At 46.5% G+C, this 288,358-nt stretch overlaps 3 protein-coding genes and 1 long non-coding RNA gene across 4 annotated transcripts; all 4 read right to left on the bottom strand.

Moving 5' to 3' along the window:
* Window positions 1-88,643: 88,643 nt before the first annotated feature.
* Window positions 88,644-102,418, bottom strand: LOC149366305 (uncharacterized). Its single transcript, XM_089570164.1, has 4 exons — window positions 102,413-102,418; window positions 99,972-100,057; window positions 93,648-93,879; window positions 88,644-88,758 (listed from the first exon to the last, which is right to left on the bottom strand). Exons 1-4 carry the CDS (start codon window positions 102,416-102,418, stop codon window positions 88,714-88,716), a joined length of 369 nt encoding a protein of 122 aa, XP_089426290.1. The 3' UTR covers window positions 88,644-88,713.
* A 15,705-nt stretch (window positions 102,419-118,123) lies between these two features.
* LOC149366304 (uncharacterized) lies at window positions 118,124-193,118 on the bottom strand. The gene is made up of 6 exons (XM_089570154.1): window positions 193,014-193,118; window positions 188,334-188,437; window positions 181,013-181,208; window positions 165,535-165,753; window positions 128,323-128,393; window positions 118,124-118,355 (listed from the first exon to the last, which is right to left on the bottom strand). Exons 1-6 carry the CDS (start codon window positions 193,116-193,118, stop codon window positions 118,124-118,126), a joined length of 927 nt encoding a protein of 308 aa, XP_089426280.1.
* A 15,487-nt stretch (window positions 193,119-208,605) lies between these two features.
* LOC149366303 (uncharacterized) lies at window positions 208,606-216,689 on the bottom strand. Its single transcript, XR_016288624.1, has 3 exons — window positions 216,685-216,689; window positions 212,884-213,079; window positions 208,606-208,787 (listed from the first exon to the last, which is right to left on the bottom strand). It is a non-coding gene; the product is annotated as an uncharacterized LOC149366303 (long non-coding RNA).
* Window positions 216,690-219,864: 3,175 nt separating this feature from the next.
* LOC149366302 (uncharacterized) lies at window positions 219,865-256,377 on the bottom strand. Its single transcript, XM_089550098.1, has 7 exons — window positions 256,230-256,377; window positions 248,830-248,933; window positions 246,526-246,721; window positions 244,498-244,716; window positions 230,246-230,331; window positions 224,924-225,155; window positions 219,865-220,000 (listed from the first exon to the last, which is right to left on the bottom strand). The coding sequence occupies exons 1-7, from the start codon at window positions 256,332-256,334 to the stop codon at window positions 219,956-219,958; spliced, it is 987 nt and encodes a 328-aa protein (XP_089406224.1). The 5' UTR covers window positions 256,335-256,377; the 3' UTR covers window positions 219,865-219,955.
* Window positions 256,378-288,358: the final 31,981 nt, after the last annotated feature.

The following is a 288,358-nucleotide window of genomic DNA, read 5'->3' as shown; positions in this document are numbered from 1 at the left end:
GCGGAAGACGAGTTCATCCTTGGGGAAAACCAGCCTGACAGGTGAAGTAGCCAATAGCGATGATGTAATATCTCCAGATTGTCTTTTGCCTTTTCACCTTGCCTTTATTCTCTGAGACAGCGCTCCTTGCTTAAAAGAAGGTGTGCATTGGCTATAGCAAGGCGATGCTATGGCTATCTTGGCTGTGGCGGTCTAGCCTATGGTCGCTTCATGTATTCCAAATCATCCAGGACTTTTTTGCACCGAACTCCGCACAAAGAAATGGTCCTTCAGTCTTCGGCCTTCATCTTTTAGCATTTTTTCCTTATTTTGTTTTCTCTGCATAGGTTAGAACGTTAAACGAAATCGTGCCGCTGTGCGAACACAAAGATAGTCTCTACCTGTCTGAGTCCCTCAGCTACTTCATACCGCTGCGCGGAGCTATATAGACGCTTCATTAAAACTTGGCAGATATTAGTCAGCCTCATCATTCCGGCACTTAGTACGGTTTGCCTTTACAATCTTAACTTCAGGGCAAGAGAATGAAGTAACGAAAAGTTTTCAGAGTGACTGCTCTTCCACAGGTACACAAGGATATTGTGTGTGTTTTTCATTTGAATGGGTTATGAACACAATGAATTGAATTTGTCAGTGCAAGGCGTCAGTAAAACTACCAAGCCTATTTTACCGGTAGTGTTCTTAGGGGTGAGTGGCAGCGCCGGGCTGCTAGGTTCTTACATCTGTCTTGTCCTCCCTCTTTCTTCTGTCTTGTCCGTCGTCGCTGCGGTGCTTTATTACTTCTTCAGTAAGCACCAACTCGCTCAGTTTTCGATTCGTGTGCTGCAGGACATGAAATAGAAGCGGCTGCAGCGTCGGTGGTAACGTTGGCTCAGTAGTAGCTGGTCTTCTCGGATTCCATGCAGTTTGTTGTTGCTCCAACTAGTGGTGAGCGGTCGTGTCATAGACGTCGTTGCCGACTACCGCATGGATTGCTTTTTTGCCAGTACTTACGCCTCGTCAGCTGGACAAAACAAAATATTCGAATTGTATCTGCTACATTGCAGTAGCCGCTCAGAGGAAGCGTCGAGACAGCCTGAAACCGGGATATCAGTTTCTCAGTTATCGCGACCAAAAGGCGCCGTCTTTCTGTTCGCCCCAACAACAACCGCACCGCATATCGACTCGATTTTCCTGGTTGCCAAAATCAATCTCCGCTGCTAACTTCGGCTAGCGTTTCTTCAACAAATGGCATATGTATTACGTTAATAAATACTTAAATAATATAATGCAGTGATCGTTATTTATAGCAGGTGTGTGATATTGCTTCCAGGGAGGCAACGATGACCGCTACTGCACCAAGCTGCACCTCGAAGATATTTTTCTTTACTTAGCTATTTACATACAGCTACTGCTCGTTTGCCCGGCATGAAACACAAGTTCGCTTTAGTTTTACGAAATAATATCTTCTCTTGCATCAGCTGTTGATTTATTCGCTTATATATACGAAAATAACTGTGCAGAAAGTATCGATGCATGTGATCCCCTGCCTGTGAGACGGCTGACGGCCGGACTGTGGACCCCGTCGAATTTGCACAGGACAGCCGCTTGGCGCTCAATGCATGGAATTTATCCCCTAGAACGACCCTGTTTTTTTAAAGCCTTCACCCAAATACGTTCGGCGACACCCTGCGTCTGTCACAATGACCTAACTTATCCTTAATGCACTCTGCTTCTGTAAGCCGCTTTCACACTGCTCGGCAGAATGGATCGATGCGTTTAAAGCACTTACGCTTTCTGCTCTCACACGCGTCGTGCGAGCGATCAAGCAGCAATTTTACGTCACTGTAAACTGCTGTTTTTTTTTTACAGACTGTTGAATATTACTTTAGTTTTCTGCATGTTAATATTGAGATCTACCATTCAGCTCTGTCTTTCTAATTCGTTGATGATCCTTCGCACCTCATCTCCTGAGTGACTTAGCCCGGCCACGTAACTCGCCACTAGCTTAATAAGAAGATGAAGCCGCTGCTCACACTCACTTTCGGTATTGCTGAGCGCGCGGCAGGCTGCGTGGTCAGAACGCCTGAAAGAATCTTGCATTCTTTGCTGTCTACCATGTGTGTGGCCGAGATACAGATAATGCTAACTACCACATCGGCCACATAACAGTGTTTGTCGCCGTCAGAGTCTTTGCGTTCTGCCATATGTGCGGTCGAGATGCAGACAATGGCGAACGGAGCTTTCGTTTTGTCTGACTAGATTCAGATGAGTTAAACCTCAGCCATTTCTTTTTCATTTTATTGTATTGACATCTGCGGTTGCACTTTCTTCATTCTTCTTGCCAGCGAACTATCTGCGCAACGCTGTGCTTTTATCTCCATTCTGAACGGGGGAAGTTCGGCATAATCAACCGACTAATTGCACCAGACGACACACCACTAATGGGCGGCATCCCAGAAAATAAACAGCGTTGATTAAGGAAATCGCTATATTCGCTCAGCGCGTAGGGATTTCGACATAATGCTATTTCCTCTTGTTGGCTCACTCTACGTTCCTCTCAACCTTTTCCCATGGGAAGACAGCAACCAAGAGAGAGAAGGTTGAAGCATCTCTGTCTTTTATTTCTTTTGTCTCATCGCATTCTTACCCGCACTTGTTCGATGCTAATATAACGCCTACGCTGCTAGCGTCGATAGAGCGCCGCAGTTACTAAGCTGTAAATTAGGGCTTTCGTGTGCAGACCTCGTTTGCCACTGGCCGGTGCTATCTCACCGGCGGCAGCCGCAGATTTGATGACCAATGAGTTGGAAGTTGTACTGCACTCTGAAGTAGTGACAGGGAAGCCAAAAAAAGTTAAAGATTTCCCGCATCGCTGTCTTCAAAATTGACGGCAATGGCTTTGCGGGCAATGGCTTTTCCTCGCTAATATGACTGCAGTCAACACCAGCATCCCCTTGATCGCCTTACCACAAAAGGCGCACTCGTTTTGAAGGCCCACTTCAACCTCAACGAGCACCGTATGGGTCAGGTACAGGCGCGCAAGTCTAACTTTCTTGCGCGAGCGGCAACGTTTCTGCGTCAGAGCCAGATAGCGGAGCCGAGTTGCAAAGAAATTGAGGCTGAACCCATGCTCCCATGGTGCGCACAGCGGGGCTCATTGACTACAAGGCTGTTTCTAATTAACCACGTCGCCCCATATTAGTGCACTTCAGGCTAGCTGGAAACCCGATGAAGCGAATGATTCTACTCGTATTTTATATTCCGATGATCAACGCTTCGGCAACCAAGCTAGGAAATAAATTTTCAGTGTAAGTGAAATGCGCCTAACCATCAAGTTAGGAAATATCAAAGAGCATGATATTTCTTATTTGCTGACGTAAACACTTTTTTAATGTATAGAAAGGGCAAATATTAACGCTTTGCGTGATTTCGAGGCCTAATCTTTAAGTTAAGTGAAAGCAGTGAACACGGATGTTATTTTAAAAAAAAAGGGAAAGAATAGAAGTTAATGGTCCGCTGACCTGAGGCGAAGAAGAACATAACGAGGAAGGGAGCATTGGTTAGATCTCCGGCCTGGCGTGAGAGGCTCGAGGCAAAGGAAGCTAATCTTGCAGCTTGCACGCCAGACACCATAGACATCTGGTTCTGCATGTCACAGCATTCATGGCGTGATAACACGAATGAACACAGTCTCACTCTTTTTCTTTGCAGGTCGAACGGGCTTCTGTGCATAAAGCATTTTGTGTACACAATATGCGTCTGGGCTGCAAAGTTGCGCGAAAAATTACGCAGTTCTTTCGTTTTGCTACTAAATCCGGGAACCTAGCTGGAACACGAAGTTAAGGATTAACATACAGCTTACTAATTTATGCATGTGTCGCAGCACGAACACCACACACCCCAAGGCCGTGCGAGCACTACCCTGATCTTTCCTGATGCTCAGTGTATACTAATCGCAGGGAACTGTCCTCTCTTCGTAACTTCCACAAGCCACCACCGATTAGCATCGGTTCGTGAACGGCGTGCTTGTGTGCTTGGATGAACTCATTATGCAATGCGCGCACACATTTATTTGCAAGCGACACGACTGGAATCTAACATTAAGCGCAGCGTCTGATTACCAGGCGTGCGCGAAATGTGTGTACGGCATTATGCGTCCGCCAGCGGATAATGAGGTAATATAAATGGCTCCTTTTGCACCAGGCATCTGGTGGCCTGTGCCTTAAAAGTGAGAGGTGCACCTGCCGTCAACGAATCTGGCACATGAGTGGCGCACTTGTGGTGTTTGTGCTCGCGTATGGACTTAGTATGTGTATTGGTTGCTCTTTCAGCTTTCCGTTCAACCTTATGTGTGCTTCAAAATCTCTAATGATAGTTTGTTTATCCTCTGAGGTATATGCACGGAAGCTTGAGGCGACAATGCAAATGGACCAGTAAGTATGCCCGCGTACATTTGCCGCTATGGGCAGTCTCCCGAAATATTCCGCACACCTGCACCTTTCTCGCGAGGAAGACTAATCGCTAGTTCGCACGCTCGCCAACCAGACGGTGCAATGAGGACAGGGACTGAAGTACGGAACATGCTCTCTGTATTAACGGATGGCGGTCACGCTAACATGAAGCGCGAAGTTATGCACAGGAGAAACAGAGCAAAATTTTTCACTTGCATACACAGCTCTTGCTGTCCTACATGGGAGGAATTTTTCTCACGGATGTTACCCATCATCCAACCACATCACGGGAGTGAAAAACCGTGGGTGCGCTTACTATTACCACGTAAAAGAAAATTTTATCTCCCTAAAATTTCCTCGAGTGTAGCGTCGAGATTCTATTGGTGGTAGTGCGGCATCAGCATTTCATTGCGCTTCAAGATTCTACTTCTTGAACTGCAGCAGAAAACGAGTCCAACCGTTAGCAACTTTAAGCCCAATCGCTCTGCCGAAGGGTTGTGTCCATATTGACACGAGGTATATCGTTTCATAAATACTTCGCTTTCTTGCGAAAAAAGTAAAAGTGCAGTCTGTGCTTGTTTGCCCACACCGAAAGCAGGTGTACAGTCTATTTCTTGCTTTAAAAGTGCTGAAAGTTTGCAGTGAGGGCGGGAAAATGTAAACAAGTGGTCGCTTAAATGGCTGTGCGCCTCTCGTCTTCTGAGCCTAATTTGCATATTCTAACGCGATAGCGTAAACAATGGCGTTCAGCGTAGAATTCGGCAACGACGGCATGCGCACAAAATCGGGATTGTTGGAGAGCGTCGCGGCGTCCCAACCTCCTGGCCTCACGCTGGTAATTCAAACACCCCACTATGATGACCCTGTGCAGAGATGACGGCAATGAGATATTTTTATTTGTCTACAGGGTTGTGACATGTGTCCACCGTATTACGTAGCGTCTTTTACAGAAGAAAGGCAAATGCTCTGAATGGAAAATTGTTCGGGCCGGTTCTCGGACCACTAGTGAAGTCGTTAGCAAACCGCGATACTCATCCACATATGAGGAACGTTTTTCCGACTAGGTTAAAGGACGCCATTCAGTCCTGTGGTTACAAAAAAATAATAAACAGTGTCTGTGTCTGGGAAGTTATATGCGAAGAGATAGAGCAGGAAGCGAAGAAGTAACTACAGAAAGGAACAAAAATATTTGTATGAAGAGAAATGAAGGATAAGAAATATTAAAAAAGATACCTAGCCTCGTAAGGTATAGTTGATTTGTGCGGAGCCTAAAATAGAGGAGTGCGCAGCCGAGTTCAAGAGAATCAGTATGCTTCAGACGAACTGATGACGTTGAATGGACAAATCTCGAGGCATTTTTTACCCTAGAGGCGACTAAATGTGGAAAAACCATGTTTCTGTAATTTGGCTCAACATTTCTTTTAACGCATAGCACACGCGTGATGAAAAACCGTGTTAACCTAATGTTATGTTGAACATTGCCGGCCTTTTTAATCTTACGGCAATGAGCGCCACTAAAATAATTCCACGATGGACTTCTTTGCTGCTGCTGCTTAAATCTACTTCCTCTAGTCTCACGAATTAGACATTTATTTGAAGACCTCGCTGCCTATTGGTTAAGATTTGTATCGACTGACTGCCATTAAAAGGAGCCGGCCATAAGGCAAGATCCCTGCCCTTGCCGGAATGGAAGCCAGCATATTCGGGGCGTTCATATTCAACCTTGTTCGAATCGCAGACACATCGTTTCAATCCGTAAGCCCCGAAAGCAATATTATAGGAAACCCCGGAGGCTGGTCCAGGTCGCCGGTAGAATGCGGCCACAGAAGAAGGCGATGGAATTCAGGGATGAATTGGTTTATGTTTATTTTATTTTCATCGGACATCTGGCTCGAAATTGAAACAAGGCGGTCGGAAGGCGAACAATGTGACGTAGCAGTCCTGCCACGTCACAACATTTTCGGGTTGGCGCCCTGGCTGTCATATCAGCGTTTCTCTTGAAGGCATTCTCCGCATTTCTTGTGCGCCAAGTACGTCGACACCCAGGGTGACAAAACTTTAACGCATCAACGCGAATCTTTCTACCACCTAGACCAACGTTATAGGAATTGATCTCGTGCTCGATGCTTGCTCGGCAGGCACTAAGATTTTTTGTAATACCTCAATCCGCTCCAACGAGAAAGCTAAAGAAAACAACTATGCCTTTATGCGGCAGAAAAACAGGCGCGTCTTTGTGCAAAAGAATCATTACGGAAAAAAATATTTGAAAAGTAAATATTTCGTTAGCTGCACTCTAACGAAAATTTGTACATTGGAATTTTTCTAAACGTGTGCGAAAAAAACGAGGACACAGAAGAAGGCAGAGACACGATAAGAGCGCTCGTACCGTCTCTGCCTTCTTCTGGGTCCTCGTTTTCTCGCGCTGTGTTTCGAGAAATGCAACTGCTCCAATTCGCCCAGTTTAACATATTTTTTACATTCGCTGACATTCACGAGGGCGCACGAAAATGCTGTTTGATCAGTGTTTATAGATCATGAGACAAAACTAGGGTGAAAAGAAATTGAACAGAAAACACGCGATAATCAGCGCTGGTCTGGCGTCTATGCTCCGAGGAGGTTCGTGCTTTGAGCAATCTGATACGTTGCAACGAATTATCACTAAACCCGCTCTGCTGTGCAAAGCTCTCAGCGTTTCTGCTGAATGAATGTCAACGGAAGACGTCGAGTAGAAGTAAGCAGAACATAGGAAAAGTGATGCGCAACGCTGAAATCACCCCACTGAAGGTACGAATTAGCGTTATCGCGTCACACACTTAAGGCGCATCATAACTGCCTCCTCAAATTCTTGAAATCGGAAACACGCCCCGTTGAAACGTTACTTCTGACCAAAATTTTTGGCTAGAATAGTTTGTTTTACTGTAAAGTATGTAGAGTTTGACCTTTTGAAGAAATTTATCGTTATGGTTTTCTGAGAATTTCTTGCACAGAGAGCGAAATGAAACAAATATAGAACTCTTAGCACTACGCGGGGTAAAAATACCTGTACCTATGCCTGCCTGGGGCCATGCTGGTTTTATATAGAAAGTACGCCGAAGTTTGTTTCTGGGTATTTATGCCTTTACCGTAACCATTCGCTGTTTCTCTGTTTCTCCCAGCAATCAGGCGAACTCTTTTAAGGCATGTGTGCCTCAAATGACTGCGGCGCAAATGGTTTTAGCTGTCCGGTCATATCTGTTAGCATATTTTAAGCCTAGCAGACATGACTCAACAAGACCCACATACATCATTGCAAATGGGAGCTATATCTTTGTAAAACAAAATGAAGCCATTTTAAAGCAATCACCTTTATATCCATTGGATGACATGGGGCAGTTTGGGAACAGCTCCTGTAGTATACCGTCGAAGCAGCGCTCGCCACGTTGCTAGAGGAGGCTAGGTTTTAAGAAAAGAGCCTTTCAGCAGAGAAGAAATTCCTAAGTCCAACTAAAGGCAGACAGGGACAAGACAAGTGGAAAGGCCCTTCCTGTACTTTTGTTCTAATGAGTATGCCCTAAGCTGTACAGTTCAGCCAATTAGCAAATCTGTGTGCAAAATACCACAGCTGTCTCGCTTAATACCACGGCGGCTTTGCGTGTAGATTCCAATCGCAGGCTCCGAGCTGTGGCCTTCATCGCAGCCAGCATCTTTGCTGGATTGAGGCTTGAACAGCCACGGGTCGTAAACGCGAGCCGACTGATGTCGTGGGCGTGTAGCAGCGATGGTGGTTCTCTTGCAAGCATTCCTCTTGCGCTTTTTTTTTTAAATAGCTTCAATTGCCAGTCAACGCTTGTCTTCTGTATTTTTTCTCAGTGTCTCGTGCTCCACGTTGTTTTTCTTCTATTGATTAGAACAGTTTTCTACACTTTCGATCTTTGAATAACATGAAATTCACTTTATGCGACTGTCTTGAAAGTGTTGATTGCTTGCTTTCTATAACAAGATTTCTGATTTTACCGGCGAACTTTCAGAGGCGCCTGGAATAGCATGTATGTGACGTATCGACTGCCTTTGAACACAGACAAAGGATGTTCCTTTTCTGTTCCTTTTCGCCATTTTATGTACAAGGGTAAGCAGTCCCGCCCACGTGCCATCAGACTATACAATTCTAACCTGACAAAGCTGGAATTGGATTTAAATTTAAACCGAGTTCGGAAAGTTTCACCTAAAATCCTCGCGACCTCCGAATTCTATCGAAGCCAGTAAGGAGCAAGACTCAGTATTCTCATATCCACACGCTTTTTAAGAGTGCATGTTAAGATGAGCGACAAAAAAAATCTCTTCTAATGGAAATGCCGACTCGTGAAGTGGGCTGTACTATCTCCTCAATTTACGGGCAGTTCCATTCCTGTCTTCTCTAATCTTTCAGCCCCCACCTGCCACGACAGTGCCCTGATTAAAACAACAGCCTTTCGTGCTTGGCTCTTTGCGAATTTGCAACCGAAAGAGCCCTAACCACTTTTAGCCTATTGTAAGAACAATAGGTGAAGAAGACTTTTTCGGCACATATCTGGCGTAACTGCGTATATAGAAGCCGTCTCACTTGCGCGCCTAAAAGAGGAAAGAACAAACGAAAAAGAATGTTAGTGACAAATCACTACGGTGCGAACGTAAAGTACGACTTGAAGACCAGCGCTAAACAGACAAAGGACCAACGAGAGAGGAGACGACACGAGCGCTGACTAACAATTGAAGGCCTGTCGGAATTGTGTAAGACGTCGATAGCATACGAGAGTAGTAACCTGATAGGCAGGGAAATTTTACAGGCATATTTTATCGCTAAGACTCGGCCACGTGTGTGAAAAACCGTCTGTTGCTCTACAGGGAAGCGAAATAGCTTTCGTTGATAAGTGCCTTTACTCTGAAGGGCAATTTTCGTCCTGTGGGGGGCTTTGGCCTGGAGAAAGTTGTTTCCATGGAAATATTACACTCGAAAATATCCGACAGGTAAATTCTTCAAACTAACAGCATTACAGCTGACTCTAAAACTCTGAAAGGCTGCAAAACAGAGAGAAAAAATGTGCACTCTTGACGTCAGGCGTCTTGACAGAAATGTAAATTTCCACGAAGAACCCGTTTTTTTATACGGCAGGCTTTCTTGCTACATTTTACTGGTCTTAGGTGCCATGAACACATAAGTGCCAGTCAATTTCCCTGCGCCTGCCTTCGCTCACAAAATCGGACAGAGCCGTAAACCATCACGTTTTACTGCAGGAATATTACTCAACATTAGTCTTGCCCTTGCGTGTCCCAGCTTCCTAATAACTGGAAATCTCCAAATAGCCGAGAAATTCTTTGCTTGCTGCTATTTCGGCGGAGGTAATCTTTCACTGTCGACCTTCCCCACAGCGCAGAAGCAGAAAAAGGACCGGCTTTGGCATTGCCTACACTGCGACAATAGCATTCAAGGACGGAAAACGTTGCCCACTCATACCATTCTCGGGCACAGGCTCACCCTGTAGTGTAGTACAGTAGTCGCCACCGAATATTGGTTTCCTCGAGATTGACACACGAACTCTCCCCTGACAGATCTCACGGAAAGATTATGCACATGTCAATAAAAATACCCGTGGGGGTGGCGGTGGTGGTGAAAACATTTATTATAAAGGGACAGGAGGTATGTTTGGATCAGCCCGTATGGGACCGATCCTTACAAGAACTAGGTGGAGGTCCCTAGTATGGGACCCCAGTGGCGATGGCCACCGCCCGGCGCGCCTGAATAGGGCTTGTTGGGCCTGTAAGTCGTATCAGCCGAGCAGGGTCGCCTCAGTCCTCCCGGGTTGGGTTGGGGATGGGGAGAATAGCCCGGTTGGAGGGGCTGGCTCACACCATGTGATAGGTGTACGAAGACACCGCTCTACACTGCGGGCTGCTGCCATTAAAGGAGGGGTCAGAATGTTTTAATGCTGCCGGTCACAGCAATGTATTGGTGAGAAGGCGGAGAAAGAGCCGCTTATTCGCCTTCTTGAGGCCTTTACATGGCCGAGGGTAAAGGCGATGGCTATCTTGATAAAAGGTTGTAACATCTCCAATGTTTAATTTCTCGGTTGACATCATTTAAAATTATTTGCTATCACAGCCGAAGCGTTTCTGCCACTCTTCGTTCGACCTAGGTGAGGCATGCTTTATTAGTCTCTACACTCAAGAAGACTACTCGGTCTGTCATGGCGTATGCGTACTGTCTAAAGGTATACTGCGTAAAATCATTCACATAGGTTAGAAATTTTCGCACATTAAATTTCGGATGTTTTTTGATCGCACACAACTCTTAAGAGAAAATTTTGTTAATACTACTCACTCACAGGAAATTAGTATCTTTCAAATGAAGTACCGTTTTATAGTTGCAATTGACACATACCTTCAGAGTATTCGTGCGTGGTTATACAGCCGTAAACTCGCTAAGCTTAACTCTGAGACATCAAGAGTAAAGCTACAATAGGATTCCTATAACAAGTGTTTATTCAAGTATTTTGGTGTTATTCAAGTATTTTGTGTGCGCAAGATATGCCATAATATGTGAAAGGCCTTTATGCGGCTAGGCTTCGTGCGTGCTTCTTCATTACGCAAAGGAAGTTCCGTGCGTGCTCCTTCAGTATGCAGAGGAACAATGTGTTCAACAGAGTGGCCTAAAAATATATCCGGAAAGTACACTCAACGAATCAGGGAAAACTTACAACTGTTTTCAAACAATATTGCAGGAGGTCATAGAAATATCTTAGATATTTGGCATCAGATGCCCCAGCTGACATGAAGACGCCAACTGTGCCTAATGGGCAAACCTAGGAACGCAACACCTGTGTTTCTTTTCAGGACCTATATGAACGCCTTCCCACGAAGGCAGACACGGAAGCAACGTTTTACGGCAACTGCTTGCCACACGGTGATCGTCGCTACGGTTTACGACGAGTGGGCTCGGCTAGCTTCGGCATTTCTTCACGCTCAGTCGGACACGCCGCTCTTTCCTGCATCTTTTGAGGTTATTTATGAATTTCCTCATAAAACTACCCTGCTCATTTCTGTTTACTAGAGGCATGATATAACTTGTCCCAGGCTACGACTCAGCATGCACTTAGAACTGGCCTCACGTGCTTCTACAGGTCTGTCACTTTTTCGTATATGGGGCGGAAAAGTCCACCTAAGCAACCTCGCCAGATCTCCTAAGTAGACACAGCGCCGTTCTGATCGAAGCCGTAAAATGTACGCACGACAGAGGCGGCTGTTTTCGTGTGCTCGCAGGACTTAGCCTGTAACGGCAATAAACTCCTGCGACAAGACCGAAGTGCTCCTGAAATGAGTCTTGCGCCACACAGACTTCGAAAGTAGGGCAAAGTTTGCCTGTTTGCACCTTTCAGGCGGCACCTTTTCGGCACGAAGCCCATTTCTTACTCTTGACTTCCGCAAGGATATCCCTAACCAGCGATTGTTCCCTCACCCACTACACCTGCTTGCGGTCTGTTGACGTTACACCAATTATTTTCCTTTCCATAGCTCACTACGTTGTCCTTAGGCTGGAACCTTGTCGTTAGCCTCCACGTTTCTGCCTCACAGGTGAGTACCGGCAAGATACAACTCTTATATACTTTTCTCTCGACGGGCATTGGTAAACTGCCATTGACGATCCCAGAGAAGCTGTCATGTGCGCTCCACCTCTTTATTATTCTTCTAGTCAATTCCCTGTCATGATCCGCATCATCGGTCATTACCTGCCCTAAGTAGACGTATTCTCTTACCTCTTCCAGCACCTCGCTACCAATTGTTAACTGCTGTTCCTTTGCTATTAGTGTTGAACATTTATTTGGTTTTATGCAGGTTAATTTTTCGACCCACCATTCTGTTCTGCGCCTGTCGGACTCAATAACCATGTTTTGCAGGTTAATGTCCGTTGTGACTTAGCAAGGCGATGTCATCAGCGAATTGCAGATTACTTAGGTATTCTTCATTAACTCTTACCTCTGCTGTTCTCAGTTCCGGCCTCGAAATGCCTCCTTGAAACAGGCGGTGGATTGCAATGGTGAGATCGCATCTCCCTACCTGACACCCTTTCTTATTGGAATTTTCTTGCCGACTTCATAAAGGACTATGGTAGCTGCGCACCTGTGTGCATAGGTTCAACCTGATCAGTTCATTACTCCTAATCTGCGTTGTGAGGCGCTTTTCTTATTTATTGTACTTGCACAGCAGAACAAGCTACGCGGTGTACTCTCCTACTTGAAGATACGTCTGGGCAACAAAAAATTGTAGGGGTGTGCGGATATTCGAAATTTTCGAATATAATTCGAATATTACATTTTTAGTATTCGAATTCGATTCAAAATCTGAGTATTCATGTTGTCTCGAATATTCGACCCGACACGAATATTCGTATCAAGCCGAATATTCATTGTGAGCACCGGCGTTCATTTCGGTCCGCAAGCTCTATTGACAGAGACATAACAACAAGGCGGCGCCCAGAGCAATGCGCATTCCTTCCTCCAAGGGCCATGCCGTAGCTGACTGCGCTGGTGAGCTTCTTTGTGGCTATACCTGCGAAGCTGGTATAGTCAGAGCTGTGCACAAAATACCTCGCAATACGAGCCAGTTGGGTGCCAATTGAGAGGGCATTTTCTGTGGCTGGAGAAGTCGTTTTAGCTAGAAGGGAACTACTTCTGCCTGACCATGTTGAGCAGCCGGTTTTCCTTCACGACAACCCTTTATCTTTATCCCAGAAACGCGTTTTTGTGCTTATGGCAAGCTAGCCTTGATAAATTCCGTGTACCAGCCATCTTCTATGATATTTCCACTCTTCTAAAAACAATGTTCGAGACTTTGATACTTTTTGTGCAGCCACACACACCTTTTGTGCTCAAAAAAAGGTTTTGTAGTGGGTAAATGCGTTATCCTTGATTATTCGTTATTCGATTCGATATTCGGAGCCAAGTATTCGTATTCGATTCGTATTCGAAGAATTTGATATTCGCACACCCCTAAAAAAATTGCCATTATAATTACGCTTTGCGCGAAATTTATTTGACCACTGCAGCAAATTCTTCTTTTGTGATTTTTGATGAAATACAGACCCTCCAACAATATCTAAGCGCAGTGCGCTCAGACGGTTCCTCTCTGCCAGTGACGGTATGTGCCATTGATATATGAGCCCCGGTAGTCACCTAATCTCTCACGTTAACGCTCATTTCACAAGTGAGCTCCCAGTTACATTTTTTTAGCTAGAGAAATGGTTTTCAACTGAAGGCGAAAATAATATGGCGGAAAAGACGGGCAACACAGCCACGAGATTTCATGCGCTACAACGAAGGGCCGCTCTCCCCAATCTTAGTATTCAGCGCCTTCTCCCGAAGAGGCAGTTCGTAAACTCTGCACACCATAAGCGCCGATACGGGGACTTCCCTCTATCCACCAGATGGCACTACTACCAATGAGAAGGGACATAGCAGACGTAAAGGGAATATATGTGGAACGGTATAAAAGCATCATGCGTGCCTATGGTGTGCTTACGTCCTGACTTCCTGGACCTTTCTGGCACAGAGCACGCCCAACTACCCATGTGATCCCCGAGCTATGACGTGACCGTGAGCATGCCATGAAAGGAAGACGACAAGGAGCGATGGAAAACTCACGTATTGCAAACACTAAAATAGCAATATCGTGAACCACAGAATTATACCACAGCTGCGTTCTAAAAACGAATTTATCACCTGTAGACCAAGGCTACGTTTACTTTTTTTCTGTGCGTGAACACATAAAAAATGACTTTGAGCTCTCGGCTGCAGTAGCTACATGTGCCTTTTTTCCCTTTTTTGCAGCCTTTGACTGTACCGTTGTGACGCGTTTGCAATTATGCAGGCGTTTTCAGTGCTTTCTTGCAGGTCCTCAAAGTCTAGTTGAGCAATTACCTTTATTTCCTTTCTAACTTCGCGCAGGAGCGCTGCGCAACATAAACCACTTTGTAACGGCCGGTGCTGAATTTACTATCTTTTTTATCTTTTTAACAAAAGCCAAACCGGAGCGGTCCTCGTGCTTGCAACATCGTGGCCTTACGGCAGCCTCACACGGCTGAAACTTGTTACACCCAAAGGGTGCTGCCCATAGCCCTGCGCAGTGCTGTCTTGCCACCAAATTTTATCAGAGGGCGCCGCCAGTCTGCAACCCACGCACGGCTCCGACACGCTCGGCTTTGACACGTCGAATAAATTTTCGCAACGCTCTTCTGCGTACCTATGCCTCCTAATAGCGTGTCTGGGCGGGCGAACGGGGGCACTGCACCCGAAAGCCTCTTCGATCTGAACCTGCAGAATTCATCACAGGCTTGGCTGACCGTCACCTCTTCGGCGATATGTCGCGCCGAAATTCTCTTTGGGTGTTTTTATTATTTCCTTGAGTCTCCTGAGGGCCGTTAGTCTTTAGAGCGTTCACACACGTGCGGGAACGTAAATTACAAATCGTACAGTAAAGCCATTGGCGTTACTATGTTCATCACAAAATTTTCTGTCCAATTTTGTTGAGGCGTTCTTGATACGCAGATTGGCGTCTCTGAGCTTGACGGTGTTGTATATCAGGCAGATTTATCAGGGAGAGCCCAGTACATAGAGCAAGCAGGTCGCTACTTTTACACACGTTGTCGCGAGCGTGTAAAAAATGAAGAAAACCAAAACCCAGATTCACGCATTGCAGCCCACTGTCTCGCGTGCGAGGGGCGCTCTCCAATTCTCAGCGCGGAAGAGTGCTGTGCAAACACTTGCATAAGACAACGCGGGAGATTGAAGCGCATCATATCACTAAAAACCCGAACAATTGTATAAGCAAACCCACATTATTTCTGACAGAAATTTCCTGACAGAATTCCTGAATTTCTTGGCATAAGTTTATTTCAGTGTGCACAGCTAGCTTTTATTGTACGTTTGAATGCGTTTTCGAACACCTTTTCTTTTTCGTCCCTATATGATTAGAGCTGGCCATGCAGATATGAATTGTTTTCGATCGCGATTAAAGTCATTTGAAAGCCAGCGGTTATAGTGTTTCGTTCTATCTTTACGTCTTTGTGCTTTTGGGCTCACTGTTGTATAAGTTCAAAGTGTATTTTTCAGAACATCACACACAACACACACATGCGCAGTATTGTTAGTACTCATGGCTTTCGTAAACCCAAAATGAAAACAAACTCACAGGACGCCGCGGTGGCTTAGTGGTTATGGCAGTCGGCTGCTGACCCAAAAGACGCGGGTTCGATCAAGTCCGCGGCGGCCGAATTTCGATGGAGGCGGAATTCTGGAGGCCCGTGCTCTGTGCGATGTCAGTGCACCTTAAAGAACCACAGGTGGTCTAAATTTCCGGAGCCCTTCAATAAGGCGTCCCTCATAGTCTGAGTCGCTTTGGAACGTTAAACGCAAATAAATCCGCAAACTCATACCACAACACGGACATCGGCTATAGAAACTGCTATTTCCATGAGCCGCTCATCTATAAACGACAGAAATAGAAAGGATCGCGGGGAAGATAGGCCGTCGAAGCGAAGATAAGTGAAATCGCAGAAATTTAGGACGGAGAAACTATGTACGACCACATGCAAAGTCGCAGTCACAAGTCGATTCTGGTAATAAGCGAAGTGCTAACACCCAAAATGCTGTCCTGTCTCTGCTCCATAAAACATCCGACTGTGTACAGGAATAAAAAGGAGGAAAATAAGGTAAGAGGAGGATTAAAGCGAGAAAGATAGGAGCAGTCCTGTAGCCACATAGCGGATCATTTGCAGGGGCACTTTATTTCAAACAAGGTTGAGGCTAAACGAGAAATGGACAAGATCGTTTTATTTTTAAATAACAATGATCAGGCAAAAAGCACCTTTTCGTTGCTTGGCATAAATGTAAGGTTCCACAAACTGCGCGCATATGGTGAAATATTGTGTGAACTACATGCTAGGTGCTTGGCTTCAGAGTTTTACGGCGATGAGCGATTTTAAACTGATTGCCGGAGCACCCTCAATCTCCTTCACTGTATATAAAGCTTACGATCGCTGTGTTTCTACTTGCAGTTTCATCATTTTTTTATAAATGCTAAATTACTTTGGTGCCGAGCGAATGAACTTGCTCGAGCTGCTCTATTACGTATTCGTATATTCAGCGCAACCGCCTGTTAACATGAAGCCGGCTGACTGCGAGTACAACGGGTAGGATTTGCACAGCCTTAATCTACGTTAAGAATAGCACAGAGAGTTGTGCAAAGAAAAATAAGTATAACATTGAGAGACAGCAAGGGTGCATAGTGGGGTCAGGCATCAAGCATGGATTAATGACATTATAGCCGAAATCGAGAAGAATAAATCGGCTTGGGCAGGCCATATAATGCAAAGGCAAGATAACCTCTGGTCCTAAAGGGTAACAGAGTGGATTCCAAGAGAAGGCAAGCGTAGCAGAGGGCGGAAAAAAGTTAGGTGGGCGGAGGAGATTAAGAACTTTGCGGGGATACGGTGGCCGCAGCGGGCACGGGACAGGGTTAATTGGAGAGATATGGGAGAGACATTTGTCCTTCATCGGGTGTAGCCAGGCTTCTGCTGCTACTGATGATGATGATGCTTTCTTACCCTGCTCCGCTGGAAGCCCCCATAATACATGCCTTCGTAGACATTCCTGTTCAATTCCAAGTCGCATCACTGCAAGTAGCATGTCCCATGAACAACACATCAGGAGTCTCTGGAGGCTAATTCAAGCCGGAAGCGAAATGGGACTGCACAAAAGGCGATATAATGCTAATGTGAATTTTTCTGTGTTACTTTTTTAGTTCGTCTTTAACACTTCTCGGAGAAGTGACACATGGTTGTCGGAAGGCGATCAGGGTTGACACGGCATTTTCGCCCTTTCCTGGCACTTTTGGTCGCATTCATACCTCCCGCGGCGTATCACTCTGACACATAGCACTATAAATTCTTCAAACCCTTCCGCTGCTCCTAAGCCACAAAAGGGGCCCCGGCGAGCGCGACCGCATTTTTGACACCTCGGGGCAAATATTTCTGCCATCCAGGCCAATGTGATAGGAATTGTTTATTGAGTTGTATTGGGTTCGCTCGGCGTGCAGTGCGATTTCTTTTCAAAAAGAGTAGCTTTGAGGTACATTTTTCTGGGACCCCGAATGCTAAAATCATTCAGAATAACTGGCATTCATCAATATACTAAGAAAATTCTTTAATTATAGGCATAAAGCTATTAAACAGCGCTAATTTGAACGTAAGAAACAATGGAAACAGATACTCGTAACTACACGTTCTATAACTATGTTGTCCTGTCTTGACCTTTCAGCTATCTAACTACTGACCGCCATGAACTAAGGGAACTCAGTCTTCTAAAACAACCTACCTATATATTTCCAAAGCAAAAATATCGACGAATCATGTCCAAAAGAAGCGCTTGCAGCTCTAACGATAACCTCTCCTATTATTGTCACTTATAAGCCGCACTTAAGTAAAAGCTTTTGGGGACGAATTATACTGCAGCTTTATCTTACTCTGAAGTTTATTGATGTAAGATTAGTTAACTCGCAAAAGAAGCCTTCTGATGCAATCAGTTTTGAAAAAGCACAACCCTTTTGAACCATTGCATGTGGTGGAATTTTTGTACTGATTGTTATGCTGCTTATTCTGGGATCATGTTACTATGTTTATTGGACTGAATGAAACAAAACTTCAGTTATTTGTGCTAGGAAAGCTCAAGACTGGTGCTGCAGTGGTACTAAGTGCCAAATTGGTCTCATTGTTGTGGTATCTGTTTACATATTTTGCCAAAGCCTGCCGCCGCGGTGGCTCAGCAGTTATGGTGCTCGGCTGCTGACCCAAAGGACGCGGGTTCGATCCCGGCCGCGGCGGCTAGAATTTCTTTGGAGGAGAAATTCTAGAGGCCCGTGTACTGTGCGATGTCAGTGCACGTTAAAGAACCCCAGGTGGTCAAAATTTCCGGAGCCCTCCACTACGGCGTCTCTCATAGCCTTAGTCGCTTTTGGACGTTAAACCCCATAAACCAAACCAAGCAATAAAAACCGAACCTAAACTTAGCATAATTGCAAAGTGTAGGTACAAAAATATAAATCGCAGCGCCTGAGAAATTAGAAGCAATAAATTTTAGCAATAGGAAGGGGGGGGGGGGGGGCCGGGAGGGGAGGTCATGACTGCAGGTGTCGCGACAGCGCTAAATCGTCGTTGGACGAAGAGAGGATTTCGGAAAAAAAGACGCTGTAGCTCTTTAGCAGAGTAGACATTTAGAAGTGCATGCTTTGATAGGCCAGAAAAAAATGCCTTGAACGTTTCCCTCACATTTTTGGCATAAAAAAACGTCCTTTCTACTTTTGCGCTAATTAGACGAGCCGCGTCTCAAATGCAAGGACTCTTTATTGGGTTCGCCCACGTTGTTCATATTCCTACCATCCTGTAATGTCCTCATTTTCAAGCTAGCGCTGACTTTGTGCTTTTCTTGTTGCTGTTTCGTGCTTCACTGAATACGTTCAGCGTTCGCTGCAGACACGCCCAGATGGCTTTGCTTTTATCTTTGAAATAACGTGAAAGGCATTTCGTTCACTTTGCCCTTCTTAAAGCGACACGTTCCATGTTATAAAATGCTGCTTGTTTCGAGTGGTGTTACTTCACCGACGCCAGGACATCATGGACGAAACTTGTCATCTGCCTTTCAAAAGCGCTGTGGAACGTCGCTTTTTAAATTCAGATGATGATATTCTCGGTGGGGAATTCAGAAATCTTGCAGAAAGCACAAAGAACACAATATCATCAACTTCCCTTCCTACAGTACTCTTACCCAGGAGTTTGGAAATGGAATTCAATTTAAACTGAGTCGAGCATGCTTCTTTCAACGTCACTGCGCTGCCTGAATTCCATCCAAGCGACGCAAATACCTCCGCCCCCACGTCGGGCGTTGCTGAAAAGCCACCCTGCAGCGCGCTTTTTAAGCCAGGTGTTACGAGGAGCGAACAAAGAGCAAGCAACTGCACAAACATATGTGGAATCACGCGGCAACTGTAGTGGGTCCTGTTTTACTTGGTCTTTGTCCCACAATACTCCATTTTTCCATCGCCACGTTGTTGAATCCCGAGCGGCGTTGACGGTGCTCTTTTCAGATCCCCGGCGTGTCTTTCATGGCTGGAAGATGCTCCTCAAGCAAGCCCATTTTCTCGTCCTGACAGTGTTGGAACTTTTTCCACCTCGCTCTGCAGTTTGATCGATGCTGCAGGCGATGACAGGAAAAAGATATGACGCTTCTGGTCCAGATGACATTCAGGCGACACATGGGCGATAGAATACGCCTCATTTGCAAGTGTTGCATGTATACAAGAGAAAAAAGAATTACTGAAAAAGAATGTTGGTGAAAGAAATACTACGGCTCGAACAAGAAGCGCATTAGGACCACCTTGGGTTATAGCGATATAAACATGAATAAATGCACACATGATCAAAATGAAAGGTCTACTGCTTTAAAAAATGCCTTCTCAACACTGCCAAAATAATAAAAAAACAGCAACCCACAGCAACAGAAGCTTGGTTTGGGCTAGACGGTAATAGTGTTTTTAAAACATTGTGCAAGGAAGACACGCACGACACAGATGTAGCGCCTGTCCCGTCTACATCTCTGTCGTCCACGTCTTTTGTTCGCTATGTTTTCAAAAATCCCCACAGTATGTTCGAGCGTTAGAAGAGCCTTATAAACTGCTGAACAAGTACTACGGTGCGAAAAAGACAGAAGGGGCAGCGGCGCTGGCGCAAACATCCCTGCGAATTCTTCGAGAGAGGAAGAAAAATTAGTCTCCTTTTGAAGCCACCCAACATGAAAACCTCTCTATATTTGCAGACCGCTTTGACGCTGAGGGCCCATTAGACTTCATGGGTGCTTAGAAAAGCGTTTATTAGGTTACACATCTATTAGATTTTGTGTCAAACCTAGATTTTGGGGTGGACTAGGAGACCATGAACTGTGCAATGGCCCGGGACCGAGTGATAGCGCCAGGCCATCCGCTATTAAATCATGCCATACCCACCTGTCATCGTGTACTGTGTACATAGGCTTGCCGTCGCCTGACAATATGTATAAAGGTTTAATCTGTACCGCATTGTTCAACAAGTACGACAGGATGTTCTAGTTCTTCAGGGTTTTATCGGAGGGAGTTCTCCACGCTCTGTCCGTGATGAGATAAAAGTTAAATTTTTTCATATCGTTTAATCAAAAAGCGTGGCTTCTTGGGATTGTTGGTGCATGATCGTTGCGAGAAAATTTTACGCAGATGAGGACAGGACACAAGAAGAAACTAACAACACGAGCGCAACTTGTAGCATACGAACAAAGCAAGGGTAGGAAGGAGGGATGACCAAACGCAAGAGGGAATAAATTCTCGTAGTTGAGGGCGCGTAAATATTTGTAGTAGCAAGGCTCTGAACAAAAATAAGCGTTCAGTTTTGGAAAATGATGGGGGTGAAAAAGAGGAAGGGCCACTCTTAAACTGGGAACAGCACAGGAAGTTAAGAATACAAAAAACTAGAGAATGATATGAAAAGTCTCAAGGTCTTCTTAATTAGAAATTAATCTAGCTATGCTCGATCCTTCGGGTATGAGTGAAGCAAGCGACGGAGGTTTTTATTATTCTATAAAAACTTATAAATTCGTTGTTTCAAAACGGTGCATACCCGTTTTCAAGTTCCTGTGCTCGTTCGACTCAATCCTGTACAGAAATATTAAAGCACTGAGGCGTGATTGTTCGTGCTGACTTCACGCCAACCACAGCGTAAGTCATGCGGCACACTAGAAGCTTCCTTTGGGAGGGAGGGGGGGGGGGGGAGTTATATGCGGCTCTTAGAAATGCAACGCTGCGGAACGTTAGCAGTGACTATTTCCGTTAACGCAGCAACCCAAATCCTGCTGAGAACACTTGACACGCGTGAATGGATTAATACTTTACGAAAAGCCTACTTTTAGCCTTATCCCTTAAACGATACGTCACCAGTCATCAATAAAACACAAAGTTATTTTGCATTGAATAAAATTTTACGCGCACTGTTGCAACACGTTATAGCTGGTTCCAGCAAATATTTCATGTTTATCGGGTGAACTTAACAGTTCCATGTAGTCCGAAACCAATTCCAGCCTTGAGATGTTTGCCGTCAGCCTGATAAGATCCGGCTGACAGCAGACAGGGCTTTCGCTCATTTCGCTGCGCTTCCGACCGACAGGGACTGTCGTAAACAATCCTAAGATTGCCCGATCTATTGATGCGCCCGCCAGGGGCTTTGGTCACTGAACGTGACTCTGCTGTAGGAGCCGGAATCTCGTGTAGAGCCACAGCCCAGGCGTGCTTTTCGGGCGGGACCAGGTCAGCTGATACCATGGATGACAAAACACATACCACGTACTGGACGCACATAAGCAATCCTCCTAATGGCAAACAAAGGCTTCAAGTGGCTTGATCGGCTAGTTGGTTAGCGCAGTGTGCGTGTGTCTCCCTTTCTGCCCGTGTCCTAGAAGAGCTGGTTTTCATAAAGGCTCGAAGTTATCGAAAGCGCGAAAAGAGGCCGAACTGAAGAGAAGCGGTTATATTTGGTATAACGCGAACTGTCCCAGCTTCTGGTTTAGCAGTCGTTAGGCAAGGACCAATTGTGTGCAAGAATTGAGCTATTTGATTTAGCTAGCCAGATCGACTCGGCCTTAAAACAAGCCGGCACGCTTACCATTTGTTGATAACATACCGCCCGTAAGAGGGCCTCTATAATTTTGAGCGCGGGTATTTAACACATCATTTTTCACAACCGCCCTTAAAAAGCAGACTTCTCAGTTCCTCAGTGGAGCTTTCTTAAACATTGAATGGTATCAGATATGCCACATGAAATGACTCGTGCGAAACCACATTGAAATGTGGTTTCGCACTACCCGCAGCGGAGTGATGCTGGTGAGGAATACCATAATTAGTTTTTTTTTCAGGCAATCTAAACTGCTTTTAAGTTTTATTTTCACAATGCGATCGTATACATATGACTAGTCACCAGTTAGTCTAAGTTTACTAGTATTTTGTAGAGGACACTGAGTGGTGTACTGACGCGGGAATAGTTACGGGCGCGTAGCGTAATGGTTTGTTGGCAAACACAGACACTAAATTAGTAGATATAGAATGAGTATGTGAAGGTCCCGTATTTTGAAGAGGTGCTCAAATATACTTTAAAAATGTGCTGTATATTCTGGCCTGCATAGTGAAATATTATCTGCATTTTGATGCAATGCAATAAAAACAAACGCAAATTGTTCACAACTGTTCGATCTGGTAGGACAGTAAAAAATTTAAAACTTAGTTTTGTCGGTGTCATCAACAGAGCAAATTATGCTGCAGGCAGCTTCGTTTTCTTTCTCGAAACAGGCAGTGATTCACCACTATCGCCTGAGATATAGACCGAGCGGCGCTTTGCTAGTGTACGGCTTAGCAGCTCAGCCGAACCATATCGTATGTGATAAGCTAAGGTTTTTGGTACGGCTCCGAACCCAAAACATCATTGCATCAGCGCTCGCGCCAAAATGCATTGGCCAAAAGTACATCCCGCCAAAATGCATTTGCTTTCGTCAAGCTTGCAGGCAAAGCAGCCTCCCCAGTGCGTGGGACTCGGCAAAAAAGCCAAAATGTGCTGGGCCACAGCGCCGAGAGCAACCGCGTTTTTGAAATTCTAAAAAATGGTATGGATATTACTTATGGTAGGTCACACGCCGCTCAGTAATTAAAGAGCCTAACAGCAATCGCTAAAAATTTAACTATTCAATATAGACGTGATATTTAGCCCGTCTCAGCTGCATTCTGATGTACTTCACCGCTGTCAACACTGTGCCGACGAAAGCGCTCTTCTAACTCAAGAAGCCTATTTTTAAAAATTATGTAAAATCTTAGATGAAACAACTTCTATATGGGGGTGAATAAAATCGCCTCTTCATTGTAGAAAGCACCCTTTTCGGGGGTCAGTTGAAGCACGATAGCATTGTCTCCGAAAACAATTCTTTCCTTTTTTTCTACTCCATTCAACAAAACAGTAGGTGTGATCAAGCGCTGCCTTCCGTTTCCATGTTCTTGTTCGGTCGGAAATGTTTATCTTGCCCACGTCACTAACTTGGCGACGGATCATCAACTCGACTGCACAGAATTTAAGTTGAGAGATCGTAGAAGCAGAGAAACGAGAGGGCAGCCACAAATAGTTTGATTTAGAACGTAGAGAATGCGATGACTTTCTACAAATCTGGTTCTTTTTTCATTTTGATTGCCGGTTTCGTTTCGTTAGGAGTTCGACAAGAACAGAAATACTATAACGAGTATCTCCCAAGGAAGAGTGAGATGCGGAGAAAGAGTGCAATTGGCGGATTAACTTGTAAATAAGCTTGTTTTTTATTGTATTGCAGTCCACGTAATTAATCTGGCACCAGGATAAGCTTTTTGCACACAACGCTCATGCCTATATGCCAGATTGAAGAACATAAAAGAGCCCTCTGCTCTGATACCATACATTTCGAAAAAAATATTTGCCATCTTCTATACTCTCTAAATGATCACACACGTTTTCTGTGCGCCTATCGGATTCACTGACCCGCAAGTTCCACGGCAGCGCTTTTGTCGCCGATCGAATGGCGGGCATGTTAAATACAGAGTAACGTTATAGGTGCGCAAACTCCTGGAAGTCCAAAATAGCGCGCAGAATTTAATTAAAAGCTAGCCGCCATGCTTATTCGAGGTGAGGGCGACTTATTCTTCAGTTCTTTGAACGCTAACTATTAGCGTCCTGTAGCGAAGGTTTACGTGGAAGCTTCGGAATTCATCCAAGGTAATGTACTCCCAAGCTATGATAAGAAAAAATTGTGAAAGTAAATTAATTTTACCGCTTGAAATGGAAGCTTTCCACCACCTTATTTTCTCTCAGTGAACGCTTCCTCTGAGCGACACATGCCACGCTGTAATTTTGGCTGCGGATAAATTTCGCAAGTGTTCGAATTTATCGGCCACTGCATTTGGGGCTGACGAGACGGGAGTGGTAAGACGTTGTTGCTTTGCCGCTGTTGCTAACCGACGTTCATGTGAGCTTACAGACATGAGTTGATGCTGTTGGCGCTCATTTACGGAGTTTCGGTGCAGACACACGAAAGTTTCAATAAAGGCTTACAGCGTGTCTCTGTCTGAAAAAACTCGATCGAAGGTAATTAAAAGTGAACCTCCATTGAACTCAGAGTTGAGTACAACTCAATTTTCAGTCTGATTAACATCCGCTAATTGCATCCTAAATTGTAGCCTTCGTTCGAAACTTAAGAGAATGTGGATTAAAGTAAAAGCAAAAGTGAACTTTGAAACAAAACTTGTTCTGAAATGACAAATAAAAGCTCCCTAGCGCATAAATTTCTGCCAGTGAGCGCAGCCACTGAGCAAACCAAAACACGTTGTAATTATGGCTGCTACTCAGTTTCGTGGAGCGTTGCAGTTTACCCGACATGGTATATACTACTCACGGGACAGGAGAAGTGGGAAGGTGTTCGCCCACTGCCGCTACCCAATGTTCATGCGAGCCAACTAGGTTGCACACGTGCCGATGCCTTCGGAGTTTAATTAAACAGTCTCTTTGCACACACGCACATCTGGGATAGCCTGTCGGCATTTCTCGGTCTGAAAGCACCTCGTCCTGCCACTGCGCGAGAGAGGATACAATTATGTCTCGTTTACGTCCTCAGGCTCAGCAACATAGGTAGCAGCTATGTGACGTGTGACAGCAGGAAAAATACATTTTCTATCCGGCCTATTTCAGTTGCGTTCCTTTACGCTCCTGTATCGCTCTATATATACATTGCAATATTTTATACTACAGCTTGGGTTCGTATGTACTTGTATTAGCACGCTTTTCCTCTTAATTCATGCTACATCTTCTGTTTTATCTTTTTCCACTGTCTTTTTTTTTGTTCTTTAGGAAAAATTGTGCTTCAAGTTGTAATGTACCAACGTGAAATGTGGCCTCGTATGCAGTGTTTCCAAATAAAATGTCGAAAGAAAATTTGGTCTTCTTGACGATCCTAAACGAAACAGCTTTTCATCGAAAGCTTCTTCCAAGGCTCCGTGTTTTGACACGCCGGATTGCGAAAACCGCTCGTAGCATTAGGGTACTAAACCCGGCTGGCTGCAATGCACCTTGCTTTTTTCTAATGCTTGCTCGTACCTTCCGAAGCCGCATGCTTCTTTCAAGGGCAGTAGCTGAAGCACGAATCTGTTTAACTTGCACTAGTACTCCCTCGGGCCGAGGGTGCTCATGGCGATAATGATCAATGATTAACCAGTTTACGTGGCATTGCACTCTTAACGATACCGAACTCCGATAGGCTCTTGCTGCCTGCGTCCTCAGGGGCTCAACAGCTAGCGAAGTTAGCTTACTGAATATTTCCTTGCGTTCGCTGCTACTGCGTTTTCTGGTGATGTTCGCAGCAACATCTTGCGGAAAAGAAGAATCAGATAGAGGCAAGGGGATCCCCCAGAGTTTTCTACTTTTCCAGGCTTCTTGTTCACTGCAATTTACGCTTAGCCGGATTGCGAACTAATCAGGCGTATCCCTATATCCCTAGCCCAACTTCTTATGTAGCTAGCTTGAAATGGATATGTTTTCTGAGCTATTTCCGCTCCCCATTCCCGGCAACCTCAATACCTCAATGGTAAGGATTAGCATTAGGATTGCATTGGCGTAAACATTGATACACGAAAGCCCTCTTTGCTTTAAAATATAAACAAATGGTACCTGAGGGTCTGCGCATTTGAAATAAATGCAACCATTACGTGTATTGGGGAATACCGTCAATAGAGTCCAATATAGTTGCGAAGATTTCAAACTTGCATCAAGAAGCGGCACCAAATATTCAATCCAGACGGATTGTACGGCAGGTAAGGCAGGTGTCTCTCGTAGCGCTTCTATCCAGCACACATGGCTTTATACTTTGTTCACAGACACAAATTTTATTACATCATGCAAGGAATGCTCGTGTTACATTTTGGAATTTTAACAGCCGGCCTGTCCGACTGAAATGCAGTCGTTTTTCATGGTTGCGGAGGTGCTACTCCCTGTGAGACATTCATTTCTCCGTCGTTCCCAGCTCTAAACTATCATTTACTAGAAATGTATTGTGTATTCCAGTAACCCAAAACCAAGTGTACATTCTGTTTTTCTGAAATCTCGGAGTTCCAACATTCTTAGGCTACCCGCATGCCTATCTTATGCAGTTTAAATTCTTGGCTGATTTGAAGAAATAAATAATTTTGAAATGTAACTTTGTCCGAAGCACGCCTTTTGGGTGTGGTACAAGTACGGACTGCAAGCTTGGCGGGACACTAAAGTGCAATCTCCCCACATGGAACTTTTCATCCCTCATGCTTCCGGTTGCATTATAAAGAAATACTTGCGAGTAATCCTAATCGCACGTCAGAAGTATTCTTGAAAGCAGACTCCGGAAAATATTTCACAATTGCAACAGTTCTTTTACTTTGAGGAAAGAAACGAAGTTGTGGAACATTTGGGGTGAAAAATAAATGCACTGCTATTTTCTGTTTATTATTGAAGCAATGAAAAGAAAACATCTATTTATGTGCCGTATCTAACACGCAGAAAAATGAATCAGGCTTCCGGTTGGCTGAATTCCCTCAAATTTTTAACGATTAAACCAGCTTTCCGAGACACTGGGTGACCTCAAATGGTTCTGCTCCATCCTCACTACAACAGGTGCTAAAGACAATTCTGGCCTTTCCAACTTCTTCAGAGTTCCACGCCATTCTAATGTTTCAATTAGTGACACCGAATACTACACATGCAGTATATAGTCACTAGCAAGTTTTGTACTGTATAATGGTCACCTTCCTCGTTTCTTTCATTTCTATTTTTGCTGCTCCATGTGTACTCTGACATGTGACATTACAAGTAGAAACTGTCTATTAGGTTGTAATAATTTAACCTGCTGTATTTCCGCACACTTAACACTGTGACACTCATATTGCAGACATTCACGTTATTTGTTACTTGCGAAATTTTTGCTGTGTTTATCGGTATCGTTGTATTAACCCACTCCCCTTGGTAAAATTCCGGCTGTGAGGGTATCAATAGGTAAACAAATGAATAAAACTAAAAGATTCTAACCACCAAAAATTTGGCAGTGAAAAGATGTGGGCTGTTTTTTTTTTTTTTTTGTTAGGAGTGGTCTAATCTTTTTTTGCCACTAGACTTCATTGTATGCTTTCTTCTCCACTGAGGCCTGTAGTGTTCTGCTCAGTGAGAATACTTCCTTGTCGAGAGTCTATAGCAGGGTACGGTGACAAAGGCAGCCCTTGTGCCTATGAGTGTGGTGTGTTTGTTTTGTACTGCTTGTCGTAGTTCTTGCACCCCAGCGTTCTGCGTTGAGATTTATACAAGACCTTCATGATTCGAATATCACGTTAACTACCTTTCATCTAACCTTTACTAATCCAATCCGCCTGATGGACACACACGCTACTATCGGCACCTCATGCACATTTATTTTACGTTCATTAAAACTTCCTGTTGGGCGAGTTGGTAGTTCATATTGAATTAGAAATATTATAGCGCAAACAAAGATACGGACAAAAAAGAGAGGAAACACACACACAAGCGCTAACTGTCAACTGAATTTATTCGGTGAAAGCCACACCTTTCGCCGCCGCGGTGGCTCAGCGGTTATGGTGCTCGGCTGCTGACCCCAAAGACGCGGGTTCGATCCCGGCCGCGGCGGCTAGAATTTCTTTGGAGGAGAAATTCTAGAGGCCCGTGTACTGTGCGATGTCAGTGCACGTTAAAGAACCCCAGGTGGTCGAAATTTCCGGAGCCCTCCACTACGGCGTCTCTCATAGCCTTAGTTGCTTTGGGACGTTAAACCCCATAAACCAAACCAAACCAAAGCCACACCTTTTATAGGCCCAAGGATCGTGAGAAAAAAAATGACAAAAAAAAAAACAAAGGTTGAGTCAGAGCCATCAAATCGCGAGCGCATGCGCGGGTAGACAAGGGCATCACACTTCGGTTTATCTTCCATTTTTAATGCAGCTACTTAGATGGAAGATAAACCGAAGTGTGATGCCCTTGTCTACCCGCGCATGCGCTCGCGATTTGATGGCTCTGACTCAACCTTTGCTTTTTTTTTTGTCATTTTTTTTTTCTCACGATCCTTCGGCCTATAAAAGGTGTGGCTTTCACCGAATAAATTCAGTTGACAGTTAGCGCTTGTGTGTGTGTTTCCTCTCTTTTTTGTCCGTGTCTTTGTTTGCGCTATAATATTTCTAATTCATTATTTTACGTTGCTGCTTTATGCTCAAAACTACCTTGCCTCATTCAACTACGAGATATGGAAGCATTGTTTCCGAACAAGCTACATTTTGTGTACGCGAAAAAGTGCCTAAGAAACTTAGTTTCGTCGCTAGAGAAGCGCAGAATCTCGCAGCATCCTCGAGCACGCTTTATGCAAATTCTCGCGTGGCGTGGCTAAAATAGCGCCTTCGCTACTTTCGCGCTGAGTTTTCTCAGCCAACTTTGCAGGGGTTGTTGCTTTGCCGAGTTTTCAGAATTCGCGCATACCGTTTGCTCCTTAAGTAGCAAGCGCACAGCTGGTCTCATCCCTGACACGGGAGCAGCTGGGAAAACCTTCCACAAGCGAGAAGGCATCCGGAATGATTGATTAGCATCTCTACACGCCGTTTTCAGCTTTTTCACAGAACGAGGAAAATGCGGTTAACTGTAGGCTGGTTTCCCAGGAAGTGTAGATTTATTGGTGCCGTATGCTTTACATTACCCCCATTTGTTCATATAAAATTGTGGTAAAAAGCGTTCACGGTAGGGACAGGGCATGTATGTGGGTTTCTGGCGAACAGTGTATGAAAAAGGGAGGGGGAAGAGGCAGATAGCTTGCCACCGTTCGCAAAAAATCCTCTTGTCAAAAAAAAAAAAACTGCTTGAGGCTTCTCTTTCTCTTGTTCATTTTGGGTTATCATCAACGTTCCAGAAATTCTACAGCCAGTCCGTTTTTTTCGCATCGGCATTTGTACCAAACCTGTACAAGTCTACTGTGCTTTACAGTGCTAGTGAAGGGACCTTTGTTCAAAGCTGCCTTGCCTGCCGGTCGAAAGTGCCCCGTGTGTCTCGCAATGGCCCCGTCTGCAGCTCTCGCTGCAGATTACATGTTATACAGTTGGCGAAGCATCTGAAAACGCCAGAATCCCGGAACGGCGCCCACGACTGGTTAAAGAAACTGCGGGGATACCGTGAAAGCGATGAACGGCCATTGATTGCAGCGCATCTTTGTCTGAATTTTAGGAGTGAATACCAAGGGCACCTTAATGAAGTTTAGCGTGGAGGAATATTCAGAACATCGGAAACCATTACTTATGAAATCAGACATGGGAAGAAATTGTAACACTTGCTGCTAAAAGCTCATCCAGAGAAAGTGATTTTTTTTTTGCATTTTAGTCCATATATTCGGGTATTTTTGTTTCAGGAATGTTAGAGTATGATAGTTTCTCCAATTCTGTAACTGAAGGAATTGTGTGTAGGTTGTGTTAAGATACAATGAGGGAGCGGCGCGCCTAGAAGTACGCTTCTGTATCACTGCTGAGTTGCTTGTTTAGGTACCAAAGCGCGGAAGCCACGTCATGGGCTGTCAGTTGCTTCTTCACGGCCGCCTTGCATGCCACCTGGTTGTAGTGAACAAGTTAGAGTATTAAAAAGTGACAGATCAATGCCAGGAAACCCAAACAGCAGGAGGTATAAACACACTGAAAGAATTAGTGGACCAATAATCGGATACGATACTAAAAAAAATTGAGTGTCCATTGTGTGGCTTTAATATCTAGGAAGCGGAGAGATAAAGCTGCTTCTCCGCAGCATTATGCCCCACACTGGCTTTCGTAAACAAACGATTGAGGATACAGTGCGTTTCTATTACTATTTATTACTTGTTAGGGTTATCGAGTGCGTGTTACCTGCTATTTTTTTAACTCGAAATAAAACAGTAATTTACGCTTGCATCTGCGAGTGTCTTTATCGGTTCCAAGCGAGATTATCTTGCGGTCTGACTCTGCGTATATACACAAAGGGCTTCAAAACGTTATTTTTCTTCTGCACGTAGTAACAGGTAGATACCTGCTTCAGCATCGTCTCCAGATGCAGAGTTCGCCTTGCTTCTCACAGATGCAAACTGGAGCTACAGTTGTGTTTAGTGCAAAGTTACCAATGTGTTGGCACACTCTTTTAAACACACTCTTTCGCGAGCATGTTTTTTTTTTTTTTTATCGCTTAACGCGCTTCCTTCTTCTGTTCACCTTTCATTCAATAAAAGTGGTCCAGAAATATCTAGCGAAAAAGTAAACGAGGTTGTCTAGCATTGTTCCTTAATTTGGAGAGTTCTGCTTTCCCTATGGAGTATACCGGTAAATAGAGAAAAAGAAACAAAAATAACAGTATGCTAATGCAGTGAAACGCTGCATGAAGCTTAAAAATAGACAGCACAAAACCTGGCAACTATGCGGCGGGACAACGGAGATTTCATCCCTTGCTCTTCACTTATAATTTCATATCAACGGTATGCGCTACATAGTTGCTTTCAGGAATTCACATTTAAAGACGTGCATACAGTACCATGAAATCCAAGATCTTTTACTCAAATGCACCTAGAGTTCCCTATCCACAACTTCTGTTTATATGCAGTTGTCATCAAAATTAAAATTTACTCACCGCACGTGTTTTAAAAAGCCATCAAAACGCAGGCATTTTGCGTAGCTTTGAAGCTTATTACAAGAACAGTGCGCTTAATTATTTGTTGTTTTTTTAGCTACAGAGCCTTACGGAACTGGAAAATTTTGCCAACAAGAAAAAAAATTTGAAAATTTACGAACCATAGATTTTATATGCGCACTTTATAAGGCAAGGGTAATGCTGATTCTAGCCGCGACTTCTATCTTGGAATGTTAGCCATAGTGGCCGTGTATTATCTACGGCGGTTCACAAACCATTCTTGAAGAGACTAGGGCACGGAAACTGCATAGAACACTACAGATTTCACTAAAATGCTTGCCGTGTTATGTATCATTACAGCAGTCTCGAAAATACCGCTTGACTGGAAATAACCATGAGTGTTTTATTTCACTTCTTTTTTTTTCATTCAACCACTTACGCTATAATGCCTGGTGCTTGGATACATTTAAATTCAAAATTTCGGCAATATTTTCCCTCACATTTCTTCGAAGGCTTATAACGTTTCTTTGTCCATGCTCAAAGCCGGCGGCACGCTGCTTTATTTCCCTGCTTGTAACGCTAGATGAGACGAAATTAATCTCCAATGGAGGCTTTTATTCTCAACTTCCCCTACATTATTACTTATGGTCCTAAAGGTCGTAGTTGCTTTTGAACTTTATTTTAAAGGGGTTTTTTTTTTCAGCTTTAATGTGGGAGTGGCCGGCAAAGGCTGTGGTCCTGTTCTTTGACGACCGCCGAACACGTCTGTTGCCATCTCCGCCGCCGAAATGTAGAGCTGTTTTGGGGCACAAGTCAGCCCGTTGAAGAGCTTTGTTTGGAACTCTTTTACAGTGCTCTCTCTTCTCAGCTGCCATCACCACCCCCTGATAACCTGCTATTCATGGCGGGATTTAAAAGTCATGCCCCCCTGTCCTCTCCTGCCTCTATACAACTTATAAGCATATTCATCTAGAATTTACGGTCCAGCAAACATACACAAAACCACTGTTCTAAATTTTATAGCATTACGCAACACCACTTTCCATACGTCCGTATAAGTCCACCCAGGTGTCTGATTGACTACGCTAAGGTTTTGTTATCATCGATAATTTCGCGACGAGCGCCAAGTTTATTGTTTTCCTTTCTTTTTCGTATTCCTTTTTTTTTGTGACACCATTTCGGCATTATATCCAGTCGAAATTGTGACGGTTTTCTGCCTATGATTCCTCTTCCACCTCCATCTGTTTTCAGTCTCCTCTCTGAAAATAGAACTATTCCTCGTGATCCTAATGCCCACTCATGCGAAACTGCTGAATTTTTTTTTCTGACAGCCATGCCAGTTATACCTTAGGTTTAGCCACACAACGCTGCATTTTATCGTGATATCGACATCGTCAGCTGTAAGTCCTTAATGACTAGAATTCGTTTATTTAGCTTAAATGATGCAATTTTATTTATTTACTTTCAATTTTCACCTGACAATCGCGACAGATGGCAGAGTGAAGAGAGGAAAATTTCCTTCTACACACTTAAGGAAGAGAAGAAAAAATGTGAAAGGCAAGGGAGAAAGAGAGAGTGGGAAAAGACAGGCGGCCTAATGGCTCTGGAGGTTATGGCAAGGACGAAGGACTGCAGAACCAGGGAGTGGCTCTGCGTCGCGTTCTGTGTCTTACCCAAAGCTTTAACACCTTTGGCTGATTCCTGCTTTAAGAGAGTAAGAACGCTCTGCAAATTTTACTTCTTTCACAATGACACCGATAATAGGAGCACAATTGGTTTCCCAATATGGGGCAATCGCATGGCTGGTGATGTATGCTTCCAAAACACTCTTCACATTTTCCTCCTCGTTTCGCTCGAACGTTCAGATACAAACACAGGAAAATAGAGCACGCTGCCAAAGTTGAAACTGCGTTCATTAGACCTTTTCTGGACGCCAAGGAAAGTGAAACGCGCAGCAGGTGGTGGTGGTGGCGAAAACGTTTATTAAGAATGGACAGGAGGTATCTTTGGATCAGCCCTTAAGGGACTGATCCTTACAAGCACTAGGTGGAGGTCCCTAGTATGGGACCCCAGTGGCGGTGGCCGCCGCCCGGGCGCGATCGACAAAGGCTAGTTTGGCCTGTAAGTCGTGGCAGCCGAGCAGGGTCGCCTCCCAGTCCTCCCGGGTTGGGTTGGGGATGGGGGGAATAGCCGGGTTGGAGGGGCGGGGCAGGCCCACACCATGTGATAGGTGTCAGAAGACACCGCACTACAGTGCGGGCAGCTGCCATTATAGGAGGGGTTAAAATCTTTTAGTGCTGTCGGACACAGCAATGTATTGGTGAGAAGGACGAGAAGGAGACGCTAAACTTCCATCTTGAGGCCTTTACGTTGGTGAGGGTAAAGGCGATGACTATATTGATAGTAGGCTGTTACAACTTTGAAGGTATAGGCTGGATTAAAATCGGGTTCCTGATCAGGTGGGGAGGAGAAAACAGCCCGGTGAGAAAGCGAGCATGCGGCTTCGTCTGCTGCCTCGTTTCCTGCCAACGCCTGATGATCAGAGGCCCATATTAGGTAACGGTGTGCGCGGTCCGTATCCGTATGCAATTTTGGTGGATTATATGGGCTAGGAAGGTAGTGCAGCCTTGTTCGACGTTCTGACAAGCCCCTCGCGAGTCGGTGATTATGTATTTTGAGTCGGAATGTTAGTCCGTTGCTTTGTTCGCCGCCGATCACTGTACTCTGTTTGAAGTAGCCTCTGGCGTTGTGCAAGGATAAAATGCGGCGTGTTTTGATATTTGGTTTCCGTACGGACTCTGCACAGACAGGCTAGTGACCCCACGCGGGCGAAGAACTTTGCTCGCCAGTGCTGCCGCCACGTTTGTTTAGAAGCCTTACTTTTCCACTTCCCCTTGGTTCTTCCAGGTGGCGTAACAGTAGAATTGCGCTGCTATAAAACAATGCTCCCAAGCAGCAGAGGTAGCTGGCCCAATATTGGAAATGGCTGCTGTCACTCTGTTCCTTTGTGGGAGCGGCCTTTGCAAATACATTTCCAGTACTGGGTCGGCTAGCTGTGCTCATGTGGCTACTACACCTTTTTCCTGCATTCAGAGTAGGTTGCTCCTGCTATAGCGAATGATAGCTGCTTGTCACTCAAGTTGATTTCTCTAGTAATCCCGTTTTTGTAACACTGTTAACGGCCATTCTACTTCTCAGGAACGCGCATTTTCTAATTGTCGCGGGCGTTTGCTCAATAACGTGACAATGCATGGTTGGACGGGCTGCAAAGTATTGAAAACAATGCGCCGACCGGAGTTTAGCACCAGGAACCACAAGAACCGTCAGTGTTCTCGTTCAAAAAAAGCGCCACGGTCAAGACGGTCGGATGCATTAGATGGTAACCAGTGTAAATATCCCACATTCAGAAGGCGTGTACATCCAGGCTGTGCATTTGAGTTTCCTTCTCTTCCTCTCTGCCACCCAAACTACCTCCGTACAAACCTTACCACACAGGCAACGCAACAGGCTGGCTGACGTGCGAGGAATTTCCAGCAATAAATCAAACATGATGGCATTTTAAAAGTTTTTTCTCTTCAAACACCTCCAAGGGTCGTCGCAAGTTTGCGTCAAGATTACCACACAAAATTAATCTTTCATTTTTAGACGCTGGTGTCAAGATTAGCGAACCACCTACCCAGAAGCCGGCCTGAAAAGAGAAATATCAATTTTTCACGGTGGTTTGCACGACATCTCATCAAAGAATCATCATTCACAGTCTTGGCAGTAATGAGGAGAAAATGACCTTGGTGCGTCGAAACATTCATCATGCTTGTCAGGTATACTTCCATCGTTATTTACGTTTCTGGCACCTTGGATCAGCTTTCAAAATGAATGTCCGGGTTCTGAGAAAAGAATGTCGTTTAAATGACGAAGTTAGCAAGGAAGCATTCAAGACGAACTTAGGAGAAGAACATAGTGTTTATATGTTTCTCATATAATGTTGCGTATACATGAGCAAAGCACTTTTGGCTCTTAGAAAGCAACGTGATGAGAAAAATAGTTACCAAGCAAGACAATTATTCACAGAACACTTTTACTATCCTCCCGAACTGCTATACGGCAACCTTTAAGTAAACCACTCTTATTACTTTTTCTATTGAGGCCACAGCACATGAACAGGACTGAGATTCATATGTGTCGAGTTACACATCAACGTGTGCAGTAGAATTTCCTGAATTTCGAAAATCGAGTTAGGTTTTAATGAAGAAATCCTCGATCCAAGCTCGAATGCATTAAGCTGCATAGCAGAAGTTCGAGGTTGAATTGCCTGCAGGGCAACAAAATTTAAGTTCTGTTTTCATTTAGACACTTCAAAAATCCTGCTTGCGTTCAGGATTCAACACTGTTTTGACGCCGACCAGGGTGTCTGTCAGCATTATAAAAGGAAGCGGTTTGCGGTGAGCTTTTGACGCGATAACATCTTGGCTGTCATCTCACAGAAAATTGCCGGCTTCTTCGTAACGAAATTTCCTGGTTGGTCAATTTCCTGATGGCATCATTAGTGTCGCGGGACACCAACTGACCAGTCAGAGAGCACAGCCGAATTACAAGTTCCCCACGAAATTCCCTCATTCGTGGAGGAAGTTCACGTAATCTTTTGAGGTCATCACAACCTGCCTACCTCATTATGAGAAAACTGCCGATCTTAGACGCACTGAATGCTCTCGCCGTCTGACCACATTGGCACTGCTATTGAGCCTTACGGGAGCTTGGGAAGAGCAACTTCGGTCTCAGAAGGTGTCTGTACTTGAAGCAGGCACTTGCACGGGCAGTGGCAGGGGTATGAGTAATCCGCGTGATCTATGACTGCCATCAAGAAGATCGCGCGCCCCCTTAGCACCAGTGGAGAAAACAGATCGAGCTGTTACAGGCCGGATTAGAATTTTAAAAGGCCCATATTGCATTCCTGAATATTTCTTGCACAGAGGTGTTTGTTTCCTACGGCCATCACTTACGATGTCTTGACCTACTTAGAGGGGAGATGCAAAAATTGCACTCTTTATTTGACGTAGCTTTAGGAAACAGGGATTGGTTGAGAATAGTGTCGGAACCATTCTTCATATCAGTGGTGCGGTTCTAAAAAACTTTATGCCACCTTTAGATGCGTCGAAGAATTTGAGCCTCCGTGTGATTGGAACAAATATACTGTCGCCGAGTGCAGTAAGTCAGAAGTCCGTGCCTTATTTTACCAACTACGTTACACGTTACAACTGAAGACATTTATCCTCTCCGATTGCGGCCGCCTAGTGTGGCAATTTTTGTGCAAAAATGCCTTTGGTGTACTTTTTATTAGTTGCTTTTCAAAAACGTTTTATCCAGTTTTGAAGCTAAGAACAATTCATAGGTGCATTTCATGGAGTAAGCTTCCATGAACGTAGTGAGATTTAGATCTATTGCAGAAAAAAAAGATCTTCCGTGAGCTAAAGCTAGAATCGCAAAAATCAATCACAAAGTGCTTGGCGGCTATTTCCGAGCCCCAAACTTAAAAGAAAAGCGAGTATTCAATTTTTTTTCTCAATTTGGAAAGCTGAGAAAACATTTTCAGACATATAATTTCACAGTTATGAATGTATGTCGAATGAGATATCATATAAATGCTTTGCTGTAGGCGCAGTCTGTTGGCACATATTTTTGTAGCATATTCGGTGCCCATTGCAGAGGCCAGTAAACAGCCGAAAAACAGGAATAGTGGAAACAAGGCAGTAATGGACATGTAAACAGTTCGAACAGACCAATCCTGTGTATGAAGCGGGCCGCTATCCGATCTGCACGTGAATAGTAAATTTGGGCTCAAATATCTGTCGGGAGAGAGCATAGTACTGGACGACAAGGTGTCATTTAACAGGCAACCCGAAAGCGACAGCCATATGAACGAAAAAGATGCAACAAAAATATCATAAAAAACCATATCATATGTCTTACTCAATCAAGACTTCTTTGATTACGCGCTGATAACTTGAGCTACGAGCATTTCATACTATTTTGTTCCTGTGCTTTAACATTCATTGCGTATCTGTTTTTCTTACTTCCCTGTTGTTACGTTTATTGCTCTGTTCTTTTTTGATGTGTTCATGTAATTTTGTTATGCACTACATTTTTACTTTCAAATCCTTTGGTCTTTTCTGTTAGACAATGTTCAAAATGTAATGCACCACACCGTACATACACAAAGCCCTACGGTCCTACTGTAAGGTATTTAAAATGAATAAAATAAAAGTGGGAGGGGTGGAAACAACTGCTTCGCCAGGCAAGGTATTTGAAGCCGGCCTTTCTGTGCCGGAGCGAAGCCTCCTTAATCTGCCCTAGCCAAGGATCACTGAAGCCTTGAAAGCTCATCTTCGAAGTGAGCACGGCATCGGTTGAGGTTTTTTTTGTTGTTGTTGCTCTGCATGAGAGGGGAAGAATAGCCATGGAGAATTGTTGGAGCTCTCGCGCTTGGGGGACGCATTCTAAGCCATTCAGTTGGTGCCGCTCAATTCATTTCTCCGCGGCGGTGTAAAACGCAGACGTTGCAAAATGCCTTCTGCTAGTACTTCAAGCCAGTTTTAGAACCACGGAAGTAAAGCGATGAGTCATCACCTCGATTCCAAATATGAGTAAAAATTTGACCCACAGCTTGGGGGCTGTTCTGCGTCGTCACCATTTCCGTGGCGGAGGTCGACCACACTAGGAGCGTGCCGGCGTTCGCGGAGCACCTGGGTGGCGGTCGTTAAAGAGTGTTTTTTTGATCTCGAAATCCCACGCAGGTAGCAGCCTTTCAAATGCTACTCGACTGTCGTCGTATTCGGCCTCCTAGCGCACTCACGATTTATTTTTTTTAAGATAAAATTAAAACATATTGCCCTGGCGCATGGTTTCTAAATTTGCGAGATTATTCCCTTCCTTACTGAGTAGAGCTTCTGAGCTGGGCAGGAAAGTAATTCATTTTTTTTTTACTGACTGCTCATAACATCTCTTCAGACGCCACCTCACAGTTTTTTCCACAAAATCTCACGAGAAGCACGCAATCAGCTTTGGCTTATGGGCTGCAGTTTTCACTTAGATGAGCACTCGGAAATGCCATGCATTGACAAAATCACAAAAAGTGTTGGGAGCAATAACGCTCGCTAGGTACAAGCTTAACTTGGGTTTTTTTTTACGAGAACCTAGACGAGAGATTTTTTGTTCCTGGTTGCTTTCAGGTTCATTCTCTCTCTATGAAGTATGAGCCCATTTCATATGAAACTAAACATTTCATATATGCAAAGATAAAGCAACGTCTGGCAAATGCAAAAAAAAGTGAAAATGAATATATTAAAAAAAAGCGGCTATATACACCCCATGAAAACGTGAGGCAAAGCTGATAAGCAAAACCGTTTCTGCATCAAATTTGAACATCTTTATCTTTTGCACTTTCCTAAGAGTCCTTTACAATTTCGTATCTGGGTTCGAATTGCCTGTTCCAATAGGCATGCGCATTACCAGAGTCTAATTATCAGTCGTAATCTAAACTCAAGTTAATAATGGCTAGTTTCTATCAATCGCCCTTGAATGATACGGCACTTCATAACGGACAGGGTTGATTGGAGAGACATGGTAGAGGCCTCTTCCTTGCAGTGGGCGTATAGTCAGGCTTGTGACTATGATGACGGCACTATCTACCTTTGAATAATGGCAGCGCAATCATTCTTGGAAGTGTGCACATCCAGTAAGGCTTATCAGGATAAGAGTGTGTGCCCGAGCGTCGTGTCCTGAACGCTGCACTTTTGAGGAAGCAAAGAGCCACAAATGTGCTGTGGGTCGAATGCAGGGCTAATGATCGCGGTACGGTCACCGAAAATGCTCTGCAGGACAAGCTGCTGAAGTACATGCCAATACATTACGCCATATAACATGGTTGCATTCCTCTTCCCAAAACTAAACCGCCATAATCGCTGACTGGCGCGTGGCGGTATTTGTAATACAAATGCAACGAAGCGAAAACGCAAGGCATCCCACCTGGCAGTGTGGATCGGAAGGGCAAGTGGTTCAACCACCCCAATTTTCATTTGAGTCCCTGACACTGGGGTTGCGGGAAATCTCACGGCAGACACCGTTGTCCGAGGGTTCACGAACCGGAGGGCGGGTTTGCCTGTATAACCCTTCAGCACGCCAGAATCTTACGGGGAGGCAATGAAGGCGTTGTTGGGAGCGCGCAAGAAGTACTCGGCTCCGGTGGATATCCTCAACAGAGAGCAGGCCACCACGCTCAGACGACTACGAACAGACACACACCCAAGCAGAGCCATGTATCACAAAATGTGGCCGAACAGATACGCGAAAGAGTGCGTGTGGTGTGGGGGCTACGCCACAACGTACCACGCCACCTGGGGCTGCGGAAAAAGCCCTTTACTACCAAAGGTAAATAGCCCTAGTCTAGAGCAGTGGGAGGCCCTCCTGGCTGACTCCGACCCGAGCACACAGCTTATGCTGGTGACGAGGGCCAATGCAGTGGCGGAGGCCAACGGGATCCTGGACTAGGGAAGACCGACCACTGAAGCTCCACATCTATCTATCCCCATCCCCCTACTCCCTAACTCTTCCTTCCGAAAAAAAAAATAAATGTTTTCACTACTACTACAACGGGAGGCGCAACCATTTCAAATTGTCTTCACAGCTCATGCGTTTTGTTGTGGAAGCAACACTACGCTAGTAGTAAGTAGTTTTAATAAACATGGTGAATGGAAGGAAAAGTGGCCAACAAATTTTTCATGGAGGGAGAGAAGCCCTTTAATGAAAAAACACAGAGTTGATGTGCTGTGTCCTTTGAATAAAATCAGTTGTAAGTTTGCGCTCGTCCCGTACCCTGCCTTGTGTGTGCGTGTGTGTTTCGTGCAACTGCCGTTACTGAAGAGAACTCAGCCAGCGTCTAAAAATCGCTGGCACGCTACTCTGCGTGGGCAAGAGGCTTAGGGAGATAAGGGTTAAAGGAGACCGGAAAAAGTGAAATAAAACAAATAGGGAACAAGATAAAAAGCGGCCATTGAGTGCATACTAAGGTGCAACGGCGAGTAATGATGTTACTGATGAAATGATGAAGAACATAATACGGCATAGAGTTAATAAAGTTCAGTGCGTGGAGAATGGTTGAGGAAAACATGCAAAGTGAAATTAGAGCTTCTCAAGATGTCAAATGCATTTAATTATGCAAACAACAAGTTCATTGCTAGTCTCTGTTGATTCGGGCAGGCTGAGGGACCTGAAACACTGTCCATTGTTACAGGCCCTGGAAAGAACTTCTCCTTGCGATGAACATAGTACGCAGAGAAATGAAATAATTGCAGGTGAGGTCGTCGTAAGTATAATTCTAAGATTTTCTTTAATCAGCTCGAAGATCCCGATTGTTCTTGAAGTCCACTGTGCGATGATGTGACTTTGGCCTACTTTGCTAGCTTCTCCGCAATTTAGGGAGACGCACTTGTTTTTCCATTCAACCGGCTTTATAAGAATGGGCAGCCATTAGCCCGGGCGTTATCGCTTCGCTGTCTACGCTCTTTAAACGTCGTTAGCCCTACCCATCGTTTGTACAGTTACATAGAGGCGGTTCCTTTTATTCGCGCTGCTTGAAGAGATATACAATACGTTCGAGGCCAAACACCTTGTTGCCCTCCCACTCTAAAGGACGCTCACTCGACTGTGTAGTCTTTACGGCTTTGGCCCGGCACCTGACACGTACGCGTGCTGGAAAGACGCGACCGGCAAGCCACTACTTCATTTTTCTCTGAAGCAAGGCGCTCATCGTGGATTAAGCGATACATAGCGCTTAAAGCAAATCCCTTTGCGTGTGCCGGCGACCGTTTGCCTGGTCGCGAAAGAGGACAAATTTAGTCTCCGTAGCGCAGATTCTTGCAACTTACTCCAGCCTACAGTTTCAACGGAACATGTAAAAAGACTCATTTGGCAGCTCTATTGGCAATGGAACGAGGCAACACGAAAATAGCTTGCCTGCCAAACCTTACTGTCAACGATTCTACTCTGGCGAAATTGTGAGCAATACTTGGTGCATACCTAAAAGCTTTGGGATTGACGGCCGCTTGCAAGGTTGATGCTGCGCAGATGGGAACGCTATACCTACAGTATTTTAGTTTTCCTTGTGCCGATATGTTTCAAGCAGCATGATCTAGACGACACAAATATCTGTAATGTTGTAGCGAAGATAGCCATCACATCAGCAGGATGTCGTCAAAGCTACTTGCTTTACGGCTCAGTTAACGCACACAATATTTATGGCTTAAAAGTCAAGGACGAAGCAATGGGAGACAATTTCCAGTCGACTCGCAAGCATTTAGACCACGAATGAAACTGCGTAATTAACCCCAGCACAGAGATCAGCTACACAGCATATCTCTAGCACCACGTAGTAGAATGCGGTATCTATATGCACAGCGTCTATTCTTCTAATCTATTCTAGGCTGATAATTATGACTCGCGACATGTTCTGGACTTCCTGATCTGCGCGCGCACACACCAAAGCAGCGTCGGCAATATAAGCACCGACACCGGTAAAATTATCAGGAGCACTGATGGAGATAACCTTGAGAGTCATGCTGTTACTTAAACGAAACGTGTAAATTTTTCTCCGCGAGAGTTTATTTTTCAGCTTCCATATTTTACGTTCAAACGGTGATTGTTAGGGAAAATGATTGAACAAGAAACTTGCGGCGGCGTTGAAGTATTATTTCCGCTGACCTAGAGATTTTGTGCTATTTGGTAGTTCATTTTGACCAGTTATAAAATATTAGCCTAACAAAAAAGAAGAAATGCGAAGGTTGTAATTAAGCGTAAGCAAGAAAACGGGAATTCCTCATATCTACGCGACTAATATGCGCTTACCCGTATGATAGTATGTGGTCATGAAAAAATGATAATCAGTTTTCACTAGTAGTATTGCTAAATCGAGAACAACAACAACGACATAATAATTTAAAATTGATGTCAAATCATTAAGAAATATCCTAGCTATAGAAAGTGATCTAGCCCAGCGAGCAAGACAGCGCTGATACTTCTCCCGTTGCTGTTCTAAAAAACTGCGTGGACACGCGGTACTTGATTCTCATTGTACGCCAACACATCTAAAATTTATATACGAGATTTTTGTATGTGAATACTTAATAATGCTTAGTTTGTCAAGAGCACGCGCTTCACATAAAATCTCCACAAGTTCTGCACAATATGCCGGACAGTTTCACATTACAGGCCGAATAGGTATCGGCTGCAACGGAAACATCGCAGTCATTGGTAATAGATAAATCGTATAGATACGACATCTACTAAAGAATGCAGAGGCCAGAATGACAAGACCATCGTAGATCGTCCTTGTAACTCCCTGCGGACGCTTCGGATACATCCACAACATAAAAAGAAGCAGCACAGAACTTATTAATTCCTTATGAAAATTCGTAACTTCAATCGCAGCTAGCCGGAAGCCGAATAAGTCAGGATTACTGTCCAACTCCTTGGAAGCAAACCCTGTGCGCTGCAGAGAGCTTGCTGCGTATAGGAATTGCGTTGGCGTTGGACGTAACGAATGTACCAGACAGTGTAGATCTCGTAGCAGGAAAAGCAGATCTCTGCTTCGGTAAACAGCTAAGAACCAGCGCCGGCCTTGAGGGGAAGATCTTACGAGAAGGTTTGCGCAACACCATCTCGAAGAGTAAATCCGCCCAGTCTGCTTCCTTTTCCACAACCTGCCGTGCACAGAGAACTGCAGCTGCGAATCACGAACCGCTCGTTAGTCCCGTAGAAGAACGAAAAACTGGAGCTTTGCACAGCCTACTTATTTTCAGTTGTTCTTAACTAAACTCAGTTTCTGATTTAATGTACCTTGCTGCAACGTTTACGAATATGCCATGGTCTGTGCACATTTAATATGCCGTAAATCCATCAACATACTTGAGTACACGCGTCGTACGCTGTCTAAGCCCTAAAATAAACTAAACTACATATGTAGCCCGTACTATTGTGAGTCCGTTGTCAGAAGCCCGACAACAGTAACCGAAATTAGAAAAATTGAGGCAGTGAAGAGGGAAAAAATTTTCACTTCTCTGCGATACGATGATAATTTCACCTCATCTCCCGCACTTTCATCACCGAATTAAACATCGCTTTCTGAATGCCGGCGCACTGATTTGATTCTTTAGAGTTTTAATACTGCACTCTCAATCCCCATTATCTTTACTTGCAAAAGAATTATATTACGTTCGCTCAACCAACCTCATCAAGAAGCTAGTTTTCTATAAACCCAACATCTTTTTGTTCTGCATAACTTATGTAAATATTGTTTTCCAAGAAGAAAATTCATGATTTGAATTCTTTGTCTGGAAGCAGCCGCGCATCCATTGATTCAATTTCTAGAAAATACTGAAGCTAGATAGCGCACTATATGACTGATTCTACGCATATGATTGGTAAGTGTGTGTGTTGTTTGGTTTTGCTTCCTTAATTTTTTTTCGCATTGCCATGTTGGTGACAGACGTCCTATATATTTCACTCACTGCTGCCGTCACCCCGAAAGTGCGGAAGTATGAAAAAAATAAATAGTGAGCTCATGTCTGCAGCATAAACAGTCTCACCATGTTGGTTGCATGATGAGACAATTCCTATTCCTGCTCGAAGGACCTTGCCAGCACCTCCGCCACCGGTCTCTGGTACTCTGCGACGGATTCCAGGCTGCAGCTTTGAAATAATTCGTCAAAAGAAAGCAGAACACAAGCATAAGCTTTGAAGGAAACAGTGTAACAACGAAACAGTGAAAGCTGCAGCTGGCAAGAAGATGTTGACCACACTGTTTGCTTCCGCCTCAACTACATTGGACACAGCTATTGTTTGCATGCCGTCCTTTTGTTCGCTTACCGTTAGAGGTAGTCTGCACGTGTGGCATCTTTGTCGAACGGTACGACAAAGCAAACTCGCTTCGCACCTCGTTAACTGCGAGTGCCGTTCACAGTTAGTTGACTTTGGTAGACTCGGGCAACTTCGGAAACGCACAGAATTAGTGCGGCATGAATGCGTTTCATTGCGCAGGCACAATAAGGCATATCACTAAGGCTCCTTTCTTGCGGGGGCGATAATTACTGCTACTAGGTGTGAGGATGGGGCAAGGAGGATGGTTCGGCGAATCAAATTTGGACCGATGTGATCGTGTTCGTTTCACTCAAATTCAGAAAGGTTACTTTCTAAAAAACGGCGTTTTCTGAAACACCGCATTTAGACGTACAGATAAAAGCTCTATAAGAAGAACGAAGATTTAAGGGTGAAAAATTATACCCCGCAGTTGTGAATAGAAACACAAGTTGTATTTAAAGAGTTTTGCTGTCCACGACAAACGTCCGGAATATCTTTTTATATAGTAAAAATAAATTTGGTTCGCGAGTGTAAGCACAGATGAGGACAATACCGGTTATGGAAGAAATTATGTATTGACCTCTCTTACAGCATCCATTTTTCAACCTGAAAAGGAATGACCTATGTTTCAGTCCCGGCTGCAAGTGTTGGCGTAAACTAGGGTGGTATGATCGTGGTGTCGCCTTTTGCGACATGTCGCATTAGGGCGGGGCCTAAAAAAGTGCGTACAGTTGCTCGAAGAAACGGAGAACGCCGCGGGCACTTTCGTCGGCGATGATTTCATTCACTCTGAGAAACGACAATTTATCATTGCTGATTCACTAGCGGCACTAGTTTCGTGTCATTTATTAGTAGTTGTTTATTATAGCAGAGATTGTTATTTTTTATTTCAAGCAGCATAATGTACATACTACAGTCAATGAGTACTTATAATGTCATCTCGTCGCTTCGGGCAACGTCTGCTTCGTCGTCTGCTTACAACGGTGCAAAGTAAGTTCGCATGGCGAGCGGCAGCCCGGCTCAGCAGACGGTAATTTGGCCGCGCCGCAAGAATCCCTGCTTCACTGCTGCTCGCTCCGATGGAGTGCGAGGAAAGGAGACCCAGTGTTGTCGTGTGCCGACTCGTACGATAGCCGTGGCGAGATGGAAAAGCTTCGCCGGTCAAAGCAAACGGGTCGCGGTGTCCGCGGACTGAGCACTCTTCTTCGCGGCTCAAAAATCAGGCAAGGAGAGTGGGATTCATGGCGTCTAGTATCAATTTCCTAGCCCGTCGCCCGCACGAATCGCTTCTGCGCACTCCGTTGTTCGACTACGCGTAGTAAATTGGGGCGACGTCACGATGACGTAGCTGGAAGGCGGATCTGTGTCGTCACGCCGCCGTCACCGCGGCTTGAGCCAATGAGCGAAGAGCGAAGGCGACATGTCGCAAAAGGCGACACCGGGAGAATACCACCCCCGGACTGAACCATCGCAAATATCATGTTCGGTTCACAATTAAATCCGCTCACGGCAGTGGGGTATAATTGGTTTGGGAGGCTCAAAAGAGCTGCAGTAAGGGTTACCCGAACATGACTATGCTTTAGAGCAGTACACTTACGGATTTCAATGACGGGGAGCCACATATATGCAGGGCTCTACTTAGGGTATATGCATGTCTTGTGGACAATCACCCATTACACTCATCCATTTTCACTCTGCAATCACATCCCACCCGTAACGCTACACATGGAAATTTCCTTCTTCCGAAGACGAAAAATGTCTACGGAGAAAGACCATAGCTCATGTAGGGACAAAGCTGTGGAATGCCCTTACTGATGATGGGAAGCAAAGTATAAATTTTCCATTCCTGTTAAAAAACATTAATCACAGTGATGAGAGTGTATTTTCTCTGTAGTTTGTTTTTTCTTTGTATGCTGGATTCTGTAGACGTCGTATTTGTATGTATATACATATTTGTTTAGTTTAAACCTTGGTTGGTTATGAAGATTTCAACTTTCTGTTTGAATGCATCAGCCTTCATCATCTGTAATGAAATTAGTTTGTTTTGATACCTGCACTTAGTTTCACTTGATATGTTTTGCATGGATCCCAACTAGCTTTTACCTAAGGATCCAGATGTTTTTTCAGACATGCTTTGTTTGTTCCGAAATAAACATAAATTCAATTCAACTCAATATCTGCCTTCCGAAAGTCACTAGGAAACCAAGGAGTAAGTTCCGGCGCAAGTGCATATAGCTGGCGAATTAGGCGCATAGTATGTGGAGAACCACGATTGAGAACACTTGTCTGAGAGAGCGCACAGCGCAAGCTCGGCAAACATTACTGCGATCCTTCTCGGCAGTTTAGGGAAATGTGGTATTTTGTGCGGAAGACAAAGACACTAGATGCAATTTCGCGGCAGCTGAAGTGGACTGATTCACATAATGAGGCCACATTTACTAGTTAACACTTGGAGGTCAGAATGGGGTAATAAAAACTTAGCCTTATATCTTATGCCATAATGCTGACTTTGATGCGGATGATTACTTTTGCTCGTAACGTTAATGCCTTTTGCATAAACAACATATAAAAATAAAACAACTTTTATTAATCGCACAGCAAGAATATGCATATTATATTTAGTGCTCGGAATTCAACATAGCTGTGTGAAGGCGGAAATTTCTAATTATACTGTTTTAAAACATCAGGACCTACACGATGTATTTCCTCATTTAGGACAGGGTCCAGAAGTACAAAATACTGGACTGATATAGTAGATTTTTTTTTGAACGCGAAAAGAAAGTCGCTAGGCAAAAATAGAAATTGAAACGAACAACGTCTCGGCCCCGACAACTCATTCCTAAACCCCTTACCACCTCCACATGCCGCATTTTTTTCCCCGTAAATACAATCTGAAGTGCCTTCTTTTGATTCTTGCTTTCCTTGGTTATAGCTGAATTAAGTTCTTCCCTGACATTTCCACGCTATGCGCGAGGTTGATTGAAAACTGCCTTGGATAAGGCAGGGGGCTCCCGACGAATTCAAAAACTGCCCAGCGTGGGAAGAATCCAATCCTAGGCCGGCTCTACTCGAATTCCGGAAGCCGGTGTTCTGCCCTCCCCTCTCCTTCTTGTTCCTTTGAGCTTCTTAGACCCTGCCTCTCAAGTTGTGGCTCACCTTGACGACTTCATCATCTTACATCTCCCAGAGCCCTTGATCCTTTCATTAAGACTTCGCTGCCCTTGGTCCCTGTTTTGCATGATTACATCTACTTCTCTTTAAAATGGCTCCGATTTCGTACAACTTGGGCTTCAATAGGGCCAAGGTAGACACTTCGTTTCGTCGACAGGAAGTCGGATGAAAGCCTCGTGGAATTTCAATAATCACAAAAAAGAGCACTTGAGGAAGACGAATTCCACAAGCTCGTTTGATGTTCGATAAGGTCGCCTAGTCCCCCACGGGAAAATTCGTTCAGCGCTATCTTTTTCGTTCTTTCTTCTAAATGCGATCCGCTTCTTCCGGGTACGCATGTTCATTCACCAATTCAGCAGTCAATTAGGAGACGCAATTTCTGCTTTGGCTCCCAAGAGAGAGGGAATCAGAGTGGGCTGGAACTTGCTGAACCTCGTGATGTTATCACAGGCGACTGAGCAGGCAATCGATGCCGTTCATATGCAGACAAGTGAAAAAAAAAAGCAGAAGACTGAAGTAGGAAGTCAAAAACCGGGTACGAGGAAGGAAAAGATGGTAATGGGAGGATTTCTCACCATTTCACACCCAGCTCTGAAGGATCTTCCTGCTGTGAAGCCAGTGTGCCTTGAACTATAGATTTCTCAGTAAAACCAGCAGTTGTGAAGGTTCGGCAAAGTATCTTTGCTGGCGTTTGATTCTCAGCGATCAAATGCTTCTTCGGAGCATCATGTTCGGAGCATCAGCAAAATCTGCCATCCAAAACGGACAAAAAGCAAATATGCTACGAAAGATCATGCTCCGAAAGAAGCATGATTTTCGTAGCATATTTGTTTTTGGTTGCTTTGGCGCAGAATTGTTTTCACAAATTTACACAGAAGATCCGCTAGTGACTTGCAATAGTGATTAAAAATACTCTACTAAAACGAAAGTCTTTAAAGGCCCATACTGTCGTTCGTTAACAAAGCGTGTCACATGCGTTTAACTCGGGAACTAATAAGAAAACCAATAGTTGTTTCTGATAACGGAGGAAAACATGAACTGAGAAGCCAAGTTTGATGACTGTAGATTCTTTGGTTAACTAACTATAGGCAAAAATGTCGAAATTGCGTCGAAATAAAACGGACGCAGATATAGCCACGAGAACGGTGTGACGTCACATCCATTGGATGTCGCCACGGCATAGTGTCCTCGGTTTTCGCCGATATTTCGATATTTCAACATTCCAGTGGAAACGGAAGAGCTAAGAGACTGCGTTGCGCCGCAACCAATCACAATTCGCTCTCCAGTGGGCTTTACTAATTACGTCAGGTAACGTGGCCGTGTTTCCAGCAGTGGGTTAATGCGTTTAAAGAATGGAATTGCTGGGGAGAACAACGCAGCAATCATCTTGCTTTGCAGCCTATTTCCTGTACTGATTTGACGTCTGTGTTACAGAAAATAAGTGCCAGGATTTCCAGCGCTTGCAGTGCAGCCTGAATTTATTCCTTTACTTTCCTTCGTTGAACATGTTTACTCATTTGCATCCAGTCATACTGGAGTGTCTCGCGCAGAAATACGCTGAATCTTGGCGCCTGCGTTTTATAAAAGCGTGTTGATGAGCACGCCTAAATGAGCATAAAGAACGAAACATTTGTTGGTTATCGCATTACACCATTTGATGTCTTTGCTCAAACATTATCGTTAATTTTTTGTTGTGCAAACTACAGGTAAATTAACAAAGAAACGTCCAAACTACAATAAAACTAAAAGCGCAATCAAGGCAGCAAAACCATTAGAATCTGAGTAATTATATGAAATGCACTGCTACATCCAGGAGGCTTTTGCCGGCGTATGGAAAAATCGTGCCCAATGTTTCTGGAGAAAAATTTTTAAGATTCCAAAAATTGCAAGATACTATTATGGAAATACTGAAGGTAATGGTCCATTCATCCTATGTGTGGTAAAACCTTTGTTTTAAAGTATTTTCATTGCTCGCATGGAGCAGTTATGATTCCCCTAGTAAACCGACGAGGAACGGTTTTCACGATCGCAAAAACGTTAGTAGCCAAAAAATGTAAGCCTATAGACGCAAGATATCCCGATGTATATATTGCTCTAGTAAAACCATAAAAAACTGCGAAATATATAAAAACATACTTCGTATATTGCAAAAATACGAAAAATGGTATTCCTAAGCTCTTTCACGTTAAAAATGCTTTTGTCCAGAATTGTTGGGCTCCATATCAGCGAGAATTCTAGCAATGTTTTCATGCCTCTGGAATTTCACTTTGCTAAGATATATCGTGAGCTTATTCATGGATTATACCGGGAAGGAGATCAGTTCCCTAAACTGAAGTGTTCAAGTATGTAGCTTTTGTTTACACTATGAAACTCCTTAAGGACGACGTGACTCCATGGATTTTCTTCCCGTAAGTGCGATGTTGTGAAAGGTTGTTCTTGACTTATCCCACATGATTTGAGTAAGAAATGAAGTTTTTGTGTCAGTTTTTTAGAGATTGCGATGCGTGGTAGAACCTCCTAAGCAGTGATTAAAAGCTTTGAATTCAAGTTTCGTTCTTGTTATCATTTATCCGGTCCTACTAATGTCTTGTTCTTCAGAAACATGTCTGCTACCTCCTTCAGGCGAGCAATGCAGCTGGGTTACTCCTTAAGTTGCTAGAATGTCTTAACCAATGGAGCAGTAACTACTTGATGGCTTGTAAGCAAACTCTCTGCTTTACATTATGTTTAAAAAAAATTGACGGGGCCTTAGCCTTGGTTAATCCTGGTAGGTTGCGAAAGCAGGTGTTTTATACTGCATATGCAGCGCCTGTAGTGCGAAGATCGTGGCGCGCCGTGCCAAGCGGCCGCCGTTACCCGACGAGCCGAGTTGGTAGCCCGTCTCGCTCCTGGTATGACGTCACGCTATAACTTCACTAGCGCCTCTAGCGGGAGGAGCGCGGCGCGCCGTGCCAAGCGGCCGCCGTTACCCGACGAGTCGAGTTGGCAGCCCGTCTCTCGCTCCTGGTATGACGTCACGCTGTGACGTCACTAGGCATGGTATGACGTCAGGGGCATTCTAAAGGTCAAACGTGCCAAGTGGCCGCCGCTACACGAACGGCCGTTCTTGGAAGTAGTATTGCTTTCGCAAAAAAATCCGATACATACTCAAACCAAACTTATAATCAGTATGCTGCTGCCCTGGGGCGAAACACCAACCGTTAATTTGTCGAAGTGGTTTGTACGTGAATAAATGAACAGCCTTGTAAGCCTTCTCTGTATATTGCTCTTTCGTCGCGAGCAGTGTGTTTGCAAATTTTGATTATAGCTAGGCCTTATTATAGTTTGATGCTGATCGCAAAATCCAGTTCTATTATCCAACCGCACTTTCGCCAAAGTGAAGCAAGCGGTACAACGAGCCAAGGCGTATAAATTATTCCGCTTATGGGCTGATAGCTAGTGCGTTTCTGCCGTCTACATTAAATAAAGTAATCAACTCACGCTGTACATAAAATTCTTGACAATGGAAGAATCCCCAGTCTCGCCTGCTGCGTAAAGGTCGGTAGTGTAATGGGTTATTCACCAAAGCTACTTCAAAAGACAGGACACGGTCGTCATACTTATTATTCATGCTTCGTTCCATGCTTCTTTCTTGAGCCCTATTATTATTAGGTGGATGCTGTTGTGTTTGTGAAAATCCGCTCATTAAGTTGAGGGCTCCTAATGCACATAACAGGCGTTCACTCAGTAGCTTCTGACGCTACTGAATTTGTTTGTCCAAAACCGATACATTGTTCTTATAAATTTTTTTTTTGTTCAACTTTGTGGGTGTTTTTTTTTTATGCACCAGGCGGACAAATTAAATGATATTGATGTCTATGCCTCCTCTTACATTGATGTTTTGAATACCATTCCTCCTTCTGGCCGCGCAGTTCAATGAGAACAAAAGGTTCCTTTTTATTGCAAGGAAAGTTTGACGCCTTTATCACACAAAAAATTTATGTGGTTTGACCCCCTGCCTTTCATTGCATGTGTGCAGCAAGTGGTAGTAGTGAAGTGATCTGGAGAAGCGGGGCAGCAGATCGGCGCCCGTCATTGTGGCCACTATCACGTCAGCATCCGGTGAAGAAATGAAGAGGAGAAGATGGAGATAAGACACTATTTGAAATGAAGGAACAAAACTTGAGATTAGGCACCTGTCGCCTCCTCTTCGCTTAACTGTTACTTCCCATGTTTACGAAAAAGGCTACCTGGCACATACGTGATTACTGTTTCAAGAAATGTCCAGCTTTTCCATCTCCAGGCACGTATAGATAAACTCTAAAAAAATATGTTTGGCACTCTCTTATACTTCCCCTCGGACTCCTCTTCCGCATCCGGGGATTTTTTCTTATCTCGCCGCATAGGGCACATGATAGCAGCTGATGGCTGCTATTCACTTGGCAGCTGTTGTTTTGTTCTTCAGCCAGCCGAGTGAAAAATTGCTTGAATTTTGGCAGTTAGATAACTTGGCAAGAAGCAGAAACAAGATCAGAAATGATAAGGAGATAGATTGAAAGTGCCAGCTGAGAGCCTGTCTGCGGTGCAAACATTTTGTTAACCTTTTAGGCTCCTGTTCTAACTCACATCATACTTGGACTGGTATTTGCAGCATTATAACGCGAAATTATTACAAGTCACTGGGACACAACGCACAGAGACATTCGAGGCTTACTGAATACCGCATAAAACCACTCAACCTACTTCTGTGCCTCTTTAGTGCTTGCTTGCCAGCTTTACATTATCGGCACACTATGTAACATACAAAGCGCGTAAAACTATCGCAGATTCTTGAATTGCACGTACCAAAAGAATGCCCAAAAAGCAACAAAAAACTACAGTTAACTGGCTTCACGGTAAAGGTTTTTTGATGAAAAACAGAGCTATACTGTTACATTCAGAAAGGACAGGCGCAGATTGTACGAAAGGTAAGTGGTTTGACACTTCGCTCCTGTTTGCAGCAAATCTAGTGCACATAAAGCGTCCCTGCTAGAACGGCTGGATAGAGTTTTCTCTCAAAAGCGGTTTACTATCACGAAAACAGCAATGAAGCAAAACGTATAAAAAGTGATGATATATGCAGGAAGGAATACAGGCGCTGCTTAGAAAAGTCATCTTGTGCAACTGAGCAATACTTTGTCACAAATGCAGCTCGACAGCCTCAAGCCTAAAATTCGGAAAACCCAGTTAGTGTGAAACGTTAACGAGAAACCGTTCACGCATGAAGTGCTGACAAAGCCTAATCATTGCAAGCTAATGCAGCTGCTCGAACCAAGCAGCGAATTCCTGAAACTATGGAAAGGCATCAAACCAGAATCGACTCATACAATTTAATGGTGTGCCCAAAAGGCCAGGCCAAGGTTATTTGAACGTTGTCAAATTCTTTCATAACAGCCATTAGGCGAGGGGAACTGCATGAATTTCTGACAAGTAGCCCTGAACCTTTCCTGCTAAAATCACTGCACATGTCGACAGGAAGGCCTGATACTACTTGATCCCAGTTCTACAGAAGGACGCAGGCGGATGAATGAAATGGTTTCGGATCCTTCTAGCCCATTAACACAACAGGTACATGTACATTAAAATTATAGAGTGTTGATAATATTTTATACCATTATATCCGTTATTGAAACCACAGCGTCCTAGAAGAGCTCTACAGCCTGTTCGATTGTCTGGTATGGGAACGTATATGTCATACTCTTATGGGGTTTTCTAAATAGCCTCCAAGTAGGCACAACAACAATTGCTATGTTGTCTACTTCATCTTTGTAGTTACTTTTATACTTTTCTATGAGCTACCCGGAAGGTGTAATGTAAAGGAATAAATTAATAATGAAACAGAAGTGCTCGACAGAGGGAACATTGTATTGTCGTAACACCACGTCCAGTACAATGAAGCTAATATAGTTTTTGAAGAATTGAATCCTATCTTCATTCTGTAAGAGGTGATTATCGCCCCAGCTGCTTTTAGTGCTCTCATAACCAACCATTCTGTACAAAACTTTTTTGAGCGGGAACTGTTAGTGATCTCAAATTTCAATATAATATAAAATTTCACTGTAACAATCAATATATCCGCAGGTTCCCCGAGGGCAGAGGTGCATTTTTTTTTCTATTAACATTTTTTGCTGTCGACAAGAGCGTTTCTCATTAGGTTTTGACGCAGACTAAACTGTTCGATGCAATCGATGGAAACACTGCACAAGAAATATTTTCATACATATAAGTAGAATGCACCACTACCGTCAATATTTCTATGACAATGTGTTACAATTTTCAAAACTTTTTTCCTGTAATGTTGGACACGGCGGTCACAAGGATCTTGATCCCTCTTGTTGATCGCCTTCGGTCTGTCTCTTATTCTGAGCAACGTTTGGCCACACAGGCAGCGAGCAATGTCTATTGCGCTGTTTATCTCTTAGAGTGTTTAACATTCAACGTACTTTTAACACTAGTAGGGCATTACTCTTGAAAAATGCATAATTTAGTGGTGTTTGGGGATTGCTATCAGATTGCCGAAATCATTTAGCACTAATAAGTTGCTCACAGAATATAGGGAATATTTCCAACAAATATGTAGTCAAATATTTGGGCCCAGCGCAAGTATGTACGGTATATATACTATAAGCTGGCGGAATAGATGTCAGACTTTACGCTGACCGTCACTAATAGTCTAATAGACGAAGCGAGGAGAACGGTCTCGCATTCAAGAACGCGCACAAAGCATACCAGCAAAGAATTTACAAGCACTGTGCGCATCGTACCCAAAGAAACTTTGTGATCATTAGTGAGGGAGTACCTTCCATAACGACCTTTGGGTGAGTGTTAATCCCTCTGCGCCTGCGGTTCCAGTCGCACATTCCACGTCGACACCCGCAAAAAAACAGACCTTATTCATTCCAACAATGTCAGAGAGCTGCGGCGGCCCCGTGTCTAATTAATCACTGTCAGGTGGTTCTTGCCCACGAAGCGACGAACGAGAGATTTCATTAGAGGAAGGCTAGCTCGTTGCAGTGGGTGCATACTGCAGTCTAGCTTCCCTTGGTAGAGGATGAACTAGCAGGTAAACAAGCACCACGCCGTTGCGTGGGACTAGAAAGATGTTCTACCTTTAACTCCTCAGCTTGTACCCTGAACTCCGCCGTGAACGGGAGTCGGTAACCAAGTGTAATGAAGCGTCATTCATTCGTGTGAGTTTATGCTGTAAGCTGAACGTAAAATGCAATGTAATCGGCCTATGCGTTGTATGTGGACGGCAACCGTGCCAGCTCTACGCTCTATAAACATGTCTTCGACAACAAAATTAATAGATATTGATTAGTAAGTTATAAATTTCAAAAAAGGCGAATTGGAAGTGCGAAGGTCAATATCTGCTGGTAAAAACGGGAAGAAAAATTATGCATGGAGTAGTAGGCATTAAGCTGGGGCTAGGTGCATAGTAGTTTTGGAACGCCCAGGTCGTTTTGTCAAAGTTCAAACCATCCTATGCAAATATGCAAGTGTATTAGGCATATGGCGCGATGTCCATGCTTGAAAGAAGTAATGAATTGGGGAGCAATTTTCTTCCCTTAATTCGTCTTGCGGGCTGATACCTACAAGCATGGGCGATGTTACCAGTACTCGAAAATTATGTGGCTTTGAGATTACTAGTGAAGCTTCGATTAAAGCCGGCGTAGTAAATAGGGTGAGGGCGTCATAATTTAGGTACCGCGCATTCTCGCCGCATTAGTAGAGCAATTACGGAAAAATTAATGGTTCATGGAGAACGTGCAACGGCGCGAAAACCCTGACTATCGCCAGCCACAATATTCTTCACCTTGAATGGACATACAAGTTAGCAGTGAATAGAATATGTCCTGGCATTCCTAATTCGTAAAGACTGAACCCATTGGTTGATTAAACATTGAGCGCTCACATAGCTGTGTTGGCACTTCATGAGGCAGCGTTTGTGCGTTGCTCCCTATTGGGCACCTAAGCATGCCTGCCAGTTGCAGCGCTCCTGAAGTCAATCCTTGTGTTAGTCACTCCAAGTTTTTTCTAAATGTTTTTTGGTGGTCGACATAAATAGTTAATTTTAGTGTCTCAAGTAAATTGTCGTTTTAATCTCGCGCCGAAGGACCAAAGTAGATAAAAGGCCATATTCGGCAGCAGCGAATGTGGTAACAAAATCAGAAACAAGCATGAACCTAACGATTATTTTAATATCAGTGATCATAGTACAGACAACAGAGAGCCCAACAGACTCTCGTCTCCGCTGCAAAAAGATGAGTGATATTAGTGGAATATTTGCGTAATCAAAATGTTAACGAGATTTTCCTTCTTCGAGCAACGTAATGGAATCAAAGGCTTGAATTAATCTACCCAGAAAAAGACGATGGCGTTCGGTACGTAACAAGCTTTCACTGTTTCAAGCAAATGACTGTGTTCAGTAAGGGTTATAACCAAGCTGAACGTGCCCCTTAGCTGCATTCATGGCATATAAGCATATAAGCATTTTTTTCAGTCGCTAGTGTTTTGAGGTCTGGTCTTCGACAACGCACAACCAACGCAGAATTTGCACATAAAAGCCACCCAGATAATGAAGCAACTAGTAATAGGTTTCCAACAAAATATAGCATAGTGTGAAGCAGAACATAACCCTTTTTCCAGCCGCATTTCTCCAAATTTCAGGGTTGGACCTTGGTCAAAACTAAATCCTCTAATTGTTTGAATCAAGTGGTAAATGCCATTCTCCTCAATTTCTCTGCACCCTATGGCGTTTACCTTGCCGCTTGAAAGTTTATTGACTTTCAGCCTACGCGTTCAACCTGTGAACCTTCAGGAAAAGCTGTCGCCGTATATCAGGACCATAATAAATATCCAAATGTATGAATTCGAAAATGTCGGAAGGATCGAATATGTGACTGCTTTTCTGCAATCTGTACAGCCCATCAAGTATACGAACCATAAGAGCCTTCAGCTTTCCCCACGGTGAGGAATCCAATAAAGAGTTACAGAGCTGCACCGCATGGAAACACTGCGAAGAACTCTTCGATGCGCTCACTTATACTGAACATTCAGCAATCTCATAATGAGTACTGACTTAACCTAATACCATTATGCGCAGCTTTCGTGCAAAGAGGCCTTCCCGTATGTTTCCAAGCAATTTTTCTACCATTCCATCTCCCTCACATATGCCTCCCTCCATAGCACATCAAAACAATCGCTGCCGAATGAGTCATGAGAATGCTTTAGGAAGTCACGTAGTTGCTGAAAAAATGTGGCCTGCCACACTGCTTTTTTCTTCGCTCCTACATGACGCTGCCTATTATGGATTGGAGCTAACAAATTTAAAATCTAAGGCGCGGAGGGTGACAGGGAGGTAGATGTTTACTGTCGGCCACTGTCTGCTTTCTTTGCCGCTGCAGCTTCTGGCAGAAATGCCACCGCTCTCATTCTTAAGCTGCGCGATCTCTCTTCTCGGTGGCCAGAAATTATAGCCGACGGTGGCTGTCCCTATTTCCTGCCTTTCACAACAGGCCTTTAACTCTATTGTTCCGGAAAACGGCACCCTATGACAGGCGTTGTGCTTCTCTGCTCCGAGGGGAGAAGGCTTATTAAAGGGAGTAAGAGAACTTGACATGCATATATGTGAAAATATTGGAAGATAGTTATAACGATTGCACCGGTGCCACAGCCCTCCATAAAGACTGCAGCAATGAAATTCCAATAAGGAAAGGTGTCGGGAAAGAAGAAATGATCTCGCCTATGCTATTCACTGCCTGTTTACAGGAGTTATTCCGGGGCCTGAAATGGGAACAGTTGGGGATACGAGTTAATAGAGAATACGTAAGTAATCTTCGATTCGCTGATGGCATTGCCTTTCTAAGTCAGTCAGGATATGAACTGCAAAGAGAGGGGGAAATCGTGAGAGGGAAATAACTAGAAGGTTAAGAATGGGGTGCAGCGCATATGGCATGTTCTCTCAGATCATGAATGGCAGTTTACCAATATCCCTCAGGAGAAAAATATACAACAGCTGTATATTACTGGTACTCACCTATGAGGCAGAAACGTGGAGGCTAACAAAGAGGGTTCAGCTTAAGTTAAGAACAACGCAACGAGCTATGGAAGGAAAAATTACAGGTGTAATGTTAAGAGATCGGAAGCGGGCGGAGTGGGTGAGAGAACAAACTCGGGTTAATGACGTTCTAGTCGAAATCAAGAGAAAGAAGTGGGCTTGGGCAGGGAATGTAATGCGAAGGCAAGATAACCGCTGGTCCTTAAGGGTAACGGAGTGAATTTCAAGAGAAGGCAAGCGCAGCAGGGGGTGGCAGAAAGTTAGGTGGGCGGATGAGATTAAGAAATTTGCGGGGATATGGTGGTTGCAACGGGCGTAGGACAGGGTTAATTGGAGAGACATGGCAGAGGCATTTGCCATGCAGTCGGCTAGTCAGGCTGATGATGATTATGATGGTGATTATTACCTCATAGGTGTGTGCGAATATTTTTCAAAAACATCGGAAATCTCTCCAGTATCTTTGAAAAATGTTTTTTGAGGAACAGACGAGGCGCAGTAATTGTCTCATATCTCGGCGGACAAGAGAACGACGCCTTAAGGAGGAAGGTGAGAGTGAAAGGAGAAAGAGGCGCCGTAGTGGAGGATCCGGAATAATTTTAACCACCTTAATGTGCACTGACAGCGCACAGCGCACAGGCCTCTAGCATTTCGATGGACGAGTAATGCTAGAGGCCCGAAATGAAAAAAAAAATGTATTCTTGAAATCCGCACCCGCTACACGGACACTGTAGTCATATCTTTAGTGCGGACTTGCTTTAAGTTGTCACTTAACGGTAATTGAGATATTAAAGGATTCTAACATAGACAAACAACAATGACAAAGAAATTAAAACCAAGGAAAGTAGGAAAAAATTGTTACATTTTGAAAAGCCTAAAATACTCAGGGTAGGTCTATGGCTTTTTTCTGCGTAATTATTACCCATTTTCTAAGCAGGTACAGCAGCGGGCTTATTGCGGAGTGTTTTTTTCCCCTCTCTACTGTCTTTTTTGAACGTGATTTAAATATTGTTTGGAAGAAAATATTTATACTTCAATTTTTTTTTACCCCAATCTCTCTTTTCTATTCTATCGTTTACGAATAAAGATCATTCTGGAATAAACGTGCTCCGTAGATGTGTACCATTCTAGTTCAGCAGCTTTGCATCTCTGCGCAAATTAAGCCAGAAGAAGTATCCCATTTGTTTCCTTTAGATTTTTAGGAATGGGTGAAATGTAACTAGAAATGTGATTTTGATATATTATGGAGTAAATACTAAACATTCATTTACATCAGTTCTGGCCGAAACAACACACTGAAGCCATCACTGAATGTAACTAGAAATGAGATTTTGACATATTTTGAAGTAAAGACTAAACAGTCATTTACATCAGTTCTTCTGGCCGAAACAACATACACTGAGCAACATACACTGAAGTAGCCACTCGACATGTATTCAGTAACAGTTCTTACTCGCGCTTCTTCATGCCGCACTTATATTCTGTTCCCCTATTTGATCATCTTTTCATTTCTCTCCTAGAAAGTGCATTAGGTGACGGTTGACCACACGCAACCATAACACCATGTAGCGCCCCGCGGATGCCATAAAATCTTTGTCAGAGCGTAAACAATGATCTTTCTGCCATCAGAGAATGAGAGCGTTGCTTCCAGGATGGTAATTCTGACAGGACCATTGGAAACAAGGCATTCATTCGCAGGCGCTCCCGCAGGTTAATTAAATGACTATTTGGCATATTCCGGTCACCCGTGAAGGCACTTCTTAAAATCTGAAGAAGATCGGGCTGTGTTAGCTGCTGGAGAAAAGGCGTCATGATGAGTAGAAATAATTAGGCATGTGCTTGTGGACAGAAAGTATGTCGTTGGTCATTTGCCTCTTGAATACTCAGCGAGAATCACGGCCATTCGAGCACAGAACATGATAGACATTGCTGTGGGCAGCAAAGATGTGAAAGTACGTGACCCAAATGGCAGTACATACGTACTCAAACTTCCAACTAAAAGCAAATTTGAATGTCCAATGTGATCACCCAGAAATGGAAGATCGCGTGGGACAGATGAGATAGCAAATGCGCGGGTAAAGTATGCCAGCGAATAATAGAACATGAATTGACCTTTCTTGCCTTGCCTGACTGTTCTTCTTTAATTAACTTAGCGCAGGAAATTTCAAATGTTTGCTTTCGAATAACTTGTTATAGCAGAAATAAGAGAGAACGCAAGCTGTAAAGAAATCTGGCATGCCCTGCCTCTACAGCATTGATTTATATAACCTCGCTCTTCTCGCCGTTGTAAAGAGTGCGAATTTATGTCAGTAACCGTCAGAAATATTTTGGCAGTAGAGAATGACAGAAGTGAAAAATCGAACTTCTTCCTTATTTTAACCAACGCTGCGTCATTTGCACTCAGCTGCAAGTGCATGACCTTACTGTCTTCAAGGCCCGAACCAACCTTTCTCTGTATGGTAGAATACGGATTCAGAGACATCGCTGAGCGAGAATTGATTGTAATCAACAACCATAGTTCTTACTGACTACGAAGAGAACGCAGAAGATCGAAATTTTCTGGCGACCTAGTGGAAACAGGAGTATATACATTGCGCAACGTATCGACAACAAAGCGATAATGAAACACATTACAAGGACAACAAAGCAACCCCAAGTTGAATGTTGTTGTTTAGAAAGAAGACCTTTTAAATTTTATCAACCTTCATATACCTCCATCACCAATATTGTTTCCACTAGGTGCATGTTGAGAACACACACAAACCCTTTCTGTGCCATGTTGGCTTGGGACGAGCGCAACTTGAAATGATACATAAAATGATTACACTTCCGCCGCAAACTGACTCCGCCATTTGTGAGCATCGCACCTTAGGGAAATAATTAAACGGGCTCCCGTCCGTTGGCTGTAAACAGACCCGACGTGCCGGTGTTGGTGCTTCATTAGCAAAGAGCGCGAGCAAGCGTCCGTTTATAGTGCATAGGGATGGTCAGCTTCATGCACACGCGCTGGCCCGTGTTGAACGACAAAGGCAACTCGCAATTACACAAATGGGCATGATGCTGTCTTTCAATTGGTTCCTATTTAAAGCTCTGTGTCAGTACTGGTTCTCTAGCCTTTGTGGTGGCGCGAATGCTTTCATAATGTAAAGTTCTTCCTCCACATTGAAGCACTCACATGACCGGAGGCCAAATATTCTCATGTGGCTGCTTGTAGCGCATTATTGCAACGGTTTCCCCAAAAAACGTACTGCTGACACAAATTGCCCTGCAAGGAACGGGCTTTCTAGTACTTCGCATGCATGAAAGCGCCATAACCATGTGCCTGCTCTTCTCCCTTCTCCGGATTTGTTCTATAAAAGCGGTGCATATTAAGCGAAGTTTAAGACAAATGGAGTCTTTTTGAAAGTGGAAATGAAAACGTATTTTGTTGGCCAAATACTCTCAATATTACATATTTATTGTGCCAGAATGTTCAGCAGCATTCATGCACTTCACTTTTAAAAACTAAGCTCCAAGCTTTCAAGTGAAGAGGGGCAGTGTCTTTCACTTCCTGTAGAAACATTCTTTGAATAAAGGCTGCAAGCTATCTCTATCAACCGTTTTTTCTAGCTGAAACGCATTCACTAACATTGTATTTTACCAGCTTATCTTTCTGACTCGCTGTCTTCTATTGAAGGTGTAGCGGACTCCAGACAACATGATAAATTTCTGATGCGCCGCTGGTTTATAACAGGTACACGACGTCAGATATGATAAAAGCCAAAATTTTCGCAATGCCTTTCGCAACTGACAGCGCAGTGAACGTCGCTGCGAAACTCTTCTATGACACGCTAAATTCTCCTATGACTAGCTAAACTCTCATAATTTACTCAAAGTATTCAAAAATAAAGCTAAGCCTATGCAATAATGCGATGTGTATTGTGATTAAATGCATTCCTGTTTTTATCGCTCCGTCCGCAAGCAATACCGAGCCGACGGATATCATGAATCTAAGCCTAACGGTAGCGACAATGGAGGGGGGCCGCCTAACAGCACTATTGCGTGATTCCGTGGTCCATCCCGGGTGCTTGAGGTGTGTCTGCATTATTTAGGGCTGCGGGCCCACAAAGTTCGCTAGATATCGCGAGAAGTACAGGAGGCAGGCCTACGTCTATTCGCCTTGATTTACTGTCGTTCAAAAGAGCAAGAAGGATGGCAGTTCCGAGTTAATTGTCGCTACTTCATGGGAGCCAAGGTCCGGAGTCTTGACTTCATGTTTTTTTGGGCAACACGGGTACCAAATTAGGGCTTCTTTTTGTAAGTACTACGAGCTTTAGCAACTGCTGATATGCACTTTACGGACTTGTTTCCCCACTTGCACTGCAGGTGCTTGCTATTCTACTCCTACTTTTCTTACCCTCTTTATACCAAGGTAGGCTGTGCACCTTCACATCGGATAATAAGTTATCTCTTTCCTTTGCCTGCCGAACTTTTCTTTTTAACCATTCTCGCATTAGTGCTAAGGCAGGCCACACCCACGTGACTTTAACCTTAAGACGGTTATCAATAACGCCGTGATAAAGCTTAAGGTTGCTGCATCTGGCTAAGCATCAACATAGAGAAAAGCTGTGCGTGATTCTCAGAGGAAGCAGTCCTCTTGTCATCATGGCAAAACAGTCTAGACAGTCCCTGCTCATCACCTAGTTCGAAACTCTCCCGTACACGCCTTTGTCGCCTTATCTTTGCGCCACCATTTTCGAAACGCCAGAAAACGGAACAAACGCAATATTAAAGTAAAGCAATGACAGCATACTTATGTGTAACGCATCAGGCGTGATCTCGGCTGTCGACACCAGCTGACTGCTCGATACTGGGCCCGCATTTCGACGATTCGTTTTATGTTGCGGAACCCCGCCCAGGTTGATTTGTTTTGCTCTCAACGACCGCGGGTCTACCCACGCTCATTCTGCAGCCTTAATGCCAGTCTCAATGGCTGCCTACATCTGCGTACTTTCTATCCCCTGGGTGAGGAAACTGTGTCCAAAGTCATAGCAATGGCATGTATTCACGTACCTAACGACGACCAGCTAATTCGCGATATCCCGAGGCATTAGCACCGACTTCTCCAGTATTTTTCTTTTTGACGCAAAACGGGAGGATTTCGACATTATGCTAATTGGCGCATTAACGCTGGCAGTGAGCTTTTCTCACCTCTTTCGCAGTGCTTGCATTATCCAGGTACTAAAAGGCAATTACTGATGCATCTTGCTCCTTCGGGAGGATTTGGTGATGATTCTTTGTTCGCAAAATTTCCTTTGCCCTGGCAAATTCTCTACGCTTATTGCACATTGCTCGTGGCCGTTAATCACAACGAAAGTGAAATATAATCTTTCAAAATTAGCGCCTACTTGTCACATCATTAAATCTTTAGATAGGCACACATTCAAGGCGCGCTAGGGAAGCATAACTGGATGTCTTCAAATGTCGTTGTGGAGAACACTGTGGGTTGCATAACGCATGCGACCTTCATTGGTGAGTCTATTTTGGTTTTTTACCCCCGGTGCAACAAATCTTTCGGCATTTACAAAAGGGAATAGTAGGCATTATATACGCAAACGCCTGCTGCCTAGCCATGGCATATGCCCATCTCACTGTTCAATATTTGTTGCTCCGATACGGCATAGGCTCGCAAGACGGTAGTTATCGAACTGCACAGAAATGTTCTGCGTTAGCTGACACCAACTGACAAGCCCCGGATGGCAGTATTCTTAACTGCAACTGTATTCAATGGCTGCGTCTAAGTGCGCAATATTTTTAAAACGCTGGTGGTGGTGCCTTCTGGCAGCATAGCTCCTATAAAGCATCCTATTTTTTTCCAACTTGCTTGTGGTTGCCTGATGTGCTGTCTTCAACAGCTGTGCCGCCTCTGTCGTATCAAGTCTCTCAATAATAAATTAGTTTTTTTTAATTCTTGGATCTTGCCGTGCCAACGGGAACCCGAAGAATAGTGAGGAAGTTTTTCGATGTAACGAACGCGTTATAGTTTCCTTTTCTGGAAACATATAGAAGGCCCACATTGCCAAAAATAAAACAAAGGTGTTCATTCTTCACAAAGCATTGACGAATGCTGAAATTCTGTCCATTTACTGCCGCGTCGCAAAGAGCGGATTATGCGGAGGTTAAGAAAAAAATATTAGGTATGTATGTAACTCCGGAATATTTTAATAGTTACTTATTAGTCGTGGTTGTGTTAGTATCAGAAAGCAGATCCCGTGGGATATGGATGATGTTACAAAATTAGAATAGCAAAGGAAATTTGCTTGCTAGTTCAACTCATCGAAAATTCCTATCAAAACTGCAATGCTGTAACATCTTTAATTTTTCTTCTCCACAGGGCTGGAGAATTAACAGCGATATATATCGAGAAACCCATCTTAATTATTTTTAATGACAGCTTCCTATTCAGATATCGCTATCAATTTAATAATTTCTTCTCGATGTACATTTAACCTTTGAAACGCCGCAATATCGAGCAATGCTGCACGATCAAAATAGGCAAGGAAATTTGGTTCTTAGGGTATTTTTCGCGGATTTTTCGCCCATTGTCAACGACGCTGCAAACGCCAACGGTGACTGACACCAGATTTTTCGCGACATAAGCTCCTTAACACCCTCGTGTTAGGATATACTATGCTATCATGAATGACAGCTTACCAATATGGTTTGGTTTGGTTTATTGGGGTTTAACGTCCCAAAGCGACTGAGGCTATGAGAGACGCCGTAGTGAAGGGCTCCGGAAATTTCGACCACCTGGGGTTCTTTAACGTCCACTGACATCGCACAGCACACGGGCCTCTAGAATTTCGCCTTCAAGAAATTCAGCCGCCGCGACCGGGATCGAACCCGCGTCTTTCGGGTCAGCAGCCGAGCGCCGTAACCACTGAGCCACCCCATATCCGTCAAGAGAAATGCACACTGCAGATTTATCTCACCAGTAGTCATCTATGCGGCAGAAACGTTGAGGCTAACGAAAAGCGTTCACCTTAAGTTAAACCGTGAGCTATGGAAAGAAAAATGATAGGTGCAACGTTAAGAGATCGGAAGCGGGCAGAGTGGTTAGGGAAACAAACGCGGTATAATGACGTCCTAGTCTAAATCCAGAGAAGAAAATGAGCTTTGCCGGGCATGTAATGCGAAGGAAAGATAACCGCTGGTCCTTAAGGGTAGCGGAGTGGATTCCAAGAGAAGGCAAGCATAGCAGGGGGCGGCAGAATGTTAGGTGGGCGGATGAGATTAAGAAATTTGTGGAGATGCGGTGGCCGCAGTTTATTTATTTATTCTACCCTTAGGGCCATTACGGCATTACAGAGAGGAGTGGTTAAAAAATGAAATTAGTATAACAAACAGGAGTTAATTAAACAGGCAAGGTACAAACATTACTCCTACACATACATTGTTAGCTAAGGCGTTCAGGAAAGGGAAAAAAAGAAGGAAAAAGTACACAAAAGAAAAAAACAATAACGCAGCATAAAAAACATCCTAGTTAAACAATGTTAGCCATAACATTCTTGAATAAATGATGATCGGTGATGGTGGCCGTCGAAAAAGGAAGGTGTTACAAACCTTGGAGATGCTATTCATGAACCTATCACTGAGTCGGACGTAGCGTGTTGCCACCGAGTGCCCACTCGTGACCCTAATAATTCAAACATTGTTGTTCAATTTAAATCCCGTGTAAAAAGGGACGCAGTGCTGGAAAAGGCGAAAAAAGTACGTCTGACAAATCAGGACATCAGTGTAGATTGCTCTTTGCCAACTTCACCACCGATTTATGTCAATGAACACTTGACACCAGACAACAAAAGGCTTCTAGGCGCTGCGATTGCGAGAAAGAAGGAGGTCTCGTGGAAACATGTGTGGACGAGGAACGGCACTATTCTAGCCCGCCAAACTGACGATTCTTCGGTGGTTCACATCTACTCACAAGCAGACTTATCGAAGATGAATTAGGGACGCCGTAAAGCAGCACACGTGGAAATGGCTCTTCTAACATTGCCAATGGAGGAATCGCCACTTTTCACACCTTCACAGCTCAACGCATATTTTTCCCAAAACAAAGACAAATGCTGCCAAATCATACATTTGAATATCAATCGGCCGTAAATAAAGCTGAACAACTAACATACTTTTTATGCAGCTTAACCTGTCCCTTCGATGTCATTCTATTGACAGAAACATGGTATCGCTCAGACGTTGACGTCATCCATCTTCCCGGGTACAGATAATTTTTTCTTAATCGTACTACGAAGCGGGGCGGAGGCGTAGCAATGTTGATCAAAGAAAACTATTCCTGTGACATTTTATCTGATCACTGCTTAAGTAACGATGACTAAGAAATGCTGACAGTTAGGTGTGGCGGTCAAGCTTTTTGCGTTGTTTATCGTCCCCCACATGGCAATACAGCCAATTTTTTTGGCAGCTTCGAACACGAGTTATCTTTTCTTTCTCAAAAATTCTTGGCGTGCATCGGGGGCGATTTCAACATAGATATGAGCACAAGCAGTTCAGTGCAAGAGCGCATGTTAGTCACCATACAAACAGCTGGCTTCCAAAATGAAATCCGCGGACCTACACGTGTTACCTCACATTCTTCTTCTTCTTTGGATTTACTAATCACCAATCGCGAGGATGCGTCATTTGCCGGTCGTATTTCGATAGACATTAGCGACCATCTTCCTATCTTCGTCCGTCTTCAAAAAGAACCTTCCGCAAAGACAGCCTCGAAAGTCCGTCGACAGCTACTTTCCCAAAGCCGCCTTGACCATTTCAGGAACAGTATTTCACTTGTGAACTGGAATCCTGTTTTCCAGCACACAACACCCGATGAATCATACAGTGAGCTCCTTCAGCTCTTTCTCCCAATTTATAATGAGTGTTTCCCTATCGTTGAGATAAAACCTTCAAAAAAAGCACGAAAGCCATGGATGACTGCTCGCTTGGTACGACTGGTAAAAAAGAAACACAAGCTCTTCGCGACTTTCATAAAAAGTAGAGCCCCCGCAGTGTTAGCCACTTATAAGTCGCTAAGGAACCGCTTAAACAGCGAAATTAAATCATCTAGGACTGCCTACTATAATAACTTGTTTAATGCGCATCTCTCAGACCGCCCGAAAGAAAAGTAGAGACGCCTAAATATTCTGCTAAATCGAAATAACCAACATCAGGACCTCGCGAGCCTAGTTATGCATGGCAAGGAAATCGCTGGGCCGTCCCTTGCAAATGCCTTCAACCAATATTTCACTGAAGTTGGATGCAGTCAGTACAATCCAGGTATGTCTAGATTTTTGGGCAACAGGCTAAACGAATCGATGTTTCTTGAACCAACCGACGAAGCTGAGGTTTACTCGGTGTTCAAAAGTTTAAAGAACACGACAAGTCTTGACCCAAGTAATATTCAAAGTTTACCTGTAAAATACGTACTACCTTTGATCGTGCCATGCCTTACACATATTTACAATACCGCGCTTCGCACAGGACGTTTTCCCGCTGCCATGCAGGTGGCCAAAGTTGTGATTATTTATAAAAAAGGTGATAAAAACGTTCTAGGAAATTACAGGCCAATATCTGTACTACCTTTATTCTCCAAGGGGCTAGAGCGAATAATGCATCGACGTTACTACAATTTCCTACAGAAGCACTGTGTAATAGCCAACTGTCAGTATGGATTCACAAAGCATAGATCAACTGAGCATGCTCTGCTTGATCAAAAAGAATACATATTAAATAACTTCGAAGCTCAACACCTCACCTTAGGCGTCTTTGTAGACTTTAGCAAAGCATTCGATACACTGAATCACGAAACTCTGTTTAAAAAACTCGACCACTACGGTATACGTGGCCACGCCCTCTGTCTCATTCAATCGTATTTCAGTGCTCGTCGCCAGTATGTTGCTTTAAATCACTGCTCTTCGGACTTGTTAGCAATCACAAACGGCGTGCCCCAGGGCAGCCTTCTGGGGCCGCTCCTATTCAACATATATATTAATGACGTATGCAACATCAGTAACTTAGTTAAATACATCATATATGCTGACGACACCAGTCTATTTTTGTCCTCACCTGACATCAAAGAACTAACTAGCACCGCAAATACAGTTTTGTCATCATTATCTGAGTGGTCATCTTTGAAGTCATTAAAAATAAACAAACTAAAAACTAAAGCTTTATTGTTCCATCCGAAGGGGCAGCATATAGGCAGTGTGCCACCACTCTATTTCGACAACGCCCCCATTGAGTACGTGGAAACCTTCACATTACTCGGAGTGGTATTTACTGCTACTATGTCGTGGGACGCTCATGTAAGCAAAGTGTGCCTATCCCTTTCCAGATATATTGGGATAATTTCGCGGAATAAACATATTTTACCCGCCAAAACTAAGCTGAATCTGTACTATGCGTTCTTTTATTCTTATGTATCGTATTGCTTCCTTATATGGGGACAAACCACAGCATCTAACATCCAGAACCTTCTAGTACTGCAAAAAAGAATACTTCGCGTAATTGCTAATGTACCGTATGATGCTCCGACACGTCCTATCTACCAGCAATACAGAATGATACCCGTAACAAGAATGTTCGATTACAGGTTTGCATCCTTCTATAAAAAAATAATAGCCGAAGACGACACATTTCTTTCTAGCATTGTGACACTTACACCACATCAGACACCGTATATGACACGACAGCGTATCATCTATTCATTACCACGATGCAGAACAAACTATGGTTTTTCCACACTAAAATACATTCTTCCCAAATACTTGAACACGCCCTTTTATGACATGTTGCTCAGCATGTCTGTCTCGACTATTCGAAATGTGTTTGCAAGCTAGGTCCCACAGTATGCGTACCCATGTATAGAATTCTATTGCATTGAACCGTAAATTTTGTGTAAAACCTTTATTCTGTTGTGCGGAATTACTACTTGTCCATGCAAAATGAAAACAAAGTTTCCTTTCATGCATGTATTTAAAAAAAAAAGTTTCTTTTTATGCACGTATTTAAAACAAAATGTTTCCTTTTATGCATATATTTACATGCCTTGTCTTTCCGTGTACCTTGCGTTGGTACCAGTGTATGAAGTAACCATCATAGTCGCTACCAAACTGCCTCTTTGTAGGGGTGGCGAGGCTTGTCAAGCGGTCGTAATGACTGCTTTTTTCTTGCCGCCCTCAGTTTTTGTAAAAAAAAGCTGAAATAAAGTGATTGATTGATTGATTGATTCCACTCATTCGATGTGCGTCGTACGAATGACTGGAAAAAAAGTTTTTGATCTGCAAAAAGCGATGCCTTCCTTATGAATGTGATCTAGTCTCGGCGATACGTACTGAGGTGGTAAGATAAGTTCGGCGTCAAACTGCGGGTGATAGAATAACTTCTGAAAATAGCACGGGCGAAAAATTCTGCGAACGTGATGACAAGGATGGTAAGTTAAGGCTAGATTTCATGGCACTGATACTTGCTGTTCTGGTATAGTTAGAAAGAATGAAGCGAGTAGAGTTATTCTGAACCATTTCCAAAGCCAGTGTTAGGTTTGTTTGGCCTGGATCCCAAACTGACGCGGCGTATTCGAGTTTGGGCCGTTTTAGAGTTTTGTAAAGGAGTAATTTTAAAGAGGACGGTGCTTTAGAAAAATTTTGTCGTAAGTATCCAAAGATTCGGTTTGCATTGGATATCACATGCGCGATGTGAACGGTCCAAGTTAGATCAGAGGTGATGTGAAGGCCAAGATACTTGTAAGTAGTTGCGGATCTAATGGTGCGTTATTAAGAGAGTACACAGGAATTTCTTTAGCATTTCTTGACACACACATAAATTTACACTTGTTAACATTCAATTCCACTAACCATACTTAGCAAAGGAGTTAGCAAAGGACAGGGTTCATTGGAGAGACATGGGAGAGGCCTTTGCCCTGCGATGAGCGTAGTCAGGCTTATGATATGGATGATACTATCAACAAAAAAAAAGCATTCCTTTTTCGCGAGTGAATCGGCTCTCGTCCCGTCCCCACGAAAAAGGCTTCAGGCGAAGTTACGTGCGCATGTAAACCTGCTTCTTTTTTTTCTGTTGCGCTGTTTTAATCACGATATGTTAATATGTCGACGAACGAGCGCCACAGCTTCGCCGCTGTGGCGAAGCTGTGGCACAGCGTCGCTGTGGCGAAGCTGTGGCACAGCGTCGGCACCCGGATTTCGCGCTTTTCTACAGCAGCCTGTTGCCAGGTAAGAGCGGCAAACTTATCGAGGTTCGCATAATTTTCCTTTTTCTGCTGCTATGCAAATCCCACAGGGACGTTGCTGCTCAATATACGCTGCTTGTGTAGCAGGCTGGGATTGATGCAACCTCGCAGTTCTCCAGTAGATAGAGTAGATGCGCTTGCTGCGGTAGGCACGGTCGGGTGAAACCTGTTTTGCCTACAGTACGAAAGTCGCTATTGATATCAGTGCCACCCATCTTCGGGATATCGAGGCATGAAGGATATGTACCGGGTGTTTCAGCGAACACTTTCAAAAATTCTCATAAGTAGAATTTTCTTGGTAAAGATATGGCTTTCGCAGCATAGTATTACCAATGTTGGCGGACACCAGAAAACCGGTAAATCATATAAGGTAGTAAACTGGTTCACTAATGTTTAATAATTAACTTTTTAACTATTACAGTTAGGCGCCTAGTTGCAATTATATATTTGTAGCCGGTCGTTAGTAATAGCCATGTCAGTTTTTAGAATTTCGAAGATGCGATTATCCTCGGCGCTGTGGCTCGACAAAATTTGGCTTTTTCGACTAGTTACGTGCACTGGAGGGGATGCTTTGCCTGCACGCTTTCGATAGCGCATGTATTTTTCGCACGAAACAGCCAGACTTTGTCGAGCCACAGCGGTAAGGGTAATTGCGTTTTCGAAATTCTAAAAACTGATTTCGCTATTACTAACGACCGGCTACAAATATCTAATTGCAACTAGGCGCCTAACTGCAATAGTTCAAAAGTTAATTATTAAAAGTTAGTGAACCAGTTTACAACCTAATAGGATTTACCGGTTTTTTGGTGTCCGCCAACATTGGTAATACTATGCTGCGAAAGCCATATCTTTACCAAGAAAATTCTATTTATGAGAATTTTTGAAAGTGCTCGCTGAAACACCCGGTATATGGTACGCCGCGTCTTTTCGTGTCTTCAAAACAAGGGAAGCACGCACATACACAGAGCGTCGCCACTGCGATTTTATTTAGCAATTTTTGAATAATAAAAGTCCACAAATTAGCGAATAATGCTTGTCAGTGTGATTAAATAATGTAGAACATTGTGCTCAGCATGCTTTCTTGCAGGGATGTCGTTAATCTGAAGGTCACTATGAGTTGCGAGATCGCCACTCTGTTTGTGCATGTTGATGTAGCTAATTCACAAAATAGAGCCTACAGGATGTAGACATCGAGTCATATCGGCGTTGCTGCAAGTGAAGCCGATGTCCTCCTCCGCTGAACAAGAGCCGTGTCTACGAGCAGTAGTTTCCTTTCTTTAACTGAGATATATCTAAACCGTTGCAGAGAATCCGGTCGATTACAAATAGGCAGTAACCCGCCGCGGTGGCTTAGTGGTTATGGCACTCGGCTGCTGGCCCGACAGATGCGGGTTCGATCCCGGCCGCGGCGACTGAATTTCGATGAAGGCAAAATTCCAGAGGCCGGTGTACTGTGTGATGTCAGTGCACGTTAAAGAATCCCAGGTGGCCGAAATTTTCGGAGCCCTTCACTACGGTGTCCGTCATAGTCTGAGTCGCTTTGGGACTTTAAACTCGAATAAAACAAAACAAACAAATAGGAAGTAGCTGTTCGATTTACAAAGCTTCGAAGTGAAGTAATATCCCATACAGTAAATGTTTCCAAGAACCAGGACAGCACACAATGAACTCTATTCCTTGTCAGACGTGTTCTTTTATGTTCTGCATATATTTCAGATAGGGTTCAGGCAGAACTGCTTTTTCTCGCTAGTGATTCTAGTTCTTAAAAAGTCAATTTATAAATTCGCTTTTCAAACTTCACATTATAGGAAAGAAGCATTCCTAAACTATGAGTATAAGCTTACCTTTTTTGCGTGATGCCTGAATTCTCTATCTGAATTCTGGAACGTACAAAACGAAAATAAATTTTATAGTATATTATTTCTGCTTCTTGATGGCCGTACCCTAGCCTGCCGCATATAGAATAGAGTGGGCGAGATACGTTTGCAGGTTCCATATTTTGTTAAGCGTTCTTTTGATGCTGTTCATAATAAATGAACATAGATGTTTCCTTTTGCTTAAATTTTTAGCTTCAAAAAGGCAGTCTTTATTTCATTCTCCAACAACCAGACCATGTTCGTCGACCTTGAGGGCCGTGGAACCAGCGTCTGCGCGTATATGCGAAGAATGCATATCTGCATTAGTTGCTTAACTCAAGGAGCCGAAACCAGCTAAATGCAGGAGGGAACCCTGAGGCTATATTGGCACACATTACAAGCCCGAACTTCTTCAATGGACGGCAGATTTCTTTGGAGGTTCCCCATTTCAGCGAGCCTTATTCAACTTTGCAGCGCACGAACTTTGCCTCTCTTGCGTTGAGTGCATAAACGTTGCGCCGAAAATTCAATTGATCAAATGCCTGCCGGCATTTTCCTGGGCTTCGCTCTGCCGAGAGTTTTGTATGAGTGTTGCATAACGAACTTAAAAGGAGAATAGGGAAATGTCTGTCTATAGGCTATATGTACATATTTTTTTCATTCTTTTGTGTTCTTGCTTTTGTTTTTCTCCAGCCTGTGCCTACTGTCTTCTTCTTCTTCAGTGCTTCATTGTTATCGTCTTCAGTGTACTGCTGACATTGGTGCTTTCTATAAAGGCATTTAGCTTTGGACAATAATGCTGGCGTAGTAACCAACAAGGTAGAGATCATTGTATATTTGTTACTTTTTCTCACTGCGATCTAATGCTGACGCTCAGTAATGACACATTCAAAGTAATTACAGGTAGCCAGAAGCACTGGAAGTCACTATTCAATTATTCACGCAACAGCATTAATCTAACCCACACATCTTGAAGTAAACATACAGATCTTTATGTGACTTGTAAGCTTCCTTTGGCGACGCACTTTGAAAACTTCACCACGGGAGCATCGTGCACGCTTCACCAACGAAAAACAAATCTTCGAAGAGCGCCCATTTATACCGGAAAGCTCGCATACTATACTTTTGCCGGTCCTCCTCCAAAATATCTCTGCCGCCATTTGTTCGCCATGACAGGCATACCTCATCCACCAAATAGAAGCAGTTAGGAACCCTGTAGTACTTTCTTTCTCATGAATAGAACCGCCGTTTAAGTGTAATTAACATCCATTTTTTATCACTACAAATTTGTAACAACGTAGAGATATCCGACTTCAGTACTTAAGGCGGAAACTAGTCTACATAATCAAGTGTCCACATTACCATTCATGCGGCGAATTCTCATTTCACGTTGTCCACACTGGAATCTAAGCCTTCAACATGTACTCGGCCGAGCACACGCGTTTATCTATCTCTTCAGCGTTCCAACGTGCTATAAAGTGTACCAATAATCTCCCGCTGCATAACGCTAGCATATGTCACCCACATAGATTTCAAACAGAATTGAACACTTCTATGCAAAACCTAATATGTAATGTCTAAAACGTCCACCAGATGCTAGATTAATCCGTCCAATGCCGCAGTCTAGTGCATAATCTTATTTTGAATTCTCTTCATATAACGTGATTTTTGTGCATGCTTTACTGACCGCTTGGAGACCTTGTACCATTTCTTTATTCCAAATTAGTGTAACCCTATTTCTCAAGCAGTGTACTAAGCTTATAACTTGTGGGATATTTGAATCAACAAATAAGTAAAGCACGATGTAGACTCCAGATTACAGCGACTAACCATGCATGTGAGCTCGCATCGCCTCTGTTAAGAAAAGAAATTCCAAATCAAAGGCATTCAGTGTCATCTAAAAATACAGAACATGAGGCTTTATTTGAAACAGACGTGCTTTTTCTCTTCATTAGCGCTTGGCGAAGCTTATTCGACCGCTAATATCTATGCTACAATATACAAGGACATGTTTCTCACCCGCGTGATGACATTTGTTTTACTTTTTTTGCACTGGTGCATTTGAAGGGAAGGAGGGAAAGATAGCCATGGTTAGCGGGGCTTCATTTTTAAAGAATCTTGCTGCTGGTGAGACTTGATTACAGAACTAAAATAGCATTACGAATGTTTGCCGTTCGCTGTTGCTTCTCTTGTAAACCTTGTCCTGTTTTGAAGAAATCCTGTGCACACACGTTGCCTCGGAAAAGCTGTTCTGCTGAAAAATTTAACCACTTTTTCTGGGCAAATTTACAGTTAAGCATGGCTAACATGTTGCCAGACGTCGCTCAAGAGCGTGAGCCCGTCGTTCGTCTTTTAGATCAGTTAAAGTTTTTGGTTGAAAAAAGTGCGGGGCAGCGAAGACAGCACAAGAAAGGAAAGGACAGCAGATGCGCACAATACCAACTGTTTATCGAAAAAAAAAAGGTGGGCATTTATAATCCTCACTCAGCATGTGATAACGTTATATCGCTCTCAGCCCAACCAGTAAGAAGTAATCTGCAAATGGCAAGTCTGAATATAAATCCCAGAACGCTTCTTCTACCCTGCACTTAAAGCACTAGCTTACAACAAATGTAAGAAAAAAAAACAAATCTTTTCGTATGACTGACTGACACTGCTATTGCTAAGATTTGTTTGTTTTTTTCTAACCTTTGTTATAAGCTAGAGCTTTAAGTGTTGTGCTCAAGAAGCGTTCTGCGATTTGTATTTAGCCTTGCCATTTACAGATTACTTGTTACTGGCTCGGCTGAGAGTGGTAGATAATTGTTACATGGTGAGTGAGGGTTGTAAATACGCCCCTTTTCTTTCAATAAACAGTTCGCAGTGTGCGCATGGGTTGCCTTTTTCTTGTGTTTTCGTCGTTGCGCCGCAGTATTTTCAGTCACGCACCAACTCGCCCCACAGGCCGTCATTCTAAAGTTCTAGGTTAACTAGTGTGAACATGTAGTAAGCCCTGAGGTGTCTGTCATTTCAAATGGAAGCATATGGGACACAGAGCAAAGCAAGCTGTTAAAGAAAATGGTAGACGAAAGGCACGACGACTGACCTATGAGATTAACAGATAGAAAAAAAAAGAGACATATATGCATCAACCGAGAATCAAGTAAGTGGGGAAAAATCATGCGCAATCCAGCAAACGGAAAGTTTTTGCCTTATAGATTTGCAGGCACCTGACACGTTTTTTTTTTCCTTTTTCTAGTGTAGCTTGCTTCTGCCAGTTTCTTCGCCACCTGCGCGTTGTTGCTCAACAGCATGAACATGCCTTCCAGTAGCCGCGTACTTTCACCCTGCAGGCACTCACAGGAATTAATCGATGAAATTAAGAAGGCTTTCCATTCCAGAGGTAAATATGAAAGGAAGTAATGCAAACCCGGCGCGGCTCTTCAAGAAGGTGTAAGAGGAGAAAGGAAGGCGGGGAGATTATGCGGGAGGGAAAAAATATGCAACCCTGAAAAGGGGAAAGGATGAGGCTGAAAACAGTGATGCACCTCAAGTCATATCTTCACTATATCTTAAATTGGCGGAGACAAAAAGAAAACATGGCTGCTTAAACAGTAATGAGTCTTTCGTCTCGTTTCAGAGTAGTGAATTAACACCGGTCACAAGTACGCTTTGATGTGGGCCACTCGAGATGTAACAGGAAAATTAGTAGAATAGCTACTCTTATCCCAGAACACATTTCAAACTCCGCAATTTATATTTACTTGTCTCGAAATGCACGTAGATGCATTCTATCCCACAAGACCAAAAATTAAGTAATGCTCCGATATAAATAAAACTACGAAGATTCTCCTGAGAGGGGCATATTTTTGAAACATTCGACTATAAGACAGCTGATACGCTTCGGCAGGTTATATTAAGCTCGTTTTCTGGGGTGATCGTGCACCAGGGGTGAAAGGGGCAGGGTTGCCTCTTTGCAGAACACAGTTGTTCAGCTTTCCAAGTGAAAAACTTAGAATGTGTTGTTTTCCCCTCAGAAATTCATTGCGGTGAGAGAGAGGGTAAGGTGCGGTTCTAGCCCCTTTCGATTTCTCTGTTTTGCCACGATAAATATGCAGGAAAGTAGCACCTCGTCGATGGGAAATAATATTGACGCATATATACGTTTTCCGTTCTTATTTCCGGTGTCTCGTTCTCTTATATATTTAATTACAAAATGCCATTTAACGAACGCATGGGTAACCTAATCTAGCCATTCCACTGATGCAAAAGCAAGCACCTCTACAGAGGGCAAAGACAACTCAAACAACAAGGAATACTCTTCTCACGCATTGCGTGGCCCGTTTTGCTTCATTTGTTTCCCTCACTGGTACTAACTTAATAAATGGATTCCAGGAGGCCGCCTACCGCTGTTTCAGCTTTGAAGAAGCAAAATGCTTTAAAATATTTGATCTTTCAGCTCTTTTCAAAATCTGCGCATCGCAGAGGCACAAATAATATCCTCGGCTGCTGTCCAATATGGGTTCACAATGTTCCTCTTTAGGCTCTCCGATAGTTCAGCATGCATCGTTTATTATTCAGATGCTTAGCTGGTAATGTTGGCCCTTATCAATACGCGGCACTGTTTGCATATTGAGTTAATGTATGTTCACAATGACTAGGTTGAAGCTCGGTCAGCTTGTGTTGGGAATATTTGCCATTTAATATGTTCCCTATGCGGCCGCAAGCAGGTTATGTACACATGAGCGGCGGGTCATCAGAGTCGTCTTAACGTGTTGACACTGGCATTTAGAAGGGCTTTGAAGTGAACTGAAGCGGTGTTTGCATCTGCTACGCGGACACTCGCCCTCAGGCCGAGCTGTGGGCGCATGCTTCTCCTTATAAACTTCGAAAATACAACTGTAAAATTAAGGATATTTTGCAAAGTGCCTAAGCTGTTAGAGATGCATGCTTTGGCAGAGAAAACGTAGGTTTTCGTAGGCTTAGAATGCCTGTTTTTTTTTTAACAAAATCACTTTCGGCCGGAGCAAAAGATGCGTAGTAGGAATGATTGCTGAGCATGCCGTAAATACATTGGTTAAATTTGCAATAGCATATCAAGCTTTTTCACAAGCTTTCGAAGTCGTAATAATGCCTTTACAGGAAATTCATACCTTCGCTGTTTGTAATCCACACTGCTAGAGCCTAATAAATACGTGTCAGTCTCTGCCAGTGCCACAGCTTTGGCTTACCATTTGTAATTACCCCTCTAAGTCGCCATACACAGTGTCTTGTATACCAGGGGCATGTCTGCATCTGCTTGAACTTTTACCTAGTTCACAGTGAAAGAGGATCGAAAAAGAGATAAAGTACTTTGCACTACACTTCTGTACAGCGCAACAGTTCTTTTCTACGCGCTATTTTTTCTGTGCGTATTGCTCGCGCATAAAGACATTCTGTTCCATTGCTCAGAACCCTACAAGTACTAAAACAGTCTGGGAACTGGTAATAATTCCTGTGCTTTAAGAATATTCAAACACCTTCAAAGACATTCGAGACAAAATTTTAGACTCCAGAAAGTGAAAGAAACAACGCGCATAATGGGAAAAATACTAGGCGTTAACAGCGCTTCGAAAAGCCTTGATTCATAACTATGCTTTTTTGGAAGAAATTTCAGATGCTGACTTGCAGAAAAATTATTCTGGTTTAAGCATAGCTTGAACCTCGTCATAAGTGCGAAAGCTCTGTTCAACATGTTTAGCCTGGCGCGTAAGGCCAAAAGTAGACACGCTCGGACCAGCGCACGCTTCATCCATGGCGAGACTGAGCGGACGGCGTCAGCGAAGCAACACTTACATTCGCACTAGTCACATGGTACCACAACAGCGAGGCTGCGACGCATCTGTAGCTGCGCAGCTGCGACGCCTCTCCGCAACGAGTCACGTGGCGAACGTTACAGGACGCACCTCCGCTTCACTGACTGAAGGTCAAACGTGCGCCACAGATGACCTTGAAGTTCGCCTCGAAGAGTAGAGCTTTCGCTCTAATATGCGCCGCCTGTCCACTGAAAAAAAAAGCTGGAAAAAAAGACCAGCTGCAAAATGGCAAAATCGCTTCAAGCAGAATAAAAAAGGGCAGCTGGGAACGAAGTCAGCAATTTATTTATTATGCCACGCCGAGGGCAGCTGCATTGAACAGATTCTCCTCCTTGTTGCGATGGGATTCGTACAGGTCCCTACATGAGTGGCAGTTGTGCCAATACAGTGTGGAGAGGACATTTTTTTTTCAAGGCGAGGGTTTAAAGTATTGCAGCCATCAAGTCTGCAGAGTGGACCAAATTACAAAATAAACTTCGGTTGATCGGAGCGACTGCCGATGTCAAGGGACTCATGGACTTGTTAATTCTGAAACTAATTATTTAGACCTGTATAACACATTGCAGACGCCAACACAACAGTAAGAGGTGGTAATTTCGGTATACAAACCAATTCTTGTTAGCCCCGCTCTAGAAAGCCTGGCTCTTTATTATAGAAGACAAAGTGTAGCTTCCGGTGACTGCATTCAAATTATTTCTTTTCTCTCATGTTACTCAAGGAGCGGAACGTGATGCGAGCCTGAATAACGCTGGCCTAGAGTTCCCCATCACGTTTATCATAGAAACTGCTCTGCTAGCACGTCTTCGCCATCTGGGTGCACTTAGTTCCACTGAAGTATAAATACCATTGCCTCTTCTATTGCCCGGCTGCTCAGCAGTCGGGTTCCTACCCCCCACCTTCTTTATCCATCACCACCTGGCTCGACTGGCTTGGCGCTGAAGGGGAGGAAGAACAGCGACTTCTAGTCGCCCAGGCGGTCGATATGCTCGGCCTGTAAATTTTGGCCGAATAAACGTCTTCTACTACTACTACTACCACCGTTATGTGCTCCCGAGTGCGCACGTTTCGTGTACTGAAGCGGGGATGCCAGTTGAGTGAAATGGATCGCATTTCGCCTGCTTCAGCGCCACAAAGCCTATTATATGATGCGCAGTATCTATAGCGAATAAGGAGCACTCCAGTCTGGCTTTAGAATTGAGTCAGCGAGGAATGCACCTGACCCCGTGCACCTCTTCCTCAAGAATTGCGCATCAACATGACGCGTGCAGTAACGTCATTTTTTGGGAAGGATGAATTGTGATGGTGCCATTTCAAACGCAGGTTTTGCAGCAAAAACAAGATCCAAGGCGCTGAGTACATTTCGTCCTTTCACCTACGTTCCGGCTACTGGCAAGTAGCGACGGCTGCACCTGACAGAAAAGACAGCATTGGTTACACCCGACAGCCTCTACTAGTTAAACGTGATGCCGTTCGGTCTGTGGAACACACCCGCCATATTCGAAAGGATGATGGACAATATCTTGCGAAATTTGAAATGGCAGACCTGCCTCTGCTACCTGGACGGCATTGTTGTCTTTTCCGCCGATTTCACCACACATATCGCACGCTTAAGGCTGGTTTTGGCTTGCCTGACTCACGCCGGACTGCAGCTGAATCTCAAGGAGTGCCACTTCGGAACTGGGCAGTTGACCATCTTGGGGTACATCGTCTCCAAAGAAGGCGTTCTCCCTAACCCTGCCAAGCTCCGTGCTGTGGCACGGTTTCGTAAACCGGTTTCGCTCAAGCAGCTTCGAAGCTTCATAGGTTCATGTTCCCAGTTCCGGCGCTTCGTACGCAATTTTGCGCCCATCATTGCGCCGGCGACGAAGCTACTTGGCGGTAAATATGACGTCTCTGGCTGATTGGCCGAGTGCGACGAAGCGTTCACTACCCTGCCCCATCTTTTGACTCCGCCGCCAATACTCCAACACTATGACACCACAGTACCTACTGAGGTCCATACGGATGCGAGTGGAGTTGGCCTCGGAGCTGTCTTGGCCCAGCGAAAAGATGGTTTTGAAGAATACGTAGTTGCTTGGTTTGGTTTGGTTTATGGGGTTTAACGTCCCAAAGCGACTAAGGCTATGAGAGACGCCGTAGTGGAGGGCTCCGGAAATTTCGACCACCTGGGGTTCTTTAACGTGCACTGACATCGCACAGTACACGGGCCTCTAGAATTTCTCCTCCAAAGAAATTCCAGCCGCCGCGGCCGGGATCGAACCCGCGTCTTTCGGGCCAGCAGCCGAGCACCATAACCGCTGAGCCACCGCGGCGGCAATAGCAAGGTCTACCGCAGTTGCGTATGCGAGTCGCGTGCTTACCAAAGCTGAATCCAACTATTCCGTTACGGAGAAGGAATGTTTAGCTATTACATGGGCGCTAACGAAATTCCGGCCCTACCCATACGGCCGCCGATTTGACGTCGACATGGACCACCATGCGCTCTGCTGGTTATCGTCTATTGAAGATCCATCCCGTCTCTTCTCGCGGTGGGCTCTTCGCCTTCAATAGTTTGACATCCACGTTATCTACCGTTCTGGCCATAAGCACATGAGCGCCGATGCTTTGTTTTGGTCTCCCCTTCACTGCGGCGCTGCCTGCTCCTCGGCGGCCGGTCCCGTACTTCGTCTCTCACCATCGGTGATACGCCTGCGGAGCAGCGGAAAGACCCGTGGCTTGCGTCCCTCATAGAGGCCGTGTCTGCATCACAAAACGTTGGGCCTTCTATAACGTTACGGCGTCAGGCTCCGTACTTTACCCTCCGGGACGGCCTTCTATACCACCGCAATTACACGCCTGATGGTCGGAGGCGGCTTCTTGCGACTCCCCGCCATTTACGATCTGAAATTTGCGCCTCTTACCACGCTGACCCTCAGTGTGTGCACGCTGGTGTGCTGAAAACATTCAAAAGAGTTTCTCAGCGTTATTATTGCGCGGCATGTGCGCCTATGTTCGCAAATACGCCCGATCGATCTTGCATCACCTGGCCGGCCCCTTGCGACCACTCTCTTGCGCAGCACGTCCTTTCGATCGCGTTGGCGCTGACCTTTACGGCCCGCTTCCCTGTACGGTCTGTGGGAACCACTGGGTTATCGTTGGCGTCGACCACCTCACCCGGTCTGCCGAGACAGCCGCCCTTCCTGCTGCTACTAGCCGCGAAGTTGGTGTGTTCCTAATCCATGGTTTTTTTCGCCACGGCGCACCGCGTGAGCTGCTCAGTGACAGAGGTCGAGCCTTCCTTTCCCACTTCGTTGAAGCTCTGCTCGCCCAATGTTGCATCGTAAAGACGCGGACAAAAGTAAACGGAGCACGCAACTGTCCCGAAAATTTTTCACGCGTCAACTAATTGAAATTTCCAGCAGTGGTACGCGCATGCTGGTAGCGGAGGTTGGTGGGCTTTCTTGTAGACAAACAATGCTTCTTCATTACCGATGGAGAAAGCGTGATTGCACTTCGAACGCAATGACGTGCTCCGTTTACTTATGGCCGCCGCTGTACATCGGAGCACCACTGCCTACCATCCTCAAAGTAACGGGCTGACCGAGCGCTTCAGTCGTACTCTCGGAGACATGCTCACGATATACATCGCAACAGATCAGACCAACTCGGACGCTGTCCTTCCTTTCGTGACAAACGCGTACAACGCCGCCACGAAGTCAACCACCGACTTTGCCCCTTTCTTTCTTCTGTATGGGCGTGAGCCGTCCTGCACGATGGACACCATCTTACCTTATACTCCTGACGCCTGCGAGTGGACACCCCTCTCTGAAGTCGCAAAGCATGCAGAAGAATGCCACCAGTTGGCGCGCCCATTTACCTCCGAATCCAAAGGCCGCCAAAAGCATCGCCACGATAATGATACCAGGCAACACGTTTTTCCGGTTGAATCCCCAGTTTGGCTCTAGGTTCCCGGCACACCACCAGAATTGTCGCCAAAATTTCGCACGGAATACCACGGGCCTCATCGTATCGTCCAGCAAACGTCGCCCGTCAATAACATGGTATAGCCGCTCAACCCACACTTCGGGTTTGCTCCATCGCGGCCTAGAAACCGTCCACTTCAGCCGCCTGAAGACCTATTACGATCCACTCCTCTTGAACTGTCGCCAGGGTGGCTCCTCTTCGTTCCCGGGGCAGTTGTAGCGATCCACGACGGCCGCGCCTGATACTGCCTAAGCAGATTACTGACCAAGCGCCGGCGAAGAGGAACCGCCGATGAAAGACGAAGTGCCGCCGCGCTTCACGAGATCGCTTCGGTTGGACTGGCCGTCTTCTGCGCTGCCCGCCGTTCTGCTCGCCTTTTTGTGTCGCCCACCGTGAACTCCATCCCGTGTTCTATTTGTGCAGAAAGCCTTCCTCAATATATAATTATTAAAACGGGTCGTGGAATAGATGAGAAAAAAAATTCGCCCTATTTACGAATTAAGAGTGAGCCGATCTCTGCATGGAGTACCAGGGCACGCTGGTCATGAGGATGGTCACACGACAGTCACGTAATAGTGGAGGGAGATGAGAGGCGCTTTCGGATTCGATCTATGAGGTTTAACCACATAGGCAGAAATGGAGGGCTCCGGATAATTTCCGACCACCTGGAGTCCTTCAACATGCACTGACATTGCAATGCACACAGGCCTGCAGCATTTGGCCGCCATCGGAATGCGACCGCCAAGGTCAGGACCGAACCCGGTTCTTAAGGCGCAGCGGCCGAGCACCATAAGCAATGAACCTCCGCGGCGGCTTGCAAAGCGAGACCGAAAGAAGAAAACTTGGAGGTTCACTGGGGAGTGAAAGAGAAACTGTTGCAGATACCGTTAAGCTACTGTTCCTGGAGTTGTCAAACCGCAGGATAGCTTAACTGAGAGGGCGAAAAGTAAAACAACTACGTTTAATTGTAGTTGAGGGCTTACTTGGTGGCGGTTTCTTTCGGAATTAAAATGTTTGCCCTTTTATTGCGCTGCTTATGTGTGGGACTACAGGAGGCAATCAGTCATTTTACGAAACACGAATAGCCAATACCAACAAGCTAAACTTTCTCTTTTACTGAAATTCATTCTTAACACAAATATGCAAGGTGAGCGTGCACTTAAATGAAATAAATGGTACAAGCTACAGCTCAGCTGGCAAACTGCGCTCATGAAACGGGCTGAAGAAACTATGCACTTAAGCATTATAGATGAATCATTCTTTGTTTTCGTTGTTACACGAACGTGAATGTAAGGGTATGCTCTGCTCCGTTGCCATTGTACTGGGAAGAGGATTTTCGAACTGCTCAATGCAGCTTTTACCTCATCTTCACAATTTTTCTGAAAGCAAATAAATAAAAAAACAAAAAATAGACCTCTGCGCAGCAATATCGTCTTCAGAGACGCCGCTAACACCACATGTCAAGTCCCACCTTGCCCTCTCAACTGGCGAGTGCAACTACGTTTCTCAAATAAATTTAGCTTGTATATCCACCAATGAAAACGTAGAGAAATGAGATTTGCCGCTGTGTCTAACCTGCAACTAGTAACCAACTATAGCAGATATTTCCGAGAAGACTTTATGCAAAGCGCTTTTTCAGAGAAAACTCTAGCGTTTGTGGCATAGTATTGCAGGTGCAAGCGAACACCAGATACCCGATGAATTATTTTGCCACGTTTCAGTGTAGTGTTCTTTCGTTCGCGCTTGGGGCATTATAATTTTTATTCGTGACGCAAGAAGCGACCGGACTCATCTCGATAGATCACAGCCATGGAGGACTGCATCGACGTTTTTTCCAGATTACTGTAATTGATTTTGACCGGTTATCTCGAAGTTTCCTTACCGGCTTTGAACTGAGCGATGCAGCGAGCGGCGGACATTCGTAGTTCGACGACTGACGAGCACGCTCGTTGCTTACGCCACTGGCGTGCTGTTTAGTCCTGTTGCGGGCGCAATTCAGCCCAAATAAAGAGCTTCGTTTGCCAGTGTAGTTGCTATCTTCCTGACCGCTGGACTGCCGTCACTACCACGTGACAATATGAACTGGTGAGCCGGTTAACAATTTTCCAATAATTTCATCATCATCATCATCAGCCTGACTACACCCACTGCAGGGCAAAAGCCTCTCCCATGTCTCTCCAATTAACCCTGTCCTTTGTCAGTTGCCGCCACTGTATCCCCGCAAACTTCTTAATCTCATCCGCCCACCTAACTTTCTGCCGTCCCCTGCTACGTTTGCTTTCTCTTGGAATCCACTCCGTTACCCTTAAGGACCAGCGGTTATCTTGCCTTCGCATTACATGCCCTGCCCAAGCCCATTTCTTCCTCTTGATTTCAACTAAGATGTCATTAACCCGCGTTTGTTCCCTCACCCACTCCGCCCGCTTTCGATCTCTTAACGTTACACCTATCATTTTCCTTTCCATAGCTCGCTGCGTTGTTCTTAACTTAAGCTGAACCCTCTTTGTTAGCCTCCACGTTTCTGCCCCATAGGTGAGTACCGGTAGGATACAGCTGTTGTATACTTTTCTCTTCAGGGATATTGGTAAGCTACCATTCATTATCTGGGAGAACCTGCCATATGCGCTCCACCCCATTCTTATTCTTCTAGTTATTTCCCTCTCATGATCCGGATCTGCGGTCACTACCTGCCCTAAGTAGACATATTCTCTTACTACTTCCAGTACCTCGCTACCAATGGCGAACTGCTGTTCCCTTGCTAGGCTGTTGAACATTACTTTGGTTTTCTGCATGTTAATTCTTAGCCCCACCGTTCTGCTCTGCCTGTCTAACTGATTGATCATGCTTTGCAGTTCTTGTCCTGAGTGGCTTAGCAAGGCAATCTCATCAGCGAATCGCAAATTACTCAGGTATTCTCCATTAACTCTTATTCCCAACTGTTCCCATTCCAGTCCCCGGAACACCTCCTCTAAGCAGGCAGTGAAGAGCATTGGCGAGATCGTGTCTCCCTGCCTGACACCTTTCCGTATTGGAATTTTATTGCTGACTTTATGGAGAACTATAGTAGCTGTGCAATCGTTATAAATATCTTCCAATATTTTCACATAGCACTCTTCTACACCCTGATTCCGCAATGCCTGCATGACAGCTGAGGTTTCCACTGAGTCAAATGCTTTCTCGTAATCAATGAAGGCTATATAGAGGGGTTGGTTATATTCTGCGCATTTCTCTATCACCTGATTGATAGTGTGAATGTGATCTATTGTCGAGTATCCTTTACGAAAGCGTGCCTGAACATTTGGTTGACTGAAGTCCAAGGTTGTCCTGACTCTATTAGCGATTACCGTAGTAAATACCTTGTAGGCAACGGACAATAAGCTGATTGGTCTGTAATTCTTCATGTCCTTGACGTCTCCTCTCTTATGAATTAAGATAATGTTAGCGTTCTTCCAAGCTTCAGGTATTCTCGAGGTCACAAGGCATTGCGTATACAGGGTGGCTAGTTTTTGTAGCACAATCTCTCCTCCGTCCTTCAACAAATCTGCTGTTACTTGATCCTCACCAGCTGCTTTCCCTCTTTGCATTGCTCCTAAGGCTTTCTTTACTTCCTCCTTCTTTACTGGCAGGATGTCCCATTGCTGTGCTCGACTGCCTCCCTCAGTAACTTGATGATTAGATTCGCTACTGTATAGATTTTTGTAGAACTCTTCGGCTAATTCAACTATCTTATCCATATTGCTGATAACATTGCCCTGTTTGTCTTTTAGCGCATACATCTGGTTTTTACCTATGCCTAGTTTTCTCCTCACTGATTTTAGGCTACCTCCGTTCCTTAGAGCATGCTCGATTTTCTCCATGTTAAACTTTCTTATGTCGGCTACCTTGCGCTTATTTATTAACTTCGATAGCTCTGCTAGTTCTATCCTGTCTGTGGAGTTAGACGTCCTCATGCTTTGACGTTTCTTAATCAGATCTTTAGTCTCCTGAGATAGCTTGCTGGTATCCTGTCGAACTATCCTACCACCTACTTCTGCGGCGCACTCTGTAATGATAGCTGTAAGATTATCATTCATTGTTTCAACACTGCGGTCATCTTCTTCAGTTAAAGCGGAAAATCTGTTTTGCAGCGACATTCTGAATTCCTCTACCTTCCCTCTTAATGCTAACTCGTTAATAGCCTTTCTCTTCACCAGTTTCCTCCGTTCCCTCTTCAAATCTAAGCTAACACGAGACCTTACTATTCTGTGGTCGCTACAACGGACCTTACCGAGGACCTCCACATCCTCTACGATGCCAGGGTGTGCACACAGTATGAAGTCTATTTCATTTTTAGTCTCGCCATTGGGGCTCTTCCACGTCCACTTCCTGTTTGCTCGTTTGCGGAAGAAGGTATTCATAATCCGTAAATTATTTCTATCTGCGAACTCTACTAATAACTCTCCCCTACTGTTCCTAGAACCTATGCCATAGTCACCTACCGCCTTGTCTCCAGCCTGCTTTTTACCTACTTTTGCATTAAAGTCGCCCATCAGTACAGTGTACTGTGATTTTACTTTGGTCATTGCCGATTCCACATCCTCATAGAAGCTTTCAACTATCTGGTCATCATGGCTTTATGTAGGCGCGTAGGCCTGCACCACCTTCAGCTTGTACCTCTTATTAAGCCTAATTACGATAGCTGCCACTCTCTCGTTAATACTGTAAAACTCCTCGATGTTGCCAGCTATATCCTGATTAATGAGGAATCCCACACTTATTTCTCGCCTATCTGCTAATCCACGATAGCACAGTACATGCCCGCCCTTTAGTACTGTATACGCCTCATCTGTCCTCCTAACTTCACTAAGCCCTATGACATCCCATTTAATACCTGCTAATTCCTCCAATAGCACTGCTAAGCTAGCCTCACTTGATAAGGTTCTTGCGTTAAACGTTGCCAGGTTCAGTTTCCAATGGCGGCCTGTCCGGAGCCAGAGATTCTTAGCACCCTCCGCTGCGTCACAGATCTGACCGCCGCCTTGGTCAGTTGCTCTGCAGCTGCTGGGGACTGAGGGCCGAGGGTTAATTGGTTTGTTCATAGAAGGTTATGGCCATGTACTACACCAGGGTGGCCAAATCCTGTTCTGGTGAGGAAGTGCGTTGTCGGGTAGGTTCACCGAAATCAGGCCGCACTCCAAGCCTGGGTATGCAATTCCATCGACACGCGGAGTTTTTTTTTTTTAATCCGGTGGAGAATTGCGTGGCACCGGGATTCGAACCCCGGTCCTCTTGCACGCGAGGCGGATGCTCTACCTCTACGCCATCGCTGCATCTCTACTTAATTTACTTTTTATCTATTAGAGTTAGACGTCTAGTTGGAGTTAGAGATTTGCAGTCAGTCGTTGGTAATAGCTATATCAGTTTTTAGAATTTCGAAAACGCGATTACCCTCTGCGCTGTAGGTCGACGAAATTTGGCTATTTCGACTGGTAGCTGCACCACAGGTGATCGGCCCAATATTGGAAATGTATTGGAAAAAGCCGGTCCTACAAAAGGACCAGAGTGAAGCATTTCTTTTGCAATGTTGGGCCGTTTATCTGTGCTGCTTGGCTATAGTTACTCCACTGGATGGGCTGCTTTGTGTGCATGATCTCCGAATGCGCATGCATTTTGACATCATTTAGCCAAAATTGGCTAGTCTCTCTCAGGCCGCCAAAACTGGATATGAATAGTATCATGTGTGTAATCGGCGTGATCTGTTTGTGGAAGAGGTGTACCGTGTAAGCGGTTCTTCCATTGTCCTGCAAGTGGAGGCCCAGAACGCTGAGGCTTCCTTGCGGTATTGGCATCCCCTGAGGACGCATGGAAATCGCGGGGAGCCTTTCCGGTGATCAGCGCTTTTTGTGGACTACCAGTCATGTCCGGCAGACTTGTACCCTTGGACCGTAATTTGGAGCGTTTCTTACACGTTTCCCTTCGGATCCCTCCGTGACCCAAATCGTCACATCATCCGTGTACAGGGGGATGCGGTCGAGGAGCGACGGTAGCTCTGAACAGTCTCCGAGAGAGTACTGATCGGGGGGCGTTCCTCGGCCCGTTGAATGAATATTGACGCCGAACTCTTGGGTGGGTGTTTTCTTCGTAATGAGTCGTATGGCATTATTATGCACGGATTTCCACGTGGTAGCCTCCACCAACAGCTAGAAAACTTAAAATCGAATTTCTTTCTGGGGCGGTTTCGGTTTCAACAGCCGAACGATGGCTGTGACGTCAAAGAGAGGTTATAGGTCACGTTAGGCACGAAAAACTGCAATATCATCGGTGCTTCTACATATGATGACATTCCGGCTCCTAAAGAAGACTATTTGAAGCACTGTAGTGAATTAAAACGATGAAGAAGCGTTTATATCGCAGTTTGTTCATGCCTTATGCGTCCTATAAGTTCTGTGTGAAGTCACACCTATCTTTCGGCTGTTGAAACCGAAACAGCATGAAAAATATTTTGATTATGAATTATTTAGCGGTCGTAGGCGAATACCACATGGTGATTCATGCATAGCAGGGTCGTTCACATCCTTATGGGGAAGAAAACATGCCACCAAAATCAGGTGCCTATCCTCCTTTAAGGTCATCTTGTTCGAGCGGACAACCCGTATGCCAATGCTGGCTGTGCTGACTGCAAGCATGGAGCGGACGTATCTTTACGTTGGTTGACCGCGCCGGTACGAGGCTTGGTTGTCAAGGATCAAGTCGTGCGAGACGTTATCGAACGCCCCTTGAGGGCCAGGATCGTCTTAATTTGCACAGCCACACCAGGGCGATCCGTGCCTTCCTACTCGAGCTTCAGCTGGAATTCGAAGTGGAGAGTTCTTGACGAAAGCAGTGCAATGTGTCCGGGAAAATTCGGGTGGCCTGAATACGCAGATGTAGGTGTGCCACATTTTCAAGCCGTTTGCCTATGCACGAGGTGAATGAGATCGGACGAGGTTCATTAGTCAGAGTTGTTCCCTTGCATGGGGAAGCCAAATGGAAACTCCACTTGAAAATGAGGTAGTGCCAGCCGGCACTTTTCCGATACTCACCGATTGCGGCGTCAACTGGAAGCAGAAAATGAAAGCTGTAGCCCTCTGTCACCATAACCTTCTCAAAAGCGCCTCTTTTTTCCTTCTTTTACCGTTCAATTTACATACCAGACTTCAATACGCGACCTTAATGCTGAAGATGCCACTCAGTGTAGTCTTCCTATCTCTTTTAATTTTTTTTAATGTATTGAGAGGTATTTCGTGAGGTGGAACGACGTTATTCACGAGAGGTGCTCATCATACTTGAATATGGCGTTTATTATGGTAATAGAGTAATCGATATCTTTCTTGCTCTGCGCTGTGAAGTATCCGTATATTTGCAGCTCAGTAATGCCACAAGCCGCTGGACCTCCTAGCGGGACGGCTTGGGCTCAGGCAACTCTTGACCCATGGTTTCCTGCAAAAGCATAATGTCAACAGAGGCCAGTGACGCGCTTGAGCACCGTCAGAATGGTAGGCGCGATTTCACGTTTACTGGAATTGGTTTGGTTTAGTTTGGTTTATGGGGTTTAACGTCCCAAAGTGACTAAGGCTATGAGAGACGCCGTAGTGGAGGGCTCCGGAAATTTTGACCAACTAGGGTTGTTTAACGTGTACTGACATCGCACAGTACACAAGACTCTAGAATTTCTCGTCCAAAGAAATTCAACTGCCGCGGCCGGGATCGCATCCGCGGCTGTTGAATTTCTTTGGGGGAGAAAGACTACATTCGTTCTATAATCGCCGCAAGAAAAAGCTTTCGGCGCATGTAAGCAGGGAGCTTTGAGACGGGCATTCCATATGATGCGTCTAGAGCCCTAATTTGATAGTAACGCCACATATTGAGGAAAAAAAAAAGATGGCTGAGAGGAAATGAAAAGAAAGAAAGGAAGAAAAAACAAGGAAAGGAACAAAGAAGGAAGGGAAGGAAGGAAAGAAGGAAGGAAGGAAAAGAGAAAGAAAGGTAGAAAGAAGAAAAGAAATAAATATAGTCAGAGAGAAAGGAGGAAAGAAAGAGAGGGAGAAACAAAGAGAGAAAGAAAGCGAGAGAGAACAGAAAGAAGAAAGGAATAAAGAAAGAGGGAAAGAAGGAAAGAAAAAAGAAAGAAAGAAGGAAGGAAGGAAAAAAAGAAAGAAGAAATGGAAAGAAGGAATGAAAGAAAGAAAGAGTTGGTTGTATGGCTTTTGGGGTTTAACGTCCAAAAGCGACTAAGGCTATGAGAGACGCCGTAGTGGAGGGCTCCGGAAATTTCGACCTCCTGGGGTTCTTTAACGTCCACTGGCATCGCACAGTACACGGGCCTCTAGAATTTCTCCTCCAAAGAAATTCAACCGCCGCGGCCGGGATCGAACCCGCGTCTTTCGGGTCAGCAGTCGAGCACCATAACTACTGAGCCACCGCGGTGGTGAAAGAAAGAGTGAAAGAAAAGAAGAAAGAAGGAAGGAAAGGAAAAGAAAGAAAGAAGGAAAGGAAGAAAGAAGGAAGGAAGGAAATAAGGAAAGAAAGAAGGAAACAGGTGCTGTACTGGGGGGCTGGGCGTAAACACCGACCCCTTCGAGGTCTTCGGCGTTCACTCATCGCACTGCAAACGGGGGCGTTCTGCGTCTCATCGAATTTTCAAAATCTAATTCACCCATCAGTTAACGAAGCGAACAATCATCGAAACCTAGAAAGCACCAGGGAGCATAGGGGAACGTTTCTTTTGTTTTGTATGCATGTTGATCAATGGGAAATTTTTAGTGGAATCATTTTACGGCTGAAAGATGGTTGATTAGAACGTAGATGAAAAGTGACAGGACGGTTACAGTTGTGCAATAGGGTATTCAGCGACAGCTGTTACGTTGTTTCTATTTGAATATATATTGAGGTAAACAGAATGAGAGCGACTTCATATCTGAGTAGTTCTAGAGGGCTTTTTATAATTTTGCGCGCAAACACGTTTTTTCGACGAAGTATTCTCTCCAGCCTGCCTCTCTAGGTGTACGGAGCCAGCAGTGGTCTTCTCGTCGAAGACCATGGGTCGCAGTAGGCGCTGCATATGAACCGTGGTGCCTTCATCTGCTACCTCCATACTCTCCTTCTTTCTTTGAAGGTAATCACCCCCTGAAGGATAGTTACACTCCGGGTGGTTCCCGTGGTAACCACCCTGAGGTCATGCTTTCCTACACTTCCGCCATACCCTCCTCCTCCCACGGTAGCCATGCATCGGTTGCCGATTCCACCGTTCTCGCCGTAGCCTCTTCCTTCCAAGATAACCCACTTTAGGATCACCCCACGGTAATCACCTTCAGGATAAGGCTTCATGTACTGTCGTTATACCCTGCTCCACCATGGTAACCATCCTCCAGTTGAGCTCAATGTGCTGCGCCTAATTAAATGTACCCGATACGATGGTACCTCCAAATTCGTTTAGGTCACTTCCAAATCTGGCCCACTCTACACCCGAAATTTTACCTTCGGTGATTTGGGCCAAAATTGATGATCCAGCTAATTTGACTGTACTCGTTACGACGGCAGTCTCCAGATTTGATCGGGCCTCACACCGTGGTTGCTGAGCGGTTAGGGCGCTCGGCTACTGAGCCGGGTTCAGACTCAATGGTGATGGTGGTGGTTAAAAAGAGTTATAAACACTTTAATCATTACGGAGAGGTGGGTGGGATGGGGTCCTATTGGCCCCTTCCCTTCACAATACTAGGTGAAGCCTGTATTCCGGAGCCTCATTGGCAAGCATCGCCGCCCGTGTCTGTTGAACTAAAGGGTTTTGAGTCTTGTGGGCAGGGAGCAGCAGAAAGTTAGGTGGGAGGATGAGGTTACGAAGTTTGCGGGGACCCGCTAGCGGCAGCTCACAAAGGACAGCGTCGATTGTGGAGACATGGGAGGGGCCTTTGCTCTGCAGTGGGCCCAATCAGGCTGATGACGTTGATGACTGCTTGTGTTTATAACATTCTCCAGATTCGACGCGTATGTGTGCGTGCTATACGCAGATGTGGAAACACCCCTTCCAAGAAAACTTTTCGTTTCAACTGTTTACCTTCGATAATGTGCCGTCGTCGTGCTCAGCGCTACATTTTAGCAGCCTGCTTTACAAATTAACGCGCCGTATTCTCTTTTCAATTGAACACAGCTGGACACAGAGACACTGGCTCTTTGTTGCCGAGTGCAGCCATTGACACACTCCTTGCGGTAAGGACTTGGCAGCTATGATTAGTCCGGCAGTTTCGGCATTGATAAGGCTGTAGTAGAGTGGAAAGTTGGGCGAGTTGGTATACGTTCATTTTGGGTGGAAAAAAGGGCGCGAAGGGGACGGAAGACAAAGATGAAGGAAACCACACGGACGAGCGCTGACTCACAACAATTTTTTATTCAGAAAAAACAAACATTTATATTTAAAAACGTCACATGACCTGACGTCACTCGCGCACATGCCCAGAATACAACAGTCTAAGAACTATATCATGACTCAAGATTAAAACCTTACAACGCGATTTCAGAACACTGTGATTAACCGAAAAAACACTAGACAGCTAGAAACAAAAAACAAAGGCACTAAAAAACAAAACAAAAGTCACGTGTTGTCAAGAAACGCGACCTCTTTATCGACCATCAATAAGGAAAGCTGACTGACGCATTCATCCCGTCTTTTTCGAATATGATATTCCTCAATGAGCTCCCTTGTCGTCTCATCTCTATGGCGGAACAAAATACGTGTGTGCGTGAATAAAGGTCTGCATACTTTCTTATTTTCATTATTGCAAGCTTTGCACTGCTCTTTTAGATGCGAATAGTTTGAATCTGATAGTGAACGAAGATGCTCCCTAAGTCGAATATTGATACATCGGCCGGTGTGTCCTATATATACGTTTTTACATGAAAGAGGAAGTTCATACACAACTGAACATGCGCACTCTACACACCTTGATCTATGGGAAACCAAACAACGAAATGGGCTAATTCTTGATATGTTGTCATGGCGGTTCCCTATCATGCGACAAAGCCCCTCCAACACTGTAACAGCACACAAATTCATGCCATCACTGCATAGCGGACAGTGTGCTGTTACAAGTAAGTAGATTAGAAGCCGCAGGGTTTCCACAGGGGGTGATTTCAGCAACTTGCGAGAAGCTGGTGAGGGCAGTGCGGAAAGATTTCTTGAATACAAAATTTGACAGAACCGGAAAAAAATTTGCGGTTATTCCGTATGTGCACCGAACGGCTCATAATCTAAAAAAAGGTGGCGGGCAGATTTGACGTGAATGTGGTGTTTTCTGCGCCACACAAGTTGGGGCGCCACATGACAGTTGCGCCACATGACAACATATCAAGAATTAGTTCATTTCGTTGTTTGGTTTCCCATAGATCAAGGTATATAGATTGCGCGTGTTCAGTTGTGTATGAACTTCCTCTTTCATGTAAAAAAGTGTATATAGGACAGACCGGCCGATGTATCAATATTCGACTTAGGGAGTATCTTCGTTCACTATCAGGTTCAAACTACTCGCATCTAAAAGAGCACTGCAAAGCTTGCAAGAATGAAAATAAGAAAGTATGCAGACCTTTAGTCGCGCACACACGTATTTTATTCCGCCTTAGAAATAAGACGACAAGGGAGCTCATTGAGGCATATCATATTCGGAAAAGACGGGATGAATGCGTCAGTCAGCCTTCCTTATTGATGGTCGATAAAGAGGTCGCGTTTCTTGACAACACGTGATTTTTGTTTTGTTTTTTAGTGCCTTTGTTTTTTGCTTCTGGCTGTCTCGTGTTTTTTCGGTTAATCACAGTGTTCTGAAATCGCGTTGTAAGGTTTTAATCTTGACTCATGATGTAGTTCTTAGACTGTTGTATTCTGGCCATGTACGCGAGTGACGTCAGGTCATGTGACCTTTTCAACTATAAATGTCTGTTTTTTCTGAATAAAAAATAGTCGTGAGTCAGCGCTCGTCCGTGTGGTTTCCTTCATCTTTGTCTTCCGTCCCTTTGGCGCTGTTTTTTCCATCCAAAATGAATTGATTAGGCTCCCGTTTTCTATTCTCGTAACCTATAGGCCAAGAGCGCTGATCGGATTCTGGCTGCGTATAGCTGGTCCCTCCTTGCTATTATCGCTTGACTTTTGCGAGGGGTACACGTGCGGAGAGGCTTCCGGAGTGCGGTCATCCATAAAGGGAAAGTTCCGATGGAACTGCCTTCTGCGATGTCGGCGTGTAAAATCTTTACAGCCAACATGCAGGCACAAGGGCACATGCGCATAATTAGGAGTGAATATATAAACACTGCAGCATTTCGTCAAGGCCCCCAAAGTCACTCACCACGATAATCTTCACTGGCCAGACGTTGAACAAGAAGATTTCCGCCCTCCACTTTGAGTGGCTCTGCACGTTTTGTTTCATGACCCTCCTATTATCGCTCTTAGTCTGGATGTACACACAGAACTCAGCGATGGTGGCGATAATCACGTACGTCTCGTTCGGGTCGTTGTGGTCATAGAGCCGAATGTATTCATATTGGTGGTAATTTTCGTTGCTTGCCGCGAATTTAATGCTGCAAACCGGAGCAAGTGCACATGGTTTACACACAGACCCACACAGGCTGCATTCACAACCAGCTCTGTTGCGAATAAAAAGCTCGCAAACAAGCAATACACAGGAGATGGCGAGGTCAGTTGCGAAAAATGAAATAACGCTCAAATTAGGCCTTTTCACGGCCTGGAGCGCAATGGAGCGCACCAAATCAAAAGTGTATAAATTCGCCGTCCCTTTTTTTTTCAAGGACACCGGACACGCAGGTAAGAAACCATAGTACCAAGTCGAATAAATTAAAGGCGTCGTGGGATAAACAGTGGGATTCCTACCGCTAGATAGTTATCTGGTGTTGAGTATTTAATTCAAACATAAAAAAGATGCCGCATGCGCTTCAATTGAAAGGTTACAGAAGCGCTCATTTTCACATACCTTCGTAATATGAAAGGAAAAAAATCATTCTAACTAATTAAACGCCTCAATACATTTATTGAATAAATAAGACAATCAATATTTACACTAGCGTTGTCAATAACTATTAGCATTCGTGATTGTGACAGCTATATATATCCTTAATGCATTCGCTGTATTTCATTTGTAACGATTACTGACGTTGCTGCTGCTAATGCCAAATTTAAACTGCATTTCAGCGTCTACAAGAATACTACGAAATTTGTAGTCTGCACAGTTAAAGGGGTTTTCCTCGAGCTCTTGTGTGTGCCCGTGATTTTTTTGAAAATGACGTGTATTCTTAAATTAAGGTCGTTAATTCATTTCCTTATTTTGTTGCTACATGGGCGAACTTCTTAACGTCTGTGCTTATGTTTTTCGTAGTTTGACATCTCTGAACCACGACTCATTTAACATAAAATGCTTACTCCAGTCCCGGCTCTCAAGTTTAACAGAACTGGTATGTATTTGCTCTAAGCAACGTGTTGTCATTCGTAAAAGTTTTGCCCACAGCACATGCAAGTGTGTGGAACATTGCAGAAAAGTCTACGGGGCACGGGTTGAAATGAAAATTTTGTCAGAGACACTTAAGACCCCTCACCTGTGGGAACGCAAAAGCATTAGTGCCCTTGTGTGCACTGACGCCCACCCACAAAAATACTACCCGCACACTAGCGCGCACGTATGACATCACTCGGAACGCTATACGACGAACGGTTGCACCACGATTTTGATATGAAAATTTGCTTTTCACAGCAATTTTTCCGTCAAGCAATTTTCAGCAACGCTCCGTCACAGTATTGTGTCCGAACCATCGAGATGGCCGCGTGTTACTTTACGGATTACCGGGCCGTCTTTGTAGCAGTCAATAAATTTGAATAACACGTGTCGCCGTCACCACAAATTTTCATATTTTTCTCAATAGCAGTACAAAATGCGTGTCTTAAAAGGTTATAACGCTTGCTCAGCATATCTTCCCATATCACTGCAAATTCACCAAGCGCAACAGTCGGTCTCTCGCGATGATCTTGTCGACACGCGGCTTGTGTTCCGCATATATCCTTACCATCAAAACGTTTTTCCGTCATTGTATTCATCTCTATTACTTATAAATAGTTGCTTGGGAAATGCAAAAGTTACGGTTCTTCTTGAAAGAAAAGTTTCATCCCATCACACGATTTTAGCTTCGCGCTTTTTCGACATAAGTAAGAAACCGCTAAAACAGAGAAGGGAACACAAAAATTACCGAAGACACTCTGAAAATCGTAAAGTTTGCTTGGAGAAAGCCTTGTGGTCAACTCACTGCCGTTTCTCTGAAACGCTTGGCCCGGAATCACTGGGCCGCTTCGGAGCCATGCGTCTCACTCTCTCGACTGAAACGAAACATCTGGCGAAGGAGCGGCGGTGCAGCTGCCACCGCCGAAACGCGGGCGCGCTCGTTCTACCGCTAGAGTGGGAGGTCACGGTCGCTATGCACGTTGCTAAAGGGGGGGAGAGGTGTCGCTGTTGCCAGGAGGAGAGGCCACAGCTGGCACGATTCCAGCGCACGGACGGACACCGAGAACATGGAGGAACACCCCGAGCTTGAGCCATTAAAGGCTTTCGCCATAATACAGAGCCCGTTCATTCCATGCGGTGTTATTCCCAGAGCTTAGCACAGCACCTGGCGCGCTGAAGGCTGCGCACTGGCGCTTTTATTCAGGCTCAGATGGAGATGCATTCGGTGATGATTAGCAAAAACTAATACGTTTGGAATATACGGTGGGCTATTTAAATTGTATTTTAAACATATTTTGTATTCATGAATGCACTAAAAATATGTAGGAAATACGTTCCTGAAATTTCATGCTTGGTATTCGAAATATATTTTTAAAATGTGCCAAAAATACCTCACTTAAAGCATACTTCGAGCACTTTTCAAATACGTGAAAAAATATGTATGCAGTTTTAGCATCTTGTCAATGTATTAAAAGTGTATTTTCGGAAATATGAAATTAATTCATCGAAAGTATACTTCAATTCTAGAAAACGGGCAGCCCTTGTAACCGTATATGTATGTAGTTTTAGCATCTTGTCAATGTATTAAAAGTGAATTTTCGTAAATATGAAATTAATTCATCCGAAATATACTTCAATTCTAACAAACGGGCAGTACTTTTAAACGTCTTTGCACACTTCTAGCTGCCGTTGAACAGTCGAGTGCTCGAAATCGCGTTTCGGGAAATGGCATTTGCGTGTCGTCAATGTATTTGAAGTGTACTTCCGTAAATACGCAATTAATTCGTCCAAAGAACACTGAAATTCTAGCAAATTGGCAGTCCGCATTAGCATGTTTGCAGCGCACTACAAGCTGTCGTTGAACAATCTAATGCTCAAAATCGAGTTTCGGGATCGCATTTTGGTGCTGGCCATCTATTTAAAGTGTACTTTCGTAAATATGCAATTAATCCGTCTGAAGTATACTTAAATTCTAACAAATGGGTTGTCCGCGTAAACATATTTGCATTACACTTCAAGCTACTGTGGAACAATCTAGGGCTCGAAATGACGTTTCAGCGAGGAGTGAAAACTTTCCCTTTCGTGTCATCCCTTCGTTTGTGGTAACTTCTAGCAGGAAGGTGATCACCACTTATACCCCTGCTACACGGGCGCCTCGAATGCCTTCCAACCGAATGCCATCTAACGATGCTACACGTGTTCTGTCTAAGGGAGTGCTTGAAGATAATATTACGCCAATGAATATTAACCGCGTCAGCATGAAATTTCCCCGGGAGTGCGCCGATGAGGACGACTGCACTCATACTGTTGTTTACATCGCTTGTTTACATAACATAAAACGCAGTCTGCGCTTTCGTTCTATTAAACAATCTGTTTTCTTTTTTACTGGTTGTACTCGTGCTTGTTTACGCAGTGCGACAATGTGTGGGAAGCGATGATGCGATCGCGCGCCTGAGAAAGCCGGGTTGTTGGCACCGCGCAGGACTGGCGCTTCTCGCTTCTTGTCCCGGCTTTCTCCGACGTGACCAGTACTTTTTTTAAACTACTTTATCCAGAAGTATGTCTGGCGACTGTTATCCACAAGCTAGCGACGGCGACGACTGCTGCTGGCCGTTAAGCACGGCTCGGCAGTCTGGGTCACACCGGCGATTCCCGTTCATCGTACGCACGCCTGCCCTGCGATGTAAGCAATAGTTGATTTCAGGTCACTGTTGCCAAAACTACACCTGGTGACTATTTGCATTCGCTAAAGCTTGTGATTCGCTCTTCACAACCGCCGAAATCACAGATCCAACCCTGCGAACTCGCTGGGCCTAGTCGTCGCGGAAGGGAACAGAGCCGTCGTCGACTGAAATTGATTTGGCAAGCGCTTATCGCTGGTGAGTGTTCAGGTGTGCACACATGAAATATAGCCGTTCGTTTCGCTCATTTAGAAGCGCGAGCATATACACACCGCCGCCTCATCCCGCGCTCTCGCTCAGCCGCCGACAAGGCTGACCATCCGCCGACCGGATTCGTCGGTGTCATTGGCCTGAAAAACATGTCCCTCTAGAATCATATTGTAGTAAACTAGATATTTCATATAATTACATGCTGTTGTTCAGCGTGATGTATACTGTCGTTGTCGGACTAGTGTGACCGCCGTCGTCGTCGTCGCTGTACACTGAAAAGGAGCTGAGGCTTTCGAATGCGTTTCGAAAGTGTCGTGCAGCACCGCGGCAGTCCGTCGAATCCGAATGTCATTCCTATTCTCGAATGTCATTCCACTCAATGCCATTCGAACATTTCCGTGTGAGAACGTGATAGCATTATACCAGCAAACGCGCCTTGGGTACTTCTGGGTCTGAATAAGGGCTCATTCACACTTGCGAGTCGCAAAGGGCGTGCGACTCGCAGTCGCTTGCGACCAAGCAGCAGCTCGACAACACCGTTGTTCACACTTGCAAGCGCGACCAGCGGGTCGCCTTCTCGTTAGATTCTCGTTTGAAGCGAAAACTCTCGGGAATGACGTTGCTCGCGCGCTTTCGAGAGTTTCGTCTGCTGTGGCCGCGCCTCCTGTACTCGCGCTCGATAGTCTAAACTGCTATTCGCAATGTAACACAACTACCCGAGCGAAGATTAGGTTGTCGTGACGGTTTTGATGTGCACCGAGGTCGTACAAGCGTCACGATGACAGAGGCGCGCTTCTCTGTAGGGCCGGCCTACCAGCCTGCAGTACGCCGGCCGCCGCGGCGTCACAAAAATGCGCAAAATTGCTTGTTCGCGTTCATACCAAGCCCTTGGGTACAGGAATGTAAAAAATGAATCATTTTTGAAGATCGCTGGCCAGTACCGAGTTGCTGGTAGAAGGGATAACAGCGACAAAAGCAAATTTCTTCCCAGAGCCGCTTTGCGGCTGCTGCTCCATGCGGCTCGACTGTTGTCTGCTAGCTCCGCTGCTGAAGGCGTCGCGGAAGTCGAGCATGTCTTGATATTATTATGATACAAGGTCCACGATAAAGTGGTGACGAAAGCAGCATCTTAATTACTAGCGCTGGCCAGGATCCGAAGCGCCCTCAGTTGCGACATCGATATGAAACCGGCTAGGCTTAGCGACGACTACGGCAGCCCGCTGGGAGCAGCGCAGGTCGTCGCCCGGCGCGCCCGCGAGCGGTGTCGTTGCCGGAAGCTTGGCTCGCTCGCTGATTGGTTCAGAGGTTTGCGACTCGCAGTCGCGAGGCTGAAAAATCGAGCACCGAGCGACTGGCCCGCGACTGTCGCTTTTCAACCAAGGCGACCGTTTGCGACTGTCGCTTTTCGACCAAAACAGTCGCGCGACCTCTGCGACTCGAAAGTGTGAACGGGCCTTAAGCCAGCGGGAAGGACCCCGTCTGGCAGGGCAGACCGGCCCCCTTACACGCCCATGTATCTGTTGGTTGACAGTTCGACTTCTGACCTGTGCCTGACGGAAGTTTCAACTAGCAATTCCGTTCTCAATTAACCCTAGATTCGAACGCGACCAGTAGGGTACTTCTGCGATAATTTGGCAGCCAACAGTATTTGCGCAAAAAAAGGCCTCACCGCGCAAAATAGTGCGTCGCTTTCGCTGGGTATATATACGGCAAGCCAAGTACAGCGCTTGTCATAGGATTTGTGGTTTGCTGTGTCGCTGTCGTCTTGGTATGCTGTGTGTAGGTATCTGCCGTTCCCATTTAATCACGTGACCTTATAATATCAGACTCCTGTTGATTAATTATAAATACCCGTGTACGGTTTGTTCTCCAGTTGAAGAATTAACCCGTGTCATTCCGTGGAGCCGCCCGGTAGACTTTTTTTAAGCCCGAGTAAACATATTTTTAATGTATTAAATGTATATTTTTAGTATATTTCTAATGTATATTTTTATTATATTTTTAATGCATTATAAATATGCTAAGCGGGCAAAAATGTACTTTTCACGTATTTTTAAGAACGCTTAAATTATTATTGCTAGTACACTTAGAAAGCATTCCTTTTGCAGTTTAAGCATAGGGACAAAAAAATGCGAAATAAATATGAAATTAATACAATACGTTTGAAATGCATTTTTAGGACATCCTCTTTTTCGCTAAGAGTACTTTTAGATGCTGGGAGCCTTTGGTAGTGGTCACGATAAGAATATGGAGAACACACAAAAGGGTCTCTTACTGCTCATCTTCATTTTTCTTGTATTTGCAGATTATGGTGACCACGCTTCCCGTCCTCAGCTCGAAGACACTGCAATCAAGCACGATCTACGTACAAAGGAAACAAACAAGATTAATAATTCTTCGCAACAGATGGTCAACGAGTAGGTGCGGTGCGATCTCAAACGCCCACTTCGATCCATCCGATTTATACGGTACACTCTAAACAGAAAAAAGCAAAAAGGGAGCAGACTTAACTGTCCTCTGACGCACACCCTTTGATAGAATGGTGTGCACCAGAGGATAGGTTACTCCCTTTTTACTCCCATATAGGTGTATTGGTGTTTGGAGTGTATTTACTCGAATTGAGGCTAACAGCGACTGAATTCCGATATGGTGAGTTTGTACAATTGGAACATATAAAAAGAAGGTGCTCCGTGCAATACAAGCCATGCGTAAAAAGGAGACAGCAACATTATACTGAATATATATTTGTTGAGCATCGGCAGCGCTGCTAACGGTAAAACGCTTCGTTAAAATTGATGACTTGCATCACAAACAGAATCAGTCTTTATTTGCTGATACGTTCTGAATGTACAGCATATCATGCAGAAGGAGGTCCCGAAGTCAGTGACTGCAATGGGACTTCCTCATTAAATACATCTAGTAAAACATTTACCAGCACAACACAGATCAGATGAATATATAAAACTGAGTATATACGTATGGGATACAATTAAAGCAGACGCATGGTAGAGAAATAAAAGCTATAAAAAGGACCAAAACACATACACTTGCACATAAATATACATAATGAATTGCAACGGAGACCAGGAGGCAGTGCAAAATGCATGTAGGAAGAAATGCAAACAGATTAATCAAAATTAGAGCTCTTTGCTAATAATTGATCGTTTAAAGTGTGATTGAAAGTTGAAAATTGAATGAGCGTTCTTTAGTTCTGGTTTGGTTTGGTTTCGTTTATTAGGATTTAACGTCCCAAAGCGAATCAGGCTATGAGGGACGCCGTAGTGAAGGTTTCCGGAAATTTCGAGCACCTAGGGATCTTTAACGTGCACTGACATCGCACAGTACACGGGCCTCTAGAATTTCGCCTCCATCGAAATTCAGCCACCGCGGCCGGGATTGAACCCGCGTCTTTCGGGCCAGCAGCCGAGCCACTGAGCCATCGAGGCGGGTCGTTTTTTAGTTCTATTTTTATAGTGTTCCAGACAGCAACTGATGAGAAATGCGTTGCCTGTTTCGCGTAATTGGTGCGTACTTTAGGAAGGACAATATTGTTATTGAGTGCGAACGGAGTTATATCTTGGCGTTTACAACATAACACTGAGGTATGATAGGAAAAAGACAATTTATTGTTGACAACTTTGTACATGAGAATGCCAAGAGAATATCTAACAAGCTGTGTTACGGAGATGATGTTATGTTCCTCAAGAATAAAGGCTCCATCGGTGTACTAACAACTGTAAGTAAGTATAAGAATAGCTTGATTTTTAATCATCTGCAATGATCTTAGATGAGTGGCACGCATGTTTCCCTAGCATACGATATAGTAACCGGTGTGGGGGTGTATTAATGCGTAATATAAGGATATTAATTTGCTGTTAGAAAGTATCGGCGGGCTTTAATAAGGGTTATCAAACCGTATGCCATTTCATTCTTTATATTGGCTGTGTGTTTATGAAACTTTAGATTGCTGTCCAAATGCACACTCAGAAAATGGTTCGACACATGCGGCAAATATCTGCAGGATTCAATCTACGCTTCCAGTCTTTTCAATTCCCTGTGTTCCTTACAACTTGGCTTTTCCACATTTCGAACTTGCGCGAAAACACTACTTAACGTGGTCGAACCAAAAGAACAATCTTGTGGCGCACCTCATATTGAGGTACCCGCAGGAATAAAATAGATATAGCCGAAACTGGGTATCGATGCCGTGTCGGCTCCAAGAGTTCAGCTTCGCTGGCCACTGCACGAGAGCGCTACGCTACTTTTGAAGCGAAAAGCTTCACTAGGCTTGTCAACAGCGCGCTTCGCGTGAGCCGGAGGCCAGATTTGCCACTTCTGCGCATGCGCGAAACCGAGCGACGTCACGCGCAGCGCAGGTGGCCGCCAATTCTGTAGTAGTGGAACGCCGGTGGCAGGCAGCGGGAGCGGTCGCACGCCACGTCGGCTATGCCAATGATCGCTGTTATTTGCGGTCCTGAACTCTTTCCCGAAGAAAGCTTGGTACCATCGTCTCCAGCAACCTAAGCGGCATCTGTGGACACCACATTTGCCAAAGTGCGCTGAATTTTGTTCCATTTTCAGTGCTTTGAAGACCTAACCCTACCTCTGCGGCGCTAAGCCTAACGGTGGCAAGGCCTGCGCCGACTGTGTTCGGGGTTTCCTCTGGGATTCCCCGGCTATGGCGGTCCTAGGCAGAGTCACCGGATACGATCCCACCTCCATAGGGATCGTTAACATGGAAACCATCCAACATGAGGAGCCCCTTCCCAGCGAAGAGGAATACCTCCAAGACATGGTCCGTGTATGGCGCGGACGAAAGAAGACTAAGGCCTCCAGGGACGCCAACACGGACGGCAGCCACCAATGGGTGGAGGGACACTCTGCACATGTGCAGGGCGAGAACGCGCAACACGCAGCTGTGCAACAAGCAAAACAGCTCCGGTGGCGGCCGCAACACACGCCCCGCATCGGGAAAGATGAAATCATTGTGGTGCTTAAGCCACGAGACACCATCGACCTGAAGGCCACCTTAGGTCCTGGACAAGCCGGCGCTGCCATTCGCAGCATCCTCGGGGACGTCGCAAGTGTGGGGCTTGCAGTGTGGCCCGTGTGGGAGCAAAATGTTCTCGTGTGCACACTGCAATCAGTTGAAGCCGCGGAGAAGCTGCTCCGGGACATCATGCTGCCGGTCGGAGGCCGCAAGCTGCTATTACGGGGCCACCCTAAGCTCTCCGGCGATTTCTGCAAGGGCGTCATCACCGTCTCCCCGGACGAGACGTCTGAGACTGTCAAGAAAATACTTAGTGAGGACCCCAACGTAGTATCCGTGCGCAAATTGGGCAAAACGCAGGTTGCTGTGGTCACCTTTGCGGGGAAAAGGGTGCCGCGGACCGTGCTTTATAGTTACGAGCGTCTCCCCGTCCGCTTCTATAAGAAAACGATCCCTGCCTGCCCTCGCCGTGGCACGGTGGGGCATCGGGCCGAGGCCTGCCCGCGGCCGCAGCCTGGACGCTGTGAACGCTGCGGGGCTCAGGTTGCTGCTGCTCCTGACGGTGGCCCAGCTGAAGATCAGTGCTCCCCGTGCTGCCTCATCTGCCGAGGCAGCCATCCCACCGGGGCGCCTCGCTGCGCGGGCAAGTACCGCAAGGTCATCAAGCCGGGACCCCCACCCACCCCAAAGCAGAAGCAGACGCCGGGACCCAAAAAGGTTCAGACGCCCAAGGCCGGACCCATGTAGGCTCCGGGACCCAAGCTCGAACCCAAGAAGGCCCAGTTCGGGCCGGCAAAATTTGTGAAGTCCGCGAACCCGACGAGGCCACCGGTCCTGAAAGCCGAGGATTTCCCGCCTCTGGTACCGTGCCAAAATCATGTGAGCAGTTGGAGTGGCTTAGTCTCTGGGCCCACCCCCCTCCCTCCCCCACCGAATCCGCCCTACAGCGGCAGATAGAGGAGCTCAGGCGCGAAAATCAAATTCTCGCCCGTAAAATTCAAGAATTAGACGCTAAGCAAGCCGGGCAGTCCGAGCCCATGCAGAACGCTGAGTCCGAGGATAGCGATGACGGATCCTCAGTATCATCTTGCTTAACTAGCGTCTCGCGGCAAACCGCGGACACGGTGGTCGATTCGGCCCCCGCGGACGCTGGCCGCTTCGAGGCCCTGGAGCGTAAAGCCGAGCAGTTGGAGGAGCGGGTGGCAGCGCTCCCGAACCAAATTATGATTGCGGTCCGTGAGTCCTTTCAGGACATGTTCAGGTGCCGCATTTGCTGCAATGCTTCCCGACATTGCGGCCCAGGTGACTGACTCGGTCCTTAAGGCGGTGCAGCCCTGAGTCAACTCCCAAATAAAAAATACTCTCTCCTGCGATTTCCCGCAGCTAAAACATAAAATAGCTCCTCGACAGGCAGCGAAAGAAAGCGGTTCCGGCCCGATAGCGGCGGCGTTGATGCAGCCCCTACCTGGGGCAGCGCCGGCCACCGAACCGAGTGCCTACCCAGCGCAGTAAAATAAAAACATCAATATGGCTGGCAAACCTTCTCAGAAAGCTAAAAAATTAGACCAATTCGAAATCATTCAATGTAACTGCAGGGGTTTCAGAGCCTACAAAAAAAGGTCACATCTTTAACTCTACTTGCAGTGCCTCGGTGACATGCCGGCGCTTCTTGCTTTGCCCGGCAATGATGCTAAATTCTCTGGGTATAGCTCATTTCAGGGGGGGGGGGGGGGGGGGTGGCTCGACCTGCATCCTGGTGCATAAAGCATACACCGCGATTCAGGTCGATCTTGATCTGTCACAGAAGTGGCGGCAACCTGTAAATTACTTTTGTTTGTATAAAACTAATGCGTCCGCGTTTCTTTGTATGTGTCTCGGGAAGAGCAAGAATGCATGCACGCTTTTTTCAGTTATGTAGACAACCCCTCGCGTTGCGAAAGCGGAGGCGGCTCAAACTCGTCCCCGATACTGCCGAAGTCTAGAGCTGACCATTGGCGGGAAAGAAGTTGCGGCCTACGTGACTGGCTTTTTGGTTGTGTTTTACTTTTTTTCGTTTCCAAGGTCACCGAATCGAGAGTCGAAGCCTGGGGCTTCTTTTTAGTTGTGCGTTAATTTTTTCCTCCTCCAAGATGGCGGCCATGCAGAGTCAAAGTGTAGGTGCCTACGTGCTCTCGTTGCTCTTTTTGGTGTTTTGTTTTTTCGACGCCGCCGCTGTGGCGCCGCGAGTGCTCGCTCGCTAGCGCCCGAGGGCTTTAAAAGGGGGCCGTATGGAAACGAACTTCAGTCCGCTCGTCGGTGGAAACGCTGCCGCCGCGAACTCCCGGGTCTCCGAGCCGCCGCACCGCATTCTCGAAACCGCAAGCTGCCCTGGACGGACGTCGCCTTCGGGGGCCGCACTGACTGCGTGTTTGGGATGGACTGCAGCCGCGCTTCCCGGTTTACTGTATGTTTGTTCACCTCCTGAGTTTTGATCGACTTTATCTAATTGGCCTCTCACTTGTGTTCTGACCTGTGTAGAAATATTCAATGTATAACTTAATTCAGTGTGTTTACTGTTATGTGCTTTTCGCAATTGTTTTGTAGGATGTAAATTACGTGTCTGTGAAAGCTGCCGCATTGTTCAATCGAAGCTATAAACGTTGTTTTGTTGTTGTTACCTCTTAAACACGCCTCGGTCTCAGTCACTGCGTTTGCTTACCGGCTACGCCGGGCATCAAACGGCCACCCCCTCATTGTCCGGACTCGGTGATGATGTCGACTAGTCACCGAACCCGTGACATGATCTGAAGACTGAGCAGGAATACACAATGGTGAGGGTTCTGCCTCTCGGGCGCCGCGACCCGTCAATACATGTACTTAACGTGTATCGGCCCCCGCATAATCCGCGTGTTACTTTCAGCGAAATTTTCTATCGTGCTCTCAAATTGGCTGACAATGAATCCCTGGTGATCATTGGGGATTTCAACGCACCTAGTCTACACTGGGGCTATCACTTCGAGAAAGCCAGGGGACGCAAGCTGGTGGAGGTCATCTCCACCCTTCGTCTTACGTTGCTCACGGATCCGTCTTGCCCCACACGTGTGGGCAACTCGGTCACCCGTGACACGTGTCCTGACTTATCTCTGGTTAGGAACACTACAAACGCCACATGAGAGAACCTGGGGGATACCCTGGGCAGTGACCACTGCCTTCTCCGCATCACGCTTTTGGCGAAGGCAGCCCGTAAAAAATGGGGACAGGCTAAAAAATTATCTGCCTCTCCCGTAACCGAGAGTAGAGTAAGCATGAAATGTTTACGGGCCTAATGTCATCTCGGTGGACACCCGAACCGCACCGTACAGGAAGGGAGGAACGCCACCACCCGTTCAGCGCGATGCCTTGCCATTTGAACGCAAGGTTTTTTGAGGAAAGGAAATGGCGCAGTAATTCTCTGCCATCTCGGTGGACACCCGAACCACACCGTAATGGAAGGGAGGAACGCCACCACCCGTTCGGCGCGATGCCATGCCCTTTGAACGCAGCGCTTCTCCCCCGGGCCCCTGTGCTCCTGCGCGGCTTTGCTTCGATGCGTGAAGCCCCTAAGAGATCACGTATGACAACGAAGTGTATCGTGGCATTTATGTGCTTTTTGCACGCGTTATTAGAAATCGGAAATTATAATTCCGTGCATTATCAAACGCAGAGCGACTGATATCTTGATAAACATTGAGAAGGCACTGGCAGCAGTTATTTTTTGTGACTCCTTTGGAGACCAACCAGCGCTTGCATGCCGGTCGCGTAGGAGGGCATACAGAGTCTCGTTAAATCTCGCTAAGTCTCGTACGGTGCCCGGATGTTCTCGTTTCAGAGCCCGGATGACTGGATTTCAGTGCCCGGATGATGGCTCTCGGTCTCGGCGTGACGTCACCACACTGCCGACAACGGGGGCTAAAAGCATTTCATGCTTAAAAACTGCCTCTCCCGTAACCGAGAGTAGAGTAAGCATGAAATGTTGACGGGCATAATGCGAAGCGCACGCGGACACGACGAGACGCAGGCCTGACAAGAATGGATAAGCAGCGCGTTCGAAACTGTCCGAAGTGCGTAGAGGCGAAAGCGTTTTCAGCACCACTTTGCCTATGTGACACTGGTGATGTTACCACTGGGTTACGTCACACATAATTCATGACGAAGTAATGACAAATTACTGATTAGTATGTAATGACTGATTAATGACTAAATAATAATTAAACTGCTAATTAATGACGCTTAAGCTTCGCCTTTAGGAGTGGAACGCGACAGCGTGTTGGATGGATGGAAACAACTTTATTACACAAAAAAAAAATCTTCCAGGGTGGTCCCCTACTGGTCCAGGAGTCCACGGGCTTGCGCTTCACGTAAAGCCCGATCCACTAGCCATTTCTGGCCGGCGGGCTGAGCGGTCCGTAAAGCAGCCACCCAGGAAGAATGAGTGGGATTGGGGATGGGGGATACTGCCTTTGGGGAAGGACATTCCCAAAGGTAATGGAAAAGTGTGTTGTAGCGCCCGCGGAACGTCACCACCCGTTCGGCGTGATGCCTCGTCCTTTGAACGCGACGCTTTTTGAGGAAAGGAAATTACGCAGTAATTCTCTGCCATCTCGGTGGACACCCGAGCCGCACCTTACAGGAAGGTAGGAACGCCACCACCCGTTCGGCGCGATGCCTTGTCCTTTGAACACAACGTTTTTTGAAGACAGGAAATGGAGCAGTAATTCTCTGTAATCGCGGTGGACACCCGAACCGCACCGTACAGGAAGGGAGGAACGTCACCACCCGTTCGGCGCGATGCGTTGCCTTTGAACGAAACGCTTTTTTGAGGAAAGGAAATGGCGCAGTAATTCTCTGTCATCTCGGTGGACACCCGAACCGCACCATACAGGAAGGGAGGAACGCCACCACCCGTTCGGCGCGAAGCTACCGGCGCTTGTATGCCGGTCCTGTAGGAGGGCTTAGAGAGTCTCGTTAAATCTCGTACGGTGCCCGGATGTTCTCGTTTCAGTGCCCGGATGAGTGGAATTCAGTGCCCGGATGTTGGCTCTCGGTCTTGGCGTGACTATCACCACACTGCCGACAACGGGAGCTAAAAGCATTTCATGCTTAAATATTGTGGCATGTATGTGCTTTTTGCACGCGTTATTAGAAATCGGAAATTATAATTCCGTGCATTGTCAAACGCACAGCTCGACTGATATCTTGATAAACAATGAGAAGGCACTGGCAGCAGTTATTTTTTGTGACTCGTTTGGAGACCAACCGGCGCTTGCATGCCGGTCGCGTAGGAGGGCTTAGAGAGTCTCGTTAAATCTTGTTAAGTCTCGTACGGTGCCCGGATGTTCTCGTTTCAGAGCCCGGATGATGGCTCTCGGTCTCGGCGTGACGTCACCACACTGCCGACAACGGGCGCTAAAAGCATTTCATGCTTAATAAATAATTGGCAGCAATTTCGAACCCAGGAAATCCCTCCCGTACTGTTCTCCGACAGCTATGCGGAGTGGGCAACGCAGGTCGCCACAATACAGAAACAACACACGGAAACACTTCACACCACCGACGAGATCACCATAGTGGACAATCACCTGCGTCTGTGGGAGGCGCGCCGGAGCTTAACGAAACTATGGAAGAAACACAAGACGAATCGCAAGCTTAGACTCGCATTGCACAACTTACGGAGCAGGCTGCGGCATATGCCGCCCAGCTCACAGACACCAATTGGCTAGAACGCTGACACTCGGCAGCGCGTCAGATGAGCTCGAAGGGGAATTTGGCGTCTCTTACGCAGCCTCATCGACCCTTCTCAAACGAAAGGGGAGACGCAAAAAAAATTCTCTCCCTCTCCCGTAACCGAGAGTAGAGTAAGCATGAAATGTTTATGGGCGTAATGTCATCTCGGTGGACACCCGAACCACACCGTACAGGAAGGGAGGAACGCCACCACCCGTTCGGCGCGATGCCTTGCCCTTTGAACGCAGCGCTTCTCCCCCGGGCCCCTGTGCGCCTGCGCGGCTTTGCTTCGATGCGCGAAGCCCCTAAGAGATCACGTATGGCAACGAAGTGTATCGTGGCATTTATGTGCTTTTTGCATGCGTTATTAGAAATCGGAAATTATAAGCCCGTGCATTATCAAACGCACAGCTCCACTGAGAGCTTGATAAACATTGAGAAGGCACTGGCAGCAGTTATTTTTTGTCTCGTTTGGAGACCAACCGGCGCTTGCATGCCGGTCGCGTAGGAGGGCTTAGAGAGTCTCGTTAAATCTCGTTAAGTCTCGTACGGTGCCCGGATGTTCTCGTTTCAGAGCCCGGATGACTGGAATTCAGTGCCCGGATGAGTGGATTTCAGTGCCCGGATGACTGGAATTCAGTGCCCGGATGAGTGGATTTCAGTGCCCGGATGACTGGAATTCAGTGCCCGGATGACTGGATTTCAGTACCCGGATCACTGGACTTCAGTGCCCGGATGAGTGGATTTCAGTGCCCGGATGATGGCTCTCGGTCTCGGCGTGACGTCACCACACTGCCGACAACGGGGGCTAAAAGCATTTCATGCTTAAAACAGCTCCGGTGGGCTCTGCACGGGTACCAAGGTACGACGGCGCAACTTAAGGACACTTTGTGCGACAGGTATCTCTGCCGCACAAATGACCCGGTTCGGCCCGAGTACACGTACTCCGGCAAGCCAAATCCAGATTTAGACGCTCTTTTTGAGTTGCATGAACTTAAGGCGGCCCTCGCTAAAATGCGCCGAGGTGGGGCACCGGGTCGGGATCACATAACAGTGAAACTGTTGGCGAACCTCTCCGACTCTGCATACCTCCATTTGCTACAATACATAAATCAGATCTTGGATGGGTGTCCACTCCCACTCGAATGGAAAACATCGCTTGTAACGTTCGTCGCCAAAGCAGGTAAAGCCGTGACTACGGACAACTTGAGACCCATCTCATTGACCTCGTGTGTGGGAAAGCTAAGGGAGACGATGGTTCGGGATCGCCTCTCTCCATACATGGAGGGTAAGGGCCTCTTTGCAGACACTATGTTCGGGTTCCGCCCGCACATGTCTGCACAGGATGTCCTACTCCAACTACACAGGGACATAATACGACCCACAGCCATGCAACAAAACGACAAGGCCATTCTCGCCCTCGATCTTAAAGGGGCATATGGCAATGTTAAACATGGCACCATACTCTCTAACTTGAACACCACTAACTGCGGGGCGAGGGTCTTCGCCTATGTCAGGGACTTCCTCTCTGCGCGTCAGGCACTCCTCCGGATCGAGGACGAGGAATACGGCCCGTACTCTATGGGTACACGAGGTACACCACAGGGGGCGGTGTTATCACCGGTCCTTTTCAACATCGCCATGATGCACCTTCCCGGCCGACTGGCTCAGGTGGATGGCATTACAATCTGGACCACCGAGGGGAGCCTTGGGGAGATAGAGGACCGCCTTCAGCAGGCCGCCTCCATAGTCGAAGCATATGCTGCCGACTGTGGTCTCCAATGTGCTCCCGCCAAATCAGAGCTTCTACACGTCAGGACAAACCACACGGACAACACGTCTCTACACATATCTCTGTCTGGTGGTCCCATCAGAGAAGTTGCAAAGGTCGGGATCATTGGTCTGTTCATCAATAACAAACTTAGGCCGTACTCTACTATAGCGAAACTCAAGAGCATAGGTGAATAGGTAGGGCGCATGATCCACCGTGTTTCCAACAAGCGGGGTGGTCTACAGGGCAGGGACGCGCTACGGCTCGGCCATTCCTTCGTGACCAGCCGGATCCTCTGCGCCCTGCCGTACCTACGCACCACCAAAAAACAAGACGAGCGCATTGACGCCATCACCAGGAACGCAACAAAGCGAGCACTGGACCTCCCGGTGGCTACCTCCAACGCCAAACTGAAGGCGTTGGGAGTGGTAAACTCCTATCAGGAGTTGCGGGAGGCCCACCTCGTGAACCAATACACGCGGCTATCGCAGACGGTTCCTGGGCGCCGCCTGCTAAATCGCTTACACATTCAACACACATGCACACCAGAGGGGACGGAGAACATCCTGGTGCTGTGGCGCCACATGCTCTGGGTCGCTCCGCTCCCGCGTAACATGGACATAGCTTCACACTAAGGCAGACGACAAGCGCGGGTTCGCACGCTTGAGAGGCAATATGGATATAAAGAGGGCGTCTACTACGTGGACATCACAGGGCCGTAGCCTGCGGGATTCTTCACTGCGGCCGTAGTCCACCGGGGAATGAATGTCGATGGGCTATCTTTTCGGGCCCCAAATTCAGCACGAGCGGAGGAAGTCGCTATAGCTCTCGCTGCCGCCGATCCAAAATCGAGAACGGTTATCACAGACTCTCGCCGGGCCGGTGAACATTATCTTGCATGCGAAATATCACGTCTTGCCTCCCAAGTTATAAGACGCGCTCCCGACGATCCAACTGGCACAAAATTGATCTGGGCTCCTGGCCACCAGGGTCTACGAGGCAATGAGGCCGCTGATGCGGCCGCCTGAGCGCTCACACACCGGGCTCCTCATCCTAGCTCTCCTGGCTCAGACGCTCATAAACTGCTTCTCCGGTTCAACGAAGGGGTAGTTTAGCTGATGATGATGAATTGGCGCAAAACAACATTGTCAGAGTACTTGTATCAGTGCAGCGCTAGTGCGAATTCTGAAAGGGAAGTTTCATTCAATGGTTACGATATCTCTGATGGCTCTACTTTTTCGTGTCGAGTCTGATGGTTTGCATTAATGCGGAAGCATTATGTGCCTCATGCGATGGAAGTCCTATCAGCGAAAGTTGTCCGCAGAAGTCCGCAAAATGTGTCTTCATGAAGTGGTACCTCCCACGTGACCTCATTCGGAAAAATAAAAAATTCGCCGGGATTAGGGGTCGAACCAGGGCCCTATATGTGTCAGGCGAGCACGCGATGAATATGAAAGGAAGGGCATTTTTTTTCCTTCATTGCATGGAAATCAAATCCGCTGAACTACCAAATGCTTTACGTAAGCACATACTAATCCGCGACGTCGACACGCATTCTCATGTCTTCGTACACTACACTCCACAAGCGCATAAAATTGCGGGAGGCATACACATGCGTCACACGCACATATATATATATATATATATATATGCCCATATACATAGTCGTAAACGTAGCAGCGCACGGCAGAAAGTTAGGTGGGCGGATGAGATTAAGAAGTTTGCGGGGATACAGTGGCCGCAACTGACAAAGGTCAGGGTTAATTGGAGAGACACGGGAGAGGCCTTTGCTCATCAGTGGGAGTAGTCAGGCTGATGATGATGATGATGATACGTAGTCGTTGGTTCCGGCGTGTTAGATGAGCACGGATTGAACGCGTTGTTGTGTGTATGATGAGAAAATACGTTGGGAATCTGTACTGATGTGAGAGAAAAATGACTTGCCAAAAAGAAAGCGTTCAACACTGCTGAACCGAATGTCGAACGGCAGCTCTGCTGTTTTATTACCTTGTCCCAGCGGGAGCTTCGGCTGTGGGTCACCTGGCGTTGCATCGAACACAACCAGCGCTCCGTTGAATGCATCGAAGTGCACCGGCAGACTATGCAGAACCCAATTTCATGCCCTGCGCATGCGACGCCAGCGGACGCTTTCGCTAGGTCAAGGTGTGTGGCGTCACGGAGCGAGTACCCAGCGACCCAGCACACCTGAGATGCCTCTTTTCCTCTTCTACACAACGCGGGGACGCACATGTGCCACAGCCATCCGCAGTGGCTCGCGCATGCGCAGTATGGCACATACCTTCCTCCTCTCCGCGGTGGTGCGCGCATCTGCTGGGATGCCGCTCCCCTCCTCCTCTCTGCGGCACGCGTAGTGTACGTGACTAGAAACACGTGCGGCTCTTTAGATGTAAAAAAAAAAAAATTGGCGGAGGCTTAGCCTTGGCTACGCCTGGTAGGTTGCGAAACCAAAAGCGCAGCGCCTACAACCAACGTTTTTAGAAAACGTTGCCTACAACTGAAGGAACGCAGTGCGCCGCGTCTACAGGTCGCGCGTGGCTACCGGCCGTCGCTGCGCGACGACTCAAAGCGTCTTCGGTATTTTTTTATATTTTGTTTTTGCTGTTGTTGCGACTGAGAGAAAGAAAACAATCTACAGCTGGTATGACGTCACGGCGGCAGTAGCTCCACAGGTGCGCAGCGCGGCAAACACACACCGTAACTGCAGCCAGGCTCTCTGAAGGAGCGGAAATGATAGAAGCACACCTCACCGCACGATATGAAAGACTATCAGGCACTGAAACGGGACGCTTCATTCTAAAGAAAGCAGGAATACAATAAGAAGGAATCCGTACACACACCTTGCCAATTCCAAGACACGTGCACGAACACTTAACAGTCCCTCTTCTGCCCAAAAACATGCATCCACACTACGATACGGACAGAAGAAAGGCTAGGGCACAAAAACTTCACGAAAGATTTTCCGTTCGGGAAGACACGGCGCACGTGGACATGGCAGAACATGCGAACAGAGACGCCTTTTCTCTGGCAGTTGTCGATCATCGAGGTTCTCACCTTGCATCGGCGACAATAGATAAAACAAAATATCCGGAGGAGGCCGAAGAAGCTGCCATAGCTTTAGCCATTACCTCCACCACCACCAAATACATCATAAGTGACTCCAAAACAGCAATTCGAAATTTTGCAAAAGGAAGGGCCCACTCAGCTGCCATCAAAATCTTACAAAAAATCGCCAATACCCGCCAGATAACATTGATCTGGGTCCCCGCCCATTCGGACCATCCTGGAAACGAGGCGGCGCACCAATTATCCCGAGGATTCGTGGCTAACGGGGAGGTGCGCTACCCCGAGCTCAGGTCGGCCATGGAGCGAATGACAACCTACAAAGAAATTACTACCCACTTCAAGAACGAAAGACAGATCTTCCCAGAACCACATAAATCCCTCAGTAAAACACAACAAGTCAGTTGGCGGCAGCTCCAAACAGACACTTTCTTTAATCCATACATGTACTCCATATTGTTCCCGGAGCAGTACAGCCCCGTCTGATCTCTCTGTGGGCACCAAAAGGCAGACACACCGCACATCCTATACTCATGTACTCAAGACAAGCCATCGTACAGTCTGCAGCTCTCTACCTAATCTTAGTGGGAGGTCGCGCTGCTCAGCTCGGACCCGGAGGTTCAACTTCGAGCCACAGAGCGAGCCGAAGAGGTCGCCGAACGACATCGTCGGTCGGCCACCTGGCGTCCGGCCTAGAAGAGGAGCCCACCGCGGGGAGGGGAACATGACCCCAATCCGCGCCTAACACCTTTCTTTAATAAAGTTTACCTCCTCCTCCTCCTCCTCTGAAGGTGCGAGTTGGTCGCCCATAATCTGCAGCTGGTATGACGTCAGAGCGGCAGTAGCGCCACAGGTGCGCGGCGCGGCGTAACTGCAGCCGGGCTATCTGAAGGAGCGAGTTTGTCGCCCATATTCACTCCGCTAAAGGTGAAACGGGACGGCGGCGGCGTCACGCGAAGGCTTGAAAGTGCGAGTAGTATTGCTTTCGCAATAAAAAGAGTTCTTATGCTGAAAGTCAAAGAGAAAGATCTCTGCCGAATAGTTCAGGCTTTCGTGATAGGCAGAATAGTTTACGCCGTTCCCTACCTCAAGCTAGGGCTGGCGGAACAAAACAAAATAGATGGGATCATAAGGCAGGCATATAAAGCAGCATTGCGGCTGCCCCACTGCACTCCTACGGAAAGACTTCTTCAACTGTGGATCTACAACACCACCACGGAACTATGCGAGGCACATATATTTGCGCAATTAAGGAGGCTTGCGACCTCACCCCCGGGGAGAAAGATCCTGAGCAACCTAGGATTACATGATAGAATTCCGGAAAGAAACGCGCAGGCAAAATTACAGACAAAAGTTAGAAAATTACTCACTATTAAACCACTTCCAAAAAACATGCACCCTGCTTTTCACGAAGGCAGGAAGGAGGAGAGCCAGAGCAAAGGCCCTTGAAGCCAAGCTCGAAGGCTCGGAATACACAACCTATGTAGACGCGGCGGAATACGAAGGAGGCGACTCCTTTGTGGTCGCGGCCGTGAACGACTCGGGTGAAACATTAACGGCCGGTTCGGTCAAAACAAAAAACTCAGAGACAGCGGAGGAGGCGGGTATCGCCATGGCAATGGCCAGCACCAAAGCAGTCACCATAATTAGCGACTCCAAAGTGACTATCAACAATTTTGCGCAGGGTATGATCTCCCAGGAGGCAGAACGAATATTAAGACATAAAGACTGGGACCAAAGAGAGGTGGAACTAATATGGGTGCCGGCACACTCAGGGAACAGGGGAAACGAGTTGGCTCACAGTATAGCTCGGGGTTATGTCAGCCGAGCAGTGAGCCGGGTTGAGTATCCAAATTTCACGAGAGATGCATTCATATCATTTCACGAATACACCAATCAGTTTAAACTGGAAAGGGGGATCTATCCGCCACCAGACAAAACGCTAGACAAAAGCCAGGAGGTAACGTGGTGTCGGCTCCAGACGCGAGCCTTCTTTAGCCCGTCGAGACTAGCATACATGTATCCAACACAATACAACGCTACTTGCAAACAATGCGGCGAGATACCCGGATATGACCACATTTTATGGAGCTGCAGAAAGGCGCCGCCATCGGCGGACCTACTACCAGTCCCTTCTCTAGAGCGGTGGGAGGCTATACTGGCCAGCTCAGACCAGTTGACGCAAGTCCGGGCCACTGAGTGGGCTCACAAGGTCGCCAAGAGCCATGGGCTCGAAGCCACTTAGTATAATGCCCACTAGGGCTCAGTGCTGACAGTAAACGTTTTCCAATCCAATCCACCGGAGGGCTGTCGTGATAGGAGCAGAGCTCTCCCTCTAAAAAGTTGCTGACGTTCAAACGCAAATGTTTTCGCATTTCTCCAATGCTGAAGACTGCAGTACTCTCCATTTTTTTTTAGTCACAGCTGTGCAGGAAGGTCACTGGCAATAACAGCACTCCACGTTACATGGTCACGTAATCGGAGGGGGGGACAGGGACTGGGGTATCTGTTACAGCCGGCGTCGTCGCTTCGGCGCACCGCGGTTGATGCGACGCGCGCCTGCTCTTGCACTCTTTCCTCTAATATCTTTGAACTCTCCTATATCTGCCCGGGGCAGCGGTTGTGGCTCAGCTCGAGCCAGTCGGCAGGGCCGTGCAATTTCCTTTTTATCCTTCTTTCAATCGCAACAACAACAACAAAACGAAAAGGCGCGTGACCCTTGCATGCATTCACACATGTTGGATGCTCGAATACAGCCATGGCCTGATATATGGCCTACACATACGCTGCCGACCGGCCACAGCAGTCGGTGTTTTCGACTGCGGATGCTTTAAAACCACACGGGCGCTTACCTGTTTTTTGGGATTGAGACAATTTTCCCAAAGAGTGTCAATGAGGGCCCTGCCAGGTGGGCCGTTTTTGTTGTCAAATCCGTTCCATACGACCCAGTGTACCTCCAGGTTCAACGCATCGTGGTACACTGCTTGGCGGCCAAGATTTATTAATCTTTTCGTAGACGCCACAGAGCGTTTCGGCCTGTCGTCCTGGAGGTCCATGTCGTCGATGCGCCCCTGTGCGAGAGTAATGCGGGAAATTAGTAAATAAACGGCATTCTCTTACAGATGAGAGAAGCCAACAGCCACAGAAACCAAAGAGCACAGGGGATTTTTTTTAAATTTATTTTTTGTGCTGTTGATCAAGTAAGAATATTACTGTCGCTTGAAGCTAATTGATTATAAAAGCAGAAGAAAAAACAACCACATGCCACCGGTGGGATCCGAGCCCACGACCTCCGAATTACGTAATTCGGAGGTCGTGGGTTCGGATCCCACCGGCGGCATGTGGTTGTTTTTTCTTCCGCTTTTCTAATCAATTAGCTTCAAGCGACAGTAATATTCTTACTTGATCAACAGCACAAAAAATAAATAAATTTTAAAAAAAATCCCCTGTGCTCCAACCACCGCTACAACCACCTAAACCATTTCATTAAAATATTTTCACCACTACAGACACACGCTCTCCCCTAACCTCTGAACCTAGCCCACCATCATTCCTCCTACCCCACTCCGGCATGCGCCCTATGTCCAGAACCATTCGCCTCTTCCCGCCTCCATTCTTTCCCACTGCCCGGCGGACCCTCCTCCGCGGGACCTAGAGAACCTCAAGACCTGGGAGACCCTGCTGCGCTCGGAGGACCTGGCCGTGCAGACCATCGCCACCGGCAGGGCTGCCAGTGTTATGGATCTGGAACATAAACACTTGAGTGCAGTGGGGTCGTGCGGGGACCCTAGGGGGTGGCCCGAATTCCTCTTCAAATAAGGTTTTTGTTTCTCTCTCTCTCTCTCTCTCGTCGACGAAACGGAAGATCTGCCTCAAATTGCTACACTGAAAGAGGCTGTTTAACGCTCTACCCTTTATAGCTAAGTAAAGCTCAATGAGTAGCTGTGCAATGGAAGAACCTATACATGTGCCATTCTTGAAGGAAAAGCGAACGTTTCTATTCTGCGAATGTGGCCCTCTTTAGAACATGACCTCTTTAGAAGGCGTGTAAAGCGCTGTGATACGATGGCCTTTGAAGAAGCCGCCGGTCATAACGAACATTCGCAAGAAATAAATGCCAGTTTCGTTGGACCCGGAATTCCTGGTTGTAAACTTCCACTCAACACGAACTTCGGATACAATGAGCAAAATATGCGCAGCCGCCAGGTTCGTTGTAAGTGAGCCCGACAGTATATTGAATTCATTCCGCTGCTTAGCTTGAAGCGAGGGCGAGTTTTTGCTCTGTAGCTATTGGTTTAACGCCAAGAATAGCTTTCCGGATAACGAGCCTGGAACAAAGCGCGCATTCGTGTTAAAGGGGTCCCAAGTACCTTTCAGTCTAACTGCACAGCCAGCTCAACTTGCTGAGTAGGTCTCCTGCCGCTGCATTTTCTCAAGTGAGGGCTTTTCTTCGTTGCCACACCACAAATCGAATTTGGCCAGATAGTTGGCGGCACGTTATAAATGCGTGTTTCTGTTAAAATAAATATTTATGTCAAGTCAGCTGTGCGATGGAAAATGTCTTTATCCTAAGGTCCTGGATTTTAATTTCGATACATAAACGCAAGGCGACGCTTTTGGACGGGCGGTGTGACCAGGCCGCTACCATTGGTTCAAAGCAAATCCTAACACCGTGGTTCGAATATTGGCAAGGTTCGTGCTGACAACGCACATGTATCAGTGTATGCAGCTGCCCCATAAGAACTGATTCCGTAAATGGAATGTCACCTAGTTGGGCAATGTGGTGCGAGAAAGTGGACGCTTTAGGGGTGAACGGGACTGGCCAACTGGACTGCCACCGCACTTACTTCGCTCCTAAGGAGGGCAGCTTCCAACTCACGTGCATCGTCTGGCCGTCCTTGAAGTAGATGTACACATAATGGTACGTGTTGGCCGGGAATCCCGCGAAGTTCATGTCGTTGTATCCATAATACCAACTATCTGCGTCACTATATGTGAGGGAATAAAGGCCCCACTTGGAATGCTTGGCCACGTAGCCGACCTCGTATTCTTTTTCTCCAACAACCAGACAAAACCTGCGGGTGAAAGAGAGAGATTTAAATGATTACAGGTGAGGTGTGCCTAATAGTTAAACTGGCATGCTACCCCAGATGAGGGTGAAGGCAGATGGCGAGGGCCACGGTTTTGATAAACGCCCTGCGATGGTTATGTGTGTTAGTGAGTGCGCGAGCCTTGTGCATGGACTGTGCAAAGGATACAGTCAGATGCGTCAGGGACGCCAGCCCTCATAAGGATGCCTGTAAATAAGGTCTCCAGCGAGAGCTCTACTCCTTAGGGTACAACTGTCATCAGCATCATTGTCGGAATTCGAAAGAATGTCACTACTGGACTAGATGGCCTGGGCAGTGTCCCTATTAAACATGTAGCATCGATTATAGCAATAGCACTCGCCTTTATAATCAATCAAATGATTGAAACTGGCATCTTTCCATCTGACCTTAAACAAGCGCGTATAACCCCGGTCCACAAAGGTTTTTTTTCCCGGTCCATATTTTCTAAGGTTTTTGAGGAGATTCATTATGCTCAACTTACAAATGTTCTTAATAAATACCATGCTATTAGCGATTTACAGCACGGTTTCAGAAAGGAAAAAAAATTCAAATGGCCTTACTACATATGAAGGATGAAATGATTAAAACAAGGATAACAAACAATTCTCTGTAGGCTTATTCAATGACCTGGGGAAAGCATTTGACAGTGTAAACCATAATATATTACTCTCAAAGTTGCAAGATTATGTCATACGTAGCGTTGCTCTTGATCTTATCAAACGTTATCTCGCATACAGAAAAGAGTGTGCAAAAGCTGACGACCTGAGGTCTTCGATTACAATGGTAAAACATGGCGTACCTCAGGAGTCGATTCTGGAGCCATTGTTGTGCATCTTGTATTAATGACATGGGCAATTTGCCTCTTTCAGTGAAACTGGTCATGTACGCTGATGACACAATTATGTTTTTCTATGCACAAACCGTAACTCATTTGACCGCTGTCATAAATAGTTCTTTGATCGAAATTGAAGAGTGGTTGCATAAACAGAGATTAACCTTGAACATTAAAAAGACTAAAAATATTATTTTTCAGCCTCATAGAAAAGCCCGCGGCACTGAGCCAGTCCTAAATTTTTAAGGTACTGCTTTGCAGCGCGTGAGATCAGAAAATTTTTTAGGTCTATGGTTCAAAGAAACCATGTCGTGGAACACGCATGTTAGCAAGGTGGCGATAGAATTAAGTAAAACAGTTGGCTGTCTCTATAAGCTGAGTGAACTACTTCCAGTGAGGCTCATAAAAGCAATATATTGTGCTATTTCTACTCTCGTCTTTCATAGTGCATCTTAGTTTGGGGTGTTTCAACCATCAAAAATTACTATAAACTGGAAGGACTGCAAAAAAAGGTGTTGCGAATTCATGAGAACTTGTATAGAAACCCTAGCCAGCTATCTACTGATCCTTTGTTTACTAAATATAACATGCTTAACGCAACTAAACAATATAACCCGTAATCGAATGGAAAGTTGGGAAAGTTGGCATCCGTCCATACAAGTAAGTAGATTAGAAGCGGTAGGGTTTCCAAAGGTGGTGATATCATAATCATAGGAGAAGCTGGTTCGGGCAGTGCGGGAAGATTTCTCGAGTGAAAAATTGGACAGAACAGATAAAAAATTTGCAGTTATTCTGTATGTGCACCGAACGGCTCATAATCTAAAAAAGGAGGCGGGCAGATTTGACGTGAATGTGGTGTTTTCTGCGCCACACAAGTGTGTGTGTGTGTGTGTTTGTGTGTGTGTGTGTGGGGGGGGGGGTAGTATGAACACGTGGTAGTATGAACACGTGATCATATGATCACGACCATTCGGTACCTGACCTTGAGCACTGACCTTGGCATTTGACTTCAGACCCTGGAGACCATGCTTAACAGAGCTTTCGCTCTAACCACTACATTGAAGCCACGCTGAACCCAAGTCATTTTTTCTTACTTGATGGGGATATACCTCAACACAATCTGCTACTTTTGTCGGCGGAAATAAAGTTTATCCTCCTCATCCTCTTACTTGACCCGCACGGCCACGACCTTCCCGTCCTTTTGGATTCTTTCCACCTGCTCCCCGGCCCCTCGCCAAACTATCTGCGTCTCCTGTATCGCCCGAATGCTTTACTACAAGCAACTCTGAGAGAAAGGCTCCTGCTGCAAACCTGACGCATTTGATTAGAGCCTCTCCACCTGAACACGCCATCGGACTACTGCGAACCAGTCGTTAGGTGTAACCGGCCCGCAGTAACTGCAGCGAATTTCTTCCTGCGATTACCCTTCCGCCGAATATGTGGCAAGTGTACAGCGAGCCTATATTTGCGTGCAGAGAGTTTGCATCAGTCGCGACTCAAATAATGCGCCTGTTTCCCTGAGCTGAAAATGCAGAAGGTCTGTTATAGTTAAGCCAGCAGTTCCTTGACGCAATTCAGCCGCCTGTTGCTATAGTTTATTGCGAGCCATTCCTTGCGTACATCTTGCATGTAGCCGTGTATATATACTTTAAGGCAACGCTCCGTACTGTGCTGAAAGCCAATCCTGCCTCACAACTGACTCTTTAGCCATGTACCAGGTCTTTCAGCGAGCACTTTCCAAAATTTTCAAAAATAGCTTTTTTGGGGTACAAATATGGCTTTTTCGGCATATTATTGCTAGCGCTTTCGAAAACATGCCGGCAAAAGAACCCCTGAATATCACGTAACTAGTGTAAGAAGCCAAATTATTCGAGCCTGAGCACCAAGGGTGAGCGAGTGGCTGACTGACGGCGTGCTTACAGAATATCCGTCCCATTTAACACTCCTTCCACTCCCCAAAAACATCCCTCCGCGTCATCGTGCAGCTCGCCGACGAACGGCGTTGCACAAACACCATCACGCAAATACCCATGCAGTCTACACGTCGACGCCTCAGAATGTACCAGTCATCAAGCCTATGCCTTGAGTTCAGTCTCTAGCAAACTCTACCTTGTAGTTTCTGGTTCAACCAAAGCTACATATTCACTAGGGGAGGAGGAAGCCGCAGTTGCCTCGGCAAACTCCTGAACCACTGCCTCAACCAAGGCGCTCGTCCTGTTGTCTTCTTTCTGTGTCTCCGTTTTGTTGTCGCCCCCATTTATATCATGATTCAAAAACAGCAATGCGCAATATTACACGAGGAAGGATTGGGACGCCTGCTTTCAAAATTCTAATTTCTATTGTACCCCCGACCAGCTCATACCAACTCGTACCCTGGGAATGAAGCAGCCCACAACACAACTCGAGCGCACGTCAACCGAGCAGGGCCAGCTACAGACCCACGCGAACGCCTGGTTACCTGCAACGAAATTTCCCTCCTTTATAAGGTGCAATGGCTCCAGTATCCAAACCGCGGTAAATCAATCTCTAAACTCGAACAGATTATCTGGCGAAAACTCCAATTCCGTATCTTTATATCCCTAGCTCACCTTGCCCTTATCCTCCCCGGCTTTTTCTCCCCTGAATGCACCCTCTGCGGGGAACCCAGAGCTGACTTTCACAAAATCCTATACATTTGCAAGGAGTTCCAAGCTCCCCCGAATGGCAAGCGGCCGATATAGAGCGACTGCAAGTCATTTCGCACCCGGCCGCACAAAGCAGCTTGTGGGTTGGTCTCTGAGAGCCGCTGAAAGCCACAAGGTCCCGGCCATCATACGCGATATCGTACTGACCAGTCAGTAGGCTGAAGTCATATGGACCAATAATCAATAAACATTTTTACCCCCATCACCACACGACACGACTTTGTGGAAATCAGATGCGGCCAAACGTCGCGAAACCATCAACGTACCCGCTATACCGGGTGTTTCACCTCAGATGTTCTGCAAGTCTTAAAATGCGCTTTTTGAGCGGGTAAATTGGTAAATATGTTTTGAGGAAAAAGAATAACGCAGAAACTGTCTCATATATCTCGGTAGACACCCGTTCGTTGAGTGATTAATAATAAGAAAGGGGGGCGGGGGGGTTAGGCGAAAAGTGGGTGGATGCGGAGCGCTGTAACTGTCTCCGCTGAAGGGATAACGCTAAGGACGGTACGTAGTAACTGTCGCACATATCTCGGTGGACACCTAAACCGCGCCGTAAGGGCAGAAATAAAGGATAGAGGGAAAGAAGAAACGACGAGGTGCCGTAGTGGAGGTCTCCGCAATACTTTCGACTACGTGAGGATTTTTAACGTGCACTGACATCACACAGCACACCGGTACCATTTGCGTTTCGCCGCCATCGACACGCAGCCACCACGGTCGGGTTCACACTAGGGCACTCTGGCACAGTAGCCGAGCGCGCTAACCACTGAGCCACCACAATGGGTGAAAAAAAATGCTTTTTTGGGGCATTGCGCTGTCATCGGTGTAGCACAATAGCACGGCTGAGACTTCTTAACTAATACGGTGGTTACTGAATTTCAGTTGTTAACTGCAACTAATATTGCTATTCTCCTCCATCAAACATGGTGACAACCATCAAACATGGTGACGTCAGGGTGCTGAGTTTTCTTCTTTTCGTCCCAGAACAGACGCGCATGCCCATATACTTCAGACGAAAACGAGCTTGCTCAGCCCCCTGACGACAGGTGATTGATTCTTCTTTCATATATATTCCTTGTAACCGTTCATATAAAATCAGTTTAAAGATTGCGCCCTCTCTGTTTGCGTGGTTTTTGCGTCCAGTATTGTTCGTTCCCATATGTGGCGCACTAATGATGTTAAGGTTTAGGTTTATTGGGGTTTAACGCCCCAAAGCAACTCAGGCTATGAGGGACGCCGCAGTGAAGGTCTCCGGAAATTTCGACCATCTGGTGTTCTTGAACGTGCTCTGACATCTCGCAATACACGGGCCTCTAGAATTTTGGCTTCATCGAAATTCGACCACCGCGGCCAGGATCGAACCTGCGTCTTTCGGGTCAACAGCCAAGAGCCGTAACCACTGAGTCACCGCGGCGGAGTACTAATGAAGTTATATACGGACCAACTAGGCCCATTTTCAGCATACAGTCTAAAATTTAATGCTGACATACTCATTACTGTGGCCGGCACGCCTCTCGGTAAATAAAGATACAACAGAAACTATTAAAAAGCAAACTGCTCAGTATTAATTAACCAGCGTACAAGTTAGTTCGACTTACCAGAACCCTGGTGCGCTAAACAGCTGATAGTTATACGCCGAAAAAAGTCCCCTTTCATCTGAAAAGGCTCTTTTCGAAAATTTCAGGGCGCCTTAGATACAACATCCGGTATAGCTGGCTGTGTAAGACAACTGCAGAAGCCCAAGCAGCACTGGTTATCGGCCCAGTATTGCAAATGGATACTCTCGCTCGGGCCCTTGGTAGGAGCCACCCTTGCCAATGAGTTTACTGTATTGGGCCAGTTACCTGTGCCAGTTGGGAAGGCTTATCAACCTTGAAGATGCAGCGTTCAGCACTCACCTTTCATTTTTTACGCGGCAGTACACAAGGAAGGCGACACAGAGTCCGGGAAAACATCGCCGTGTTGGGGGTACTCTCTCCACATTTGTGCCCACAAATGGCTTCTGCCAGGAGAGGTGAGCCGACGAGAAAAAAAGAATAACGCTCAATGAAGCGTCGTTTAGCAGGTGAACAACGCTTAGCGCGTGTATCACTTTCGACTCAACGAACAGGAATCATTTTATCTTTATTCATTATTCTTTATTCGTACAATACCCGCAGCGCTACTAGCCATTACAGCGGGGGGCACAATCATAAAACAAGTCCCCAGTTTTGCGGCAAATTACATCTTTCGGTAGTACGTTCAAATCGTTTATGATACGCGGAATAAATGGTTTTAAACAGCTCAGCCCAACATTGCCATGGACGAATCTTCATTTTATGGTAATTTCGAGAAGCAACATAATGCGGTTGCTCTAAGTAATTTAAAGCAGTGATTCCCGTTTGATTGTGACAGAATGGCAGTGGCTTAGCACAGCTAGGCCAGGGTATACTAAGCGAAAGCAGTTGCGTCTAATGGCATTTCGGCTGGCGAAGCGAGTGAAGGCGAGCGCAGCGACGAGGCAAGCTGTTTGACGTCATGCCAAACAGCGGCGGCGGCTCCGTGGTGAGGCGCGCGGTGTGACGTCATGCCAGATGGTGCGGCGAGCGCGCGGCCTCCACCAGCTGCCGCGGTTGATAGGCATTGGTTCAAGGTCGGTCTCTGTGCCTGCTCGGAGCACCGCCACACGTAAATCTCAAGTTCGTGGCCAATGTAGCTTTTGCTACAAAATACTGTAGAACATTTTCAGTGTCAGATTTTGTACCGTGAACTACACTGGCCGCGGTTGAGCAATTTCGCGTGGCTCCTGGAGAGCCGTGCTGCGCATGCGCGAGGAGCAAGTGACGTCACTACGCACAGTTGGCGTGCCTCGCTGCGCGCGCTCGCCTTCCTTTCCGTGTAAAACGTTGACAATATCAATGCCAATGAACACAATGAACGCCGACGGCCTATGGCTTCAGCGCCGCGTTTCTGGCACGACCTAGTCAATGCCTGCAGCTCACATCCCTTTCTCTCATAACCTCACGTAGCTATAGGCACGATTCCGGCGTCCACTGACCCAGAGAGTCATTATGCGCACTTCTTTTCCTTAAAATGATCGGAGTGTAAAACGTTGTCAACGCCAATGAATATAACGAACGCCGACAGCCTATGGCTTCAGCGCCAGGTTTACCTGCCACTACCGCCACTTAGCTTCAAGCACTGTTGAGGTGTCCGCTATTTATGTGCATGGTAATCGAGTCTTGAGTGTTCACGAGCGCCACCGTCATCCATAGCGGCAACGAAGTAATTCCTGTGTTACCTCGGTTGCCGCGTAGGAGCATGATCAATTGATGTGGGCGGAAAGAGTTTGCGAGAGCTCTCATAACCTACCCATGGCATTAAGACTGCCAGGTTCGAGGGCATGGTTAAACTATTAACCAGACAAGTGAAGAGAAAAGAGGTTCTACAGCCACTATAGCAAAGAAGCATACCGGATGTTTTTGTTAATTTGAGGTGCTAAACAGTTAAAAAAATAGTGTAATTAGCTCATCGCTTAGAGCTAATTTATAAGAAAGGAGGTGAATAGATAACCACATGCCGCCGGTGGGTGGGCAGTTTTTAAGGTTGTAGCGTCTCTCACTTAAGCATTTGATCAGCGCATGTGTTGTGTTGGATAGGAGAAGATTCTCGACCATTGTGAGTTTGGAGACTTCTCTCCCAACTTAATGTGTGGGATTTTTCGCGGCCATGAGTATAGGAATTGATCTGAAAACAAGCTTTTTGAGTGAGTTTAGCGGTAGGGGTGTAGCCGGAACTAGAAGAGAACCGAAAATCGGAACTAAAGCCATATTTCATCCATGAACCTCTTCCAAACCGGTCCCATATTTTCGCTGACTTTCTTTCTCTCTCTCGACCCCGAATTTTCTCTTTGCAGACCATTAACATTACTTTAGTTTTCTCACGTTAGTTTTTAGTTTCAACGTTCAAATTCTAATGCCAGGTTTGTCGAGGATAAGCTGCAAGGCTTTCCTTAGTTTGGTTTATGAGGGTTTAACGTCGCAAAGCGACTTAGGCGATGAGGACGCCGTAGTGAAGGGGTTCTGAAATTTCGAACACCTGGGATTCTTTAACGTGCACTGACAACCCACAATACACGGGCCTCTAGAAAATCGCCTTCATCGAAATTCAGCCGCCGCGGCCGGGATCGAACCCGCGTCCTTCGGGTCAGCAGCCGAGCGCTGTAACCAGTGAGCCACCGCGGCGGGGCTTAACACGCATAAGAAAAAAGGGGAGTTTACTAAGTTGTCTTCCAGTAGCTCTATTTATAACTTTTTTTAATAAAACTCGGTGAGCACCTGTTGTAAGGTTGAGGTGAAAAGCACAGGCAGATTGTCCCTTTGCCTGACGTGCTCTATGAAGAGTGTTTAATCACTTTTACTGTTGAAGGTTCAGGTCATTTATGCCTGCGTCAATCTTAATATACCAGGTGCTTCACGGAAGACAAGAAATTCCAAAAATAGGTCTTCTGGAGTGAAAATTAGGCTTTTGGCGCCATTGCGCTACCAATGTTAGCGGATGCCAGAAAACCTGTGGATCGTCTTAAGTGGAAAGCTGGGTAACTAATTTTTAATGACTAACTTTTTAACTATTAGAGTAAGGCGCTTAGTTGTAATTAGCGATTTGCAGCCGATCGTCAGTAATAGCCGTAGCGGTTCTTAGAATTTCGAAAATGCGATGATCCTGGGCGCTGTTCCTCAACACAATTTGGCGACGACGTGCCAAAATACTTGCGCCTTCTAAAGTCATACAGGTCTCGACCGCGGTGATCGAATTTCGAAGGGGACGAAATTCTAGAGGCCCATGTATTTTGTGATGACAGTGCACGTTGAAGATCCCCAGGTGGGCGAAATTTCTGGAGCCCTTCACAACGGCGTCCCCATAGCCTAAGTCGCTTTGGGACGTTCAACTCCCATAAACCGTAAACAATAAAAACACGCAAGGAAAACAACCTTTCCAGTGCATGTAACTAGTAAAAAAAAACTGCAATATACATTTGTATAGGGAAATTATATTTCATTGGACATATATTTACGCAAGAAATTTAATTAATCCTATATTTTAAAAGCTTGAGGAGTTCCCATATAACGAGCCAGTTGTTTTACTGAGAGCTGTTGGATATTATTCCACGTAATTATAAAGCACTAGAAAAAACAAAATGTTAAACATTACAATAGTCGAAAATAACTGAAGAATGGAGTGAAACTCCGCGTACTACCAGGGCCGCCGAAACTGATTTCTCTGTCGCAAACTGAAGACCTTCGTTAAAGACTTTGTTGTTACCAAACAAGATGTTGGGCACGAGTTGTGCTGCATTGTCGTTTTGTTCTATGCAAGCCACAGGAATGCAAAATCACATTTGAAAATCTCATTTTATCTTCTGCCGCAACTGGTCAGCTAAGAAATACAGGAAGTTGTGGACCGCGGCCAATGTTACGAAGTGCAGTTTTCTTAGCTTATATCATAATGTATTTGTGCATGGAAAATAGCCAGGAGAAGCCGTCAAGATCTGCTCGAACTGAATGACGGGCGTTAAGAGCAATGAACACGTTTGTCCCGTGTTCTTAAAGGTGCACTGAAGAGGAATTTGAACTCGTCTTTTTGCCGCAGGAATTCGATCTACGCCTACCGCGCATTCTTAGAAACTTCGAGTTTTTGCCCTGTTAGGCTGATTTCCCTAATTTAAATCGGATTATCGTCGGCTCCCATCTGTGTTTTAATTCCTCGAAGACAATGGGAGGAGTCGATCAACGCATGGAGTACCGTTCAGACAGTCACATGGCGGCTTTGCTACCGCTTTTATTTTGTTTTTGTTTTTTTATGTTTCCGTGCAAATATAGATCTAGTCAGAGACTACACAGCTGCAAATTAGGCTCACGGAAATATAAGTACGCGTGGACTCTTTGCTTTCGCCGATCACTACACATCACTCCGCCGATGGCAGGGCGGCAAGCCGCCAAGGGACTTTTTGAAAAGTTGGTTTATTCCTCCCACGTCTGCGAGGAATATAAAAAAAAGCGGGAGCTGGGACCTTTAATCGGGTTTACGCTAGGGAAATCGGCCGTACAGTGCTGATTAGAAGTTTCTGAGAACGCTCGGAACGTGTAGATCGAGTTCCGGCGGTAAAAATACGAGTTCAGATTCATCTTCAGTGCAGCTTTAATGCCGGACGTCCATGCCTCGCCAATCTTCACAGTTATTCAAAAATTCCTTCAGCCAGCCTCAACAATATATTTTTTTCTAAATTAAGGTGTAGGTTGAAACATATGGTTGAATACTGCCAGTGAATATTTGTACCAGAAATAAACCGACAGCCATCGTCCGCAGAAGTGAAGAAAACGTTCAGTATTAAGGAAATCCGGCTGCCTATTTCGACGTCATCTAGACGCCTCACATTGTGGTGTGCAGTAGAGACAGCCGTGTTGGGGCACCTTGGCCCTCACTGTGGCCCCGCGTTCGGGCTGCCTGTAATGACCAGTATAACACACACCCTCATGTTTCGGCCAACTTACGTTGAAGATAAGGTGAAACCCTTCTGCGTTCATGAGCTGAGAGCGGCGTTCGAGTGTTTTCAGGTCCATTTTAGCTGGAAGGCGCTCGCTGAAATATTGTGACATATCTCCTCCTGTCGATAAAGCAGCTGGTCCTTGGTCTGTCTAGGTGTGGAGGAAGAATAGCAAGGCGTAAACAATGCGTTCGTCATCTCGTGCGTAAGAACACATTAAGAACATATTTGTAAGCCAAGTGATTGCTGTATTCCTGTACGAATTTTTCAAAAATTATATTGGGTTATACCATTTCCCCTTTATATGCCTGTTTGCTCATGCATTACAACATTTACATCAATGCAATTCTGCGAATTCTTTCGTCATTGTATTAGGTATTTTTTATACGAGCCTCTCTGGCAGCTTTACTTTGGTACATCCTTCTGCACCATTTTACAAAGGAATAATCTTCTGGAGCACATTTCGCATCAAAAATTTTCTTAAGTGAAATCTCTTCGTCACTGTCAGAGTACTGCAGCAGATGCTTCATATAGGTTTGGCGCCTTAAGAAGCTTTAATACTTAAGAAGCTGAAGCCTACCTGTCTTAATACGTCAAACATTGTTAAGTAAAAATTTTGAATATTGATGGTAATGTCTTTTGAAAATATTGAAGTAATGGTCGAGTTCTCTAAATTGTAGCAAAATCTTTCTACAGCAAAAACGCTAATAGCAAAATAATTCAAGCCTGCCGACGCTACATAGCAAATACATTTTTACGTGGCGTCCAGCCGAACAATGAGACGAGATTAGTGATGGCTTTGAGATCATTTAATGGCGGCTAGCCTAGCGCGAGCGCTCCGACCCGCGCCGCTGCCAGCTTCGTTTTCTTCGTCACATTACCCAGAGCCTTTTGAGATAAACCTTGACGAGTGTTTTTTTTTTTCCTTTCTACATCTGCACCAAATCATGGCCAATTTCCCATCCCCACCACTTCCCCGTAAGTATATGTCATCATTTTTGAGGCAAAAACAACTACCCGGGGCCTCCGAGCGATAGCCCCGATATTAAATAGAACACAGCGATGATAGAACGCTTGAAACGATGATAGGCTTCTGGCAGAACACATATGACAAAGTGAGGAAGTTCTGGCCGCCAGGATGAGAGATATCAGCAAATGAGTCCCGGTCCATAAAGCTTCCGGGCCGCAGGTTGTCAGAAGCCGACAGCCATGGTTCTAAGACGCGCCGAACGGCCGCGGTAGGAAGACTGTGTATTCACTTGTCAGTTGCGTCTCGGGCCCAGACAGGACGGTTGTCGGGTCGGTCCTGGCGTCGGTTTCACTTCGTCGTGTCGGGTGATGAGGTGGGGGGACGGGGCGGGGGAAGCAACGGCGAGGTCAGTTCGGTTCTGATAGGGTCTGACAGGCTAGAGCACTGCCAAGTGACGCAGGTGAAGAACTCACGGCCACGGCTGACACAGGACGTCGAAGCTCCAGGACCAGGATGCCGATGATTCCCCAGCACCTCACAGCCAATGCTACGTGGCAGCCAGCCGAAGAACGAGGCAAGATTACTGATGGCAATGGGATGCTTTAATGACCGCTGTCCACGCGCGAGCGCTCCGGGCCACGCCGCGGCCAGCTTCGTCTTCTTCGTCACAATATTTATTATTATAGTGAAATATTACACTGCATAATAAAACTGTGTTCATGAACGGCGGCCGTGTCTTCGCCGTCGGGTGACGCAAGTTCAGCGGCCTTAACGCGACACGAGGGGCGTTGAAAATGTAGTACATTTACGGGGGAACAGTTGTCCCAGTAGAAGATTTTTAATTATTAGAAAGGCGCGCCATCAAAATTGAAAATTGAAGGAAAAAATTCGCTGTGGCTTAGCTTGGTTAAGTCCGGTAATTGCGAAAGCAATGTCCGTACCTACGCCATGGTACAGCTGGTAGTATAGCTGGTGGTGGTGCTTGTGGTTTGACTTGTGGTGACGCATCGGTTATACTGTCCAATCCAATCCAAACCAAACCAATCCAGTCCAATCCAATCCATTCCATTCCAATGCATTCCCATCCAATCCAATTCCATCCACTCCAATCCACTCCAATCCAATTCACTCCTGTCTAATCCAATCCAATCCAATGTAATGTACTCTAATCTAATGTAATCTAATCTATTCTAATCCAGTCGAATCCAATCCAGTCCAGTCCAGTCCAATCCAGTCCAACCCAATCTAATCTAATCCAATCCAATCTAATGCAATCGAGGTCAAATCAAGGTCAGTGGTGGTCACCGCCGCGGCACGGCTAAGGCGTGAAAGTGCAAGTAGTATTGCTTTCGCAATAAAAATGAAGGGTACACTCAGGCTCTGTCCTAATGGTATAACGTGATAGTTTTCTTGAGTTAACGCCCATATATGCAGGTGATTTTCGACTTTACGTTCATAGATCTCTGGGAATCCTCATGCCACTTATGGCGCAGTGGTGCAGCGGTCAAGCAGCGGGCCTGCGAGGAAAGGTGCTGCTATCAGTGGGGCTTGTGCTACCCGGGTTGTTCCTCCTGGGACTTTCCGCGAGCAGTCATTAAGTTAACTGCCAGCTGCCACGGTGGTTAGTTAGCTTACAATCTGATAGACAGGTTTTGAGGACGCCACAATGTCATGTGACTTAGGTTGCTCAACCAGGTGCCTTCTTCGGGAATTCTTTGCTCACAACGACGACGCTGACAGCCGATTTTTTGGCCAGCGGGAGCCTTAACGCTGTTGCATTTAAAAGCTGACATGGTGGTCGTCACTGTATGAAGCGAAATTCAAGCGACCACTGCTCCCAATGGTGAATAAAGAATCGTTTATTCATTGCTATTTTTCTTATGAAGTAAACTTTCCGTGACGCTTGACTGATGTAACACTGTGTCAGTCATCCGTCACTGTGTCAGTCATTCACTGTGTCAGTCATCCGTCATCACCCGTCATCACCCGTCAGGGTGATGACTCACAGTGGTTCAAACGGGAAGTCACTATATGCGGGCCAGTCATTTTTGCGGCTTGCAGTGGCATCATGCGTGACGACACTGAATTCTGCCCAATCAATGTGATAACACCACAGCTGTGGAAAGTGTGCCTTTAACAGATGGCGTTGTAAAATCGATGGTGTGAAATGCGAAAAAATTGGCTGAAGGCTTAGCTTGGTTAAGCCTGGCTGATTGCCAAAGCAATAACACCTGGCTGCGCTTGGTTGTGCTGGTAGTTTCGTTTCTCGAATTCACGCGTAGCAGACTCGAACTCGCCAACTCTTATCTCTTGTTCTTCACGTCGCTGAGCCACGATGTCGTCGTCTCGAATCACCACAATGCTCTGCTCTTTCTTCTTGGCTGTATACTGCGCTCTTCTTTTAGCAAGCCGCTCTACTTTGTGTTCCGGCGTTTCTCCCGCACGGCGTTTTCTTCTCTTCTGATTAAGTCGCTCCGCATTGCTCATAGATTCTTCTTCGGCATTAAGTAAAATCAATTAAAGTAATTTATTTATTTAATTGTTGTAATTTAATTACTTAATTAAAATAAATTAAATTAAATGCATTAATTAATCAAAAGAGGAGAGCTGGGTGTCCAACTCGTCTCATCGATGGAGGCTCATTACATTATAATTGAATTAAATCAAGCAATTAATTGAATAAATAAAATAATGAGCGTCCATCGATAAGACGAGTTGGGCCCCCAGCTCTCCTCTTGTCGTGACGTCACGCAGTCACGTGGCAGCGCACCGCAGCTGCGGCGGAGCGAAGGATGAGCCTCCATCGATGAGGCGAGTTGGGCCCCCAGCTCTCCTCTTTTCGTGACGTCACGCGGTCACGTGGTTGCGCGCCGCAGCTGCGCCGGAGCGAAGGATGAACCTCCATCGATGGCAGAAAAGTGAAAGCAGTATTGCTTTCGCAATAAAAAGAATAGATAGGAAACGCAGGCCACAGTTCCTGCCCAAAGGAGTGCCTCGCCCAAGTTTCGATGGAGGTGCAACGCAAGCGGCTCCCATGTCAGTGTACGTTAAAGATCCCCAGGTGGTCGAAATTATTCCAGAGACGTCCATTACGGCACCTATTTCTCTCTTCTTTCAGTCCTACCTTCCCTCCATTCCCTAACGGCGCCCTTCAGGTGTCCGCCAAGGTATACATGCACAAATTCTTTATTTCTCCAAAAGAGAAATAAAGAATATGTGAGGCAGATACTGCGGCACTTCCTTTCCTCAAAAACAAATCAAGGTTGCGGAGGCTCCATTAGCTGCTGCTACTAAACCTGGTCTCATAGGTCCCGGCTTCTTTGGAAGTTGTGCGACAGCAACAGCCCACTGCGGACGTGGCGCGGTGTCACTGCTACAGAGAAGAGCCAGAATCTTCTCTGGAATTTCTGCGCATGCATGCTGGAGCACCGCGGTTTAAGCGCTTGTCTGCATTTACCGCTGGCTGCCTGCGCTTTCTTAATATTCACAGTGAGGCTGCGCCGCTTTTGCAAGTAAATGTATTTTTTGTAGCGAGAGCTATACTATGCTCCTCAGTCGAGGATTTCACCAAGAGCCTGGAAGGCTGATAGTGCGCATGCGTGAAACCCGAGGAGCAGCAGGTGCGCGGTGAGTGACGTCAGCGTTCGCCGCCTCCGCCGCCCGAGGAGCCGCGCTGGTCCGACTACGCCCGCCGGCGCCACGCGTGAATTCGCATGCGCGGCCACCGGAGAGGAGCAGCAGGTGCGCGCCGTGTGACGTCAGACGCTCATCCGCGGCCGCGTGTTGATAAACTGCGTTTGTGCGTCTGTGTGCATAAAAATTTGCACTGCCTTATCTAAGCTATGCCCGGATATACGTAGCAAGCGCTAGAGTTCCCCGCTGTTTACGCACGTTTCGAGCTTGTGACTATAATGTTAAGAATTGAAGAAGTATCCGAAGAATTGATCTTCTCCTGACAATACAACCGCATTGCAGCGGCTGGAGTCGCCGGTTCTTCACCAATACGAAGCGATTGTGATACACCGAGTCGTTTCACCTCAGCTTTCATACACACAGCCGCATATACGCAGTTTATCCACACGACCGCACAAGAGGCCGCGGCGGCGGCAGAGCTCAGACGTCATGCGGCGAGCACCTGCTGCTCTTGCTCCGGTTTCGCGCATGCGCACTATCGGCGTTCCAGGCTCTTGGCGAATTTCTCGACTGGGATTGAAGCTCTCGCTAAAAAAGCTGAGGTGATACGATTAGGTGTATCACAATCGCTTCGTATGGGTGGCGAAAAGTAGACTCCAGCCGCCGCTATGCGGCGGTATCGTCAGGAGAAGATGAATTCTCCGGATACTTCTTCAATTCTTAACGCTATAGTCACTACAACAAGCTCGGCAACATGCGTAACCAGGAGGGAACTGTAGCTCTCGGTACGTACATCCTGCCATAGCTGAGCTGATCCACTGCAAGATGTTTTTTTTATCATATCTGACGCAGATCAACCGATTCTATTATAATTCTAAAAACTGGTGAGTATATTTCTTACGGTTGGTTGCACACCTTTCAATAGCTAAGGAATGCAACAGTAATGGATCATAAGTTAAATATTCAATATGAGTTGACTAGCCTGGTATTCAGCACGCTGTAGCTACAATTTGATGTACTTCACGGGTGGCAATTCTATGCCGAAAAACGCTTTTCTACTCAGAATGACTCATTGTAATTATTTTGTAAAGCCCTACGTGAAGCACCCTGTATAGCGGGTGCGACAATTCCAGTGGGATGGCTTTCGGACCTTTTTGGACGGCTCGCGAGTAATTACAAACACAAACCGCATATCTGTGGAAGCCTCTTAGGGCGCGCTTCTTGACCCCGTTTTGCAATGCAGTAATATTCGGCGCCCAGTACTTACGTGTGCTCTCCGACCCGAAGCGGGAGTTGAGAAGACAGCGCTGCGTCCTCTCTCGTCGAAGCTCAGGAACGGTGTGCGCAGATGGAGGGCCACAATCGCATGAATAGAGCGCGGCTGATTAAGTAGAGCCGTCAAAGCCTGCAACTGCGCCTCCAGAAGTCTGGCGCCACCGCGGGAAGGCATGCGAGGCAATGGGCTATGTGCAGCCAAAATACTAGAAGCAAGGCTCCCTGCCTGCTATCATTGAAAGCGAGTGATGTAGGAGTCCTGTCACTGCCATATTTCTTACAACCCTTCTGCTGCTTCACCCCGGTTTCTAGAATATTCTACACTTGGCAGAAAAATGAAACGCTCGTGTTCCTGAAAACGTGAAAAGTGCAGAAGTGTTGTTAACAGGGATGTGCGAATAACACTTTCACAAAACCGATTAAAAATGAAAAAATGAAGGGCACACTTAAGCTCCTACTTAAGAGTATGACGCGATACCAATATGGGTTAATTCCCATATGTGAAAAATTTCGTACTCTACATTCATACAGATCCCTGGGAGTCCTCATACCCCTCCCGGCGCAGTGGTGCAGCGGTTAAGCGATGCTCCACTGACCAGTGATTGCTTCCTAGCTCTCAGCGCTGGGCCTTGTGCGGTCCAGGTGACTGGACCCGGGCGATCAGTCATTAATTTAAGTACCACATGCCACGGTGGGCACTTTGCTGGTTATCTGGTTGGCAGGCTGTGTGTGTTGTACACACGGCGATATCCGGCATTACCTAGCAGAGCTATTGAAGCTATTGCTTCAATAGTAAACTTCGATGCAGCGTCGAATACGAGTAGAGAAGCTAAACACCGCATCAAACACGAACTGATCAATCATATGACTACTCACTACATCTGCAGAGATTCATGGAAATCTAATCTTCATGTGAAATAGGCAAGCTGAAGCGGCGGCGTAAAAAGTGATGGATTCAAAGTTTTAGCTTTGTAAACATGCAACACTGATACCCACACTTGACAGGAAGCCAGTTTATTAACTGCGTGAATATCCCATCCTGGGTACCGAAAGATTATTCCTTACTACTGGCGACGACTGCGAGCCAATTATAGTTGGATAAAAAAAATCAAGAAAAAAACCCTTTTCCCGGTAAAGGACCCCCCTCCAGCCAATCGCCTCGCCCTATTCTCATGGCGTGACTATGGTAGGAATGGAGGGAGAAATCACAGACAATACTGTCCTGGACAACGCAGGGAAGGGTGCACAATCCCCTTTCATCTACGACTCCCTACATTGTCACGCTAGCAGGATCATGAGAATGGGTCGATGTCATTGGCTTGAAGGGGTTCCTTTGACGAGGAAACGCCACATTTATATTTGCTTATACCCGATTACACCGCAGCACCTGAGTTGATGAGAGGGACAAAAGTGACAAGTCACGGCTTCCAATATAAGGCATGGAGGCAATATTTTAGGAACTTAGGAAACCCTGATCGTGGCCCTGTCTTGAAATTTTATGATTGTACATCAACGCCACCTCACGAATGGACCACGCGGTGGTTCTCAACGCGCTGAAAAATCGCGGCACATAGCTGTCCGGCGTCGGAGTGGGTGTTCTATTTGGAACCACTGCCGAAAGAAACTTTTACGTGCGCGATGCGAACTTCGTATCGATTATTTCAAACCTCGACATCGCATTCGATTCGCTTCGAAACATTTTTAATGTTCACTTCGTTCTCTCAGGACATGCAATAGGAGAATGTTCGACGCGATATACGAAAATTTCCTACAGTTGCAACTAATTTGCAGAATCACGTCAAATAAATGCGGAAATGAAAAATTATCTTGAGGAACGGAAAGAGCTCAGTAACTGTCTCAATTCTCGGTAAGAGCTCTTCCGCGCCCCGTAAGAAATTGGAAGAAGAAAAAAGCCGAAAGGGAAAGGAAGAATTAGGCAGAAATAATGCGAACTACCAGTCCTCTTAATTCACAGGTTTTCAAGATAAAACTAAAATTGTGGTCTCTTTCGTCGTCGGGGTTTGGCGTAATTATGAAATGCGTAGCAGACTCCAGGTCGGCTCTTAGCAAAACGGGAAAATGGCGCCAGGAAAACCGGAGAACACGAGGCTTGCCTGGCGGACGTGCGACCGGCCTTCGGTTCGTCAAGTTGGCAGAGCTCGTGGTCGCCCTAAATGCTTCCTGGGCTTGAAGAGCCACACTAGGAGGTTCCCACTAGCCCAAAAACATTTCAAAATATTGCTCGCACAAATCCAGAAACATCGCAGGATCTTGCTTGCGTTCATCCACCTGAATATTGCTTTCACATAGTAACAGAAGCTTTCTTCTGCAGCCCTTGGCATTTGGACTCACTGGTGCATTTTCTACACTCATGGATAATAAACTATTTCTTAGCTGTCTTTAGGCATATCTTTTATCCGTGTTAAATACTAAAACAAATCTTGTTTAGCGTGCCAGCGTACGAGATCAGCGACAGACGTCTCCTTACTTGTGCATAGCGAACAGTTCTGGACAAAAGCATTTTTGAGCGGGAAACCATTTATGAATGCAGTTTTTCGTAGAATCTGAGATTTCTCCATAAAAATCATTATATCGGCAATCAACCGACGCCAGTATTGAAAGTGTTTTTCGTGTGTTAACATTTTTACTGACGTTAAAAGCGTTCTCGTTGAATTTCTGATTGTATGAAATGTCAGCGCCAGGCTAGCTGTGTGCATCCTATGGCCGCTTTAAGACGTCATATATTTTTTTCCTGCCATCGCTGGGACTTTCTCTAGGATCTGCGAATACTCACACTATCATAGTAACACACGCCGCCCGCTTTTCTCGTAATGCGTCTAATAAGGCTTTCGCCTTAAAATGCCCAGGAATACGATGCCTCCTTATTGTCTTGAGATAATCTCGACGCCTATTCTTCCCTACGAACATGCATGGACTACAGGGTCCCGCTATCCGAACTATTCACTCGCCCTCGGGCGGAGCTCTGGGCGCAGGTTTCTTGTAAGCGCCGAAAAAATACGACTGTAAAATTAAGGTTATTTTGCAGAGCATCTCCACAGTTAGAGATACATGCTTTGGCATTGAAAACGTAGGTTTTTATAGGTTTAGAACACCTGCTTTTTTTTTTGTCAAGATCACTTTCGGCCGGAGCAAAAGATGCCTAGTAGGAATAATTCCTGAGAATGCCGTAAAGACATTGCTTAAACTTGCAATGGCATGCTAAGCTTTTTGACAAGCTTTTGAAGTCGTAATAATGTCTCTACAGGAATTCCATACCTTCGCCGATTGTAATCCACATCGCTAGGGCCTAATAAATACGTGTCAGTCTTTGCCAGTGCCGCAGTTTTCGCTTCCCATTTGTAATGATCCCACTAAGTTGCCATACCTAGTGTGTTATATACTATGGGCATATCTGGTACTGCGTAAACTCTTACCTAGTTCACAGTGAAACAGGATCTAAAACGCGATAGAGTGCTTTGCACTACACTTCAGTACTGCACAACACTTCTTTTCTACACTTCATTTTTTGTGCGTTTTTCACGCGCATAAAGACATACAATTCCATTGCTCAGAATCCTACAAGTACTAAAACAGTGTTGGAGACATTCGAGACAAATTTTGAGACACCTGAACGCGAAAGAAACAACGCGCATAATGCGATAAATACTGCACTTTAATTCCGCTACGAAAAGCCCCAATTCAGAACTACGATTTTTTGGAAGAAGGTTTAGACACTGACTTGCTGAAGAATTATTCTGGTTTAAGCATGGCTTGAACATAGTCATAACTGCGAAAGCTCTGCTAAACTTGGTTAGCCTGGCGCGTACGGCGAAAAGTTGACACGCTCGGACCAGCGCGCGCTTCATCCATGGCGTCATCCATGGATGAAGCGCTTCATCCAAACAACAGCTAAAATCCGGCAGTCACTTGGTACCACAACAGCGAGGCTGCGACGCCTCTCCGCAGCGAGTCACGTGGCGAGACGTTACAGGACACACGTACGTTCCACTGGCTGAAGGTCAAATGTCCGCCCCATTTGACCTTGGAGTTCGCCTCGAAGAGTAGAGCTTTCGCTCCAAGCTAAAGGAGCACCAAGCTAAAAAAAAGACCAGCTGCAAAATGACATAACTGCTTCAAGCAGAATAAAAAGGGCAGCTGGGAACCGAGGTCCGTAATTTATTTATTATGCGACGCCGAGGGCAGCTGCCTTGCACGCATTCCCCTCCTTCTTGTTGCCATGGGATTCGTACAGCTGCCTACACGAGTGACCGTTGTGCCAATGCAGTATGGAGATGACATTTTTTTTAAGGCGGAGAGTTAAAGTTTTACAGCCATCAATTTCGCAGAGTGGACCGAATTAAGAAATATACTTTGGTTGACCGGAGCGACTGCCGATGTCAAGGGAGTCATTGACTTGTTAATTCTGAAACAAATATTAGACCTGTGTAATCCACTGCAGACGCTAACACAACAGTAAGAGGTCGTAATTTCGGTACACAAACCAATTTTTGTTAGCCCCGCTGCAAAAAGCCTCGATCTTTCGTATACTAGACAAATTGCAGCTTCCGGTGACTGCATTCAAATTATTTCTTTTCTCTGATGTTACTCAAGGAGCGGAACGTGATGCGAGCCTGAATCACGCTAAGCTAGGGTTCCCCATCATCGTTCTCTTAGAAACTGAGTGTCTTTCGTGTCTTAACCTTGATATGCGCATATATTACTGGATATGTGATTTCTTAACTAACCGCCAGCAGTTTTGCCCAGACGAAGACAAGTCCCCTTGTCGAAACGTTGGCTCAAGCAACCTGAGGTTTACCCCTTCCTTGTTCATTTTGTGATCGCCAGCAGTTTGTGTATGTTAACAATACCGCCTCTTCCAGGTCTCCCGTACTTTCAGGTGTGCCTCAGGGTACTGTCCTTGGTCCCCTACTTTTTCTAATATATATAAATGATATCGCTTCAAAGATCTCATCTTCCATTCGCCTATTTGCCGACGATTCCATTATTTACCTTCCTATTAACAATCAAGCCGATGCTCATTCCCTCCAAACTGACCTTTCACACATAGAAACTTGGTGCAAAGCATGGTAAATGTCCCTGAATGTGAAAAAATCTTCGTTAATTTCTTTTCATCGGCGCCGCACTTACCCAACTACTTGCTACGTATTTTGCGGTTCCGTTATTTCTCCGACATCAACATGTAAATACCTGGGAATTAACATATCGCATGATCTTTCTTGATCCACCCATATCACTGCCATTACTAATGAAGCTAATTGTGTCCTGTCTTACTTACGACTTAATTTGCCAGTAGCTTCTTCGTCTATTAAAACTCTCGCCTACATAATGTTGGTTCGACCCAAGCTGGAATATGCATGCGCAGTTCGGGACCCTCACATTTCTTATCTAACTAAAGCACTTGAATCAGTGCAAAACCGTGCAGCTAGATTCATTCATTCAGACTGCTCTTATCATTCTAGTGTGACTGCCTTGAAGTCAAGATCTAACCTGCCTGACCTCGAGCTCCGACGCAAGATCTGCCGACTCATCCTTTTCAACAAGTTTTATCAGTCATCCCTCGCAGATCTAAAACCAGCTCATCACGTGTCCCCTCGCACCAGTCAGAGAAAGGCCGTTTATCCCCCCCGCGCACGCACCACTGCGCACCTTCATTCCTTCTTTTTCCAGACAGCAGTAGACTGGAATGGCCTGCCTTCCGATGCCGCACTCCACACCAGCCCCATCCATTTTAAAAAACCACGGGTGGTCGAAATTTCCGGAGCCCTCCACTACGGCGTCTCTCATAGCCTTAGTCGTTTTGGGACGTTAAACCCCTTAAACCAAACCACCAACCATTTTAAAAAAGCCATTGAAGATGTTCTGTTTTAAACCCCATGTCATTCATTTCAGGTTCATTTTGTGTATTGTTTCCCCTAATGTAATACCCCTATTCAGGGGCATTTGAGGTGTACAAGAAATAAATAAATAAATAACTGCTCTGCTAGCACTTCTTCTCCATCGGGGTGCACTTAGTTCCACTGAATTATAGATACCACCGTTATGTGCTGCCGAGTGCGCACGTTTCGTGTACTGAAGCGGGGATGCCAGTTGAGTGAAATGGATCGCGTTTCGCCTGCTTCAGCGAGGAATGTACCTGACCCCGTGCACCTCTTCCTCAAGAATTGCGCATCAACAAGACGTGTGCAGTAACGTCATTTTTTGGGAAGGATGAATTGTGATGGTGCCATTTCAAACGCAGGTTTTGCAGCAAAAACAAGATCCAAGGCGCTGAGTACATTTCGTCCTTCGACCTACGTTCCGGCTATTGGCAAGTAGCGACGGCTGCACCTGACAGAGAAAAGACAGCATGGTTACACCCGACAGCCTCTACGAGTTAAACGTGATGTCATTCGGTCTGTGGAACACACCCGCCATATTCGAAAGGATGATGGACAATATCTTGCGAAATTTGAAATGGCAGACCTGCCTCTGCTACCTGGACGTCATTGTTGTCTCTTCCGCAGATCTCACCACTTACCTCGCACGCTTAAGACAGGTTTTGGCTTGCCTGACTGACGCCGGACTGCAGCTGAATCTCAAGAAGTCCCACTTTGGAGCGGGGCAGTTGACCATCTTGGGGCACATCGTCCTCAACGAAGGCGTTCTCCCAAAATTTCGTAAACCGGTTTCGCTCAAGTAACTTCGAAGCTTGATAGGTTTGTGTTCCCATTTCCGACACTTCGAATTCAATTTTGCGTCCGTCATTGCCCCGCTGACGAAGCTACTTGGGAACAATGACATGTCTGGCTGGTCGGCCGAGTGCGACGAAGCGTTCACTACCTTGCGCCATTTTTCAATTCCGCCGCCAATACTCCGACACTGTGACCCCACAGCGGCTGCCGAGGTCCTTACGGATGAGAGTGCTGTTGGGCTCGGGGCTGTGTTGGCAAAGCGAAAAGATGGTTTTGAAGAGTACGTACTTGCGTATGCGAGTCGCCTGCTTACCAAAGCTGAGTCCAACTATTAAGGCGAAAGCCTTTAATGTCTCATCGTTGTAAGCAGCAGTTGTCGACAGAGAATGTCACGCTTTTCAGTTGGTCGAAACGGTCGTGACGTCACAGTGCGCCAATTTCAAACGGGGCCAATTGTACTTTGGCTATAGTAACCATGCAACCAATTGAAGGGACCATATAGTGATGCTCCAAGTAAGTGGGACTGAGCTTAGTTAATTGCTTAATTACCCAATTAGCCTAATTAACCTATATAGTCAGGCCATATAAATAAATAAAACCTAGTAAGAAATTGGTCGAGCTCGGGAATCGAACCCCGGTCTTCGGAGTGCGAGACGAGCATGCTATCCACTTCGCCATGCCAGCTCGATGGTTTGGAAAGAACAAAGGCACGTCTAGTGAATACGGTGTCTTCGCTCACTGCCATCCTCCTCCCTTCCCTTCCGGCGAGGTTTAGGTGTCCACCGAGATATGAGAGAGACATACATTTCCTTTCCTCAAAAACCAATTTAACGACGAGCGAGGCGTAGAACCGAATGGGCGATGGCGTTCTATGGACTCCCTGGCAGCGTTGCAAGACGCTCTCGCGTTCCACTCTTAGAGGCGAAGCTTAACATCTTAACCACACATCAGTGACCACACTTTAGGTCAAAAAAGTGCACCCCCCCCCCCTGAATTTTGACGGGTGTCCACCGAGATATGTGAGACAGTTACTGCGTAATTTTCTTTCCTCAAATACAATTTTCATTTTCTCCATTACGGGCCATCTTCGTCTTTCTTCTTTCACTCCCACTTCCTCCGTTCCTCTACGGTGCGGTTCAGGTGTCCACCGAGATGACAGAGATTTACTGCGCCATTTCCTTTCCTCAAAAGCCGTTGCGTTGAAACGGCAAGGCATCGCGCCGAACGGGTGGTGGCGTTCCGTGGACTCCCTGGCAGCGCTACAATACGCTGTCGCGTTCCACTCCTAAAGGCGAAGCTTAAGCTTAAATAGCAGTTAATTAGTATTCAGGCATTAATCAATAATTAACCATTAATTAGTGATTTTTCATCACTTAGTAATTAGTACTCAATTACATGTGACGCCACCAGTGCCACAGAAGCACTGAAAGTGGTGCGGAAAACGCTTTCGCCTCTACGCACTTTAGACAGTCAAAGTGCCCCCTGAATTTTTCTGTTATGGAGAAAGAATGTTTTGTAACGGCCTTTATTGACAGTTGTGAAGGCCGGTTAGAGCGGGCAAAGGACAGGTCCGGTCCCAGAACAGTTCACGCTCTCGTCTCGCGCCGCGCGTCAGCTCTACTGCTTCAGCTGCCGATCGTCGTCCTCTCGTCTGGCGCCTCGTGTCGGGTCTGCCGCTCCAACTGCTGATCATCTTCCTCTTTACAGTGAAGCTATTTTATGCACGCTAGAGAAATTCCGGCCCTATCTATATGCCAGACGGCTTGACGTCCTCACGGACCACCATGGGCTCTGCTGGTTATCGTCTCCCATCCGAAGATCCATCCGGTCTCCTCGCGCGGTGGGCTCTTCGCCTTCAAGAGCTTTACATCCGCGTCATCTACCATTCTGGCCGTAAGCACATGAACGCTGATGCTTTGTCTCAGTCTCCCATTCCCAGCGACGCTGCCTGCTCCTCGGCGACCGATCACGTACTTCGTCTCTTATTATCGCTGATATGCCTGCGGAGCAGCGGAAAGACCCGTGGCTTCTGTCCCTCATAGACGCTTTGTCTTCATCACAATCCGTTGCGCATTCTAGAACTTTACTTTTGTTTGCCTTCTATACCACCGCAACTACATGCCTGACGGTCGGCGGTGGCTTCTGGCAATTCCCCGCCATTTACGATCTGAAATTTGCGCCTCTTACCACGCTGACCCTCAGTCTGTGCACGCTGGTGTGCTGAAAACATTCAAAACAATTTCTCAGCGTTACTATTAGCGCGGCATGTACGCCCGTGTTCGAAAATACGCCCGATCTTGCATCGCCTGTCAGCGGCGGAAGACATCCGCTCCACGTGTGACCGGCCACTTGCAAACACTACATTGGCCGGCACGTCCTTTTGATTGCGTTGGCGTTGACCTTTACGGCCAGCTTCCCTGTATAGTCTCTGGCAACCGTTGGATTATCGTTGGCGTCGACCACCTCAACTGGTATGCCGAGACAGCCGCCCTTCCTGCTGCTACTACCCGCGAAGTTGCTATGTTCCTGCTCCATAATTTCGTTGTTCGCCACGGCGCGTCGCGCGAGCTGCTCCGTGACCGAGGTCGAGCTTTCCTTTTCCAAGTCGTTGAAGCACTGCTCGCCCAATATTGCATAGTGCATCGGAGCATCACTGCCTACTATCCTGACACTAACGGGCTGACCGAACTCTTCAGTCCTACTATCGGAGATAGGGTAACGATGTACGTAGCAACAGATCAGACCAACTGTGACTCTGTCCTTCATTTCGTTACAAACGCGTACAATACCGCCACGCAGTCAACCACCGGCTTTACCCCTTCGTTCCCTCTCTATGGGTTGGAGCCGTCGTCCACGATGGACACCATCTTACCTTACACTCCTGAAGCCTGCGAGTGGGCACCCCTTTCTGAAGTCGGAAAGCAGGCAGGGGAATTCCGCCAGTTGGCGTGCTCTTTTTCCTCCGATTCCCAAGGCCGCCAAAATCATCGCCACGATAATGATAACAACAAACGTTTTTCCGGTTGGATCCCTAGTTTGTCTCTGGGTTCCCGGCACATCAGCAGAATTGTCGTCAAAGTTTCGCACAGAAATTACGGGTCTCATCATGTTGTCCAGCAAACGTCGCCGGTCAATTGCATCGTGGAGCCGCTCAACTCCTCTTCGGACTTGCGCCATCGCGGCCGAGAAACCGTCCACGTCAGTCGCCTGAAGACCTTCTGCGACCCGCTCCTTTTGCCTTCGCCAAAAGTCGCCAGGGTGGCTCATCTTCGTTTCGGAGGCAATTGCAGCGAACCACGACGGCCGCGTCTGATACCGCCTAAGCAGATAACTGACGAAGCGCCGATGAAAGACGAAGGGTCGCCGCGCTGCACGAGATCGCTTCGGTTGGACTGGTCGTCTTCTGCGCTGCCCGCCATTCTGCTCGCCTTTCTGCGTCGCCCGCCGTGGACTAAAACCCGTGTTCTATTTGTGCAGAAACCCCTTTTCAATGTATAATTATTAAACGGAGTAGGAGAAAAGATTAGGAAAAGAAATTTGCTCGATAGAGTACCAGGGCACGCTGGTCATGAGGATGGTCACACCAGTCACGTAATAGTGGAGGGAGATGGGAGGCGCTTTCGGTTTCGGGTTCGGTCTTTGAGGTTTGACCACGTAGGCCGAAAAGGAGGGCTCCGTATAATTTCCAACCCCTGGAGTCCTTCAATGTGCACTGACATCGCACAGTACACGGACCTCCAGCGTTTGGCCGCCATCGGAATGTGACCCCCACGGTCAAGATCGAACCCGTTTCTTAAGGTGCAGCGGCCGAGCACCATAAGCAATGAACACCCGCAGCAGCTTGGAATGCGAGAACGAAAGAAGAAAGCTTGGAGGTTCACCGGGCACTGAAAGAGAAACTGTTGCAGATATCGTTAAGCTGCTATTGCTGGAGTTGTCAAACCGCAGGATGGCTTAACTGAGAGGGCGAAAAGTTAAAACAAAGAGGACTTGCAGTTGAGGGCTTGCTTGGTGGCGGTTTGTTTTGGAATTAAAATGTTTGCCCTTTTATTGAGCTTCTGATGTGTGGGACGACACGAGGCAATCAGTCACTTTTTGAAATATGAAGAGCCAATACCAGCCAGCTAAACTTTCTATTTTACTCAAAATCATTTTTGACACTAACATATCTGAGGTGAGCTAGCACTTAGATGAGGTAAATATTAAAAACTAGAGCTGAAGTGGCAAACTACGCTCATTCAACCGGCGGAAGAAACTATGGACTTAAGCATTATAGATGAATCATTTTTTGTTTCGATTGTTATATGCTCTGCATCGTTGGCATTGTACTGGGAAGAGGATTTTTGTGCTTTTACCTCATCTTTGCCATTCTTCTAAACGCAAACAAATAAAAAAACAAAACAGTAGGTCTATGCGGAGCAACTTCGTCTTAAGAGACGCCGCTGACACCACATCTTGCCCTCCTAACTGGCGAGTGCAGCTGCGGTTCTCAAATAAATTGAGCCGGCATGTACACCAAAGAAAACGCACAGAGATGAGATTTGTCACTGTGTCTAACATGCAACTTGTAACCAACTATAGCAGATGTTTCCTGGGAGACTGTAAGCAATATTCAAAAAGGGGATTTTTCAGGTAAAGTTGTGGCTTTTGTGGCATAGTATTGCAAGTGCAAGCGGACACCCGAAACCCGATGAATCGTATTGCCACGTTTCATTGTAGTGTTCGTTCGTTCGCGCTCAAGGCCGCAGGAACGGGGCATTATTTTTTTTTGGTGACGCGAGAAGCGACCTCAATAATCTCGATTCATCACAGCCATGAAGAACTGCATCTACGTTCTATCCAGATTACTGTAGTTGATTCTGACCGGTTATCTCGAAGTTTCCTTACCAGCTTTAAACTGAGCGATGCAGCGAGCGGCGGACATTCGTAGTTCGACGACTGACGAGCACGCTTGTTGCTTACGCCACTGGCGTGCTGTTTAGTCCTGTTGCGGGCGCAATTCAGCCCAAATAAAGAGCTTCGTTTGCCAGTGTAGTTGCTATCTTCCTGACCGCTGGACTGGCGTCACTACCACGTGACAATATGAACTGGTGAGCCGGTTAACAATATTCCAATAATTTACTTTTTATCTATTAGAGTTAGACGTCTAGTTGCAGGTAGAGATTTGTAGTCGGTCATTGGTAATAGCTATATCAGTTTTTAGAATTTCGTAAACGCGATTACCCTCTGCGCTGTAGGTCGACGAAATTTCGCTATTTCGACTAGTAGCTGCACCACAGGTGATCGGCCCAATATTGGAAATGCATTGTAAAAACCGGTACTACAAAAGGACCAGAGTGAAGCCTCTCTTTTTCAATGTTGGGCCGTTTATCTGTGCTGCTTGGCTATAGTTACTCCACTGGATGGGTTGCTTTGTGTGCATGCTCTCCGAATGCGCATGTATTTGGGCATGATGTAGCAAAAATTGGCTAGTCTCTCTCAGGCCGCCACAACTGGATATGAATAGTATCATGTATGTAATCGGCGTGATCTGTTTGTGGAAGAGGTTTCCCGTGTAAGCGGTTCTTCCATTGTCCTGGAAGTGGAGGCCCAGAACGCTGAGGCTCCCTTGCGGTATTGGCATCGCCTGAGGACGCATGGAAATCGCGGGGAGCCTTTCCGGTGATCAGCCCTTTTTGTGGACTACCAGTCAGGTCCGGCAGACTTGTAGCTTTGAACCGTAATTTGGAGCGTTTCTTGCACGTTTCCCTTCGGATCCCACCGTGACCCAAATCGTCACATCATCCGTGTAGAGGGGGATGCGGTCGAGGAGCGACGGTAGCTCTGAACAGTCTCCGAGAGAGTACTGATCGGGGGGCGTTCCTCGGCCCGTTCAAGGAGTATTGACACCTAACTCTTGAGAGCGTGTTTTCTTTGTAATGAGCCTTAGGGCATTATTGTGCACGTATTGCCACGTGGCAGCCTCCAGCAACTGCTAAACAACTTAAAATCGAATTTTTTTCTTGTGCAGTTTCGGTTTCAACTGCCGAACGATGGCTGTGACGTCAAAGAGAGGTTATAGGTCACGTGAGGCATGAAAAACTGCAATATAATCGGTGCTTCTACATGTGATGACATTCCGGCTCCTAAGGAAGACTGGTTGCAGCACAGTAGTGAATTAAAACGATAAAGTGGCGTTTATATCGCAATTTTTCGATGCCTTACGCGTCCTATAACCTCTCTTTGATATCAAACCCATCGTTCGGCAGTTGAAATCGAAACAGCATGAAAATAAATTTGATTATGAATTAATCAGCGGTCGTAGGCAAATACCACATGGTGATTCATGCATAGCGAGGTCTTCCATATCCTTATAGGGAAGAAAATATGCCACCAAAATTAGGTGCCTATCCTCCTTTAAGGTCATCTTGTTTGAGCGGAGAACCCCTATGCCAATGGTGGCTGTGCAGTCTGCGATCATGGAGCGGACGTATCTTTACGTTGGTTTACCGCGCCGGTACGAGGCTTGGTTGTCAAGGATCAAGTCGTGCGATGCGTTATCGAAAGCCCCTTGAGGGCCAGGATCGTCTTAATTTGCACAGCCACACCAGGACGATCCGTGCCTACCTACTTGAGCTCCAGCTGGAATTCGAAGTAAAGAGTTCTTGACGAAAGCAGTGCAATGTGTTCGGGAAAATGCTGGCGCCTTCGATACGCAGATGTAGGTGGGCATGCACCACATGTTCAAGCAGCTTGCCTATGCACGAGGTGAATGAGATCGGATGAGGTTCATTAGTCAGAGTGGGTCCCTTTCATGGGGAAGCCACCTGGAAACTCCGCTAAATATAAGGCACTGCCAGCCGCCATATTTCGGGTACTTACCGATTGCGGCGTCAACTGGAAGCAGAAAATGAAAGTTGTAGCCCTCTGTCACCATAACCTTCTCAAAAGCGCCTCTTTTTTCCTTCTTTTACCGTTCAATTTACATACCAGACTTCAATACGCGACCTTAATGCTGAAGATGCCACTCAGTGTAGTCTTCCTATCTCTTATAATTTTTTTAAAATGTATTGAGACGCATTTCGTGAGGTAGAACGACGTTATTCACGAGAGGTGCTCATCATACTTGAATATGGCGTTTATTATGGTAATAGAGTAATCGATTTGCTTCTTGCTCAGCGTGAAGTACTCGTGTATTTGCAGCTCCGTAATTCTGCAAGCCGCTGGACCTCCTAGCGGACCGCCTTGGGCTAAGGTAACTCTTGACCCATGGTTTCCTGCAAAAGCATTTCGTCGACAGAGGGCAGTGATGCGCTTGAGCACCGTCAGAATGGTAGGCGTGTAGCCCTCTGTACAATAACCTTCTCAAAAGCGTCTTTTTTTTTCTTCTTTTACCGTTCAATTTACATACCGGACTTGAATATGCCACTTTAATGCTGCAGATGCCACTCAGTGGAACCTTCGTATCTCTTATATTTTTTTAATATATTGCGAGGCATTTCGTGAGAGGGAACGACTTTATACAGGAGAGCTGCACATCGTTTTTGAATATGGCGTTTATTGTGGTAAGAGTAATCGATTTGCTTCTTGCTCAGCGTGAAGTATTCGTGTATTTGCAGCTCGGTAATGCTGCAAGCCGCTGGACCTCCTAGCGGACCGCCTTGGGCTAAGGTAACTCTTGACCCATGGTTTCCTGCAAAAGCATTTCGTCGAAAGAGGGCAGTGATGCGCTTGAGCACCGTCAGAATGGTAGGCGTGATTTCACATTTACTGGATATAAGGCGCCATTGATTCTAGCATCACCGCAAGGAATAGCTTTCGGGCGCATGCAAGCAGGGAGCTTTCAAACGGGCATTCTATATGATGCCTCAAGACCCTTATTTGAACGCCACATTTTGAAGAAAAAAGATGGTTGTGAAGAAATGAAAAGAAAAAAAGAAAGAAGGAAGGAAAGGAAGAAATGAAGCAAGGAAGGAAGGCGGAAGGAAGGAAAAGAGAGAGAAAAGATGAAAGAACAAAAGAAATAAATATAGTCAGAAAGAAACGAGAGGAGAAAGAGAGAAAGAGAGAACGGTAGGAAGAATGGAAGAAAGAATGAGAGAAAGAAGGAAAGGAAGAAAGAAGGAAAGAATGAAAGAACGAAAGACTGAAAGAAAGAATGAAAGAAAGAAAGAGTGAAAGAACGGAAGAGAGAACGAAGGAAAGAAAAAGAAAGAAGAAAAGGAAAGAAAACGAGAAAAAGAAAGACAGAAAAAGGATGGAAAGAAAGGAGGAAGGAAATAAGGAAAGAAAGACGGTGAGAGGTACTGTAGTGGAGGGCTGGGTGTAAGCACCGACCCCTTCGATGTCTTCGGCGTTCACTCATCGCACTGCACACTGGCGCGCTTTGTGTCTCGTTGAATTTTCAACTACTAATTCACGCTTCAGTTAAGGAAGCTAACACTCATCGAAACCAAGAAAGCACAGCGGAGCATAGGGGAATGTTTCTTTTGTTTTGTCTGCGCTATTGATCAATGGGAACTTATTAGTTTAATCATTTTACGGCTGAAAGATAGTTTATTAGAACGTAGAAGATGAAAAGTGACAGGACGGTTACAGTTGTGCAATACGGTATTCAGCCACAGCTGCTACGATATCTATATTTCACGATATGTCGAGGTAAACAATACGAGAGCGACTTCATATTTGAGTAGTTCTAGAGGGCTTGTTTTATTTTGCGCACAAACAAGCTTTTTCGAGCAGCTCTCCTCTCCAGTCCACCGCGCCAGGCGCACGGAGCCAGCAGTGGTCTTCTCGTCGAAGACCATGTCTCGCAGCAGCTGCTGCATATGAACCGTGGTGCCTTCATCTGCTAACTCCATACTCTCCTTCATTCTTTCAAGGTAATCACCCCCTGAAGGATAGTTACACTCCGGGTGGTTCCCGTGGTAACCACCCTGAGGTCATGCTTTCCTACACTTCCGCCATACCCTCCTCCTCCCACGGTAGCCATGCATCGGTTGCCGATTCCACCGTTCTCGCAGTAGTAACCTCCTTCCAAGATAACCCCCTTTAGGATAACCCCACGGTAATTACCTTCAGGATAAGGCTTCATGCACCCTCGTTATACCCTGCTCCACCATATAGTAACCATCCTCCAGTTGAGCTCAATGTGCTGCGGCGAATTAAATGCGCCCGATACGATGGTACCTCCAAATTCGTTTAGGTCACTTCCAAATCTGGCCGACTCTACACCCGAAATTTTACCTTCAGCGATTTGGGCCAAAATCGATGTTCCAGCTAATTTGAGTGTGCTCGTTACGATGGCAGTCTCCAGATTGGATCGGGCCTCGCACCGTGGTTGCTGAGTGGTTAGGGCGCTCGTCTGCTGAGCGGGGTTCAAACCCAGCGGTGGTGGCGGTTAAAAACTGTTACAAACTCTTTAAGAATTGCGCAGAGGTGAGTGGGATAGGTCCCTATGCCCCTTCCCTTCACAATACTACGTGGAGCCCGCATTCCGGGCCTCATTGGCAAGCAGCGCCGCCCATGTCGGTTGAACCGAGGGGTTTTGAGCCTTGCGGGCAGGGAGCAGTAGAAAGTTAGGTGGGAGGATTGGGTTACGAAGTATGCGGGGACCCGCTGGCGGCAGCTCGCAAGGGACAGCGTTGATTGGGGACACATGGGAGAGGCCTTTGCTCTGCAGTGGGCCCAATCAGGCTGATGACGATGATGATTGTTTGCGTTTATAACATTCTCCAGATTCGACGCGTATGTCTGCGTGCTATAAGCAGATGTGGAAACACCCCTTCCAAGAAAACTTTTCGTTACAACTCTTTACCTTCGATAATGTGCCGTCGTCGTGCTCAGCGCTACATTTTAGCAGCCTGCTTTACAAATGAACGCGCCGTATTCTTTTTTCAATTCAACACAGCTGGACACTGTGATACTGGCTGTTTGTTGCCGAGTGTAGCCATTGACACACTCCTTGCGGTAAGGACTTGGCAGCTATGCTTAGTCCGGCAGTCTCGGCATTGATTAGGCTCCAGTTTTCTTTTCTCGTAACCTATAGGCCAAGAGCGCTGATCGGATTCTGGCTGCGTAAGGCTCGTCCCTCCTTGTTGTTATCGCTCGACTTTTGCAAGGGGTACACGTGCGGAGCGGCTCCTGGAGTGCGGTCATCGATAAAGGGAAAGTTTGTATTGAACTGCCTTCTGCGATGTCCGCGTGTAATATGTTTACAGCCAACATGCAGGCACAATAGCACATGCGCATAATTAGGAGTGCAAATATAAACACTGCAGCATTCCGTCAAGACGTCAAAAGTGACTCACCACGATAATGTTCACTGGCCAGATGTTGTGAAAGAGGCATTTAGCTCTCCACTTTGTGTTGCTGGGCATGGATTTAATCGTGACCTTCCTAGTATCGCTCTTAGTCTGGAGATACACAGAGAACTCAGCGATGGTGATGATAATCACGTACGTCTCGTTCGGGTCGTTGTGGTCATCGAGCCATACCCATTCATTTTCGCTGCCAGCATCGCTTTTAAACCCAAATGTAATGCTGCAAACCGGAGCAAGAGCACATGGTTTACATACATACCCACACAGGATACATTGACAGCCAGCTCTGTTGCGAACAAAAAGCTCACAAACACGCTTTACGCAGGAGATGGCGAGGACATTTGCAAAAAATGAAATAACGCTCAAATTAGGCTGTTTCACGCTCAATGGAGCACAACAAATCAAAAGTTGTGTATTTCCGCGAATGTTTGTAGCGTTCGTTTATAGTGTATGTTTGTTCATGCTTTAATGCTGCCGACGCGCCGCTTTATCGCTTCGTTTGTGACGCAAGACGCGCCTAGATTTATCTCGATTGATCGCATCCGGACGGAGCCGATTCTAGTTTGCGCCAGAATGTTCTAGTAACTTCCTAAGCTTTATCTCGAATGTTCGCTATCAGGTTTAACAAGAGCACGGCCGACAGCGGCTGGCATTCTGTTCGACGACCGCTGAGCACGCTTGTTGTTTTCTCTCTTCACTGGACTGCAGTCACCACTACGTGACAGTATAAATTCGCCGGCCCTTTTTTGCAAGGACACCGAACCCGCGGGTAAGAAACCGTAGTACCAACAGATTAAATGAAAGGCGTCGTGGGAGAAACAGTGGGATTCCTACCGCTAGATAGTTATCTGGTTTTGAGTATTTAATTCAAACATAAAAGAAGATGTCAGAAGCGCTTAAATTAAAAGGTGACAGAAGCGCTGTTTTTCACATAGCTTCGTAATATAAAAGTAAAAAAAAATCATTCTAATTAATTAAACGCCTCAATACATTTATTCAATAAATAAGACAATCAATATTCACACCAGCGTTGCCAATAACTATTAGCATTCGTGATTGTGACAGCTATACATATCCCGAATGCATTTGCTGTATTTCATTTGGTAACGATTACTGACGTTGCTGCTGCTAATGCCAAATTTAACCTGCATTTCAGCGTCTACAAGAATACCACGAAATTTGTAGTCTCCACAGTTAACGGGGTTTTCCTTGAGCTCTTGTGTGTTCCTGTGATTTTTAAAAATGTCATGTATTTTTAATTTAAGGTCGTTAATTCATTTCCTTGTTTTGTTGCTACATGAACGAACTTCTTAACGTCTGTGCTTGTGTTTTTCCTAGTTTGACATCTCTGAACCGCGACTCATTGAATCATAAAATGCTTACTCCAGTCCCGGCTCTCAAGTTTAACAGAAATGGTATGTATTTGCTCCAAACAACGTGTTGTCATCCGTAAAAGTAATGCCCTCACCACATGCAAGTTTGCGGAGCATTGCGGAAAAGTCTACGGGGCGCGGGTTGAAATGAAAACTTTGTCAGGGACACTTAAGACCCCTCACCTGCGGGAAAGCAATAGCATTACTTCCCTTGTGTGCACTGACACCCACCCGCAAAAATGCTATCCGCACACAAGCTCGCGCGTATTACATCACCCAGAACGCTTTACGACGAACGGCTGCACCACAATTTTGATATGAAAATTTGCTTTTGAAGGAAGAAAATGGCGTAGTAGCTGTTTCTCATCTGGGTGGATAGCAGAACCACGCCTTAAGGGAGAAGGTAAAGGTCTGGAAAATTGTAGCATTGAATTTGCATTTGTTATCGGTTCGGATCCATGTTACAAGCCAGCCTTCAACTTGACTAGCACATGTAAGCTACATGCAAAAAGAAATCACATGACGCCACACGAAAGGCTCTAAGGAAAATAGTTCCACCACGATTCTGGCACAAAATTTTGCTTTGAGGAGAGGGGTGTAGTAACTGTCTCACATCGCGGTGAATTCCATAACCACGCCTGAAGGGAAGAGGTGAAGGGCCTGCGAAGTTGTACGATTGAAGGTGCATATGTTGTCAGTTCGGAACCCTGTTGCAAGCTGGCCTCCAACTTGACTCGGACATAAGCTATATGAAACGAGAAATCGCATGACACCACCAGGAACGATGTAGGATAAACGAATGCGTTGGTGTTTTGGTACGAATCTTCTCGGGGAAACTGGAGCCACGTTAAGATGGGCCAGTGGAGGGCGTATATACACGAACGCCAATATATACGATTGTCTGAAGTGGCAGTGCTCGATTTGTTGTGAGCGTCATACGGCCCCTTGATTAAGTGTCTTGCGATACCTGGTATTTTCTATATCATCGGCGAGTACAAATACCTACACACGCACATCGTAGGGTTTTGTCGTGTACGGACTAATAATGCTTTCGCATAGGAGATTCTGTGCGTCCTAGAAAACCAGTTCTTCAACAAAAACCATGTATGCTCCATGTGGTGGGAAGAATACTAGCGGGCTAGGAAGCCGGAAAAAGAGATACATTCTTTGCCACCAACTGTGTCACCGTATCGTATCGGGGCATAAAGAAACCATGACGGTTAACGGATAACATAATTTCGTCCACTCGCATGGCTTTCGTAGCAGTAATGAAGTGCTGAATGTGCAGCGCGCGACATGCTCCGTTACACCTGTACTTTCCCATAATGCCAAAATGCTAAACAAATAAAGTTCGCTGTGGGCACGTTTTCATACCCGAAGAGCGCTGCCTACAACTTGCTAGGGTTTGCATGCACCAGGCATGTTTAAGGGGCATCATTTTTCAAAAGGTACAGTGTAAATATTCTCATGCCTGAATTTTTTTTCCTGATAAAAGACGACGCTATAATATCGACAGAAAGTGCATTCTGCAGAGCACGCTTTAATGCTGCAACTTCAGTTCACGGCACAGCGGTGCTGGTGCTGTGTGGGAGCGTTCTAGGAACGCATGTTCATGCGCCAAATGCTCATTCGATCGAATTTTTCGGTCATGGACACAGTAGAGCAGTTTTCATTGTGAAAGTTACTAAGGATAATCGAGAATATTGATTTTTGATAAATGTGTTTTCTTTAAGAATTGGGCTATAATTTTTCCAGAATAGAGTGCACGGTTCGTGAAATGCCAACTTTCGAGCCGTTCATAATATTTTATTGAGGTAGGGAGCTGCAAATATGCTCACACAATATTCAGATTTTCTCCATACCAGTACAAAATGCGTGTCTGAAGAGGTTATATCGCTTGCTCAGCATCTATTCGCATATCACTGTGAATACACCAAAGCCACCAGTTGGTCTCTCGCGATGGTCTTGTCGACTCGCGGCTCGTGCGGGCTCATCCGCATAAATCATTAGCATTGTAGTGAATTACAATGAACGCGCCTGAACTATTATGAATGCGCCTCAGGTTGCCTCGATGGCAGACGAAGAAGTTGACGACGAAGTGTGCCGGCGCGCGGCTCCAGCTCTCTAGCTGTGTAGACTGACTGTGATTTTGCTGCCGTCCGCTCAGCTGTTTGGTGAACTGTACGCTGAGTTCACTAGTACGCGAACCCCCTTTCATTTGGTGGAGGTTGCGGTCGTCTGACGCCCTGGACGTTCGCAGCCGTCTTCTCCCGCCGCTCACAATGCCTAAGGACTCCGTGCCCAGTCCTGCCCCACCTTTCAGCACCAAACGTTTTTCCGATATTGTAACATTTATATCACTTACAAATGGTTGCTTGGGAAATACATAAGTTACGGTGGTTCTTGGAAGAAAAGTTTCATCCCATCACACGATTTTAGCTTCGTGCTTTCTCGACATAAGTAAGAAACAGCTAAACCAGAGAAGGGCACACAAAAATTACCGAAGACACTGCAAATTCAAAAGTGTGCTTGGCGAAAGCCTTGTGGTCAGCCCACCGCCATTTCCCCGAACTGCTTGGCGCGGAATCATTGGGCCGCTTCGGAGCCATGCGTCTCACTCTCTCGACAGAAACGAGACGTCTGGCCAATGAGCTGCGGTGCAGCTGCCACCGCAATCAGCATGCATTCCGTGATGATAACAGTGCTTTTAGGCGCTTGGGAGTCGTTGGTAGTGGTCACGATAAGAATGTGGAGAACATATAAAAGTGTCCCTCACCAGTTACACTCCCGTAGAAATCTCTTGAATTTGCAGAATACGGTGATCACGCTTCCCGTCCTCATCTCGAAAGCACTGATATTAAGCGGGATCTACGCACAAAGGAAACAAACAAGATTAATAATTCTCCGCAACAGGAGGTCAACGAGTAGGTGCGGTGCGGTATCAAAGGCCCACTTCGATCTAACCGATTTATACCGTACACTGTAAACAGAAAGAAGCAAAAAGGAAGCGGACTTAACTGTCCTCTGACGCACACCCTTTCATAGAAGGGTGTGCACCAGAACACAGGTTATTCCCTTTTGACTCCCGTATAGGTGTGTTGGTGTTTGGAGTGCATTTACTTGAATTGAGGCTAACAGCGACTGAATTCCCATATGGTGAGTTTGTAGAATTGGAAAATATTAAAAAGAAGGTGCTCCATGCAATACAAGCCATGCGGCAAAAAAGAGTCAGCAACATTATACTGAATATATATTTATGAGCATCTGTAGTGCTGCTAACGGCAAAACGCTTCGCTGACATTGATGACTAGCATCACAATCAGAGTCAGTCTTTATTTGCTAATACGTTTTGAAAGTACAGCATATCATACAGAAGGAGGTCCCGAAGTCAGAGACTGCAATGGGACCTCCTCATTAAATACATCTAGTAAAACATTTAACAGCATGCGACAGATAAGATGAATATATAAAACTGAATATATACGAATGGGATACAATTAAGGCAGACACATGGGAGAGACATAAAAGCAATACAAAATGACCAAAACACATATACAGTTGCACATAACTATACATACTCAATTATAACGGAGACCAGGAGGCAGTGCAAATTGCATGTAGGAAGAAATGCAAACAGATTAATCAAAATTAGGGCTCTTTGCTATGAATTGCTCGTTTAAAGCTTGATTGAAAGTTGAAAATTGATTGAGCGTTGATTGAAAGTTGAAAATTGAATGAGCGTTTTTTAGTCACATCTTTATAGTGTTCCAGACAGCAGGTTTGCCTCTAAGAGCGGAACGCGACAGCGTCTTGCAACGCTTCCAGAGTCCATAGAACCTCATCGCCCGTTCGATTGTACGCCTTGCTCGTCGGTAAATTGGTTTTTGAGGAAAGGAAATTATACGTCTCTCATATCTCGGTGGACACCTTAACCTCGCCTTTACGGGAAGAGAGGAAGATGGGAGTGAACGAAGACACCGTATTCACTAGACGCGCCTTTGTTCATTCCAAACCATCGAGCTGGTATGGCGGAGTGGTAACGTGCTCGTCTCGCATTCCGGAGACCTGGGCTCGATTCCCAAGCTCGGCCAATTTCCTACTCGGTTTTATTTATTTATCTGGTCTGACTAGACAGGTTAATTAAGCTAATTGGATAAGTAAGCAATTAACTGAACTAAGCTTCACTCCATTTCGACCAATTGAAAAGCGTGACATTTCTGTCGAGAAGTGCTGCTTACAACGATGAGGCAAAAGCTTCCGCGTTAATATCCGTAGCAACGCCATGGTTCAGCTGGTAGTGTAGCTGGTGGTGGTGCTAGTGGTTAGATTTGTGGTGATGCATCGGTTATCCAATCCAATCTAATCGAATCCAATCCAATATACTAGTATGCTAATATGGTAGCTACCGGCCTCGCTACGCGACGGGCTGAAAGTGCAAGTAGTATTGCTTTCGCAATAATAAATATAGGCGAGACTGGGTATCGATGCAGTGGCGGCTCCAGGAGTTCAGCTTCGCTGGACACTGCACGAGAGCACTATGCTATTTTTGAAGCGAAAAGCTTCACTAGGCTTGTCAACACCGCGCTTCGCGTGAGCCGGAGGCCAGATTTGCCACTTCTGCGCATGCGCGAAACCGAGCGACTTCACGAGCAGCGCGGGTGGCCGCCGACTCTGTATTAAAAAAATGAATGAAAATAAGCACTGAAGCGAGAATAAAAAAAGAAATGAAAGAAATAAAATATCTGAAATAAAAAATAAATAATAGACAAACAGTGCGCCAGGAAACTCTCATATCTCGGTGGACACCCGAACCCCGCCGTAACGGAAGGAAAATGAAAAGAAAATTGGTTTTAAGGAAAGGAAACGCCTGTCTCTCGTATCTTGGTGTACACCAGAAAGGAATGGACAAAGCCACCTTCTAAGACAGCACCGTAGTGACTACACGCGCATTTCCTCCTCCGCCTCTGCACAGGCAGTGTGTGGACGGCGGAACGCCTCCACCGTTATCGTGGTGCTCCCAGTGCATTGTGCGCGAACTGCGACAGCCATGACGTCAAACCAAGCGTAACTGAACCTTTTTGTATGTATATCCAGGCTTACCCACAGCTAAGCCACTGCCATTTTTGTAAACATGGTGTTTATTACAGTGATGATGTGCATAAAATATGAAAAACAGTAGGAAAACAGTGACGAGTAATGAAGAAGATGCACAACACGACACAACTAAGCAGCCAAGCACGAGAAAACAGGCAATGTGGGGCACATAGCACATAACTAATATATATAATACGACACACCTAAGCCAAACAAAAAATCCCTGAAAAATGGCAACGAAGCACACAGCCCTATCGATTAGTGCCACTCTGGTTCGAAATCGGTCTGGGTATAAACATCTTTCTTTAAGCCTCCGCCTTGGCTCAGTGTTTATTGCACTCGCCCGCTGACCAGAAAGACGCGTGCTCGGTCTTCGCTCTCGCGCCAGAATTTCGATGGAGCCGAATTTCTTGAGACCCGTGTACTGTGCGATGTCAGTGCACGTTAAAGAGCCCCATGTGTTCGAAATTTCCGGAGCCCTTCCCGTCTATTCAGTTAAACTGCGTTAACACTCTACCACCCTTTTTTCGGCATGTCAGTCTCACAGCCAGCGGGATAATATTCGTAGCGTATTTCTTTCGTGGTTACTCTGGATCACATGCGCAGCTTCTGCTCTTGATATTGGAACGACGAAGCGGGTCGTAAGCACACTGGAGGACCGGAACAACAAAGCGGGCGCCAGACACAGGCCAAACGGTCGAGGCCGGGCTCACGAGCGAGTCTCTGCGAGCTTCCCCCTCTTTGCCGTTGATCGGCATCCCGCTGGTTGAGGATGAGGTTAAGTGGAAAATCAAGGGTAGCACAAATAAGACACATTACGATATTTCTTTAATCATCAGCAAGTGGCACTGGAAGGGGCTCTTCCGTAGTTAAGAAAATGCCGTCGTCATTTCTTAGAAACTCATGCAACCTCATGGAACACATATCTTCTTACATATATTTCGACACAAGCATGGCATTATTTCACAACTTCACAGCGGTTATCGCAAATCTCCAAAATAACGACTTAACTAATCTGCTAGACTGGTTGCTTTTTTTGAATTTATTGATTACTGAAGCCAAATATATGTATTTTTTTAGCAAAACAGTTCTTATAGAGAGCTCATGCGCCATGACCTTTAACAAGCAGACACCAGAACAGCTAGCAAGGACCACGCGCGGCAAAGCCCGAGCCATGGAGCACTGGTTGTGATAGGAAAACTAAGAATTACAAAATAAAGAAGCAAACAATAATTAATTGTTAACACAATAAGCAAAGAATTCAAAGCATAATCAATACAAGGAAAACTCATGAAACATTTCACGAAACACAAAGCCAAAGAGTGGCACCCATGCAGCTTGTCGCTGAAAATTTTGTAGTGAGTAGTGACATTGCTTAACTTATTCGTTGCGTAATTATTTCTTGATTCTAGAGGGGCATTCGATATGGCTGTTTCACATTCTAGTGTGCTGTTCAAATTGCACTACATAGGTATTCCTCATCTTGGATGTCATCCTACGTGCGGAAGTGTGAAGGGTTCGTAGATTTAGAATGCCGTCATCGCGATTCCTTCCAGTCAATTCCGAAGTACCGAAAAAAAGTGTCCTTTGATCTTTTTTATTATGAAATGATTATTAACCACTGTTTTGTTCAAAGCGTACCTATATGCCTTTCCTCAGGCGACTGCAGACTCTTAATGGCTATGGCCAATTGCAAGGGTCAAGAAACATCAACGTTGACTGAGGATAAATAGAAGCCGGCCTTTACTGGAGACACTGGAAGATACCTATACTGCGTACAAAGCTACCATACTACTTCATAAATACTGCAGTGAAATTCCTTTAAGAAAGGATATCATTCAATAAGGCGCAATCTCGCTAGTCCTTTTCACCGCCTGTTTGAAGCACGTATTCAGATGCCTGGATTGGGAACACATGGGGATACAAGTTAAAGGAGAAGACCTTAGTCTTTTTCTTTAAACTTGGCTAGAGAAATGTTCAGAATATAACCAAGCTCTTAATATAGCCTTCATATATTACCAGAAAGCGTTTGACTAAGGCGAAACCTGAGCAGGCATACAGACTTTGCGGAATAAGGGTATAGAAGAGCCTTAAGCCTGGCCCGCATGGAGCGTTTTTTACCCGCGAAATCGCGTCGCACGCCACACGCCCGCGCCGGCGTCGACGAATTCACTCCCGCATGGTCAGCAGCCGAGCGCCGCGCGCTACGGGCGCGTTACGGGATACGTTGACAAGATGGCTGCGCCCTGCTCGCCTACTTCGGAATAAATACATGCCACCGCTGGATTCTTTGACGCGATAGCTCGCTCAAATAGTAGCGGTTCACTTTTACTTCGCACAGCTCGCCCACGCGTAGAGGTATAAGCGATAACTAGCCCTTATTTTTCAGATAATTTGGCGATTTGCAAGCTCTTAGGCCTAACTAAATACAGTGTGTTTACCTCGTAATAACGACACCTGGTGAAGCAGTTGTCTAGCTTTTAGTCACTTGCTACATTTTCATGTATTTGCATTTTTTCTTCTTGGAACGAAAAAAGGCTCGCAATGCACCCATCGTAGTTACCAGTAATTACGGATAAAAAATTTCTTCAACACACCGTTGATGTGCTTTCGCGTCTTGTCACTAGATGGCGCTACCGTTTACGCGTGCCCCGATATCCTGAGGGACGGCGCTTCCAGCTAACAGCGACTCCTCCGAAAGACAACACGCTGCTCAGCCGTTTCGGCCCAGAAACCCGAAGCTCAAGCCTCGGTACTATAGTGAACTAGAACTCGGTACTCTGGGAGCGCCAAACGCCCGTCTTTCCGGGAAGCACGACGCAGTTTTGGTGGTCAAGCTACAGTGCCAGACAGAGCTCGCGAGCGCGTCTCTCTCGGCCGGCGTGGCTCCGTCCAGAGTCACGTGACACCCGCTCCGGCTCTCATTGGGCCTCTTTCGCTGCCCTCTCCCGGCGTCTGCGCGGCGTCGACGTTTTTTTCTGTTTCGACAGAACCCGACGATTTGGCAAAAACGTCCTCTCCGGCGGCAAAAAAACGCTCCATGCGGGCCACGCTTTATGCTGCGTAGCTACCATAGCAGTCAATAAAGTCAGCAGTAAAACTTCAAGAAGAATGGTGCCAGGCAAGTAGACACGATCTCGCCTCTGCTATCTACCGCTTGTTCACAGCTGGTATTCGCAGCCCTGTATTGGGAACAGTTGGGGATATGAGTTGATGGAGAACACCTTAGTTATCTGCAATTCGCTGATGGCATTGCCTTGCTAAGTCACTGAGGAGATGAACTGCCAATAATGATCAGTGAGTTAGACAGGGAGAGCAGAACGGTGGGTCTGAGCAAGTGGTGTGCTTTTAACATACTGAAACCGAGTGAACTTGCGAAAGCATATGTTTGGCATGGTTGGCGCATGATTTTGCTTTGCTGGGCCGTCGGCACATCTGGCGACAATATTAGTTCGACAGTAAAATTGTTTGATGAAGCGAGGTGCAAGAAATGGTACGGAAGTACTTTTACATAAAGCAGGTAGTTTCCGTAGGTTCGGATAACGAAACTGAAATAACCAGAAGAGTAAAAATATAGAATGTAGAGCATAGACTATACAGTAAAATATAGCGTAAAAATATTTTTTCGGCAGTAGTTCTCTCGTATCTTTGTATGTCCTTTTGAATTTTATTGTTTTCACATTCGTTCCGAGAGTTAGGGCGGTTTTATTGTTTTTGTTTTTATGTTTCTTGGTTTTAGCGATTTTGTGCGAAATCTCTAATTTACCCTGGCCTGCTTATACGCAGGTCTGTTTTAGCCATTATCATGGCTTTTGCACGCTTCGTTCACCTTCACAGTTGCGTTTTCGCTATTTTTTCTGCTCAACTTTCATATTTTGCTTATGGTTTACATCATATGTATTCATATTTCATGATTTATTCACCTGTGAATTCCAGCCTTCTCACTTTTAGTCACGTCTGTGGCTTTTTGTAGCTCATGGCTTTTTGGGCTCTGGTATCACGCACTGACGCGACTGCAACTGTAGGCGGCACCAGCGGCGCTACTAAATGAGAATGGAAGATAAAATCCAGTATAAATATGTCCTTGCCGAAAAAAAAAAGCAAGTCTAGCGTTTGTCCTGTGTGGATTCCTTCAGTGTGCGTCTCGCTTGTGTGCTAGCCACTATGTCGGATTACAGCAACCAACTAGCCCAGTTTTTAAAAGCCTTGGGAGTAAAAACGAGATGGGGAGCATTTGGCAGGTTTTCTCAGATCGCGAACGGCACTTTATCTGTATCGCTGAAGTGAAAAGTGTATAACAGCTGTGCCTTACGGGTACGCACCTATGAGGCAGACAAGTGGAGGTTAAGAAAAATGATTAAACTATAAAAAGGAGAATGATGGGGGTGATTTTGACATAAATGGGGCAAAGCGTTTAGGAAACAAACGCGGATTAATGGAATCATAGTCAAAATCAAGACGAAGAAATGGGCAGGATATTTAATGAAAAAGCAAGGTAACCAACGGGCGTGAAGGGTAACAGACTGCATTCCAAGAGAAGGGAAGCATAGCCCCGAGGTGCCAGAAAGGTTGGCGGGAGGTCGGGATTAAGAACTTGGCGCGGATAAGTAGGTCGCGGCCGATAGAAGGCAACGATAAGTGGAGAGATATGGGAGAGGCATTTGTCCTGTAGTAGGGGTAGTTTAGCTGATGATGATGAATTGGCGCAAAACAACATTGTCAGAGTACTTGTATCAGTGCAGCGCTAGTGCGAATTCTGAAAGGGAAGTTTCATTCAATGGTTACGGTATCTCTGATGGCTCTACTTTTTCGTGTCGAGTCTGATGGTTTGCATTAATGCGGAATCATTGTGTGCCTCATGCGATGGAAGCCCTATCAGCGAAAGTTGTCCGCAGAAGTCCGCAAAATGTGTCCACATGAAGTGGTACCTCCCACGTGTCCTCATTCGGAAAAATAAAAAATTCGCCGGGATTAGGGGTCGAACCAGGACCCTATAAGTGCCAGGAGAGCACACGATGAATATGAAAGGAAGGGTATTTTGTTTTCCTTTATTGCATGGAAACCAAATCTGCTGAACTACCAAATGCTTTACGTAAGCACATACTAATCCGCGATATCAACACACTTCCTCATGTCTTCGTACACTACACTCCACAAACGCATAAAATTGCGGGATACATACACATGCGTCACACACACATATATATATGCCCATACACATAGTCGTTGGTTCCGGCGTGTTAGATGAGCACGGAATGCACGCGTTGTTGTGTGTATGATGAGAACTCTCCCGCCAAAACGTGTTAGACAAAATGCGTTTGCAATCTGTACTGATGTGAGACAAGGTTGACTTGCCAAAAAAAAAAAGCGTTCAACACTGCTGAACCGATACGATAAGATAGGAAAATTTCCAACAGAAATGTCCAACAGAAAGAGGGTAGCCAGAGGGCTACCCGCCTAGATAACGGCTGAAAGGTCTTGACTCTCGGCGGCGGTTTCGGCCAATCGGACGAGTTGTAACTGAGTCGCCGGGTCTGAGCTCAGTAGTAAGGTTTCCCATTGGTGTTTTGTGTTTATACCTCGTCCCTCCCGGGGGGCATGAGGACATTCCCACAGTATGTGGTCCAAGGTGGCCCCAAGTTCGCAGTTTGCGCATTTGTCTGAAAATTGCCCTGGGTACATAAGACTCCAGAGGGCCGGGTTTGGAAAGGTGTAAGTTTGTAACCGGCGCCAGTTGATGGCTTGGTATCTGAACAAGGATGTATCCGCTGGAGGAAGTCTAGCTCGTTGCAAACGATAGTGCTGTGTAATTTCTCTGTAGGTCACCATGCGATCCCTGTCCGTAAAGACCACCTCGCTCGGGTCCGCCCGGAAAGAAAAGCCTCGGGTGAACTCGTGGGCCGTTTCATCACCAGGCAGGGATGCATGTGCTGGTGTACAGGCTAGTGTAATTTTCCTGTCTATTACATGACGGCTTAGAATTGTATTCGTTAGGGGGGAGACCCGGCCCCTGCTGAAATTTAGTACGGCAACTTTGGAGTCACTGATGTTGTACCTCGCTTTTGTGCCTACACAAACCAGTGCTATGGCAGCTTCGTCTGCAGTCTATGTCGAGCGGCAGCTGTGGTGTTTTATTACCTTACCCCAGCGGGAGCTTCGGCTGTGGGTAACCTGGCCTTGCATCGAACACAAGCAGCGCTCCGTTGAATGCATCGAAGTGCACCGGCAGACTATGCAGAACACACTTTCACGCCCTGCGCATGCGACGCCAGCCGACGCTTTCGCTTGGTCAAGGTGTGTGACATCACGGAGCGAGTACGCAGCACACCTGAGATGCCTCTTTTCGTCTTCTCCACAACGCGGGGACGCACATGTGCCACAGCCCTCCGCAGCGGCTCGCGCATGCGCTGTATGGCACCTACCTTCCTCCTCTCCGCGGTGGTGCGCGCATCTGCTGGGATGCCGCTCCCCTCCTCCTCTCTTCGGCGCGCGTAGTGTACGTGACTAGAAACACGTGTGGCTCTTTAGATGTAAAAAAAAAAATTGGCGGGGGCTTAGCTTTGGTTAAGCCTGGTAAGTTGCGAAAGCAAAAGCGCAGCGCCTCCAACTGAAGGAACGCAGTGCGCCGCGTCTACAGGTCAAAATCGTGGTTTGAGCTAATAGTATATCTTCAAAATTTTACCAGCGCTGCGATGAGGAACAAGAACAGAGAAGAACAGAGAACAAGCGCTTGTCTTTGTCCTTCCTTCTCTGTTCTTGTTCCTCGTCGCGGCGCTGGTGAAATTTTGAGGGTCTACAGGTCTCGCGTGGCTACCGGCCGCCGCTGCGCGACGACTCAAATCTTCTTAGGTAATTTTTTTATATTTTGTTTTTGCTGTTGTTGCGACTGAGAGAAAGAAAACAACCTACAGCTGGTATGACGTCACGGCGGCAGTAGAGCCACAGGTGCGCAGCGCTGCAAACACACACCATAACTGAATCAAGGCTCTCTGTAGGAGCGAGTTGGTCGCCCGTAATCTACAGCTGGTATGACGTCACAGGGGCAGTAGCACCACAGGTGCGCGGCGCGGCGTAACTGCAGCCGGGCTATCTGAAGGAGCGAGTTGGGCGCCCATATTCACTGCGCTAAAGGTCAAACGTGACTGCGGCCGCGTCACTCGAAGAGTTGAAATTGCGAGTAGTATTGCTTTCGCAATAAAAAGAGGTCTTATGCTGAAAGTCACCGGAGGGCGGTCATGATAGGAGCAGAGCTCTCCCTCTAAAAATTTGCTGACGTTCGAATGCAAACGCTTTCGGTTTTCTCCAAACTGACGACTGCACTACTCTCCAATTTTTTGAGATCCAGCTGTGTACGAAGGTCACTGGCAATCACTGCAATCCCCGTTACATGGTCACGTAATAGGTGGGGGGGACAGGGACTGGGGTATCTGTTACAGCCGGCGTCGTCGCGTCGGCGCACGCGGTAGATGCGACGCGCGTGCTCTTTCACTGCTCCTTCTAATATCTTTCAACTCTCCTATATCTGCCCGTGGCAGCGGTCGTGGCGAGCCAGTCGGCAGGCCCGTGCAATTTCCTTTTCTTTGTTCTTTCAATGGCAACAACAACATCAAAACGAAAAGGCGCGTGACCCTTGCACGCATTCACACATGTTCGATGCTCGAATACAGCCATGGCCTGGCATATGGCCTACACATGCGCTGCCGACCGGCCACATCGGTCGGCGTTTTCGACTGCGGATGCTTTAAATGCACACGGGCGCTTACGTCTTTGTTGGAAAGGAGACAATTTTCCCAAAGAGTGTCAATCATGGCCCTGGTGGGTTGGCCGTTTTTGTTGTCAAATCCGTTCCATACGACCCAGTGTACCTCCAGGTTCAACGCATCGTGGTACTCTTTTTGGCGGCCAAGATTTATAAATCTTTGCGTAGACGCCACAGAGCGTTTCGGTCTGTCGTCCTGGAGGTCCATGTCGTCGATGCGTCCCTGTGCGAGAGTAATGCGGGAAATTAGCAAATAAACGGCATTCTCTTACAGAGAGTGATATGCTATAGATAATATTTCTGCGTAGACGACGTCGAGTGAAGGCTTCGTTGGGGATTGCAGCCAAAAACTGCTGCAGTCATGTGCTGAGAGATAAGACTGCTTTGTCCGAGCGAGTGCGCGGTCCCACGGACGCATCCTTTATAGACCTTTGCATGAGAGAGACAGGGAAACAACTTTATTACCATAGAATGGCGAGATTTAGGGCAAGTGGGCTTGGTGTGGCCCCTAGGTGGGGCCATGAGCCGAGTGCCAGTTGGATGCTCTTGTCTGGCCTTCCGAGGAGTTCGTTCCATCCCTCTGCGGAGAGAGCCGGCAGTAAGCCTAGAGGGGGCGGATATACCGCGCAACCTCACAGGATGTGCGTCTGGGTGGCGATTTTTCCCTGGTTACAATTTTGGCAGACGGGGTCGTAGTCCCCGTCTGTGATGAGTGAAAGTCTAGAATGGCTAAGGATAGAGAGTGTCTGCAATATGCGTAGCAACGTGGCTTGCGCTCGATTTAAGTCGGCGTGGGAGGCGGGAACTGGCGTCTCATCTCTCTGTGGAGGTTGGTGAATTCGGCAAAGGTCGGGGAGCATCGGAAAGAGCGTCTGCCTCCGTGGGGCCGGCCGACCAGAGTATCTGGTCTCGCTTGGTGGTGGTGGAAAACATTTATGTACTATCAGCGTCAATTGAAACGCGAACAAGCCAATTGAAACGCGAACAGCACAACTCGCAGATATTATACTAGGGAGGCAAGATACATGAGCAGTTGATTTTCCCATCGAAGCCGAAAAGACCGCTCTTCTGAAATGTTAAGAGCCCACGCCTGTATTTCACCACCAGCACCTAATATGCTTGATTTTTTGTGCTCGCGTTTCAGGAGTTTTTTTCGCATTTCATTTGACGCTGATAGTACAGGTATAATACAGGAGGTTATGCATGAGCTGACCCAGAGGGGGCCAGCCCTTACAAATTCTAGGTGGAGGTCCCTAGTTCGGGACCCCAGTGGCATTGGCCGCCGCCCAGGCTCGCGCGACCAAGTTCCGTTGGGCCTGCAGGTCAGAGCAGCCGAGCAGGGTCGCCTCCCTGTCCTCCCGGGTTGGGTTGGGGTGACGGGGGATAGCAGGGTTGCAGGGGCAGGCCCACACCATGTGGTAGATGTCCGAAGACTTCTCCGCACAGTGCGGACAGCTGCCCGAGAAAGAAGGGTCGAAGTGTTTCAAAGCTGCCGGGCCCAGCAAAGTATTAGTATACAGGCGGAGCAGAAGCCGCCCCTTCGCCTTTGAAAGACCTTTACACGGGCGGGGATAAAGACCATGGCCAGATTGATAGAGCAAAACGATGTCTTTGAAGGTGTAAGCTGGAATAAATTCGAGTTCCTGATCGTCAGGGTCGGAGAGAAATGTCCGGTGAGAGAGCGCGCGGGCGGCGGCGTCAGCTGCCTCATTTCCTCAAGGCCCATGTGAGCGGGAGCTCAAACGATACGCCGGTGCGCGGGGTCACCGGTGTAGACGCTGTTTTGAAGAATGCGGTAATCTAGATACGGTACCCAGCCCTGCTCGACGTTCCGACATGCCCTTCGCGAGTCGGAAATAATTGTTTTTGAATTGGAATCAGATGCAGCCAACGCAATGGCGACCTTATCTGCGTGTGTTATGTCACGGGCTCGGAAAGTAAGGCCGTTCACTGTTTTGGATTGGTGGACGACTGCGGCTGTGTACCATCCCCCATGGTGGGGGCCTGAGGCATCCACGTAGAATACGTAGGGTTTCGATCCATAGTGGCGGGCCAGGGTTTCCGTCCGCGCCAGGCGCCGGCCATTATGGTCCTCACGGTTCATGTTCGCGGGAAGAGGGAGCACGTGGAGGGCGCATCTCCACTGGGATGGAATGCGTACGCACTCTTCCATGAGAGTGGTATGTTGGATGTGTAGTCGGGCAAGGAGGCGGCGACCCGACGATGTCTTCGAGAGGCGTGTGTATTGGTTAGTCAAGTGGGCTTCCCGGAGCTCCCGAAATGTGTTCACCATGCCCAGCCCCAGGAGGCGCTTGTTGGAGGTGGTGACGGGGAGGCCTAGAGCCCGCTTAATAATTTTGCGGAGGATTACTTCGAGTGAATCCTTGTCTTGCTTCCGCAGGTGGAGGTATGGAGTCGAATATAGAATTCGACTGGTTACAAATGCATGCGCCAGCCGCAAGGCGTCCTTACATCGTAACCCCCCGCGCTTGTTAGAAACACGGTGGACCAAGCGACCCACTTGGTCCCCCACCTGACGGAGTTTGGCCAATGTTGTTTCTGACCGTCTGTCTTGATGTAGAAAGAGCCCCAGTACCCGGACTTCAATATTTTCGGCGATTGGACCTGTCTCGAGAGACAATGAAATTTTGGCTGTGCACTTTGGTGAGGGGCGTATGTGCACAAATTCAGACTTTTGGGTGGAGCATTGGAGGCCGCAGCGGCGAGCATAACGGTCCACTATGGTCGCCGCCTCCTGCAGGTTAGCCTCAATGTCTGCAAGGGAACCCTGCGTGGCCCACAGGGTGATATCATCAGCATACAGCGCATGCTGCACACCGGCGACAGCGCCCAGCTGGGCCGGTAGGCGCACCATGGCCAAATTGAATAAGAGGGCAGAAAGCGCCGCACCCTAGGGTGTACCCCTGATTCCTAAATGTAAAGGGCCATGTTCTCTATACTGCATCCGTATGTAAGATTGTCTGTCGGTTAAAAATTGCCGAATGTATTGAAAGGCATTTCTGCCGCAGTTAGTTTCAGAGAGGTGGGTGAGAATGATCTCGTGGGTAACGTTGTCGAATGCACCCTTCAAATCCAAGGCGAGTACGACCATGTCATTGTGAGGGCATTCCACGGGGTCGAGGACAGCCCGACTGAGTTGTAGCAGGACATCTTGTGCAGATCTGTGTGGGCGAAACCCGAACATGGTGTCTGCGAAAAGGTGTTTGGATTCCATGAACGCCTCGGCGAGCGCGGCTTCGGCCGCATATCTGTTTTTTCAGCAGCGTCCGCTCCGGCGGATGCAGTTGTGGCTGCGAAGCGCGTCTTTTCTTTCCTGTTTCTCTTTCCTCTGATATTTTAACTCTCCTCTATCTGCACGTGGCAGCGGTGGTGGCTTGGCTCGAGCCGGTAGGCAGGCCCGTGCAATTTCCTTTTCATCCTTCTCTCAGTCACAACAACAACAACAACGGCCGGCCACTCGGTTGGTTAGTCCTCGGGCTAGTCGGTTGACACCTTCGTTTGCAGAGCTTGGTTTGGTTTGGTTTGGTTTGGTTTATAGGGTTTAACGTCCCAAAGCGACTAAGGCTATGAGAGACGCCGTAGTGGAGGGCTCCGGACATTTCGACCACTTGGGGTTCTTTAACGTGCACTGACATCGCACAGTACACGGGCCTCTAGAATTTCTCCCCCAAAGAAATTCTAGCCGCCGCAGCCGGGATCGAACCCGCGTCTTTTTGGGTCAGTAGCCGAGCACCATAACCGCTGAGCCACCGCGGCGGCGCAGAGCTTCCGCGTAGGCAGGTACCCTGGCCAGGTTGATCTTAAGGTCAGGATGCAGCTGCAAAGGACGCCTGCAGCTGGGTGGCAGATAAAACCTGCCGAGCAATTTTGGATCGCTCTTTCGGAGTAGCTTAGGACTGTGCGCGTACATGAGTCAATGATGGCTAGCGCGATGGTGTCCTCTCGTCCGCCCTCTCGTCCGCCGACCGCCTCACGTCCGCCCGTTCGGCCATGAAAAAACCAGTCCTACTACTTTCAGAACAGACCCTGTATGTGTTTGCACTTTGCCGTGCAGCGCACAGGTATATTGCGCCTTCGTCGCTGAGATATGTGGCATCTAGGGCTTGGGCTTTCAGCTGGTGGCGCGTATCATGGCGGCCAGGTAGCATGTTTTTGGGGATTCGTTTTATGACGAGGTGGTTTAGACCCTTATCGGAATGGGAGCCGTGGGGTGGACATCACCTTTTGGGTTGATGTTGAGATGGTCAAGTATGACACGCCCGTGTTTGGTGCGGCAGAAGTGGTGGAATTGGGCGGTCTTGTGTGCCTATATGAGTTATGTGAGCGTGTTGTAGATGCCGAGTTGAGGAGAGGCTACTTGCTAGCGTACTGGGGTAGCCCCAGTGCCGCTTTGTACGCTTTTCACCATTTCGCGCACTTTATTGTTTGTTTTCAGACACCCCTAGAGCGTGGGGATAGCGGTCTTGAGCACAAAGGAGCCGCCCTCGACTCAGCGTGGCAAGCTCCGCTGAGACCCGCTACCAAGAGACAAGAGATGTGGCCGTTTGGTGCTCAGCTTTAGCCGGTCGCAAGCCAGAGAATGGGTCGGAGCCTAAGGCACACAAACAAAACACACCTTATATAGCAAACATACGATATACAGGATTTCACAATCACTAGTACGAGCACATACAAAGTGATTAACTAGACGATGCAACTCGTGCAAAGTTACACTCGAGATAGATTACATTGCAAATGGATTATAGCACGTAAAGTGCACTAATAGAAGAGAGGGGCAAACAAACAAAGTTTTTTTTTACTGGGCACTGCGACCGTTGGACGACCAAATGTTCACGGTGGAGCCGTCTCCCATACTGGCTCACGCCGCCTCGTTGGACCGTGGTTGGGCGAGGGGTTTTGTACCGGGAGTCGAGCGGGCGCGCTTCGCTGAAGCTTAAACGGCGGCTCGGGCTGACCGACAGCGGTCAACGCCCTTCTCATATAGGCCAGCTCCGCGTCTGTTTGTTCTTCGCGCCAAGGCAGGCGCGCACATACACACAGTATGGGCTGTGCAATCTCCTTCTCGCGCCGGGCGCGTCCCCATTCGTAAGGAGCTGAGACTGGCTTCGAGTTGCTTCATGATCTTGCTACTCTGGCGCCGCCGAAGACGCGCGAGTGAAAGAGGCAGACGGCATGGCTTAGCACACTCAAGGCTACGCCCTTTCCGTCGGCTTCGAGTACAAACGTCTCTGACATTCCTGAAGGTTCGACGTCCTGGCTGACGCAATCCCCTTAGCGTCGCGCAGGGTCGCGATTGTGGAGTGGGCAGCCACACACACAAGGCTAGTCGCTCTGCGAGGTTTCCTTCTCTCCTGTTTAACGAAGCGCGCTGGCGACATGCGTTCACGCGGCACTGGTTTTGTTTCTTTTTTCATAAATGCGCTGAATTTTGTGCCAACGCTAAATGTGTATTGCTGCTCACAGCTTCCTTGTCCTTACGGAGAAGGTGATAGTAGGGGTAGGAGTACACTGTCCTGCTAATGGGAAAAGCTTGCGCGAGCCGACAGAAGTGGTCCTCCTTCATACCTCTGCGGCGGGTGGCGATGCGGCGGATGAGGCAGTTGATCTGATTGACTGTGGTGCGGAGGCGTTGAATGGCCTCCGAGTTTTGTGTGTTGTTCTGTATTACCGTGCCCAGAACGTGTATGATGCGGGCTGGAGGTATGGGATGTGTGTCGGCTTCGAGCCATAGGTTCTTGATGGTCGAGGTGGGCAGGCCAACTCGTCTGTCCCTGATGACTAGTAATGCGGACTTCGTGGGGGAGCATGTGAGACCGTTCGCCTGTACAAAGGCGTGCACTTTGCCGATTGCTGTTTGGAGGGAGCTTTGGATTTCCTTGTCAGAGTTGGAGTTAGTCCAAAGGGTAATTTCATCGGCGTATGTTGAGTGTTTAATGTGAAGTATGTCTTCCAGGAGTGGAAGGAGGTCTCTCATTGTAGTGTCGAAAAGAAACGGAGATAGGACTGCTCCTTCTGGTGTTCCTGTTGTGCCTAGGCCGATCTTCTCGCTGTGGAGGTCTGCAATGCGAACTTCTGCTGTACGGTTTTAAACAAAGTCGGTGATAAAGTTGTAAGTGCGAGTGCCTGCAGTCATATGTGTGAGGTTTGCCAGGATGGATGCATGTGACACGTTGTCGAAAGCCTTACTGACGTTTAGGCCTGGAATGGTTCGTGTAGCTCGGATGTGGCTCGGATCGAGGATATCGTGTTTGATTTGCCACATAATGTCTTGAGTGGAGAGGCCGGTCGTGAAGCCGATCATAGGGGGGGGGGGGAGGTCCTCTTGGTCTACGTGAGTGTGGAGTCTATTAGTATTACATGTTCCATGATCTTTCCCGGGATGGACGCGACCGAGATGGGCCGGAGGTTGCCAAGTTTGGGTCGTTTGCCTGGCTTAGGTATGAAAATCACTTTGGCATGCTTCCAGGAATCTGGAACGGGACCCTCATGCTAGTGTTGGTTGAAGAGAGCCGTGAGTGCCTGGACGGACTGATCGGCGAGATTACGGTTCATCTTGTTGGTTATGTGGTCGTCGCCGGTTGCCGCGCTGATTCTAATCTGGTTGAGAGCGGCGTGGACTTCTCTTGCCGTGATGTTGACGTCCATGTTGGGGTTCTGAGCACATGTGTATCCTTAAGGGATGGTCATTTCAGTGGAAGTACTGATTTACTTGTCTTTCAGGGTGGGGAAGAGTTCTTCATTTGTGTCCTGAAAGGTGGGTATAATGCGGGTGAGGTTCTTGTGAGATGTCGATTTGGAGTGAGTTGGAAAGACGTCTGAGCAAGAACCACGAGTTTTTGCATCCTAACTGGCCATTAAGATGGTCGCATGTTTGATGCCACTGCTCCCGACTCATTTTGATGTAGTAAGCTTCAATCTCGCGCTCAGTGCGAATAAGACGGAGATTGAGGGGTCGATTGTGTTTTTGGTGGAGCCAGCGGGCATGAGTACTGCTCTGGGCCTCCCACCTGTGTATGAGCTTGGCCTCGGGAGTTGGGCCATCCTCGTCCTGGGTAGTCGAGTAGGTGGCATTGGCGGTGTCCTCCAGCAGTTTGTCCTTCCGTGTTTCCAGGGCGTCTATGGGGGTTGAATTGCGTTTGGTGCGCACGTATCTGAAGGCGTCCCAGTTTGTGTGCTTGATTGTTTGGTTGGGGGCTTTGCTGCGTGTAGCTGCGAAGGTCGTGCTGAGAACATGGATGCCGCTACTATGCTCATGCCGAGTTTTCCCAGTGCGCGTCTCGGATATTGCGGTCGAGAGTGAGATCAGGGCAGCTGTCTTGTGTGACATTGTCGCCAATGAGAGTAGGCCTGTTGTGGTCTAGGGATAGTGTCAGGCCCAGTGTTCGGGCTTTCTCCCTCACTTTGGCTACCTTTCGACCGCACGCTTTGCAGGGGTAGCCCCACTCCGTATGCGGTGCGTTGAGTAGTAGTAGTAGTGAAAACATTTATTTTTTTCAAAAGGAAGAGTTAGGGAGTAGGGGGATGGGGATAGGTAGATGTGGAGCTTCAGTGGTCGGTATTCCCTAGTCCAGGATCCCGTTGGCCTCCGCCGCTGCCTTGGCCCTCGTCACCAGCATAAGCTGTGTGCTCGGGTCGGAGTCAGCCAGGAGGGCCTCCCACTGCTCTAGACTAGGGCTATTTACCTTTGGTAGTAAAGGGCTTTTTTCGCAGCCCCAGGTGGCGTGGTACGTTGTGGCGTAGCCCCAACACCACACGCACTCTTTCGCGTATCTGTTCGGCCACATTTTGTGATACATGGCTCTGCTTGGGTAGGTGTCTGTTTGTAGTCGTCTGAGCGTGGTGGCCTGCTCTCTGTCGAGGATATCCGCCGGAGCCGAGTACTTCTTGCGCGCTCCCAACAACGCCTTCATTGCCTCTCCGTAAGATTCTGGCGTGCTGAAGGGTTCGACCGGCAAACCCGCCCTCCGGTTCGTGAACCCTCGGACAACGGTGTCTGCCATGAGATTTCCCTCAACCCCAGTGTCAGGGACCCAAATGATGGTGTGTTGAATGCTTGTGTTGTTTGATCCATGTCTGTGTTGTTTTTGTTCGAAGAGGATACTCGCGGCTTTTCGGCCGATCCTTCCATCTCTGTATGCCCTTGCTGCAGCCTGAGAATCCGTCGCTATCCAGTAACTCAGTCCCTGCCGATTGGCTTCAGTCAGGGCTAGAGCTATGGCGATCTCTTCCGCTGCTTGTGTTGTCCTTGTGCGCACTGATGCACCAGTAACTATATTCCCATTAGCGTTCACTACTGCTACCGCCCTAGCGTTTTCCTTCGTTTTGTACTTGGACGCGTCAACATACAGAACCATCTGTTTTTTCTTTAGGAACCTGTCCAACTCCAATGATCTCGCCGCCCGTCTTCCTTCGTGGTTCTTGGGGTCCATGTTTCTGGGCACTGGTTTAACCAAGAAAGTGCTCCTAATTTGGCTGTCAATGTCTGTCTTGTCTTCGCCCTCGTCTTCTGCCGGGTATCCTAGCTTGACCAGTAGTGCACGGCCAGCGGCTGTTCTTTTAAGTCTTTCCATTTGAAATCTGAGCATGGTTTCGCTGTGCTCCTCATACGTGCCGTACACCCCCATGTTCATCAGCTTCTCTGTCGAGGCGCAGGTCATGACGCCTAAAGCTTGCTTATACGCCCTTCTGATGCATGTTTCCATTTTGTTCTTTTCCCCTTTGTTAGGTTGTAGGTACGGAAGCGCGTACGTCATCCTCGGTATGATGAGCGCAGAAGTGATCCGTAACGCATCTCGCTCCTTCACCCCTTTTCTCTTGTTCGTAATCCGGCTTAACATCCTGCATATCTGTTTCGTGGAGTGTTCCAAGAGCTGGATGGTATGGTCCCGTTTGCCTTTCTCCTGCAGCCACAGTCATCTAGGATGAGTAGCATGCCTGTTTGTGCAGCCGCGCAGGCGTTACGAACGAGGGTTGCCATAGAGGCCCCCTGGGCGCTGCCATATTGTTCACTGGATTGTCGGGAGCATCTCGGGCTAGCACGTGGAAGTGGCAGCGGCACCGGTTTCCTACAGTCCCGAGCAGAGGCGTTTCAACGACTCCCTCGCCCGATGCAAAGGTCTATAATCACCGTACCTATGTTCTTAGCACCAGCTGTTAGGCGGGGGTGGTGCGGTGTTTAAGCTATCGCCGTCTTTCCTTCCTGTCTAGCAGTGGAATCAAAAAAATTCTTTGGCTTTGGCGCCATGGCCTATTCCATCCAGCGTTTTTGAACAGAAATTGAAGATAATGGTTCATTGTTCTGATTAGTAGCAAAACTTTTCTTTTCTAGAAAATGATAATTGTTTCTCGGGGAAGGTAATGGCGCAGTACCTGTCTGACATATCTCGGTGAACGCCTGAACCGCGCCGTAAGGAAAGAGACAAAGGAGGGACTGGGAGAAGAAAGACGCTGCGACTGCATCGAGACCGACAGGTTATGACTGGCTGTCGCGGTGTTCAGTGCTCCCGCGGTACCCGAAAGGGACAGCGGAGCAGTAATATCAAGCAGGCGGCTGCGTTTGCGTCTGGAGGATGTTGAGTAGGAGCAACTGATGATTAGGCGCGATGCCGTCTTTCTAAGTTGCTATGACGTTAGTCGAGGAAAAATTTCATTAGTACGTAAATTAACTGGAGGTAATTAAAAGGATAAAATTACTAAATATGACTGATTGGCAAGGAAAGCTAACAGGAAGGCGGCATGCTGCTTGCGTTTACTTCTCTTGAAGACTTGAAGGTTGGTTTATTTGCAATCTGAGTGGTAGAAGCCATCAAAGGGACAGAGGGGACTTTGGGAAATAGAACTGCCTAAAATGGTGCTTCAAGGACACATTGCGCCCACTATTTCACAAGACAGGTGCGGATAAGTGCGCGGTAAAATGAATTCCGACAGTTTAAATAAACAATGTTCACCACAGTATCTCAAACGCTCAGTTGTCACGAGTACCGAGAATCATGTCGATACAAGTACACAAAAAGAGCAACATTACCATGTTGTCTACACGTACATGTACTACATACAACATAAGCAGGTGTAACTCTGTACACATTGGACAGCAACATATTTCATGAACATTTCGCAGTACAAGCATACAACTAATTGTCTTTGAAGAGGTACAGGACAAATATCACGCTCCCCTTTCGCATATGTCTTATTGATATGTTATTACTTTCAGCAGTGTGCAGGTATGTGGAGATGATAGAAGACAACGATTGCATCCTGCATTTGGTGCCTAAAACTGGTAAAGGCTAGGGGACGTGGGGTGAGTATCGCAAACTTGAGTAATGAGATGATTTTTAAATAAAATGAGAGAGTTGCTTCGATGTTAATTATAATCGTGGGTTTTTGCTTTGACAATATTCTAAAAGGAAACAATTAAGTTAATTGAGGATAGCAACAACACATCACGAGCTAGTTTAGTTTTTATCACGACGAAAACAGCGCAAACTTCACGAAGGACGCTGAAAGGGGAGAGAAGACACAGGCGCTGACTAACAACGGAACTTTTCTTTCTCTGCAGATCGGTAAATATACTCAAGATATCAAGAACAACAAGAAGGATAAGACGTGAAACACGGACAATCGCAGCCGGAAACGAGCAGGCAGTCATGACTGCTGAGTTGTCGAAAGGAAATGAAATTCCTTATCCAGAAGGGCCACGGATGGGGTGTTCAGAGAGCGGTATTTTATGCTCGCGATATTTTTGGCTTCAATTATCTTTCAGGTGATTTGCTCACTGCACCTGCTCAGCACAGTCGTGTCACTCCAGTGAGGAGTGCACTTACAATCGAGGCAATGACCGCCCAGAGTGATTGAGATTAGTGGGCTTACATATTAGTTGTGCTCTGAGAGTCTTTTGTTTAGGCATCTGCCGGTTTGCCCTACGTAAGCATGGCCACAAGACAAGGGAGTTGAGTGAACTACGCCTTGAGCACAGGATGATTCTTGGTGCAGCCAACGTATCTGCGACCCATCTGATTTACACGCTGCTTGCACAGGCTGTACAGACGATCTGGGGCTGAAAATACTACATCTGTTCTTATCTTTTCCCGATTATGCACAGGGAATGTGAAATCCCATGTGCGTAAAAAATCATTTCAACCTTCTTGTCCTCGTTCCATTGACGCGCTGCTTTTTTGCCAGCATGACCTCGGCCACCGATGATAAGAGCATGAGAGGGTAACCAGCCTGCACAAGTCGGCGCATCTGGTTTAAAAAACTATCTTCAAGCTTATGATTGCATGATTTTCTGACGCGTGATAGAAGCAAGAGTTAACCATACTGCACTTAATAAAAAAACTGGCTTAATAAAAAAACTTGAAAGTGTGCAAAGAAGAGCAGCTCGATTCATAATGTCCAGATATGCGTGTACTGACTCTGTAACAAAGATTCTGTGGCTTCTCAATTTGCCACCTCTAGCCGAAGTCGCAAAGTAACCAGACTAAAATTTTTATTTCAGCTCTCAAAAAATTCCTTCAATATCAATAGCTCCCATTACTTGGTCCGAAAACAACTTACACATCTCAGAGCATGCAATGAAAACGGTTACCAAACCTCGAACCCACGCATTAATGTGTATGCTAATTCATATTTTCCGAGGACGATAGCAGGATGGAATAATATGCCAGCATCTCTCTTACAGTCCAGTACATTAACAACTTTCGAAAAAGCTATCTCCATTTCGCACTGAAAAAGTTTTTGTGTGTCATACGCCTAATCAACTCGCCTAAGGTGAAGGCCAGGAATGTAGAAATTTTTGTGTTATTTTTTCCTTTTCTGTGTGAAATAACTATTTTTCAAGTGAATATTTATTAACTCTGCTCTGTATAAAAAGTGAACCATTACGCGGCAAGAAATGATTCTATAGATCAAGATTCACTTTGTATTTCTGTATAATCGACGAAACATTTTGCTTTTCAAGTGTCATGCCCCACCACTGTAACGGCCCCACGGCCAACAGTATTTTCAAATAAAATAAAAATAACTAACTTGGAGTATGCTGAATCAAAAGGCAGGAAGGGTTTTTTGCTCGAGGCTCAAAGGCCCAGCACAGATGATGGTTGTCAAATTGGAGTCCTGATTCCAAATATCGCAGGAAACCATTTGAAGGCAGTTCGTCTATGGCAACCAAAGGGCTAAGGATGCTAGAAAAATTGCAAAGAACCTTTGAAGCGTCGAATGGGAGGGCCTGATGTTCGCATTCTATAATGGCAAGATAGCCGTCGAAAGCTCCCGCACTCCGGGAATCCCGGAAACGAGGCCGCCAACCTTTTAGCCCGAGCTTCTTTAAACCGATCTGAGGTGGCCTCGGATTGGGGATTCACGAAGGAGCGCATGCACGCATTCCGCGAGCTTACGCAGTCCTACAGAGCCTCACGCTAGCTCTACCCCCGCCCCACTCCTCCCTACATAACAAACAAGCAACACTCTGGCGCAGACTACAGACACCCTGTCTCCCCTCACCCCTTACCCTAGCCCACTATCATCCCTCCTCCCCCACTCCGGCATGCGCCCTATGCCCAGAACCCTTCGCTTCTTCCCTCCGCATCCTTTCCCTCTGCCCGGTGGACTCTCCCCCGCGGGACCTACAGAACCTCAAGGCCTGGGAGGACTGGGAGACCCTGCTGCACTCGGAAGACCTGGCCGTGCATACCATAGCCACCGGCAGGGCTGCCAGTGTTATGGACCTCAGGAACATAAACACTTGAGTGCAGTGGGGTCGTGCGGGGACCCTGGGGCGTGCCCCGGATTTCACTTCAAATAAAGTTTTTTTTTTCTCTCTCGTCGACAAAACGGAAGATCTGCTTCACATTGCTGCACTGAAAGAGGCTGTTTAACGCTCTGTCCTTTATAGCTAATGCAAATTGCAAATTGCCCGCGTTGTTCCAGTCTTTAAGCGCGGTGATAAGACTGACCTAACTAATAATCGGCCGATTTCAGTCATTCCAGTATTTTCAAAAGGTATTGAGAAAATAATGCACGAAAGATTACTATCATTTTTTAATCGCCACTATCTGCTTCATGACTTTCAGCATGGTTTTCGACAGCACCGCTCTACCGAAACAGCCCTCCTCACTCAAAAAGAAATTATTATAGATGCATTCAGTCGTAAGCACATGGCATTAGGTATATACATTGATTTCTCTAAGGTATTTGATTTGATCAATCATTCTATCCTTCTCAACAAATTAGAAAATTACGGCGTGCGGGGAATAGCACATGCGCTTTTTAAATCTTACTTTTCTTTCAGAAAGCAATTTGTAGATGCCAACAATGTCGTTTCCGCAATCAAACCGGTTAATGTTGGTGTGCTGCAAGGAAGCATTTTAGGACCGCTTTTATTTTTAATCTACGTAAATGACATTGTACACTGCACAGAAAATTCTTCGGTTATTTCTTATGCTGATGACACAAAACTGTTTATTACAGGCAGTTTGTGCAAAGGTATTGAAAGCAAGGCCAACAAGATGCTGGCTGATTTAAAGGTCTGGGCTGAGGTGAATTGTTTGAAAATAAATCCCACTAAAACAAAAGTAATTTTGTATACGCCTAGAGGCAAAGTGTTGACAGAACAGATGGATTTTTTTCTTGGCTCCCAACAGCTAGAGATGGTGGACTCTGTAAATAGTCTTGGAGTACATTTTTCAAAGCATCTTACCTGGAATGAGCATATCGACTACCTCCAATCTAAGTTGTCATCTGCCATTGGTGCCATTGCGCGTGTGCGGCGCTTTATCCCTGCTAAAGTGAAACTTATGCTTTACAATGCTTTAGTGCTATCTCTCATGCAGTACTGTAACATGGTGTGGGGCACAACTGGTGTGACCAATTTGCGCAGGCTACATTTACTGCAGAAGAGAGCAGTGCGTTAAATTGCTGATGTACATTACACTTTCTCCACGAAGCCTCTTTTTTCAAAGTTTAATATTCTTCCTGTGTTTTGTTTATACAATTATAGGTTGATTGTACGCAATAAAGCTGTCGTTAAATTTCATATGGATTATGCAATTCGTCTTGCAAGACTACAGGTGAACACAAGTGATCCCCAAACCAGATACAAAGAAATATGGTCCGTGCCCACCCCTAGGACATCCTACGATGAACAATCATTATCTTACACATTGCCCTCATTGCTAAATTTACTAAACCGTGCGGAGTTTGACCCCACCTGTAACCAAAACGACATCGTCAAACACTTTAGCCAACTTGTTTTTTTGCAAGACTAAAATAATTTAATTTTGTTCGTGACAGCTTCTGTTGATTTGGACCGGCGTTTTTGTTTGAGTTTCTTTTGCGTTTGCCTTTTCGTAGTGTGTCTTCGATATTGTCTGTTTTTTTATGTATGACTTGCCGTCTTCTTGCTGTTTGCCAACCAGTAAGGGGTCGGGACCTCGTCAAGCTCCCCGAGCTTTTAGTCCCGCACTCCTCCTTCTCAAAGGAAATAAAGGTGATTGATTGATTGATTGATTGATTGAAGTAAAGGTCACTGAGTAGTGGTGCATTGGAAGAACCTATACATATGCCATTCTTGAAGGAAAAGTGAACGTTTCTATTCTGCGAATGTGGCCCTCTTTACAACATGATCTCTTGAGAAGGCGTGGAAAGCACTGTGATGCGATGGCCTTTGAAGAAGCCGCCGATAATAACGAACATTCGCAAGAAATAAATGCCAGTTTCGTTGGACCTGCAATATCTGGCTATAAAAGTCCACTCAACACGAACTTCGGATAGAGTGGCGCAAAATATGCGCGCCCGCCAGGTTCGTTGTAAGTGGGCCCGACAGTATATTGAATGCATTCCGCTGCTTAGCTTGAAGCGAGGGCGAGTTTTTGCTCTTTAGCTATTGGTTCAATGGCAAGAATAGCTTTCCGGATAACGAGCCTGCAAAAAAGCGCGTATTCGTGTTAAAGAGGTCCCGAAGTACCTCTCAGTCTAACTGCACAGCCAGCTGAACTTGCTGAGTAGGTCTCCTGCCGCAGCATTTTCTCAAGTGAGGGCTTTTCTTCGTTGCCACACCACAAATCGTATTTGGCCAGATAGTTGGCGGCACGTTATAAATGCGTGTTTGTGTTAAAATAAATATTTATGTCAAGTCAGCTGTGAGAGGGAAAATGTATTTATCCTAAGGTCCTGATATTTAATTTCGATACATAAACGCTAGGCGACGCTTTTGGACAGGCGGTGTGACCAGGCCGGTACCATTGGTTCAAAGTAAATTCCAACGCTGTGGTTGGAGTATCGGCAAGGTTCGTGCTGACGACGTATCAGCGTATGCAGCTGCCCCATAAGAACTGATGCCGTAAATGGAATGTTACCTAGCTGGGCAATGTGGGCGAGAAATTGGACGCTTTAGGGGTGAACGGGCCTGGCCAACTGGACTGCCTCCGAACCCACTTCGCTCCTAAGGAGGGCAGCTTCCAACTCACGTGCATCGTCTGGTCGTCCTTGAAGTAGATGTACACATAATGGTACGTGTTGGCCGGGAATCCCGCGAAGTTCATGTCGTTGTATCCATAATAGTCACTTGCTGCGGTATTATATGTGAGAGAATAAAGGCCCCACCTCGTATGGTTGGCCACGAAGCCGACCTCGTATTCTTTTTTTCCAACAACCAGACAAAACCTGCGGGTGAAAGACAGAAATTTAAATTATCACAAGTGAGGTGTGCCTAATAGTTAAATTGGCATGCTACCGCAGATGAGGGTGAAGGTAGATGGCGAGGGCCACGGTTTTGATAAACGCCCTGTGATGGTCCTGGGTTTTAGTGAGTGCGCGAGCCTTGTGCACGGACTGTGCAAAGGATACAGTCAGATGCGTCAGGGACGCCAGCCCTCATAAGGGTGCTTGTAAATGAGGTTTCCAGCGAGAGCTCTACTCCTTAGGGTACAACTGCCGATCAGCTCAGTCATCAGCATCATTGTCGGAATTCGAAAGAATGTCACTGCTGGACTAGATGGCCTGAGCAGTGTCCCTATTAAACATGTAGCATCGATTATAGCAATAGCACTCGCCTTTATAATCAATCAAATAATTGAAATTGGTATCTTTCCATCTGACCTTAAACAAGCGCGTATAACCACGGTCCACAAAGGTTTTTTTCCCGGTCCATATTTTCTAAGGTTTTTGAAAATATTCATTATGCTCAACTTACAAATTTTTTTAATAAACATTATGCTATTAGCGATTTACAGCATGGTTCCAGAAAGGAAAAAAAATTCAAATGGCCTTACTACATATGAAGGATGAAATGATTAAAACAAGGATAACAAACAATTCTCTGTAGGCTTATTCAATGACCTGGGGAAAGCATTTGACAGTGTAAACCATGATATATTAGTCTCAAAGTTGAAAGATTATGCCATACGTAGCGTTGCCCTTGATCTTATCAAACGTTATCTCTCAGACAGAAAAGAGTGTGCAAAAGCTGACGACCTGAGGTCTTCGATTACAATGGTAAAACATGGCGTACCTCAGGAGTCGATTCTGGAGCCATTGTTGTGCATCTTGTATATTAATTACATGTGCAATTTGCCTCTTTCAGCGAAACTGGTCATATACGCTGATGACACAAATACATTTTTCTCCGCGAAAACCAGCGAATTTCATCAAACTTCAATAGTGGTTTCATAAACACAGATTAACCTTGAACATTAAAAGGACTAAAAAAATTGTTTTTAAGCCCCATAGAAAAGCCTGTCACACTGAGCCAGTCCTAAATCTTTAAGGTACAGCTTTTCAGCGCGTGACATCAGAAACTTGTTTATGTCTATGGTTCGAAGAAACCATGTCGTGGAACACGCATGTTAGTAAGGTGGCGATAGAATTAAGTAAACCAGTTGGCTGTCTCTATAAGCTGAGTGAACTACTTCCAGTAAGGCTCATAAAACAATATATTTTGCTAATTTCTACTCTCGTCTTTCATACTGCTTCTTAGTTTGGAATGTTCCAACGATCCAAAATTACAATAAACTCGAAAGACTACAAAAAAAGATGTTACGAATTAGTAAGGCTGAGATCTGGGCGAGTTGGTATGCATTCATATTGGTGAACCGCGCAAAAAAGGCGGGACAACAACAAGACAAGCGCTTGTCTTGTTGTTGTCCCGCCTTTTTTGCGCGGTTCACCAGTATGAATGTTACGAATTCATGACAACTTTTATAGAAACCCTAGCCAGCTATCTACTGATCCCTTGTTTACTAAATATAATATGCTTAACGCAACTAATCTATATAACCCGTAGTAGAATGGAAAGCTCGGCAAGTTGGTATGCGTTCATACCAGTAAGTAGATTAGAAGCCGCAGGGTTTCCAAAGGTGGTGGTATCAGAATCATGGGATAATCTAGTGCGGGCAGTGCGGGAAGATTTCTCGAGTGGAAAATTGGACAGAACAGATAAAGAATTTGCAGTTCTTCTGTATGTGCACCGAACGGCTCATAATCTAAAAAAGGAGGCGCACAGATTTGACGTGCATGTGGTGTTTTCTGCGCCACACAAGTGTTTGTGTGGAAGGGGGGGGGGGGGGGTTCTGCATGATACGAAATCGCCATGACAACATACCAGGAATCAGTCCATTTATTGTCTGGTTCCACATAGATCAAGATGTGTAGAGTGCGCATGTTCAGTTGTGTGTGAACTTCCTCTTTCATGTAAAAAAGTTCATATAGGACACACCGGCCCACGTATCAATATTCGACATAGGGAGCGTCTCCGATCACTTTCGAACTCAAACTATTCACCCCAAAAAGAGCACTGCAAAGCTTGCAAGAAGGAAAATAAGAAAGTGTGTAGACCTTTAGTCGCGTACACACGTATTTTATTTCGCCATAAAGTTAAGACGACAAGGGAGCTCATTGAGGCGTATCAAGTTCGGAAAAGTCAGGATGAATGCGTCAGTCAGGCTTCCTTAATGTTGGTAGAAAAAGAGGTCTCGTTTCTTAAAACATTTGATGTTTTTCAGTACTTTTGTTTGTTATTTTTTGTTTCGGGCTCTCTCGTGTTTTCTCGGTCGGGCACGGTCTTCTGAAAACTTATTGCAAGGCTTTTATTATTGACACAAGATGTAGTTTTACCCTGCTGTAGTCTGGGCATGCGCGCGGGCTACATCAGGTCACGTGAAGTTTCTTAACTATAAATGCCTGTTTTTTTCTGAATAAATAATAGTTGAGTCAGCGCTCGTCCGAGTGGTTTCCTTCTTCTTTGTCTTCCGTCCCTTCGCGCTGTTTTTCCACCCAAAATAAATTACTGACAACAAACTGTCTCTGTATATGCATAAGCATAACCTCTGAAATGATGCACACCGTCCCTTGCATGCTTACGGATTACGTAGGGAACAAAAACCAGTGCCGCGTACACTAAAAATTTATGGCCAGTCCACTCTTGACTAAAGCATACCATCACTATATGTAAAACGTAAAAGACACATTGATTTTACAGCCCCACTTAACTCATTTAGACGCGAATTAACCAATTTTCTGATGAGGCAATGAATATTACTGAGATCCAAACAATAGGCTTTGAGCAATAATACCTGACACACTACTCGACCGACGGAAATAATGATTGGTTCTTAATCGATTCACTTTTGTTTGCAACATAATGGGCTAGCGTGTATTGTTTTTTTAAACGTATTGAAATGAAATATATTATATTGAAATATTATAACTCTTCATGAAGTGTAAACACTGCATTTGCTGTTTTGTATAAGTTTCATGTTGATATTCATTTTTATTGTGATGTGAGTTCCACTGCTTGATGCTGCCTTTAGGCCCCCAGGGCCCAGTCAAGCTTTGGCAGAATTTTTCCTTGGGGACCCCCAACTTCTTGGTTGGATATAAAGTGGATTTGTATTTCGATGTGGCTAAGGCAACAACCTTCAATGCCTCACAAGGTGAAACCGAACTGAACTGCGTGGTGGTACGGCCCAAGCTGTGGTAGTATGACCACGTCATCATATGAGCACGACCATTCGGTACCTGACCTTGAGCACTGACCTTGACATTTGACTTCAGACACTGGAGACCATGCTTAACAGAGCTTTTGCGCTTACAACTACACTGAAGCCACAATAAACCCCAGTTATTTTGTCTTACTTGATGGGGATATAACCCAACACAATCTGCTACTCATGTCGGCGGTATAAAGTTTATCCTCCTCCTCCTCATACTTGACCCGCAAGGCCTCGACCTTCCCGTCTTTGTGGATAATTTCCACCTGCTCCCCAGCCCCTCGCCAAACTATCTGCGTCTCCTGTATCGCCCAAATGCTTTACTACAAGCAACTCTAAAAGAAACGCTACTGCTGCAAACCTGACGCATTTGATTAGTGCCTCTCCATCTCAACACGCCATCGGACAACTGCGAACAAGTCGTTGGGTGTAACCGGCCTGCAGAGGTTGCCGCGAATTTCATCCTGCGATTACCCTTCCGCCGAATATGTGGCAAGTGTATAGCGAGCCTATATTTGCGTGCAGAGAGTTTTCATCAGTCGCGACTCAAATAATACGCTTGTTCAACTGAGCTGAAAATGCAGTAGGTGTGTTAAAGTTAAGCCAGCTGTTCCTTGACGCAATTCAGCCGCCTGTTGCTATAGTTTATTGCGAGCCATTCCTTGCGTACATCTTGCGTGTAGCCGTGTATATATACTTTAAGGCAGCGCTCCGTACTGTGCTGAACGCCAATCCTGCCTCACAACTGACTCTTTAGCCATGTACCAGGTCTTTCAGCGAACACTTTCCAAAATTTTCAAAAATAGCCTTTTTGGGGTACAAATATGGCTTTTTCGGCATATTATTGCTAGCGCTTTCGAAAACATGCCGGCAAAGGAACCCCTGCATATCACGCAACTAGTGTAAGAAGACAAATTTTTCGAGCCTGAGCACCAAGGGTGAGCGAGTGGCTGACTGACGGCGTGCTTACAGAATATGCGTCCCATTTAACACTCCTTCCACTCCCCAAAAACATCCCTCCGCGTCATCGTACAGCTCGCCGAGCAACGGCGTTGCACAAACACCATCACACAAATACCAATGCAGTCTACACGTGGACGCCTCAGAATGTGCCAATCATCAAGCCTATGCCTTGAATTCAGTCTCCAACAAACTCTACCCTGTAGTTTCTGATTCAACCAAAGCTACATCTTCACTAGGGGCGGAGGAAGCCGCAGTTGCCACGGCAAACTCCTGAACCACTGCCTCAACCGAGGCGCTCGTCCTCTTGTCTTCTTTCTGTGTCTCCGCTTTGTTTGCGCCCCCATTTATATTATGATTCAACAGCAGCAATGCGCAATTTTACACAGGGAAGGATTCGGACGCCTGCTTTCCAAATTCTCGTTTCTGTTGTACCCCCGACCAGCTCAATTCAACTCGTATGCGTAGCTACTCATGGGAGAAACCCTGGGAATGAAGCAGCCCACAAGACAGCTCGAGCGCACGTCAATCGAGCAGGGCCAGCTACAGACCCACGCGAACGCCTGGTTACCTGCAACGAAATTTCTCCTCCTTCTAAGGAGCAATGGCTCCAGTATCCAAACCCCGATAAATCAATCTCTAAACTCTAGCAGATTATCTCGCGAAAGCTCCAATTCCGTACCTTTATATCCCCAGCTCACCTTGCCCTTATCCTCCCCGGCTTTTTCTCCCCTGAATGCACCCTTTGCGGGCAACCCAGAGCTGACTTTCGCAATATCCTATACATTTGCAAGGAGTTCCAACCACCCCCAAATGGCAAGTGCTCGATATAGAGCGATTGCCAGTCAGTTCGCACCCGGCCGCACAAAGCAGCTGGTGGGTTGGTGTCTGAGAGTCGCTGAAAGCCACAAGGACTTGGCCTTCATACGCGATATCGTACTGACCAGTCAGTAGGCTGAAGTCATATGGCGCAAGAACTAATAAGCGTTTTTACCACCATGTTATAAGAAGGAGGGGGGGGGGGGTAGCCGAAAATTGGGTGGATGCGCAGTGCTGTAACTATCTCCGCTGAAGGGATAACGGTAAGGGCGCTACGTAGTAACTTTCGCACATATCTCGGTGGACACCTAAACCGCGCCGTAAGGGCAGAGATAAAGGATAGAGGGAGAGAAGAAAGGAAGAGGTGCCGTAGTGGAGGTCTCCGCAATACTTTCGACTACGTGAGGATTTTTAACGTGCACTGACATCACACAGCACACCGGTACCATTTGTGTTTCGCCGCCATCGACACGCAGCCACCGCGGACGGGTTCCCACTCCGGCACTCCGGCACAGTAGCCGAGCGCCCTAACCACTGAGCCACCACAAAAGGTGAAAAGACTGCTTTTTTGGGGCATTGCGCTGTCATCGGTGTAGCACAATAGCACGGCTGAGACTTCTTAACTAATACGGTGCTTAATGAATTTCAATTGTTAACTGTAACTATTATTGCTATTCCTCATTTATTGAGAAGCTAGTGACCCACCGTACGTATTAACCATACGCAGTACTAAAGTATCAGAAAACGCAGTTATCTGTAGCCCAGTAAATTTCGCCTACTTCAGGCCAAGATAGAAGCCCTTTAGACAAGCTTGCGGGCAAAGCAACCCTCCCAATGCATATAACTAATCGAAATAGCCAAAATGTTTCGGGCCACATCGCCGAAGGCAACTGCGTTTTCAGAATTCTAAAATTTAACTTCATTACTGTGCTGCTCATGGGAACAAACAATACTGAACGCAAAAACCACACACGCAGAAAGGGCGTGATCTACAAAATGATTTTATTGCACTGGAAACTGATTTTATGCGAACGGTTAAAAGGAACAAATATAAAAGAACCATCAAACATGGTGACGTCAGGGTGCTGAGTTTTGTTATTTTCGTCCTAGAAAACACGCGCATGCCAATCTACTTCGGACGAAAACGAGCTAGCTCAGCCCCCTGTAGCCAGAAGATTGATTCTTCTTTCATATATATTACTTGTAACCGTTCATATAAAATAAGCTGATCTATTGCGCTCTGTCTGTCTGCGTGGTTTTTGCGTCCAGAATTGTTCGTTCCCATGTGTGGCCCACTAATGAAGTTAAAGTTTAGGTTTATTGGGGTTTAACGTCCCAAGGCAACTCAGGCCATGAAGGACGCCGTGGTGCAGGTCTAGAGATATTTCGATCACCTGGAGTTCTTCAACGTACACTGACATCGCACCGTACACGGGCCTCCAGAATTTTGCATTTATCGTAATTCGACCACCGCGGCCAGGATCGAACCTCCGTCTTTCGGGTTAGCAGCCGAGCGCCGTAACCACTGAGCGAACCCGGCGGAGTACTAATGAAGTTAAATACGAACCAACTAGGCCCATTTGCAGCATACGGTCTAAAATTTAATGGTGACATACTCATTACTGTGGCCGGCACGCCTCTCGGTAAATAAAGATACAACAGACACTATTAAAAAGCAAACTGCTCAGTATTAATTAACCAGCGTACAAGTTAGTTCGACTTACCAGAACCCTGGTGCGCTACACACCTGATAGTTATACGCCGAAAAAAGTCCCCTTTCATCTGAAAAGGCTCTTTTCGAAAATTTCAGGGCGCCTTAGATATACATCCGGTATAGCTGGCTCTGTAAGACAACTGCAGAAGCCCAAGCAGCACTGGTTATTGGCACAGTATTGCAAATGGATGCTCTCACTCTGCCCCTTTGTGGGAGCGACCCTTGCCAATGCGTTTACTGTATTAGGCCAATTACCTGTGCTGGTTGAGAAGGCTCATCAACCGTGAAGACGCAGCGTTTAGCACTCACCTTTCATTTTTTACCCGGCAGTACACAAGGAAGGCGACGCAGAGTCCGGGAAAACATCGCAGTGTTGGGGGTACTCTCTCCACATTTGTGCCCACAAATGGCTTCTGCCAGGAGAGGTGAGCCGACGAGAAAAAAAGAATAACGCTCAATGAAGCGGCGTGTAGCAGGTGAGCAAAGCTTAGCGCGTGTATTGCCTTCGACTCAACGAACAGGAATCATTTTATCTTTATTCATTACTCTTTAGTCCTACAATACCCGCAGCGCTACTAGCCATTACAGCGGGGGGCACAATCATAAAACAAATCCCCAGTTTTTCGGCAAATTACATCTCTCGGTAGTACGTTCAAATCGTTTATGATACGCGGAAAAAATGGTTGTTTAAACAACTCAGCCCGGCATTGCTATGGACGAATCTTCATTTTATAGTCATTTCGAGAAGAAATGTAATGCGGTTGCTGTAAGTAATTTAAAGCAGTAATTCTCCTTTTATTGTGAAAAAATGGCAGTGGCTTAGCACAGCTAGGCCAGGGTATACTCAGCGAAAGCAGTTCCGTCTAATGGAATTTCAGTAGTGACATCGCCTTTCGGCTGGCGAAGCGAGCGAAGGCGAGCGCAACGACGAGGCAAGGTGCTTGACGTCATGCCAAACGGCGGCGGCGGCTCCGCGGTGAGGCGCGCGGTGTGACGTCATACCCTGATGGCGCGGCGAGCGCGCGGCATCCGCCAGCTGCCGCAGTTGCTAGGCAATGGCTCAAGGTCGGTCTTTGTGCCTGCTCGGAGCACCGCCACACCTAAATCGCAAGTTCGTGGCAAATGTAGCTTTTGCTACAAAATACTGTAGAACATTTTCAGTGTCAGATTTTGTACCGTGAACTACACTGGCCGCGGTTGAGCAATTTCGCGTGGCTCCTGGAGAGCCGTGCTGCGCATGCGCGAGGAGCAAGTGACGTCACTACGCACAGCTGGCGTGCCTCGCTGCGTGCGCTCGCCTTCCTTTCCGTGTAAAACGTTGACAATGTCAATGCCAATGAACACAATGAACGCCGACGGCCTATGGCTTCAGCGCCGCGTTCCTGGCACGACCTAGTCAATGCCTGCAGCTCACACAGCTTTCTCTCATAACCCCACGTACATATACGCACGATTCCGGCGTCCACTGACCCAGGGAGGCATTATGCGTATTTCTTTTCCTTAAAATGATTGGAGTCTAAAACGTTGTCAACACCAACGCGAATGTACACAACGAACGCCGATAGTCTATGGCTTCAGCGCCGGGTTTACTTGCCACTACCGCCACTTAGCTTAAAGTACTGTTAAGTTGTCCACTGTTGAGGTGTCCGCTATTTATGTGCATGGTAACCGAGTCTTGAGTGTTCATGAGTGCCACCGTCATCTATAGCGGCAACGAAGTTATTCCTGTGTTACCGCGGTTGCCGCGTAGGAGCATGATCAATTGATGTGGGCGGAAAGAGTTTGCGAGAGCTCTCATAACCTACCCATGGCATTAAGACTGCCAGGTTCGAAGGCATGGTTAAACTATTAACCAGAGAAGTGAAAAGAAAAGAGGTTCTGCAGCCACTATAGCAAAGAAGCATACGGGATGTTTTTTTTTAATTAGACGTGCTTAATATTAAAAAATTAATAGTGCAATTAGCTCAGCGCTTAAAGCTAATTTATAAGAAAGCAGACGAATAGATAACCACATGCCGCCTGTGGGTGGGCCGTTTTTCAGATTACAGCGTCTCTCAGTTAAGCATTTGATCAGCGCATGTGTTGAGTTGGATAGGAGGAGATTGTCGACCATTCCAAGTTTGGAGACTCCTCTCCCAACTTAATATGTGGGATTTTTTGGGGCCATGGCTACAGCAGTTGATCTGAAAACAAGCTTTTTGAGTGAGTTTAGTGGTAAGGGGTGTAGGCGGAACTGGAAGAGAACCGAAAATCGGAACTAAAGCCATATGTCATCAATGAACCTCTTCCAAACCGGCCCCATATTTTCGCTGACTTTTTTTCTCTCTCTCGGCCCCGAATTTTCTCTTTGCAGACCATCAACATTACTTTAGTTTTCTCACGTTAATTTTTAGTTTCAACGTTCAAATTCTAATGCCAGGTTTCTCGACCATAAGCTGCAAGGCTTTCCCTAGTTTGGTTTATGAGGGTTTAACGTCGCAAAGCGACTTAGGCTATGAGGACGCCGTAGTGAAGGCGTCCTGAAATTTCGACCACCTGGGATTCATTAACGTGCACCGACGTCCCACAATACACGGGCCTTTAGAAAATCACCGTCATCGAAATTCAGCCGCCGCGGCTGGGATCGAACCCGCGTCCTTCGGGTCAGCAGCCGAGCGCCGTAACCACTGAGCCACCGCGGCGGGGCTTAACAGTCTTAACAGGCTTAACAGGGGCTTAACAGTTTACTAAGTTGTCTTCCAGTAGCTTTATTTATAAGTTTTTTTAATAAAACTCGGTGAGCACCTGTTGTAAGGTTGTGGTGAAAAGCACTGGCAGATTGTCACCTTGCCTGACGTGTTCTATGAAGACTGTTTAATCCCTTTTACTGTTGAAGGTTCAGGTCATTTATGTCTACGTCAATCTTGATATACCAGGTGCTTCATGGAAGACAAGAAATTCCAAAAATAGGTTTTCTGGAGAGAAAATTAGGCTTTTGGCGCCATAGTGCTACCAATGTTAGCGGACGCCAGAAAATCTTTGGATCGTCTTAAGTGGCAAGCTGGGTAACTAATTTTTAATGACTAACTTTTTAACTATTAGAGTTAGGCGCTTAGTTTTAATTAGCGATTTGGAGCCGATCGTCAGTAATAGCCGTAGCATTTCTTAGAATTTCGAAACTGCGATGATCCTGGGCGCTGTTCCTCAACAAAATTTGGCTACGTCGTGCCAAAATACTTGCGCCTTCTAAAGTCACACAGGTCCCGACCGCGGTGATCGAATTTCGAAGGGGACGACATTCTAGAGGCCCATGTATTTTGTGATGACAGTGCACGTTGAAGATCCCCAGGTGGGCGAAATTTCTGGAGCCCTTCACTACGGCGTCCCCATAGCCTAAGTCGCTTTGGGACGTTCAACTCCCATAAACCGTAAACAATAAAAGCACGCAAGGAAAACAACCTTTCCAGTGCATGTAACTAGTAAAAAAAAACTGCAATATATATTTGTATACGGAAATTATATTTCATTGGACATATATTTACGCAAGAAATTTAATGAATCCTAGATTTTAAAAGCTTGAGGAGTTTCCATATAACGAGCCAGTTGTTTTACTGAGAGCTGTTGGATATTATTCCACGTAATTTTAAAGCACTAGAAAAAACAAAATGTTAAACATTACAATAGTCACAAATAACTGAAGAATGGAGTGAAACTCCGCGTACTTCCAGGGCCGCCGAAATTAATTTCTCTGTCGCAAACTGAAGACCTTCGTAAAAGACTTTGTTGTTACCAAACAAGATGTTGGGCACGAGTTGTGCTGCGTTGTCGTTTTATTCTATGCAAGCCACAGGAATGCAAAATCACATTTGAAAATCTCATTTTATCTTCTGCCACAACTGGTCAGCTAAGAAATACAGAAAGTTGTGGACCGCGGCCAATGTTACGAAGTGCAGTTTTCTTAACTTATATCATAATGTATTTGTGCATGGAAAATAGCCAGGAGAAGCCGTCAAGATCTGCTCGAACTGAATGACAAACGTTAAGAGCAATGAACACGTTTGTCCTGTGTTCTTAAAGGTGCACTGAAGAGGAATTTGAACTCGTCTTTTTGCCGCAGGAATTCGATATACGCGTACCGCGCATTCTTAGAAACTTCGTGCTTTTGCCCTGTTAGGCTGATTTGCCTAATTTAAATCAAATTATCGTCGGCTCCCATCTGTTTTTTAATTCCACGAAGAGAATGGGAGGAGTCTACCAACGCATGGAGTGCCTTTGAGGCAGTCGCTTGGCGGCTTTGCTATCGATTTTATTTTCTTTTTTTAGGTTTGCGTGCTAATATAGATCTAGTCAGAGACTACACAGCTGCAAATTAGGCTCACGGAAATATAAATACGCGTGGACTCTTTGCTTTCGTCGATCACTACACATCGCTCCGCCGATGGCAGGGCGGCAAGCCGCCAAGGAACTGGTTAAAAAGTTGGTTTATTCCTCCCACGTCTGCGAGGAATAAAAAAAAGCGGGAGCTGGGACCTTTAATCGGGTTTACGCTTGGGAAATCGGCCGTACAGTGCAGATTAGAAGTTTCTGAGAACGCTCGGAACGTGTAGATCGAGTTCCGGCGGTAAAAGTACGAGTTCAGATTCATCTTCAGTGCACCTTTAAGACCGGACGTCCATGCCTCGCCAATCTTCACGGTTATTCAAAAATTCCTTCAGCCAGCCTTAACAATATATTTTTTCTAAATTAAGGTGTAGGTTGAAACATCTGGTTGAATACTGCCAGTGAATATTTGTACCAGAAATAAACCGACAGCCATCGTCCGCAGAAGTGAAGAAAACGTTCAGTAGTAAGGATATCCGGCTCCCTGTTTCGACGTCATCAAGACGCCTCACATTGTGGTGTGCAGTATAGACAGCGGTGTTGGGGAACCTTGGCCCTCACTGTGGCCCCGTGTTCGGGCTGCCTGTAATGACCAGTATAACACACACCCTCATGTTTCGGCCAACTTACGTTGAAGATAAGGTGAAACCCTTCTGCGTTCATGAGCTGAGAGCGGCGTTCGAGTGTTTTCAGGTCCATTTTAGTTGGAAGGCGCTCGCTGAAATATTGTGACATATCTCCTCCTGTCGATAAAGCAGCTGGTCCTTGGTCTGTCTAGGTGTGGAGGAAGAATAGCAAGGCGTAAACAATGCGTTCGTCATCTCGTGCGTAAGAACACATTAAGAGCATATTTGTGAGCCAAATGACTGCTGCATTCCTGTACAATTTTTTTAACAATTTTATTGGGTTATACCATTTCCCCTTTATATGCCTGTTTGCTCATGCATTACAACATTTACATCATTGCAATGCTGTCATTTCTTTCGTCACTGTATTAGGCATTTTTTATACGAGTCTCTCTGGCAGCTTTACTTTGGGACATCCTTCTGCACCATTTTACAAAGGAATAATCTTCTGCAGCACATTTCGCATCAAAAATTTTCTTAAGTGAAATCTCTTCGTCACTGTCAGAGAACAGCAGCAGATGCTTCATATAGATTTGGCGACTTAAGAAGCTTTAATACTTAAGAAGCGTAAGTCTACCTATCTTAACACGTCCAACATTGGTAAGTAAAAATTTTGAATATTGATGGTAAGGTCTTATGAAAATATTGAAGTAATGGTCGAGTTCTACAAATTGTAACAAAATCTTTCAACAGAAAAAACGCTAATAGCAAAATAATTCAAGCCTGCCGACGCTACATAGCAAATACATTTTTACGTGGCGTCCAGCCGAACAATGAGACGAGATTAGTTATGGCTTTGAGATCATTTAATGGCGGCTAGCCTAGCGCAAGCACTCCGACCCGCGCCGCTGCCAGCTTCGTTTTCTTCGTCACATTACCCAGAGCTGTTTGAGATAAACCTTGACGAGTGTTTTTTTTTCCTTTCTGCATCTGCACCAAACCATGGCCAATTTCCCATCCCCACCGCTCCCCCGTAAGTATGTGCCATCATTTTTGAGGCAACATCTACCCGGGGCCTTCGAGCGATAGGCCCGATATTAAATAGAACAAAGCGATGATAGAACGCTTGAAACGATGATAGGCTTCTGGGACAACACATATGGCAAGGTGACGAAGTTCTGGCCGCCAGGATGAGAGATATTAGGAACTTAGTCCCGGTCCATAAAGCTTCCGGGCCGCAGGTTGCCAGGAGCCGACAGCCATGGCTCTAAGACGCGCCGAACGGCCGCGGTAGGAAGACTGTGTATTCACTTGTCAGTTGCGTCTCGGGCCCAGACAGGACGGTTGTCGGGTCGGTCCTGGAGTCGGTTTCACTTCGTCGTGTCGGGTGATGAGGTGGGGGGACGCGGCGGGGGAAGCAACGGCGAGGTCAGTTCGGTTCTGATAGAGTCTGACAGGCGAGAGCACTGCCCAGTGACGCACGTGAAGAACTCAAGGCCACGGCTGACACAGGACGTCGAAGCTCCAGGACCAGGATGCCGATGATTCCCCAGCACCTGACAGCCAATGTTACGTGGCAGCCAACCGAAGAACGAGGCAAGATTACTGATCGCAATGGGATGCTTTAATGACCGCTGTCCAAGCGCGAGCGATCCGGGCCACGCCGCGGCAAGCTTCGCCTTCTTCGTCACAATATTGATTATTATAGTGAAATGTTACACTGCATAATAAAACTGTGATCATGAACGGCGGCCGTGTCTTCGCCGTCGGGTGACGCAAGGTCAGCGGCCATAACGCGACGCGAGGGGCGTTGGAAAATGTAGTACATTTACGGTGGGCCGCCGCGGTGGCTCAGTGGCTATGGTGCTCGGCTGCTGACCCAAAAGACGCGGGTTCGATCCCGGCCGCGGCGGCTAGAATTTCTTTGGAGGAGAAATTCTAGAGGCCCGTGTACTGTGCGATGTCAGTGCACGTTAAAGAACCTGAGGTGGTCGAAATTTCCGGAGCCCTTCACTACGGCGTCTCTCATAGCCTTAGTCGCATTGTGACGTTAAACCCCACAAAACCACAAAACCACATTTACGGTGGAACAGTTGTCCTAGTAGAAGATTTTTAATTATTAGAAAGGCGCGCCATCAAAATTGAAAATTGAAGGGAAAAAATGAAGGGTACACTCCGGCTCTGTCTTAATGGTATAACGTGATACTTTTCTTGAGTTAACGCCTATATATGCGGGTGATTTTCGACTTCACATTCATAGATCTCTGGCAATCCTCATGCCACGTATGGCGCAGTGGTGCAGCGGTCAAGCAGCTGGCCTGCGAGGAAAGGTGCTGCTATCGGCGGGGCTTGTGCGACCCAGGTTCTTCGTCCCGGGACTTTCCGCGAGCAGTCATTAAGTAAACTGCCAGCTTCCACGGTGGTTGGTTAGCTCACAATCTGATACACAGGTTGTGAGGACGCCACAATGTCAAATGACTTAGGTTGCTCAACTAGGTGGCTTCGTCGGGAATTTTTTGCTCACAACGACGACGCCGACAGCCGATTTTTTGCCCAGCAGGAGCTTTAACGCTATTGCATTTAAAAGCTGACATGGTGGTCGTCACCGTATGAAGCGAAATTTAAGCGACCACTGCTTCCAATGGTGAATAAAAAATCGTTTATTCATTACTATTTTTCTTGTGAAGTAAACTTTGCGTGACGCTTCACTGATGTAACAGGAGAGAGAGAGAAAAACTTTATCATGGCAAGTGTGTTTAGACCCCCCTTGGGTCCCTGGACCACCGCAGGGCCCCACTCTACGTCGTAACGTTCATGCGGTGTTTGTCCATGACGGCGGCACCCCGAAGCACCGCAGCAAGCTGCGATGGCGGGTCCGGAGACGAGAGCACGACCTTCCAGTCCTCCCAACTTGATAACGCGGGCTGTCCCTGCGGGGGAGGATCAGCAGGGCAGCCGAAAAGGATGTGGGAGAGTGTGGCGAGAGGGTCGCCGCACAGGATGCATGCAGGGGAGGTGCCACAGTAGAGAGATAGCAGCTGAGGGGATGAGAGAGAGCGGGTCTGGAGGCGTATCCAGAGGATCTGTTGGGAATGGCTTCACTGTGTTCAAACCCGTCAGAGAGATGACTTACAGTGGTTCAAACGGGAAGTCACTATGCGCGGGCCAGTCATTTTTGCGGTTTGCAGTGGCATCATGCGCGACAACACTGAATTCTGCCCAATCAATGTGATGACACCAGTGCAGTGGAAAGAAGTGCCTTTAACAGATGGCGCTGTAGAATCGATGGCGTAAAATGCGAAAAAATTGGCTCAAGGCTTAGCTTGGTTAAGCCTGGCTGATTGCGAAAGCAATAACAGCTGGCTGCGCTTGGTTGTGTTGGTAGTTTCGTTTCTTGAATTCACGCGTAGCAGACTCGAACTCGCCAACTCTTATCTCTTGTTCTTCACGTCGCTGAGCCACGATGTCACCGTCTCGAACCACCATAATGCTCTGCTCTTTCTTCTTGACTGTATACTGCACTCTTCTTTTAGCAAGCCGCTTTTCTTTGTGTTCCGGCGTTTCTTCCGCACGGCGTTTTCTTCTCTTCTGATTAAGTCGCTCCGCACTACTCATAGATTCTTCTTCCGCATTAAGTAAAATCAATTAAAGTAATTTATTTATTTAATCATTTTAATTTAATTACTTAAATAAAATGAATTAAATCAAATACATTAATGAATTAAAATAGGAGAGCTGGGGGTCCAACTCGTCTCATCGATGGAGGCTCATTACATTATAATTGAATTAAATCAAGTAATTAATTAATTAAATAAACTAATGAGCCTCCATCGATGAGACGAGTTGGGCCACCAGCTCTCCTCTTGTCGTGACGTCACGCGGTCACCTGGTTGCGCGCCGCAGCAGCGCCGGAGCGAAGGATGAACCTCCATCGATGGCAGAAAAGTGCAAGCAGTATTGCTTTCGCAATAAAAAGAATAGATAGGACACGCAGGTCACAGTTCCTGCCCAAAGGAGTTCCTCGGCCACGCTTCGATGGAGGCGCAACGCAAGCGGCTCCGATGTCAGTGCACGTTAAAGATCCCCAGGTGGTCGAAATTATTCCAGAGACGTCCATAACGGCACCTCTTTCTCTCTTCTTTCAGTACTACCTTCCCTCCATTCTCTTACGGCGCCCTTCAAGTGTCCGCCAAGATATACATACACATATTCTTTATTTCTCTAAAAGAGAAATCAAGAATATGTGAGGCAGATACTGCGCCTCTTCCTTTCCTCAAAAACAATTCATGGTTGCGGAGGCTCCATTAGCTGCTGCTACTAAACCTGGTCTCATAGGTCCCGGCTTCTTTGGAAGTTGTGCGACAGCAACAGCCCACTGCGCACTTTTCGCGGTGTCACTGCTACAGAGAAGAGACAGAATCTTCCCTGGAATTTGTGCGCATGCATGTGGAGCACCGAGGTTTAAGCGCTTGTCTGCATTTACCTCTGGCTGCCTGCGCTTTATAATATTCACACTGAGGCTGCGCCGCTTTTGCTAGAAAATGTATTTTTTGTAGCGAGAGCTATACCATGCTCCTCAGTCGAGCATTTCACCAAGAGCCTGGAAGGCTGATAGTGCGCATGCGTTAAACCAGAGGAGCAGCAGGTGCGCGGCGAGTGACGTCAGCGTTCGCCGCCTCCGCCGCCCGAGGAGCCGCGCTGGTCCGACTACGCCCGCCGGCGCCACGCGTGAATTCGCATGCGCGGCCACCGGAGAGGAGCAGCAGGTGCGCGCCGCGTGACGTCAGACCTCAGCCGCGGCCGCGTGTTGCTAAACTGCGTATGTGCGTCTGTGTGTATCAAAATTTGCAGTGGCTTAGCTAAGCTATGCCCGGATATACGTAGCAAGAGCTACAGTTCCCGCTGTTTACGCACGTTTCGAGCTTGTGACTATGATGTTTAGAATTCAACAAGTATCCGAAGAATTGATCTTCTCCTGACAATACCACCGCATTGCGGCGGCTGGAATCGCCAGTTCTTCACCAATACGAAGCGATTGTGATACACCGAGTCGTTTCACCTCAGCTTTCATACACACAGCCGCATATACGCAGTTTATCCACACGACCGCCCAAGAGGCCGCGGCGACGGTAGAGCTGAGACGTCATGCGGCGAGCACCTGCTGCTCTTGCTCCGGTTTCGCGCATGCGCAGTATCGTCGTCCCAGGCTCTTGGCGAAATTCTCGACTGGGATTGTAGCTCTCGCTACAAAACTGAGGTGGTACGATTAGGTGTATCACAATCGCTTTGTGTGGGTGGCGAAAAGGAGACTCCAGCCGCCGCTACGCGCCGGTATCGTCAGGAGAAGATGAATTCTCTGCATACTTCTTCAATTCTTAATGCTATAGTCACTACAACAAGCTCGGCAACATGCGTAACCAAGAGGGAACTGTAGCTCTCGGTACGTATATCCTGGCATAGCTGAGCTGAGCCACTGCGAGATCTCTTTTTATCATATTTGACGCAGATCAACCGATTGTATTATAGTTCTAAAAACTGGTGAGTATATTTCTTACGGTCGGTTGCACACCTTTCAATAGCTAAGGAATGCAACAGTAATGGATCATAAGTTAAATATTCAATATGAGTTATCTAGCCTGCTATTCTGGACGCTGTAGCTACAATTTGATGTACTTCACGGCTGGCAGTTCTATGCCGAAAAAAGCGCTTTTCAACTCACAATGACTCATTGTAAATATTTTGTAAAGTCCTAGGTGAAGCACCCTGTATTGCGGGTGCTACATTTCCAAGGGGATGGCTTTCAGGCCTTTTTGGACGGCTCGCGAGTAATTACAAACACAAACCGCATATCTGTGGAAGCCTCTTAGGGCGCGCTTCTTAACCCCGTTTTGCAATGCAGTAATATTCGGCGCCCAGTACTTACGTGTGCTCTCCGACCCGAAGCGGGAGTTGAGAAGACAGTGCTGCGTCCTCTCTCGCCGAAGCTCAGGAACGGTGTGCACAGGTGGAGGGCCGCGATTGCATGAATAGAGCGCGGCTGATTAAGTAGAGCCGTCAAAGCCTGCAACTGCGCCTCCAGAAGTCTGGCGCCACCGCGGGAAGGCATGCGATGCAATGGGCTGTGTGCAGCCAAAATACTAGAAGCAAGGCTCCCTGCCTGCTATCATTGAAAGCGAGTGATGTAGGAGTCCTGTCACTGCCATATTTCTTACAACCCTTCTGCTGCTTCACCCCGGTTTCTAGAATATTCTTGACTTGGCAGAAAAATGAAACGCTCGTGTTCCTGAAAACGTGAAAAGTGCAGAATTGTAGTTAACAGGGATGTGCGAATAACACTTTCACAAAACCGATTTAAAAATGAAAAATGAAGGGCACACTTAAGGCCTTACAAGAGTATGACGTGATACCAATATGGGTTAATTCCCATATGTGCAAAATTTCGTACTCTACATTCATACAGATCCCTAGGAGTCCTCATACCCATCCCGATGCAGTGGTGCAGCGGTTAAGCGATGCCCCACTGACCAGTGATTGCTTCCAAGCTCTAAGCGCTGCGCCTTGTGCGGTCCAGGTGACTGGTCCCGGGCGATCAGTCATTAATTTAAGTACCACATGCCACGGTGGGCACTTTGCTGGTTATCTGGTTGGCAGGCTGTGTGTGTTGGACACACGGCGATATCCGGCATTACCTAGCAGAGCTATTGAAGCTATCGCTTCATTAGTAAACTTCAATACAGCGTCGAATACGAGTAGAGAAGCTAAACACCGCATCGAACACGAACTGATCAATCATATGACTACTCACTACATCTGCAGAGATTCATGGAAATCAAATCTTCATGTGAAATAGGCAAGCTGAAGCGGCGGCGTAAAGAGTGATGGATTTAAAGTTTTAGCTGTGTAAACACGCAACACTGATATCCACACTTGACAGGAAGTCAGTTTATTAACTGCGTGAATATCCCATCCTGTGTACCGAAAGATTATTCCTTACTACTGGCGACGACTGCGAGCCTATCAAGCCAATCGCGTCGCCCTATTCTCATGGCGTGACTATGGTAGGACTAGAGGGAGAAATCACAGACAATACTGTCCCGGACAATGCAGGGAAGGGTCGACAATCCCCTTTCATCTACGACTCCCTATATTGTCACGCTAGCAGGATCATGAGAATGGGTAGAGGTCATTGCTTTGAAGGGGCTCCTTTGACAGCGAAAAGCCACTTTTCTATTTGCTTATACCTGATTACAGCGCCGCACCTTAGTTGATGAGAGGGACAAGAGTGATAAGTCACAGCTTCCAATATAAGGCATGGAGGCAATATTTTAGGAACTTAGGAAACCCTGAGCGTGGCCCTGTCTTGAAAATTTCTGATTGGACATCAACGCCACCTCACCAATGTACCACGTGTTTGTTCTCAACGCGCTGAAAAATCGCGGCACATAGCTGTCCGGCGTCGGAGTGGGTACTCTATTTGGAACCACTGCCGAAAAGAACTTTTACGTGCGCGATGCGAACTTCGTGTCGATTATTTCAAACCTCGGCATCGCATTCGATTCGCTTCGAAACATTTTTAATGTGCAGTTCGTTCTCTCAGGACATCCAATAGGAGAATATTCGACGCGACATACAAAATTTCATACAGTTGCAACTACTTTGCAGAATTACGTCAAAGAAAAGCGAAAATGAAAACTGACCTTGAGGAACGGAAAGAGCTGAGTAACTGTCTCATTTCTCGGTAAGAGCTCTACCGCGCCCCGTAAGGAAAGGGAAGAAGAAAAAAGCTGAAATAAAAAGGAAGAATTAGGCAGGAATAAAGCGAACTTCCAGTCGTCTTAAATCACAGATTTTCAAAAGAAAACTAAAATTGTGGCCTCTTTCGTCTTAGGGGTTGGCGTAATTATGAAATGCGTAGCAGACTCCAGGTCGGCTCTTAGCGAAACGGGAAAATGGCGCCAAGAGAACACGAGGCTTGCCTAGCGGACGTGCGACCCCCGCTTCGGTTCTTCGAGTTGGCAGAGCTCGTGGACTCCCTAAGTGCTTCCTGGGCTTGAAGAGCCACACTAGGAGGTTCCCAGAAGCCCAAAAACATCTCAAAATTTTGGTCTGTACAGATCCAGAAACATCGCAGGATCTTGCTTGCGTTCATCGACCTGAATGTTGCTTTCACATAGTAACAGAAGCTTCCTTCTGCAGCCCTTGGCATTTGGACTCACTGGTGCATTTTCTACACTCATGGATAATAAACTATTTCTTAGCTGTCTATAGGCATATCTTTTATCCGTGTTAAATACTAAAACAAATCTTGTTTAGCGTGCCAGCGTCAGAGATCAGCGACAGACGTCTCCTTACTTGTGCACAGCGAACAGTTCTGGACAAAAGCATTTTTGAGCGGGAGACCATTTATGAATGCAGTTTTTCATAGAATCTGAGATTTCTCCATAAAAATCATTATATCGGCAATCCAGCGACGCCAGTATTGAAAGTTTTTTTAGTGTGTTAACATTTTTACTGATGTAAAAAGCGTTCTCATTGAATTTCTATGATTGTATGAAATGTCAGTGCCAGGCTAGCTGTGTGCATCTTATGGCCGCTTTAAGACGTCATATATTTTTTTCCTGCCATCGCTGGGACTTTCTCTACGATCTGCGTATACTCACACTATCATAGTAACAGGTAACCCACGCCGCCCGCTTTTCTCGTAATGCGTCTAATAAGGCTTTCGCCTTAAAATTCCCAGGAGTACGATGCCTCCTTATTGTCTTGAGAAAATTTCGACGCCTATTCTTCCCTACGAACATGCATGAACTACAGGGCCACGTTATCCGAACTATTCACTCGCCCTCGGGCGGAGCTGTGGGCGCAGGCTTCCCCTTATGAGCGCCGTAAAAATACGACTGTAAAGTTAAGGTTATTTTGCAGAGCGTCTCCACTGTTAGATATACATGCTTTGGCATTGAAAACGTAGGTTTTCACAGGCTTAGAACACCTGCTTTTTTTGTTGTCACGATCACTTTCGGCCGGATCAAAAGATGCGTGGTAGGAATTATTGCTGAGCATGCCGTAAAAACATTGCTTAACGTATGTCACCACCTTTTTCAAAATTTTTTTTAATTTTGGGTATTAAATTTTTATTTCACATTTACGTTATAAAGCACCGTTTTATATGATATTCAAAAGGAAGAAAGAGTGAAAAAAGCCATGCTGGCATTAATAATTCACAAAAAATGCCCAAACTTGGTTGTTATGCCAACATTCATAACTAGCGAATGGAGAGCAGGAATTTTAAACTTTTTAACACAGACTTAGCCAACTAACCATACTGTGCAACCAACTAGGATCTTTGCCATCTGATAATTGGGAAAAAAGTTATAGTGAAAATGCCAAAGAAAACAAAAAAATGTGTCATTTTTGCCTGCATTCCTTGACATAAAACATGATTATATCAAAACTCACCATTCGATTTAATTTATCCTAGTTCATTGCACAGGCTAATAACAAAGGAAAGGGCGTGCAAAGTTTCATTGAAAAATATTTATTTATTTCGAAGTTATGACTGTTTGCGCAACACGAAAGTGCAAGAAATAAAGTTTTGAGAAAAACAAGAATAAAGTTTTTCAATCCTTCTAGAAAGAAGATCATCGTGCCCTAGGAAGTTAAAATCCTTCAGGTTCATAGCTAGGGCCCTCCTTAGCTGATGTGAGCTCTCTTTTGACATTTGTCGCTGCCCGTCCTTTTTTTGCGGAGATGTTTTGCCTCACCCGTTGATTGACGTTGGGCCTTCATCACATGGTAATGGTCACTGGTGCAACATGGTAGGAGAGTGTGGCGGCCAGATTCGATGCCTGCTTCCCTCAAAATATCTGCTGTACTTCTGTTGCCATCACTGAAGGACGAATTCGGTAGCATTCAAAGCGATAGCGCGAAGCAAACAACTCAGACGCTTGTAGCCTCATGCATCCCCCTTGCGGAAATTTAAAGCAATGCTTAAAAAACAAAATAAGCCTTAAAAATTGCCTTTGAGTAATCTTTTACATATCAGACTAAAACAAAACAAAAAATTTTCAATATACACCGCTGATTATTGCCGAGTTATCATTTTCTGTTACCAAACCACATTAGTTTCGGTTTCAGAACTGTACATCACCTGTTCGAAAGTTGGCTATAACTTTTTAACAAAATAAGATACGAACATTATTCTTGCTGCAAAACCTTTTTGAATGTTTTGGGATTCCCAAAATATAAAAAAGAAAAAATGTCATTTTTCCAAAAAAAGCGCTTTTTCAAAGGTGGTGACAGACCTTAAATTTGCAATGGCATAGTAAGCTTTTTGACAAGCTTTTGAAGTCGTAATGATGTCTTTACAGGAATTCCATACATTCGCCGTTTGTAGTCCACATCGCTAGGGCCTAATAAATACAGGTCAGTCTCTACCAGTGCCGCAATTCTCGCTTCCCATTTGTAATGATCCCACTAAGTCGCCATACGCAGTGTGTTATATACCATGGGCATACATGGTTCTGCGTAAATTCTTACGTAGTTCACAGTCAAACAGGATCTAAAAAGAGATAAAGTGTTTTGCACTACACGTCAGTACTCCACAACACTTCTTTTCTACACTTCACTTTTTGTGCGTTTTGCAGGCGCATACAGACATACAATTCCATTGCTCAGAATCCTACAAGTACTAAAACAGTGTTGGAGACATTCGAGACAAAATTTGAGACACCTGAAAGTGAAAGAAACAACGCGCATAATGCGATAAATACTGCACGTTATTACCGCTGCGAAAAGCCCCAATTCAGAACTACGATTTTTTGGCAGAAGTTTTAGACACTGACTTGCTGAAAACTTATTCTGGTTTAAGCATGGCTTGAACATAGTCATAAGTGCGAAAGCTCTGTTAAACTTGGTTAGGCTGGCGCGTACGGCGAAAAGTTGACACGCTCGGACCAGCGCACGCTTCATCCATGGCGTCATCCATGGATGAAGCGCTTTATCCAAACAACAGCTAAAATCCCGCTAGTCACTTGGTACCACAACAGCGAGGCTGCGACGCCTCTCCGTAGCGAGTCACGTGGCGAGACGTTACAGGACACACCTACGTTCCCTTGGCTGAAGGTCAAATGTCCCGCCCCATTTGACCTTGGAGTTCGCCTCGAAGAGTAGAGCTTTCGCTCCAAGCTAGAGGAGCACCAAGCTAAAAAATAAAGACCAGCTGCAAAATGACATACCTGCTTCAAGCAGAATAAAAAGGGCAGCTGGGAACCGAGGTCCGTAATTTATTTATTATGCCACGCCGAGGGCAGCTGCCTTGCACGCATTCCCCTCCTTCTTGTTGCCATGGGATTCGAACAGCTGCCTACACGAGTGACCGTTGTGCTAATACAGTATGGAGATGATATTTTTTTAAGGCGGAGAGTTAAAGTTTTACAGCCATCAATTTCGCAGAGTGGACCAAGTTAAAAAATATACTTTGGTTGACCGGAGCGACTGCCGATGTCAACGGAGTCATTGACTTGTTAATTCTGAAACAAATAATTTAGACCTGTATAATCCATTGCAGACGTTAACACAACAGTAAGAGGTCGTAATTTCGGTATACAAACCAATTTTTTAAGCCCCGCTGTAAAAAGCCTCGCTCTTTCCTATACTAGACAAATTGCAGCTTCCGGTGACTGCATTCAAATTATTTCTTTTCTCTGATGTTACTCAAGGAGCGGAACGTAATGCGAGCCTGAATCACGCTGACCTAGGGTTCCCCATCATCGTTCTCTCAGAAAATTCGTGTCTTTCGTGTCTTAACCTTGATATGCGCATATATGAATGGATATGTGATTTCTTAACTAACCGCCAGCAGTTTGTGTATGTTAACAATACCGCTTCTTCCAGGTCTCCAGTACTTTCAGGTGTGCCTCGGGGTACTGTCCTTGGTCCCCTACTCTTTCTAATATATATAAATGATATCGCTTCAAATATCTCATCTTCCATTCGCCTATTTGCCGACGATTGCATTATTTACCGTCCTATTAACAATCAAGCCGATGCTCATTCTCTCCAAACTGAACTTTCACACATAGAAACTTCATGCAAAATATGGTTAATGTCCCTGAATGTGAAGAAAACTTCGTTAATTTCTTTTCATCGGCGACGCACTTACCCAACTCCTTGCTATGTACTCTGCGGTTCCGTTATTTCTCCGACATCAACATGTAAGTACCTTGGAATTAACATATCGCATGATTTTTCTTGATCCACCCATATCACTGCCCTTACTAATGGAGCTAATTGTGGCCTGTCATACTTACGACTTAATTTGCCCGTAGCTTCTTCGTCTATTAAAACTCTCGCCTACCTAACGTTGGTTCGACCCAAGCTGGAATATGCATGCGCAGTTCGGGACGCTCACATTTCTCATCTAACTAAAGCACTTCAATCAGTGCAATACCGTGCAGCTACATTCATTCAGACTACTCTTATCATTCTAGTGTGACTGCCTTCAAGTCAAGAGCTAACCTGCCTGACCTCGAGCTGCGACGCAAAATCTGCCGACTCATCCTTTTCCACAAGTTTTATCATTCATCCCTCGCATATCTAAAACCAGCTCATCACGTGTCCCCTCGCACCAGTCAGAGAAAGGCCGTTTATCCCCCCCGCGCACGCACCACTGCGCACCTTCATTCCTTCTTTTCCCAGACTGCAGTAGACTGGAATGGCCTGCCTTCCGATGCCGCACTCCACACCAGCCCCGTCCATTTGAAAAAAACCATGGAAAATCTTCTGTTTTAAACCCCATGTCATTCATTTCAGATTCATTTTGTGTATTGTTTCCCCTCATGTAATACCCCTATTCAGGGGCATTTGAGGTGTACAAGAAATAAATAAACAAATAAACTGCTCTGCTAGCACTTCTTCGCCACCGGGGTGCACTTAGTTCCACTGAATTATAAATACAGTCTAGCCCGTTTATAACGAAGTCACTTATAGCGAAATAGCGGTTATAACGAAGGGATTTCAATTTCCCATTCCCATTTTTGCATTTTCAATACATTTTGGGTCCGCTTTTAATGAAGTAAATAAGAGCGCGTCAGCTGATATAACGAAGAGATTTAATACCAACCGAAAAATAATCGGCCAATCAACACATTTTTGCGTCCTTGAGGCGATTTTTTCCGCGAAAATAAGAGCAAAATTCGGCTGACGGCGTCCTTTCGTGGCGTCGTCCGCTCTCCTGCGGAGCGAAAGGTTGCTTCACTGCATCGCGTGGCAGGCCGGTCTCGTGTTGCGCCGTCCTTGAACGGCGTCACGGCGTAGAGCGGTAGAGCACGCCGCGCTGGTGACGAAGCTACCGCGGTTGACGTCGCTGCAACCGCTGATGCTGCCGCCGCGACGGCCTGCTTGGAGCAGCTTTGGGATTCCGCTAGCGACTTGAACCTTGTGCCTGCGGGTCCAAGCCACATGGACTTCGTTTTCGCCGACGAAAACCTTGTTGCCACCGAGGACTTGACGACTGAAGAAGTTGCCGGGAGTGTCATGGAAGAGACCTTGGCGGAGAGCGCCTCCGACAGCGAATGCGACGATGCTAGTTGTGCCCTTAAGCCCGTCACCTCCGCAGCGGCCATCGCAGCTGTTGACACGCTACGGATGTACCTCGGGAGTCCGGAGTTCGACCAGATCTTTGGTTCGCAGTTGGATGGTATAGAAGCCGCAATCCTGAAGTCCGCACTCGCGAAACGTGTTCAGGGGACGCTGGACGACTTCTTTCAGCGGCAATAAATCGGTATGCCGTTGTTTGCATTTTTTTTCGTAGTCCGCATATTACGAAATAGCGGATATAGCGAAGTGATTTCCGTTTCCCGTCGACTTCGTTATAACCGGGCTAGGCTGTACCTCCCTTATCTGCTCCCGAGTGCGCACGTTTCGTGTACTGAAGCGGGGATGCCAGTTGAGTGAAATGGATCGCGTTTCGCCTGATTCTGCGCCACAAAGCCTAGTGTATGATGCGCAGTGTCTATACCGAATAAAGAACACTCCAGTCTGGCTTTAGAATTGAGTCAGCGAGGAATGTACCTACCCCGTGCACCACCTATTCCTCAAGAATTGCGCATCAACAAGACGCGTGCAGTAACGTCATTTTTTGGGAAGGATGAATTGTGATGGTGCCATTTCAAACGCAGGTTTTGCAGCAAAAACAAGATCCAAGGAGCTGAGTACATTTCGTCCTTTGACCTACGTTCCGGCTACTGGCAAGTAGCGACGGCTGCACCTGACAGAGAAAAGACAGCATTGGTTACACCCGACAGCCTCTACTAGTTAAACGTGATGCCGTTCGGTCTGTGGAACACACCCGCCGTATTCGAAAGGATGATGGACAATATCTTGCGAAATTTGAAATGGCAGACCTGCCTCTGCTACCTGGACGTCATTGTTGTCTCTTCCACTGATTTCACCACTCACCTCGCACGCTTAAGACAGGTTTCGGCTTGCCTGACTGATGCCGGACTGCAGCTGAATCTCAAGAAGTCCCACTTCGGAACTGGGCAGTTGACCATCTTGGGGCACATCGTCCTCAATGAAGGCGTTCTCCCAAAATTTCTTAAATCGGTTTGGCTCAAGCAACTCCGAAGCTTGATAGGTTTGTGTTCCCATTTCCGACACTTCGAACTCAATTTTGCGCCCGTCGTTGCGGCGCTGACGAAGCTACTTGGGAACAATGACATGTCTGGCTGGTCGGCCGAGTGCGACGAAGCGTTCACTACCCTGCGCCATTTTTCAATTCCGCCGCCAATACTCCGACACTATGATCCCACAGCACCTACCGAGGTCCTTACGGATGACAGTGCCGTTGGCCTCGGGGTTGTGTTGGCAAAGCGAAAAGATGGTTTTGAAGAGTACGTACTTGCGTATGCGAGTCGCCTGCTTACCAAAGCTGAGTCCAACTATTCTGATATGGAGAAAGAATGTTTTGTAACGGCCTTTATTGACAGTTGTGAAGGCCGATTAGAGCGGGCAAGGACAGGTCCGGTCCCAGAACAGTTTACGCTCTCGTCTCGCGCCGCGCGTCGGCTCTACTGCTTCAGGTGCCGATCGTCGTCCTCTCGTCTGGCGCCTCGTGTCGGGTCTTCTGCTCCAACTGCTGATCATCTTCCTCTTTACAGTTAAGCTATTTTATGCACGCTAGAGAAATTCCGGCGCTATCTATATGCCAGACGGCTTGACGTCCTCACGGACCACCATGCGCTCTGCTGGTTATCGTCTCCCATCCCAAGATCCATCCGGTCTCCTCGCGCGGTGGGCTCTTCGCCTTCAGGAGCTTTACATCCGCGTCATCTACCATTCTGGCCGTAAGCACATGAACGCTGATGCTTTGTCTCGGTCTCCCATTCCCAGCGACGCTGCCTGCTCCTCGGCGACCGATCACGTACTTCGTCCCTTATTATCGCTGATATGCCTGCGGAGCAGCGGAAAGACCCGTGGATTCGGTCCCTCATAGACGCTGTGTCTTCATCACAATCCGGTGCGCATTCTGGAACTTTACTTTTGTTGGCCTTCTATACCACCGCAACTACATGCCTGGTGGTCGACGGTGGTTTTTCGCAATTCCCGTCTATTTACGATCTGAAATTTGCGCCTCTTACCACGCTGACCCTCAGTGTGGTGGTGGTGAAAACTTTTATTTTGGGAAAAAGAGTTTGTGAGCCACAGAGTGGCCCCGCTACATGGTCGGCGTCCCTAGTCCGGGACACCGCACGACGAGGCCCCGTCTCTCGCCCGTTTCACCAGAGCCCTTTGGGACTCAAGCGAGGAGCAGTTGAGGAGGGCAGTCTCCCATGCCTCTCTGGAAGGGGTAGGGGAAGGGGGGAGGTGGGGATTTTGAGTACATGCCCACACCATGTGGAAGATATCACAGGTCTCCCCACAGTGTGGGCATCGCCCATCCGTGTTAGGATCGTAATGTTTTATTATTGCAGGACAGAGTAGAGTACCTGTCTGCAGGCGCCTTAAAGTTCGCTCCTCCGTCTTACTCAGCCCTTTTGCAGGGGCCGGGAAAAGGCGGTGGTTGTCGCTATAATGTGTTAATATTTCCCTGAATCGCAGCAGCGGCTGGTTAGTCTCCGAGCCAGAAGAGCTGGGATGAGGAGCCCGGTGAGTAAGCGCTCGGGCAGCCGCGTCAGCGGCCTCATTACCTCGTAAGCCCTGGTGGCCAGGAGCCCAAATGATTCGTTTGGGTGTTGGATCAGTGGCAGTCCGTTGTAGAATACAAGCAGCTAAGGGGGAGATCTCTCCTGCCAAGTAATGTTCACATGCTTTTCGGGAGTCCGTGATGATTATTCTCGAATTGGCGTGGGCGGCAGCAAGCGCTATCGCTACTTCCTCGGCCCGCATTGAATTCGGGGCTCGAAAGGAGAGTCCATCAACGTGCATTTCCTGGTGAACGACAGCGACCGAGTAAAATCCCGTGGGCGATGGCCCTGCTACGTCAACATAATATACACCGGGTCGGGAGCCGTGTTGTCTCTCAAGAGCCCGAGCCCGCGCTTGTCGTCTGTTTTCATGCATGTCGGTGTCCATGTTACGGGGGAGCGGGGAGACCCAGAGCATATGGCGCCATAGTACTGGGATACGCTCCGCCTCCTCTGGAGTGCAGTCGTGTTGGATGTGTAAGCGGTTTAGCAGGCGGCGCCCAGGAGCCGTCTGCGTGAGCCGCGTGTATTGGTTCACGAGGTGGGCCTCCCGCAGCTCCTGGTAGGAGTTTAGCACCCCCAATGCCTTGAGTTTGGCATTAGAGGTAGCCACCGGGAGATCCAGGGCTCGCTTAGTTGCCTTGCGGATGACGGCGTGTATTCGCGCCTCGTCTTGCTTAATAGTGCGGAGATATGGCACGGCGTAGAGGATCCGGCTAGTCACGAAGGCATAGACGAGCCGAAGCGCGTCCCTGCCCCGCAGACCACCCCGCTTGTTGGAAACGCGGCGGATCATGCGCCCTACCTGTTCGCCTACTCTCTTGAGTTTCGCAATAGTGGAGTCCGGTCTGAGTCTCTGGTGAATGAAAAGGCCCAGAATACGGAGCTCGTCCACCTCTCTAATAGGACCTCCTGACAGAGAGATGTGTATTGCTGTCCTATCCTTTGGGTTCGCTCTGACATGCAGAAGCTCTGATTTCGCTGGAGCACATTGGAGCCCACAGTCATTAGCATACGCATCGACTATGGAAGCAGCCTGCTGAAGGCGGTCCTCCATGTCCCCAAGGCTCCCCTGAGTGGTCCAAATTGTAATATCATCTGCATATAACGCGTGTTGAATGCCTTCCACCCGGGCCAATTGGCTTGGGAGGCGCATCATAGCAATGTTGAACAGGAGCGGTGATAACACTGCTCCCTGAGGGGTACCCCGTGTTCCCATCATGTAAGGGTCGTATTCCTCGCCCTCAATCCGAAGAAAGGCCTGGCGATTAGACAAGAAATCTCTTACATACGCGTAGGTCCTAGCCCCACAATCGGTAGAACTCAAGTTGGCCAGGATGCTTCCGTGTTTCACATTGTCGAAAGCCCCTTTCAGATCAAGGGCGAGGATGGCTTTGTCATTGTGTTGCATAGTTGCGGGTCGTATTACATCCCTGTGCAGCTGGAGAAGGACATCCTGTGCAGACATGTGAGGGCGAAACCCGAACATGGTGACTGCAAAGAAGCCCTTACTCTCCAGGTATGGAGAGAGGCGATCCCGTACCATCGTCTCCATAAGCTTGCCCGCACATGAGGTCAGTGATATGGGCCTCAGGTTGTCCGTATTCACGGCCTTACCTGTTTTAGGGATAAACGTCACAAGTGACGTTTTCCACTCGGGAGGGAGTGGACGCCCGTCCCAGATCTGGTTGATGTATTCTAATAAATGAAGGTAGGCTGAGTCCGGTAGGTTCGCCAACAGGTTCACTGTTATGTGGTCCCGTCCCGGAGCCGTACCCCGGCGCATTTTTGCTAAGGCCGCCTTAAGGTCGTGCAACTCAAAAGGGGCATCGAGTGTTTCATTAGGCCTGCCAGAGTACATGTACTGTGGCCCAGGCGGGTCCTCCATACGACAGAGATATCTGTCGCACAGAGTGTCCGCAAGTTACGCCGTCGTACCTTGGAACCCTTGCAGAGCCCGCCGGAGCTGCTTTTGCGTCTCCCCTCTCGTTTGGGAGGGGTCGATTAGACTGCGAAAGAGACGCCACGTCCCCTTCGAGCTCATCTGATGAGCTGCGGCGTCGCAGCGTGCTATCCAATTTGAATCTGAGAGCTCGGCAGCATACGCTGCAGCCTGCTCTGTGAGTTTGGCTATGCGGTCGCGTAATTTGCGATTAGTTTTCTGCTTTTTCCGCCGTTTAGTTAAGCTCCGGCGCGCCTCCCACAAATGCAGGAGGTGGGTGTCCACTGCGGGGATCTCTTCGGTGGTTTGTAGTGTTGTGACGTGTTGTTTCTGAATGTTGTATATGTGGTTAGCCCATTCCGCGTAGCCGCCGGAAAATAGTACGGAAGGGATAGTGTGATTCCGGAATTTGTGCCAATCGGTCAGCTTGGCCTGACCCCATTTTTTGCGCGCTGCCTTTGCCTCGAGTGTAATCCGGAGAAGGAGGTGATCGCTGCCTAGAGAATCTCCCAAGTTCTCCCATGCAGCCGCTCTAGCATTTTTAACGAGAGAAAGGTCTGGACACGTGTCGCGGGTTACCGAATTCCCCACTCGAGTGGGATACGCCGGGTCCGTGAGCAACGTGAGGCTGAGGGTGGAGATGAGCTCCGCCAGCTTACGTCCTCTTGCCTGTTCGAAGTGGTAGCCCCAATGAAGGCTGGGAGCATTGAAGTCTCCAACGATCACTAGAGGCTCTTTGGCTGCCAATTTTATCGCGCGAAGGAAGATTTCATTGAAAGTTACGCGCGGCTTACGCGGAGGGCAGTATATGTTGAGGATATGTATTGACGGGTCGCGGCGTCTGAGAGGCAGTACTCGGACCATTGTTTATTCTTGCTCGGTACTCAAGTCTAAGTCGACCTGAACTACGGTGTAAGCCTTATTCACCAGGATGCACGTAGAGGGGCCCCCCTGAAAGGTGCTGTAGCCTGATAATTTAGCGTCTATGCCGGGCTCCTGTAGGGCAATGAGCGCCGGCATGTCACCTAGGGACTGCAGGTAAAGCTGGAGGTGTGACCGCTTTTTCCAAGATCTGAAACCCCTGCAGTTCCATTGGATAATCTGGAATTTTTCAAAGTTTTTAGCATGCCTATTACATCTGCTAGCCATCTTGTCGTATTTATTTAAGGGTGATCGGAATAGCTCTGGCCGGGAGCCGGCGCAACCCCAGTGAGGGGCCGCACCGACCCACCAGCTGCCGAGCCTGAACCATGTTCCTCCGCTGCCTGACGGAAGGCTGTCTTACGTTTGAGGTGAGGGGATTCGCAGCTTGTGGCGTTCTTAATTTGGGTGCTGACCCAGGGCTGCACGGCTTTAAGGACCGAGTCAGTGAGCTGGGCCATAAGGTCGGGAAGTGCTTGCGTTAAAGCTGCCTTGAACATGTCCTAGAAGGACTCGCGGACTGCTGACATGATTTGGTTCGGGAGGGCCGCCACTTGCTGCTCCAGTTGCTCGGTTTGGCGCAGCAGTGCCTCTAGGCCGGCGACGCGACCAGCTGATCCAACTACCGTGTCCCCGCTCTGCCGCGAGACGCTAGTGAGGCAAGATGTTACGGATGATCCGTCATCCTCGTCGTCTGGCTCAGCTTCTTGCATTGGTTCAGATGACCCGGCCTGTTTGGCCTCTAATTCCTGAATTTTGTGCGCTAGAATTTGGTTCTGGCGCCTGAGCTCCTCTGCCTGCTGCTGTAGGGCGGTTTCGGTAGGGGAGGGACGGGTAGGGGAGGGACGGGTAGGGGGCCCGGAGACTGCCCTACTCCAACTGCTCACCTGTGGTTGGACGGGTGCCAAGGGCGGGAAGTCCCTGGCGTTGAGGACCGGGGGCGCCGCCTGTGTCGCGGACTTGACAGGTTTCGATGGCCCGGTTTTGGCCTTGGTTTCCTGATCGGCTGACGCTTTCTTGGCCTTGGGCGGAGGAGCCTGCTTGGGCCACGTCTTTGTCTTCGGTTTGGATCCTGATGGGGAGCTGGGTTTGATGGGTTTCCGGAACCGCCCGACACAGCCAGGAGCTCCGGTAGGGTGGCCGCCTCCGCAGATGAGGCAGCTCGGAACGCATTCATGTTCCGCCGGGCCGTCAGGAGTGGCATCGGGAACCTGGACTCCGCAGCGTTTGCAGCGCCCCGGCTGCGGTCGCGGGCACGCATCGGCCCGATGGCCCACTGTGCCACAGCGGTGGCATGCAGGGACTGTTTTCTTGTACAGGCGAACAGGGAGCCGTTCGTAGCTGTACAACACCGTCCGTGGCACCTTAGTCCCCGCGAAGGTGATCACCGCAACCGGGGTTCCCCCCAGCTTGCGCACAGACACCACATTTGGTTCCGCACAGAGTTTTCTTTTAACGGTTTCAGACGTTTCGTCAGGCGAAACACTCACGACGCCGCGACAGAACGCACCGGAGAGTTTGGGGTGTCCCCGGAACGGTAGCTCGCGTTCCCCTACCCGCAGCACAACATCCCGGAGTAGCTTCTCCGCGGCGTCGACTGATTTCAACGCACATACTAGCACGTTTTGGTCCCAAACAGGCCACACCGCAAGTCCTGAATTTGCGTCGTCCCCGAGGATGCTGCGGATTGCAGCGCCGGCTTGTCCGGGACCAAAAGTTGCTCTGAGGTCGACCGTGTTTCGCGGTTTCAGCACCACGACGATGTCGTCTTTTTCGATACACGGCGTGTTCTGCGGCCGCCACCGGAGTTGCCTGGAGCGCTTCGAGGTTGCGTTCAGCGCACTCCCGCCCTGCGTATGCGTAGAGCTAGCCGGCGCCTGTTGCTGGCTGGCACCAGCACCAGCGTCCCTCGATGCCGCCGCCGCGTTCTTCTTTCCGCGCCAGACGCGGACCATATCTTCAAGGTAATCGTCCTCGGTTGGTAGAGGATCCTCGCCTTGAGTAGTACCCTCGGATTGGTTTGTATCCATTGTTACGATCCGCAAGGACTGTGGGTCGTACCCGGTGACTTGATTTGGAGTCGCCGAGGCCGAGGGATCGCCGACCGGGGCCATCGCAGGCCCCGGCGCCGTTAGGCTTAGCACCACCGCGGCGTGACGAAGACTTCAAATGCCCGAAAAGTGGTCAAAAATTGGCCCCACCTTTACAAACGTGGTGTAGACGGGTGCCGCTGAGGTTCCTGGAGACGATGGTACCAGGCTTACAGGGGGAAAACTTGATGTATCGCAATTGATTGCGAGCTATCACGGAGCCGACGCGGCATGCGACCGCTCCTGTCACCGACGCGACGATCTCCCCTCAGTGTGTGCACGCTGGTGTTCTGAAAACATTCAAAACAATTTCTCAGCGTTACTATTAGCGCGGCATGTACGCCTGTGTTCGAAAACACGCCCGATCTTGCATCGCCTGTCAGCGGCGGAAGACATCCGCTCCACGTGTGACCGGCCAGTTGCAAACACTACATTGTCTGGCACGTCCTTTTGATCGCGTTGGCGTTGACCTTTATGGCCCGCTTCCCTGTACAGTCTCTGCCAACTGTTGGATTATCGTTGGCGTCGACCACCTCACCTGGTATGCCGAGACAGCCGCCCTTCCTGCTGCTACTAGCCGCGAAGTTGCTATGTTCCTGCTCCATAATTTTGTTGTTCGCCACGGCGCGTCGCGCGAGCTGCTCCGTGACAGAGGTCGAGCTTTCCTTTCCCAAGTAGTTGAATCACTGCTCGCCCAATATTGCATCGTGCATCGGAGCATCACTGCCTGCTATCCTGACACTAACGGGCTGACTGAGCTCTTCAGTCCTACTATCGGAGATAGGGTAACGATGTACTATCGGGGACAAAAGTGCTATACTGCACGCGGCGGGAGCCGGATCAACGGAAAACTACGTTGAAACGCCATCTACAGGCGCCATCTCGGAACCAGATAGCCAATCTGTGACCTTTATTATCAGCAGGCATGTCGCTTGGCTCGTTTTAATGTTTCAAAAATGTGCTGCTTCCACGACAAGTTAGCAACGCGCGCGCGGGCATTTGATCGCATCATGACGATGCGAGCGCCGGCTCTCAACGCATATCTCGAACGCGCGTTGAACTCCTTATACTCCTGAAGCCTGCGAGTGGGCACCCCTTTCTGAAGTCGCAAAGCAGGCAGGGGAATTCCGCCAGTTGGCGTGCTCTTTTTCCTCCGAATCCCAAGGCCGCCAAAATCATCGCCACGATAATGATAACAGGCAAAAAATTTTCCGGTTGGATCCCTACTTTGTCTCTGGGTTCCCGGCACATCAGCAGAAGTGTCGTCAAAGTTTCGCACAGAAATCCCGGGTCTCATCATGTTGTTCAGCAAACGTCGCCGGTCAACTGCATCGTGGAGCCGCTCAACCGCTCTTCGGACTTGCGCCATCGCGGCCGAGAAACCGTCCACGTTAGTCGCCTGAAGACCTACTACGACCCGCTCCTTTTGCCTTTGCCAAAAGTCGCCAGGGTGGCTCATCTTCGTTTCGGGGGCAATTGCAGCGAACCAGGACGGCCGCGTCTTATACCGCCTAAGAAGATAACTGACGAAGCGCTGATGAAAGACGAAGGGTCGCCTCGCTGCACGAGATCGCTTTGGCTGGACTGGTCGTCTTCTGCGCTGCCCGCCGTTCTGCTCGCCTCTCTGTGTCGCCCGCCGTGAACTAAAACCCGTGTTCTATTTGTGCAGGAACCCCTTTTCAATGTATAATTATTAAAAGTGGTTAAGGAAAAGATTAGGAAAACAAATTCGCTCGATTTACGAATTAGGAGCAAAGCACTGATGCGATTCTCTGCATAGTGTACCAGGGCACGCTGGCCATGAGGATGGTCACATCACAGTCACGTAATAGTGGAGGGAGATGGGAGGCGCTTTCGGTTTCGGTTTCGGTCTTTGAGGTTTAACCACGTAGGCCGAAAAGGAGGGCTCCGTATAATTTCCGACCCCCTGGAGTCCTTCAATGTGCACTGACATCACACAGTACACGGGCCTCCAGCGTTTGGCCGCCATCGGAATGTGACCCCCACGGTCAGGATCGAACCCATTTCTTAAAGTGCAGCGGCCGAGGACCATACGCAATGAACCCCCGCAGCAGCTTGGAATGCGAGAACGAAAGAAGAAAGCTTGGAAGTTCACCGGGCACTGAAAGAGAAACTGTTGCAGATACTGTTAAGCTGCTGTTGCTAGAGTTGTCAAGCCGCAGGATGGCTTAACTGATAGGGCGAAAAGTTAGAATAAGTAGGGCTTGCAATTTAAGGATTGCTTGGTGGCGGTTTGTTTTGGAATTAAAATGTTTGCCCTTTTATTGCGCTGCTGATGTGTGGGACTACACGAGGCAATCAGTCACTTCTTGAAATTTGAAGAGCCAATACCAGCCAGCTAAACTTTCTATTTTACTCAAAATCATTTTTGACACTAATATATCTGAGGTGAGCTAGCACTTAGATGAGGTAAATATTACAAGCTAGAGCTGATGTGGCAAACTACACTCATGCAACCGGCGGAAGAAAGGAAGAAACTATGGACATAAGTATTATAGATGAATCATTTTTTGTTTCCATTGTTAGATGCTCTGCATCGTTGGCATTGTACTGGGAAGAAGATTTTGGTGCTTTTACCTCATCTTTGCCATTCTTCTAAACGCAAATAAATAGAAAAAAAAAACAAAACAATAGACATCTGCGGAGGAACTTCGTCTTAAGAGACGCCGCTGACACCACATGTCAAGTCACATCTTGCCCTCCCAACTGCCGAGTGCAGCTGCGGTTCTCAAATAAATTTAGCCGGCATGTCCACCAAAGAAAACGCACAGAGATGAGATTTGTCACTGTGTCTAACATGCAACTTGTAACCAACTATAGCAGATGTTTCCTGGGAGACTGTAAGCAATTTTCAAAAAGGGGATGTTTCAGGTAAAGTTGTGGCTTTTGTGGCATAGTATTGCAAGTGCAAGCGGACACCAGAAGCCCGATGAATCGTATTGCCACGTTTCATAGTAGTGTTCGTTCGTTCGCGCTCAAGGCCGCAGTAACGGGGCGTTATATTTTCTTTTTGGGGACGCGAGAAGCGACCGGAATAATCTCGATTCATCACAGCCATGAAGAACTTCACCTACGTTCTATCCAGGTTACTTTAGTTGATTCTGACCGGTTATCTCGAAGTTTCCTTACCGGCTTTAAACTGAGCGATGCAGCGAGTGGCGGGCATACGTAGTTCGACGACTGACGAGCACGCTTGTTGCTTACGCCACTGGCGTGCTGTTTAGTCCTGTTGCGGGCGCAAGTCAGCCCAAATAAAGAGCTTCGTTTGCCAGTGTAGTTGCTAACTTCCTGTCCGCTGGACTGCCGTCACTACCACGTGATAATATGAACTGGTGAGCCGGTTAACTATTCTCCAATAATTTACTTTTTATCTATTAGAGTTAGACGTCTAGTTGGAGTTAGAGATTTGCAGTCAGTCGTTGGTAATAGCTATATCAGTTTTTAGAATTTCGAAAACGCGATTACCCTCTGTGCTGTAGGTCGACGAAATTTGGCTATTTCGACTAGTAGTTCCACCACAGGTGATCGGCCCAATATTGGAAATGCATTGGAAAAACCCGGTCCTACAAAAGGACAAAAGTGAAGCCTCTCTTTTTCAATGATGGGCCGTTTATCTGTGCTGCTTGGCTATAGTTACTCCACTGGAGGGGTTGCTTTTTGTGCATTCTCTCCGAATGCGCATGTATTTGGACATGATGTAGCCAAAATTGACTAGTCTCTCTCAGGCCTGCCACAACTGGATATGAATAGTATCATGTGTGTAATCAGCGTGATCTGTTTGTGGAAGAGGTGTACCGTATAAGCGGTTCTTCCATTGTCCTGCAAGTGGAGGCCCAGAACGTTGAGGCTTCCTTGCGGTATTGGCATCGCCTGAGGATGCATGGAAATCGCGGGGAGCCTTTCCGGTGATCAGCGCTTTTTGTGGACTACCAGTGAGGTCCGGCAGACTTGTACCTTTGAACCGTAATTTGGAGCGTTTCTTGCACGTTTCCCTTCGGATATCACCGTGACCCAAATAGTCACATCATCCGTGTACAAGGGGATGAGGTCGATGAGCGACGGTAGCTCTGAACAGTCTCCGAGAGAGTACTGATCGGGGGGCGTTCCTCGGCCCGTTGAATGAATATTGACGCCGAACTCTTGGGTGGGTGTTTTCTGTCTAATGAGCCGTATGGCATTATTATGCACGGATTGCCACGTGGCAGCCTCCAGCAACTGCTAAACAACTTAAAATCGAATTTCTTTCTCGTGCAGTTTCGGTTTCAACAGCCGAACGATGGCTGTGACGTCAAAGAGAGGTTATAGGTCACGTGAGGCACGAAAAACTGCAGTATAATCGGTGCTTCTACATATGATGACATTCCGGCTCCTGAGGGAGACTGGTTGAAGCACTGTAGTGAATTATAACGATCCAGTGGCGTTTATACCGCAGTTTTCGATGTCTTACGCGTCCTATAACCTCTCTCCGATGTCAAACCCATCGTTCGGCAGTTGAAACCAAAACAGCATGAAAAAAAATTTGATTATGAATTATTCAGCGGTCGTAGGCAAATACCACATGGTGATTCATGCATAGCAGGGTCTTCCACATCCTTATAGGGAAGAAAACATGCCACCAAAATCAGGTGCCTATCCTCCTTTAAGGTCATCTTGTTTGAGCGGAGAACCCCTATGCCAATGGTGGCTGTGCAGTCTGTGAGCATGGAGCGGACGTATCTTTACGTTGGTTGACCGCGCCAGTACGAGGCTTGGTTGTCAAGGATCAAGTCGTGCGATACGTTATCGAACGCCCCTTCAGGGCCAGGATCAACTTAATTTGCACAGCTACACCAGGGCGATCGGTGCCTTCCTACTTGAGCTGCAGCGGGAATTCGTAGTGGAGACTTCTTGACGAAAGCAGTGCAATGTGTCCGGGAAAATTCGTGTGGCCTGAATACGCAGATGTAGGTATGCCACATGTTCAAGAAGTTTGCCTATGCACGAGGTGAATGAGATCGGACGAGGTTCATTAGTCAGAGTGGTTCCCTTGCATGGGGAAGCCAAATGAAAACTCCACTTGAAAATGAGGTAGTGCCAGCCGGCACTTTTCCGATACTCACCGATTGCGGCGTCAACTGTAAGCAGAAAATGAAAGCTGTAGCCCTTTGTCACCATAACCTTCTCAAAAGTGCCTCTTTTTTCCTTCTTTTACCGTTCAATTTACATACCAGACTTCAATACGCGACCTTAATGCTGAAGATGCCACTCAGTGTAGTCTTCCTGTCTCTTATAATTTGTTTTTTAATGACCAAATATTTTAGGGGAATCCCCCAAGGTGGAGTAGAATTGTAATAAGGGAGTAATTACTCATTGACGTCCACCCAAGCGCAGCCGTACGGCTACAAAGGAAAGCTATACAGCTTTCTCAGGAACTTCGTAGTTAAAGAAAAATTCGTCCTGGTCCGGGGATCAAACCCGGGACCACCGCTTCACCGGAGCAGTCGCTCTACCAATTGAGCTAACCGGGACGGCTAGAGAGACTGCTCCGGTGAAGCGGTGGTCCCGGGTTCGATCCCCGGACCAGGACGAATTTTTCTTTAACTACGAAGTTTCTGAGAAAGCTGTATAGCTTTCCTTTGTAGCCGTATGGCTGCGCTTGGGTGGACGTCAATGAGTAATTACTCCCTTATTGTTTTTTAATGTATTGGGGGGCATTTCGTGAGGGGGAACGACGTTATTCACGAGAGGTGCACATCATACTTGAATATGGCGTTTATTATGGTAATAGAGTAATCGATTTCTTTCTTGCTCTGCGCTGTGAAGTATCCGTATATTTGCAGCCCAGTAATACCACAAGCCGCTGGACCTCCTAGCGGGACGGCTTGGGCTCAGGCAACTCTTGACCCATGGTTTCCTGCAAAAGCATATTTTCGACAGATAGCAGTGATGCGCTTGAGCACCGTCAGAATGGTAGGCGCGATTTCACGTTTACTGGAATTGGTTTGGTTTAGATTGGTTTATGCGGTTTAACGTCCCAAAGTGACTATGGCTATAAGAGACGCCGTAGTGGAGGGCTCCGGAAATTTTGACCACCTGGGGTTTTTTAACGTGTACTGACATCACACACTACACAAGTCTCTAGAATTTCTCCTCCAAAAAAATTCAACCGCCCCGGCCGGGATCGCATCCGCGGCTGTTGAATTTCTTTGGGGGAGGAAGGCTCCATTGCTTCTAGAATCACCGCAAGAAAAAGCTTTCGGCGCATGTCAGCAGGGAACTTTGAGACGGGCATTCCATATGATGCGTCTAGAGCCCTAATTTGATAGTAACGCCACATATTGAGGAAAAAAAAAGATGGCTGAGAGGAAATGAAAAGAAAGAAAGGAAGAAAGAAAGAAGCAAAGGAACAAAGAAGGAAGGAAAGAAGGAAGGAAGGAAGGAAGGAAGGAAGGAAGGAAGGAAAAGAGAAAGAAAGGTAGAAAGAAGAAAAGAAATAAATATAGTCAGAGAGAAAGGAGGAAAGAAAGAGAGGGAGAAACAAAGAGAGAAAGAAAGCAAGAGAGAACGGAAAGAAGAAAGGAATAAAGAAAGAGGGAAAGAAGGAAAGAAAAAAGAAAGAAAGAAGGAAGGAAGGAAAAAAAGAAAGAAGAAATGGAAAGAAGGAATGAAAGAAAGAAAGAGTTGGTTGTATGGTTTTTGGGGTTTAACGTCCAAAAGCGACTAAGGCTATGAGAGACGCCGCAGTGGAGGGCTCCGGATATTTCGACCACATGGGGTTCTTTAACGTCCACTGGCATCGCACAGTACACGGGCCTCTAGAATTTCTCCTCCAAAGAAATTCCAGCCGCCGCGGCCGGGATCGAACCCGCGTCTTTCGGGTCAGCAGTCGAGCACCATAACCACTGAGCCACCGTGGTGGTGAAAGAAAGAGTGAAAGAAAAGAAGAAAGAAGGAAGGAAAGGAAAAGAAAGAAAGAAGGAAAGGAAGAAAGAAGGAAGAAAGAAGGAAGGAAGGAAGGAAGGAAATAAGGAAAGAAAGAAGGAAACAGGTGCTGTAGTGGGGGGCTGGGCGTAAACACCGACCCCTTCGAGGTCTTCGGCGTTCACTCATCGCACTGCAAACGGGGGCGTTCTGCGTCTCATCGAATTTTCAAAATCTAATTCACCCATCAGTTAACGAAGCGAACAATCATCGAAACCTAGAAAGCACAAGGGAGCATAGGGGAACGTTTCTTTTGTTTTGTCTGCACTGTTGATCAATGGGAAATTATTAGTGGAATCATTTTACGGCTGAAAGATGGTTGATTAGAACGTAGATGAAAAGTGACAGGACGGTTACAGTTGTGCAATAGGGTATTCAGCGACAGCTGTTACGTTGTTTCTATTTGAATATATATTGAGGTAAACAGAATGAGAGCGACTTCATATCTGAGTAGTTCTAGAGGGCTTTTTATAATTTCGCGCACAAACACGTTTTTTCGACCAAGTATTCTCTCCAGCCTGCCTCTTAAGTGTACGGAGCCAGCAGTGGTCTTCTCGTCGAAGACCATGTGTCGCAGTAGGCGCTGCATATGAACCGTGGTGCCTTCATCTGCTACCTCCATACTCTCCTTCTTTCTTTGAAGGTAATCACCCCCTGAAGGATAGTTACACTCCGGGTGGTTCCCGTGGTAACCACCCTGAGGTCATGCTTTCCTACACTTCCGCCATACCCTCCTGCTCCCACGGTAGCCATGCACCGGTTGCCGATTCCACCGTTCTCGCCGTAGCCTCTTCCTTCCAAGATAACCCACTTTAGGATCACCCCACGGTAATCACCTTCAGGATAAGGCTTCATGTACTGTCGTTATACCCTGCTCCACCATGGCAACCATCCTCCAGTTGAGCTCAATGTGCTGCGCCTAATTAAATGTACCCGATACGATGGTACCTCCAAATTCGTTTAGGTCACTTCCAAATCTGGCCCACTCTACACCCGAAATTTTACCTTCGGTGATTTGTGCCAAAATTGATGATCCAGCTAATTTGACTGTACTCGTTACGACGGCAGTCTCCAGATTTGATCGGGCCTCACACCGTGGTTGCTGAGTGGTTAGGGCGCTCGGCTACTGAGCCGGGTTCAGACTCAATGGTGATGGTGGTGGTTAAAAAGAGTTATAAACACTTTAATCATTACGGAGAGGTGGGTGGGATGGGGCCCTATTGGCCCCTTCCCTTCACAATACTAGGTGAAGCCTGTATTCCGGAGCCTCATTGGCAAGCATCGCCGCCCGTGTCTGTTGAACTAAAGGGTTTTGAGTCTTGTGGGCAGGGAGCAGCAGAAAGTTAGGTGGGAGGATGAGGTTACGAAGTTTGCGGGGACCCGCTAGCGGCAGCTCACAAAGGACAGCGTCGATTGTGGAGACATGGGAGGGGCCTTTGCTCTGCAGTGGGCCCAATCAGGCTGATGACGTTGATGACTGCTTGTGTTTATAACATTCTCCAGATTCGACGCGTATGTGTGCGTGCTATACGCAGATGTGGAAACACCCCTTCCAAGAAAACTTTTCGTTTCAACTGTTTACCTTCGATAATGTGCCGTCGTCGTGCTCAGCGCTACATTTTAGCAGCCTGCTTTACAAATTAACGCGCCGTATTCTCTTTTCAATTGAACACAGCTGGACACAGAGACACTGGCTCTTTGTTGCCGAGTGCAGCCATTGACACACTCCTTGCGGTAAGGACTTGGCAGCTATGATTAGTCCGGCAGTTTCGGCATTGATAAGGCTGTAGTAGAGTGGAAAGTTGGGCGAGTTGGTATACGTTCATTTTGGGTGGAAAAAAGGGCGCGAAGGGGACGGAAGACAAAGATGAAGGAAACCACACGGACGAGCGCTGACTCACAACAATTTTTTATTCAGAAAAAACAAACATTTATATTTAAAAACGTCACATGACCTGACGTCACTCGCGCACATGCCCAGAATACAACAGTCTAAGAACTATATCATGACTCAAGATTAAAACCTTACAACGCGATTTCAGAACACTGTGATTAACCGAAAAAACACTAGACAGCTAGAAACAAAAAACAAAGGCACTAAAAAACAAAACAAAAGTCACGTGTTGTCAAGAAACGCGACCTCTTTATCGACCATCAATAAGGAAAGCTGACTGACGCATTCATCCCGTCTTTTTCGAATATGATATTCCTCAATGAGCTCCCTTGTCGTCTCATCTCTATGGCGGAACAAAATACGTGTGTGCGTGAATAAAGGTCTGCATACTTTCTTATTTTCATTATTGCAAGCTTTGCACTGCTCTTTTAGATGCGAATAGTTTGAATCTGATAGTGAACGAAGATGCTCCCTAAGTCGAATATTGATACATCGGCCGGTGTGTCCTATATATACGTTTTTACATGAAAGAGGAAGTTCATACACAACTGAACATGCGCACTCTACACACCTTGATCTATGGGAAACCAAACAACGAAATGGGCTAATTCTTGATATGTTGTCATGGCGGTTCCCTATCATGCGACAAAGGCCCTCCAACACTGTAACAGCACACAAATTCATGCCATCACTGCATAGCGGACAGTGTGCTGTTACAAGTAAGTAGATTAGAAGCCGCAGGGTTTCCACAGGGGGTGATTTCAGCAACTTGCGAGAAGCTGGTGAGGGCAGTGCGGAAAGATTTCTTGAATACAAAATTTGACAGAACCGGAAAAAAATTTGCGGTTATTCCGTATGTGCACCGAACGGCTCATAATCTAAAAAAAGGTGGCGGGCAGATTTGACGTGAATGTGGTGTTTTCTGCGCCACACAAGTTGGGGCGCCACATGACAGTTGCGCCACATGACAACATATCAAGAATTAGTTCATTTCGTTGTTTGGTTTCCCATAGATCAAGGTATATAGATTGCGCGTGTTCAGTTGTGTATGAACTTCCTCTTTCATGTAAAAAAGTGTATATAGGACAGACCGGCCGATGTATCAATATTCGACTTAGGGAGTATCTTCGTTCACTATCAGGTTCAAACTACTCGCATCTAAAAGAGCACTGCAAAGCTTGCAAGAATGAAAATAAGAAAGTATGCAGACCTTTAGTCGCGCACACACGTATTTTATTCCGCCTTAGAAATAAGACGACAAGGGAGCTCATTGAGGCATATCATATTCGGAAAAGACGGGATGAATGCGTCAGTCAGCCTTCCTTATTGATGGTCGATAAAGAGGTCGCGTTTCTTGACAACACGTGATTTTTGTTTGGTTTTTTAGTGCCTTTGTTTTTTGCTTCTGGCTGTCTCGTGTTTTTTCGGTTAATCACAGTGTTCTGAAATCGCGTTGTAAGGTTTTAATCTTGACTCATGATGTAGTTCTTAGACTGTTGTATTCTGGCCATGTACGCGAGTGACGTCAGGTCATGTGACTTTTTCAACTATAAATGTCTGTTTTTTCTGAATAAAAATAGTCGTGAGTCAGCGCTCGTCCGTGTGGTTTCCTTCATCTTTGTCTTCCGTCCCTTTGGCGCTGTTTTTTCCATCCAAAATGAATTGATTAGGCTCCCGTTTTCTATTCTCGTAACCTATAGGCCAAGAGCGCTGATCGGATTCTGGCTGCGTATGGCTGGTCCCTCCTTGCTATTATCGCTTGACTTTTGCGAGGGGTACACGTGCGGAGAGGCTTCCGGAGTGCGGTCATCCATAAAGGGAAAGTTCCGATGGAACTGCCTTCTGCGATGTCGGCGTGTAAAATCTTTACAGCCAACATGCAGGCACAAGGGCACATGCGCATAATTAGGAGTGAATATATAAACACTGCAGCATTTCGTCAAGGCCCCCAAAGTCACTCACCACGATAATCTTCACTGGCCAGACGTTGAACAAGAAGATTTCCGCCCTCCACTTTGAGTGGCTCTGCACGTTTTGTTTCATGACCCTCCTATTATCGCTCTTAGTCTGGATGTACACACAGAACTCAGCGATGGTGGCGATAATCACGTACGTCTCGTTCGGGTCGTTGTGGTCATAGAGCCGAATGTATTCATATTGGTGGTAATTTTCGTTGCTTGCCGCGAATTTAATGCTGCAAACGGAGCAAGTGCACATGGTTTACACACAGACCCACACAGGCTGCATTCACAACCAGCTCTGTTGCGAATAAAAAGCTCGCAAACAAGCAATACACAGGAGATGGCGAGGTCAGTTGCGAAAAATGAAATAACGCTCAAATTAGGCCTTTTCACGGCCTGGAGCGCAATGGAGCGCACCAAATCAAAAGTGTATAAATTCGCCGTCCCTTTTTTTTTCAAGGACACCGGACACGCAGGTAAGAAACCGTAGTACCAAGTCGAATAAATTAAAGGCGTCGTGGGATAAGCAGTGGGATTCCTACCGCTAGATAGTTATCTGGTGTTGAGTATTTAATTCAGACATAAAAAAGATCCGCATGCGCTTCAATTGAAAGGTTACAGAAGCGCTCATTTTCACATACCTTCGTAATATGAAGGGAAAAAATCATTCTAACTAATTAAACGCCTCAATACATTTATTGAATAAATAAGACAATCAATATTTACACTAGCGTTGTCAATAACTATTAGCATTCGTGATTGTGACAGCTATATATATCCTTAATGCATTCGCTGTATTTCATTTGTAACGATTACTGACGTTGCTGCTGCTAATGCCAAATTTAAACTGCATTTCAGCGTCTACAAGAATACTACGAAATTTGTAGTCTGCACAGTTAAAGGGGTTTTCCTCGAGCTCTTGTGTGTGCCCGTGATTTTTTTGAAAATGTCGTGTATTTTTAAATTAAGGTCGTTAATTCATTTCCTTATTTTGTTGCTACATGGGCGAACTTCTTAACGTCTGTGCTTATGTTTTTCGTAGTTTGACATCTCTGAACCACGCCTCATTTAACATAAAATGCTTACTCCAGTCCCGGCTCTCAAGTTTAACAGAACTGGTATGTATTTGCTCTAAGCAACGTGTTGTCATTCGTAAAAGTTTTGCCCACAGCACATGCAAGTGTGTGGAACATTGCAGAAAAGTCTACGGGGCACGGGTTGAAATGAAAATTTTGTCAGAGACACTTAAGACCCCTCACCTGTGGGAACGCAAAAGCATTAGTGCCCTTGTGTGCACTGACGCCCACCCACAAAAATACTACCCGCACACTAGCGCGCACGTATGACATCACTCGGAACGCTATACGACGAACGGTTGCACCACGATTTTGATATGAAAATTTGCTTTTCACAGCAATTTTTCCGTCAAGCAATTTTCAGCAACGCTCCGTCACAGTATTGTGTCCGAACCATCGAGATGGCCGCGTGTTACTTTACGGATTACCGGGCCGTCTTTGTAGCAGTCAATAAATTTGAATAACACGTGTCGCCGTCACCACAAATTTTCATATTTTTCTCAATAGCAGTACAAAATGCGTGTCTTAAAAGGTTATAACGCTTGCTCAGCATATCTTCCCATATCACTGCAAATTCACCAAGCGCAACAGTCGGTCTCTCGCGATGATCTTGTCGACACGCGGCTTGTGTTCCGCATATATCCTTACCATCAAAACGTTTTTCCGTCATTGTATTCATCTCTATTACTTATAAATAGTTGCTTGGGAAATGCAAAAGTTACGGTTCTTCTTGAAAGAAAAGTTTCATCCCATCACACGATTTTAGCTTCGCGCTTTTTCGACATAAGTAAGAAACCGCTAAAACAGAGAAGGGAACACAAAAATTACCGAAGACACTCTGAAAATCGTAAAGTTTGCTTGGAGAAAGCCTTGTGGTCAACTCACTGCCGTTTCTCTGAAACGCTTGGCGCGGAATCACTGGGCCGCTTCGGAGCCATGCGTCTCACTCTCTCGACTGAAACGAGACATCTGGCGAAGGAGCGGCGGTGCAGCTGCCACCGCCGAAACGCGGGCGCGCTCGTTCTACCGCTAGAGTGGGAGGTCACGGTCGCTATGCACGTTGCTAAAGGGGGGGAGAGGTGTCGCTGTTGCCAGGAGGAGAGGCCACAGCTGGCACGATTCCAGCGCACGGACGGACACCGAGAACATGGAGGAACACCCCGAGCTTGAGCCATTAAAGGCTTTCGCCATAATACAGAGCCCGTTCATTCCATGCGGTGTTATTCCCAGAGCTTAGCACAGCACCTGGCGCGCTGAAGGCTGCGCACTGGCGCTTTTATTCAGGCTCAGATGGAGATGCATTCGGTGATGATTAGCAAAAACTAATACGTTTGGAATATACGGTGGGCTATTTAAATTGTATTTTAAACATATTTTGTATTCATGAATGCACTAAAAATATGTAGGAAATACGTTCCTGAAATTTCATGCTTGGTATTCGAAATATATTTTTAAAATGTGCCAAAAATACCTCACTTAAAGCATACTTCGAGCACTTTTCAAATACGTGAAAAAATATGTATGCAGTTTTAGCATCTTGTCAATGTATTAAAAGTGTATTTTCGGAAATATGAAATTAATTCATCGAAAGTATACTTCAATTCTAGAAAACGGGCAGCCCTTGTAACCGTATATGTATGTAGTTTTAGCATCTTGTCAATGTATTAAAAGTGAATTTTCGTAAATATGAAATTAATTCATCCGAAATATACTTCAATTCTAACAAACGGGCAGTACTTTTAAACGTCTTTGCACACTTCTAGCTGCCGTTGAACAGTCGAGTGCTCGAAATCGCGTTTCGGGAAATGGCATTTGCGTGTCGTCAATGTATTTGAAGTGTACTTCCGTAAATACGCAATTAATTCGTCCAAAGAACACTGAAATTCTAGCAAATTGGCAGTCCGCATTAGCATGTTTGCAGCGCACTACAAGCTGTCGTTGAACAATCTAATGCTCAAAATCGAGTTTCGGGATCGCATTTTGGTGCTGACCATCTATTTAAAGTGTACTTTCGTAAATATGCAATTAATCCGTCTGAAGTATACTTAAATTCTAACAAATGGGTTGTCCGCGTAAACATATTTGCATTACACTTCAAGCTACTGTGGAACAATCTAGGGCTCGAAATGACGTTTCAGCGAGGAGTGAAAACTTTCCCTTTCGTGTCATCCCTTCGTTTGTGGTAACTTCTAGCAGGAAGGTGATCACCACTTATACCCCTGCTACACGGGCGCCTCGAATGCCTTCCAACCGAATGCCATCTAACGATGCTACACGTGTTCTGTCTAAGGGAGTGCTTGAAGATAATATTACGCCAATGAATATTAACCGCGTCAGCATGAAATTTCCCCGGGAGTGCGCCGATGAGGACGACTGCACTCATACTGTTGTTTACATCGCTTGTTTACATAACATAAAACGCAGTCTGCGCTTTCGTTCTATTAAACAATCTGTTTTCTTTTTTACTGGTTGTACTCGTGCTTGTTTACGCAGTGCGACAATGTGTGGGAAGCGATGATGCGATCGCACGCCTGAGAAAGCCGGGTTGTTGGCACCGCGCAGGACTGGCGCTTCTCGCTTCTTGTCCCGGCTTTCTCCGACGTGACCAGTACTTTTTTTAAACTACTTTATCCAGAAGTATGTCTGGCGACTGTTATCCACAAGCTAGCGACGGCGACGACTGCTGCTGGCCGTTAAGCACGGCTCGGCAGTCTGGGTCACACCGGCGATTCCCGTTCATCGTACGCACGCCTGCCCTGCGATGTAAGCAATAGTTGATTTCAGGTCACTGTTGCCAAAACTACACCTGGTGACTATTTGCATTCGCTAAAGCTTGTGATTCGCTCTTCACAACCGCCGAAATCACAGATCCAACCCTGCGAACTCGCTGGGCCTAGTCGTCGCGGAAGGGAACAGAGCCGTCGTCGACTGAAATTGATTTGGCAAGCGCTTATCGCTGGTGAGTGTTCAGGTGTGCACACGTGAAATATAGCCGTTCGTTTCGCTCATTTAGAAGCGCGAGCATATACACACCGCCGCCTCATCCCGCGCTCTCGCTCAGCCGCCGACAAGGCTGACCATCCGCCGACCGGATTCGTCGGTGTCATTGGCCTGAAAAACATGTCCCTCTAGAATCATATTGTAGTAAACTAGATATTTCATATAATTACATGCTGTTGTTCAGCGTGATGTATACTGTCGTTGTCGGACTAGTGTGACCGCCGTCGTCGTCGTCGCTGTACACTGAAAAGGAGCTGAGGCTTTCGAATGCGTTTCGAAAGTGTCGTGCAGCACCGCGGCAGTCCGTCGAATCCGAATGTCATTCCTATTCTCGAATGTCATTCCACTCAATGTCATTCGAACATTTCCGTGTGAGAACGTGATAGCATTATACCAGCAAAAGCGCCTTGGGTACTTCTGGGTCTGAATAAGCCAGCGGGAAGGACCCCGTCTGGCAGGGCAGACCGGCCCCCTTACACGCCCATGTATCTGTTGGTTGACAGTTCGACTTCTGACCTGTGCCTGACGGAAGTTTCAACTAGCACTTCCGTTCTCAATTAACCCTAGATTCGAACGCGACCAGTAGGGTACTTCTGCGATAATTTGGCAGCCAACAGTATTTGCGCAAAAAAATGCCTCACCGCGCAAAATAGTGCGTCGCTTTCGCTGGGTATATATACGGCAAGCCAAGTACAGCGCTTGTCATAGGATTTGTAGTTTGCTGTGTCGCTGTCGTCTTGGTATGCTGTGTGTAGGTATCTGCCGTTCCCATTTAATCACGTGACCTTATAATATCAGACTCCTGTTGATTAATGATAAATACCCGTGTACGGTTTGTTCTCCAGTTGAAGAATTAACCCGTGTCATTCCGTGGAGCCGCCCGGTAGACTTTTTTTAAGCCCGAGTAAACATATTTTTAATGTATTAAATGTATATTTTTAGTATATTTCTAATGTATATTTTTATTATATTTTTAATGCATTATAAATATGCTAAGCGGGCAAAAATGTACTTTTCACGTATTTTTAAGAACGCTTAAATTATTATTGCTAGTACACTTAGAAAGCATTCCTTTTGCAGTTTAAGCATAGGGACAAAAAAATGCGAAATAAATATGAAATTAATACAATACGTTTGAAATGCATTTTTAGGACATCCTCTTTTTCGCTAAGAGTACTTTTAGATGCTGGGAGCCTTTGGTAGTGGTCACGATAAGAATATGGAGAACACACAAAAGGGTCTCTTACTGCTCATCTTCATTTTTCTTGTATTTGCAGATTATGGTGACCACGCTTCCCGTCCTCAGCTCGAAGACACTGCAATCAAGCACGATCTACGTACAAAGGAAACAAACAAGATTAATAATTCTTCGCAACAGATGGTCAACGAGTAGGTGCGGTGCGGTCTCAAAGGCCCACTTCGATCTAGCCGATTTGTACTGTACACTCTAAACAGAAAAAAGCAAAAAGGGAGCAGACTTAACTGTCCTCTGACGCACACCCTTTGATAGAAGGGTGTGCACCAGAGGACAGGTTACTCCATTTTTACTCCCATATAGGTGTATTGGTGTTTGGAGTGTATTTACTTGAATTGAGGCTAACAGCGACTGAATTCCCATATGGTGAGTTGGTAGAATTGGAAAATATTAAAAAGAAGGTGCTCCGTGCAATACAAGCCATGCTACAAAAAGGAGTAAGCAACATTGTACTGAATATATATTTGTTGAGCATCGGCAGCGCTGCTAACGGTAAAACGCTTCGCTGACATTCATGACTAGCATCACAATCAGAATCAGTCTTTATTTGCTGATACGTTCTGAATGTACAGCATATCATGCAGAAGGAGGTCCCGAAGTCAGTGACTGCAATGGGACTTTCTCATTAAATACATCTAGTAAAACATTTACCAGCACACCACAGATCAGATGAATATATAAAACTGAGTATATACGTCTGGGATACAATTCAAGCAGACGCATGGGAGAGAAATAAAAGCTATAAAAAGGACCAAAACATATACACTTGCACATAAATATACATAATGAATTACAACGGAGGCAGTGCAAAATGCATGTAGGAAGAAATGCAAACAGATTAATCAAAATTAGAGCTCTTTGCTAATAATTGATCGTTTAAAGTGTGATTGAAAGCTGAAAATTGAATGAGCGTTTTTTAGTTCTGGTTTGGTTTGGTTTCGTTTATTAGGATTTAACGTCCCAAAGCGAATCAGGCTATGAGGGACGCCGTAGTGAAGGCCTCCGGAAATTTCGAGTACCTAGGGATCTTTAACGTGCACTGACATCGCACAGTACACGGGCCTCTAGAATTTCGCCTCCATCGAAATTCAGCCACCGCGGCCGGGATCGAACCCGCGTCTTTCGGGCCGGCAGCCGAGCAACTGAGCCATCGAGGCGGGTCGTTTTTTAGTTCTATTTTTATAGTGTTCCAGACAGCAACTGATGAGAAATGCGTTGCCTGTTTCGCGTAATTGGTGGGTACTTTATTAAGGACAATATTGTTATTGAGTGCGAACGGAGTTATCTTGGCGTTTACAACATAACACTGAGGTATGATAGGAAAAAGACAATTTATTGTTGACAACTTTGTACATGAGAATGCCAAGAGAATATCTAACAAGCTGTGTTACGGAGATGATGTTATGTTCCTCAAGAATAAAGGCTGCATCGGTGTACTAACAACTGTAAGTAAGTATAAGAATAGCTTGATTTTTAATCATCTGCAATGATCTTAGATGAGTGGCACGCGTGTTTCCCTAACATACGATATAGTAACCGGTGTGGGGGTGTATTAATGCGTAATATAAGGATATTAATTTGCTGTTAGAAAGTATCGGCGGGCTTTAATAAGGATTATCAAACCGTATGCCATTTCATTCTTTATATTGGCTGTGTGTTTATGAAACTTTAGATTGCTGTCCAAATGCACACTCAGAAAATGGTTCGACACATGCTGCAAATATCTGCAGGATTCAATCTACGCTTCCAGTCTTTTCAATTCCCTGTCTTCCTTACAACTTGGCTTTTCCACATTTCGAACTTGCACGAAAGCACTACTTAACGTGGTCGAACCAAAAGAACAATCTTGTGGCGCACCTCATATTGAGGTACCCGCAGGAATAAAATAAATATAGCCGAAACTGGGTATCGATGCCGTGTCGGCTCCAAGAGTTCAGGTTCGCTGGCCACTGCACGAGAGCACTACGCTACTTTTGAAGCGAAAAGCTTCACTAGGCTTGTCAACACCGCGCTTCGCGTGAGCCGGAGGCCAGATTTGCCACTTCTGCGCATGCGCGAAACCGAGCGACGTCACGCGCAGCGCAGGTGGCCGCCAATTCTGTAGTAGTGGAACGCCGGTGGCAGGCAGCGGGAGCGGTCGCACGCCACGTCGGCTCTGCCAATGATCGCTGTTATTTGCGGTCCTGAACTCTTTCCGGAAGAAAGCTTGGTACCATCGTCTCCAGCAACCTAAGCGGCATCTGTGGACACCACATTTGCCAAGGTGCGCTGAATTTTGTTCCATTTTCAGTATTTGAAGACCTAATCCTACCTCTGCGGCGCTAAGCCTAACGGTGGAAAGGCCTGCGCCGGCTGTGTTCGGGGTTTCCTCTGGGATTCCCCGGCTATGGCGGTCCTAGGCAGAGTCACCGGATACGATCCCACCTCCATAAGGATCGTTAACATGGAAACCATCCAACATGAGGAGCCCCTTCCCAGCGAGGAGGAATACCTCCAAGACATGGTCCGTGTATCGCGCGGACGAAAGAAGACTAAGGCCTCCAGGGACGCCAACACGGACGCCAGCCACCAACGGGTGGCGGGACGCTCTGCACATGTGCAGGGCGAGAACGCGCAACATGCCGCTGTGCAACAAGCAAAACAGCTCCGGTGGCGGCCGCAACGCACGCCCCGCATCGGGAAAGATGAAATCATTGTGATGCTTAAGCCACGAGACACCATCGACCTGAAGGCCACCTTAGGTCCTGGACAAGCCGGCGCTGCCATTCGCAGCATCCTCGGGGACGTCGCAAGTGTGGGGCTTGCAGTGTGGCCCGTGTGGGAGCAAAATGTTCTCGTGTGCACACTGCAATCAGTTGAAGCCGCGGAGAAGCTGCTCCGGGACATCATGCTGCCGGTCGGAGGCCGGAAGCTGCTATTACGGGGCCACCCTAAGCTCTCCGGCGATTTCTGCAAGGGCGTCATCACCGTCTCCCCGGACGAGACGTCTGAGAGTGTCAAGAAAAAACTCAGTGAGGACCCCAACGTAGTATCCGTGCGCAAATTGGGCAAAACGCAGGTTGCTGTGGTCCCCTTTGCGGGGAAAAAGGTGCCGCGGACCGTGCTTTATAGTTGCGAGCGTCTCCCCGTCCGCTTCTATAAGAAAACGATCCCTGCCTGCCCTCGCCGTGGCACGGTGGGGCATCGGGCCGAGGCCTGCCCGCGGTCGCAGCCTGGACGCTGTGAACGCTGCGGGGCTCAGGTTGCTGCTGCTCCTGACGGTGGCCCAGCTGAACATCTGTGCTCCCCGTGCTGCCTCATCTGCCGAGGCAGCCATCCCACCGGGGCGCCTGGCTGCGCGGGCAAGTACCGCAAGGTCATCAAGCCGGGACCCCCACCCACCCCAAAGCAGAAGCAGACGCCGGGACCCAAAAAGGTTCCGACGCCCAAGGCCGGACCCAACTAGGCTCCGGGACCCAAGCTCGAACCCAAGAAGGCCGAGTTCGGGCCGGCAAAATTTGTGAAGTCCGCGAACCCGACGAGGCCACCGGTCCTGAAAGCCGAGCATTTCCCGCCTCTGGTACCGCGCCAAAATCATGTGAGCAGTTGGAGTGGGTTAGTCTCTGGGCCCACCCCCCTCCCTCCCCCACCGAATCCGCCCTACAGCGGCAGATAGAGGAGCTCAGGCGCGAAAATCAAATTCTCGCCCGTAAAATTCAAGAATTAGACGCTAAGCAAGCCGGGCAGTCCGAGCCCATGCAGAACGCTGAGTCCGAGGATAGCGATGACGGATCCTCAGTATCATCTTGCTTAACTAGCGTCTCGCGGCAAACCGCGGACACGGTGGTCGATTCGGCCCCCGCGCACGCTGGCCGCTTCGAGGCCCTGGAGCGTAAAGCCGAGCAGTTGGAGGAGCGGGTGGCAGCGCTCCCGAACCAAATTATGATTGCGGTCCGTGAGTCATTTCAGGACATGTTCAGGTGCCGCATTTGCTGCAATGCTTCCCGACATTGCGGCCCAGGTGACTGACTCGGTCCTTAAGGCGGTGCAGCCCTGAGTCAGCTCCCAAATAAAAAATACTCTCTCCTGCGATTTCCCGCAGCTAAAACATAAAATAGCTCCTCGACAGGCAGCGAAAGAAAGCGGTTCCGGCCCGATTGCGGCGGCGTTGATGCAGCCCCTACCTGGGGCAGCGCCGGCCACCGAACCGAGTGCCTACCCAGCGCAGTAAAATAAAAACATCAATATGGCTGGGAAACCTTCTCAGAAAGCTAAAAAATTAGACCAATTCGAAATCATTCAATGTAACTGCAGGGGTTTCAGAGCCTGCAAAAAAAGGTCACATCTTTAGCTCTACTTGCATTGCCTCGGTGACATGCCGGCGCTTCTTGCTTTGTAAGAGCCCGGCAATGATGCTAAATTCTCTGGGTATAGCTCATTTCAGGGGGGGGGGGGGGAGGGGCTCGACCTGCATCCTGGTGCATAAAGCATACACCGCGATTCAGGTCGATCTTCATCTGAAGACTGAGCAGGAATACACAATGGTGAGGGTTCTGCCTCTCGGGCGCCGCGACCCGTCAATACATGTACTTAACGTGTATCGGCCCCCGCATAAGCCGCGTGTTACTTTCAGCGAAATTTTCTATCGTGCTCTCAAATTGGCTGACAATGAATCCCTGGTGATCATTGGGGATTTGAACGCACCCAGTCTACACTGGGGCTATCACTTCGAGAAAGCCAGGGGACGCAAGCTGGTGGAGGTCATCTCCACCCTTCGTCTTACGTTGCTCACGGATCCGTCTTGCCCCACACATGTGGGCAACTCGGTCACCCGTGACACTGGTCCTGACTTATCTCTGGTTAGGAACACTACAAACGCCACATGAGAGAACCTGGGGGATACCCTGGGCAGCGACCACTGCCTTCTCCGCATCACGCTTTTGGCGAAGGCAGCCCGTAAAAAATGGGGACAGGCTAAAAAAACTGCCTCTCCCGTAACCGAGAGTAGAGTAAGCATGAAATGTTTACGGGCATAATGCGAAGCGCACGCGGACACGACGAGACGCAGGCCTGACAAGAATGTATAAGCAGCGCGTTCGAAACTGTCCGAAGTGCGTAGCGGCGAAAGCGTTTTCAGCACCACTTTGCCTATGTGACACTGGTGATGTTACCACTGGGTTACGTCACACATAATTCATGACGAAGTAATGACAAATTACTGATTAGTATGTAATGACTAATTAATGACTAAATACTAATAAACTGCTAATTAATGACGCTTAAGCTTCGCCTTTAGGAGTGGAACGCGACAGCGTGTTGTAGCGCCCGCGGAACGCCACCACCCGTTCGGCGTGATGCCTCGTCCTTTGAACGCGACGCTTTTTGAGGAAAGGAAATTACGCGGTAATTCTCTGCCATCTCGGTGGACACCCGAGCCGCACCTTACAGGAAGGTAGGAACGCCACCACCCGTTCGGCGCGATGCCTTGCCCTTTGAACGCAACGTTTTTTGAAGACAGGAAATGGAGCAGTAATTCTCTGTAATCGCGGTGGACACCCGAACCGCACCGTACAGGAAGGGAGGAACGTCACCACCCGTTCGGCGCGATGCGTTGCCTTTGAACGAAACGCTTTTTTGAGGAAAGGAAATGGCGCAGTAATTCTCTGTCATCTCGGTGGACACCCGAACCGCACCATACAGGAAGGGAGGAACGCCACCACCCGTTCGGCGCGAAGCTACCGGCGCTTGTATGCCGGTCCTGTAGGAGGGCTTAGAGAGTCTCGTTAAATCTCGTAGGGTGCCCGGATGTTCTCGTTTCAGTGCCCGGATGAGTGGAATTCAGTGCCCGGATGTTGGCTCTCGGTCTCGGCGTGACTATCACCACCCTGCCGACAACGGGAGCTAAAAGCATTTCATGCTTAAATATTGTGGCATGTATGTGCTTTTTGCACGCGTTATTAGAAATCGGAAATTATAATTCCGTGCATTATCAAACGCACAGCTCGACTGATATCTTGATAAACAATGAGAAGGCACTGGCAGCAGTTATTTTTTGTGACTCGTTTGGAGACCAACCGGCGCTTGCATGCCGGTCGCGTAGGAGGGCTTAGAGAGTCTCGTTAAATCTCGTTAAGTCTCGTACGGTGCCCGGATGTTCTCGTTTCAGAGCCCGGATGATGGCTCTCGGTCTCGGCGTGACGTCACCACACTGCCGACAACGGGCGCTAAAAGCATTTCATGCTTAATAAATAATTGGCAGCAATTTCGAACCCAGGAAATCCCTCCCGTACTATTCTCCGACGGCTATGCGGAGTGGGCAACGCAGGTCGCCACAATACAGAAACAACACACGCAAACACTTCACACCACCGACGAGATCACCATAGTGGACAATCACCTGCGTCTGTGGGAGGCGCGCCGGAGCTTAACGAAACTATGGAAGAAACACAAGACGAATCGCAAGCTTAGACTCGCATTGCACAACTTACGGAGCAGGCTGCGGCATATGCCGCCCAGCTCACAGACACCAATTGGCTAGAACGCTGACACTCGGCAGCGCGTCAGATGAGCTCGAAGGGGAATTTGGCGTCTCTTACGCAGCCTCATCGACCCTTCTCAAACGAAAGGGGAGACGCAAAAAAAATTCTCTCCCTCTCCCGTAACCGAGAGTAGAGTAAGCATGAAATGTTTATGGGCGTAATGTCATCTCGGTGGACACCCGAACCACACCGTACAGGAAGGCAGGAACGCCACCACCCGTTCGGCGCGATGCCTTGCCCTTTGAACGCAGCGCTTCTCCCCCGGGCCCCTGTGCGCCTGCGCGGCTTTGCTTCGATGCGCGAAGCCCCTAAGAGATCACGTATGGCAACGAAGTTTATCGTGGCATTTATGTGCTTTTTGCATGCGTTATTAGAAATCGGAAATTATAAGCCCGTGCATTATCAAACGCACAGCTCCACTGAGAGCTTGATAAACATTGAGAAGGCACTGGCAGCAGTTATTTTTTGTCTCGTTTGGAGACCAACCGGCGCTTGCATGCCGGTCGCGTAGGAGGGCTTAGAGAGTCTCGTTAAATCTCGTTAAGTCTCGTACGGTGCCCGGATGTTCTCGTTTCAGAGCCCGGATGACTGGAATTCAGTGCCCGGATGAGTGGATTTCAGTGCCCGGATGACTGGAATTCAGTGCCCGGATGAGTGGATTTCAGTGCCCGGATGACTGGAATTCAGTGCCCGGATGACTGGATTTCAGTACCCGGATCACTGGATTTCAGTGCCCGGATGACTGGATTTCAGTGCCCGGATGAGTGGATTTCAGTGCCCGGATGATGGCTCTCGGTCTCGGCGTGACGTCACCACACTGCCGACAACGGGGGCTAAAAGCATTTCATGCTTAAAACAGCTCCGGCGGGCTCTGCACGGGTACCAAGGTACGACGGCGCAACTTAAGGACACTTTGTGCGACAGGTATCTCTGCCGCACAAATGACCCGGTTCGGCCCGAGTACACGTACTCCGGCAAGCCAAATCCAGATTTAGACGCTCTTTTTGAGTTGCATGAACTTAAGGCGGCCCTCGCTAAAATGCGCCGAGGTGGGGCACCGGGTCGGGATCACATAACAGTGAAACTGTTGGCGAACCTCTCCGACTCTGCATACCTCCATTTGCTACAATACATAAATCAGATCTTGGATGGGTGTCCACTCCCACTCGAATGGAAAACATCGCTTGTAACGTTCGTCGCCAAAGCAGGTAAAGCCGTGACTACGGACAACTTGAGGCCCATCTCATTGACCTCGTGTGTGGGAAAGCTAAGGGAGACGATGGTTCGGGATCGCCTCTCTCCATACATGGAGGGTAAGGGCCTCTTTGCAGACACTATGTTCGGGTTCCGCCCGCACATGTCTGCACAGGATGTCCTACTCCAACTACACAGGGACATAATACGACCCACAGCCATGCAACAAAACGACAAGGCCATTCTCGCCCTCGATCTTAAAGGGGCATATGACAATGTTAAACATGGCACCATACTCTCTAACTTGAACACCACTAACTGCGGGGCGAGGGTCTTCGCCTATGTCAGGGACTTCCTCTCTGCGCGTCAGGCACTCCTCCGGATCGAGGACGAGGAATACGGCCCGTACTCTGTGGGTACACGAGGTACACCACAGGGGGCGGTGTTATCACCGGTCCTTTTCAACATCGCCATGATGCACCTTCCCGGCCGACTGGCTCAGGTGGATGGCATTACAATCTGGACCACCGAGGGGAGCCTTGGGGAGATAGAGGACCGCCTTCAGCAGGCCGCCTCCATAGTCGAAGCATATGCTGCCGACTGTGGTCTCCAATGTGCTCCCGCCAAATCAGAGCTTCTACACGTCAGGACAAACCACACAGACAACACGTCTCTACACATATCTCTGTCTGGTGGTCCCATCAGAGAAGTTGCAAAGGTCGGGATCATTGGTCTGTTCATCAATAACAAACTTAGGCCGTACTCTACTATAGCGAAACTCAAGAGCATAGGTGAATAGGTAGGGCGCATGATCCACCGTGTTTCCAACAAGCGGGGTGGTCTACAGGGCAGGGACGCGCTACGGCTCGGCCATTCCTTCGTGACCAGCCGGATCCTCTGCGCCCTGCCGTACCTACGCACCACCAAAAAACAAGACGAGCGCATTGACGCCATCACCAGGAACGCAACAAAGCGAGCACTGGACCTCCCGGTGGCTACCTCCAACGCCAAACTGAAGGCGTTGGGAGTGGTAAACTCCTATCAGGAGTTGCGGGAGGCCCACCTCGTGAACCAATACACGCGGCTATCGCAGACGGTTCCTGGGCGCCGCCTGCTAAATCGCTTACACATTCAACACACATGCACACCAGAGGGGACGGAGAACATCCTGGTGCTGTGGCGCCACATGCTCTGGGTCGCTCCGCTCCCGCGTAACATGGACATAGCTTCACACTAAGGCAGACGACAAGCGCGGGTTCGCACGCTTGAGAGGCAATATGGATATAAAGAGGGCGTCTACTACGTGGACATCACAGGGCCGTAGCCTGCGGGATTCTTCACTGCTGCCGTAGTCCACCGGGGAATGAATGTCGATGGGCTATCTTTTCGGGCCCCAAATTCAGCACGAGCGGAGGAAGTCGCTATAGCTCTCGCTGCCGCCGATCCAAAATCGAGAACGGTTATCACAGACTCTCGCCGGGCCGGTGAACATTATCTTGCATGCGAAATATCACGTCTTGCCTCCCAAGTTATAAGACGCGCTCCCGACGATCCAACTGGCACAAAAGTGATCTGGGCTCCTGGCCACCAGGGTCTACGAGGCAATGAGGCCGCTGATGCGGCCGCCTGAGCGCTCACACACCGGGCTCCTCATCCTAGCTCTCCTGGCTCAGACGCTCATAAACTGCTTCTCCGGTTCAACGAAGGGGTAGTTTAGCTGATGATGATGAATTGGCGCAAAACAACATTGTCAGAGTACTTGTATCAGTGCAGCGCTAGTGCGAATTCTGAAAGGGAAGTTTCATTCAATGGTTACGATATCTCTGATGGCTCTACTTTTTCGTGTCGAGTCTGATGGTTTGCATTAATGCGGAAGCATTATGTGCCTCATGCGATGGAAGTCCTATCAGCGAAAGTTGTCCGCAGAAGTCCGCAAAATGTGTCTCCATGAAGTGGTACCTCCCACGTGACCTCATTCGGAAAAATAAAAAATTCGCCGGGATTAGGGGTCGAACCAGGGCCCTATATGTGTCAGGCGAGCACGTGATGAATATGAAAGGAAGGGCATTTTTTTTCCTTCATTGCATGGAAATCAAATCCGCTGAACTACCAAATGCTTTACGTAAGCACATACTAATCCGCGACGTCGACACGCATTCTCATGTCTTCGTACACTACACTCCACAAGCGCATAAAATTGCGGGAGGCATACACATGCGTCACACGCACACACATATATATATATATATATGCCCATATACATAGTCGTAAACGTAGCAGCGCACGGCAGAAAGTTAGGTGGGCGGATGAGATTAAGAAGTTTGCGGGGATACAGCGGCCGCAACTGACAAAGGTCAGGGTTAATTGGAGAGACACGGGAGAGGCCTTTGCTCATCAGTGGGAGTAGTCAGGCTGATGATGATGATGATGATACGTAGTCGTTGGTTCCGGCGTGTTAGATGAGCACGGATTGAACGCGTTGTTGTGTGTATGATGAGAAAATACGTTGGGAATCTGTACTGATGTGAGAGAAAAATGACTTGCCAAAAAGAAAGCGTTCAACACTGCTGAACCGAATGTCGAGCGGCAGCTCTGGTGTTTTATTACCTTGCCCCAGCGGGAGCTTCGGCTGTGGGTCACCTGGCGTTGCATCGAACACAACCAGCGCTCCGTTGAATGCATCGAAGTGCACCGGCAGACTATGCAGAACCCAATTTCATGCCCTGCGCATGCGACGCCAGCGGACGCTTTCGCTAGGTCAAGGTGTGTGACGTCACGGAGCGAGTACCCAGCGACCCAGCACACCTGAGATGCCTCTTTTCCTCTTCTACACAACGCGGGGACGCACATGTGCCACAGCCATCCGCAGTGGCTCGCGCATGCGCAGTATGGCACATACCTTCCTCCTCTCCGCGGTGGTGCGCGCATCTGCTGGGATGCCGCTCCCCTCCTCCTCTCTGCGGCACGCGTAGTGTACCTGACTAGAAACACGTGTGGCTCTTTAGATGTAAAAAAAAAAAATTGGCGGAGGCTTAGCCTTGGCTACGCCTGGTAGGTTGCGAAACCAAAAGCGCAGCGCCTACAACCAACGTTTTTAGAAAACGTTGCCTACAACTGAAGGAACGCAGTGCGCCGCGTCTACAGGTCGCGCGTGGCTACCGGCCGTCGCTGCGCGACGACTCAAAGCGTCTTCGGTATTTTTTTATATTTTGTTTTTGCTGTTGTTGCGACTGAGAGAAAGAAAACAATCTACAGCTGGTATGACGTCACGGCGGCAGTAGCTCCACAGGTGCGCAGCGCGGCAAACACACACCGTAACTGCAGCCAGGCTCTCTGAAGGAGCGGAAATGATAGAAGCACACCTCACCGCACGATATGAAAGACTATCAGGCACTGAAACGGGACGCTTCATTCTAAAGAAAGCAGGAATACAATATGAAGGAATCCGTACACACACCTTGCCAATTCCAAGACATGTGCACGAACACTTAACAGTCCCTCTTCTACCCAAAAACATGCATCCACACTACGATACGGACAGAAGAAAGGCTAGGGCACAAAAACTTCACGAAAGATTTTCCGTTCAGGAAGACACGGCGCACGTGGACATGGCAGAACATGCGAACAGAGACGCCTTTTCTCTGGCAGTTGTCGATCATCGAGGTTCTCACCTTGCATCGGCGACAATAGATAAAACAAAATATCCGGAGGAGGCCGAAGAAGCTGCCATAGCTTTAGCCATTACCTCCACCACCACCAAATACATCATAAGTGACTCCAAAACAGCAATTCGAAATTTTGCAAAAGGAAGGGCCCACTCAGCTGCCATCAAAATCTTACAAAAAATCGCCAATACCCGCCAGATAACATTGATCTGGGTCCCCGCCCATTCGGACCATCCTGGAAACGAGGCGGCGCACCAATTATCCCGAGGATTCGTGGCTAACGGGGAGGTGCGCTACCCCGAGCTCAGGTCGGCCATGGAGCGAATGACAACCTACAAAGAAATTACTACCCACTTCAAGAACGAAAGACAGATCTTCCCAGAACCACATAAATCCCTCAGTAAAACACAACAAGTCAGTTGGCGGCAGCTCCAAACAGACACTTTCTTTAATCCATACATGTACTCCATATTGTTCCCGGAGCAGTACAGCCCCGTCTGATCTCTCTGTGGGCACCAAAAGGCAGACACACCGCACATCCTATACTCATGTACTCAAGACAAGCCATCGTACAGTCTGCAGCTCTCTACCTAATCTTAGTGGGAGGTCGCGCTGCTCAGCTCGGACCCGGAGGTTCAACTTCGAGCCACAGAGCGAGCCGAAGAGGTCGCCGAACGACATCGTCGGTCGGCCACCTGGCGTCCGGCCTAGAAGAGGAGCCCACCGCGGGGAGGGGAACATGACCCCAATCCGCGCCTAACACCTTTCTTTAATAAAGTTTACCTCCTCCTCCTCCTCCTCTGAAGGTGCGAGTTGGTCGCCCATAATCTGCAGCTGGTATGACGTCAGAGCGGCAGTAGCGCCACAGGTGCGCGGCGCGGCGTAACTGCAGCCGGGATATCTGAAGGAGCGAGTTTGTCGCCCATATTCACTCCGCTAAAGGTGAAACGGGACGGCGGCGGCGTCACGCGAAGGCTTGAAAGTGCGAGTAGTATTGCTTTCGCAATAAAAAGAGTTCTTATGCTGAAAGTCAAAGAGAAAGATCTCTGCCGAATAGTTCAGGCTTTCGTGATAGGCAGAATAGTTTACGCCGTTCCCTACCTCAAGCTAGGGCTGGCGGAACAAAACAAAATAGATGGGATCATAAGGCAGGCATATAAAGCAGCATTGCGGCTGCCCCACTGCACTCCTACGGAAAGACTTCTTCAACTGTGGATCTACAACACCACCACGGAACTATGCGATGCACATATATTTGCGCAATTAAGGAGGCTTGCGACCTCACCCCCGGGGAGAAAGATCCTGAGCAACCTAGGATTACATGATAGAATTCCGGAAAGAAACGCGCAGGCAAAATTACAGACAAAAGTTAGAAAATTACTCACTATTAAACCACTTCCAAAAAACATGCACCCTGCTTTTCACGAAGGCAGGAAGGAGGAGAGCCAGAGCAAAGGCCCTTGAAGCCAAGCTCGAAGGCTCGGAATACACAACCTATGTAGACGCGGCGGAATACGAAGGAGGCGACTCCTTTGTGGTCGCGGCCGTGAACGACTCGGGTGAAACATTAACGGCCGGTTCGGTCAAAACAAAAAACTCAGAGACAGCGGAGGAGGCGGGTATCGCCATGGCAATGGCCAGCACCAAAGCAGTCACCATAATTAGCGACTCCAAAGTGACTATCAACAATTTTGCGCAGGGTATGATCTCCCAGGAGGCAGAACGAATATTAAGACATAAAGACTGGGACCAAAGAGAGGTGGAACTAATATGGGTGCCGGCACACTCAGGGAACAGGGGAAACGAGTTGGCTCACAGTATAGCTCGGGGTTATGTCAGCCGAGCAGTGAGCCGGGTTGAGTATCCAAATTTCACGAGAGATGCATTCATATCATTTCACGAATACACCAATCAGTTTAAACTGGAAAGGGGGATCTATCCGCCACCAGACAAAACGCTAGACAAAAGCCAGGAGGTAACGTGGCGTCGGCTCCAGACGCGAGCCTTCTTTAGCCCGTCGAGACTAGCATACATGTATCCAACACAATACAACGCTACTTGCAAACAATGCGGCGAGATACCCGGATATGACCACATTTTATGGAGCTGCAGAAAGGCGCCGCCATCGGCGGACCTACTACCAGTCCCTTCTCTAGAGCGGTGGGAGGCTATACTGGCCAGCTCAGACCAGTTGACGCAAGTCCGGGCCACTGAGTGGGCTCACAAGGTCGCCAAGAGCCATGGGCTCGAAGCCACTTAGTATAATGCCCACTAGGGCTCAGTGCTGACAGTAAACGTTTTCCAATCCAATCCACCGGAGGGCTGTCGTGATAGGAGCAGAGCTCTCCCTCTAAAAAGTTGCTGACGTTCAAACGCAAATGTTTTCGCATTTCTCCAATGCTGAAGACTGCAGTACTCTACATTTTTTTTTAGTCACAGCTGTGCAGGAAGGTCACTGGCAATAACAGCACTCCACGTTACATGGTCACGTAATCGGAGGGGGGGACAGGGACTGGGGTATCTGTTACAGCCGGCGTCGTCGCTTCGGCGCACCGCGGTTGATGCGACGCGCGCCTGCTCTTGCACTCTTTCCTCTAATATCTTTGAACTCTCCTATATCTGCCCGGGGCAGCGGTTGTGGCTCAGCTCGAGCCAGTCGGCAGGGCCGTGCAATTTCCTTTTTATCCTTCTTTCAATCGCAACAACAACAACAAAACGAAAAGGCGCGTGACCCTTGCATGCATTCACACATGTTGGATGCTCGAATACAGCCATGGCCTGATATATGGCCTACACATACGCTGCCGACCGGCCACAGCAGTCGGTGTTTTCGACTGCGGATGCTTTAAAACCACACGGGCGCTTACCTGTTTTTTGGGATTGAGACAATTTTCCCAAAGAGTGTCAATGAGGGCCCTGCCAGGTGGGCCGTTTTTGTTGTCAAATCCGTTCCATACGACCCAGTGTACCTCCAGGTTCAACGCATCGTGGTACACTGCTTGGCGGCCAAGATTTATTAATCTTTTCGTAGACGCCACAGAGCGTTTCGGCCTGTCGTCCTGGAGGTCCATGTCGTCGATGCGCCCCTGTGCGAGAGTAATGCGGGAAATTAGTAAATAAACGGCATTCTCTTACAGATGAGAGAAGCCAACAGCCACAGAAACCAAAGAGCACAGGGGATTTTTTTTAAATTTATTTTTTGTGCTGTTGATCAAGTAAGAATATTACTGTCGCTTGAAGCTAATTGATTAGAAAAGCAGAAGAAAAAACAACCACATGCCGCCGGTGGGATCCGAGCCCACGACCTCCGAATTACGTAATTCGGAGGTCGTGGGTTCGGATCCCACCGGCGGCATGTGGTTGTTTTTTCTTCCGCTTTTCTAATCAATTAGCTTCAAGCGACAGTAATATTCTTACTTGATCAACAGCACAAAAAATAAATAAATTAAAAAAAAAATCCCCTGTGCTCCAACCACCGCTACAACCACCTAAACCATTTCATTAAAATATTTTCACCACTACAGACACACGCTCTCCCCTAACCTCTGAACCTAGCCCACCATCATTCCTCCTACCCCACTCCGGCATGCGCCCTATGTCCAGAACCATTCGCCTCTTCCCGCCTCCATTCTTTCCCACTGCCCGGCGGACCCTCCTCCGCGGGACCTAGAGAACCTCAAGACCTGGGAGACCCTGCTGCGCTCGGAGGACCTGGCCGTGCAGACCATCGCCACCGGCAGGGCTGCCAGTGTTATGGATCTGGAACATAAACACTTGAGTGCAGTGGGGTCGTGCGGGGACCCTAGGGGGTGGCCCGAATTCCTCTTCAAATAAGGTTTTTGTTTCTCTCTCTCTCTCTCTCTCGTCGACGAAACGGAAGATCTGCCTCAAATTGCTACACTGAAAGAGGCTGTTTAACGCTCTACCCTTTATAGCTAAGTAAAGCTCAATGAGTAGCTGTGCAATGGAAGAACCTATACATGTGCCATTCTTGAAGGAAAAGCGAACGTTTCTATTCTGCGAATGTGGCCCTCTTTAGAACATGACCTCTTTAGAAGGCGTGTAAAGCGCTGTGATACGATGGCCTTTGAAGAAGCCGCCGGTCATAACGAACATTCGCAAGAAATAAATGCCAGTTTCGTTGGACCCGGAATTCCTGGTTGTAAACTTCCACTCAACACGAACTTCGGATACAATGAGCAAAATATGCGCAGCCGCCAGGTTCGTTGTAAGTGAGCCCGACAGTATATTGAATTCATTCCGCTGCTTAGCTTGAAGCGAGGGCGAGTTTTTGCTCTGTAGCTATTGGTTTAATGCCAAGAATAGCTTTCCGGATAACGAGCCTGGAACAAAGCGCGCATTCGTGTTAAAGGGGTCCCGAAGTACCTCTCAGTCCAACTGCACAGCCAGCTGAACTTGCTGAGTAGGTCTCGTGCCGCTGCATTTTCTCAAGTGAGGGCTTTTCTTCGTTGCCACACCACAAATCGAATTTGGCCAGATAGTTGGCGGCACGTTATAAATGCGTGTTGCTGTTAAAATAAATATTTACGTCAAGTCAGCTGTGCGATGGAAAATGTCTTTATCCTAAGGTCCTGGATTTTAATTTCGATACATAAACGCAAGGCGACGCTTTTGGACGGGCGGTGTGACCAGGCCGCTACCATTGGTTCAAAGCAAATTCTAACACCGTGGTTCGAGTATTGGCAAGGTTCGTGCTGACAACGCACATGTATCAGTGTATGCAGCTGCCCCATAAGAACTGATTCCGTAAATGGAATGTTACCTAGTTGGGCAATGTGGTGCGGGAAAGTGGACGCTTTAGGGGTAAACTTGACTGGCCAACTGGACTGCCACCGCACTCAGTTCACTCCTAAGGAGGGCAGCTTCCAACTCACGTGCATCGTCTGGTCGTCCTTGAAGTAGATGTACACATAATGGTACGTGTTGGCCGGGAATCCCGCGAAGTTCTTGTCGTTGTATCCATAAAAGTCATGTGCTCCGTCATTATATGTGAGGGAATAAAGGCCCCACTTGGAATGCTTGGCCACGAAGCCGACCTCGTATTCATTTTCTCCAACACACAGACAAAACCTGCAAGTGAAAGAGAGAAATGTAAATGATCACAGGTGAGGTTTGCCTAATAGTTAAACTGGCATGCTACCCCAGATGAGGGTTAAGGCAGAAGGCGAGGGCCACGGTTTTGATAAACGCCCTGTGATAGTCATGTGTGTTAGTGAGTGTGCGAGCCTTGTGCACGGACTGTGCAAAGGATACAGTGAGATGCGTCAGGGACGACAGCCCTCTTAATGTTGCCTGTAAATAAGGTCTCCAGCGAGAGCTCTACTCCTTAAGGTACAACTGCCGATCAGCTCAGTCATCAGCATCATTGTCTGGATTCGAAAAAAATGTCACTACTTGACTAAATGGCCTGGGCAGTGTCCCTATTAAACATGTAGCATCGATTATAGCAATAGCACTCGCCGTTATAATCAATCAAATGATTGAAACTGGTATCTTTCCATCCGACCTTAACAAGCGCGTATAACCCCGGTCCACAAAGGTTTTTTTCCCGGTCCATATTTTCTAAGGTTTTTGAGAATATTCATTATGCTCAACTTAAAATTTTTTTTAATAAATACCATAAAAATTCAAATAGCCTTACTACACATGAAAGATGAAAAGATTAAAACAAGGATAACAAACAATTCTCAGTAGGCTTATTCAATGACCTGCGGAAAGCATTTTACTGTGTAAACCATAATATATTAGTCGCAAACTTCCAAGATTATGCCATACGTAGCGTTGCCCTTGACCTTATCAAAAGTTATCTCTCAGACAGAAAACAGTGTGCAAAAGCTGACGACCTGAGGTCTTCGATTACAATGGTAAAACATGGCGTACCTCAGGAAACGATTCTGGGGCCATTTTTTTTTGTTGTGCATCTTGTATATTAATGACATGTGCAATTTGCCTCTTTCAGCGCAACTGGTCATCTACGCTGATGACACAAATATGTTTTTCTCCGCACAAACCGTAACTCATTTGACCACTGTCATAAATAGTTCTTTGATAAAACTTGAAGAGTGGTTGCATAAACAGAGATTAACCTTGAACATTAAAAAGACTAAAAATGTTATTTTTAAGCCCGTAGAAAAGCATGTGACCCTGAGCCAGTCCTAAATATTTAAGGTACAGTTTTGCAGCGCGTGACATCAGAAAATTTTTTAGGTCTATGGTTCGAAGAAACCATGTCGTGGAACACGCATGTTAGCAAGGTGGCGATAGAATTAAGTAAAACAGTTGGCTGTCTCTATAAGCTTAATGAACTACTTCCAGTTAGGCTCATAAAAAGAATATATTTTGCTAATTTACTACTATCGTCTTTCATAGTGCATCTTAGTTTGGGGTGTTCCAACCATCCAAAATTACAATAAACTGGAACGACTACAAAAAAAAGCTGTTACGAATTCATGAGAACTTCTATAGAAACCCTAGCCAGCTATCTAGTGATCCCTTGTTTACAAAATATAATATGCTCAGGCTATGGGGGACGCCGTAATGAATTTCTACCACCTGGAGTTCTTTAACGTGCACTGACATTTCACAGTACACGGGTCTCTAGAATTTTGCCTTCATCGCAATTCGGCCACCGCGCCAAGGATCGAACCTGCGTCCTTCGGGTCAGCAGCCGAGCGCCGTAACCACTGAGCCACCGCGGCGGAGTACTAATGAAGTTAAATGCGAACCAACTAGGCCCATTTGCAGCGTACGGTCTAATATTTAATTGTGGCATACTGCTTACTGTGGCCGGCACGCCTCTCAGTAAATATACAACAGAAACTATTAAAAAGCAAACTGCTCAGTATTAATTAACCAGCGTACAAGTTAGTTCGACTTACCAACACCCTGGTGCGCTACACAGCTGATAATTATACGCCGAAAAACGCTGCCTTCCATCTGAAAAGGCTCTTTTCAAAAATTTCAGGGCGCCTTATATAAAACATCCGGTATAGCTAGCTCTATAAGACAACTGCAGAAGCCCAAGCAGCACTGGTTATCGGCCCAGTTTTGCAAATGGATGCTCTCACTCTGGCCCTTGGTAGGAGCGACCCTTGCCAATGCGTTTACTGTATTGGGCCAATTACCTGTGCTGGTTGGGAAGGCTCATCAACTGTGAAGATGCAGCGTTTAGCACTCACCTTTCATTTTTTACCCGGCAGTACACAAGGAAGGCGACGCAGAGTCCGGGAAAACATCGCCGTGTTGGGGGTACTCTCTGCACATCTGTGCCCACAAATGGCTTCTGCCAGGAGAGGTGAGCCGACGAGAAAAAAAGAATAACGCTGAATGAAGCGGCATTTAGCAGGTGAGCAACGATTAGCGCGTGCATTGCCTTCGACTCAACGAACAGAAATCATTTTAAATTTATTCAATATTCTTTATTCGTACAATACCCGAAGCGCTACTAGCCATCACAGCGGAGGGCACAATCGTAAAACAAATCCCCATTTTTGCGACAAATTGCATCTTTCGGTTGTACGTTCAAATCGTTTATGATACGCGGAAAAAATGGTTTTAAACAACTCAGCCTGGCATTGCTATGGACGAATCTTGATTTTATGGTCATTTCGAGTAGAAATATAATGCGGTTGCTGTAAGTAATTTTAAGCAGTAATTGCCCTTTTATTGTGAAAAAAATGGCAGTGGCTTAGCACAGCTAGGCCAGGGTACACTCAGCGAAAGCAGTTCCGTCTAATGGCATTTCGGTAGTGACGGTGCACTTCGGCTGGCGAAGCGAGCGAAGGCGTGCGCAGCGACGAGGCAAGCTGCTTGACGTCATGCCAAACGGCGGCGGCGGCTCCGTGGTGAGGCGCGCGGTGTGACGTCCTGCCAGATGGTGCGGCGAGCGCGCGGCCTCCACCAGCTGCCGCGGTTGATAGGCATTGGTTCAAGGTCGGTCTCTGTGCGTGCTCGGAGACCCGCCGCATCTAAATCGCAAGTTAGTGGCCAATGTAGCTTTCGCTACAAAATTCTGTAGAACATTTTCAGTGTCAGATTTTGTTGCGTGAACTACACTGGCCGCGGTTGAGCAATTTCGCGTGGCTCCTGGAGAGCCGTGCTGCGCATGCGCGAGGAGCAAGTGACGTCACTACGCACAGCTGGCGTGCCTCGCCGCGCACGCTCGCCTTCCTTTCCTTGTAGAACGTTGAGAACGCCAATGCCAATGAACGCAATGAACGCCGACGGCCTATGGCTTCAGCGCCGCGTTTCTGGCACGACCTAGTCAATGCCTGCAGCTCACATCCCTTTCTCTCATAACCTCACGAGCTATAGGCACGATTCCGGCGTCCACTGACCCAGAGAGTCATTATGCGCACTTCTTTTCCTTAAAATGATCGGAGTGTGAAACGTTGTCAATGCCAATGAACACTACGAACGATAGCCTATGGCTTCAGCGCCGGGTTTACCTGCCACTACCGCGACTTAGCTTAAAGCACTGTTGAGGTGTCCACTGTTTATGTGTATGGTAACTGATTCTTGAGTGTTCACGAGCGCCACCGTCATCCATAGTGGCAACGAAGTAATTCCTGTGTTACCTCTGTTGCCGCGTAGGAGCATGATCAAATGATGTGGGCATTAAGACTGCATGGCATTAAGACTGCAGAATCCGAAGGCATGGTTGAACTATTAACAACAGAAGTGAAGAGAAAAGAGGTTCTACAGCCACTATAGCAAAGAAGCATACGGGATATTTTTTTTAATTTTAGGTGATAAATAATTACAAAAATAGTGTAATTAGCTGATCGCTTAAAGCTAATTTATAAGAAAGCAGACGAATAGATAACCACTTGCCGCCGGTGGGCGGCCGTTTTTCAGGTTACAGAATCTCTGACTTAAGCATTTGATCAGCGTATGTGTTGTGTTTGATAGGAGGAGATTTTCGACCATTGCGAGTTTGGAGACTCCTCTCCCAACTTAATATGTGGGATTTTTTGCGGCCTTGACTATAGAAATTGACCTGAAAACAAGCTTTTTGTGTGAGTTTAGCGGTAGCGGGTGTAGCCGGAACTGGAAGATAACCTGGGAATCCACCAACTCGATCAAATGAAGAGCTCTTGCAAAGAATATACTCTGAGCGGAACGTTGAAAAGTTTGTACACGTTGTGTCAAATTTTCACTGGAGTGACGTATTAGTTGAAACTGAATCCAATAATTCTTACAATGGGTTCATATCATCATTTATGTCCCTTTACGAGCAGTGTTTCCCCTCAAGATTAAAAAAAAGTGCAGGAAACTGCGGAAACCATGGATGACCATGGGACTGTACGAAAGGATGAGATCTCGTGACAACCTCTTTCAAAGATTTTTAAACACAAGAGATGCAAATGATCTCCGTGATTATAAAAAAGCACGCAATAAACTGAATAAGGACATGACAAAAGCTAAATCTGAATACTATGTAAACAAATTTCTTAGTACTGCCAGCAATTCCAGACTTATGTGGGAGACATTTAGAGAATTAGTAAATAATAAACCAAGCACCAAGAAGATTAGTTTTCATAAGCTTGGTGGCTCTGAAAAAGAAATCTCAAACTTGTTCAACAAACATTTTCTCACAGTAGGTTCCTCCTCTGATGTCCCTCTTGCCATACCCTGTGAACATTATATTGCTAATAACTGCTCCTTGACTCTTTTCTTGGCCCCAACAGACCAATATCAAGTGCAGGGAATAATTATGTCCATGAAAGATAATTCAGCTTCTGGCCCAGACGACATGAAGCCAAAACCATTAAAAGCAGTGAGTGGTATTGTAGCAGTCCCATTAGTCCAGATCTGTAACCTTATCATGACAACAGGCGAGTTTCCAAGCAAAATGAAGTTAGCAAGAGTCACAGCCATTCATAAAGCTTTTGATGATTTAAATAACTACTGGCCTATATCAATCCTCTGTGTCTTCTCTAAGGTAGCAGAACATAGCATTAACAATAGGATAACCAGTTTTCTAGGTACACACAACATAATAACAAAGGAGCAGTATGGGTTCTGCAGAAATAGGTCGGTGGAAACAGCCTTTCCTGGAATTAAAGAAGAAACTCTTGATAACATATAAAAGAAACTGTTCACACCAGGTATCTTTTTAGACTTCCGAAAGGCGTTTGATTGCATAGAGCATGAGCTTCTTTTGCGTAAACTCCCCTATTACGGCATCCGAGGTGTAGTACTTGCTCTAATAAATAGCTATTTAACTTCCGGATCACAATTCACAATAATAAATAAAGTCGAATCGGAGATGGAAACTATTCAATATGGAGTACCCCAGGGGTCTGTTATTGGACTTGTATTATTTCTACTATACATTATTGATATTGTTAATATTCAAGGCCACAAAAAAATGGTTCTGTACGCAGATGATACAAACCTCTTTTTCTCAGGAAATAACATATATGAAATATGCGCGGAAGCTAATAGTTGGCTTAAAAATTTAAATACATGGTTAAACTCAAATAGGATGCAACTGAATACGACAAAAACAAAATAATTATTCTTCAGGTCGAAAGGACCAACAAATTTTCCACCCTTACCAATTGAATTTCAGGGAGTATCCATTCAACGCACATCAACGATCCGATTCCTAGGAATCGTGTTCCATGAAAACCTGTCATGGTCACCTCATGTCGACGCCTTAAGAGCAGGTATAGCTATAGCAGTTGGCTTACTGAATAAAATAAGATCATTTCTCCCGTCTGGGGTCAAACGTAAAATATACTATAGACTTGTACACTCGCTTCTCATTTATTGTTCTCTGGTGTCGTCAACGACAAACGAGACAATTATGAAATACCTATTATCATTACAAAAACGACCTATGCGGGCAATTTGAAACGTGCCCTACACGGAAAGCACTGCCCCATGTTTCACCAGATATAGCATTCTTCAGGTAAAACAACTGTTTAAACAAAAACTATCTCTGGAAGCGCTACGCCAATGCCGTGCAGATATACCGAAATTTCAAGAAAACTATCAAGCTAAGCAGTCCCCGTATGAACTAAGAGCGAAATAGTTAGGGCTAGATCACGTACAAACTATGGCTCACAGAGGTTATCGACGCAAATACCACAACTCTTCAACAAATACCCTGACATATTAAACTTAATAAGTTCTGTTGTGTCTCCTGTTCAATTGAAAAAGCAAGTTAAAGCAATATTTTTATCTGAGCAGGAGGTGCATGGGTTAAACTCCTGAGCCAACTCTTGGTGCTATTAATCTGTATTATGTTGTACTACTATCGTCCACTACAGGTCATATTCCATTACTTGCATACACTGGATTCAATTTCACATTATCAATTTTTGTTTGGTGAAACATTTTTGTTTGCTGATAAACTTGATGCAGTATGTAAGAAATTGTTTTTGTAGTATTAGAGTTCAAATAAGTTATTTTAATTTTCTTTCTACAGAGAGATTAGTGTGTAACCTAAGACGGTGTGCATCTTTCTGTATTCAGTATTGATGTGTTGTACTTCGGTCTGCTTATGATGTATAATAATATGTACACTTGTGCTGCCTGTGCTGTCAGGGGGGTATAGCCTAGTCAGGCCCCATCCGGGCCTTTTGCTATTGCCTCCTGAGCCAATTTGTAGCGAATTGTCCCAAATGAAGAAAGAAAGAAAGAAATGAAGAAAGGAAGAAAGGAAGAAAGAAAGAAGTAAAGGAAGAAAGAGAGAAAGAAAGGAAGAAAGAAAGAAAGAAAGAGAGAAAGAAAGAAAGAAAGAAAGAAAGAAAGAAAGAAAGAAAGAAAGAAAAAGAAAGAAAGAAAGAAAGAATGAAAGAACCGAAAATCGGAACTAAAGCCATATTTCATCCATGAACCTCTTCCAAACCGGCCCCATATTTTCTGTGAATTTTTTTTCTATCTCTCGGCCCCGAATTTTCTCTTTGCAGACCATTCACATTACTTAAGTTTTCTCACGTTAATTTTTAGTTTCAACGTTCAAATTCTAATGCCAGGTTTCTCGACCATAAGCTGCAAGGCTTTCCCTAAGTTTCTCAACAGGCATAAGGTTTGGTTTAGTTTGGTTTGAGGGTTTAACGTCCCAAAGCGACTTAGGCTATGAGGGACGCCGTGGTGAAGGGCGTCTGAAACTTTAACCACCTGGGGTTCTTTAACGTGCACTGACATCGCACAGTACACGGGCCTCTAGAATATCGCCTTCATCGAAATTCAGCCGCCGCGGCCGGGATCGAGCCCGCGTCTTTCGGGTCAGCAGCCGAGCGCCGTAACCACTGAGCCACCACGGAGGAGCTTAACAGGCATAAGAAAAAAGGGAGTTTACTAAGTTAACTTCCAGTACCTTTGTTCATAATTTTTTTTAATCCAACTCGGTAAGCACCTGCTGTAAGGTTGTGGTGAAAAGCGCTGGCAGGCTGTCACCTTGCCTGACGTGCTCTATGAAGACCGTTTAATCACTTTTACTATTGAAGGTTCAGGTCTTTTATGTGTACGTCAATCTTGATATACCAGGTGCTTCACGGAAGACAAGATATTCCAAAAATAGGGTTTCTGGAGTGAAATTTGGCTTTTGGCGCCATAGTGCTACGACTGTTAGCGGACGCCAGAAAACCTGTGGATCGTTTTAAGTGGCAAGCTGGGTAACTAATTTTTAATGACTAACTTCTTAACAATTAGAGTTAGGCACTTAGTTTTAATTAGCGCTTTGCAGCCGGTCGCCAGTAATAGCCGCAGTATTTCTTAGAATTTCGAAAATGCGATGATCCTCGGCGCTGTTCCTCACCAAATCTTGGCTACATCGTGCCAAAATACTTGCGCCTTCTAAAGTCACACAGGTCCCGACCGCGGTGATCGAATTTCGAATGGGACGAAATTCTAGAGGCCCATGTGTTTTGTGATGACAGTGCACGTTGAAGATCCCCAGGTGGGCAAAATTTCTGGAGCCCTTCACTACGGCGTCCCCATAGCCTAAGTCGCTTTGGGACGTTCAACTCCCATAAACCGTAAACAATAAAAGCATGCAGGGAAAGCAACTTTTCCAGTGCATGTACCTAGTAAAAAAAATGCAATATATATTTCTATACTGAAAAATATATTTCCTTGGACATATATTTACGCAAGAAATTTAATGAATCCTATATTTTAAAACCTTGAGGAATTTCCATATAACGAGCCAGTTGTTTTACTCAGAGCTTTATGATATTATTCCACGTAATTTTAAAACACTATAAAAAACAAAATGTCACGCATTACAATAGTCGGGAATAACTGAAGAATGGAGTGAAGCTCCGCGTACTTTCAGGGCCGTCGAAACGGATTTCTCTGTCCCAAACTGAAGACCTTCGTAAAAGACTTTGTTTTTACCAAACAAGATTTGGGCACGAGTTGTTGTGCTGCGTTGTCGTTTTGTTCTATGCAAGCCACAGGAATGCAAAATCACATTTGAAAATCTCATTTTATCTTCTGCCGCAACTCGTCAGCTAAGAAATACAGGAAGTTGTGGACCACGGCCAATGTTACAAAGTGCAGGTTTCTTAACTTATATCATAATGTATTTGCGCATGGAAAATAGCCAGGAGAAGCCGTCAAGATCTGCTCGAACTGAATGACGGGCGTTAAGAGCAATGAACACGTTTGTCCCGTGTTCTTAAAGGTGCACTGAAGAGGAATTTGAACTCGTCTTTTTGCCGCAGGAATTCGATCTACGCGTACCGCGAATTCTTAGAAACTTCGAGTTTTTGCCCTGTTAGGCTGATTTGCCTAATTTAAATCGGATTATCGTCGGCTCCCATCTGTTTTTTAATTCCACGAAGAGAATGGGAGGAGTCTACCAACGCATGGAGTGCCTTTGAGGCAGTCGCTTGGCGGCTTTGCTATCGCTTTTATTTTGTTTTTTTTTAGGTTTGCGTGCTAATATAGATCTAGTCAGAGACTACACAGCTGCAAATTAGGCTCACGGAAATATAAATACGCGTGGACTCTTTGCTTTCGCCGATGACTACACATCGCTCCGCCGATGGCAGGGCGGCAAGCCGCCAAGGGACTGGTTGAAAAGTTGGTTTATTCCTCCCACGTCTGCGAGGAATAAAAAAAAAGCGGGAGCTGGGACCTTTAATCGGGTTTACGCTAGGGAAATCGGCCGTACAGTGCTGATTAGAAGTTTCTGAGAACGCTCGGAACGTGTAGGTCACGTTCCGGCGGTAAAAATACGAATTCAGATTCTCTTCAGTGCACCTTTAATGCCGGACGTCCATGCCTCGCCAATCTTCACGGTTATTCAGAAATTCCTTCAGCCAGCCTCAACAATATATTTTTTTCTAAATTACGGTGTAGGTTGAAACATATGGTTGAATACTGCCAGTGAATATTTGTACCAGAAATAAACCGACAGCCATCGTCCGCAGAAGTGAAGAAAACGTTCAGTATTAAGGAAATCCGGCTGCCTATTTCGACGTCATCAAGACGCCTCACATTGTGGTGTGCAGTAGAGACAGCCGTGTTGGGGCACCTTGGCCCTCACTGTGGCCCCGTGTTCGGGCTGCCTGTAATGACCAGTATAACACACACCCTCATGTTTCGGCCAACTTACGTTGAAGATAAGGTGAAACCCTTCTGCGTTCATGAGCTGAGAGCGGCGTTCGAGTGTTTTCACGTCCATTTTAGCTGGAAGGCGCTCGCTGAAATATTGTGACATATCTCCTCCTGTCGATAAAGCAGCTGGTCCTTGGTCTGTCTAGGTGTGGAGGAAGAATAGCAAGGCGTAAACAATGCGTTCGTCATCTCGTGCGTAAGAACACATTAAGAGCATATTTGTGAGCCAAGTGACTGCTGCATTCCTGTACAAATTTTTTAACAATTTTATTGGGTTATACCATTTCCCCTTTATATGCCTGTTTGCTCATGCATTACAACATTTACATCAATGCAATTCTGCCAATTCTTTCGTCATTGTATTAGGCATTTTTTATACGAGCCTCTCTGGCAGCTTTATTTTGGGACATCCTTCTGCACCATTTTACAAAGGAATAATCTTCTGGAGCACATTTCGCATCAAAAATTTTCTTGAGTGAAATCTCTTCGTCACTGTCAGAGTACTGCAGGAGATGCTTCATATAGATTTGGCGACTTAAGAAGCTTTAATACTTAAGAAGCTGAAGTGTCCCTGTCTTAGCACGTCCAACATTGTTAAGTAAAAATTTTGAATATTGATGGTAATGTCTTATGAAAATATTGAAGTAATGGTCGAGTTCTTCAAATTGTAGCAAAATCTTTCTACAGCAAAAACGCTAATAGCAAAATAATTCAAGCCTGCCAACGCTACATAGCAAATACATTTTGACGTGGCGTCCAGCCGTACAATGAGACGAGATTAGTGATGGCTTTGAGATCATTTATTGGCGGCTAGCCTAGCGCTCCGACCCGCGCCGCTGCCAGCTTCGTTTTCTTCGTCACATTACCAATGCATCAATTAATTAAAATAGGAGAACTGGGGGTCCAACTCGTCTAAACGATGGAGGCTCATTACATTTTAATTGAATTAAATCAAGTAATTAATTAATTAAATAAAGTAATGAGCCTCCATCGATGAGAGGAGTTGGGCCCCCAGCTCTCCTCTTGTCTTGACGTCACGCGGTCACGTGGCAGCGCGCCGCAGCTGCGACGGAGCGAAGGATGAACCTCCATCGCTGGCAGAAAAGTGCAAGCAGTATTGCTTTCGCAATAAAAAGAATAGGTAGGAAACGCAGGTCACAGTGCCTGCCCAAAGGAGTGCCTCGCCCACGTTTCGATGGAGGCGCAACGCAAGCGGCTCCGATGTCAGTGTACGTTAAAGATCCCCAGGTGGTCGAAATTATTCCAGAGACGTCCATTAAGGCACCTCTTTCTCTCTTCTTTCAGTCCTACCTTCCCTCCATTCCCTTACGGCGCTCTTCAGGTGTCGGCCAAGGTATACATGCACATATTCTTTATTTCTCTAAAACAGAAATAAAGAATATGTGAGGCAGATACTGCGCCACTTCCTTTCCTCAAAAACAAATCATGGTTGCGGAGGCTCCATTAGCTGCTGCTACTAAACCTGGTCTCATAGGCCCCGGCTTCTTTGGAAGTTGTGCGACAGCAACAGCCCACTGCGGACGTGGCGCGGTGTCTCTGCTGCAGAGAAGAGACAGAATCTTCTCCGGAATTTCTGCGCATGCATGCTGGAGCACCGCGGTTTAAGCGCTTGCCTGCATTTACCGCTGGCTGCCTGCGCTTTCTTAATATTCACACTGAGGCTGCGCCGCTTTTGCAAGAAAATGTATTTTTTGTAGCGAGAGCTATACTATGCTCCACAGTCGAGCATTTCACCAAGAGCCTGGAAGGCAGATTGTGCGCATGCGTGAAACCAGAGGAGCAGCAGGTGGGTGCGCGGCGAGTGACGTCAGCGTTCGCCGCCTCCGCCGCCCGAGGAGCCGCGCTGGTCCGACTACGCCCGCCGGCGCCACGCGTGAATTCGCATGCGCGGCCACCGGAGAGGAGCAGCAGGTGCGCGCCGCGTGACGTCACAGCTCATCCGCGGCCGCGTGTTGATAAACTGCGTATGTGCGTCTGTGTGTATAAAAATTTGTAGTTGCTTAGCTAAGCTATGCCCGGATATACGTAGCAAGAGCTACAGTTCCCCGCTGTTTACGCACGTCTCGAGCTTGTGACTATGATGTTAAAAAGTGAAGAAGTATCCGAAGAATTGATCTTCTCTTAACAATACCACCGCATTGCGGCGGCTGGAGTCGCCGGTTCTTCACCAGTACGAAGCGATTGTGATACACCGAGTCGTTTCACCTCAGCTTTCATACACACAGCCGCATATACGCAGTTTATTCACACGACCGCACAAGAGGCCGTGGCGGCGGCAGAGCTGAGACGTCATGCGGCGAGCGCCTGCTGCTCTTGCTCCGGTTTCGCGCATGCGCGCTATCGGCGTCCCAGGCTTCCGGCGAAATGCTCGACTGGGATTGTAGCTCTCGCTACAAAAGCTGAGGTGATACGATTCGGTGTATAACAATCGCTTCGTATGGGTGGCGAAAAGGAGACACCAGCCGCCGCTATGCGGCGGTATCGTCAGGAGAAGATGAATTCTCCGGATACTTCTTCGAATCTTAACGCTATAGTGGCAGTGACTACAACAAGCTCGGCAACATGCGTAACCAGGAGGGAACTGTAGCAGTCGGTACGTATATCCTGGCATAGCTGATCTGAGCCACTGCGAGATCTTTTTTTTTATCATATGTCATGCACATCAACCGATCCTATTATAATTCCAAAAACTGGTGAGTATATTTCTTACGATTGTCTGCACATCTTTTAATAGCTAAGGAATTCAAGAGTTATAGATCATAAGTTAAATATTCAATATGAGTTAACTAGCCTGCTATTCAACACGCTGTAGCTACAGTTAGATGTACTTAAAAGCTGGCAATTCTATGCCGAAAAAAGCGCTTTTCTACTCAGAATGAATCATTGTAAATATTTTGTAAAGCCCTAGTTGAAGCACGCTGTATAGCGGGTGCTACAATTCCAATGGGATGGCTTTCAGACCTTTTTGGACGGCTCGCGAGTAATTAGAAACACAAACCGCATATCTGTGGAAGCCTCTTAGGGCACGCTTCTTGACCCCGTTTTGCAATGCAGTAATATCCGGCGCCCAGTACTTACGTGTGCTCTCCGACCCGAAGCGGGAGTTGAGAAGACAGCGCTGCGTCGTCTCTCGTCGAAGCTCAGGAACGGTGTGCGCAGATGGAGGCCCACAATTGCATGAATAGAGCGCGGCTGATTAAGTAGAGCCGTCAAAGCCTGCAACTGCGCCTCCAGAAGTCTGGCGCCACCGCGCGAAGGCATGCGAGGCAATGGGCTGTGTGCAGCCAAAATACTAGAAGCAAAGCTCACTGCCTGCTACCATTGAAAGCGAGTGATGTAGGAGTCCTGTCACTGCCATATTTCTTACAACCCTTCTGCTGCTTCACCCCCGTTTCTAGAATATTCTTGACTTGGCCCAAAAATGAAACGCTCGTGTTCCTCAAAACGTGAAAAGTGCAGAAGTGTTGTTAACAGGGATGGGCGAATAATACTTTCACAAAACCGATTAAAAAATGAAAAAAATGGAGGGAAAACTTGAGCTCCTACTTATGGGTATGACGCGATACCAATATGGGTTAATTCCCATATGTGCAAAATTTCGTACTCTACATTCATACAGAACAATAGGAGTCCTCATACCCCTCCCGACGCAGTTGTCAGCGTTTAAGCGATGCCCCACTGACCAGTGAGTGCTTGCAAGCTCTCAGCGCTGGGCCTTTGCGGTCCAGGGGACTGGTCCCAGGCGATCAGTCATTAATTTAAGTACCACATGCCACGGTGGGCACTTTGCTGGTTATCTGTTTGGCAGGCTGTGTGTGTTGTACACACGGCGATATCCGGCATTACCTAGCAGAGCTATTGAAGCTATCGCTTCAATAGTAAACTTCGATGCAGCGTCGAATACGAGTAGAGAAGCTAAACACCCCATCGAACACGAACTGATCAATCATATGACTACTCACTACATCTGCAGAGATTCATGGAAATCTAATCTTCATGTGAAATAGGCAAGCTGAAGCGGCGGCGTAAAAAGTGATGGATTCAAAGTTTTAGCTGTGTAAACACGCAACACTGATACCCACATTTGACAGGAAGTCAGTTTATTAACTGTGTGAATATCCCATCCTGTGTACCGAAAGATTATTCCTTACTTCCGGCGACGACTGCGAGCCAATTATAGTTGGATAAAAAAAATCAAGAAAAAATTGCTTTTCGCGGTAAAGGACCCCCCTCCAGCCAATCGCGTCGCCCTATTCTCATGGCGTCACTATGGTAGGAATGTAGGGAGAAATCACAGACAATCCTGTCCCGGACAACGCAGGGAAGGGTCGACAGTCCCCTTTCATCTACGACTCCCTACATTATCAGTCTAGCAGGATCATGAGAATGGGTCGATGTCATTGGCTTGAAGGGGTTCCTTTGACAGCGAAAAGCCACTTTTCTATTTCCTTATAGCCGATAACAGCGCCGCACCTCAGTTGATGATAGGGACAAGAGTGATAAGTCACGGCTTCCAATATAAGGCAGGAAGGCAATATTTTAGTAACTTAGGAAACCCTGATCCTGGCCCTGTCTTGAAATTTTATGATTGTACATCAACGCCACCTCACGAATGGACCACCCGGTGGTTCTGAACGCGCTGAAAAATCGCGCAACATTGCTGGCCGGCGTCGGAGTGGGTACTCTATTTGGAACCACTGCCGAAAGGAACTTTTACGTCCGCGATGCGAACTTGGTGTCGATTATTTAAAACCTGGACATCGCATTCGATTCGCTTCGAAACATTTTTAATGTTCACTTCGTTCTCTCAGGACATCCAATAGGAGAAAGTTCGACGCGACATACAAAATTTCATACAGTTGCAACTACTTTGCAGAATTACGTCAAAGAAATGCGAAAATGAAAACTGACCTTGAGGAACGAAAAAAGCTGAGTAACTGTCTCAGTTCTCGGTAAGAGCTCTACCGCGCCCCGTAAGGAAAGGGAAGAAGAGAAAAGCTGAAAGAAAAACGAAGAATTAGGCAGAAATAAAGCGAACTTCCAGTCGTCTTAATTTACAGGTTTTCAAAATAAAACTAAAATTGTGGCCTCTTTCGTCGTCGAGGTTTGGCGTAATTATGAAATGCGTAGCAGACTACAGGTCGGCTCTTAGCGAAACGGGAAAATGGCGCCAGGAGAACAGGAGAACATGAGGCTGGCCTAGCGGACGTGCGACCCCCCTTCGGTTCTTCAAGTTGGCAGAGCTCGTGGACTCCCTAAATGCTTCCTGGGCTTGAAGAGCCACACTATGAGGTTCCCACAAACCCAAAAACATCTCAAAATCTTGCTCGGCACAAATCCAGAAACATCGCAGGATCTTTCTTGCGTTCATCGACCTGAATATTGCTTTCACATAGTAACAGAAGCTTCCTTGTGCAGCCCTTGGCATTTGGACTCGCTGCTGCATTTACTACACTCATGGATAATAAACTACTACTTAGCTGTCTTTAGGCATATCTTTTATCCGTGTTAAATACTAAAACAAATCTTGTTTAGCGTGCGAGCGCCAGAGATCAGCGACAGACGTCTCCTTACTTGTGCATAGCGAACAGTTCTGGACAAAAGCATTTTTGAGCGGGAAATCATTTATGAATGCAGTTTTTGATAGAATCTGATATTTCCCCATAAAAATCATTATATCGGCAATAAACCGACGCCAGTATTGAATCTTTTGTTTTCTGTTAACGTTTTTACTAACGTATAAAGCGTTCTCATTGAATTTCTATGATTCTATGAAATGTCAGTGCCCCGCTTGCTGTGTGCATCCTATGGCCGCTTTAAGACGTCATATATTTTTTCCTGCAATCGCTGGGACTTTCTCTACGATCTGCGAATACTCACACTATCATAGTAACACACGCCGCCCGCTTTTCTCGTAATGCGTCTAATAAGGCTTTCTCCTTAAAATGCCCAGGAGTACGATGCCTCCTTATTCTCTTGAGACAATCTAGATGCCTCTTCTTCCCCACGAACATGCATAAACTAGAGGGTCAATTTATCCGAACTATTCAGAAAGTTTCTTTGCAATGGGATCAAGAAGATAATAGTTGTTGTTGTTGTTGCGACTGAGAGAAATATGAAAAGAAAAGTGCATGGGCCTGCGGACTGGCTCGTGCCGAGCCACCACCACTGCCACGTGCAGATAGAGCGGAGTTAAAAGATAAGAAGAAAGAGTGAAAAAAGAGACGCGCGAGACGAAAGAAGAGATGCGTGAGAGACGAAAGAAGAGACGAGTGAAAGAAGAGACGCAACAAGCGCTTCTGCAGAAGCGAAGACACCGGCTGAAACAACGCAAACCCCTTCCGAATATTATATCGTCTAGCGTCTAGCGAGCACACAACTGGCGGCGGCCTACTAAGTGATCATCTTCGCTCACGGCGACGGTCTATCGGATATCTCCGCCGCCTCTATTCCTCATGCCTAGGTGGCTGCCTGTTTTCATCTTTCACGCGCTCACATCGTGCCACCAATCCTGACGAAGGCTTTCGCCCTCACCTATCGACACGGGACGCTATCTTGTACCTGTACAAATACCTCCTTGAGACACCTCCCAAGTCACAGACAGGGGCCATCCGGCATTTGATTTGAAAGGATCGTTCGATAACGTTGTAGGCAAACATATGCTACAAAGCCTCGCCGATACCAACTGTGGCGCAAGAACCTACGACGATATCAGAAACTTCTTATGACCCAGGCAAGTCACTATAAACTTCGGTGGAATAAAATCAGATCCCATCACTCTAGGCCCCAGAGGAAGACCGCAAGGGGCGGTAATGTCACCCCTCTTGTTCAATTTGGCTAGGAAAGATCTACCAGGCCTTCTTTCCGAAATCCCGGGCATCAAACTTATATTGTACGCGGATGATATAACTGTCTGGTGCAACTCGGGGAGTGACGCCGAGATCGAGGAGCGTCTTCAAGCAGCAGCGGACACGGTGAACCGGTACGCCAGGGAGAGAGGCTTCCAGTGTGCGCCGGAAAAATCCGACTTGCTCATCTTGAAGAACCCGAGGGCACCCCTAGCGCAGAACATCTCGGTGTATATAGACAACCAACAACCACCCATTAAAGAAACCAACAGAAATCAAGATCCTAGTGCAGTATATCCTGCAGGGGCGACAGAACATCACCACTATGAAGAAGCTTACAACATCCACCGAGAAAATCCTCCGGATGATACAGCGTATCCGAAATAAACACCATGCCATGAGGAAAAGGGACACCATCCGATTAGTGCAAGCTTTCGTGATCTTTGAGATTAACTTCCTTTTTGTTCTACTGCGTTCTTTATCTTTCTCTCTCTCTGTCTAAATACGCCGTTTTGCACAGAGTGAATTTCCTTTCCCGTTAAAAGGACTATGTTCTAAAAAACTTGGCTGTTGTTTATAATGGTGCTGCTTTTCTAATGCCTATATTAATACTCCTAAAAGGCATTACGCCTGTAGCGCTACTGGAGTGCTGATCAGCACCAACTCTCTTAGAAATATGCGGACTGCAATTACCAAGGAAAAAAGGAGAATAAATGGCAAAACTCCAGAGGCGGTAGCACCGGCATGTCCTATAAGGCACCGACCAAAACAAAGTAAGCGAAAGCTACGCTGGCGTGCAACATCGGTTCCCTGAAGAAATAACTTCGTTGTTTCACAAAAGCTGGATAACGGCATTCGAACGTGAAAAGGGTCGCTGATGCGGAAGCTTTCGATCGAGAACGTGGGATGCGGGGCGATGAGTGCATTGTACTAAACGTATCAAAGAATCAATGCTGGCTTAACCGGATTGTCGGCTAGCAACGCGCGTATTGCAGGCTCAGCCATACGAGCTACTGATAAATATCCTAGCGGATAATTATTCGCGTTCGGGAGCGAATGATCGCTTGATTAAAACTTAGTCAATAGAATAAAAAACCATACTAAAACAGACAGAAACCAATAAATTTAAAATCTTTATTGAGCTGTTACAGCAAAAGTGATCAGGAGTCCGCCTTCCTGCAGAAATTGTTAGGTATGTTTTTAATGGTGAATATAAATTAAATGACTCTGGATGCAAGATTATACATACTACTACGTAAATTATTTAGAGAACGTTCGCGAGATTGCAGAATAATGAGAAAATGAAATGGATAGCAGGCATTTATGGTTGAGCGATGAATTAGATCGGTTTGTTATCCACTCTCATGTTTTGCCACAGTGCCGCTGGGATTCCATCACTGTGCATTAACTGCAGAAAAAAAGTACCGACGTCATAAGTTTTTTCATCCTTAAGCGAAGTAGGCGCGAAAGCGTAATTGCCAGGACCAGACAGTATGCCTTTACTGCAGTCAAAGCTGCGCTTGGGACCCTTCCAGCGCCATCTAATTGGTAGCTTTAACAACGCAAGGACCCGGTTCGTGATTGCGTGGCCACTAGGAAAGAAAATGCGAATTGGTTATGCATTAAGGAAAGGAGCAGTAACTGCCGTTTTCTATGTGGACTCATATATCATTTAATCCTCGAGGTTAAACATTATAAATATTTACGTGTAACGCTAACGCATGACTTAACATGGTCTTCCAACATTGCATTAATTTGCTCATCATCTTTTTCTAAGCTTTGCTACTTAAACGGGAGCTTAAAGATTCCCCAAGTAAAGTCAAACTCCGTGCGTACTCAGCATTTATTAGATCCAAGTTAGAGTTCGCTTCAGTTTTATGAAATCCATTTATAAGGAAAGACATATACCAGATAGAGATGGTGCAAAGGAAAGCGGTTAGATTTATTTGTAACAAATATAGGAGGTTAGACTCACGTACAACACTAATGAAAACCAACCATATTCCTCTACTTCAATACCCAGAAAAATTTCCTCTCTTTGTTCATGCACAACCTTTTAACACATATACTAAATATACCCCGCCCCGCAATTTTCAAACAGTTGTCGCGCCAAACACACCATTCACGTATTAATTTGCTCGAACTCATTTTTGCAAGGACTGATTCTTCCAAGAACAGTTTTTTTCCACAGACTGTGTCCGACTCGAACTCTCTTCCTGAGGCCATTTTGCAGTCCTCCAATTTTACTAAAGCTCCCGAGAATCATTTTCTTATGTGAATGAGTGTTGTATGTCATTGTTTTGCTTATTGATTGTAACCCCATGTATTTCTTTTGGCATTTGTCATTTTAAATGCCTTGCATAGCCCCTACTGCATGGGCCAATATATTGGCCAGCAATATTTTGAAATAAATAAATAAATACATATATGTATAAAGTGCTAATAAAGAATAAAACGGTCAATAGCTCTCACTCATAGGGGGACACATCATACGAGCCGGGTTGGAAGGAAGTTGGGAGTGAAAGAAGAAAGATAGAAAGGGGTGTGGTAAAGGAGGCCTCCGGAATAATTTAGACCACCTGGTGATCTTTCTTTAACGTGCAGTGACATAGCACCGCAGACGGGCGCCTTTTGCGTGTCGCGTGGTCGGGTTCCAATCCGGGTACTCTGGTCCAGTATCCGAGCGCACTAACCACTGAGCCACCGCGGCGAATGTCCAGAGCAGAACAGCGGTAAGCTAGTCGACTAGCTACAAGGAGAATAACCTTAGGCACCTAGTGCCAATATCTTGCCTCGAGCAACAGCGACCGTCGTGTCGCACATTTAAATCCCACAATATGTGGAGACACTGCCAGGAAAGCTAACACTATTTTGTAGCCATTCGGTTATGATTTTAGATTATAAAAGAAACGATAAGCGAATTCCGACAGTAGTATTCTAATACTCTAACGTAGTGATCATGGCACTACGGAAGGTAACGGAACAATTCTCAAAAGGAATTTATTCTGAAGACTTACGACAACAAAGAAGAGAACAAATTGATGGCTGTAGTATCGACAAGCGCGCTCGGTGGTCGTCAATGATGAGAATTGCTGCCATTCTCAGACGCGCTCTGTTTCGCTCAATCTCGTACATCCTAAAAGCAGTTGCACGTGATGGCGATCATTCGAGTAAGTCTGTCTGCATCTGTGGTCAGAAAGAAAGCGATAGAGCCACATGCCAATAATTTTCAGCATAAACAAAAAAGAGCACAGTACATAGGGCAAAACACATGCCTACAACGACTGAACTGTGTGTTCCGGAGCTTCCGTAGCCGCTGCGACCCGGAAGGCAAAAGATTGCGATGAAATCCTACAAGTTTAACTGCTCATGGTTGCATCCGGACCATGTTTAACCAAAGTTATCGCTAGATATTGCATGTTCAGCCCGAAACACGCCCAGAACGTGTTCTAGACAAGCGTTTTGCCCTCTGTACCTCGCGTGATTATCCCCCCTTTAATACGGTTTGGTTTTGGTTTCATGAGGTTTAACGTCCCAAAGCGACTCAGGCTATGGTGACGCCGTAGTGAAGTGCTCCGGAAATTTTAATCATCTAGAGTTCTTTATCATGCTCTGAATTCGCACAGTACACGGGACCTTAGGATTTTGTCCAGACCGAAATGCGAGCGCTGAGGCCAAGATCGAACCCATGTCGTTCGGGTCAGCAGCCGAGCACTGTAACCACTGAGCCACCGGGGCTGCTCCTCTTCAAGAAGCATCAACCAGATGGTTTTGAGCAAAAAAAAGGGAGGCAAAAATAAACACTGCCCTAAAATTAACAGTGAGAATGTCAACAGAAAGTGCTCATTAGCGTCTATATTGAGGTATCAGGCGCGCACCATGCTCAATTTCTGGGCGTGAACGACAGCGCTGATGCCGTGACTCCATTGAAGATGGCCTCTTAGTCAAGTTTTATTCGGCGAAGAATCTCGTACGGGGTTGAGTAGCAGCCCAGAAGGTGTCCACCCAGTCGTTGGCAGCGAATGGGCGTCCAAACACTGACTCGATCACCTGACTAGTATTCTATGTTCCGTCGGTGAAGAAAAAAGCGTTGTGCGTCGGTGCTCGGTGTTTGTTTGATTCGTAGTCAGGGAATCCGCTGGGCTTCTCTGCGCTGAACATAGGCGATGACGTCAAAGTTCGCTTCCTGGGTGAGCTCTGTCAGCATGGCTGCGAACGTGGCAGCCGATTCCCTCCCATGGACTAGCCTAAACAATACCTATGGGTACTCATCGACTGCGGCGCTGACGAACAACACGTGGCGCAGAATGACGACCCACGTTTTGTGCTCTGCTTCGACGCCCATGGCAAGCACGTTGGCAGCGGTAATAGCTCCAGGTGGCCGGAAACGGCGCGGTGGCTCAGTGGTTATGGTGTCCGGCTGATGACCCGAAAGACACGGGTTCGATCCCGGCCGCGGCAGTTGAATTTCTTTGGAGGAGAATTTCTAGAGGCCAGTGTACTGTGCGATGTCAGTGCACGTTAAAGAACCCCAGGTGCTCGAAATTTCCGGAGCCCTCCACTACGGCGTCTCTCATTGCCTTAGTCGCTCTGGGACGTTAAACCCGTAAACCAAACCAAACCAATCCAGGTGGCCGTAATGAACCCGAAGCAGTCCTCTGCGGCACCTTGGGAACCTATGATCAGCTTCTGAAGGTTAAACTTTACTTATATTTACACTTTCACCTGAGAAAGGTGTTTCTATACCCATGACAGTGTGTGTGGCGCAGCGGTAATTTTCAAAGTTCATTATAGAATTTCTGGCTCCGCTATAGATTAAGCAAAGATTTGTACAAGAAATTAACGAAAAAACGATAAATATTCATAGCGCAACCACGATACCTGACGCGTGAAAGCGACTGTCGCAGTCACATTTACCCTCGTTGAGAAATTTTGTGCTTTCTCTTAATTGCTTTTAATCTAACCCGGAGATTCACTTTGCGGTAGAATCTTTCCGGGGGCCGAAGGTGGCCACTGGTGGGCGAGTGGGTGGTGGGTTGGGCACAAGTGAGGCGGCAAGTGGGTTGATGGTGCTTCTGAAGGGAAGGTTGGTTACGCACTGCTTCTTTGAATTAGATTTTGCCGTTGATTTTGTTTTGCAGCTGCGTGTGTTTCTCTTAGGTGGATGCCTTGTAGAGGGTGGAAAAGGTGGATTGTTGGCGGTGGCGCTTTTGGAATGTGCAATTCAAGGTAGGTGGATGCTGGATGCGAATGGTGGATGCTTCACAAAGACCACGCCGTCATTTCCGCCAAGTGTCACTGGCACTGTTATCATGCTATAAAGCTGACCGCAGTTTTACGCATTGTGATTTTCGAAGTTGTCAGAAGGACATTCTGGAGTGCCCAGATTTGTCCTTTTTTTTACAGAGCTGCTATTTATTACTTGAATGAGGGTAAAATGGGGTTGGTAGTGGTGACGGTGTAGCCAGATCACATGACTGCTCCCTCCTAGTGCGTAACGTGGCTTTGCGGCGCCCACCGCTGATCATGTGACCGTGCATAGCTCTTCCCTGCGTTGAGGTCACTACCCCGTTCACGCAGGCACCGTGCATTCTTTTTTGTCGTCGGGTGGGAAACGTTGTTGTAAGACGCTGACACACCCAGTCACAAATATCACAGAGCCGGTACCAAAATACAACAGAAATTGTTGTCGTCGGTAGTTACGTGAAATTTTTCTTCACTATGCGAAGTTTTCTGTTGCTGTGACAAGAGAATACTCAATACTATAGAAAATCTTGTTGTTACTATAAGAATTTTTGTTGTGAGGTCATGAAATACTACTGGAAAATGTGTTCTGACAACGGAATGTTTTCTGTTGTCTTTTTGGATAAGGCACTCTTTGAATCACCTTTCGGAAGGCTTGTGTATGTGAGGGTAGAAGTTGGAAAGGCGAGGCAGCACATTAGCAGCGGGAAAACGCTATGAAACTGCCTTGAAAATCTGTGCCCTGTTATAGTATTCAGTAGTCGTGGTAACTATAAACACATCGCCTAAAAATAAGGGCTGCGGCGGTGCAGTCAAGACATAGCTGTGAAAACAGCTTGATCAGAAGCGCAGAGGAGGGGCAGAAAAAATTGAGCTCTAAAGTCCGTTTTATATTTCTTGGACATTGAAAATAAATTTGTGACGGCAACGTTTTTCCATTAACTCCCAAACATTCGTCGCTACTGCTGTGCTTTATAAGGATTGCTTCATAAGCTCTAAAATACACAAAGTAACAAAAAGTTTCCACTCAATAGAAAAAATCGCTTCAGCCGCGCTTTATTAACGCATTACCGAGGCGCATAATCACGCCGGAAGTTTTTGCTTCTCAGTTTTCATCTCATAGAACTCGGTTCTAGGTCACGCATCGACATATAACTACGGGTGACTTACTGAAGTGGCCTTACAATTTCGCTTCGAAAATTTTCGGTCCCAAATGCATGCTGATGGTACCTTCCTGTTTTATGCGGAACATTTCCGGGCGAGCCATGATTAAGGCTGAATCTCTGTAATGACGTTGTGTAGTCAACTGCAATTCTTTGGTGAATTTAAGCTGAGACAAACATTAGAGATTTCTAGTCTCTATTATGATGACGCTTTTTGTAATATGAAATGCTTGAGTTATCAAAAAACTCCAATTAGGCAGTAGGTCAGAAATCAGAGCCACTCAGTTTATTTAACTTTATGTGCAGTAGATTGGCCTCGAAAAGCATTACTTCAAAACATTCATACTGATATATATTGATAGTGCTTTAAAGTCAATATCGTCAGTGTTTTAAAGTCAATGAAGACGATTAATGGCTGCGAAATATTTTCTGCATGGCTCCTAGGCAATGTATTCTTGCAATGCGCGCGCTCACTTCTGGAGTTGTGTGGGCGCAATTGAAGTGACCAGGCTGGTTACAATTTCAAGCATATTAGTGAAGCCCTGCCCTAACCTACTTCCTAAAAAAATCACTAAATATACAAATACTCTAGCTCGTCGCTTCGTCGCAATCCATACAAATATTTCACCAGCACCTTTGAAGGCGCCATTTAGTATTTGTTACAAAGTTTTTTCAGAACACCATGCTGCGCATTTACGTACTGCATGAATTACGTGCCTTGAGGTATAAAAAGCGAAACTCGGAAATGTTCTCTCGTGCTCCGCCCTTCCGGGAAATTTTCTGAAAGATCTCTCATTTTTTATTCAGCTGTACACAGATTGTTTCCCGAATCCCGATAGTGCTCCGAATGGGATACGGCATCGAATCAGGAATCAGGTCACGTCCCGTTTCTGAGTGCAAGCCGAACGTCTCGCCTCGAAAAAACTGTTGCAGTTCCCATGTCGTCTGAATTTTACTACAGGCTGCCAAACTAGCCAGAGAAGAGAACGAGTGAACCGACTGTATGATAGGCAGACCAAATTTAATTTAGCGCAGTGGTGCTCGTCTTTTAGCTATCCTCAAAGAGAGACTAGCTTTTTATGGTTCGTTTCAGATTGCAGATTAACATAATTGCAACACTCAGAACAGTTCTGAAACTGAATTTAGAGGCAGAAACTGCACAATATTTGTTTATTTCAGGCGTATTTCTAGTTAACGCTTAACATGACGATTAGTCACAGGGTCAGTTAAAACTAGTTGGTTGTCGGAATCACACGTTTACGCGTATGCGCACAGACATGGACATATAGAGGAAACAGGACGCCGTTAAAAGGAAGTAAACTTGGCAGCAATGGAACTAAAATGGCCTATATATAACAAGTGGCGTATATGAAAGGAGAAAGAAAACCCCCCCTTTTTGGCAACTACATACGGGACACACTTATAATTCCGTTTCGGCAGTTAAATGTCAAGAGGTACCTTTTACAGAGACCTTCAATGGGACAATTAACCTGATAAAACTAGCACGGAGGCATTTCACGAGGGCTGAACAGAGAACAGTTGGGGATAAGAGTTAACGGAGAATACTTATAGAATCTCCGATTCGCTCATAGCGCTGCCTTCCAAAGTCACTCAACACATGAACTGCAAAGCATGCTGAGGAGTTAGACAGGCAGAGCAGAACGGTGGGTCTCAAATTAACTTGAAAAAACCAAAGTAATGTTCAACAGTCTAGCAGGGAAAGTGCTGTTTGCAGCTGGTAGCGAGGTGTTGGAACTAGTAAGGGAATACGTGTACTTAGAGCAGGTAGTGGCCGGTGATACGGATCGTGAGAGGGAAATGACTATAAGAATAACAATGCGGTGGAGCGCATGTAGCAGGTTCTCTGAGATCATGAATGGCAGTTTGCCAATATCCCTCAAGAGAAAAGTATAAAACAGCTATATCTCACCGGCACTCACCTATAGGACAGAAACGTGGAGCTTAACGAAGAGGGTTCAGCTTAAGTTAAGAACAACGCAGGGAGCTTTGGAAAGAAAAATGATAGGTGTAACATTTGACCTGCCTCTGCTTGAGAGGCGCTACCTAGTTCAGTACGTCATGCTCGGTTCCTTCTGGTACCTCTGCTACATTGTTGGATGGATGGAAACAACTTTATTACACACACACACACACACACACACACACACACACACACAAAAAAATCTTCCAGCGTGGTCCCCTACTGGTCCAGGAGTCCACGGGCTTGTGCTTCACGTAAAGCCCGATCCCCTAGCCATTTATGGCCGGTTGGATGAGCGGTCGGTCCGTAAAGCAGCCTCCCAGGAAGAATGAGTGGGATTAGGGATGGGGGGGTACTGCCTTTGGGGAAGGACATTCCCAAAGGTAGTGTAAAAGGGTGGATTTGGGCACGCCACAGGTGTTACAATCAGGAGGAAAGGTGGGATGAAAGCATGAGAGACGGTGGGGTGAAATAAAGCAGCCTGTCTGTAATTACCGCCATGTGGCGCTGGATAAGGGCGACAAGGTACTGTGGGGTGGTGGCAGTGTCATGCGGCTGAATTTGTAAAATGTGGTAATTTGGTTATATGTAGAGAGGACCGATGGGGCTTCTTGCGCAGGGTTGGGTGCCTGATCCTCCGGGGTCCGGGAGGAGAGTTCTCGGGCCAGCGCATGAACGCGTTCATTACCGGGGATCTAGGCATGCCCAGGGACCCACGACAGAGTAACCGTTCGGTCGAGAGAGGTGGCCGTGGTAAGAATACGGTGTGTTGCCGGAGTCGCCACGCCCTTTAGGTAGTGGCGGTACGCGGCCTGTGAATCTGTGCAAATTTCGGTTATGTTTTTGTCAATGATGGAGTGGGCCAGAGCAAGTGCGATGGCGGCTCCTTCCGCCTCTGCAGGCGAATTAGTTCGGATAGTGGCGGCGGCCCCCACTGTGCCGTCTTCATAGGCTGCGACTGCCGTGAAATATCCTGGTTTAGAATTTTGTGCCGCGTCGACATAAAGGATATCGGAGCGGTTGCTGTACGTTTTGGTGTAATAGCTCGCTCGTGCCTGCCGCATACCGTGATGGAGACTAGCACTCATATTGCGCGATAGGGACTTCTGATATATGTGATCCTGCGTGCGCAGAGAAATCATGTAAGGTGTAGGACTTGTTGGGGGTGGGAACTGGTGGATTGAGACGTAGCTGTCGCAGTATACATTGTTAAACCAGCCCTCCGTGTTATAAGGCGGGTGCAGACTACAGTTTTTCTTTTTTTATGCGAAGCATATTACTAGAGCTACACTACAGCCCGTCGAGCGCGGTGGTGGAGCTACCATTAACCACGTGACCACCACGCGTGACCACGTGACACCACGTGACAACATGACGTCACAGCAGAGGAGAGATGGGCTGCCGGCTCGCGCGGTCGGCCACGGCGGTGGAGGCTCCACATCAGAGGCGCGGCGGCTGACCACGTGACAACATGACGTCACAGCAGAGGAGAGATGGGCTGCCGGCTCGCGCGGTCGGCCGCGGCGGTGGAGGCTCCACATCAGAGGCGCTGCAGCTGACCACGTGACGCTACAGCAGCGGTATAAAGCTGAGCTTGCCTCAGCTTTCCAATGTACAGAGGGCAAAACGCATGTCTAGAACACACGCTGAGCGTGTTTCGGGCGTAACACGCGATAACTAGTCATAAGATTTGGTTAAAAATGGTCTGGATGTAAACGTGTGCTGTTAAACTCATAGAATTTCATCGTCATTTTTGCTTTCTTGGTCGCAGCGAAACTGGGAGCTCCCAAACACAAAGTTTGGTTGTTCTAGGCATGCGTTTTGCCCTCTGTACTTTCCATGGGTGCCAAGAATGCTGTTGTAGCCGGTGCTGGGGCAGCGGTTGTACACTCTGCATTGAATTCACTGATGATCCCGTATATAGCTGCCACGGCAATCCTTGCTACACTTCTAGTGGTTGTATTAAAATGACAAAGTATTCAACCAAGGAAAGCCATGTATTACCAAGCCTAGCCATCAATATGCTTCGCATCTGACTAGGCTTAACCTTAGCTAAGCCTCAGCCATTTTTTTTGGTCAGGCGGAAACGAGCTTGTGGCTCGTGCTGTTCTTGGACAACCAGGGGAGAGAGGAGGTTTTGCCTTCCCTAATTTTTCGGTCACGTCCTCGCTGTTAGCTTTTAAGAGTATTTTGCGCATCCTGCTAGGAAATGCGTCTCCGGCGCGCACCCTCATCAGCACTTTTTGGGCTCTTCTTTACGCTTTTTGGATCCCGAGACCCCTGTTAATCATAGACCTTAGTCAGAGCGTCCTGCCGCTTTTGATGGCACGTCAGCGGCCTTTTACAGGCATGTAGGAGCAGTAACACCTGATGTCAACATCGTCGCAGACCGTGTGGTGGACATTATGGGCTCGCTATTGTTGCCAGTTGTGCCGGCGGCTCGCCGCTCACCTATGCGCCTCGTTCAGTGCGCGCGTTAGCGTCGATACCTCTCCCAGACTATTTACGCGACTTTGCCTGGAAACATGGCTGCGCAGTGCTCCCTACTTGTGATCCGTTAGAGCAGTGGGGTGTGTTCCGCTCTAGTACCTGTCCGAATTGCCCGCTCCCTGAATCTAATCGCCACGCTACAGTCACCTGCGTGGTAGCGCGGGTCTTTTGGCGCGCGGTTCATTCGGGATTCCGTGGGCAGGGCATTTCGTGCTTCTTCTCCCGCGGCCGCTTCCTTAGCGGCCGTTTTGCTCGCCTGTTAATTGTTGCACGTCTTTTTAGTTTAGGGCGCAGTCGATGAGTCGCGGTCGCTGGTGGCTTTCGACGCCGCGTTTTGTGACCAAATCTCGGCCGTCTCCGACGGGAGCTGATCAGTTTTTTGTCAGTGGAACTCTTTTTCTTAGGTGAGTAAGAGTTTCTCTAGCAGTGGTCATGCCCATTTATTTCTGTAAACAACGGTCGTCTTGCTCTAGTTTTTAGGCCAAACTGGCGCTAAAGTCTCATTTTCGGTGTTTCAGTGTCAAATTATTGCCTTTTCACTCTTCTGTCAAGAGGTATGCTATACTGGTTTACATCGCTCAGGAGCAATTCCTAGTAGCTACCAAAAGACGTTTATAGTACCTCTTTAATTGACTTTCCTTACATGCTTAGTGTCACGTGCTGTTGTAAATGTCAATGTATCTGGTAACCTTAGCATCTGTACATATGTGAATAAAATTTTTTCTAAACCGGTGTAACATTAAGAGATCAGAAGCGGGCGGTGTGGATGAGGGAAGAAACGCGGGTTAATGGCATCGTAGTCGAAATCGAGAGGAAGAGAGGAGCTTGGGCAGGGCATGTAATGCAAACGCACGATAATCGCTGGACCTTAAAGGGTCAGTCTACTCACCGAGATGAATGTATAAATAATGGCATATTCTGGTAGTTGACACCCTATAACATCAATAACGAGGGAACTGCTCCCGGTTCAGACAGGAATTTATATTTTATTTCGGCGTTAAAAGTCGCGTAAAAATGCATGGTGGCAACCCCAAACGTTCATTTTGTTGGTGAAGGTGGTAGTCTTTTTTTTTGTAGAAGCATAAGTGAATATACTACGTACCGTTTGTATGCCCCAATGTCAGAGAAACGTACGTTTTGCTCTAGTAAACTGTAGAAGGCGTACCGCTCGCTTTTTCTGTAAATCACATGAATATTTATAGTTATACGTACGCTAAAAGCAGGCACATTCCCACTTTTAGTTCAGCGTATGCTAGCAGAGACGCAAAAATAAACTCAGCCTATAGTGGCGCCATCTGGTTGTCAGGACGGGAACCATTGTTGTAAACAAACCGACTCTCCACTTAAGCCTAGAAGCGACAGAATCGTCACTCTAATTATTAAAATAAAGCAAATTTATCACTTATAATTTTTCTTATAGGCGAGATGAGACGAAGCGAAAGACCGGAGCCCCATTTATGGCCTGTGGACGCCCTGAAAAAGGCATCAACAACGAGAATTCAGTCCGAAGCGAGAGGTCCGGCTTCGACGGGCGCCGCCATGTTTGTCGCCGCACGGCGGAAATCCAGATGGTTGCCAGATGAGACTACCATCTCATACAGATGTGTTCCCACATCAGTAAATTCTATTTTAAAATGTTTTACTGCACTTCTTGGCACCACACCTGGCTAAACGGTAATTTGAGTAAAGAGCTATCGATTGGCGCAAAGAAAATATGACCGAAAAAATTCAGTAGACTGACCTTTAAGGGTAACGGAGATGATTCTAATGGAAGGCAAGCGTAGCAGGGGGCGGCAGAAAGGTAGGCGGGCGGATGAGATTAAGAAGTTATCAGGCCGCCACTGTCAAAGAACAATGTTAATTAGAAACACATGGAAGAGACCTTTGTCGTGCAGTGGGCGTACTCAGGCTGATGATGTTTTAATAAGCTTTGTTTTCAACAGACCAAGGTTTCTAACGGCCTTTCTGTCTTGGCATGGCTGTAATTTTTTGTATCAAATAACCCACTATACACTGTGGTTAAAAAAGAGAGTTTCTAATTTTTTTCGTCAGTGGATGTGTGATATTCAGCGACTGATGCAGACTACAACAACTCAATGAACATGTACAAACAAAGGAAAAAATTTAAACAGCCTCAATATATACATATATTTCTACGGCGTTAGTTAGGAGACCTAAACTCAATAATGAGCACAAAATGAATACATCTTCAGAATCGCACAAAGATACTGGCAAAATACAAACTGCTCCCTATAAGGACAGATCTTGTGAATACATGCCGGAACATTGTCCGTAGCCCCGCCAAGAAGACAACGAAATTAGCTCGGGCATCCGTGAGCATGATCGTTCCTTCCGTTACCGTCAGCTCGAGTTTCTGGGATGATTCGTTTGTTGTCGCACAGGCGTAAGTCCCTGACACCGAGCAGAGACAGCGACGGCAGGCACTCACGTTTCCTGAGTCCAGTTGGGCTCTGTGCGCGTCACGCGAGATAAGTACTCGTTGATAACAGATGTCGCCAGAACAGCCAAAAAATTGCAGGACATTTGCAGAGAGATGCCCTGGAAATAAGAATTACGACAAGCAAGGCAACAAGTAGTATGTTTTTTTCCCACATGCTGCTTTCCACTACGGCTCCTGCAAGCGACCATCTAAAGCCGCTGAAGACTTGTGTTTGGAAAAAGAATGAAAAATCTTCGGCGTTCTTTACTTTGCTCATTTTCTTTAGTAGAGCCTGTAAGTAGCTAAGGCTGCCTACGTAATAGTCCTTGTGCTTCGTATCTGCATTCTGCGCTAAACACTTTCTACATTCAATGTTTGTATCTGGCTTGTCAATAGCCTTTAGTGCTGAAACGGGATTGTGCATCTTCCTATGTTAAGAGGTCGCAGTTTTATAATTCGAAAAAAAAAATTACTGCAGCTGAGCAAAAACAAGGAAAAAGCCGTCTGTGTGCAGAACCGATTACCCCGCTCACTGGTTAAAGCTACTGGGAAGTTGGGAGGGTGCATGAGTTCCACAATTTATTGCTAAACTGTTATATGACTCATCCGTAAAAATCCGGCGTTCATCGACCGCACACGTGAAACGGTTCGAAAAGCCCCCGTGACCTCATGACGTGATCGGCAGTGTATATACATCATCAAGAGTGAAAGAGAAACAAAAGATCTTCCTAAGAATGTTCCAAACCCAGGCCGCGGCCACTAAGTGTGATGTCAGCATGGCATGGGAACTGGAAGCGACGTCATCAGACCGAAATTGAAACACCTGACTACACCCGCTCCGGGCAAACTTCCCTCCCAAATTTATTCAATTAACGCTGCCCTGCGGTGGCTGCGGCCATCCTATTCCGGCAAACTTCTTATTCCCATCCGTCCACCTAACTACCTACCGCCCCGAGCTACGCCCGGTTTCTCTTAGAATCCTGCCGGTTACATTTCAGGAACATCGGTTATTTTCCATCGCATTATGATGCCCTGCCCAAGTCGTTTTCTTCGTCTTGATTCCGACTAGGGTGCCATTAACACGCGCTTGTTCCCTGACCAGCTCTGGCCACTTCCTATCTCTTAACGTTACGCGTACCATTTTCGTTTCCATTGCTCTCTAGGTTATCCTTAATTTGAACCCTTTTTTTAGCCTGCCTGCTTCTGACGGATGGGTGAGTACCGTTAAGACACAGCTGCTATATAATTTTCTTCTCAGGGAAACGCTCTCGCAACAATTGCATAGAGGGACGGTTCTTGCGAAAAATGGGAGAGGAAATAATAAGTCAAGGAGGAAAGAAAAAACAGGTGGTAGGCTTCTAACTTCGTTAAACTGAGTAGGCATGCGAAAGCATGTGTTTAGCGTGGTTGGCTTATGGTTTTGCTTTGTTGGGTCACCGACACGTCTGGCGAAGGTATTAGATCGTTAGTAGTACTTGTTGATGAATACGACAATACGCAGCGCGATATTGTGTTTATTAGTTCGATAGTTGTATTGCTTGAGAACCGGGACGACGTGCAATGCACGGCGCGAGAGTGTATTGCAGTTTAACGCGAGGCGTGATCGACTGCGGTGATAGCATTGTGCTTTCATGCAGTGGCCGTCGAAGCAGATTTGTTCGCGCCGCCGCGGGTTCGAGCGCCAGTCGTAGCTATATTTCTTTTATTTATATATTTACAGTTTCGCCAAGACCACCCTGTAGGTCAAGCTTCACACAAACTCAGTGACCCGGTTACACCTCTAGAAGTAGTGCTTTCGCATCAAAAGCAAGCTATTTTCACGAGAAGCGAAGGCGATATAAGGCAACGGGCGTTACGCTTACTGGAAGGTTTATAGACATTCCATTTTGTAACCTTTGTGGGCGTGCTCTCTGCGGTGTCACTCTGACTTGTGAGCGCACGATTCTTTGCAGCCGTGGTAACGCCGCAAATGCGCGTGCCCTACCATGAACCGCCGGTATATAAAGAAGGCAGAAACAGCCATGGGGTTCTTTTCATCCTCAGTTCTCAACTGCTATGTCTGCGTCCACTCGTAGTGGCGGCGTTCCCCAGACACACTTTGGGCGGTATGTTTGAACAATAGATCATAGAACTACAAATGCCATGCTCCTAAACGCTCCCGCTACTGCTATAGTTAGCTTACATTCTTTCTTAAGCCCATGGCTATGCTTTTGGTAACACCTAGATCATGCATGCAGGTACGGACTCGATCATCCATCTTACAGGCTAACTTGCTGTCTACCTAAACAGGGTGAATTTAACGTCGATGCTGCTCTGAAACTGTGGCAGGGTGTAAGACGCGTACTGGTGCCACATTTTTAATGGCGCAACCCGAAAAATCTTGATAAACACCTGATATTATATTATGTTCCGCATCATGTTGGACATCGGAAATAGCCCTTTACTTAGCTACGGTTAGACCGTACATTTCGTTCTTTCAAAATGTGGCTGGGCGCGCTGTAATATGGTAGCGTATGAGTGCAGTCGTGGTACTTTTTTATATTTCGTCGGCTTTCCATAAATATAGGATTAAACGACCACTTAGAAGACGCGTTAGCATAAAGAATCCATCGATAGTTTTTTTAATCGTCTCTATAAATTAACAAAACTCACTTAGCCCTCTAGTGAATGCTAAAAATCTGCATTTATTGTTTTAATCAGTCTGCCCAGAAATACTGAAAATACCTAAAAGTACTAATGTACTATCGAAGAATAAGCGGGTAGCCGGAACGGAAAGCAGATTGTAAGCATAATTTTGGAAGCTACGTTACTCCATTGTTTTATTATTTGAGAACGCCTTCTTTCTGAACTTCTCGCTTGAAAAACGTGCTTGCTGAGGGGCGGCACAAAATTTGGTAGATTTGTACTTTGAACAGCACTAATTCATTCGATAATTCGCTGTCATGAGCTCGGTACTGACAACGAAAATAAGGTGGCTGTCGTGCATTGCGAGACGTTTTGTAAATACTAAAACAATCTCTGACAGTTCTCGCTCAGAAGGCAATGCTGCGTGCGACCTTCTTTGCGTTGCCTGCGCTGTTCTTGACAGCGCTGCGGGCATTTCGAAGAGAATCCGGACAGACCGCATAAACAAGAGAACGTTCAGGTTGTGAAACGGGAGAGCAGGCTTCCTCTCGCGTTGCTAAGAAGATGGCGTCAAAATGAAGTGTTCCGTGAAAATCCTTGGGCTGAAATTTTTACTTTATTGGCAGTAAACATGTCCATTGGTGCGCAAAGTTCGGAAGAATTTTGTGCGCTCCTAGCAGGAAATTGCTCGCACTTGCGTGATTTGGCGATTTAACAGGGGAACCATTGTAAACCCGCACTAAATGACCTGAGGCGTCGGTAGAGCGCCTGAAATGTTCTGCCGCTGATTTTGGATGCAGCCTTTGGCATTTAAGGCGTCTGAACGAAAGATATCCATGAACGCCGCTTTGATTCCGTCAGCAAATTCCCGCACATGCGCGTACACCCCTGAGGGAACCTTTAGGGCACAGCTGCCGTCTTCAGGTTGCTGTTATGCTGCCCCACTAGGGATATAAGTTTGTTGCACAAAGCCGCGGACAACGCAGGCATGTTTCACGGCCGTTTACTCACCTTCACAAATCAGTTTCCATAATGCTCTACTTCGTCTTGGTATTTCTACTACAATACTATCCATCCTCTCAATTTGCTACAAACTTGCCTCCATACTTGACGTCCGAACGGATCTCTTGCGGAAACTCTCTTTATAGGCAATGACCGTCCAATGTATGTTGCTAATGAAATTTTCGAGTCAGAAATAATTTGTGTCATAGCAATGACACTTGTATATTAGGTCGCTTTTTTTTACTTTAGTCGTTGTATTATTTTTTTGCTTATCCGCTTTATGAGATGACATCACCAACGCCCTAATTCATAGAATAAATGAATTTTCAGGCTGAGTTCCACATCTACGATGTCTAGAAGCTTCGGAATTCAACTGAGTCTGTAAAAGACCTGCCACGGAGCAAGTACAGACCAGGAGCAGCATTAGCTGGACTATTAAATTAATACAGGAATATAAAGCGTATTTATTTGTATTGAGACGAAATCACTCACACCCCGCCTGCAGAGTACGCTTGTTTTCTTTTCTAGATGGTCGTAATGCTTCAGACGCGTGTGCATCTTATTTTGGTCACGCACAGCAAGATAACAAAGTTTTCCGTCTAAACAGGTTACACCGACGAACTCGAATCCGGCGCCTACTCAAGGGACCCATGTACGAGGGGGTACCCAAAAGAAACCGGACTAAATTTTTTGGTCGGCAAAGCTTCCGTGGTACCGCGTTTTGCCACTAGGAGCGCATAGAACGAACATTCCAGAATCAGTAAGCCAAGTGCCGTCGTTGAAGGAGGTCAGACTAGTTTAGGCAGAGTTTTATAGTGACGACTGTTTTGAGTGAAGGTCGTTTTTGCAATGGCTGATTTTCGTGAACAGCGTGCGCCGGTGAAATTCTGATTTTTTCTCGAAAAAAGTTGAATGGAAACTTTTGAAATATTAAGAAAGACGTACAAGGACGATGCTATGGGGACAACTCAAGTGTTCCTGAATCGAATCCTGAATCAAAGCAACAATCATGCCAATGGAAAACTTCAAATTCACCTCGCCTCAAGAAAGCTCGTCAGGTGAAACCAAACCTCAAAACAATGCTGATTTGTTTTTTCAACGTGAGAGGAGTCGTCCATTCAGAATTTGTTCCGCAGGGTCAGACAGTTAGCCAGGCTTTCTACTTGGATGTTTTGGAAAGATTGGGCAACAGTGTGCGGTGGAAGCGGCCAGATTTGTGGCGGTCGGGTGACTGGTTTTTCCATCATGGCAATGCCCCTGCTCACACAGCCCTGTCTCTACGACAATTTTGGACCAAAAATGGCATGACCCCTATTCCTCAACCCTCATACTCTCCCGACCTTGCCCCGTGCTACTTTCTTTGTTTCCTAGAAGGAAAAAAACAGGTGAATGGAAAGCGTTTCGCTGATGTTGCTGAGGTAAAGAAAAAAACGACGGAGGCACTGTCAATCATCACAAAAGATGAATTTAAACAATATTTTGAAAAATGGAATGAAAGATTCGGGAAGTGTATCATTGCAAGTGGGGAATGCTTTGAAGGAGATTGAAGGTCTGTGCTTAAAATGTGAACAAATAAGTTCAAACAAAAATAAGTCCGGTTTCTTTTGGGTACCCCCTCGTATACAACGACGTCACCTCAAAATAATTGCAGTTCAGAGTGATAGAAGGGCCGTAAAGGCGAGGAGCGGCTCGCAGATGAAACAAGTGGACACTATTCCATAACATAGTCTTTAGGCCACTTGTACCTACGTCCGGCTGCATGGTAATCCGATCGTTATAATTTTTGCATCATCCCTATCATTCAGTGCAGCCAGCCGCAAGGCTTAGCGGCAAGGAACGTGTAAGTCTGACTAATATAAATGATGGTGTAACATGGCTGGCAGAGCATTGAGAAACCCCTTAAAAAATTTCTACCCAGTTTTAATTAAATACTTATTGAGTCTCGGCAATAGATTCTATTGCGGTTTAATTGAGAGCTTATAGACTTTTTTTGTTGAGTTTCAATTTAACATTGGCCACCGTATTCCAATTGCCTGTTTATTACATTAACTCGATAGATCCAAATTACATCATCATTTAATGACCCTTAAAGACCCCTGGCGGGGTATTACATAAGGGGGGGGCGAACATCGAAGCAAGTAATGACATTATTAGGTCAAAAAAAAAATACATATACAAAAAAGTACAGTAAAACAGTGAAAAAAAACTGAAAAAAGTATCCAGTGAAGAAAAAGTATACAGTGAAACAATCGAGATTTTGAGATTTGAGATTTGAGAAATTGAGATTTTATTGACTGGCAATACATATTTAACTGAATGTTTATAAACCTGCAGTTCACATTTAATTGCATGTCAATTAACACTGAATTCATATTAAGTTAACATTTAATTGCCAGTTTATTATGAATTCCTTTGCGGTTTAATTGACAGTTTATAGACTTTTTTGTGTTGAGTTTCAATTTAAAATTGGCCATTGTATTCCAATTGGCAGTTTATTTATTTAACTCAATAGATCTAAATTGAGATTTTATTGACTGGCAATACATATTTAACTGACTGTTTAAAAACCTGCAGTTCACATTTAATTAACGGAATAGACATGGCCTTCGTTCATTACGATAATGGCGTTACGCAGCAAATCCGGCATTTACTTTTCTGTAAGTTGCCGTTCCGACCGACTCTTCTGACGAGATATACTGATACCTCTGAGCAACGCCAGCCGCATTTGGCGGCAGCCTGGGAATTGTGTTCTCTGGCGCTGTTGCGTACAGATCAGGTATGCAGGGTTTCGACGACAGCACCCGGTAATTCACTTCTGGCCGCAAGAGAAGCCCGTGCTTCAAGCCTCTCAGCGGACTGAGCGGAAATGCATTTCCGCAGGACGGCCGAATAAAGGGAACTTTGTGCACTCTGGAGTAATGCGCCGGACGAAGGAGAGTCCCGTAAAAGTTGAGTTTGGTAGCCGTGAAAGATCTATATAGAAAAGCGGCACAAAATCAAAGCACAGACTTTTATTGTTGTCAAGTCAACTTTTTCATCAGCGTAGCACTGTACCAGAAACACTGCTTGTAAGCGGGCCGAGCCAGGTGTAAAACAATAAAGAGACCATTTTTTTTTGCACCTGACGGCTACGGAAATCGGCCTCTGTACGCAGTTTCACGGGAGGAAAGTTTTTACAGTGAGAAAAAAAAATCACTTCACAACTTCAGGCATGGGTCGGTTAGAATTTCAAACGTTTTCTTATTAATACTTTTCTTCGCAAACAGCCCATTTACGCTTCTTTGAACATCCTCAGAGCTGCGAAGTTTGACAGCGTCGGCGATGCTCTCCCCAGGATCAGGTGCCATAAAAGATGCGGTTCTCTTGGTACACAGGTGAAGAACGATGGGCTTTTTGGTAGAGCGAAAAATTGAAGATGCGCATGGTGATTGGAGTCTTAAATGTTGCACAAAATTGATGGTTTCTAAACAGTTTTGGCGCCTCAGGACTACGTCAAATGCGAGCGGGACTATAGAGATGCACACATTCCTTTTACAGCGTTCGATTTTCCGGAAACACTCGTTGGAGCACATGAACCCGGGGAGGGATAAAGCTGTTTCAGGCGGAACACTAGCGCGACATACGATATTGTTTGAAACCATTCGTGCTGCACTCATCTGCCGCCATTCAGTCATGCGCTGAAGTACACACCACGCTTGCCGTAAAATTAATTCTCAGAAATACGAGAGGTTCGCCGGGCGCTGCAGCCATCGATGTGCGTCATACGTTTTCACTTAGTAAGCGTGTTGGGAGCTAATTCCCGTGATTTGTAGTAAAAAAATCGAAAAATATCTAGGCTTATTGTTTTTTTTTAAAAATCAGTAATTGTTACTGATCTTTGTCCAAGTATGTGTTATTGCTTGTTTCAATCCAATACTTAAAACCAGGTAAGATAATAGCGAGTACGATTTTCGCTCGACCTCCTATGCACTTTTTAGGGAATTCGTTCTGTATATAGCCAACAGGAGCATCTATATTTATTGGAAGATGTTTTACAACGGTTTCTATATAAGGGTTATTTGTCTACACTGGTTAACCAATTTTTTCTCACGTAATACGGTCACAGGCAGCGTGGTTCGTACGCGTGGCTATTGAGCGTTCTGTTACTCTATCATTGGCTATCATTGCGGAGAAGGCAGGTCATATAATTCAATGCTCTAAAATTCTTTACTGCATCTTTCCGAATTAGAGCATGAGGGTGACTTAGTAGAACGTTAAGTTGGGCGAGTTGGTATGGGTTCATGGTTGAAAAACAGCGCACAAAAGACTAGATACAAGAGTAAAGAGAGAGTAAGAGTAGAGACAAGAGTTGCCTTTACTCTTGTCTCTAGTCTTTTGTGCGCTGTTTTTCAACCATGAGGGTGAACAGCGTGATGATTTCCAAAGGTGTGCCTACCAGGCCAGTAATATCGTCGTGGCTTTCATGAAGCGTTATGTTGTCGGGCGTGCAAGATAGAGGTGAACCACGATACTGCCACTTCAGTGTTTGAGCCGCAGTACAGTGAGTTCACATATTGGTTTCGGGTTTTAACTCCGGCAGACCATCAAGGATAATGCGAATTTTAGTGGTCACGACTCACTTTGCAACCTGACAAACCAGTAGGATCCTAGAAGCACCGTTGATCACTCAGCAAGGGCTGAAACCCTTTGGTCGATATGTACGTTTTTTTTTTGAAACTCGAAGCTTTCCCTTTGGTCGATATGTACGTTTTTTTTGAAACTCGAAGCTTTCCCTTTGGTCGATATGTACGTTTTTTTTTTTGACATTCGCCGCATTTTACTAAGCCAGCGTCCTTTCCGTTGCAATATCTCAGAATGACCTCATATAAATGCCTGCCTCTTTCTACTATTTCGGCAACTCCTTATTAATCACCGCCTCGCTTTTGTTTCCTCTAAAAAGCTATCCCTCACACTGTGCAATGAGTCCTCGTAACCGCCGTTTTGCTATGAATGCTAGCGCGTTGCACCTTGCGACACAACCCAAGCCTTTTGAGAGCCCTGAATGAATATAGGAAAATCGAAACAATCCATCAGTTATCTTTTCGTACGACTCCCTCCCACTGCCACACGCCGACGCTTTTTCGCCAGGCATAAGCGCTAATGCTGTCGTGCAAGAACAACCCTGATTAATTTTGTCGTGAACTCATGACGTCACTTAGTAACTTTGCGTGGAGCAAGTTCCGGATGCAATCTGAGGAGTTTCGAAAGTCGTACAAAGGAGCGGTCACCGCTGGAAGCAGTTCGCGGAGAGCAGCTGTATTTTTCCCACATGGGCTTTTCGGCTTCAAATGGGGTATATGCTTTCTATCTCATGAAGAGATCTGCAATCCCTTTTGAAAATGCGAGTATACGCATTTTTTTCTATTTTATTTATCGTACCCCTCAAGGCCACAGGAATTACAGAGGGGGTGTGGCAAAAACGCGATAGTAAGATTAGAAAAATACAGCAAAGAGACAAATTTAAATAACACCTGAGTATACAGTGCTAGCTATAGCTTCGCGGGACATGTCGTATTTATTGATGTCGGCCATATCTAGGGGAAGCTGATTCCAGTCAAGCGAGGTACGCAGCAAAAATTAGTGAGAAATACGGTCTCCATAATACATATATTTTACATTCTTCGAGCTGGTTCGGTAGTAAATATTTCTTCCTCTTTTTTTTCTTAGCGCCTGTGTTGTAAACTATATACTGTTCCGACGAACTTGTAAAGATGTTAGGGTGTTCTTATTTTCCTTCCTTACATGATCGAAGTGTTTTGCGGCCCTTCTATTTTATGACACATGGTGGCGATTTAAGAGACAACGTGCTATGATTTCATTTTTTTACCGTTTTCCGGAAGTCTTCTATGTGCTGGTCCTAAGCTTGCCGTAACTGGAGCTTAGTCCATGCGTTCTTAAATAACCGTCTCATTGAGATACTTATATTGTTTTCCATTCATGAAACCATCGATACTATGTTGAAGAATGGTGTTGGTGAGCAACCAAATGAATCACTAAAATATTTGACAAAAAATCGAACGTATCACGACGAATAAATCTGTGCAAGCGTGAGAGCTGCATGCCTGCAATGAAGGGAGTAATTATGGCCAGCTTTTCAGTGTTAAATTTTCTTCTATTGCCAAATTTCAGGCTGGGTGCAATCATCATCATCATCATCATCATCCACATCATCATCACCATCGCCATCACCATCATCATCATCATCACCATCAGTCGGACTGCGCCCACTACACGGCAAGGGCCTCTCTCTTGTCTCTCCAATTAACCCCGTCCTTTGTTAGTTGCGGCCGCGGTATCCTCGCAAACACTTATACTAACATATATCAGACGGAGAGTTAGTGAAAGTACAGTAACAAAAAGACAGTAGGTGAGTGAAAGTGCGCTTTGCCTGCATTTCTGGAGGTCGTGCAGGCGTAATGAAACGCGTTTCGCCGATATTTATGCTGGAAATAGCTGCCATCGTCACCTGAACAGCTGACGACGGCTACGGTGTGCAAATCACATTTCTGCTTTTCATGGACTTCAGGAAAAAAGTTCACGAAATTTTTGCTCTTTTCTGAAGCATAAAATATACCACGTCACTGGAGTTCTGAAAAAAAATGTTGCTCCTAGGACTAGTAATGAGTAGATGAAGTAGTGCGAAATAGAAAATAATAAAACTCTCATGAAAAACAAAATCACAACCGCACAGAGAAAAGTCTCACTTTAAGACCCAAGAATATTTACACCATAAAATCCTTCCTTCATCTCGAGCATATTGTCCAATAAAGGCGCTTGTTCCCGCTTGTAATAGAAAGCTTAGTGGCGACCGCGTGCTTTTTGTTCTAGGAGTTTTAAGTACAAGCAGTCACAAGACGTCAGGCTTCAAGAAAAAGCCATGAGACGCCTCTGAAGATCGTTGACGTCTTCAACATACACCATTTGTTCTCAATCATCGGTCTTTCTTACATGATTCCTAACAACTGCTTATTCACATTTAAAGAGTGCTCAGTTGTATACAAATGCATTTTCGAACAAATCACTTGCTCGAAGCCCCAGCCATCCTCATGCATTTTTTGGATGTAATTTTGTTAGCCCTAAATAACTATCGGCCAAGTACTTCACGACGTTTTTCTTCATTCAAGAGATAGCCCGCACATTGTGCATGACACGCGTATTAGGTGTTATGGCGTTTCTTTCGCGACTTGAAAAACGTTTAATATCTTTCTTCTGGGAAATATTGTTGCATCAATTACTCATTTTGTTACTTAGTGCTTTTACTGCACTCTCGAAGCGCTGTTTCGACAAATTTAGAAGAGAATACCGGTGACAGTCTGCCTCCATTTCTTCCGCTTAACGTTCAGAAATGACTGCGAACTCCACCGCAAGAAACTACTTACCTGCACCAACGCGAGTATCATTGTTCTTTTTTAGACTAACACTGACCTCGTTATATCTTGAAAACCCGGCAGCCATTTCGGTGCATTCTTAAAGCCAACGGCAGAGCAGTGAATAAAATATTCATATTCATGGTTCTCATTAGACTACGAAGAGAAAGTTGCCTTTCATAAAGAAGCGTTTTGCTGTCGTGCGCTACGCATTATATATGGCGAGCTAGAAAACAAAGATATCAGCAACGCATCCTTTGAAGACATTTATAGTTTGTTTTTATTTGAAAGAGCAAGTGTGGAGGCACCCCTGACGCCAGATGCCATTATAGGAACAATTTACATGGGTGGAAGGAAAGGCAGGGTACGTAAACACGCATGGAGAACAATCAAAACTGAAGAAAACACGGATTTAAGTCCATAGTCATATGGACTCCAGGGCACTCTGCGGATGTTGTAAACAAAGGCGCTGACGCCGCTGCCCGCGCGATATTATCCCGGGTCGCCCAACATGCCCAGGAACATAATTATTCAGAACCTCTATTAAGCTATTTATTTATTTATTTATTACCTCAAAGGCCCCGGTTGTGGGGCATTACATGAGGGAGGTATAGGTAATTACTCGAACATTCGAGATCAGCAAGGAAATTATGCACTGAACCCCATAAAAAATTATACACGGACAAACGGATTATTCTCAAGAAATTGCAGTCATGTGCTTTTATGTACCCAGTGCAATGCATCTATATGTTTCCAAATTCGTGCAATCCGCATTGCGCCTTCTGCGGAGAAGTGGCTAACTTATACCACGCGGTAAGGTTATGCCAGAACAAACCGGGTATTCCAAGAATCGATAAACCAACAACTGAAGACTGGGAGGCCGCGCTGTTCAGCTAAATTCGAAAGA

The sequence above is a fragment of the Amblyomma mixtum genome, chromosome 1 (assembly GCF_055824585.1).
Source record: "Amblyomma mixtum isolate Tamu chromosome 1, ASM5582458v1, whole genome shotgun sequence".
NCBI classification, from domain to species: domain Eukaryota; kingdom Metazoa; phylum Arthropoda; class Arachnida; order Ixodida; family Ixodidae; genus Amblyomma; species Amblyomma mixtum.
The sequence above is the reverse complement of the archived record's forward strand: the minus strand, read 5'-3'. Positions and strand labels throughout refer to the sequence as shown.

Bases quoted from the DNA above. Each gene is read 5' to 3' on its own strand.
- LOC149366305 (XM_089570164.1), bottom strand. The intron at 93,880-99,971 runs GTAAGAGACCCT...TCCGGTTTGCAG, and splicing joins AAGAAAAATGAAGATGAGCA to CATTAAATTCGCGGCAAGCA. The intron at 88,759-93,647 runs GTGAGTGACTTT...ATGCTTTTGCAG, and splicing joins GGCCAGTGAAGATTATCGTG to GAAACCATGGGTCAAGAGTT.
- LOC149366304 (XM_089570154.1), bottom strand. From the start codon at position 193,118: ATGTCACAATATTTCAGCGAGCGCCTTCCAACTAAAATGGACCTGAAA. The intron at 188,438-193,013 runs GTAAGTTGGCCG...CTCTCCTGGCAG, and splicing joins GGTTTCACCTTATCTTCAAC to AAGCCATTTGTGGGCACAAA. The intron at 165,754-181,012 runs GTGAGTTGGAAG...ACTCTCGCACAG, and splicing joins AGGACGACCAGACGATGCAC to GGACGCATCGACGACATGGA.
- LOC149366302 (XM_089550098.1), bottom strand. From the start codon at position 256,334: ATGTCACAATATTTCAGCGAGCGCCTTCCAGCTAAAATGGACGTGAAA. The intron at 244,717-246,525 runs GTGAGTTGGAAG...ACTCTCGCACAG, and splicing joins AGGACGACCAGACGATGCAC to GGGCGCATCGACGACATGGA. The intron at 220,001-224,923 runs GTGAGTGACTTT...ATGCTTTTGCAG, and splicing joins GGCCAGTGAAGATTATCGTG to GAAACCATGGGTCAAGAGTT.